General features: G+C 41.2%; 7 protein-coding genes across 19 annotated transcripts; 4 read left to right on the top strand and 3 right to left on the bottom strand.

The window, feature by feature from the left end:
* Positions 1-5,122: 5,122 nt before the first annotated feature.
* Positions 5,123-13,451, bottom strand: mis18a (MIS18 kinetochore protein A). Its single transcript, XM_074610623.1, has 6 exons — positions 13,341-13,451; positions 13,013-13,303; positions 11,441-11,507; positions 10,419-10,541; positions 9,322-9,424; positions 5,123-5,382 (listed from the first exon to the last, which is right to left on the bottom strand). The coding sequence occupies exons 2-6, from the start codon at positions 13,248-13,250 to the stop codon at positions 5,320-5,322; spliced, it is 594 nt and encodes a 197-aa protein (XP_074466724.1). The 5' UTR covers positions 13,251-13,303; positions 13,341-13,451; the 3' UTR covers positions 5,123-5,319.
* Positions 13,452-15,654: 2,203 nt separating this feature from the next.
* haus1 (HAUS augmin-like complex, subunit 1) lies at positions 15,655-19,789 on the top strand. The gene is made up of 9 exons (XM_074610622.1): positions 15,655-15,807; positions 15,893-16,067; positions 17,234-17,369; positions 17,489-17,623; positions 17,816-17,939; positions 19,107-19,172; positions 19,278-19,349; positions 19,541-19,588; positions 19,678-19,789. The coding sequence occupies exons 1-9, from the start codon at positions 15,787-15,789 to the stop codon at positions 19,720-19,722; spliced, it is 822 nt and encodes a 273-aa protein (XP_074466723.1). The 5' UTR covers positions 15,655-15,786; the 3' UTR covers positions 19,723-19,789.
* A 3,129-nt stretch (positions 19,790-22,918) lies between these two features.
* On the top strand, positions 22,919-30,389 carry eva1c (eva-1 homolog C (C. elegans)). Its single transcript, XM_074610885.1, has 8 exons — positions 22,919-23,394; positions 25,897-26,096; positions 26,391-26,514; positions 26,716-26,868; positions 28,247-28,390; positions 28,999-29,079; positions 29,443-29,550; positions 29,634-30,389. The coding sequence occupies exons 1-8, from the start codon at positions 23,286-23,288 to the stop codon at positions 30,005-30,007; spliced, it is 1,293 nt and encodes a 430-aa protein (XP_074466986.1). The 5' UTR covers positions 22,919-23,285; the 3' UTR covers positions 30,008-30,389.
* Positions 30,339-37,047, bottom strand: cfap298 (cilia and flagella associated protein 298). 3 transcript variants are annotated; one of them, XM_074610886.1, is made up of 8 exons: positions 36,916-37,047; positions 36,292-36,463; positions 34,229-34,396; positions 33,855-33,922; positions 33,616-33,774; positions 33,303-33,434; positions 33,111-33,206; positions 30,339-33,011 (listed from the first exon to the last, which is right to left on the bottom strand). In XM_074610886.1, exons 2-8 carry the CDS (start codon positions 36,428-36,430, stop codon positions 32,901-32,903), a joined length of 873 nt encoding a protein of 290 aa, XP_074466987.1. In that variant the 5' UTR covers positions 36,431-36,463; positions 36,916-37,047; the 3' UTR covers positions 30,339-32,900. The 3 variants fall into 3 exon arrangements, with proteins under 3 accessions (XP_074466987.1, XP_074466989.1, XP_074466988.1); XM_074610888.1 differs by having other exon boundaries at positions 36,920-37,028; XM_074610887.1 differs by lacking the exon at positions 36,916-37,047 and having other exon boundaries at positions 36,292-36,607.
* Positions 37,048-37,728: 681 nt separating this feature from the next.
* On the bottom strand, positions 37,729-68,137 carry synj1 (synaptojanin 1). Of its 11 annotated transcripts, XM_074611424.1 has the most exons (33): positions 68,031-68,137; positions 65,812-65,969; positions 65,516-65,602; positions 64,805-65,072; positions 64,330-64,555; positions 62,336-62,419; positions 61,895-61,972; positions 59,629-59,690; positions 57,642-57,738; positions 56,757-56,932; positions 56,575-56,656; positions 56,306-56,458; positions 54,761-54,926; positions 53,683-53,874; positions 53,158-53,242; positions 52,794-52,934; positions 52,501-52,693; positions 52,253-52,411; positions 51,982-52,138; positions 51,555-51,681; positions 51,121-51,333; positions 50,959-51,037; positions 50,566-50,731; positions 50,230-50,412; positions 48,451-48,573; positions 47,840-47,878; positions 47,103-47,150; positions 45,757-45,798; positions 44,974-45,026; positions 44,679-44,868; positions 43,854-44,188; positions 43,537-43,560; positions 41,915-42,054 (listed from the first exon to the last, which is right to left on the bottom strand). In XM_074611424.1, exons 2-32 carry the CDS (start codon positions 65,933-65,935, stop codon positions 43,540-43,542), a joined length of 4,149 nt encoding a protein of 1,382 aa, XP_074467525.1. In that variant the 5' UTR covers positions 65,936-65,969; positions 68,031-68,137; the 3' UTR covers positions 41,915-42,054; positions 43,537-43,539. The 11 variants fall into 11 exon arrangements, with proteins under 11 accessions (XP_074467515.1, XP_074467518.1, XP_074467516.1 ...); XM_074611414.1 differs by lacking the exon at positions 43,537-43,560 and having other exon boundaries at positions 37,729-42,054; XM_074611417.1 differs by lacking the exon at positions 43,537-43,560 and having other exon boundaries at positions 37,729-42,054; positions 54,761-54,917.
* Positions 68,138-69,441: 1,304 nt separating this feature from the next.
* Positions 69,442-78,671, top strand: LOC141753081 (lysosomal proton-coupled steroid conjugate and bile acid symporter SLC46A3). Its single transcript, XM_074611413.1, has 6 exons — positions 69,442-69,579; positions 70,097-70,310; positions 72,170-73,052; positions 74,380-74,463; positions 74,674-74,830; positions 77,334-78,671. The coding sequence occupies exons 2-6, from the start codon at positions 70,119-70,121 to the stop codon at positions 77,449-77,451; spliced, it is 1,434 nt and encodes a 477-aa protein (XP_074467514.1). The 5' UTR covers positions 69,442-69,579; positions 70,097-70,118; the 3' UTR covers positions 77,452-78,671.
* A 37,991-nt stretch (positions 78,672-116,662) lies between these two features.
* dchs1b (dachsous cadherin-related 1b) lies at positions 116,663-217,476 on the top strand. The gene is made up of 29 exons (XM_074610123.1): positions 116,663-117,222; positions 135,537-136,382; positions 136,487-136,684; positions 137,522-138,295; positions 191,630-191,818; positions 195,652-195,883; positions 196,111-196,347; positions 197,248-198,306; positions 198,548-198,735; positions 199,396-199,492; positions 199,593-199,750; positions 201,907-202,347; positions 202,620-202,915; positions 203,062-203,177; positions 205,257-205,496; positions 206,506-206,631; positions 206,769-206,978; positions 207,390-207,646; positions 207,755-207,961; positions 208,080-208,476; positions 208,608-208,721; positions 208,858-209,069; positions 209,987-210,138; positions 210,642-210,772; positions 211,002-211,288; positions 212,086-212,227; positions 212,815-212,986; positions 213,073-213,482; positions 213,573-217,476. The coding sequence occupies exons 2-29, from the start codon at positions 135,555-135,557 to the stop codon at positions 215,618-215,620; spliced, it is 9,918 nt and encodes a 3,305-aa protein (XP_074466224.1). The 5' UTR covers positions 116,663-117,222; positions 135,537-135,554; the 3' UTR covers positions 215,621-217,476.
* The last annotated feature ends 44,081 nt before the right edge of the window (positions 217,477-261,557 follow it).

The following is a 261,557-nucleotide window of genomic DNA, read 5'->3' as shown; positions in this document are numbered from 1 at the left end:
ATTATGCTTTAAGAAACATATCTGTGCGGGGAGAGACATAGTGATGAAGAATACTAGATTTGGTAACTATTTTGCGAGACTACCGTGGAGCAGAAAACTGATCAGTTGACCGATCAATTATTTAAGTAATTTAAACAAGTAATTCAAGCAAAAATGCAAAACAATAACTTGAGAAGTCTCTCCGTAACATTGTGATGGAAAATGTAAAAGACAGATTAATAAATAATAATAATAACAATAAAGACAATAAGAAAAAGTTAGTTGCCGCATTAGACTGCCTTTTGGAGGATTCTGATTGCGGAGCCAAGTTGTTTATCAATGTTTAATCTCAGGAAGCATTCGTGGAAGTAATCCATACTGATGAGATAAAGACAAAACAATAATGATCCTTTATGCACAGATTATTTTTTACGTTAATCTGTGTGCAAACAGGTCAAGTAACGATGACAAGTCCGTGGTAAACAAACACACCCCTCTACCGCCCCAGCAGGGGCGGGCAATAAGTTGATATTTTCATCATAATCATATTAAGGTAATGTATTTAATATAGTGAGTCATACTGTAACTATTATGTTGTCTAAAACAATAGAAAGCAGTAAGTACGTCAGATTTCTCCAGGAATCATTTCTGAAATATTTGGGGTTGCCGGATGAAAATGCATGATGGATGATGATCTGTGCCTAAACAACATATTTTGATGTATCAATATTAGAGGTCTTATGGTTATTATGATTGTCTTTTGTCCTTATCATCACGCCATACATCTTGACAACCTTTGGGTTGAGACTGAAACAACAAGAGAGCAGACATATGCCACACCCTGGAGGACTATTAGGCTTTCCTGCCAAATTTTGAAAGAATATCAAACAGCTAATCTCTTTGTTTTAGTCATGAATTAATAACCTGAGTGGTAGTCATTCAGAAATGTCCATCACACACAGAAATCATCAAGTTTTAACATTCAAATCCTTTTTAATGAGTGGTCAAACTGACCACTTACAGTACAATATGACTTTATTTCTGCCAGTCTGTTCAGGCTTAGATCCTGATGACACTAATCCTGTTTTCAGCCCCCTTCTCGTCACATACACACACACAAACACACTCACACCAGGGTGTCACTGGCGACGGGACGAGCCTTTGTGTCTGAGAAAAACAGACGATTTAACCTGCTACACAGCGACGAACACCAGGGACCTGCATCCCCACCACACTAACACACACACCTGAGCATCCTCAGAGACCAGCATATCGCCTTCCTCAGCAGCTCTCACACATGCAGCGGACACGCAGGAGAGAGTGAGAGACTACCTGGCAGACGCCGGCGTACACAACGATGTGTGGGGAAATAAACAAGCAGATGTTCCTAATGAAGTAGGAAGCTTTGAGCACTCAGAGGGGATTTGGGTTACTCCGTCACACGAGTCTCCGACTGGCCGGCTATCCTGTTTCGATCACAGACACAGATGAAGGTGATTAATGAAACGAGAAGGCTGTGGCTTATCAGAGATTTTACGCTTTCGCCCTAGAGATGCTGCTAGTTAAACACAACTGGGCTAAGTTTCCCCAAATGCTCTTGACACCAAGATCATCTTACACCCACTGATTCCTGAGATTAATTTGGGAAATTTAGCCTTCCAGACGAAGAGGTTTACTAATTGACCTGCCGTCTAGTCGGTGCAGCACAAAGACAAAGATGAGACCAGACTGCCTTAATGACTTTAGAATTAAAAAGTAGGTTTTGGTGAAGCATATGTCAAGCAGTCAACCATGTGAGGAAAAGCTGTGATTATCAACCAAGTGAGAAGTTCAGTTGGGTTCTCTAACACATAAAGTTTAAAAAAAAATATATATATATATATATTACATTAAAATATATTTATAAAAAAAAAATATATATGTATATAAAATATATATATATTTTATATACATATATATAAAACATATATATATAAATAGATTTTTTTTTTTTAAGGCTGTCAGAGTTAATGCGATAACATGTTAATGCAAATTTGTTTTAATGCCACTAATTTCTTTAACGCCACTAATTTCTTTAACGCATTAACGCAACTTCGATTTTTAAAGCTAGAGTGAAGATACTGTCATCATATGAAACTGGAAACCTAAGGAATTCATTGGTACCAACCATTTCATACTGGCTTGTCACAAAGGAGGCTAAATAACGCTCCAAAGTTACGCTAAATTTTGGCGAGGAAAAATGGCCATGACCATTTTCAAAGGGGTCCCTTGACCTCTGACCTCAAGATATGTGAATGAAAATGGGTTTTATGGGTACCCACGAGTTTCCCCTTTACAGACATGCCCACTTTATGATAATCACATGCAGTTTTTTTAATATATATATTTTAATCAATTGACAGCCCTAGTTTTTTTATGTCATAATTTCAAACAAAAATTAGGAAGATTAAACATTTACTTGATATAATCTATCAAAAATAATATATTTGGATAGTATTTACCATGTGAATACATTTATATGAACAAAAAAATCCTATTTGGATTAACTGGTGCTGAAATTTTACACTTACAGCACAGATAAAATATGACTTTATGAGGCTGTGGTGGAGCACAATGGACCTGGGGTTTTGGGAAATCAAGAGTTAAACCGGGAAATGGTCACAAACCAGTGGTGAGCAACTGGTGGGGTGTGGTTCTTTTGTCAGGGGAAAACCAAATAATATGACGGGAGGGTAGAAAATTGCAATTAAATGAAATAAACAAGTACTCATTAAAATAGTCATTATTGAAATGATGGTTGTTTTTCCATCTTTGCAATTAACAAAACCCCAGACACACACACACACACCTCAGGATGCACCGAGTGCCTCATTACAGCACCAAAAATGGAACTGAATTGAGGTCTCTTAAACCTGTAAAACAAACACTTTCCCTCTCACAAAGCAATCCTTTTCATTTTGGGGAAAAAAATAACAAACATATTTTGTAAATTGGCACACAAGTGGCACTCCTTGAGATATTTTTTCCTCTCAAAAACAAGATCAGAAATTCAATCAAAGAGCAGAGCTCAGCCAATAGGATCTCAGTGTCTGTGGCAACAGCAGCATCAGATCGAGCAGCCATTGGTCTCGGCTTTCACACAGGGTAGGCTGTAATTGGCTGATGGTGCGCCGAGGCTTCATTGCCTCCATGGCAACATTGCTTCCTTATTGCTTGGGGAAGGTGAAAAGGAGGGAAAGAGGGGAGGCGACTTTCACTCAGACGCTACCTCTGCATTATTCATCCTTTGTCCCCGAGTGCTTGTAGTGCATGTGTGTAGGAGCACAGAGCACAGACTGATGCATGCGTGTGTTTGTGTGTATGTTTCTACACTGGTATTGGTTTGGCTGGTAATGATTGGTTGAGACTTAAGGGGTGAACGAGGTGAAAGCGATGCAATGATTGCACTCAGTAGTGCAATGCATCCAGCAACATGTCTATATATAAAATGAGTTCAGAGGCTATTCACTGACGCTGACTTCAAACACAAGCCTCTAAGCTTTATCGCTCTGAATGGGACAACAAAAAAACAAACAGGGAGATATGCTCCAAAATGAGTCTGTTACAGGGCGTAACAGCACACATCTGGACAGTCAACTCGCCGGCTGGGTTGCATCATCCACTCTCTGTGCAGGATGCATGGAGGCACCTCATTGTTATGCGAGGACTGGATAAAGACAACACCATCACCATCACCCAGAAAACAACAAAAAACCACGCCGGCTTGTTTGTTGTTGTTTTGACTTTTTTTCCCAGCAGTTGAGGGAGGGGAGAATTAGAGGGAGGGGGAGGGAGAAAGATGGGCACGGGTGGGGTTAGCTAGGGAGAAAAACATCACACAGAGATTAGGGCGTGAGGGTGGGGGGGTTTCACTCAGGACTCCTCCCCCGTGTATGTGTCTGAGCACGAGCGGGGGATAACGTCTGTTGACGGGCGTGCCGGCCAGCGAGCTGGCTGGCTGTTCCTCCGGCAGTGAGCGCGATGACGAGATGGCAACAGGCACTCAGCATAGCACGTGCTCTCAGTTGCCATCGCAACCTGCCCTTGGATACAGCGTGCTGGTTGGCCGTTTCTAACTGTTGTTGTTCTGCGAGGCTGATGAAACCTCGTGGGTGAGGGAGGGCAAGCAGTACAGCATGTAGACGCTTTCCCGCCTTGGTAGAAAGTGTTGCTAGGCACATTAGGGGTCAGTCGGTAAACAAACACTGAGGCTTTAATATATAATCACCCCAAAAGACCTTTACCTAAACTTGCTGTTTAACTCTTAAATCAAAGAAATACTTCCAATTAGAGAGAAAGCCGATGATCCCCCAGCAGTCTTAATGCACAAAGTCAAAGAAAAAGAAACACTTAAAAGGATTATCCTGGTAGTTTAAAGTTTAAAAGTGCCTTATTTGGCTTAATCCTTTATGTAAAACTGACACTATTGAAATGCATTTTTAAATAATATCTTCATTTTTGGAAATAGTTGAATACTTTATTATACAAAAATAATTACGACAAAACAAGATTGTACAACTATGAAGAAACAAAACAAAAATAAAACAAACCAATAATGAGTCAATGGAATAATAAATTCAGGGATGCAAATCGCTGCTCATTATAGAGAACATTTTGGCAATATTTGAAAAAAAGACAGAAACGTATTTAGATCACTCCCAAGTGAAAAAAATAGCCTATAATGTGCCTAACAGAGATGCCAATATTAAAGAGCGAGTGTCTTTTCCAATACAATTTCATCAAATTGTCGTTCACTCTGGCCACAACAAGGCGACGAAAAGCATAAATACAGCAATCCTTCAAGATTCCGCGCTTGAGGAGGAGAACAAAGAAAAAGTGTGTGTGTGTGTGTGTGTGTGTGTGTGTGTGGCCTCAATTGGCCGGATCAATACCACATTGTGCTGAGTTTGCAGCCTGCCTGATGAAATCCTGCACAAATAAACATTCTGCTCACAGCGTATATTCGCTCTGCACCGAGACACCCGGAGAAGACGGTGCCATGAGCCACGGGAGCCGAGCTGACAACATGATTGATTACATGTGCAGGCAGTCTTTGTTTCACCATCGGTAATCAGGACAAAGCGGAGTGGAAGCTGTGTGTGTGTGTGTGTGTGTGTGTGTGTGTGTGTGTGTGTGCAAGGTGAGTCTAGGACAAAATGCATTACTGAGGGAATGTGGTTGAGATAAAAACTTAGAGGAAGCATTAATGTAAAGGTAGGGGCGAGGAGTCACGTTCAACACCTGGATAAGGCACCCACCAAGACAAGTTTACGTCCATCGCTGTCATGCCACATCGCATCCCTACTGAAGGTCAGCATCGATCTCTTCCAGCCTCTGTCCCATGGACAGGACCATCATTTTCATCTGGGGAAGGAGAGATGGGGAAGGTTTTTTTAAAGGATGAGAAGATGAACAGCAAGGGTAGAAAAAAATGAGTAAAAAGTGAGGATGGAATAGGTGGATATGAAGGGAGTAAAGACGGGGAAGAAATGAAGGAGAAAATGGACAGGTGGGAAATGAAGGGAGCAGCAGGAAGCAGTGAGGAAGAAAGAAGGGTGGAGTACAGATAATTGGAAAAGGGGGGGCAGCGGGGGAGAATGACGAAACCCAGAGGGGAAGTGGTCAGGAATGGATGGGTATGAAGGGGTGGAGAGAGGAAGGGAGGGGGTGGGGGAGACAGGTCAGTGGGTGTATAAGATGAAACACCCAAACAAGTGTCTACGAGTCAGACAGACAGACAGAATACATTAACTATGGCGGCACCTTCGTCAGATACAGTATCGCTGAGGACAAAGAATGTAGGGTATCGTTTCAATACTAGTGACGTTACCCAAGGTGTAACTACCGATACCAAGACGACTTCACTCAAAACCTTGCTTTAAGAAATAAGTTTTTTTTCGACAAAACCCTTTTTTCATTTAACAAAAGAAATAGGGCTGCAACTGTGATTATTTTCATCTCATTTCATAACTTGTCAAATTGTTTTTCCGATTAATTGATTAATCTACAAAAAGACAGCAAGCAGTTTTGCAAGTAAAATTGCTTGTTTTTTTCTTATCTGACCAACAATCCAAAACCCCAGAAGTATTTCAACTCTCAATGATTTAAATTGGGAAAAACTGCAAATCTTCACAGTTGAAAGGCTAGAACCAGGGACTGTTTGTCATAGTTTCAGGTGATTATACACTAATGAAAACATAGTTCTGAATATTATATTCCATTTCTGCTAATAGATCCCCCGAAATGTTACACACTGTTCCTTTAAGTAATTTATCAAGCAAGAATGCAAAACAATAATTTCTTGAATATGAGGATTTGCTGCTTTTCTCTGTTTGAGAAAGTCTCTTCGTAAAATTGTTATGGAAAACGTAACACAAAGATTAATAAATTAAAAAATAGAAGAATAAGAAGAAGTGAATTCCAGCATTAAACTGCCTTTTAGAGGATTCTGATTGCGGAGGCAACTTGTTTATCAATGTTTAATCTCAGGAAGCATTCGTGGAAGAAATCCATACTGATGAGCTAAAGATCAAAATAATTTTCCTTTACACACAGATTATTTGGACGTTAATCTTTGTGTAAACAGGTCAAGTAATAATGTCAAAACTGGGAAAAACAGCAAATCTTCACGGCTGAAAGGCTAGAACCAGGGACTATTTGTCATTGTTGCTTAGTAAATGACTTGAACAATTACCAAAATTGTTGTTGATTAATTTTCTGTTCATCAAGTAATCGATGAATCTATTAAGGATATAAGCATTAAAAGAAGCCAAACAAATGTTGAATATATGCTTGTCAAATTGTCTAAACACAAGCAGTACTACAAGAACTGTGTAAACTAAATAAAATACAGTGTAAAATTTGTTTTAATCATAGACTGTATATAAGAATTGGACGTAGTCACCGTGACGTCACTCATAGGTTGGTGGACTACGGTTTGAAACCTCGAGTTCATCGATTTGGCCGTCGTCATGTTGTTTTTTTGGAACCAGAAGTGACAGGAGAGGGTGGAGCTAAGTGCAACCAACATTGAATAAGACTTCTTTTTGGCTAGCAATTGAGACCATAAACTCATGTTTACAATGTTTACTGAGGTAATAAATCAAGTGAGAAGTAGGCTCATTTTCTCATAGACTTCTATACAATCAGACTTCTTTTTGCAACCAGAGGAGTCGCCCCCTGCTGGCTATTAGAAAGAATGCAAGTTTAAGGCACTTCTGCATTGGCTTCACTTTTCTGATCCGGAGGTTGTCGCCAGATTTGAATTAGAAGCTGTCTGATCAACAGCTTTTGATACATGTTGCTACAGGAACATGATTGTGGGTAACAAAAAGTATTGAATCTCAATACCTACATGAGTTGTGGATGCACAAGCCTTTACAAACCACTTATAGCGGAAATGCTATTTAAAATTTTGTCGAGAAAATTGACAGCTTTGGGCCCAAACTCAAACATAACGCTGATGGAAAGATATTAAAGTAGATTTCGTCAGTGAAAGAGCCATAGAAAGGCTGCAACAATTAATCGATTAGTTGTCAACTATTGAAATAATCGGCATCTATTTTGATGATTGATTAATCAGTCATTTTTTAAGAAAAAAAAAAGTAGAAATTCTGATTCCAGCTTCTTAAATGTGAATATTTTCAGGGTTTTTGGCTCTTCTCCTCACTAGGATAGTAAACTGAATAAACAAGACATTTGAGAACGTCACCTTGGGTTTTGGGAAACACTGAACGACTTTTTTCACCATCTTCTGACATTTTATTTACCAACCAACTAATCGATTTATCAAGAAAATAATTGACAGATTAATCGACTATGAAAATAGTAGTTGCAGCCCTGAGCCATAATGATTTATGTTGACAGATGTGATGAAAGAAAGCACTGATTTTAATTTTTGGCCTCGTCAAAGGCCTTTATAATCTTGTTACAAAGCGCCAATGGCTAACGATGAATGCTGGCCTAAAATTAATACAATCATCATCAGATTAATCTTAAGCCTACTCACACAGCGACTAAACACACAAGCATGACACGGTGGCTTTAACGTACATATTAACCAAAGAGAATATGAGTTAAGCCTGTTCATTTTGTTATACGGCGCACCCCTTTGTCTGAGTGACACATGAAGGTGTAGCAACATTATTACATCAGAGACATGAGCTTCGTTGCATGAGATGAACTTAAGAGTTGATTAATTTCGCAATGAACTTGTTCTCGAGGTTCCTCAAAGTGGAACAGTAAAGAACAGATAATTATACATGGAAACTATCAGTTTCAGATATAATAACGACATGGTACTAGTTAGTGTGCTAATACACATGCATTATGTCTCAATGTTTTTTTCTTCCTTCTTGTCTATAAGCAGTACATAGATAACATGTCATTACACAATGAATCAATTGTCACCTGCAGGAAATTCAGATTCCACTGCCAAGTAAAACAAAATACCATGCATACATTTAAAACTAAATACCATGCATTCATCCAGCTACAGTGACAAAGACACTTCATAATCAAAACATGTTTTTCCTCCAACAGAAAGATTCCTCAACATGCTCCCCATCACATCTATTGTCCTCAGTCCAACAGTGTGGGAGGGCTGGCAGGTACTCCTGCACACTATCACCACCTACTGGCCAATCTGTGGTCGTGTGGATATTTTTTTTAAACAAAGGATGATTTAGAATAACTTTTTGAATAACGACTACACTATTACAGGGAAAAATGTAAGTGCTCCCTAAATTTTCATAATAATAAATAAATAAATGAATAAATTAAAAATTTAAACATACATCAAATTATAAACACAAAATGGATTTGGATGTTCTGAAACTTACTGATAATACACTTTATTTGAATCTAAAATGGTAATGAGACATAAATCCCTTTGCAGGGGGTGACACGGTGAGATGAGGTAATGTCTGATACAAACGTCTGCCCGTCACAGGAGTGAGGGCTTCCCAGAACGAAGCTGATGTCATCATTAGCACAACCTGTGCATTGGTAATCAATGAGAGAGAGCTGCTCTAAAGCAATGTCAGAACACTGTCAGCAATACAGTGCAACAACAGTGACTCATAACTGGCAATGCGCAAGACCAATCTGTAGTTTTTTAATCATTTTTACCCAACAATATCATTTTAAAAGGAATAAACTTAACTTGTGTTGGGAGAAATAGTCATGATCACACATTGTAATAAGATTTAGAGCAGACGTTCTGCTCGGCGGATGAAACATTTTATCTCACAGCGATATAATATGAGAGAAAACAGACAAAGAAAAGCAGCAGCAATAATTTACCTCTGTCAGCTGTTGTTCAACAATGCCTCTGTACTCCAGTGTGACTGGCTGCTCTTTGGGGCCCTCTGCTGCCAACATCTGGCTTGCAGAGCCAAGCACATAGCTGAAAAAGATTCACAGTGTAATATTAGGGTGCTAAATGCAGGTAAAGGGGGGATACGTACTATTAATACATTCACAACTAATGAAAGGCCATACAATACCCCAACCATAAACACTACCTGTGTAAAGTTTATCACATTCAGTTTTTGTGGAAGCCATATTTTGTGGTGTGGTATTGGACTGCTGTTTTGAAAAAATAGTTTTCAATTTTGGAACGCAATTCACAACATATCTAATCTTATTTCCAACTTGTTATATAAAACACATAACGTTTGGCTTTTAATTCCTTGTGCCTTTACAGGGTTCTCACTATTTTCAAGAGATCATTTTCAGTGATGATATAGCTGGTATGGTAGACAGGGATCATGCCATACACTAATATGTTCCTCTCTGTGAAAGTCTGATTTAAATGGTTTATGACTATAACTTATTAAGGAAATTAGGGATGCACTGATACCGATGACAATGGAGCCGATCTAGTCAATTCACTTCTATGTTTATACTGTACACTATATACATTATGGACCGAAATTTTAATTCCATGCTGGTGTAGGATTTATTATTTTAATAATAAATAACAATTCAGTTAGTGTATATCTATGTATTGCAACGCTATGTCATCCAACCTGCATGTGCTACCATGTGATGTGACTTGGGGGTGTGTTCACAGCATTTCTACAACATAACAGAGAGCAGCCTATTTAAAATACTCTCATCCATAAACTATCATTTGAACTATAATATGATCCTGAATATAACTTTGCCCTTTCAGGTGGCAACTTTATCTGTTTTGGGGAGCTCTGATAGATAGCATCATAGTTCACTCTCAGCTAGAGGAAAATAGGAGAATGTTGAAATCATTTTCCAAGACAACACAAGATTTTTCACACGAGAGAGAAATAGATTTTTTTTTTTTTTTTAAATCACTTTAACAGATGTAAACTGATGCATGTGTCTTTAAACATTCCTACTAATAATCCAAGCCCTAGACATACCTCTCGATGTCTGCTACATTCAAACAGAATACAAATCTCTTGTGGTCCAGGTTCTTAGGCGTGGATGCGTAGACAATACCAAGCACGGAGCGACAGCCTCCACAGAACAGATCCACAATCAGACTGCGGAGGGAAAAACAGTCAGACAGACAGATGTAATCCAACAAGTAAATTACAAAATACTGGTGCTTGTCAATGCATTCAAAAGCAACACATGCTAATTTTCCTATCCATCTACTACCCCTATAATAAAAGGTATGAGTAGGTTCAGACAACAAAAACGATTTGGTTAGGGAGTATTGTGGTTGGGGAAAGATAACAGTGATGGGTACTTTACATATACAATACATATATATAGTATATAAATAAGTATATAAGTTATAATGTGTGCAACAATAAACTGTTAAAATAACAAATCATAACATTATTAACTACGTTATCAATTTACCATTAATAAATGATGGCTATTATAAAGTGTAGGGACAAGGGCAATCCTGCTGCATAATGCACATTTTTAATTTTGATACTTTAGGTACATTTTGCTGATAGATAGATAGATAGATAGATAGATAGATAGATAGATAGATAGATAGATAGATAGATAGTAACTTTATTGATCCCGAGGGAAATTCAAGTTTCCAGCATCACAGTTCCATAGTGCAAAACATGTTAGTAAAAAGGCAGTAAAAAAGTTAGTAGTACAAAGTACAAAAAAATATACCAGATATAAAAATACAAGGAGATGAAGAAAACTGTTAAAACTGAATATAGTGCAGGGTAACAGCTGTGATACACGACTATTAAAAAAGTGAATATAGTGCAGAAGAGACTGTTAAAAATGAGTATTGTGCAGGGTAACTCCAGAGGTGATATGACTTCTAAACTTTTACTCAGGTAACACTTTGAATGCATAGCTTTTAAATGTGGCTAATGGAGTATTTTTACATAGTTGTACTGTATTGGTACGTTTACACGAGTAAAAAGCTCAATGCTTCATTCAGTACTGGGAAGGACCTTCTTACCAGGGAGATCGTTTGTTCGCTTCATGCCGGCGAGTGTCCTCTCCAAGCACCACGTTGTCAGTGACCCCTAAGACCAAAACAAATCACAGACCTGTCAGCTGAGTATATTCACAAACCTCTACAACTGCATTTGAATGCACTAGTGATGTGTCGGTCACGAACGAGCCGGTTCATTGAGCCGGCTCTCTTAAGTGAAAGATAAGAGCCGGCTCCCGTCCAAGAGCGTTTTTTTCTTTCTTATTTTTTTCTTTAATTAATTCAAGGCAGAATGATTGGACGATCTTCTCCGCGAAACGGGCACTCCATGCACTGCAGGAGGGGAGAGGAGGAGAGAAAGAGAGAAAGAGAGAGGAGTGCGGTGCGCGAATAGCAGACAAGATGAGTAACAGTCAGAAACGAAGCAGCATGTAAAATTACGATATTCTGGAAATGATAAGGTTTAGTATAATTATATTGAATAATTTAAAAGGGACTGTTTGTAACTTTTTACACGTATAAATCTACTGGGTCGGTTTCCCATGCTCGCTCGCTTGTGCGCGCTCGCGTGTGCGCGCTCGCGTGTGGGCGCTCGCGTGTGGCCGGAGTCTCTCCTCTGTACTCTGCTCCGCTGCCTGCTTGCCTTCACTCACACACCGCACACGTTCTCGCTGTCTCGCTCCACCTCTACACGTGCATGCACGCACTACACACTGCAGAAGAGTTAGTTTAGCTCTGAGAATATCTAGTGAATGTACAGTGGACGTTTGTGCAGAAATAAATGCTGCAGCTCCTCCAGACCAACAGAGGTTCCCCGAGTCTTATGAAGTGACGGGGCTCCGCAGCAAAAAACTTTAACGTCTCCGACCGGGTGCCGGTGTCCCCCCTGTTCCCTCCGACTGCGGTCGGAGACGATAACGTTTCTCTTTCTGCTTCAGGAGGGAGGGAGGCTGAAGCAGGAAAAGCCAACACTAGGATCAGCATTGATTCACGGAGAGACCTTCGTCTGGTCAGCTAACATTACTGCTAAGCAGGTGAAATATAGAGTGATATTGTGGTTTTAGCTAACGTGTGTAGCCCCACTGTTTTGAGCGATGCTCGTTCATGTCTATTTAGAGCGAGCAAGCGCGAGCCCGACGCTGACTTTCGTTGACTTAACGGCCACAGGTGTCGCTGTTAACAAGCATTTCTGAAAGTTACAAATAGTCCCTTTAAGTGATATATGTGCACACATACTAATCATAAGTCAAAACTGCCTTAAATTTGGCTGAATTGTAAAAGGCAGAAGTGGTAAAATGAAGAGCCGTTTGGGAGCCGAAAGAGCCGGCTCTTCTTGGTGAGCTGAGCCAAATGATCTGGCTCACTAAAAAGAGCCGGAATTCCCATCACTAGGATGCACCATTCTATCAGGCGTTTTTAACTGCAACAAGCTAGCTAGCTTTCACATTAGCAGTTTAGAGTGATAAATACAATAACTAACGTTAGTAGAAAGATATATATAACGTTGTGTTAGTGGGGGCAGTTTGATAAGCCGACCAACTGACTTATCTAGAGGTTAACTGTAACGTCATGTAGCCAAATCACTCAGCTACTCACGCTTCAGTCGGATCTGGTTCTGTCCGTCTTCACTTCCGTCCCAGGACAGAGAGTCCCCGACAGGTAGCCGGCACTTCCCGCAGATGAAGACTACAGGTCCGTCCTCCTCCTCCTCATCCTCCTCTTCTTCTTCTCGGCCAAACAACTTCTCTTCGATGGCAGTGGAGTCTATACTGGACTCAAACGTGGCATTTACAAGTTTCTGTCGGTGTTTTAACAAGTTTAATCTCGACGCCATGTTTTACTAGTTTCTCCCAAACAAGACGAGAAGCTGTTTGAACTTCTTCTTCTCTGGTGAGCTGTTTGAGCTGTTTGAACTTCTTCTTCTTCTCTGGTGAGCTGTTTGAGCTGTTTGAACTGACGCGGGTCGTTGATGGGTTGAAGTGGAGATCCCTGAAGTATCCAGACGACGCGAGATGACTATTGTTCTGTACTTCCGCTTTCGTCTGTAAGGCATGGCAAGGCAGCTTTATTTGTAGAGCACATTTCAGCAACAAGGCAATTCAAAGTGCTTTACATAAACATTCAAGAACATTGCGACAAAGTGCAAAAGAACATTAAGAAATAATTAAAACAGTCATAAAAACATAAAAACCTTAAAGATTAGAAAATAAAAACAAGCTAAAAATAAAAGCTAGGATCGAAGCTAAAATAGAATATAAAACACAAGAGTAAAAGCTCTAGTGCAGAATAAGATCATTATCTGGTTTAATAAAAGGCAGCAGCAAACAGGAAAGTTTTAAGCTCTGTAGAGATAAAAATCGAAGTTGCGTTAATGCGTTAAAGAAATTAGTGGCATTAAAACAAATTTGCATTAACACGTTATTATCGCGTTAACTCTGACAGCCCTAAAATATATATATATATATATATATATTATATTATATTATATTTAGGATATTTTAATTAAAAAATATATAATATATATGTTTATTTGTGGGCTGGTGGCTTTTATAGAGATATGTTTTCAAAAGTGGTCATTCATCCTGTCAGTCATTTATCATGCGTAAATATAAAATAAATAAAAGTATGTCCCTCAGAATGCATCGCTCACAGGTCTATTACGGAAAAAAAACATGAAAGAAAGAAGGAGAAATGTGTAGGGGACAGAAAAATAATCATAAAAATAAACAGCAATACCAAAAAGATATACAAATAAAAATTACTGATTCCCCAGGGCAGTTGGGTAATCAATCAACTCCAATGACATAAATTGGCTCTTTTATCACATATCCTATGTTTATTTTTGTTAGTATGCAATATGTATGCATACATATATCATATATATATAAATACAAAATAATGTAGTCTATGTAATTGTTCATATAAGGTTCTTCATATGCATGTATGAAAACATGACACGTATGATTAGAGATGGTTACAAAAAGATTCACTAGTGTTATTCAGCATTCAACAGTAAGATACAGACTCCACAAGGTGGCTAAGATTTGAAAATGTGGTTTTAAAGGAATGCATCAACCCCAGAATGACCATTTATATATCAATTACTCACGCCATGTTACCTTGAATTCTTGAAGAAAATTTAGCTTTTCTTGCATGTATTCACAGTAAATGAAGAAACCAAAAAAACTGAGAAAAGTCGTGAGTAATTGATATATCGTTTAACAACAGCAAAACTATATTAAAACATCAGTTTACAAACTCTCACACATTGTCTCATTTATCCAGTCGTATACTCAGTACTTCCCAAACACACATTTCCACTAAAACCGTACTATTTATAACACTTCCGCATAAAACAGCCTCACACTTGTGCAGGTGTGTATTTGGGATTTTTCATTCACCATGGAGGCATGTGAAGAAAAAAAACAATGTTTTCTTCAAGAATACAAGGTAACATGAGGTGAGCGGTTGATATACAAATTTACATATAACAAAAATGTAAATTTATATACATATTTACCCATGATAAATGTTACATAAGTGCTGAACATGGATACTGATCTTGCATTGATGAGCAGATGTTTTCCTCTCTTTCGCTGCGATGCTAAATAAAATGAAAATAATCATCACCAAAAAACATGATGACTTGTAAAGACACCGGATCAGTCCATTAAAAGGTTTGTTAAAACTTGGCAGGGCCAGCTCTATATTGTTGGCTTAAAAGTGTTTAGTCAGTTTCATTACAATTTACACTTTTATTAACGAATAAGTGCAGCGGGGCAGATGAAAACGTTACAGGGGTGAAAAGTGTATTTCTTTCTTTATTTGTTAATTTGTTATACCTCAATGCATAAAGTGAGGATTTTTTTAATTTTTTTCATTTCATTCATTCATTCATTCATTCATTCATTCAGTCATTATTACATAAGTTTCTCATTAAGTGTGTGTGTAAGTGTGAGACTTCCTACTCCAAGCTTTTCAACTCTAGTGGGAAAAAGGTTATAGCTCAGGAGAACCAACGTGAACTATCTTGATCTAATCTTTATCTTTGGGAGCCAAGCGGAACGTGAACCGGAAACACATTGTGAGAGCTTTATTTATTTTATTTTTTTAAACGTACTTCACCACCTGTTTTATTTTTAGTTATTCAATCTATCACAAATTAACAAAAAAATGAAAATCGTTGTTGTTACCAGTAGTAGCTGCGACATTTGCTCCATCTTGTGATTGGCTTGTGACCCGGAAGTTATTAGTATGATTTTCGGGAGCGCGAAACAGGAAGGCGAAAACTGTTGTCATTTGTTTCTATAGCTACAGGACCACCTCGGGGTTATAAGAAGCTAGTCGCTGTGGTTTCCTTTTCATTCATCATGTGTGAAAAGATCAAGAAGGTATCAGTGTTGTTGTGCTAGTATGACTTTATAAGTTAACACAGTGACTGTTTAGTTTACCCTCCTGTCTCATGTCGCTCCTCAGGTGAACAGCTGGCTCAGCTCTGTGTTTGGAGATCAGCCGGTGCCTCAGTTTGAGGTCAACACGAGGACGGTGGACATCCTGTACCAGCTGGTCCGGTCCAGTGAAGCCCGGTGCGGGGACACAGCTCTCCTCACTGAAGACCTCCAACAGAAAGCAGCAGAGTATCAGGCTGAGGGTGAGACACACTGACACATCTGGATGGTGGAGTGAGTGAAATATACATTTCAGTCTTCAGAAGTGTCTAATCCGTTTGTAAATGTAGCCTATATTATCATATTAGATAACACAATGTAGTCTAATATATAAATAAATGGGTACTGTAGATAGACAGAGGAAGAAAGGTTCATGTTGATGGATAGATACTGTAATCTGTACAGTATGTTGGCTGTATGTTTCTGCATACATTACAGCTCCATACATACAGCCATAATAATTTTTCTCAGTTATGATAACAATATACTCACTAAAGTAATAGCTGCAGTTCTGAGAACACAGTGACATCGCTGCAATAAAGTGTCATCATGGGGCAAGACACAGTTTGTAAACAAGACACAGTTTAGCCTGGACTGAACCGTCAGGAATATTTTCCTTCATTATTACACAGGAAAACCTACAGATCATAGTGGGTTTCTTTTTAGCAATGCTGCCACCCAGATCTCAGCAATTATTGCGGTGAGTACAATGTTGTTATTACAAGGAATGATGGCCCCAAACTACAATAATAAGACCCAAGTTGCAGGGTTGGCTTAAGGCATAGGCCATATAGGCGGTCGCCTAGGGTGACGTCTTCTGGGGGGCGCTGGTCGCCCCCCTAATTAATCAATTAATAAATAAATAAATACATTAAAAAAAATCCCTCATTTTATGCATTGAGGTATAACAAATTAACAAATAAAGAAAGAAATACTGTAACTTTTTCTTCTGCCCCGCTGCACTTATTCGTTAATAAAAGTGTAAATTGTGGTGAAACTGACTAAACACTTTTAAGCCAACAATATCAGGGACCAATTGTTTGTTTATATTATAATAAATACAGTTATTTATGAAAATCTTCATTGTTGTCTTAAAACCATTGTGATGTCTGATGTGTGTTGCGGTTTACAGGACTAGGGTTCTGAGGGGGTTAGGTGACGGCGGGGGGGGGGTCTCCAAATCTGAATTTGGCCTAGGGCTCCAAAAGGGCTGCCAAGTTTTAACAAACCTTTTAATGGGCTGATCCGGTGTCTTTACGTGCTTCACTTCACTGTTTGCAGTTTTGTCAAGTGTATGACAGTCCATTAATTCACACCACAAAGTCTTCCCAGCATTTTCACAGAACTCATCTGTTTTTCCTCCATGTAGGTGCTCATCTCCGTGATGTTCTTCTACAAGGTGTAGGTCTGTCCTGTTCAAGCTTGTCAAAGCCCGCTGCTGACTACCTGTCTGCTTTAGTGGACACTGCCATGGTGCTGGGAGTCAGAGACACATCACTGTGCAGGTACACCGTCATTCCACTGTTGAAGTCTGTTTTCGTTTACTATTTTCTCTTGGTTACTAGTTTCCTTGATGAAGATACCATTGAGAGATTTCACAGTTGGATTTGTATTTCTTGTCTAGCTTCATGCCAGCAGTGAACAACCTCACCAACGAGCTGCTGGAAGAAGAGAAGTCAAACAGGAGACTTGAGAGGGAGCTCAGGGCGCTCAGCAAGAGACTGGGTGCTACTCTGGTGATGCGGAGCAGCTTACAAGAGTAAGGACAAACATGGATAAAGAGGATGATGACTTTGGCATGTTGAATATTACTACGGCTTTGTATAATTGCTATAGTAAACACACAGTCCTGGGCTATGACATACAGTGTTTAGGCACATCCCCTTACAACAGTCATAAACCATTTGCCTATACACACTCATCTGTAATCAGTGTTCTTAATTTTCTTCAGGGACATCAACAAAACTGTCAAATCACAGTCGGTGGAGAGCGCTAAAGCGGAGGAGAGAATGCTCCACATGGATTTTGTTACGGCAAAGGCTAAAGAGCTCAGCAGCAGGCGGGAGAGGGCAGAGGTATGTTGTGGTGTTATTCTATTTGTACAATATACTGCTCTTGAAAAGGATAAGGTGGAAAATGGCCAGATATTTAAAGAGGACCTATTATGCTTTTGTGATTTTTTCTCTTTCCTATAGTGTGTTATATAGTTTTTTGTGCATGTAAAAGGTCTGCAAAGTTATAAAGCCCAAAGTCCACGCCAAAGGGAGTTACACTCCCTCACAGAAACACTGCTACTGAACTGCCTGAAATACCTCGCTTGAAGTCCCGCCTTTTTCTTCTGTAACGTGGTGATGTCACCCAGTAACACACTTTGTGCCTAGTGGCTAGTCAAACAAAGCTAAATGGTGAAAAGAGGTGCTGCTGCACAACCGGTACGAGCAAAATTAAGCGTTTTTTTTAACGTTAAAGCATGTAAACATGTTGTGGTAGAAACCCAAAATACAAGTATGCACCTGAAAATAGGTCCTTTTTTAAGAGTTTTACATTTCACCCTGTTTCATATCAAATATTCATGTCTTAGCAGGAGGTTTGCTCTGGGTGAGAAAATGAAGCAAAATTGTACTAATGACAACTTGCTATGCAGCCTGAAGAGGAATTCATTATTGGTGTCCTCAGCCACCAGTTAGAGAAAATACCAATCAACACAAGCCCAAAAAAACAAAACTCAAACAACCAATGGCATAAAAATACTCAATTAGAAGGGTGAAACATGGAGAGGATGAAGAGAGTCTTCTAGAAAACCCTCTGCCAGCATCTAGCAGTGGGAAATAACAAACTTCAGGGTATGATAGCTGATACGCTATGCAGATATATTACTTATATCAATTTATAGTTCAATAAAGTTGCCACTGAAAAAAAATACTAGAATGCTTCTAAAGATGTTACCAAAGGTGCAAAAAATTGCTCTCTGAAAAATAGCAAATACCACTACCACTTTTATTTTGTTAAGAAAGACAGACTGTAGTATGATGCAGGTGTAATGTGGGCACCAAGGTACTGACTCTGGTTTAGAGCACAGAGATGCTGCAGACAGGCCCAACGATTAACACCGTGGTATCATTGTCAGGAGAGACCAGATATTCTAAATATATATATATATATATCATGACTAGACATGACACACAGTCACGCAGCAGCAGCAGCTTGGTTGTCTGTTTTATTCTCTTCTATCAATCCTGCAGGCTCAGCTCGTGTCCAGGAACATGGACAAGTCTATCACCCACCAGGCTATTGTGCAGCTCTCTGAGGTAATTTCAGCTGTTCCACATGCAACAAGGTCGAGCACCACGGTAATGAAAACACTTTCTGCTGTCAGGGTTTTGAAATGCGTCATCTTATTTGTCTCTCTGTAGGAAGCCACCGCGCTGAAACAAGAAATAATCCCCTTGAAAAAGAAAATAGAGACTTACATGGACTTAAGCCCGGTACGTTTGTTTCCAGTTTGTCTCGTTACAGTTCCAACAACCAAAAGTTTTATGTTTTATGTTTTTATGTGTGTAGTAAAAATTAAACCAACTTGACAGAAATGGGTGAAACACGTCTGAATATTTAGAGATGTTTCTGTATTTGACTTTATGTAATGTTTTTGTTTTTTTTACCTTCTAATCCACAACAGAGCCCGTCTCTTGCTCAAGTGAAAATAGAAGAAGCAAAAAGAGAGCTGGTGAGTATCTTAATAGTTTATTCAATGATGGATGAGATGTGGTTGTTTACTTTTTATTTTAATGCCACATTGTGTTTCCTCGATTACAGGCAGCAATCGATTCCCAACTGGAGATGAAAATGGATTTCAAGTGAAGATAATGTTTCCTCTTTTGAGCTGTAAATTCTGTGTTTGAAAAATAATAAAGTCATTGTTGTAAAGGCATAAATGGTTCCCTCTGACAATCTGTCCTTTTGCATTTTAATGCAGTTTCTACGATTGCGTCGCCCTCAAGCAAATCACACGACTGTCTCCTTCTTTTGAATGTTCTAAGTAAATAAAGCAACCTCCCTAGACAGGAAATGTGTGTCCACCACAGCTGATTTCCTTGAAAGAATTGTACGTTAAAAGAAAAATATTTTGATTTATTAGCAATTCAGTTTAGAAAAAAAATTTTTTGTGCTCTTTCATTCCTTTGGTTGGACCTATTCAGTTTATCTCCCCCTCTTCCTGTTCGTAACAAAACATCATTAGCACTAATCAAATGTTTTGTCTTTATTTTCTAGTCTCTGCTATCTAATCGAGGGGTTGTGTTCCCAATTTGAACAAGTTTTTAACAACATGCCTTGTGAGAATTTTTCTTTGATCAAAGTTTGTCTGCCAGATACATATTAATTATTCGCGTCGGGCCAAAAGCAGAGAAAACACTTTACATTTACATGAACACTAATAGTTGTTAGTTAATTAAATAATAAGTACTTATATACTGTATGTAATTTCTACCTTATCCTTAAAGATCACATATTATAAAAAAGTGAGATTTTCATGTTTCTTTATTACAAAGCTGGCTTAAGTCCTATATAAATATTGTGAAAGTATCGAAACGCTCAATCCACAGGGAAATACACACAGCCCGTATTCAGAAACTGCATTCGAAACAACCTGTCAGGATTTCTGTCCATTTGTGATGTCACAAATATACAATATTTAGACCCTTTACACAGATTTAAAAGTAAAATTCTAAACGTGTCCCAGTTTATTACTGGTTGCAGTGTATGTGAATGTCATCAGCTGACAGGAAGTACACATGGACCCAATCTGTTGCATAGCAACGCAATTCTGTTGCAATTTCATCGCAATTCCGACGAAATGCGCTAAAACGGAGCATTTCAGACAGGGTAAATACAGGCATATTCAGGCAGACAGTATGCGGAAAATAATGTTTTTTTTTAACATTACAGCATGTAAACATGTTCTAATAGAAACAAAATACAAGTATGAACCTGAAAATGAGCACAATATGGGACCTTTAAGACATTTGTGTCATTAAGTGGAATAGGAAATTGCTGACAATAAGGCAGCCTTACGATGGGTCAAAAATTTGTTTTTCTAATTCTTATTTCTTTACATAAGACCACACATCTACATTTCTGAACTGTTTTTCACAATAGCTCAAGACATGAAAATAGGAATGTTATGAGTACATTAACTCAAGTACTTTTTCTGACTTTCTTTGTTTGGACCTACATGGTTGAATCTTTGAGTTTGACAACAAAATTCCACAGGCTTTGGAGGGATAACAGCACATGAAAGGGGTTTTTGGAAAGACTCCCTGGGTGCCTGAAGCTAAAGTACAGAGAATGGAACCAACTAGGGGGCCTGTTGTCCAGTTTGTATGCAAAATATCACCTCTCAGTTCCTCCCCCCTGCCAGTCTTCTGAGCATGGAGACCCCAGCGTCTCTGTCAGTTTGACTGTTGTAGGTCTGCGCTGCAGTCTGACACGTAGATTGGCCGGTTACCATGGAGTGGGTCATGGATGTGGGCCGTTGAGCAGTTTACCCAGTAGGCCCCCTGCTTCATTCAAAGGCACCGTGGTTAGGGCATCGACAGTCTATGAAAAGAAACAGAATCAAAATATCATTCCACTGAAGTCATCTTGGGACACTCACAGACTCACACAAAGCATCTTTTACATTATGCTTGTGGTTTGGGCACTGGCTCTATCTATGGCTATCTTTGCCTTTTAATTTGAGGGCTGCTCTCTTGAACAAAAGATTATAGTATTTTTCTTCCAGGTGTATGTAAAGTTTATCTCTTCCTTTTTACATTGACTCTGCATTATTCATTTTGCGGGGGGCAGATATTACACAATCTTCCAAATACAGCCATGGAGGACATAACCTGCCAAAATCAAAAATAAATAAATAAATGACTTGATAAATAAATATGCCATTAAATGAACCAAAAATAATATTTAAAAGAAATGTAGGCATTAATTAATTAATAAAATGTGATATTTCTGTTTAAATTAGCTTCTTTATTTATTTATTTTTAGCTTTGTATTACTTCCCCTATATATCTACTCTGCTATTTAATTTCCCCTTATATTTTTTTATTTATTCATGTATTTCTATTAACTTTTAAATGTATGTATTTTATTTTTACATTTAGGTTTTACTTATTTTAGATTTATTTTTTTACTTGTATTTATTCATTATTTAATTGTATTTATTCATTTATGTATTTTTTTATTAACTTTTAAATGTATGTATTTATTTATTTTAGATTTATTTTTTACATGTGTTTATTCATTATTAAATTGTATGCATTTATGTATGTATTCTATGCAATTATTTATTCATGTATTTTTATTAACTTTTAAATGTATGTATTTATTTTTCACTTTTATGTTTTATTTATTTTAGATTGATTTTTTACATGTATTTATTCATTATGTAAATGTATTTATTCATTATGTAAATGTATTTATTCATTTATGTATTTTTTTATTCACTTTTAAATGTATGTTTTTATTTATTTTAGATTGATTTTTACAAGTGTTTATTCATTATTAAATTGTATGCATTTATGTATGCAATTATTTATTTATTTATTTATTTATTTATGTATGATTTTCCCTTTTTACCTATAGCGAGGCCAAGAAGAAAAATCTAGGCAAATACAGCAACACTAAAAAAAAAGTAAGATTTTTGTTTATTTACACATGTTAAAATCAAATAACTGACATAAAAAATAATGGGGAATTGAGGAAAAAACGCTTATTGATGACCTCTACTTAAATAATATTAAACAAATTCACACTGTTAGAAGTATATATAGGCCTATATGTTATGACATAAAATACACATAACATTCAAATTTGTGCCTGTTAGTTTAAAGTCGTGGGACAGAAGGAAGAGAAAGAAAAGCAGAGGAGAAACCTCACAGAATGAAAGTAGTTTGCCATAATCCAAAAAGCAAACATGTGCCTCCTCATCGGTGCCAGTGCGTCACAGCACTCAGTGCGTCGCCTCTCTTCCTTTAAAATACTTTTATCTGCCACGCCCACTCCATAATTCCCACTCAGCTGTTACTGGAAGTCCAGTTTCAGTTTTCCACATGGATCTACTCTCAAATCTGCGGTGTTGAACAGTAGCAGAGTCGGACTGAGGAGTCGGATTAATTCACCTTATCTGTCACTTTGGACCAACTTGTTGCGCAGCTGCTATTTCTAACCTCCTCTCTCTCTCTCTCTCTCTGTGGTGCTGCAGGGTGGACAGGAGCTGCCCTTATTCACCAGCACACAGCCGCTGTTTGTGCTTCATCGGTGCTATTTTCAGAAGGATGAAGCAGTGGCTTTCTCAACTACTTTCTAACTACTTTTTTTTAGTGCGTAAAGTGTGTTTAATATGATCTCAGAGACAGGGGATAAGAGTCATGAGCTGGACGCGTCTTTGCCACAGCAGACTGGACTGGAGCCACAGCCTCTTCTACCTCACTTTACTCCTGTGGACCAGACGCATGACTGGACTGGCTGACTTCTCAAGTAAGATGATGATGATGGTGCAGTTGGAGGAGGAGGATAAATCAGGATGAGACTGGTTAAATATCACAGAAAGTGTTGTTACTTAGGTTTGGTATATGGGGCTATAATAGCTATAGTGGGGGAGTGAAACATATTTGTACAGATGATACATGGTGTAATTAATAAGGTGGTTTTTAGTTTTTTTCCCACATTGCCAGTGTTCCTAAAATACCATTAATTTGTCCCAAAAATCTCACTTTAGATTTGGCATGGGTCTAAGATAGGGTATGCTGTAGTTCCCAACCTTTTTTCTTAAGGGACCCCTATTCTAAACTAAAAACTGACAACCCCTGACATATTTTATGGATATTCAATACTATATTCCTGTGAGTATAGTGTCAGAGATGAGTTGTCCTGTTATTTTTTAGGATTTTCTTTTTTTTTCAATATTATATTTATTGTTTTTTTGTTCATTTTGAAACAACAGAACAAACATTCACAAATGTCCCCAATAACAACATTCTCGATACAAAGAAACTTAACAAACCTAATACTAATATAAAATAAGCCAGTATAGATACAGGAAAAACACATTATATACAAAAAATAGATAAATAAGTAAAAAGAATATACACAAGTAAAAATAAATAAATTAAAAACAATAAAATAAAATAAAATCTATTCATACAGTATATATATATATATATACTGTATACATATATACACACATATACGCACACGCAGTACATACACATACAAAAACCGATATAATCAATTTAATTTTTTAGGAACTTTTAATACAACTCTCTGTCTTTTTTTTCGTAAAATCAGACATACTTAATAGACTTCTTTTTTTTGACAAATTCAGTGTTTTCTTCTCCCCGACACTTCTATTATTCTATTAGCTCTTTGGTTGTTTTAACTGTGTACTTTTCTCATGCAGGACGAGGCTGTTTGACAGAAAGGGAAGGCTCTGTGACTATAACTTGTGTTCAGGTCTTCACCGTGCCCTTATCATATTTATATCTTAAATAATAATCCAAAATTTAAAAATAACAATTTCATTTAGTTTTCTTCACAGAAATAAAATTAAATGCTGAGATATAAGCCAACTGTATATTTAAAAAAAAAAAAAAAAGTTGTCTTACACTCCTTAAAATCAAGAAGGCCTCACGACCCCCCCGTGAAGCTTTGGCGACCCCTAGTGGGGATCAGGACCCCCAGGTTGGGAACCAGTGGGGTAATGTAAAAGATACTGTCAGTGAGAGTAAAATACATACGTTAGAGACTACCGATGCCTGAGAGCAGCCATTCTCTGCATTGTTTTACGTAGACAGTGTTTTTTCCCATGTTTCATCTAAACTGTACATCTAATCTAATCCGAGTCATGCAAGAATCCTTTTCTATAAGACAAATAATGTTGACATCTCAAGATGAGGGACTGTGAATCACAAGTAACTTAATCACTTCTACACACCATGCAACAAAGGTGGGTTATATTAGGGTGAATGCCAGTTGGCGGAGTTTGCCACCCAGGAACGAGATCTGGCAGTCAGCACTTTGGTGGGAAAGTTTTCAAAGCAACATGAGACAACTAACAGAGCTCAAAAGAGGCCAAACAAACTGATCCAAATCCACAGCAGATTGGAAAAAGTTAGAATCTTTTTCAATGAAGTTGTTTAGTTGTTGTGTCTATTTCTACCCCTGTATGTAATAGTGGATTTAGTGGGGCCCCTGAAGCACACCCTGTCTGTGATTGTCTGTGCCTTATGATTAAAGGAACCATGTGTAACATTTGGAGGGATCTATTAGCAGAAATGGAATATAATATTCATAACTAACTACTAGCTTAGAATGAGCCCTTCATATGGAGCAGGTCCTCTTTACGGAGTCCGCCATGTTGCTCCGCCATGTTTCTACAGTAGCCCAGGAAGGACAAACCAAACACTGGCTCTAGAGAGAGCCTTTAGTGTTTTTATGTTACCTGAGGACCACTGTAGTTTTCCGACAAAGCTTGTGAAACTGCGGTAACGTGAGCCGCAGAGTGCAAAAGCCGCCGTCTGACTACCGTTGCTCCTAATGTAGTGTTATTATGGTAAGGAGGAGTGAGCGGAGGGGTACTCAGTTGGTTGCAATCTGCAACCACACCGCTAGATGCCGCCAAATCCTACACACTGCACCTTTAAGGGGATTTAAAGGAGTACTCCAGTGATTTTATATTGCCCTTCTATAAAGTTTGGGGGCTTACAAGAGACAGACAAAAATAAATTAATGGCCTGACTTTGTACTTTTGTATGGGCCAATCTCCAGAAATTTGGGATCCTACATTTCCCATAATCTAACTCAATAGCATCGTTCAAACTCCACACCTCCAATTCATAATGGAGGCTTTCAAACTTTAGAGTACATTGAACCACTGTTTCCACATGCTGACTAGTACTTCTCATGTCAAGTAAATTGGACGTCATAAAATTGGTGTCTCTTTAATGTATTCCAGCCTAACCCAGGTTTTTTGTTTTACAGACTATCTGTCCAGGATCATCACCAGCCACTCTGCTCAGGCGTGTGACGGAGACCCTCTGCGACTCCACTGTCCACGCCACTCCACCATCTCCATCCAGTCCGCCTTCTACGGGAGCGGCGAGGCCCGGCTGTGCAGAGCGGACCCAGACTCTCGGCTCAGAGCCCACAACCACAGCTGCTCAGCTTTTACTGCTCTACAGGTGCGTTTTATGTGTGGGGATACTCCCACTGGATCACTCGTGTATATATGGGGGTGTTTAGCTGATTTATTGGAGAACTTTTCCCCACATATGTGTTTTAGTTTAGTATAGACACACTCCACCGTTAGATGAGCTGGCTGGTGAAGCTGCTGACTGATTAATAGTAGATTTATGAAGGTTATCTTCCATTTGTCAGCCAGTTAGTGCATCTTTTCTGCATTTGATTTGTATCAATGTGGACATCGAATCCTGGGAGTTGGTAAATGCCGACTTTCCCTGGTGTTTGCTGTGCAGAAGCTGCTCTCAGAGTGTCAGAGCCACAGAGATTGCCAGATGCCCGTCAACCACCTGCTGTTTGGGAAGGACCCCTGTCCTGGCACCACCAAATACCTCCATGTGGACTACATGTGTAAACCAAGTGAGTCCAGCAGCTCTATTCACATTTGTCCCTACCTTTTTTTTTATTGTGATATCCCCTCACAGTCAACTTATTCTCCCTGTTTCAGCACATACACATTTACTGGTGGATGAGCAAGAAATAGCTATACACAAAAATCTAACCCCCACTTCCAACACCCCCTTCACCTCTTCATCCTTATTGTTTTTTCCCCTCACTCAGCTGAACACAAAAGACATGTGATGTGTGAGGGGGAGACGATGCTGCTGCGCTGTAAGCCCCCCAGGCTTTTGAACATCTACGCAGCTGTCTACGGGAGAAGTCTGGACCAGACTGACACCTGCCCCTCAAACCTGACAAGACCACCCCCGTTTGGTGAGTCAACGGGATATTCAGTATTCTCCTGTGGTGATGGAAACTAACACATGATTCCTCTCTGACAAGGCCAAGAATGGGATGTGTTTAAAAACTACTTAAAGAGGAAAGTGTTGCCCAACAGGTAATCAGCAGTAAGTAACAGGTTTCCCCTACTCTGACAGTTTAAAACAGGCAATATTTAGCATTTTGATATCATTTAATAATTATTCACATTCAATTTGGAACCTTAGTAATAATTACTGTAAGCAAACAAGGTCATCACTATATTAATTAGCAGCATCGGTTGGTGTCATTTTTGCAGTTACGATGATATTTCATGAAGTCAGATTATGCAGGAAATATGCCACTTGCTTTGTGGCAAAAAAAATAAATAAGAAGAAAGTTATGAACAATAAGGGTGTTTGAAATCATAATCATAACTATATTGTGCACTTACCATTTCCAATACTGTCCGACATTTTATTTGTGTCCAAATACTGAGTGTGAAAATGTATCCTAAGTAGCATGCCCCTCTAAAATCATTAGTGTCCATGGCTCAGCAGACATTTTTTACTTGTTATTGTAGGAAAATCACAGGTGTTACTAATAATATTAACGATGGCTCTGTTGTGTCCAAGTGTCCTCGTAAACCATGACAGAGAGCCAGCATGCACATTACCCGGACCCTTGGCCCGAAGCAGCTATTTCAGGATTTTTATTATTTACACCTGTACTTTTCTGACTGTGACATGCCAAGTTGTATTCTGTGATAAAGGCCTATGGCAGATGGTGACATAAGTAAAAGTCCTATGGAAATATCAGCTCTAATCTGTTCACTAAAGCGATGGGGATTTATGATGGGAAATTTGGCCTAGATTGAAGAGAAACACAAGTAAAAACTATACTTTTTTTCCACTGCAGATATTTTGAAGTGCCATAACAGAAAAAGCACAGGTGTAACTAATAATATCAGTAATGACTTCATTTCCTGTGTGTGTGTGCCTCGGACACCGTTAATGTTATTGAGTACATCTGTGCGTTTCCTGGTATGAGAAAAAGGCCTATAGTGTACAAATGGTGTGAGATAAAAGCTAGATTTCATTGTCATTTGTTAGTTCTACCAAATTATACTAGTTTTACAATGATGTGACACAATGCTTTAAAGTATCTGGACATCGGATGCTTTAGAATAAGCAAAAACTATTTGGAGATGGCTTTAAACTAACACAGATACACTGAACTATTTGCTTTGCTAGAAAAAAGAAATCACTGGGCTGCCAAAAAAGTTGATTTAATTGTTGTTAAACTACAACCAAACTCCAAACTATTGGAGTGTGTCAGTGTGTTTCTTATTCAATGCCTAGCTCTCTGAGTTTCTCTTTGCTGCTCCCAACAGAGTGTCTGAACCACGAGGCCGTACACTTGGTGTCCAAGTCCTGCTACAGCAAACAGAAGTGTGCTGTTCCTGTCGGCAACCAGACCTTCAGGGACCCCTGCTTTCCAGGAACCAGGAAGTACCTCAGTGTGGTCTATTCTTGTGGTAGGACTCTTTCTGCTTCCTCATTCACTAGATACAATTACCAGCCTGTTGATGAATTAGAGAGTTCAAAATAGGAACAGGCTTCCGTGACGTTATCCTCACGTCATGTCTGTTATTGTTTCCCCCTCATTCATCACGTGACGGTTCTCTCTGTGAACATTTGTAGTTTCCCTATCTGCTGTTCTCAGCCATATCACACCCAACAACACAGTAGCGGGAAATAATAATACACTTGTGAGCTCAGATTTGCGATTTAAAGGCTGGCATCCTGGTAAACTTCCTGCGATTGCCACAAAATGCCAGTGAGGTCATGCAGCAACATTGTTCATGTATGAAAGATTGAAGATTTGAATTTATGGCCTGGTTGACATGATTCTTCTGACTGGGTCTGTTGGCTCCATCTAGCACGAAACAATGTGTGTTAACCTTGTAGACCGGCTATCGACACAATTGGACCGAATATATTCATAAATGTGAGTGTCGCTCCATTGTGGGCCCAGATTGTGCAGAGGTTTGGGTGTGGGAAGTCTAGATTCACCTGTACACAGTCATGAAATCGATATCAATTTGTCCACAGCCATGTAAAGACTCTTGTGTCTTCCTTCCAGTAGTACCGCAGACTTTACTAAAGGAGGCAGACCCTTCCGTATTCAGCTCAACCTCGCCTCCTACTGTGGAAACAGAAAAAGGTAACCGCATCACGCCATCTGTTGCACTTTCAGGGCTGCGTTCCAAATCACATACTTTTAGTACATACTGCAGCTGCCCTTACAAAGTATGTACTGTTGCATGCAGCATACAATTGGGACATACTACTTCGTCATAACATTGCGTCTTGAACTTTGACCCTCTTTGGTTGTCGGTTGCCAGAAAAGCATTCTGGCTTGTATACCGCAAATTACATCCTGGTATTTTTGTCTTTCTGCATTTGTCATACTATGTATTGGAACATACTAAATGTTTTTCTGGCATACTAAATAGTGTGCTAGTATGGGTATGTAGTAAGGTTTTCTGTGCCGTTTAATCTGACATCATAATTCAAATGTTTCCAGCAGCTCCTCCTGCAGATCTGGAGGAGCCCTTCCCCAAAGGGTCAAGAAGGCCAGACCACTCAGGAGCCATGATGAGCAACTCTCTCCTGACCTACGCCTACATCAGAGGTAAACATTTCTCACATGCACACATTCATGAATGCAACATGTAAACCCACGCCTTATCTCCTTTCCTTTATTTCCCCACACAGAGCATCCAGAGATGGCAGCGCTGCTGTTCACCTCCAGCGTATGCATCGGGCTTCTGCTCACACTGCTGGCCGTGTCGGTCCGAGTGACCTGCAGAGGGCGGAGAGATCACAGGCTCGCACCCAGGCCTCGTAGCCAGGCTGTCAACTGCCAGGAGGAGGACGATGAGGATGATGAGGATGAAGAAGATGATGACGACGACGAAGAGGGAACAGAAAGCTCTTTAATCTCAACCGCTGAAAGGAAGGCGATGCACGGCTGGGAGGAGGTGACTTATGTGAGCGAGGCAGCGGAGCGGGCGGAGAGGATTGAGCGCAGGGAGATGATCATACAGGAGATATGGATGAACGCCTATCTGAATGGCAGCCCATGTTAACTAAACTGTGACCCCCGTGGGTGCTATTCAGCACCTTCAGGATTTTTTTTATCAGGATTCTCTGCAGCAGCTCCCAGCATTTGATTATTAACAAACCAAGACACTTTTTCATTTATTTTTTTTACACTGTAAAACAATTTGTTGTGTGTTTTTCCATTTTTTGCAGGAGTTTGCTCAGTTTATGAAAAATGTAATGTTTGGATGAAACTGCAGTAACTAGCCATATTTAAAGGATCAACAGGGTTTAATGCTATAAAATGGGTGGTCACATAAATTCTGTAATTGTTTAAATGTTGTATTTATTCACATCCACTACTAAATGAAGCTCAGATTTTCAGGTTGAAATACTGTTTATTGCTACAAAAACGCTAAAATCACAAAAGGTTGCCACATTCATTCAAGTCAAATCAGTTTAATTTACTCAGCCTAATATCACAAATCACAATTTTTTTCCTCAAGGGGCTTTACAATCTGTACAGCATATGGGAAAACAGACAGACATGCAATAGACCAGTGGTTCTCAACCTTTTTCGTGTCGAGGACCCCTAAATGATACACAATAGGTCACAGACCCACATTTGCTTCAGGGACCGCCATCGCAAAAGATTAGATTAGTTGTAAACTACAGTTGAGGAGATAACGGTGGAGGAAGAGAAACATGTGAAACCTATGATCAGAATATTCACTGACTCTTACTCACTGAATTAAATAGTGAAAATAAAACTATTCCCTATTTTTCTGGGGACCACCTGGAACTCTCTCAACCACTGCAATAGACCAACATAGTAAAATTACAGTATGGGCAATCAGGATGACAAATTCGGAGGACGTCGAGCATCTCCCAGCTGCTGCTAAACAGAGCTGAGCCACATGACCTCCTCTCAACCATGGAGACCTGGAAAGAGGCAAAAACTCAAGCACACCATTCACACAGGTAGGAGAAAGGAAACAAACACACAAAGGGAGAGAGAGAGAGAAACACAAGAGTAGGTGCTGAGTCTTCTGGAGGATGAAGATCCAGATCCGAAGAATGGAAGGTTAGAAACTGGTCAATAATCATTTTGAGACCCTGGATCACAATGTGGTTTCTTACGTATAGGTTTAACTACAACATCCAGAGGACTAGAAATGATACAGTTTTCAACAGGACCTGTTGCTGCATTGAAAGGAGCCACGGCCAGGATTGTTTACCAACTGCAACTGTTAAAGTTGACTGACCAATGTGGCATCACGAGGACAGGCTAGTGTCGCCTCAACTTTAATAATAAAGTGATCCGACATCACAGATGTGACAGGAGAGATAGTCAGAGGGATAAGGGCCAGGTGGTCTGTAGAGTACCGCGAGGTAGGATGATCGGAGTCTGTTGACCTGGACAAACATAGTTGATAGGAGATGGTTTTAATAGAAACTAGCTGAATTGAATATCAAGCTCGGAGGTTAAATTGAAAATAGACTTATAGATAAAGGCAACATTGGCATTGGTGTAGTCAGGTGGGGAAGCTTCATTTAATGGATTGAGCCATGTTTTCACATAAACCCATCATATCCAGACTGTGCTGAAGAATCAAATTATCTATTGGTAAAGCTTTGGAAGACAGTGATCTAATATCTACAGTATAAAAAACAAATTTGAGGGTCTTGCTCTCATTAGTAGGCCAAGATGTCGGTGGCCTGCATGTGACAGTGTGGAGATACAAGGGTGATTACCTTAGATATTTAGTGTCAACATCTAATGTAATCCACGGTATTATTACTGTACTGATTAATCCTAAAGGTAGCAGCTGCATCAGTGAAACTGATAAATCACATTAAACCAAAGAACATGTCAGGGAACATGATCCGTCATAACACTCCTAGTTTGTCTAAAGCAACCATGAAACACAGTTGCTCTCCTCTCCTAACTCCCTCTGGGTTATAACTCCAGAATGAAACGTTTTCATCGTGGACAAATCTGAGGCTTAGTAAGTGTCGAGTGTTATCTTTCCTAACAAAAATAGGCACATTAGTGTTATCCCTACAGTATAACTAACTACATTAGTGGTCGTTAAAATTGCCAGCTGTTCATACCGTAGACTCAAGCTATGTGTTCCAGTTTCTCCATGATCACTCTCTTTAAAAAGCCATCTGCATTCAATGTTACATCCAGGATGTTTTTTTTAATACGCAGTGTTCCTTGAAGCCGGGGCCATTCCTCTCTGAATCACTGCATGGACTCTGTCAACTGTTCCACAGTTTGATTAAACTCTTTCATATTGAACTCTACAACTTCCTCATCGCTGCTGGGACAAGAGCTGGAACGACCATCTACTGTGAGGCAACTTCCTGCCTCAGAGCAGCGCCGACTTTCAGAGCAACTGACGGGAGACAAAGAGAGGAAAGGTGTAGCATCCTTGTGAAACTGTGTTCCAGTTGAATCACTACCTGTTTAGACACAGGCGACATCGAAAACAATTCCATTTGATTTCTTCACACAAGAAAAATTTACAATAACAAACTTAAATTTAATTGTTTGCACAGCTTCAATAAAAACTTTACAACAGGTTGAAAACAATCGGTAAAGGAAAGAAATACAGGCATCAGATTTAAGTTCAAATAAATCAGGTTTATAATGACATTGGACAACATGTGGACATCATTACCTGTTCTGTCACACAGTGTCTCCAGATGTCTTCTTCACATTTCAGTCCAGTTAAAAAAATACAGTAGAAATACACCTACTATGAACACATCTGCCGTATATAGTATTCTCTGGAAGACGTCAAACATCACACTGAACAACAACAACAAACTGATTTAAGAATTTGTGATAATAAGGCATCTTAGTCAGTTGCATATATAGATGTAAAGGTCAGATCAGCAACTTTAAGGTGGAAATCTGAGTGGTAGCGGTCTTTATCTCGGTCCCCATTTGATGTTGCTGAGGCCTTGAAACTGTTTTCTGAGGGCCTGTCTGTCTGACCAATCTGAGTCCAGGTGGCTATCGTCGTCTGCCTCCTCCAGTTTCTGGAAATGTTACCAGGAGAAGGTTGGAAAGGCACATTCAGTAGAAACAGGAACATGTTTTTTTAATGTGTTCGCTTATTTAAAAGTCCATGAGCTCACCTTGAGCTCCTCCTGCCTCCTGTACTGATGCATCATCATCTGTTTCTGCTGCTCGTCGGTGATCAGAGGCTCTCTTGCTGGCGGCCCCTGCCCTTTCTGAAAGAACGGCGACATGGGTTACAGTTATTATCACTGCCTGCCATATATATACCGCAAAAATAGTCCCTTCAGATTGGCTGAAATGGCTCTCACCTTTTGGATTTTGACCACGAGCTTCGTCTTTTCGTTTTTGCCGATGTAGTCCTGCAGTTTTTTCCCCCTCTGCATCTCTTTGGCAGCCCACCATAGCTGGCACTCGTCCTCTGTGATCACCTGCAGAGATGCCTGAGGTACGGACAGATGGAGAGGAATGGAGGAGAGATTATCAAGGAGACAGTGAAGACAGATTCACCTCCAAATGTACCAAACAAGAGTACTGTAACTTGTTGTTGACTGAAAACTAATTTCATGTCAGCCAATAGCTGCGAGAAAAACTCTGATCACTGACCCAGGTTGAGTTGTTTACCTGTGTTCCTGATAGGTCTTCCCGGTCCTCAAACTCCATCCTGATAGGGTCATGAGGAGGCAGCCCCATGGGGTACACGATCATGACTGCACCCCTTAGTGGATCCAGAGCGTCCTTAACCGTCTCCATGGTGACACAAACATTAGCCTGAACTTGTTTCTGAAAGAGAGAGACAGATTGAATCAAAAGTATTGACCCTTGATGAACAAGACGATCAAAGGTTTAGTGTTTATACTCACTTTGGAGATCAGTGCCTTTGCATCCTCCACGGTTCTCATCAACACCTCTTTCATCTTGTCATTTGGAGCTGGTAGAAGGCAAAGAGGTGGATTGTCAGATTACCAAAACCCTTTTTTCTGATTGCATAGAAATTAAATTACTTTTTTAAAACATATTTTCATGCAAATTAAAAGAAATGCTCGGCAAATTAACCTCTTCACAAAACCTTTTGCGTTAGTATATCTGTATGTTATTCACAGTAGGGATGCACAAGGCCTAATTCAAAGCTACAACCACATGCAAAAGGACTTGTCTTCCTGACAACGTTAAGCATGCGTTTAGCATAATTTTCTTGTTAAACTACTTAGCCTACAGTCAAGAGTCACAGTCTTACCGTGTCCGTTCCTCCTCCCAATCTCATCCTTTCTAAATACCGGCCCTCCGCTGGGTACACACTTGTCCTCCCATTCATCCTTCAGTTTCAGCTCCACAATCTGCTCATCTGTCAGCCCCTGCATGTTGGGTGGCAGCGTGATGCCATGGTCTGCCAGCTCTGGGATCTCTGAGGGTTTTTCAGAAATTAACAAGCAAATCAATGTCAGTGCATCCTACTAGACTGAAATATCTTATTTATAATAATAATAATAATAATAATAATAATAATCTTTATTTATATAGCACTTTTCTAAACAAGGTTACAAAGTGCTTTTCAGAAAAATAAAAATAAAAAAAAGAAAGAAAATCAACAAAACAGAAAAAAATAAAAATAAAAAAATAAATCAGCAAAGAATAAAATACTTAAAAGAGGGAATATATATATATATATAGTGCTATATTTGAGCATAAAGTAAATATGTCAAAGATACGTAGGGTGGTGACTCATAGGATTGTATTTCTGCCAAAGCTGCCAAGTTCAGTCTTGAGAAATGCTTGTCACGATGCACATGTACACTGGCAAGAAATGTTCATCAAGATGCACATGTACACGTGCAACAAACAAAAAGCACTGATTCTGTCAGCTTCACAATGTTCCAATACAACCTTATTAGTCATCACCTTATCGCAAACTCACTGATCTGTGCAAACTTTTAGGTACGCACGTTGTCTGAGGATTGCGTTTCTCTTGAGAAGATTTAAAATAGCACTAAAGGAGTCTTAATCAACAAGTCTAAATCACTAAGACACATCTGATTTCTTATTTGGATAGTACTTTTACCATTTTGCCAAGCTTTTTAGCCATTTGCTTTTCATTTAGTCTTTTTAGTTGGGTGACGGTCAATAAAAAAAGCTTCTGAAAGCACACCGTCAGAGAGCTTGTTTATTAAGACCAGTTGGATAGCCGGACAAAGGGCTAAACAAAGAAGGCAACTTCCAGCAATACAGAGCAGCTTATTATCTATCTATATCCTTAATCAGCCTTTCTTGGCAGACACAGTGACCTCAAAATTCTTTCTCTCACGTGCAATCATAACCTGAAATTACTTGTTCACACGCCTCATATATTTCAACTCAACGCTCATGTCAGTTTTATGCTGAGGGGTAATTACGTTGATATGGGAGTATCTGACTGGGAATCATAATCCACATAGATACTACATCTTTTCTTCACCTGAGATGAAAAGCCTTGTCCTCTATGATTTATCAAACACGTGTGCATTTTAGTGCGTTCGGTGTTTACCTGTGGAGAGCGAAGGAGGTAGCGGGTTCATCTCCTTGTCCACCATCTTCTGGTGCAGGGCATTTATTTGGATAGGACTTTTACCATTTTGCCAAGCTTTTTAGCCATTTGCTTTTCATTTAGTCTTTTAAGTTGGGTGACGGTTAAAAAAAAGCTTCTGAATATATATAAATATAAGAATCCTTAGTGCTGAAATGTAGTTGTAACCTAAATGTTCTACAGAAAATCCAACAGTATACCAATACTTACAGTCAATTATTTAAGAATAAAAACACATTTTAGTTTCACCCTAATAAACATGAATAATTAACTACTTCTTTGTCTTTTTGAACCAGGCTAGTGGGATTTGCCAGTAAGCTGTTACCCCATTTAAATAGGTAGGTAGATAGATAGATAGATAGATAGTAACTTTATTGATCCCGAGGGAAATTCAAGTTTCCAGCATCACAGTTCCATAGTGCAAAACATTTTAGTAAAAAGGCAGTAAAAAGTTAGTAGTGCAAAGTACAAAAAAAATATACCAGATATAAAAATACAAGGAGATGAAGAAACTGTTAAAACTGAATATAGTGCAGGGTAACAGCTGTGATACACGACTATTAAAAAAGTGAATATAGTGCAGAAGAGACTGTTAAAAATGAGTATAGTGCATTATTATCATCTTTAACGGTCTCTTCTGCACTATCTTCAGATAGTAAAGCCAGATGTGTGAGTGTAGTCTACTGAAGCTTCTCATCCCTACACACAGTGTGCACAGAGATCACTGGTTTATTTCTCACCTGCACATATCCTGTCCACTTTGAGTCTCCCGTTGTAGATGGCTGTAATCTGCTGGATCACCGTCTCCAGAGTTGCATCCACACTGGTGCTGAACACAAACTGGGTCTCATCTCCTCGCTTCACATGCAGCTGCACCATCTTCAGCAAAGCAGCTCACCACCTGTTTACCAGCTAAAAAAGAGACGTTTGGGGAGTTTAAAGACACTTGTCTTGTTGTTAAATAAAACCCGCAACAACACGTAGATTATGTCCGTGTAAACGCAGTGTCCGGGGTCGTTAGGAAAACATTGTAACCATAGTAACAAGTCGTGTGCGGAAGCTTCCTGAAAACTCTCAAGGCCTATTGAAGGAGGCTGGATCACGCGTCATAGCTCGCAAGGGAATTACGCATACGCAGTAGAATCTGGTCTGCCCTCGCTGAAATTGAGCCAATCGCAACACACGACCGCAGCTCGAGTCACACTGCGCATGCGTTTTACCCAACAACCCAAGACTATTGTCCTAACCTCCTTCTATAGGCTTTGAAAACGCTAAGCTAACGTTAGCTTTTGACTAGCTGTTTACATTCATTTGCTTAATCTGTTAAAGGGCAATTTCTCTACAGAGACTGAGAATAATAACACTTACCTGTGCAGTGAAACGACAAGCACAATACGGTACGTCCAATGTTCAGGCTGAGCTCACACTTTGTTTACAAACGGTGCGGTACTAGCTATAGGGTGCATGGGGGTTCTTCTTATTCGTGTGAACTATTTACGGCAGGTTAGAACAATCCAAGCAGTACTGCTGCCCTCTAATGGTGAATAATGGTAACACTGTGTGGCCAATCAGTAGAAAGTAGTTCATAATGGGATCAAATATCAATACCTTCTTTGCATAAAAGTGTCATATTAAAATGCTATACGCAAAAAATACAAATAAAAAAAAAGGAAAATAAAAGACGCACAAAATAAACAGAGCAATGCAGCACCAATCAAATTTGCGTTAACGCATTATTATCGTGTTAATTTTGACAGCCCTAATAATTAAACATAATTAATTAAAAGTAAATGTAACTGTCAATAATATTTAGGCTGGTGTTCCATATGAGTAGCATGATATTACAGGGACTGTCTATATCTGGTTTAACAAAGAGGAAGGTGAATATTTTCAACCATTGTCAAGTATTACACATATAACACATTTGAAATTTAAAGAGCTACTGCACACTTAAACATGTTTTTTTGAGCCGTAAACTAAATTATATGACTGTACGGTGATGAAACACATCAATGCTGGTGTTAATATTGACATTTCTTATCAAAGTTATAAAAATTCCATGGTTCAACTCGCCATCTACTGTTTTAAATCAGACCTGTAGAAGTATATGCTGTTTAATTCTTTATGATGAATGCAATAAAGTTACAGCCTGCAGTCAGAGAAGACAAACATCAACATTCAGGGTCAACTTACATTTATTTTTGCATACATACAACACAAACTGCTTCATACATAAATGTGCAATCAGCTGTGCACTTAAAATATGGAACGTTGGATATTAACATGAATCGCAGCTTCATGTTTTCTCTTTAATACATACAGAATATGTTCAACAACACAGACTCTTTATTTACTATGGATTATAGCCATAAAAAGGGACACCAACCTCACAAAAAGGAGCAAATTTTGTTTCCTATAAAATCTCATCTTGAACATGACATGACACAAAGCGCTGGCTAGTCACCTACTGTTAATGCGGATACGGTATCTACTGCACACATTTGGATAACACAATAAATGCATTTTTAGAGATGACACCGACATGTAAGCAGAGGCAACCTGATACACTTGCTTACATAGATAGCTTTCAGTGTAGTGAACGAAGATTATTTGTACTTATTTTACATATGCGTTTAAAGCCTCTGTACACCCACACAGGTGTTTTCAGTTATTCTGGTTGATTAGACCCCTGCTCAGGTTCAAGGTGGCTTAGGTTACAAATCACCTATCAATAAGAATGATAAAGTCGTAATTTGTCCCGCCCTAACAGGTTCAACAAAGCTAACAGGAAACTCAGGATGGTGTCACTCAATTAGACTATACACGCCCACATATGGTGCCTTCAAATGAAACTCGTGATTACAACATGGGAAGTCGTGTACACAATATGCTTGGCGTTCAAGTGGTTAAGTCGTGAGAACACCGCTGCTAAGCAACGGCAATATGAACGTTACTGTCGGCGTCTAGAAGCCACAGAGGCTAACAATTTAGCAAGCTGGCAAGTGGGTAACATAATGCAGAAAAAAATTACAAAGAAAAACAATGTACGACTAAAATTACAATACATTAACTTATTATCCACCAAAAAAATTTACTTCCAAGGCCTCCGCCATTTCTGACAACGTCAACAAACACGTCACAAGTCGTGAACTCGGAGCTTTCAGAAACTTTCCACTTATCATGTATACCACATTAGGGGGGCGTTCATATGGACTCTTCCTGAACACGGTAAACTGATATATATATATATATATATACATATATATATATATATATATATATATACATGAGAAGAAGTCTAATCAGCCACATTAACTGAAAACACCTGTGTGGATGTTCAGAGGCTTTAAACAAAGCACAGAAGCGTTAGTTAGCTGGTACTTTCTTGGGTCAGATGTTTTATCCTCCATGAGCCATCAAAGACATTTCACCCAGTAACATAATTTCTGAAGGTTGGGGGGGGGGGCGGGGAGGAACAACATCTGATTAGATTACAACAGCTGGCATGTGTCATGTTAGGAAGGATTGCACTCTCACTGATCCTTTTGCAAATCTCATCATCGTCAGCATTGACGGGTCATTGGGGGTGACCTATACAACTCAACAGCAGTGAAAGAGTGACGTAAGGTAGTACAGGGGGAAAATACGGACACTGACAACACCACACACACACACACCTCATGGATGGTAACAAAATCAGCAAGGCTCAGTAACAATTACTCTCAACTGGAGGGAATGGCTATGGGTTACATATCACAGGTGGGGACCTGCAAACGCTGAGGAGGGTTTGACACCCAACACTCAAAATCACACTACTGTCTGGAATGTGGGCAACACGTCGCCTGTGAAGGACACAACAAACAACTGGAAATGATCTGGTGATGCTTTTGAGCATACAGTACAGTGTAGTTGAGTCAAGGTGGTGAATAATCTTCTACTAGAGTTGCTCTGGGGGAATTCTCACTCCCTTTGTGGGGAAAAAAAAAGTCCTTTGTGTTGTATTGTTAACAATTTCGCATACAGTGAGGCCACTCCACAGCCCCTGGCAGGCTGGAGAGAGGAAATACAGTTACAGCCATGAGCGAGTGAATACAGTGGCTGTTAGTTCAGAAACCTGTAAGCAAATACACCATGTGCACAGGGGGTAAAAGCTCTGATATCCCACTCTTAACTCTGTGCACACACTCACATCCAAACACAAACACTGTCAAAACACGACAACGGACGATATGCACCTCAAACACAACACATTACTTCTCACCACAGTATCAACAATAGATTATTTAGAGTAAATGTTCTTCGAAATTAAAAGCATGACTTTTGCGATAAACAAAAGTTGAAGTAAAAAAAAAATGTGCCCTCGTTATTATTATTATTATGCATGGCTTGTCCTTGCTGCTGCTGCCATGTCCACGGACCCCAAATCACACCATCTTCGTACTTAAGAGCAACAGAAGTATACACACGCAAAAAAACGCCACATTCTCTGAATTTACAATAGTGTGGTTAAACGCTTTGGATAAACCAAGAAGGATCAAAACACTACAGAGAGGTGGAACGGTCATCTGTTCAATCCGCAGGCTCTCATTTCTGTAAGAATACAACCAAGAGACGGCCTTTCAGTGCATATCAAGTTACATTGTGCAAACCACTGATGATGGTCATCACAAAACGCGCACATTTAAGCGAGTCGTTTCCATGTTGAAAACATACATTTATACATAATCACTATGTACGTATAGGTTATGATATAGAGCTAAAGCTAAGCGTTAACAGCCCATAGACGAAGAACGATGACCAAATAGGGAGAACAAAATGTCTTACTATCAAGGTGGATGAGATATTACAGAGCATCAGTCCTGCGGCAGTGAACAGTTTGACTGACTGTGACTAAACCCAGTGCAACGTAAAGTACATTCATGATAAAAGCAAGCGCACACTAGGACTTTTTAAACTTGCACCCCTCAGACTCAAAAGAACAAAACAAAAATGTACAACAAAATCTATTTTGGGGGCAAATGTAAAAAACCTGCAGTGCATAGCCTTTCTACTACATGTAAACTGAGAAGGTAGAAGATTACTCCTCTACTCTGAGAATCCCGCTCTGAGGTACAGGTCAGTCAGAATGATGGATATGAACCGCAGTGTGTCAGCGAATGTAGGATATTGCACAGGTGGTTAAACACGTGATTTGTGCGTATACATGTCCTTTATATATACTGTAGACGCAGGCACGTGTCTGCCGCCATGAATAAAAATAAACATCAGAACGATTCATATTAAAATAAATGTTAATATCAGGGGGAACAAGCAAACATATCCGTGGTGACACACGTTTAGGCTCATACGCTTCTCATGTTACTGCTCGAGATATAAATCCTTTTTCCTGTGATTCAGAAGGGGGATTGGTCTATACTTCTTAAATACTGTCTCTTTTGTACATACACACGCACATATACACATTTATCATAGATCTATACATATCTGGATATGCCCTTTACATATTAAGAGTGATCCTATCTTTCTGTTGACTCCCTGGGGAAGAAGCAGTCGTCGCTGGGTCCCTCTGGGAGATTTGGGTTACTGGGTACAGTTCTAGTTGCGATGGGAGGAGGGAGGATTGGGAATGCTGAAGGAACCGAGGATAACCAGTCGGGCTCTGAGTCGAACACAGAGCGGGAGGGCTGAGTCTGAGTTTGGGACGCTAGGGAGCTGGAAGCGAAGACGGGTGGTGTTTTGGTTGGACGTTGAAAATCCAAATCATCATCAAAAGTGACCCAATGCTGGGTTGGTTTCCCTCCTGGGGGAGGCGGCTGGCGGCGAGGTGCGAGGACGGGCGGGATGGAGGAAGGTGGTGCCAGAGGCAAGGACGGGGCAGGAGACGGGGCGAGGGGGACAAGAGGAGAGGGATTGAAAGTGGACGATGGACCAAACAGGGACATGGTCCTCTGGATCTGGGAGGCGGGTGCAGCAGCAGCAGCAGGGGTGGGGATGAGTGGCTGAGTGAAAGCAGACATGGTCCTCTGCATGTTTGGCGTCACGGCGGGACGCTGGACGCTGAAGTCCGGGGTGAGCGAGCGGTGCTGCTGCTGCGCCAGCGGGCCGGTGAAGGGATTGGTGCTGCTGGGTCGGGCGGGGAGCGGTTCGGTCAGGATGAGGCCGGGGGAGGCTCGCAGCGTCTCGTGCGATCGGCAGCGAGACGGGACCGGAGGAGGCGGGAGCAGGGAGGAGGCGAACGGCGACGGGGTGGAAAGCGAGGAAGAGGAGGACGATTCGAGCGCCTGCAGATCTGACAGAGCGGAGGACTGGAGGGAGAAGGATGAAGGAAGAGTGCTGGAGGACGACGGGGACGCAGCAGGAACGGAGGGGGGAGCACGCAGAGAGGAGCCTCTGGTCAGGGACTGGGTGGCGTGCCAGGAGGATGAGGGGAAATCAGAAGTGAGTGCATCGAAGGGGTCGGGCTTCCATTGTGCTTCTATTTGGATTCCGTTCAGTCCATTAGTCTACGGAGGAACAAGACAAAGAAAATGCCATTCAGCTGTCACATCAAACGCTGGGTGAAAATATGAACCATGAGCTAATGTGTGTTTTACCAACTAATGGTCCATAAATGAATTGATCATAACCTTCTCTCTTTAGCTCAGAGCATAGTTTAAAGATTGGAGCTTTCTTGTAAACAAACAGTTATATATTTATTAGGGCTGTCAAAGTTAACACGATAATAACGTGTTAGCGCAAATTTGTTTTAATGCCACTCATTTCTTTAACGCAACTTGCAATTTTTAGGTTGTAGCGGGTTCAGTTTTAGAGATAGAGTGAAGGTACTGGCATCATATGAAACTAGAAAAACCTAAGGAAACCATTGGTACCAACCATGTCAAACTAGCTTGTCGTGAAGGAGGCTATAAGTTTACGCTAAATTTTGGAGAGAAAAAACTTGCATGGCCATGTTCAAAGGGGACCCTTGACCTCTGACCTCAAGACATGTGAATGTAAATGGGTTCTATGGGTACACACGAGTCTCCTCTTTACAGACATGCCCACTTTATGATAATCACATGCAGTTTGGGGCAAGTCATAGTCAAGTCAGCACACTGACACACTGACAGCTGTTGTTGCCTGTTGGGCTGCAGTTTGCCATGTTATGATTTGAGCATATTTTTTGTGCTAAATGCAGTACCTGTGAGGGTTTCTGGACAATATTTGTCATTGTTTTGTGTTGTTAATTGATTTCCGATAATAAATATTTACATTTGCATAAAGCAAGCATGATATGTCCACTCCCATGTTGATAAGAGTATTAAATACTACCCAAATCTCCCTTTAAGGTACATTTGAACAGATAAAAAATGTGCAATTAATCGCAATTAACTATGGACAATCATGCGATAAATCGCAATTAAATATCTTAATCGATTGACAGCCTTAATATCTATATGTTTCTAACTTGATCCATAACACCTCTAGTGGTCAAAAACGCCACAGGGTACCTTTAATCTGGCCAATTTAAATAAACGGACTACTGCTGACAACCAATGTATTTATCACAGTCGATGTACAATCACTAACTCTATTACAAATGAATGAAATAATACAAATTAAACAAAATTATGAGGTCATTGCATATGTGCTCACTCTCAACACCTGAATCACAGTGAGCAGATATGAAAGGACTAGTGAGGGGGGAAAATGGCCAACAACAAAACATCACATTTCCATCTGTTTTTTTATGGTTTGATATGTTGACCGACAAAAAGAAGACAAAAGGATTGCTCCGTTTTGTGAGGCAAACACAAAACAATGCCTTGCAGTGGACTAAAAAATATCCAGGTTAAAATAACTTAGGAGGAGATGTAAAAAGGAAGGAAAATTGAAATGACAGAGGAGGAGGTTACTGGGTGTAATGTATGAGAGGTAGTAACATCAGAGCAGAGGACTGTTGTGCTATGGAGGATGAGACAAAGAGGTGGTTTAATATTAAGTACCTGTCACCCTGAGGGCTTCTCCAGCTTGTGAGAGAGAGACAAATGTATCAGAGAGACAAAAGCAGGAAGAATGACACAGACAACTAAGCTCATCTGATGTGAGACAAAGGAGCAGAAAGAGGTCGCAGTCTCCGCCTCCGACACTCGTCATAATTTAGCTTAACATATCTTGTCTAACAAGCAGAAGTTGAGAATCTGTAGTACATTATTTAAATACATGAAAGCAGAAAAATACCAATGCGAGTCAGTAGATAATTATGTTCTTTGTTCAGCTGCTGAAATTCCAATAATTGAATGAAAAGGAAGTTGGCACCAACCTGTGCAGCTGGGGCCGTCTCATTCTTGGCAGTCTCAGGTGGCAGAGTGTGAGAGGAGCGGGAACGTGGTGGGGGTTTAGGAGAGGCTAGACCTTGTGGAGAACCAGCAGGGGCGGCGGCAGGAGGAGGATGCCCTACTTTAGGAGCTTGCTGTGGAAGGAGCGGAGCTTGAAGTGAGGGCTGCATCGGTGGTGGGAGGTTGGAGTGGGCTGGAGGGGCAGCTTGTTGGGGCAGCATGGGCTGCTGCATGGGCTGCTGCATGGGCTGCTGCATGGGCTGCTGCATGGGTGATGGAACTTGGGGTCTCGCTGCAGGGGGCTCCATTGGAGGAGGACCTAGAAGGGAAGAAATAGAACAGAGTTAAATTCACTGTATCACATTAACAACATTATAGTGTCGATTAGGGCGAATGCTTCGAAGCTTCGACCATTGCCACAGTAATCAACCTCCAAATCAGTATTCGAATGCTTCGGTTTTTCCTGTTTAATTTTTTATATATAAGTATGTAATAATAATGTATAAATCCAAAAATACCCCATGAAATAAGGAATAATCACACAAGGTTATTCATTATTCATATTCAACATTAAATATTAGTTATTTCTCAGATGGATATCGCTGTTTGTTGTGTAGAGCGGCAGCGACGCTGTCCCGGGTGCTGAAACGGGGGAGATGGAGACAGACAGATAGAAGAACATGTCAGTCTGCTGCGCCGCGCTGCTCAGTGAAGCTTTGAAGACCTTCGAATATTGAAAAATGGTATTTGGGACAGCCCTATTATTGGTAATCTAGTATCATGCCTGCTGTGAAAACACATTTCCTTACCCAGAGGCAGGTCAGTCGGTTTGACCTGGCCACTGGCCACAGGTCGTGGAGCTCCAGGGTGGGTGTCTGGGATGGGCCGAGGGGCCCCGGGATGCACCTCTGGGATGGGTCTGGGTGCTCCGGGGTGGGAGGGAGGTGCTGGACGAGACTGAGTGGGCACACTGATTACCCCAGCTCGAGGAGGGATGTTCTGGATGACAAAGAGGGAATAGAGAATAGGGAAAAATGAACAAATATGGTAACAAATCAGTAAAAGATAGATAAAACTCTTTTTTATTATGAGTTGTAAACTCACCGGTCTGGGAACACCTCCAGGTCCAGGAGCTCCCACTGCTACCTGGCCTCGAGCTGAAAGAGTTAAGACAGAGATGTAAGGAATAGCTGCAGCAGGAGCGTTTAGGGAGATGGGAGATTCAAAGCGAATGAGCAACAATAACTTTTACCAGCCCTGTACTAAATCACTCGAGTGCATGGCAAACAAACCCTAACCTATGACAGAGCAAAATTCTCCATGGCTGACTTCATTATTAATGATGACTCAGAGTCATTCCTGAGCTGCAGGACGTCTGGAGGAGAGGCAGGCCTTGTTCTGTGAGCCAACTGCTTATCACACACCTCTGCTTTCGCTATTTTCTTGCTGAACCCCCCCTCTCAGCGCCTGCGAACATGTTCCCACGCGACTTAGATGTCTGCTACTGTTGTAATACTTCACTGTGCAGTCACCAAAATGTAAGTCAACCCTGCTAATCACGCACACCCTTACTGTGACAGAGGGATTCAGCTAGCCACACACACACACACACACACACACACACACACACACTTTACAAATAGGTCAGATGAAGACAGGCCAAGACGCCGACAGGCTAAGCAACCAAACCCTGTCCTCCACCCTGTGACGGGCTTAATTTGTGTCATGGTATAAACACACAACACAGTATTATAGTAGACAGACAAAGATAATCTCAGCCCCATATCCAGAAAACTCCATGGGACGAATACAAACCTACATAACTCAGTAACAATCCTTTTTTCTTCATTGGTACACTAATGCTACGTCATGCTCTGTGGCACTCACCTGTAGCAGCCTCTGGCCGAGGAAGAGCGGGGCTTTTTGGTCCTTTGCAGCACAAAGGAAACCAAACCACATTACTGTTAAACACATTGTAGAGCACTGGTCAAAGGAAGCAGGTGTTTCCAATGACGTCACTTTACAAAAAGCACTGGGAATAGCGTGTGGTGGTAATAATGCAGCAGAGCAGTGAAGCCTGAGATACTGTGAGTCTGAATATCATTTCAAGTCCAGGCCAAAGGGATTTTCCTTTGACTCACGTTATCTCCCCAGTTATGAAAAGACTATAATCACCAAATCAATACAAACCATTTCAGTCACATGGTCTCCTGCAATGAGTGTAGCTCATGACTCCTGATTATAATGTGATTAAAGTAGCCTTGTTGTGATGCATATCCTCCCTCTTCCACAAGTTGTGACATTTACTTTCAGACCTCAATACAAATGTTAACAATAAACTAGAATTACCGCCTTGCGGTTGTATGCCCTCCGCCAAGTAAGTTCAGTTTATATCAATGTCTGTTCAAAATGTCATAACGTCATCATTTTATCCTATTAGACATTTGTGTAAAATGTTCATAATTAGCACATCAACTCTTGAGTTAGGGCCAAAATCGTGTTTGGTGAGGTCACAGTGACCTTTAACCACCAGTTCATCCTTGAGTCCAAGTGAATGTTTGAACCAAATTTGAAGAAATTCCCTAAAGGCGTTCCAGAGATATTGCGAGAATGAGACGGACGTAAGGTCTCAGTGACCTTGATCTTTGACCACCAAAATCTAATCAGTGGATGTTTGTGCCAAATTTGAAGAAATCCGCTCAAGGCGTTCATGAGATATCGCATTCACAAGAATGGATTGGATGGACAGACAACCCAAAAGCATAATGCCTCCGGCCACAGTTGTCACCGGCATTGAAAAAAACAAAGGTTGTTGTTTTTATTAATCCTTAACACTAATTTATTTGGTGACCACTGAATATTAAATTGGAAAAAATTCTTGTCGTTTGGATAGAAAAGTCTGAATTTGCCTCCAGTGGCACAGCAATTGTAACAGTGTATTTCCCGTTATCCTTTTAACCTCTTTGTTTTTTTCATTCCCTGCTTATTTTGCATTTAAATAAGCCAACTATGTTTTAACAACAGGCTACCAAACACATCTCTCTCTCATATAAACACACACACACACACACACACACACACACACACACACACACGCGACTAAAATGGCCCACAATGATGAAGAATTGGTCTAAGGTGATTCATCAATGTCCAAAAAAAGCATATTGATGACTGGGTGTGTCAGACTACAGGGATCAGATGACATTTAAAAGACACACCGCCTGACCAGTTACCTTGGCTGCCTCTCCTAGCAAACAGTGGGCTGGGACTTTCGCCACAGTCTTTAAAGTCAAAGAGGGGAAACAGTATTTCAATATGAAAAAAAAATACATCATGACTAACCAGCTACTCCCACATTAAATAAATTCAAATAAGGGCAACAACACCAAGGAAAACATCTATGCTAGTTAATAACACATTATATAGTACTCACAGATATACCACAGATGAGGATATTATCGTAAAACTAGCCACATTTTTACATCCACAAAAATCACATATTAAGGGGAGTAATTGTGATGATGTACAAGAAGCACTGCATTTTTTAACTTCACATAAGTGGTCATTCACCACTCGAAAAAACATAATCTAGGAGCGGTTCACCTAAATTCAAGCATGACTCACCCACCTCAGGACCTACTTCCAATTCAACTTTTATTATACATTGATTAGGGTGGATAGTCCGATGTTTTAACAAGCTGTAAAGCTGAATATAAACCCAAAGGACAGCCCAGTGGTGTGTACGTCCAGTCTGGTGTAGGAGAGGGTTCATGTGACAATCATCTGCAAACTAACTTTGTTCTATGCTGAACTGAAATAAGCAGTCGAACGAATGACAGCGTACTGAATCAAAACTGCAAATGCAATGTGCTTCTTTGTGCGTAGCTTCAGATGCAAAATAACAGCCACTACTTTAAATGCCTCAGCGATGTGAGCACATAAACACACAGTCTAACACTAATCAATTTACCTGCAGAGTCCTTTCTAAGTGGCAGAGGGCTCATGCCTCCTTCAGGAATGAGGCGAAGCAGTGGGATAAAGGTGAAAATGTTAACACCTGATTTAAGGATCTCATACTGTACCATGCTGAACAATTAAATATCCACTCTTCCAATATAGGATTTCATTTGATTGCAAGCTACACTTCTGTGATTCAAATCATCTGCAAACTAACTTTGTTCTATGCTGAACTGAAACGAGCAGTGGAACCAATGACAGCGTACTGAATCAAAACTGCAAATGCAATGTGCTTCTTTGTGTGTAGCGTCAGATGCAAAATAACAGCCACTACTTTAAATGCTTCAGCAATGTGAGCACATAAACAAACAGTTCTACACTACTTAATTTACCTGCAGAGTCCTTTCTAACTGGCAGAGGGCTCATGCCTCCTTCAGGAATGAGGCAAAGCAGTGGGATAAAGGTGAAAATGTTAACTCCTGATTTAAGGATCTCCTGCTGTACCGTGCTGAACAATTAAACATCCACACTTCCAATGTAGGATTTCATTTGATTGCGTGCTACACTTCTGTGATTAAAAATGTCCGAAAACTGTAGACAAGAAGGTTAAGGATGATGCTTTACCTGAAGGTGGTGGTGGGCGTTGAGGGGGTGCTGGTCTGGCTGGTGGAGCCTGGGGACGAGGGGGAGGCGGGCGTTTGGGCTCTTGAGATCCGGGGGCACCGGGCTGGAAGTCAACAGGAGGCCCTGGAAGGAAAAAAAAAAGTGGCGCAAATGAAAAGGGAGTGGTTTAAAAACATTTCACCATTTGCAATTGTTTGTGACTGCCCAGTTTACACACTCTTGAATTTGCACAATCACTCACAATAAAGAAACACACTTTTGTACCATTTCCTCTAAATTAAAACTTCACTGGAAAAGAGCATGGCTTAATGCCTTAAATGTAGGGGTGGGCGATACATCGAATGTAGTCGATGTATCGCGGCTAATCCCATGCGCGATGTATAAAATGACTATATCGCGAACATCGAATACAAATTGTCATGTAATGTTTTTAAACCACCCCACCGGCATGAGACTCGCTTTGGCATGTCCTTCTCTCCCTCTATCCTACGGCTCCCTCTCACAGACACACACACATACGTCACCGACTCTGCGCCCATCCAGACCACTCTCCTGGGCGAGTGTGTGTGATGTATTCGGCCGGTGTGTTTTTGTATTTGGAGGGAAGCAGCGGAGAGAGAAAGCCCGGAGAAAGCGGAAGACGAGAACACGACCAAAGCAACCAGAACCAGCCAAGAAGCAAATGACTCTTGCTTCATCGCTTTCCAAAGCAATCCCATATGATGAAAAAAGTGCAAAATGGAAAGAAATCACGGCCGCTGTAAACAACTACATCCCAACGCCGGTTAGCGTAGTTGAAAAGCCCGGATTCAAAAGGCTCACTAAGACAATTGATCCAAAATATGAACTGCCTGGTTGCAATTTTTTTGCGGAGAAAGCTCTATTTCAATGAGAGAAAAAACAAATCACACTGGTCAAACATATAACAAGTAATCTCTATAAACAGATTTTGTATTCACATGTAGAATCTGTAAGCAGCGGACAAGATTTTGGCATCGAAAGCATTCTGGTTTCCATTTGCAGTCCAAGTAGTATTGACCAATCCCGTTCGAGCAGGCTTTGGTTGAATGCAGGTTAACAGTCCGTGTGGAGAGCAAAAGAGGCGGAACACATTGGCCGATATTCATTTCCTGAAACAACCGGCTATTGTCTGATGATGATTTAGCTTTTTGTTGGTTTCAAATTAGCTTGTAAACAATCCGGTCGTACACGGTGTCTCTCAACTCCAACTCTAGTCTAACATCTCAAGTTGCTAATCGGACTGTAATCGATGAGCAGCGTATGGAAGTCTTGGCCCGGATATCCGCCGGCTACACCAGAACCCCAGAAATATAGCCCCTTGCCCCCAGAGGGTTCCGATGGGTTCCGAGATTGCATATCAAGCCATGAGCCCTTTTTCGGAAAGTCTAAATGACAAATATCTCTCAACACAGTGCTATCGTATGATTTGTTCCTTGTGTTGACCAAAGAAAAGATGAAGCTAACACTGCACACGTTTTAATACTGCACCACAAAACATGTTTCAAAAGGAAACACGTAGTTTTTACTGGAAGACACACTACAAGCCCTCTAACACTAAACATGGATTAAATTACCACACGTTACATTTTACCTGAAAATTCTCTCTTCAGTGATGAGGGGCTTAAATCTCCTTCAGTGCATCACAAACAGAACAGAGTCACAGTTTATATTCCAGCAGGCAGAGACTGGAGCCTGAGTTGATTATTACATTTAGAAGCCTGATTCCAGGTGTGAGTCATGCTGCACGTTATTATTTACCTTGTGATGGTCGGGAGGGTTGTCCTCCACGACCTGGCCTGCTGGGCGCGGCAGGTTCTCCGTGGGTTGGGGAGGGACAGGGACTACTGCGGGGGGAGGGGAGAGGGGAGGATCCAGGGCCAGAGCCTGCTCCAGGCTGAAGGTGCTGGGGAAGGATATCCTCCACCTCCTCGTCCACATCACCTGGTAAATGAGGCCAGGAATTTATGCACTTCAAACTGGTTATCCATACAGCCATATCAGTGGCGGCAAAAAACATAAATTATTAAAAAAAAACATTCATAAAATCCACATTTCTGAAGAAAGGATTGGGAGTGCTTGGCCGTCATCCCTCACCTTCCATATCATAATCATCGTCGCCCATGTCTGTGTCCTCAGCAAGCAAGGTGGAGCTGGCCGAGGTGGGGATGCTTCCACAGATCCTCTCCACGCTCATCTCGTCCTCCAGACTCTTAATCCAGCCTGAACTCTTCAGGCGGATGTCAATCATCTTGCCGAGGACCTACAATGTAACCAAGAGACATAGACAAGAGAGAAGAATACAGTAGTTACCAGACATATAGTTGACAGAAAGGCAATTTCTGTGTATGTTTGAGACACATGAATGTAGCACAAGGGTGATTAAAATGATGCAGAGAGATTGATGCACCTTTTATATTATTAATGTCAAGACTTACGGGAGCATTTGTATAGCTTTCGATGTAATTAATATAATCAGTGATGACTTACGGTGGAAGCGCTGAGAGAAAGAGCAGCAAGAGCAGAGTAACCTTCCAGGAAAGTCACCCACATCTTCTCCTCGACAAACCTGCACAAACAAGGACATCGTCAGTGCCGTCTCGCTGTCTGAAGGTGAGACATGTCTGTCTGTGTTCGGGATGTCAGGCTCACCTGATGAGGATGACCTCTCCGAAATTAGCAAACTTGTCCAGCAGCTCGTCTATGAGTGGGTCGTTGAAGTAGTCGTCAGGGCCAGAGGAGCAGAGTGACACCAGGATGGTGCCGTCCGGAGGCCCCTGCAGGGCAATGACTTCTTTGTAGACCTGGTGCCGCTCCTCCGGGTCGACCTCCAGGATGTCCACATCTATTATCGACACCACGGGCCTAAAGAAAGAGAGACAGGAGACCTTGAGGACGGTGATGTTTGATTAAAGAGAAACACCATATATTGGTTTGCACCATTGTTATATTTCAGTCTCAGAGTAATCAGTCGGTTCCACTTGACAACACAACATAGAAACGGAAATGCAGCAAATTCTATTGCTATGGTGAAACTTAAATATCATAGATTTACTCTACTCTTACAGATATATCTTGTTAATTACCTGTGGTCAGAGGTCTTAAGCTCAGCCCTGCCGTAGTACTTCAGAGTCCCAGGGTTCCAGGGGTTGGCTGGGTCGTCGTCATTGTCCACAGATGAAGAAGCTGCCCCAACTACATTCATCTCCTCAGCTGCAAAACACGCACAAATGCATTTATAATACCCTTTTTCCACCAAAATTAGCACGTGAATGCAGGTTTTTTTAATCACAGGAAACCCTGCTAGACTCCTTTCCCATTGCCAGTAGATGAGTATGCCTTTCCATTTTCTTCCTGGTGTAACCAATACTCCAATCTCGCCTACTTCATCTTGAAGACTAAAACATATTTTTGCCAGTGTTGTAATGTTGTCTTTAGTAAGGAGGTCTGAGATAGAAGGGAAGGAGATTATTTGGGTTGGTTAGACTTGTCTGTTGTGGCTCTGCACGATACCTGTTTTGTCAAAGTTCCACTTCCTCCTCTTCCAGAGTATGCGGTCAGTCCAGGCTGGCGTGCGGCACTTCTCACTGGTGTCATAATCTTCGGAGAAGAGGTCATACTTATAGGTGGGGGCAAAATCTAACTTCCCCTCGATGAAACCTCGGAAAACCTGTTGGAGATATTTCTGCATTAGTATGTGCTATAAAAGGCTTAATATTATGGCACATTGTTCTCTGTTGAGAGGAAGTGAAAGGTATTAGTGCACGTGTGGTGTAGGTCGTACCAAACCAGCATTCTTCTGGTCCAACAACTGGTCCCCAGCTGTCAAGGCATCCCAGTTTTGCTGTTTGATTAGCTCTTTCACTTCCTCATTGGGCATGCTGATTCGATAGTTAAAGTCTCCGCACCAGAAAACGTAGTCATGCGAGTACAGCAGACGACCCTGGCAAGGATAAGACGGATGTGGTTATGCACACGTTATGCAAAAAAATTTGTTTGTAAAAATCACTTGTTTGATATTGTGGCTATTACCATGGGGAAGGTGAGTCTGCGCGTGATCTCACTGTAGTCGTCATTCCTCTCCTTGACCTGTGACTGGCCAGCAGCAAAGTGGGAGCAGACGAAGCAGATGCTGGTGGTGTGGAAGAGCAGGCGGATGGCAACGCCTCCTTTATTGCCTGTAGCCCCGCCCATCCCAGTTTTTACAGTATCTACAGCAACATCCCTGGAGACCATATTGAATGACAAGATTACATTTGTTATAATAACTCGTGATTTACAGTACAACTAGATACGTCTCTCATGAGAATGGGTACGGTTCGTACCTGATGAAGGGTGCGTGCTGTGGGCGGATGAAAACAAACAGACACACTCCCACCAGCTGCTCTGAAGCAAGCAGCACATACTTGTGGTCCCGCGATATGTTTTTTTGGAGCTCAGCTGCCCATAGTTTCTGGTTTGTAGTGCTGAGACAAAAACAGAAAGATGTTTCATAGTGCAGAAAAAAAGAAAATAAATAAAAAACACCTAGACAAGCCAAAAACATTAAGTGTCAGAGGGACCATTAATATTTTATTATGTTAAATCTTAAGATGTTTGAAAATTCTTTGGTTCTTGTCTCGTATAGCCCATAGGCAAAATAAAAAACAGACAGGTGTGTTATCTGAGGCTGGGATCTTGCACACATACCTCGCACTGACAATATTGCCAGCATTCAGTTCAACCATTTCCTCAAAACCGATGGCAAAGATATCTATGGGGTTGGCTTTGCTGTCTGTAAAGAGAAAGAATACACAATATTCAGCATCTGATAAGAATTATTATTATATATTAATTAGGGCTGTCAATCGATTCAAATATTTAATTGCGATTAATCGCATGATTGTCCGTAGTTAATCGCAAATTAATCGCACATTTTTTATCTGTTCAAAATGTACCTTGAATGGAGATTTGTCAAGTATTTAATACTCTAATCAACATGGGAGTGGGATAATATTCTTGCTTTATGCAATGTATGTATATATTTCTTATTGTAAATCAATTGACAACACAAAACAATGACAAATATTTTCCAGAAACCCTCACAGGTACTGCATTTAGCATAAAAAAAAAAGTCAAACTATTCCTTTCACCTAATAAATAAGAGCAGCTTTATGAAACATAACTTCCCGACATTTACCACCAGTGAGTGCAGATAAATAAACACTCGCATACCCTGGAAATCAGGAAGCCCTGCCTTCTTCGGAGCATCCAACAGCCAGTCGTTGAGCGTCTGGTTGCGGAAAGCAATGCTGCGAAACTGTTTACCCCCGTTGACATTCCAGGTGCCGACACCCACTCGGATCTGCTTGGGTTTTGTGTATTTATGGTAGTTCTGACACATTCCCAGCAATACTCTAGGGGAGGCTGTAGAGGGGAGGAGAGTGAGATTAGATTGTAAAATGTTTGAGTATGTGTGTGTCTGCCGGAAGGGTGGCAAACGTAGAAACATAACAAAAAACGGTAAAGATAAATCTAAATCAAAACCAATGGGAGAACATCCAAATACAACAGAGGAAGACTGAAACAATGTCTAAAACATGGGGAATGGGTGAAAGGATACAAACCAGAACTCTTGTTGAAATATAGATAACATTCATATAATCAATGTTGGTAATGGTTCATCTCTGTCTATAAATTTCATTGCAAAATCCAGCATCCTTTCTTTTAACCACTATTGCAAAAACCTGATGATATGCAACAGACATATGTTTAAACCACTACCAACATTGGATTATATATGAATGAACAATAATGAGCAGCAAACACAAATGAAAGGGACAACTATGTGATGGGATGAAAGGATCCATCCACTGGGGGGCAGTCTGTCAGTTACTGTACCTGATTGTAAGATGGGCTCAGTGACTACGATTGTGAGCAAGCGGGGGGGAGAGAAGGGAGAGAAGGGCGGGTTAACCAGTGCTTTAACAGATAATTCTAGCAGAGCACTCGGTCAGCATTAATCTAACTGGGACAGAGAGCTGACACATGGAGATTACACTTGACGCGGCGCAGACAAACCCTTTTATTGTGCAGAGTAGCTTGTGGCTAACAGGGCCACAACAGAAACATGTCAAAACTCATCAAAACATTCAAACAATTCCTCCCCCGATGGAGCAGAAAGGAAGATTTTCTTAAAATGACAAAATATAGAACCTGCAACATGTAATATGGAGCATTTGTTACACTATTCATAAGTACATTTTAGGGAAGATGTGGTCTGTTGATAAAATACTATGCTGTAAAGAAGTACCATAAAGACTGGAAGTGGTGAGCAAGGCCCGAGCTTTGTCCGCCAAATCGCTGTTGAGTGTGGAGCCCAGCCTCAGGATGTCTATAGCCTCTTGCTTGGAGCTGTCGAAGAAGTTGTTCTGGATCGTCCTCGTCACAGAACGAGCGCCATCTTTTAGCTTCCCCGCCTACAAACAGACACGCGCCAAAAAAACAAAAACTAAATTATTAGCTGTACTCTCACTTGGTGTGAACAAAATCTGTACTTCCCACTCCAACCACGGAAGAGAAGAAAAAGGAGGAACACATCAGACGCATCCAAGTAATTTTTGAACTGAACAGGAAGGATCAAAACTTCAAAATTTCACTGATTGATGTGTAACATAGTTTCATTTAATGCCACATGGCGATATTTTTAATTGATTCCTCCAAGTTCAACCAATCAAGACAGCAGATTTTGCCAGATGACGTAGGCAACAATTGACAATGATACTGTAGTAATAAAATTATCGCTGAACAAGCGAGGGCAATGGCTATTTTTCTTTTTAACTAGATTTGTGTAGATCAGTAGATCTCCATGGGGCTTTCAAGAGTTGCCAGGTCAAGACAATATGCGTCACATGGATACCTCAAGGGAAATAAAATCAATTTTTATTTATTTTTCTATATAAAGAGGTCCCACCTATCCCATCCTCCATCATCATCATTTAACCAACAGACACTGAAATCAATAATGCACCAGAAATAGACCCACAGCTCAAAAACAATACCGTTGTACTGGCTTGTTAACTTACCACAGAGGTAGAGAGGTCCAGAGGACAGCAGAAAGAGACAGCACACAAGAGTTAAGAAACTGAAGCACACAGTGCTACACACACAGAGAGGTTTAACTCTGTCACTGCATGCACAACACACAACCAGACATTATTTTTAAGTGCTATTTATGGTTTGAGAGCAAAGTCAAAAGGTAACAATTTAGTCCCCTAGTTCTGTCAACTTACAGTTGACACAGTGGCAGCGCTTGTGCCATTTCTATAAGTGGATATTTATTTATCTATTATATTTTCCCTTTCCATGATTTGTTCATTCAACAGGCAAAAACATTGCATTTAATGGGACAAAACTTCTTTGGAAATATTGCCTTAGCTATAGCTTTATATTAGTTTTAATTGGAATAGTCTTTATCAGTTACAAGTGTTTTATCAAGATAGTTTATTCCAGAGTTACTAATTAAATGTCCACCTTTTACAACTTTAAGTCCATTTTGCTTCATGAGAAGAAAAATATAAAACAAGAAACTAAAAATATAACACATTCAATACTGAAGTTTGCTTCAATCAAATGCTGGCATTCACAGCTTCATGTCCCCGGCCAGTAACAACTGGGAGGATGTTGTTATACCACAAAGTGCTGAAGTTCATAAAATCTAACAAAGTCATGGAAATCCTACATCAAATGCAGCTCTGTCAACATGCCGTTCCTTAATGTTGCCTCAATGGTGAAACTGTGAATTACTGTGAACTTGTACAGAACATTTGTGTGTATTTAGTGAGTACATATTGTGTACCTTGGCCTTGCCATCCAGGGCACCGGTGCCTGCGTAGATCTTACTGACGGAGTCTCCGTTGGCAGACCACATGGTCCTAAAAACCTCCTGGAACCTGGCCACCAGCTGGGGTTTCTCCGTCAGACTCATTTCCTCCAGCTGCTTTGGCAACATCTGGTTGTGGTGAGGGAACAAGGGGTTAGGACTATGAGCATCAATACTAAAAACAATTTGGACGGAAGACGTGCTGTTTTATAACAAAACAAGAGCACACTGTGTCCAACTCCTACCTCAAGGGCAAAGAAGGCCTGGACACTGTTGGTTCTATCCAGACAGTCCAGGCAGTTGGTCCTAAGGGTCCCTCCCTGAGTCCTAAAAATACACGATGTAATGTTAAGAAGCAATAACAAAAATGACATGTACTGTACTGCTACTTTATACTGTATATTTTTTGTTTGTATTCATTTCTCACCTTGCGATGCCTGCCTCTCCGGAGTAGTAGAAGATCCCACACTCTTCTATGAACTTGTTGAGGTAAGGTTTGAGGATACTGTGGAGTTTGTCTGCTTTTCCCCCCTTCACATTTTGATGGTAGTCAAAGTTCACCATTTTCACTGCTCCTACATGCTCTGATGCCTTCAGGTGACTCTGAGAGTGACAGAGAGAGGAAGAGGACTTAATCCCAGAAATTCAAACTGATTGCAAATATGTGGTGCATGCAAGGAAGAAGCAGCATTCATTAATGCAAAACTAACGGCTTGAATTCTAAGGAAACCTTTGATTGTAGTCTGTAATCTTGATTGTAACCTGTGATTGTAATCATGCAGGTCAGTCGACAGCTGGCAGTACTATGGACTTTGCTTCTTTAATACAAAAGATTGACATTCATAAAACCATAACTGTAGTTTTGCCAAATAGATAAGCTAAAACACTACCCCACAGCCAATCAACCATAATATTTCACATACAGTGAAAATGTGCTGTCCTGCATTTTTTGTTATTACACTCAAATCCACACTTGAGGAGACATTTCCAGCTATAGCTAACCAGGGAATGCCTTTAATATTAATCAATGAAATGTAGTTTTATACTTCAAAAGTCGTTTTGTGACATCTACAAGACCAGAGAGGAAAATGTAACCTGACAAGAGTTCAAGGAACAGTAATTGGAATAAGAAAGAATTCCTCGCTGTTCCTGTGTGTGTGTGTGCATGTGTGTGTGAGTTTACAAAGAAAATAAAGGCAGCAGCATCTGTTCTGATGTGTGTGTGATGTGTTTTGGACTAAGTCTGTTTTGTTAGAAGCATCAGATAAATGTCTTATGTCAGTGTTAAGGGACAGAGAATGGTTCCTCTCACCTGAAAAGCTTTGCTGAGCATGTGTTCCCCTTCCTTACTCCCAAGCAGGTTGATGATCACCTGTTTACCATACAACCTCCGCAGTGCTGTGAAGTGTCTGGACAACACACATACAATCACATGATAAGCATTGTTGGGGCTTAAGCTTGATAATTACACACAACATTTCTCAGATGAATAAACCAGGGCTGCAGCAGCAGCAGCACAGCAGCATCACATCTCAACACCTGCTAGGCTGCTGTACAGAAGCACAATACTGACAAGCCTGTATTATGTTTCTCTTTTCAAACTGTTACTTGTATATGTGTGGTAAAGGAATGCAAATGACTTTGAATGGGTACATGATGGTACATCAACAATGGCATGTAAATGTGGATTCAAGCTTTGCATTTGGAGTCAACAGTGAAATATTAATGTGCAATGAATTCAAAAGCTCTATATAAGTCTAATTGCTTATTTGTACGTCAATGCATCTTTTTTTCAGCTGTGACACTTGCTCCCTAAGATGAGGGAATACAATTACATATATGAAGGGGATTAATCCAAGGGTGCACTTACTAAAAACAGTCTCTTACATGGGGATGTGTTTATGCAAAGTCTTAGAGACTGGAGGGACAAAGGAAGGGACAGTGCCAAGAAGAGACGTGACCGTGGGCCTCTGTCTTAAACTGGATAAATATATTACAGATATGGATGGAACGGCAGCACCATCCAGCTGAGAGAATAGCAGACCTCGGTTGCTGTTAGTGTTTGTAAAAAAGATGTTATTTTTGGCCTTGCACTATTTAAGGAATTTCAACACAGACATATGAGGCTGTCAGTGCAGATAACTGACCACATGTATCAAAAGATGAGTCATAAGTCCCGATCTGGACAGATATTTAGAAAGACTGGTTGCATTGCCAACTACGTAGTGCGAAAAAATGATTAATTTGTTACGAAGCACAGCTGGTGTACCATCTGATATGCTCGTCTTGACATGTTCAGGATACTAATAAGCAAAGGGAAATTTAAGTCTATATTAATACTGAGCTCATTTCAGTCCATCCTCTAAAGTCCAAGATGTCTAGAAATTAAAGAACCACTAGTGGTCTTCATAGCTTTCCAGCATCATGTTGCTTTAAACTGAGTGAACCCTAGCATGGCTGCTCTGAGACTGACGGCTACAGATAGTTGATAAGGATGGAGCCAGGCACGGTGCTATCAAGGTGTGCCACAGTGATTAGACTGATCATCTTTCCTCGAGAGGGCCTGAGTTTAGGAACAGGCAATCCATCTGGCTTAAGTGTCCACGAGCAAACTAACAACTCTAAGGGTGCTGCTCTGTTGCTAATCCTGCATCTGTAATGTGTCTGTAGACAGGGAAAGCAAAGGACAGATTTGTCCTTCTGTAGAACAAACAAGACAAATGTTGGGATCCGATTTAGATAAAAATGTGGATGATTCCGCACACATATTTACCACTGCCCACATGGTCTCCACAATTCACTGCCAGCTAAGACAAGATGAGTTATCAAAGAACCAATCCATAGTTGCAGCATAGCTTTTTGCTCAATCTTTCAACTACTGAGAAGACACAATTGTAATAAAAGTATAGACTAGTCTCTGGATCTGAATGCCATACATAGAGTAAGAAATGTGCAAAAAGTCAAGGAAGTACTTTTGCAAAGAAACTGCAATAAATATAAAATAAAGGTTATTAAGGTCGACAGCTGATCAAGGGCTACTAATGTGTCCTTTCTGTTCCCTGCAATAAACCGCCCTCTGAGGACACACTTCAATTAACATCTTCTCCTTCAAGAGTCTGGAGAGCTTCTCTCTTTTGTGCCTTGGGCAGAGACTGCAGGAGACATAGTATTATGGTGTCTCTCCTCTGCGTCCTCAGAGGAATGGTAATCTATTGGAGGCCAGATAAAGCAGCTGAAAACTCCTAGACACACACGCATACACACTTGTGTGCACACACGACACAGAACATTGTAATTACCTTTCGAATGCTGGCGCATTTGCCTCGAATCCCCTTGAGAGTTTGACACGATGAGAGCCGACCTGCAGGTCAGAGACAGCGAGAAAAAAGACAAAAAAGACACAAGTCACTGTGTCCTTTATCAACTTCAAATCACATCCTTTAAAAAAAGGAAAGTTGCGCAAACACACATGTCGCAGACGACCAGAAAACCTGGTGGTGAAGAATGGAGTTGGGGTAGAAACTTTGGATGACATTTGAACAGAAACAAGACCGTTATAGTGGAAAAAGAGAATGACATAGGACAACGGCGACACATGGTCAGCATGGGGAGATTTGTTCGAAGAGACGAAGACACTGAGCAGCAGACGTCGCCCGCCACCTTTATTGGAACTTTTAATACATGTTTTCTTTTGCCTCTCTGCTTGCTTTTTGTTTCACTACTGCTGCTATATACAGTATTGTGTCATTTTGAGAGCATACTGGTGATGACTGAGAAACACCAAAGAGCCTTACAGAGAAGTAAAGGTAAGCATGACCACACATGAGCATGACCCTTGCACAGCGGCTGTTCCAACGAAAATCTACTCACTCTGCACTGCAGGTTCTTACTTGTTCTCTACCCATCTCTGCCTGTGCATGACCATGTCATCAACTAACGTCATCACCCCTCCTGCACCGTTCAATTTCCGCCTCCTCTTTTTCCTACTGTGGTCACTCAATTCAGATCACAAGCAACATACACACAATGATTATTACGACTACAGTACTGCATTGTCTCCGGGGACATTATCTGCCCGGATATATCTGCATGTGCCCATTTTGGCTAGATCTGTGTTTGGCACGCAGGGGCTGGACAATTTGCTCCATGCTGCTGCCATTTTGTCACTCCTTCCTCTCTCCACTGTTCAGCAAGCCTATGCTATGCATATTTAATAACTTCCTGAAATGGCATGGGAAGGGACTCAGGTTACAGCTGTACACCTTAAGAGACCAAAACCTCTTCACATCTTACTCCAACTCAACAGATAACACCTGGAGTGTAATCGGTCGCATCAAGTTTTTAAACTTACTTTGATTGTTCTATAATACTAAAAGCATTTAATGTCCACAAGCATGTGTCATGCCACTTACAAGGTTTGTCCTTGACTGTTAGTTGATTATTAATCATAGAAATTCCTCAATCAATTCATTAGCTATTTGAATCTGTAACTGATTGATTAGATGTTTGAAGTCGTTCAGAAGGATTTTCTTGAAATCTAATACTTCCTAGGGTACAAACAGTATTTGTGAATGTTATTGTGATGCCACATGTGATCATTATCCACTAATGACTAATTCCACTGATGACTCTTTCCCCAAAACAACCGTGAAAAATGATTATCTAAGATTTTGTCATCAACCAGGACTCTAACAACTAATCGACTAAGAGGGGGCAGCCCTGCTACCACTTTACCGATTTACATCTTTCCCAGCAGGGTCTTATGACTCTACACTACAAGTATGATTCAGAGGCTAATTCATAACTATTCCTAATGTAAACTAACTGTAGAAAGATCAATAATTCTTCTTCTGGATAAAGCCGAGACTATCCATCCTGCTCAGGGAATGAATTAGAAGAGTATGGGAAGGAGAAAGTAAGCCTACAAAGCCACAACCAGTAGAAGGGTCTATGAGCTAAAACAGTGCTTTAAAAGAAGGAAGACTACAGTTCTGTCTGAAAACAAACCCCAGCCCACCACCCTGTGTTTTGACCAAACCATAGACCTTGTGGACTGAATAGGTGGCAAATATGGTCTTGGCTTCTCTTAGATTTAGCAGCTCATTCTTCCATATTATCAGTTAACACCTATCCAGTTTCCTGGGGAATATCAGACTAGGTGAAAGGGAAGTGGTTAGAGGATGTTTTCAGACCAGGCTCTCACCTGACCAAAGAAGTCTGGGAGCTGAGGGAAACAGAAAAATGCCCTTTACCAACCACTGTATCTATCATTAACCTCCCCCACGTCTGATCTAATCCAGTCTGTGCAATGTCAGGACAAGGGCAGGAGCATTCAAGTGATGTTGTTTATGGTGTGCATTTAATGGGTGATCGTAGTTCCTGCTGTAAATCTCCAAAAATGGCATATCCTGGACAGATACTTTACTGTATATGGGACCTGGATAAATGTTCCATAATGGGATTGCCTTAGTTTTCACCCCTATCCTTTGGCATTGCACAGAGAAAGCCCTATCTGCAGTATGAAAGCGCCAGCACCAGCAACAGCCAAAAAAGTAAAGGTTATACCAGGTGAGGGTTCTCATCCATCCCATTATGGCGCCGATTCTCATTCAGGTGCAACAAAACACCCTTTAAGGACTTTTTCTGAACACAGCATGGACAAAATGTGTTAAAACTGGGATAAAGGTACCCAGTGTAATTACAAGGAGATGTTTCACTCCCCAAAATAATGCCAAATACAATGTATTTTAATGGAAAGTGTGTTTTCCTTGTTTTGCAAGAGCTCCATGTAGGGTTCATCAGAGTTCAGTGCTTACACTTGCACTGTGCAATCAGCTAAGACTGAGTAAACCTTATCTACAACTGCAGCATTTACAAAATGGGCGGGACTACTACACAAACACGAGGGCTGCTTTATGATTTTCATATAATGTGGCTAAATATATGAAAACCTCACAATCACGATTCTAGGCTGAGCTTTATAGGAGAGTTTTTAGTTTCCATTACCTGGATTCCTGGCTGTTCCCAGAAAAGAGGAATGGACCCACGGATCTGTATGAAGGATGAGACTTTGTCATCCAGGAAAATAACCTGTTGAAAACCAGAGGAAAGTTTGGTTAAGTTCATTTGCAATGTGACAAGACACTGTATTAAAAAACACATTTATAAAACCAAAAGTATAGGAGGATAAAAAGAACACAAATGGAAAGTAATATAGCTTTTATAAACTGTTAAAACGATAGGGAACTAACAACAAAACATTCATTATTCTATGACTGTACAATGCACAGAGGGAAATGACATCACTATATTGCTAATAGACAATACCAGTGTGTCTGTGGCCGCTTTGTCAGGACACAATGGAAATGTAAAGGAGAAATCATGACATATGTAGAGGGGTTACATTTTTTGGTGCTGTGCTAACGGCAAATTGTGTAGGCCCAAATCATTAATCAGCAAGACCAAAAGCTGTCAACACTACAGAGGCTGTGGCAACACCTGACAATACAATATAATCCAACACAAAAACCTTGCAATTACCACTACACATTTGAAGCTTCAGACTTTGACAGAGACGTTGAATGACATCTATGGTAATTTTTGAGGCAGCAAATATTGGAGTAGTTGTGCTGCATTAAATTGTATTATTATTAGTGCTGTAAAAGTTAACGTGATAATAACGCGTTAGCACAACTTGCATTTTTTAGGTTGCAGCAGGATCAGTTTTAAAGCTAGTTAAGATACTGGCATCATATGAAACTAGCAAACATAAGGGATCCATTGGTACCAACCATGTCATACTAACTTGTTGAGAAGGAGGCTAAATAATGCTCCAAACTTACGCTATTATAATAATTAATACAAATTTTGGAGAGGAATAACTGGCATGGCCATTTTGAAACAGGTCTATTGACCTCTGACCTCAAGATATGTGAATGTAAATGGGTTCTATGGGTACCCATGAGTCTCCCCTTTACAGGCATGCCCACTTTATGATAATCACATGCAGTTTGGGGCAAGTCATAGTCAAGTCAGCACACTGACACACTGACAGCTGTTGTTGCCTGTTGGGCTTGAGTTTGCCATGTTATGATGTGAGCATATTAATTTATGCTAAATGCAGTACCAGTGAGGGTTTCTGGACAATATTTGTCATTGTTTTGTGTTGTTGATCGATTTCCAATAATAAATCTATACATACATTTGCATAAAGCAAGCATATTTGCCCACTCCCATGTTGATAAGAGTATTAAATACTTGACAAATCTCCCGTTAAGGAACATATTGAACAGATAAAAAATGTGTGATTAATATGCGATTAACTATGGACAATCATGCATAATAAATCATCATAAATATTTTAATCAATTGACAGCCCTAATTATTATTGTAGTGTTCTGCAGTTATTCTGTCCAACCTATAGCTTCATGTTTGTTTTCTGAAACAGGAACTATAAAAACGGGAAATGCAAATCCAGTCATTTTCCACAATGAAGAGCTGAGAAGTGAGCTTGCATTTTCAAATTTTCTACTGACAATGTGTTGACTCAGCAATAAAAGTAAAATACTGACTGGACTGAATTTGACTCAATAAGGAAGTTAAACTACTGCAGAGTCAAAGGCTTCAGACTGGAGCTTGACCAATAAATCAGTATGCTGATATGTCGTCAACATCATAAACACCGTCCTGCTGGTTTTCCTGTTAGGTTTTAATGTTACCTATGTATCTATAGCCTAATTATTACTGTTGAATAATTTAATTCTACAGTGACAGCGTATAGTGCTGGAGCAACAGTGTTTCCCTACAAGGGTGCACTAGGTTTGCTCCTCAACAGTCAATAGATAACCAGTGTTTAAACAGACTGTATTAACCAAGGTCATGTGACCATGCATAGAGCATACAGAAACTTATGCAACTATGGTATCAAACAGATTTTTGATCAGCAGCTTTCATCATAACAAGAAGAAAAATTCAATAAAACTGTCAAACATCTGAGTCACCTGTTCAGTCTCCACAAAATTGGCCACCTGTCCGTCGTCATTCGTTCCTCGGACGTTGAATCGCGTGCCGGCTCGCTCTGAGCTAAGGCGGGAGAAAATGCAGGCCTTGGCCTGTTTGTGCCCTGCATAGATCGTCCTGATCTCCACACCGCCACACATCAGCCTCAACAGCCAGTCGTCACAGTTTACGCCGTAGTGTTTCAGGTGCAGGTGCAGAGATTGGTTCCTATTGATGAATCAAGACAGACACAACAGTAAACCCACAGACAAATTCAGTGTGAACAGGGAATTTTCACACCTTAGTTGCAAATCACACAGCCCCCATATCACATATTCAGAAGAAACTAATTTCAACAGCAAGACTCTGCAGAATGCAGAACACATACTTGGTTCATATATCTACTACTTCAGAGATTGTTACAAGCCAAATACCTGCCTACTATTCTCCGGAACAGTAATTATTTCATGAGCTTACCAAAAGAAGCGGTTATCTGTAGTGTCCTCTAGGATCCTGCGATGTGCATTGAGACTCAAGTCCATGCTGGCTCCAGTGGGGGACCAGGCAAAGTAGAAGTGTCCTGAGTTCAGAACCTTTCTCACTTCAGAGATCCGGTCCTCATCTCCTGGATCATTCTTCAGCGATATAAAGTCTGTCTGTGTGACTCTGAACACCTCCGAATCCTGCACCTTCCCCACGGAGCTGCATCCTGTCACAACCACCAGACTGTGGAGCATGGAGTCACCTGCAGAAGTAAGGTGGAGTATGGCAAAAAAGAAAGGGACATAAGTAGGAAAACATTGGTGGATTGTAAAGAAAAAGCAAGCAGTATGTTGATAGATATGAAGCACAGCGTTAAGAAAAGACACAATAAAATATTAAGCATTAAGAGACTGGACAAGAAATGGTTAATTAAACTTTGGTGTCACGCCTTAAAAGGAAATCAAATCTCAGCCATCAATAAGACTGAGCTTTAATCTTTTACGCGGCTTTTTCCTTGTTGTGATGACAAGAGCCTTCAAGGTCATGTAGAGGGCAGGAGAAAGCAGCTTATGAGTAAGCAGCAACAGGACTACAAACCGAGGGCCTTCACAGTCACACAAGAACCTGGGACCACAATCTGGACTGAATCCAGGAAATTTTGGGCAACAAAGAGCAATGAATTGAGAAGATGTGTCTGTAGCTTACCCAGGTTGAGACGGAGGACGCCCAGGATGCCATAGGCATCAACAATCTTGGTGTATGAGTTCTTAATGGCCTCCTTCTCTGCCGCCGCTAGAAGACAAACAACAACGTAGGAAAATATTGGTAGTGCTCTCCTTTGAGGTAAATGTAGCCTTATAATACAAAATCACATCCATCATTTGATAGTCAATAATATGTCCCTTATAGCTGTATTTCCCTTGTATCATTCTTATTTGGGGCAAGATTTTAGACTATTTAAAGCATCTCTTATCACAGTGCAATCAAACAAAATGTCTTACACAGAACGGCAACAGCCCCTGATTCAAACATGAGGCATTCTTCCCGGGTCCTAGTTTCCACTATGACACTGTACGGGGGTGGGTCCAGCTTGTGGTAAATGCGATATCCCTTGCTGAAGGCCATTGTTGATCCAAGATGAAAAAACCTACGTTATTACCTGGAAAACAAAGAGAATGAATGACAGCATATTAGATAAGATTAGGGCTGTCCCGTATACCATTTTTTGGGCTTCGAAGCTTCATGAGAAATATTCAAAGGTATTCAAAGCTTCGCGGTGCAGCGCGGCGCATCAGGCTACCTCTACACACAACAAACAGCAATATCCGTCTGAGAATAACTAATAATAATTGATGTTGAATATGAATAATGAATAATGTTGTGGAATTACTCCTTATTGCATTGGCTATTTGGTGATTTATTACATACTTATATATAACAAAATAAAAACACAAAGCATTTGAATACTGATTTTGAGGTTGATTACCATGGCAATGGTCGAAGCATCGAAGCATTTGGGTCAGCCCTAGATAAGAGACTCTCCAGATCAGACACAACATCTGTAATTTGATGGCTACTAGAGTGGATGATGGTCTATTGATTATTGATAAAATAAGATAAGATAAGATGAGATAAGATATTCCTTTATTAGTCCCGCAGTGGGAAAATTTGCAGTGTACAGCAGCAAGGGGGTTAGTGCAAAAAACAAGATGCATCAGCTAACACAGTAAAAAAAAAGAGCTAAACAAAGTGTAACAAAATAAGAACCATTTAAATAGAAGGAAGTATAAAAATAGGAGCAGTATATACAGTATTGACAATAAACAGACTATTAACAAAATTGCACAAGTGGAAAATGATATTGCACAGTGAGAATTAATGAAATATGGATGGAGAGGAGGTGACCTGTGATATGACCAAGACATCCCTTTGCTTTTTAGGAAGTTTTGTTAAAAATGCAGTTATTATATGTGTTAAATTATTTTTTTTAACTGAACCAAGTATTATGATGTATCAAAAACTAAATATAAATAATTGTACACCACTCTGACCATGAGAAAAATACAATTGTGGGGTTTAAATCTTTGACATTTTAATTTACACATACTTATATATAACAAAATAAAAAAAACAAAGCATTTGAATACTGATTTTGAGGTTGATTACCATGGCAATGGTCAAAGCTTTGAAGCATTTGGGTCAGCCCTAGATAAAAGACTCTCCAGATCAGACACATCTGTAATTTGATGTCTACTAGAGTGATGATGGTCTAGTGATTATTGATGGAGAGGAGGTGACCTGTGATATGACCAAGACATCCCTTTGCTTTTTAGGAAGCTTTGTTAAAAATGCAGTTATTATATTTATTAAATTTGGTGTAGCTAACGTTGTAACTGAACCAAGTATTATGATGTATCAAAAACTAAATATAAATAATTGTAATACAATTCTGGGGTTTAAATCTTTGACATTTTAATTTACACATTGCTGTTTTTTTATTATATGTACTGCCCTTTGAGGCAAGATTCGTGATATTGGGCTATAATAAACTTTGACTTGATTTAATATACATATTAAGGAAATCAATCGCATTATTTGGCAACATCACATACATATGTTACGTGATCAGGGAAAAACTTTCATTGCGAAATCAGAACATACAAATCAAATACGGAAACACAACTAAAGGCCCAAACACATGAGAAACTAATCTTTTAAACTGAATATATGGCAGGTAGCTGGAGATTATGAGCAGCAGCAGGAACACTGTGAATGTTAGGCCGAGGGGGACTGAAATCTCCTCCATCCATCCTGACACACGGACAGTCACGACTTTAGTATGTAGCTCACTGCAGCAGGAGAAGCTAACGCTAACGGTTACCATGACAGCTAGCTTTAAAGCTACATGTTTGAGAGGTGAGAAACCAAACTATGATAACGAGATAAAGCTGTCTGTTACCTCTCTAATGCTAGGTGGTGACGTTAGCTAAGTTAGCTACATTAATCACAGTGGTAGCTATGATACGGTAGCTCCGGTATTGTGGTACTACCTGCACGTCCGGGATGATAAACTCACATTTACGGTACATACATTTCAGCAGACTCGGTCGTGTAAAACATAAAGCTTGTTGTTAAGCTGGTGCATACGTTTTAATTTCGGCTTACTTTTGTAGGTTTTATTTAAATGACACAGAGGAAAGGACTAAGGATTTCGCCTTACCGTCGGTCTGCCCCCGCCGGGTTGTTATACTCCGCTGTCACAACAAAATCCTTCCCCCGGTGTGTTGGCTAGGGATGTGTCATCACGAACGAGCCGGCTCTTTGAACCGGCTCTTTTAAGTGAACGATAATGGTACGTGTGCAGAGGGGCGTTTTTTATCGCGAGGGGCCGCTACGCTTCCCAACATTGGTCGCTTGGTGGGCGTGTCGCTAGGACAGGCTGTCCCCACCTGATGGACGAACGCTTTCCCTCCTTTGGCTGCTGCTCTCAGCTTTCAAACCGGAAACAGTATGGAGGCTTGTTTGGAAACTTTCTTCTCTTATTTCACGAAAATAGTTCACCGAAATGTGTTTCTGAAAACATCTGAGGCGAGAAATAAGCCATGCAGTTGCTGAATCTGTCTTTATTTTGGATCGACAATTTTTATTTTAAAAGATTCTTGGGAGTTTCGAGAGGCGGCGAGTCGCGTCGGAAGCCCGTGATTTGCATAAAGTAGACGAGCCCTCAACTTTATGCAAATAAGGAGCGGGCGCCGTGACGCTCCGTTTCTCGAATCGTGACGCCATGCTACCAGAAGGCATTGCACGGCTGCTTACATAGACAATGAATGGGAAGCGTGAAAAGGACGGAACCCTATGGACACGTACCATGACTGTGACTGAATGTTGTGTTAATGACGTCCGTGTGACCAATCAGGTGATTACACACAAGGATCATACCATCAAGCAGGGAGGGGGGCGGATGCGCAGCGCGCTGACGGTCTACAGGTACAGAGCAGGAGGGAGAGGAGGAGAGAAAAAGAGAGAGGAGTGCAGTGCGCGAATAGCAGACGAGATGAGTGAAGTCTGAAACGAAGCAGCATGTAACATTGTGGTATTCTGGAAATTACAAGGTTTAGTATAATAAAATGTAATAATTTAAGTGATATATGTGCACACATACTAATCATAGGTCAAAACAGTGCTAAATTTGGCTGAATTATAAAAAGGCAGAAGTGGTGAAATGAAGAGCCGTTTGGGAGCCGAAAGAGCCGGCTCTTCTTGGTGAGCTGAGCTCAAATGATCTGGCTCACTAAAAAGAGCCGGAATTCCCATCACTAGTGTGTTGGCAAAATGGTACATTCCGACGCAAAGCACGTCTATCGTTACGTTACCGTAAATACCTAAAATGGTAGCAGGCGCTTTTGTATCGTTTTGTATAAGGACGCATTTAGAGTACATAAATTAAAAAAACAAATAAATCAATTTAACGATCCTTTGAGGTATTTCAAACACACGTTATTATGCAATAAAGAGCCTGTTTCAGGAAGTCACAAAATGTTCTCGTCCGATTTTTCATGACTGACAGTTCCGCTTATCCAATGAGCGCAGCCTTGAAAGACTGCTGTCCAATCGAATGAGGGTGAGGGGGCGGGACTTCGGTGTGTTTCATAATAATAACGCCGTGCACTTCTCTATATAACAACAGCTGACCGACAACGGCTCCAGACAGAAGGTCTTGCAGGGGTTAATTGTTGGATTAAAACATGATCTAAGCGACTATCTAAGAGGTAAGATATATTTACAGCATGTTCTTCTCAACATCTTATAAGAAGGTAAAGGCTGTTGTTGTTTTCCATATTGTGTGCTGTCTAGACATTGACCTACAGCTGCTCATCCTGCAGTATTGACAGGAACAAAACAAATTGTACATTACAGGGTTACTATTATCTCATGTTATGTTTGTTAGATACTGTTGGATCAATAATGTAGTGCAAACTCTCTCATCGATGATCCTCAGAAACAACCGAACAGATATTATCTGAACTTCCACGTAGACTCTGATGTCTTATGACTTGAATCAGTCTGTGCTATTAATGAAGAATACTGTGGATGTCATTAGCCTGCCTGCACACTGAACTTGAAGTGTTGAAAGTTGTAATTTACATATAATCTTTATTGAAGTTAGTTACTTTTTAAAAAAAAATTTTGTACCAGGTGTACCTCACCTGTCTCTTCTGTTTACCTTATTATCTGTGTATCCTGTTAATCTCTAAATGTGTTATTTTCATCTCTCTTTTTTTTCAGGGAATATTGCAGTCCCTTCAAAATGAAGGGCCTTTTCCTCGTGGAGCCTGTGGTTGCACTGTACGCTTTCTCCAGTTTTCTCATCTATCCTCTTGTGCAGCAGTATGTGTACCGGAGGCTCTGGCAGGAGCTGACAAACACCACATATCCCATCTCTGACAATGCCTCCAGATGTGCGGAGAACATCAGCAGCAACCATTCCAGCTACCATGAGGTTAGTCACTAATCACTGGATGTGAGAGAGCATGAATTTAAAGAACTTTAAGGTAGAAGGATTATTCTCAATTACCAATATTTAGAACAAGTTTTTTTTTTTCCTCTTCCACTTGAAGCATGCTAAGAATTAATACACTCATATTACCTTCTCCAGTATCCACCTGTGTAACAGTATGACAAGTATTGAAATATTGTAATGACATCAATACTATTACTACTATATTATTTGAGAACTATATTTACACAGACTTTAGAGACGGGGGGAAAAATGCTTCTGCTCTTCCTTGTGTTTTCTGCCTCCTTTATTGTTAGGGATGTGACGATGACTCAGTCATGTGAGGTTTTCTTTGTGTTGATAAAAAGGTAGGGCTGTCAATTGATTAAAATATTGAATCGTGATTAATCGCATGATTGTCCATAGTTAATCGCAAATTAATCACACATTTTTTATCTGTACCTTAAAGGGAGATTTGTCAGGTATTTAATACTCTTATCAACATGGGAGTGGGCAAATATGCTTGCTTTATGCAAATGTATGTATTTATTACTGGAAATCAATTAATAACACAAAACAATGACAAATATGGTCCAGAAACCCTCACAGGTACTGCATTTAGCATAATGTAATATGCACGAATTATAACATGGCAAACTGCAGCCCAACAGGCAACAACAGCTGTCAGTGTGTCAGTGTGCTGACTTGACTATGACTTGCCCCAAACTGCATGTGATTATCATAAAGTGGGCATGTCTGTAAAGGGGAGACTCGTGGGTACCCATAGAACCCATTTTCATTCACATATCTTGAGGTCAGAGGGTCAAGGGACCCCTATGAAAATGGCCATGACAGTTTTTCCTCACCAAAATTGTGTGTACGTTTTGGAGCGTTATTTAACCTCCTTTGTGACACGCTAGTATGACATGGTTGGTACCACTGGATTCCTTAGGTTTTCTAGTTTCATATGATACCAGTATCTTCACTGGCTTTAAAACTGAGCCAACTACAACCTAAAAATCACAAGTTGTGTTAATACATTAAAGAAATTAGTGGCGTTAAAACAAATTTTCCTTAACGCGTTACGTAACTTTGACAGCCCTAATATAAAGAAATGTCTTACTGACAGAAAAAATGTTGGGCTTCCTAAAGTAACCTGGAGCTCAATAAACAATAATGCTCTGTGCATAGGTGCAGTCTGTTCATCCACAACTACAGTTTATATCAGTGTCTGTGTTCAACCTTAACTGTCATGTTATAAGTTTTCCTATGAACATTTCTGATCCTCTCTTGCAACACAGCTCAGGTTAAAAGAACTAATTCAGCTACTGAGCTGTGAATTGATAACAAGGGAGACCTGTGACTAAAGTTTATCGTTCTGAACTCGTACAGACACTGACTGACATGCTGTAGTAGTTTGCTAAAGAGTGAGTCTGCAGTACACCAAAGCATACTGCATTATAAGAAGGATTTAGAAGAAAAATTCTTCTGCAAAAAGTGTCAGTAACGTCGTAATTATAGAGGAATAATGAAACACGACAAGGAAGTGAGAACAAACACATTGATCTGGAAAAGCCTGTTTTTGTCTGAAAACACTTCTGCACCTGTTACCCTGTAGAAAGCTTTGTTTCGTTTTAGCCCTTAATAACCTCACATGATGCGCCAATTCTGTGTTGGTCTCATGACATTGGATTGTCACTATCTCTGTTTAACTTGTCTTTCATTTTGTAGGCTAGTTGCCAACTTGAGAGCGGCTATTTTGCCTTCTCAGGCCTGCTATTACAAGTTGAATGCAGACAGTCTGGTGCCAGACCATACATGATTTTTAGACTTAACCATGCTCTTTCTTTCTGTGTTTCCAGGAGGTACAGAGACAGGCATCTCTCTTCTCCCTTTACACGGAGCTCTTCTCCACAATCCCCTCTTTGGTCGTCACCTTCATGCTCGTGGCCTACAGTGACCGGGGAGGACGCAAGATCACGATCATCATGCCTTTGATCGGCTCGTTGATCTACACGCTGTCTTTCCTGACGGTCTCCTACTTTGAGCTCAACGTCTACTTGCTCATCGGCTCCTCGCTGCTCAGCTCTCTGTTCGGCGGCTTGGGCACATTTCTGGGGGGCTGCTTCGCCTACATAGCCGACCTGTGCGAGGACGGTCATCAGAAGACGCTACGCATGGCCGGAGTGGACATGATGATTGGCCTGCTGTCTGGGGTGGCTTCAATATCGACAGGCTACTTTTTGAGAGCTGCGGGCTTTAACTGGCCTTTCCTGACCTCTGCGATGTGTCAGTGTTTGGTCCTGCTCTATGCAATATTCATCCTAGAAGAGACTGTGAAGAAGGCTCCTGATGATGCTGTTCTTTTAGACGGGTCTCCTCAGTGCTCAGCCTTTAAACAGATGATCTACGGGTCCTACAACATGTTTGCAGGGGCCAACCGAAGGACTAAAACTGCCCTGGTCCTCCTGATACTCATCTTCTGCAGCTTCTCCTTCGCCTACGTGGGTGGGATCTCCCTGATTACGCTGTACGAGCTGAATGCGCCACTGTGCTGGACTGAGATTTTGATTGGCTACGGCTCGGCGCTGTCCACCACCGTGTTCCTGGTCAGTTTTATTGGAGTGTCTGCGCTCACGTACTGCGGTGTGCCACAGCTGCTCATCGTCATGATGGGGATCCTGTCCGTCATGTCAGGCATGGTCCTGCTGGCGTTTGCTAAGACCACTCTACTGATGTTTATAGGTGAGGAGAAATCATCATAACAACTGTGCGGCCTAAACAGATAATGTACAATACCTTACGATCTCCTGTTTAGTGAAAAAAAGAATCCCCAAAGCCTTGGTCAAGTATGTGCAGAAGCGGAATTAAAACCAGCACCTGGTTTTGTTTTAGTTTGCCCTGTTTTAAGAGAAGTTCAGTGATGGTAATATTAATGAATAGATTGATGAGGACAGTGGAGCATTATTATATATTCAAATGTTTTTATTTGTTTTATTTACACATTATACACTATGTCAACATCTGCACCCACCCACCCACACCCCTGGGAGACTGGCCAACACAACAAACAAAAAAAACAAAAAGAATAATAATAATAATAGTAATAGTAACAAATATTGTAAATAATATACATTAAAAAAGGAAAGAAAAAAGAACAAAAACTCACATAGTAAAGTAAATAGATAAAAATAGAGATTCTCCAATGATTCTATAAAGTTATGGTTGTCTGTCAGACAGGCAGTTATATTTCTCGTAGTGTAGACATTATGATAGTAGTAGTCCAGGAATGGTTTCCATACTTTTTGGAATTTATTAACCGAGCCCTGAGTGTTATATCTGATATTTTCCAGCTTCAAATGAAAAATTACCTCTTCAACCCAGCAGCTATGTAAAAGGGGGGAGTTAAACTTCCAATTATATGGAATGAGACGTCTTGTTAAAAGTAGCTAGAAAGCCACATTATGGGCCTGAGATCGGGAGAGATTCAGATCTCTATGAGCGACGCTAGAAAATCTGCCAGACTTACAGTGGAACATTTCACTTGTATGTCAGATATTGTAAATTGTGTTGTGAAATTATTCCCAGGATTTAGTTTAATAACTAACTAATATGTCTTTGTATTGCTAACCATCACATATGTAAGAAAATGTTAATATCTCTGTTTATGTAGCCCTTTTCCAATATATTACATGTAACTCAAAGTGCTAAGCATTTAAAAAAAAAAAACAGTTGTAAAAAGACAGGACATATCATATTAAAGATAACACACATTTTAGCTTCAGAAAATAAATGGGAATGGCTCACGGAAAGGTAATATAAAACAGAAAATAAACAAACATAACAGGCTGGTTGCACAGGTTACTGATTAACAGAAGATTCTACCTTTCATACCGCCTTTAGAAGGTGTAGATATGTTACCTTATCTTGTGTATTTTATGAGATTATTGCATTGTAAGCAGATAAAGCAATATAATTATGAAATATTATCACAGCATTGTTTGTTTAGATTATCACTATAGTCCCTGCATTATGATGCATAATATAACGTCTGTCTTCTGTTATTTTACAGTGAGGGTGCCGATGCTTCTGTCTATCATGCCTTTCCCCGTCCTGCGCTCCATGATATCAAAGATCATCTCAAAGTCGGAGCAGGGTGAGTGGGTTCAGGGCTTTTTTGCAGGAGCCACAGAGCCGTGACTGTGTTTGTAGAGTCAGAGTCCATTGAAGAGTTGCCCGTCCCAGCAGCTTCACTTGAAAACAAAGCACTCCAAGTTTCTGTTCCTTTAGAGCAAAGGGGAATCAGTGAATCACTTCTTAAGACTTGTTTTTCTTCTCTCCTGAGTGTGTTGTGTTGTTTTTGCAGGAGCCCTGTTTGCCTCTCTGTCCTTCCTGGAGAGTTTAACTAGCAACGTATCGAGCGCAGTCTTCAGCAGCGTCTACGCTGCTACGGTGGCATGGTATCCCGGCTTCAGCTTCCTGTTGTCTGCAGGACTCTGTGTCATCCCTCTGGTTGTCCTGGGGTAAGTTTATCATGTTGCAAAATGTAGATAACACAACATTGTACCAGCGCTTTTTTTGCACGTTTTACAACAAAGAGCAAATCATACATTTCCAAACTTGACAAGGTGTTCAGAGAGTATTCTAACTAAAGTCATTTATTCACTCTACAATAAAAACAGAGAAGTTTATGCAGTGTACAGTAGATATGCTTCATGTGTAGAGCTGTACTCTGTGGATTGAGTTGCATCACAAACACCTTTTTTCTGCCTGTTTTGCTTGACTAGAAAAAGAGAAATACCTTCATGTTTTGGCCCACAGTAAACAAGAAAACTCAGTTCCTCATTCATCGCATACAACTTCCCCTCACCAAACCTCATATAGATATATATAAATCTCAGACATGTACATTATGTCTTTTCTTTTCTATTTTGACTCATGCGCCATAAACATCGATGTTGCCTTGTTATATAGAAATGGAGGCCATAAAAGGATCTGTGTGGTACACTGCGTTCTTCTAACATTTGTACTGTTACACTGAGTTGGCAAAGTAGAGCTGCTGAGTCAGTGTGGGAGGTGTAGCGTGAAACATGAAACTCCTTGAGTGAATCCATCTCTGTCACATGCACTGCTTCTTCTCTTACATGGTGAGTAGTTATAGAATAACAAAGCCACTGGATCAGCAGTCTCAGTCTAACAGCCAAGGGCAACATGGGCTCCATTTTTTTCAGTGGTAGTGGGTCATGTACAGTAGTGTTACAGAAACAGTGTGTAACATTTCAGGAGATCCATTAGCAGAAATGAATATAATATTCATAACTATGTTTTCTCAATGATCCCCGTAGAAATGCATCTTATATTTTTTATAATAACGCAGAACTAATCATCTATTGTAATGATGAATAATATTGACCTTGTAGCATCTTCTTATTGATAAAATAAGAAACCAACAAGATAAGAAGATAGATTTGTGGTCTTTTTATTTACTTAGGCCTATAGCCTAATAACATCGGACACTCTCTGTCCACACACTGTTACATATTCTGTTTACGCCATGTAAACAAACTATGTACCCATCAGCTGTGCGGTCAAGCTCAGACTAAAGACATAGCCACTTAAAAGATGTGTTAGTAGTACTTGCTATCTTCCAACGTCCGACGTTTTTTTAAACAGAAAACACAGGTTTTATACTGCCATATTTTCTGAAAGTGACACAGACATAGTGACACAATAAAATGAGTGATACAATGCAGCCTATGTAAACTTTCAGGCAATCTCCTGGTGATCTCCCTCCAGCCGGCTGCCTCCTTATTGAGGTGTTTGTTGTGAAATGAGGAGGTATCGTATAGATAACTCCTCATTTCATAAATAGAAAACGGGGCATCTGACAAAAGTTCAGCTCAAAACGTCACGCTGCGCAGCGCTGCGTCACTTGCAGCCAATTAGCTAATTCCGATAGAAAACAATGCAATCAAACTGATTTTGTCACTGACGCTTGCTTGCGTCGCATTCTGTTTGGAGGGTGTAATATATAAGCTACATACATCCCAATACATTAGACCTCTCTGCGTTGTACACATTACATTCCTTCTAGATTTGTTTTGTGAACCCCCAACCTTAAAGTTCAAACTGCGCCTATGCCGCCATGTTGCTCCGCCATGTTTCTACTGTAGCCCAGAACGGTAACGTGAGCTGCAGAGTGCAAAACCGCGGTACCGCCAGCCGCCGTCTGACATCCGTTGCTCCTAAAGTAGTGTTATTATGGTAAGGATGGCCTCTGAGCGAGGCAAACAGCATTACCACAGTTTTGCACTTGGCGATTCACGTTAACGCAGTCTTGGAAAGTGAGGAGTGAGCGAAGGGGGTACTCGGTTGATGGCAATCTGCAACCACACCACTAAATGTTGCCAAATCCTGCACACTGCACCTTTTAAGCCTGATACTAGTGCGCTCCTTTTGGTTTATGTCTTGTTTTAACATTGGAAAATCAGTGACTTTGTTAGGTGAAAACGTGTGTTCGAAATGTCTCTTAGGCAAGAATCAAACAAAAGCTCCAAAGCAAGTATTATTGTGCAACGTTTGTTCTCACACAGATCTTCGTCAGGCATTATCAAGTCACCATCAGAAAGCAGAGGAAGCAATGTATAGACACAAACACATACATCACTCAGGTGATTGTGATCTGCCCCTATTGAGAGACAATCTACTCTCAAGTTGGCAGAGCAGAACTGAACAACGCTGTCTGAATAATAACATCAAAAAGAGTCAAATATATATCATAAATCATCTGAAAAAAACAATTATCCTAGAAACCACTATACAGGAAAAATACATAGAAAAAGTAGAAAAATAAAAAATAGTAGAACAATAATAATAGAAAATGTCTCTTACTCAGGCAAGCTGGTGCATGTGTGCAAAGAGAAGCAATGGTGAGAAGACAGTTGTCCGGTTCAGTTGGAATTGGTCGAGACAGCAATGCATCCCATGTTTTCCTACTTTTCTTATGCCTGTTTTTACACATTTCAGGGTGGTGGGTCTGATAGGGGTGGATGTTGGCGAAGAGGTGACAAAGCCAGAGCCGGTCTTCTCAGGGGAGGAGGATCTTGTTGAAGATTACAACGACAACCATCCTATTCTTAGCTGAGCCAAAACCTCACCAGCACTTTGTTCATTTTTTCCTTTGGTGATTTTTTTCTAAGACACTTTTTCCAAACGTACCTCAGTGACTCAAGTTAATAAAGCAGGTTACAGATTCATCTCTTGTGCTACTGAACTTGAATATTATGACGATACAACAGGGAGTTGTAGGCGTTTTACGAGAACATTGTTGGATTAGAAATATGTCAAGATGGCAGCCAAAGCAGAATATAAAGCAGGGATTGGATGTTAAGTGACGTGCATACCATCTAACAGGTCTTCCATGAAGAATGGTAAGAATCCTCACACATTATTTGTACCTCCAAATGGCCTGACTGACGAGGATTTTATGTGTTTTCAAACAGTTTTCCAGTGTGATATGAGTTGCAAAATATTTTATTTTTTCCAGTGTGATTTAATTCAGATCTGTCCTATCATTTGTTTCTCCTTTTAAGTGCAATGTTAGTTCATGCCTTTACAAAGAGCTCCACTGGCACCAAAATATGCAACACAACTTTGATAATTTTTTTCCACCAAACCTACAATAAGTGGTGTAAAAGTAAGCAAATATTATAGTATACATGTGAATGTATAAAGATAACCCTCAGAGGGAGGAAGTTTTTTTTTAAAGGAACAAGGAATCAGTGCTTTTTAAGAAATAATGGACTGTTTACAACAAAACATTTTATGGTTGTCCTCCAACCTTAATATTTGGTGACCTAAAAGGGATGATGAGGCAGAAAAAGATCATTATGATGGGAAAATCATATATATTTAAGACTACAAAAAGACAAAAAATAAACATTTATCAGTGGGTTATCTAAGTATCTGCTAATCTAAACCAGGATGAAGATTGGAGTGAAATATAACTATAATCAAATGGGTCGGCAATATGCTATTTACCCTTAACTGTTGCTCTTAGCATTGTAGGTATGGTTTTAAGTGGACCACCCGGGGGGACACACCTGAGTGTCGTCGTTTTTGTGACTCAATCCCAAATGTTGCATCATAGAAGTATAATTGGACACGCAGGGATGTAGTAAGTGTTTTCTTTTTCTTCTTTTTTGGGGAGTTTATTTCAAAAGTGCAAATAATCTAACAAAATGACAAATGTTTTGTTTTTCACCTGTGGTTTCTAACATCATTTTCCCTTTACTGTGTATGTTCATGTCTTTGTGTAAATACAATTTAAAAAATAAAATAAAGGAAATGTTTATAGTTCCTCTAACACTGTCCCAAAAAAGACAATCTGTCATGAACATACTCTCTTACCTTTAAGTTTGTAAGGACACGTCTTCCTGTTGCTTGCTAAAACCACCACTAATGGAGATTTATGTGGTGTGTCTTCAACAGCGATAACTTAACCAAGTATTGGCCAGGACCTTTCCTTTGCAAGAATCAGGAAGATCTTTATCTTGATGGAAACTAATTAGAAATCCAGTCAATAAAAATATGCAGATTTTATTATCATGAACTGCATGTGATTATCATAAAGTGGACATGTCTGTAAAGGGGAGACTCGTGGGTACCCATAGAACCCATTTTCATTCACATATCTTGAGGTCAGAGGTCAAGGGACCCCTAGGAAATGGCCATGACAGTTTTTCCTCGCCAACATTTAGCGTAAGTTTGGAGCGTTATTTATCCATCATGGTCTGTACCAATGGATTCCTTAGGTTTTTCTAGTTTCATGTGATACCAGAATCTTGCAACACAGCTCAGGTTAAAAGAACTGATTCAGCTACTGCATCGTGAAGTGATAATAAGGGAGACCTGTGACTAAAGTTTACTTTTTCTGAACTCGTACAGACACTGACTGACATGCTGTAGTAGTTTGCTAAAGAGTGATAATCTTATTAAATCACTTATGAATTCACAGCAAATAAGTCTGCAGTGCACCAAAGCATACCGCATTATAAGAAGGATTTAGAAGAGTTAAAGTATCAGTAACGTTGTATTTATAGAGGAATAATGAAACACAGCAGAGAAGTGAGAACAAACACATTGATCTGGAAATCTATCTGACACATCTATCTGAAAATAGACACTTCTGCAGCTGTTGCACTGTAGAAAGCTTTGTTTCCTTTTAGCCCTGAATAACCTCATATGATGCACAAATTCTGTGCTGGTCTCATGACATTGGATTGTCACTATCTCTGTTTAACTTGTCTTGTCATTTGTAGGTTGTAGTGGTGGTTTTAGCAAGCAACAGGAAGATGTGTCTATACAAATTTAAAGGTAAGAGAGTATGTTCATGATTGATTATCTTCAATAAAAATATGCAGACTTTGTTATCATGTCTAATATAGGGTTTGGATTGTAAACATTAAAAAAAGAACACCATTAGGAAATTGAATAAATCTGTAACACTACATTTTACACAAATAATATTTATAATAAAGTAATTTTCGATCAATTTTGAGGTAATTTGGCAGCAATTCCAAAGAAATTTCAAATAGGTTACTTGCTTATTATAACCTAATTACCATGCAATTTTTGGACCTGTAAAATGAAGTGTTACCAATAAAACAAATAAAACCTTAAATATTATGGTTCAACTTGAATCTTAAATACTAAATACTATATACCATATATATCTCACATCATATCATATCATATCATATCTTATCATATCTTAGAGTGCATAGGGTTTTGACTCTTATTTAGATCTGTATGCTGAGTCACAGAACATGTTTTAATAAGTCTGTGTCTAAGGAAAATAATAAACTGATTGAAATTCCCATGCTGGAACACAACTGTTTCAGTGATGCTGTCTTTTGCATATTGACCACTGGGTGTCACTCTTGGTCCAGACTCAAAGGCTCACTGACATGCTGCACCTATAATATCATATACATATAAAGCCCTACATAAGTTGTTGTAGACATGGAAATAAAGAAAAGATCCATCTTTTTTTATCCTTTGTGTCGTCTTACAATAAATTAAATTGTTAAAAACTCATAAATTTAGCTTTTAATCTCCTACATGTATTTTTCACGCATTCTAAAGCCTATACTCTGCTCTAGATTCCCAAAGATTCAAAGGGACTTTTGACGATTCTAGGCTTACACGGCGTAATGTCATGGTCTGATAACTAGTTAAGAGCTGTCGCCACACAATGCCATGGTCCTCAGTGCAAGAAAGGTGTCCTTTTTTAGCTTAATATAAGTCGCCCATTGCAATTAATATCGCACAAATTATGTTGGTGACCAATTCCTGTTGATTAAAGTGAATCTGGAAAAAAAATCAGTCAGCCCTTTTTCCCACCAATGCGTGCTCACAACACTTCAGTTTCTAACTCGATACTGTTCCTCATTCGTCTCACACCTTCAAGTTATTGTATTAGATTTTCCTGTACTGAAGTTTCCAAAGCTCCCACCTCCTGTCTTTGTCCTCTGCAGAGAAGGGTCGTCATTGTGCGTACATGCATGTCTGTGAAACCTATTTTTCTTAGACTCGCCCCGTCTCCGGGAGAGATGTGAGATTCAAGGAAAAGCATATAAGCGTGCAAACGGTGTGTGTCTTATGGATGATGAATGGACATCAGAAACTCTGGCAGGGATCCCTATCAGATTGCATGTTTAGTTACTGAACCATTGGGTTAGTGTGGAAACAGAGAGGCATGTAAATAATGTCTGCAACCGCAAAAGATGAATGAGATGGCGGCAATGTAATACAATATCCTCATGTGAATCTGCATTGAGTATGCTATATAAGATCATATTAGATGTACACCTGATGCATCACAGTTACGGTTCAGCTCAACTTTAAATTGGGTCTGTGGATGTTTCATGATTTACACGGGAGGATGGGAAACCCCCATGAGACTGGAAAGGACAGACACTAGCTGTGAAAAGACAAGTACAACTGTTATCAGGCCATTAAATAGGCATTATCAGTTGCTATAAGCCTCATAGATGTGGGTCAGTAGGGGCCTGCCTACTACGTTATAAAAGTGAAAGTGAAACTTAAAAGCATCACGTTCTAACACGTAAAACTGAATGAAATGTTACGTTTTGAACACAAACAAAAAAGCTTCTTTAGGTTTAGGCAACAAAACTACAACTTTTTTAGGTTAAGGCAACAAAACTATAACTTCTTTAGGCAACAAAAAGACTAAGGGGAAGACATCGTATTTTGGCCTAAAATAACTATGTCTCAAAGGGGAAAGCGAAACTTAACGTTATTGGTCTCACATTGGATGCAAACTCTGGCCTCCTGGGTGAAGGTACTGTGTTTTGTGTCCCATCAATTGTCCCCAACTGCCACCCCATATGGAATTTCACACTGTCTATAGGACTACAGTGCATGACTTCCACTTCTGCTCCTGTCATAATTACTATGGTCCCTAGAGGTCGCTGTTGTCCTCTTTTATACATTCTTTCGGTGATTTACCACGTGCAACCCTGTCTCCCACAAAATAACGTTCCCATACAACTAAACTGCATAACCAAATTACGATTTGAGGGAAACGTATTTTAAACAGTTTTAAACATGTGATTAACGTTGTAAATGGAAACAAAACAAAACAAAAACGCAACAAAACTACTTAGTTAGGTTTAGTTAAAAATGTCATGGTTTGTCTTAAAATGACTACGACATTGAAACAAAACAAAAAACAAAATGCACAAAACAACTTAATTAGGTTTAGGCAACAAAAATACTTGGTTAGGCTTAGTAAAAAAAAAAATCATAGTTTGGCTTAAAATGACTTAAAACAAACAAAAACGCAAAAAAATGACTACATTTCACACGGGACATGATCACCGGTCTGCTGGGGAAAAGTTCGGCGTTTGTTGGACCTACCTCCCCTCCGGCCGGCCAGTAGTGGACTTTCTTGTTTGTTATACTCGTTATTATTCATTAACGATTATCATTTACGGTCACTCGTTGCACTACGTCATGTGCAGTCTGCAGACATCCACAGGTATTTGTGATACGTGAAAGACAAACGTAATGCGCAACAAAATACGTTTCCTTCCGAATGTAATTAAGAATGCAATTAAGTTGTATGGGAACGTAATTCTTAGGAGACAGGGCTGCCATGTGAATAGATGATAAAACCTACTACTGGGCGTAGTAGGCCCCTATTGACCCACATCAGTGGTGCTCATAGCGACTGACATTTTTAATAGCCTGACAACAATCTAATCGTGTTGACAAACTTAACCAAGCTGGTTCAGTGTGAAAACATGAGGCAGACCTCCTTGCATTTGAGAAATAATATCTTGTTGCTTTTGAACACTGTTGAGGTAGAAACATGCCAGTGAAGTTTCCTTTTTTGAAATTTATAATTGGCATGTCAGTTTGAATTGGCTTCATTCGCGGAAACCCAAATGACGTCTGATCATAATGTGCAGTTATTTGATTTCCACCATCAAGCCTTGAAAACCGTGACTGCCGCTTGATTGTAAGGTAATGTTGACACTGAGTTTGAATTAAGCTCTCGGCGCTGTGGAGGTTACATGAGGGATCATCTGAGGCAGGGCCCGTCTGGCACCACACATGAGGTTTCTGGTTAAATTAGAGATGGAGGCGTGGTGAAGACTGACGATAGTTTGCAGGCGAAGAGGCAGCTTTCCCAGGGGTAAGGAGCCCCGGGGGGAGATGGCCGTGGTGGTGGCTCGTGTGTGTGTCTGGCGTGCATGGGGTCGTTGGGGATTAAAGGGAAGCGTGGAGGCAGGGGATTGAGGGTCTTTTGGTTTCTGGTTTCCAAACTATAGCTGAATCAGCAGTGCGATCATCTGCGCCGCACCACATCACATCAGCAATAGCTCAATCTCTGATGTTGATCCAGTAAGTTGCTCACAGGCATTCTCTTTTTATCTTAACCTTCTGCTCCCCCCGGGAGGAGATCATTCACTATGATATAAAAACCCATTTGAGGTGGTTTGCGTGACTGAAGCTATAAGGGTGCAATAGAGGGGCTTCCCATGCCCCTCTATTGCACCCTTATAGCTTCCCATGCTGGAGTGATTTGATCATTTGAGGATGATTTGATCACACCAGGATCCACTGCATATCTGTTTTCATTCTCAGTTTTCATACAGGCTCAATAGTGCAGGGAATTAACTAGAAGACTGACAGTAAATATGAACGTGGGTGGGCTTCGCGTTTGCTGACCACAAAATCTGTTTCTGACCATTGACCCGAGTTGCTTTTACGCACAGACACTTCCTGATATAAAATACATTGTTTTAGAGTTTTTCAGGTGAGTGGCTTCATAGGAGCAGATGCAGCTCAAAGGCATCTTGACAGTTGAGGTTTTGCAGAGTATTATCGACACAATTGGCACATTTTCCCAGGCAGGTTATGAACTTTATGGTCTGCTTCTCTGCGCTCTTATGAAGCCTATGGTTTGCAGTTTACCATATCATAACTGTACTGCACTGATCTTTTTCAATGTATTTTTTACATGTATGGTTACAGAACTGGCAGTAGAAATTTAGATAAGACAGCCAGTTCCACTCTTGTCATCTAAACCATTTCACAAAACTCAAAGTTTTGGCCCGACGACCCCTTTAGGGGCTGTTTGTAAGAATCAGAAATGCTTGTTAACAGCGACACCTGTGGCCGTTAAGTCAACGAAAGTCAGCGTCCTGTTGCTCGGGCTCGCGCTTGTGCTCGCTCTACATAGACATGAACGAGCATCGCTCAAAACAGTGAAGCGACACACGTCAGCTAAGACCACAATATCACTCTATATTTCACCTGCTTGGCAGTAATGTTAGCTGACCAGACGAAGGTGAATGAATCAATGCTGATCCTAGTGTTGGCTTTTCCTGCTTCAGCCTCCCAACCGCGGCCGGAGGGAGACACCGGAGTTTTGGTCGGAGACGATAACGTTACTCGCTCCGGAGCCCCGTCACTTCACTAAACACGGGAAACCTCTGTTGGTCTGGAGGAGCTGCAGCATTTATTTCTGCACAAACGTCCACTGTACATTTACTAGATATTCTCAGAGCTAAACTAACTCTTCTGCAGTGTGTAGTGTGCGCGCATGCACGTGAGCCAAAGAGCGAGAACGAGCGCAGTGTGAGTGAAGACCTGAACACAAGTTATATCCACAGAGCCTTTCCTCTCTGCTAAACAGCCTCGTCCTGCATTAGAAAAGTATGCAGTTAAAACAAAGAGCTGAGGTCAAGCGTCAGGGAGAAAAAAACACTGAATTTGTCAAAAAAAGAAGCCTATTAAGTTTGAATGAAAAAATGTACATAATACAGACTAAGAATTGAATTAAAATCTTTTAAAAATAACAGGAAAACTCATATCTGATTCAATATTCACAGGAATATTAGGGAAATATGCAAACTTCCTGCAGTTATTGTGTTCTCTATGTGGGTTAATTGTACAGTTTATCAGTTGTTCTGTACTGTTATTGTTATGCATTGAATATAATATGAAATATCCATAAAACATGTCACTTAATCAGGGGTCGTCAGTTTACTCAATGATATAAAAGGGGTCCCTTAAGGACAAAGGTTGGGAATCACTGGTCTAAACCATCATCTTGATGTCATTCATTTTCTCATTTTTCTTCTACCCGTTTTTCCTTCTACAAAGGTCATGCTGTGGTTAGTTTTCTCCTGCTGCCATGCACGGCAACGGATGATGTGTGCTGGTTAAGCGATGGGTTGATTATCCCATGCTCTCCACATGCTATCTGCGCGTGCGTTGTAAGTTGTGTGTGTGCTTAGCTGGATGTTAGTCAGAGGTCCAGGTGCTCTGTCCCTGACCTGTATCTACTGCCATTCCTTCCCTGCTGTGTTTTTTCTATGAAGGGTTGTAATCACTTGTCATCTTCATCTTCACATCACTTTTTTGGATTTTCAACTTTCCCCTCATTCCTATTGCATGGCTGTCCTTTCATCCTTTCCACTCTCTCCACAGATGTCTTTTCCCTGTTTTTACCGCCAATAATGTCGATTCCCCCTGTCGGCTCTACTACCTCCCTCCTCCACATCCTCCTTATTTTCTCTCATTCACTTAATAGGATTGCTTGGCTCTTTATGATCTGTCGCCTCGACCACCCCTCTTCTCTCCTTTGCCATCTCCAACCGACATCCTACCAGCCATGCTTCAGACTCCAATAGTGGTTTTACAGTCAAATCTCCACCTCCCCACACACTGCATATCTACTGTATATGTAGTGATGTCATGGGATGGGTGCGTCACAGAGGGGAGATACATTCCCTCCCGGTGGCTGCAGCAAGGACTACAACCCATCATGGCGTCCACTCAAAGACTACAGAACCCATAGTCAGCAGGGCAGTCAGGACAAAGGTTGCTGCCCAGCTGAATACTGTCCATACCACTATCAGGGTGCAATGATACACACACACACACACACTCGCACGGCATGTCTCAGACAACACATTCTCATCCCAACTCATCACATACGGACGCTTTGTCAGAACCCTCAACATCACTTTTCGGTCGTGATAAACGTGCTTAATGTTGTGAATTAAACAAAAACACTTGCAGGTTTAGGCAACAAAACCACTTAATTTGGTTTAGGAATAAACAACATGGTTGGGCTTGAAATTACTACATTTTTACAGTTAAAATGTGACTTGACGTTGTGATCACAAGACATGAACAAACAGCTGATTGTAAAGTGAAAGTGAAATGTAACACACGGGACACAAATAACGGTCTCCTGGATGAAAGCCCTGTGTTTGTTTTGGACACATCCACCTCCTTGCTATTTTTTTTAATTTTATTTTTATTTATTTATTTTATAAGTTTAAAGTTTAAGTCACTATTTAAGATTTTTTTTATTACATTGCTGTGTGCAGTTGGACTGTTTTACCGTAAGCCTCGGTTGCCATTTTCATCCCTACAGGCTCAGTGAGATTAGGTTGCATGATGACGAGGCAAATATTTGGTTTATGCTGCCTGTCACTGCCTTCATGGCTGGTTTCTAACTGGCCAGTTTTTGCATATTTTCTGACGTTTTTTTCATCTGTCTCTTTGCAGAAAGCCTCCTCTCCCACTGTATCCATGTGTGTTTCTCCCTCTTTCCTATTTTTCTCTCTGGGAACCTACCTCTCCTCACACATACTCCCAATCTTAAAAGCCTTCTTCCTCATTAATCTGTCCATAGCAACAATATGAACTTATACATGACTTGTAATAAATGTTCAAAGTAGGGCTGTCAAAGTTCACACGATAATAACGCTTTAAAGCAAATCCGTTTTTGACGCCACCAGTTTCTTTAACGCAACACAAAGGATGCTAAATAATGCTCCAAACTTAGGCTACATTTTGGCGAGGCAAAACTGGCATGACCACTTTCAAAGGGGTCCCTTGACCGCTGACCTCAAGATGTGTGAATGAAAATGGGTTCAATGGGTACTCACAAGTCTCCCCTTTACAGACATGCCCACTTAATGATAATCACATGCAGTTTGGGGGCAAGTCATAGTCAAGTCAGCACACTGACACAATGGCAGCTGTTGTTGCCATGTTATGATTTTCATCATTGTCATTTCTTATGCTAAATGCAGTACCTGTGAGGGTTTCTGGACAATGTTTGTCATTGTTTTGTGTTGTAAATTGATTTCTAATAATAAATATATACATACATTTGCATAAAGCAAGCAGATTTGTCCACTCCCATGTTGATAAGAGTATTAAAGCTGAAGTAGGCGAGATTGGAGCAAATATGATTAAAAAAAGTTATTTTTATAAAACGGTCGCTATATCGTGACAGTAGAACATGAAACAGGTAACCTGAAAAAAGTCATATGCCTCTGTGTCCTCCGGTGTCCTTCGGTGTCCTCCGGTGCTCCAAACGGCATCTGCATGATTTCACTGACCGAGGGAAAACAAGCAGTAAGAGCTGATCTGAGGTCTGCTGTCTAGCTGCTGTCCAGCCTGAAAACAGAGCCATGATGAGGTGCAGAAGTCTAGTTATCTCTCCGAACACTTGAATCACAATATGCTGAAAAGTTATTATGGAATTTTTGCCCAATGATGCCAAAATGATGCCACTTTAAATACTTGACAAATCTCCCTTTAAGGTACATTTTGAACAGATAAAAAATGTGCGATTAATCAACATTGTTTCTTACATTTGTTAATGTGACATGAATGGGAAAAGAAAACAAGTATTTTATACGGTGATCAGACAGGTGTTTAACTCCATTAGCCACACTAGCTTTTCCAAACTTCCTATTTCCCAACAGTCCCTAGGGGTTATAACTTACATCGCGTGTCCCATGGGAAAGGCAGGAGTGGAGCTAGGAGTCAAATTTCTGTGCTTCATACTCTCTAAGTTACTGCTGGCTTATTATAAAAACAAAAAACACAGACAAACTCTGTGTGTGTTTGAAGATGCCAAGGATATATTTCCTAACTAAAGGGTGACTGCATGTTCATCCAGCAAATCAAATGTGTTGAAGCTGACCTGAATGTGAAGCTATTGAAGCTATTGAAGTGAAGCTATTGAGAATTCAATTCAAGCTTAAACTAGCTTCGCAATTTTGGCTTTGCTGTCGACACTTTGATTCATCATTATGTCATTTTGAAAGGTTGGTAGAAGTGCACTGTAAACCTTGTCTTTCCACTGCTACCCAATGTAACTGTTGTTTTGTCCAAAAAATATGAAATTTGCAAATGCCTAAAATCTCACTTGTAGACCCATTCTGATTCTGATTTTAACATTAGCGCATACTAACATATTAGAGGATTGTAGAGACAGATGCAGAATGGCTCAAAACTAAGAGGTAATGACTATTTAAAAAAAAAAAAAAAGAGTCAGGAATCTGGAAAAGTCAGGAAAAATGATTACATTGGTATTGTGTACTTGCATTAAGACACTCCCTTTCATGCTCATTTCTATGAACATGGCGAGTAATGTTGATTATCATCCCACCCTTATTCAGGAGGACCGAGCTGAAGGTTGTTGTACGATGGTGCTGCCACGCTGAGACCACAATGATTACAATTCAGTGTGCGAAAGCTTTGAATGTCATTCGTGCAGCGCCTTTAGCCACGTCGGCTGGTGGCGAGTCGGAGTCTTAAAGGATGGCAACCCCCCACATCTCTAGAACAGTGGCAAAGGAAAGGTCACTGTGACAATCAATACACTGCCTCTCTCCGCTTGCCTGGTTGTGCTTCAGTGCGTCAAACTAATCAGCCTGCTGCCCGGATTGGAGGAGAAGTCAGGACCTGATAATCAGGGAGGAATGGGAAGAACAGTGATATATAGCCACGCTCAGTGTCTGTTAAGAGATTACAGTGAGCATAACTGATCCTTAAATTGACTGGGTATTGTCATCATTATCCTTGTCATGATTTCTTTGCAATCATCTTAGTCCAGAATATTCTTTCTTTTTGGTCTCCGGTCCAGTCTCTTTCCTCTGGTCTCAATTTTCCTTGTGAAGGTTTATTGTCTCTCTGGGTATATTAACATCAACGTTGTGTGTGGGTTAAGTGGGTTCACACTAATTGCATTTGGTTGGGGCGTGCTCTTAAACACACACAGACACAAGCTGACAGAGAGAGGTATCTCTGGTCAGATCAGAAGCTCTCCAGTTTCACCCCAACATCACAGGAACCACAGAGCTAGTAAACCCTCTGCAACCAGCCTGCTGTGGAGTGATGTGTGAGCACACAGTCACATCTGTATTTATCAGATTTTCTCGGACCCAACCCACGCCCCTGTTCTTTGCGATGAGCTCATTTTTACAGCCTGCATTTGGCTACGTTTGGTTTTCACTGGTCTATTATTAATAAGCATTTTCATTTCAGTTTGCATTAGCACGGTCTCCGCAGCGCTCGCGAGCATCAGGTTTCTAATTATGGCCTTGGAGTGGAAATTGTCTGCAAAAAAAGTTCAAAAATCAGTATAAGAAGCACATGATATGTCAGATATCCAGAAATATCCAGTACACTCAGTCTCTGAAACACATATTATAAATTGATAAAATAAAAAAAGAAGTTAAAGGACAAGTCTGGTGTTTTTCTATATTTCTATTATTGTTAAAAAATCCCACGAAAAGCCCAAAACCAACAATGTCTTATGGCTGATAATAGCCTGATAATAACCCGAAACGGCTGGCGTAGGGTGTCGGCTTGGATTGGGAATGACAACGAGCGTCATGAGCGATAATCAATCGTTTTATTTCATGTAGTGCGTCAGAGTAGACGACAACCGACGCCGCGTCTGGGACACCTTACGACGTCCAGACAGGAAGTCTAACATGTTTAATTTTTTTTGCCTTTCACAACGTGTTTTGTCACGGCCGTGACTTGCCACGCAGCTGCACAGAACTGTAAACAATGGCGAAGCGACGATGTTGGTGCTGTGATGTGGAATTGCGAAATTGAGGAAAGATTTGTGGAGCTATAGCAACAGCACCCCAGCCTGAGACAGAGTGAAAAAAGAAAATAGCTGGCCATGAAATAGGAGAGGCACTTCAGCAACCCGGTGAGTAAGCTACTGCCATTAGCATCAAGCTTCCTTCCTGATGACATCACGCACGTGGTGAAAGACGACCAGCAATGATTGGTCAGAGACCAACGTGTAGTCTGTCATGTCTCTTGGCCAAGTCACAACAAGATTTTATGACTCCCAATCGTAGTTTGAACCGGGCATTAGTCTGTTTCTCAATACTCTCTGACTTCCCACCCTGTCTTATAAGCGCCGCAAGCCCATTGGTTCTATCTGAAGATGATAGACTTTGAAAAAGTGGTCACAAATATTTAGTTTCATTTTTTTTAAAAAGGCTCAGTTTTTAGCAAATGCTACTCAAACAGGAGTTAATAGTGCATTTGTTAGGGACTACTTTCAGCGGTGGATTAATATACATTTGGTTCTCTAGTGAGTATTTCCTGCAGCAGGACGCTGTTAAGTGGGAATGACTCAAAATAAACTAAAAGGAACATTTCACCAGGTGCAACTTGTGGCTCATCGATGTGTTTTTAATATTTTGTGGACAACAATTGAGCTTAACGGCACAGATGAATAAACTATATCAGACTTACACAGACAATACTTGTGAGGGATACATTTTTTTCTTCAATAGTTTATTTAGAAAGTTCAATACAGTAGTTACATAAAGTACATGTTCAGATTTTTCATGACAAAAATTTCAGTAAATATATTTAACGTATAAAAATAATAATACAACAAGATTATACAACAAAAAAGTAAAGAAAGGAAAAAAAGATGAATTAAAAACAAAAAACAATTGGAATATATTTAAAATGTCTAAAATTAATCAATTATCCAGTCGTTACTGATTCGTTCCTCACTCGTTTTATAAACATTAGCTACTCTATAAAATTTGAGTGGGAGTTCCTCATTAACTAATGGTTCCCTGGCAGTTAGATCCTCATTCGTTTTTTAATTAAGTAATGATTAACTAATCATTAACTAATCAAAAAATTTAATTGGGAGCTACTCAGTAACTACTCACATTTTTGTGTCCCTTATTGAAAAGTGTTACCAAATAATCTAACAGTTTTTGCCTATTTAGAATTTTTGAGTGTTAAATTATAAGGGATCAATTCAGTTGTGCAATTTGTTGACAGTAAGAAACTTAAGGAACTTAAGGCCCCACTGCAATTCAGAAAAAGCAGAGATGCTGTGTGCATTTCTATGAGTGCTGTATCCACCATAAAATCTCAGTTTTGTGTAAAAAAAACAACAATCTCCGGCTGGAAACTGCCCTGTCACCGACCCTTTAAATATTATTGTTTTGCTTTAATTCGCCTGAATTAGCAAACGTTCAACAATGGAGTCAAATGATCCATCTGGACTACGTTTAAATGACGGCAGTTATTTGAGATAGATTGTATTTTGTCTATCAAGCCTGTGTCGTGAACCCACACATGAGAGAGGAAGTCTCAATCACATTTAGTACAGTAGTAGATAGATGGGTGGGGGGGATATTATGGTGAATTTATTGTCCAAAGGGCTTCCTCCCTCTCCCCTCCACAACAACGAGAGATTTCTTGGAGCGAAAACTTGCTGCAAGAGTGAGACTACTGCATTGTCCTTGAGACTTTCTTTGTTCTGACTGTCATCTCCAGTACAGTGAAGGACTGGGACTGAATCCTCCTGCTGTGTTGTGTGTAAAGCCTTGTAGCAGAGGCATTTGCCGAAGCAGATACTCTTCCTACAAGGGAAAGTCTGAGGACACAAATAATATCCTTAGGGCTGCTTTGCCCTTATCTTCCTCTCAGAGGTCTCTTCTTTCCAGCTGTTTGGACTTATTTGTGTCTACTGGAACACTGCTAACATCTGTCCCATGTCTGCCAGTGATTGATGTCAGCCGTGTGAGTGATATCAGCAATATCACAAACACGTATGAACACATGCATCTGCAGTACAGAGAGCACATGGGCTCATATAAATGACAACCAGATATGTGCACATGATAGCTTTATTGGCTGTCACCTCTGCTGTTCAAGCTCTCATTTTGGCACATTTGCAATTTTTGCAGCCAGATTTCCCGGAAATCTGTATGTAGTATCTGTATTTGTATGATGCATCTTTCTGAGCATTAAAAGTAAGTAAAATGCTCTGTCATCAGAAGGACAACATAAAGGTAGACATACAAGACAAAAGTTTTTTTTAATGCATTGTAAGGTGTCCTTGGGTGTCCTGAAAGGCACCACCAAATTAGATCTATTATTATTATTATATAAGCCTGGTGACGTGGGAATGTATTTGACAATTTTTGCTATCGTCTTTTCTCATTTAACCCAAAACAAAAGCCAAGACTCTCAAATTTCTAATTATTTCAAATTATTTTTATTGTCTTACTTTCCCAAACAAAGATGTAACCTTAACTGTAACCTTAAATCAAGTTACTTAATCAAAATCTGCCTCAAAAGTTATTTTACTTGTTGAAATGTAATCACAAGCTAACCCTTCACAACCCTTCACACATCCCTGTCGTAACTATTCTCAGTCTTTAATCCCATATGGGGTGTGCTCATTTCATGAAATTCCATGAGACCATGTTGGAAGTATGGTATTCATATACTGTGTTGATAATCTGATACACAAAGTGTGATGTGAGACATGCATTCAAAGGCAGATTCAAAATTATGCAGCCTACCCTACACTAAAAAATGATTGTTAAAAATCCATATCTTGTTTTAATAGAAGTATACAAACCAGTGGGCAACTCCTTGGTTTGAAAAGTGAAGCCAATGCAGAAGTGCCTTAAACTTGCATTCTTTCTAATAGCCAGCAGGGGGCGACTCCTCTGGTTGCAAAAACGAGACTACTTCTCACTTGATTTATTAACTCAGTAAACATTGTAAACATGAGTTAATGGTCTCAATCGCTAGTTTCAAGTCTTCTTCAATACAGCATGATGTTCATTTAGTAAATTATCGTCCCATTTAGAGTCACATAGACCATAAAGCAGGGGATGCTTTAGGGAGTGGCTACCTTATGATTGACAGGTTGCTACCACGGCGTTGTCCGGTTGGGGAGTTGTCCGTGTTTTCATCTTACAACTTTAACCCTTTCACAGTGTGTTTTCAGTTTATGGAAGATAATTGTAACATTTTGGTCGCCTAAAAATGTCTTATTCAGCGTTTGGTTGTACTTAGCACCACCCTCTTGAGTCACTTCTGGTTGCAAAAAAACAACATGGCGACAGCCAAAAACCAATGATGGTCAAAACGCCAAACTCAATGCTTCAGAACGGCAGTCCACAAACCAATGGGTGACGTCCCGGAGACTAAGCCCACTTCCTATATTCAGTCTATGATACAAACTAACTAACTAATTAACATGGTCCACTTGGAAATGAATATCATCACTGAGAAGGCCACACCCATTGTACCTTGTAAAAATGATTGTGGCCACCTTTAAAGTCAATGAAAACCATCCTTGTCCTTGGATTGTGAGTCCTTTTGGATGTATGAAAGTGTCAGGTAAAGGTCTACCCTTCACTATTTAATGTTGTATTTGAGGACAATATCTAAATCTTATTTTTATGTCCCTACGAGAGAAGGGAAAAATGGAGTTGAGGGTGCTTTTAACTTGCCTGCACCTGGAAATGTACAATCTCTGCCAAGATGTTTCCTGGATTTCAGCTGTTACATGCTAACTGCCACTCTAGGGGGTGAAACCAGATGCTTTAAGCAGGACAATTTAATCCTTTTGTTCCAACGTACTTCACTGATAAAATGAAAATGACCTCTCTGGATAAAGCCAAGAGACTTTAATCATAACTTAAAAAAAAAAAATCCTAATAAAAGTATAACCTTTTTTGGATAAAATGTTTTTGTTTGAAAAAATCTTTTTGTGTTTCCTCCAATTACATTGAATTTTTTTGAGAAAGAAGCTGGCTACTTGTCAGTTTCAGATTTGACATGTGTTGCCATTTTAAACAGTGAACTTACGTGACCCAAATTATCTGGAGTCTTACCGATACCAGATGCAGTTTTTGTGATCCAGCTTGCATGGTGCTGACTGTGATGTTTAGCAGTGATGCAGAGAGGGGTGGTTAACCCCCATTTGACCTTATTGATTATCACTTAATCAGCTTGGCCTACTTACTACTTAGTGTGTTGCTTTGTGGTACTGTAAAACAGGAAACGGAGATGGGCAGTGAAATGCCGACATTTCAGCAAAACATTCAAGAGACTTTCACACACTGCATGTGAAACACTGACCAGCGCTTTTAATCATTAAATCTCTTTATCGCGCCAAACTCTTTAGGGAAGCTCGGTTAATCCGGGATAGAAAAGAAAGCATTTTATGCCATTGGTTTTTCCATTCCCTCTGCTTCACAATGGTCACAGTTTCCTAAGATCAACATTTCCAATCTTGACAAAAAAAGAAACATGAAACTTTGGAGCCAAGTACCTTCTGGTTTCCAAGCCAGATCTGCAGCGAGACCGCAACGCTATTGTTCTATGAGATTTATTAACAATATGTCATCGACAGCCCTGCTGAACTATTTCCTTCCATACAGTGACTATGCACGGGTGACCTCTCTTACTGGGCTCAACAAACGTCAACTAATCTATGCTAAACCTCTGTAGTAAGATGTGTTTTAAGCAAATGTTTGCTTTTCCCCTTTTTAAACTGCAGTTTTTCATAAAATGTATTGTTCCACATTTTGGAAAATATGGTTATTCTCTTATTCTTGCCTAAAGTTACATAAGAGAATACCATACTCATATTTGTCCTTTAAATATAAGGAGACGGTTAGCTTAGCTTAGCATTAATGAAACAGCTAGCTTGGGTCTGTATCATAGACTGTATATATAGATGGACGACGCGTCTTCACTTCCGTCTTCACACCCGCCCAAGCCAATGTTAGCATGCGCCACCCAGCTTCTACGTTAGCACCATGGTAGCTGTTTGGCTAGAAACACAGAACAACTAACCATAATATATCTAATATTTGGCTCATGTCCCATCCCCTAACATGGCAGGGGTGGGCTTTATGACCTATACTGCAGCCAGCCACCAGGGGGCGATCCAGATGTTTTGGCTTCATTTTTGGGGAGCTGGTGTGTATACAGTCTATACCTGTGATACGTCTGTTTCCTTTATGCTAAGCTAAGCTAATGGTCTCCTGGCTCTAGCTTCATATTGATTGGAGAGATATGATAGTAGTATCAATCTTTTCCTCAAGCAAATTTCCCCAAAATCTTGAAGCTTTAAAACTACCTGGGTTAGAAACACTTTCCAGAGCTGTTTCAACTTGACTTTTTATTCTGTCATACCTGTTCAGCTCAGTCTTAGCTGAAACATGCCTTGACCAATAACTACTTTATTAGGTCATTTGCGAAAACTTGCAAAAACTCTCCTGAGACTTGCTGCCTGACGGCCTCTCCTAATCTTAAGCATTCGAGTTCAATACCTAACCTTAACAATTCAAGGTCAATACCTAACCTTAACAATTCAAGGTCAATACCTAACCTTAACAATTCAAGGTCAATACCTGACCTTAACTATTCAAGGTCAATGCAATTTGCGTGTTAACTTCTAAACATGACCATTTTATTACGGCCTTTAGCCTAATTTTTCCCTGTCCATTGATGTGTGTATGGATCCCTGTGCAGGCTGTAGTGTGTTTGTAGAGTAGTTTTTGTGAGTGGACATGTGGACAAAGTTTAGTGGGAAGCTAAACAGTAGTAGGGCTTTGATGAGGTCTGCTACTGCCCTCTGTATTTTAAGTAAAAAAGCTTGTGCCAAGCACCAACCAGCACATGCACTGCATCAGCTCCAAGCACACGGCCTGAACACAGATTTGGTAAATAACAGCCTTCGCTTCAAGCTCTTTGAAAAAGCTAACACTTTCTCTGATGCAGTTTAATGGAAAGCAGACCACATGACAGCACACATACGCACACATACAGAAGCCTATGTATGTGTAGTGGACTGAGGTCTACTGAGGTCAGCAGTGTTGGTATAGGATATCCTGTTGATGTCACTCCAAGGACAAGGATGCTGTTAAAGGACGGAAGACACAGCTGGAGTTGCTATAGGCCACTTTGATCCTGATGTATTTGTTGGAAACCCCTGGAAACTAAAAAGTTGCCTTAAAGGAACAGTGTGTAGTATTTCGGGGGATCTATGAATATAATATTCATAACTATGTTTTCATTAGTGTATAATCACTTGAAACTAAGGACGGTTATGTTTCTGCGGAAGAGTGAGCGGAGGGGTACTCAGTTGGTTGCAATCTGTAACCACACCACTAGATGTGGCCAAATCCTACACAATGTACCTTTAAATATTACAATTTAATGAAAACTACGAACTTTATATCAATGACAAGATAAGTGAAGAAAATTTGAGTCTCGAATCAGTTCAGATGCAAAACTCCAGTGAAAACCAAAAGCATAATTTTAGCCTGGAAATTTATACTAAGGCTTAAAAGTGTAGCTTTTGTTGAGATAAAAAGCTCTCGATCGACTGACAAAGAAACCTTGACTGTCTGGCTTTAGCCCACTGCTTGCTCCAATACTTATCTAGCTTACTCCAAAATGTTAGAAAACAAAATCAAAACCATGTGCCTTGTCTGATCATATGCATTTAATTATGTTATATCTGAAGATATTTATTGGAATCGTGATTGCATGTGGGATTTGAATCCAGAGGATGAGCCTTTCCAGACCCCTTTGGTCCTGCACAACATAAGGAAATTATACAATTAGGTGAAAGAAGACAAGAGACTGTGAATCTGTCAACATGCAACACGCAACACTTAATACTCCATGGATACTGAAACATTTTTCTGCAAGCCAAATTTGGAACAATGCAACATGCACTTCACCATCATGTCCCAACAACAGGCTGAGGCTTAGCAAGCTGTTATGTTATCAATGACCGAGGATGAGAAGACGTTTTCTGACAGTTTTGAGGCTGGGCCACAAAACTGTGACGCCGCCTTTTATATCTCATGTTTCAGTAGGTCAGACTTGGAGAGGCTGCCTTACAGGTGACGCATGCAGAGTTTTTAAACACCAATATGTCATTGTCAACATAATTCTTTGTCTTTATTGCGTAATTATCGTGAACAAAATGGGGCCATAGTCGAGATGATTTGCAGCTTCTATCCCGCAGCAGTGGCCGTTTACTGCAAGTGTTTCTTAAAATGATGACCACATTTTCCATAAACTGCTTCCTCTCTCAAAGAGCATCTTTATTTCTTCTGGTTGGGAGTTTTCATCTTTGCTTTACTGAAGAAGATAAACACACTGGGTAAACATAGAGATTTTGCTTTTATAATCCTCCCTTCTGTCATTGTGAGAAACTATTGCTGTGTTCGCGCTGGGAGAGCGGAGCCATTCTTTTCTTGATTTGGATCTGACCCAGGACGGTTTAGTGAATTCAGACGTGAGGACACAAAATTTGAAATGACTTCTGGGGACTGGTATCGGCTGCAAATGTCTCACCAGTAGGACTTTCTCCAGTAATTATAAAAGCATTTAAAAATGAACCTCATAATGATTCATTGATATTAAAATGCTACATTTGGCATCAATCGGGTGACAAATCTCTTAAAAGATTTTTTATTTGCAATGACTCATGACTGCCTGCTAAACAGTGCCTTCTTCTTTTAGTGCAGCAGTGACTTACAGGGAGAAAATGTTAAGTGAAGAAAAAAAGTTTGGAGAGGGCAAGTGGGGACACAAGAGTTTGGTAACGTAGAAAAAAAGAGGGTGGGTCAAAGTGTAGAGGCTGGGACAAGAATCTGAAGATGATACTGTCACTAAAATGAAAACCACCTGTAAATTAAAATCAGTGAAGAAACCCGAATCTTCCCTGTAGCCTGCTGGGACGGACCACAGTGTCCTCGGGGAGGTTAAATATGCACTGCAGAATCCAGCTCCAAATGAGAATCTCTCACTCTAACAGAAATGAGAAGCTGTATCCAAATAAAACTGCAAAATATATTAACATTCACACGCACAAACATTTGGTACATTTCCGATAACATCCCTTAAGGTTTTCTGGACTGTTCACTTGCTTTCTATCAAGTTCAATCTGAAATCTTTATTTGCTTGTTCCCTCCAATCATCTAATGCACCGCAGTTAAAATCTCCCTCAGAGATCCACCACATCAGAGGGCGACAGACCTTTAGAGTTAGCCAGAGCAGAACAATGCTGGCATGTTTCGGCAGCGTGACAGATGGACAAAATGAAAGAAAGAACAAGTGGAGCCACAAGCTATAAGAAGGGGTCTCGTTAAAATCACAGCCCCCTGAGATTCTTTATTGGGCCGCAATCATCACAGCAACAGAATAAAAAAGGATAGCAAATCTTCACAGGGAATCTGTCGCTTTCAAGGAAGTGTTTCATATTATTCAAACAACCCATGGACACAATAATCCACAGTGAAATATTATTCCATTATTCTATTAGTATAAACAAGAGCTCTTGTGTTCTCAAGAGTTTCTTTTATGGTCACGCTGAACACCTGGAGCAAACGGCGAGGTGCCCCAACAGTCATTAAAGTCAGTGTGTGCCCATTTTAGTGGATCTAATGGCGTACAAATGAGACCGCCTGTTAGGCTTCCTCTCACACCTTCAACTCCACATGGCAACCATATTTCCCTTCACACACACTCATGCACACGTAGAGAGAGAGCACTTAGCGTAGCACAATAAACTCAGAACTATCAAAGCCAAACGCTTTCCTGTCTTTGTTGTCGAACCCAACCCAGCTCTCTCTCTCTCTCTGATGTTCAGGAAATTAACCAGTTGGAGCACAGGTGAGTGTGTGTGTGTGTGTGTAGCTGCTCAGCTTCGGAGGTGATCAGAGGCCAAGCATGGTTGCTGGGAAATGTGATAAAGCTAATGGCACCGCTCGGCAAGCACCCAAGGCAATAGCATGAACACATAAATTTGACGACCAATCTGAGAGAGTTGTGAGAAGGAAAGGAGAGACTTTGGTTTTCAGTGAATGGTGCTTTTCAACCCTTAGAAGTTTATTCAAGTGTGCTATTAGTATACATATTTTAAAGTATACTTTCAGTTTACTTTTTATGTACTTATCAGAGATATACTTAAGTATTATAGGGCAAGTATACAGAAAAGTCTAAGTATACTTGTACTTAATCTTTTGATCGAGATATACTTAAGAAAAACATAATTAAGTATTCCTACCTTATAGGTCTACAGAAAGGTATACTTGGCTTGTAGTTGTGCTTACTTTTTGATAGAGTAGCCTATTAAAGTGTCTTAGAGTTTGTGAACGAATGTTTTGATATGAATTTACTTCAATTTATCGAGCATTTTCTACATTTTTGGATTCTCCGTTCACCGTGGAGGCATGCGAGAATATGTATTTTTTTTTATCATCACAAAACATCAAGTCAAATAGCAAAAGGAGTCTCTTTGTGTAATACATAAATCATTGGCGAAGTACTAAAAGTTAAAGTATACAAAGTGTACTTTCATAAACTAAAAACTGGGCTACAAGTATATACAAGTATTCTTGCAGTATAAAAACTATTAACCTGAGAGTACTTTAAAGTGTACTTTCACAAACTAAAAAGTAGGCTACAAGTATATAATATATAACTATTAAACTAACAGTATACCTATTCACTTGTAGTATAGTTCATAGTATAGTTGCAGTACAAAATACAACTTAATTGTAAACTAGTTGTGTACTCAAAGTTTACTATTCCTACACTTAAAGTACACTTAAAAGTATACTTTTATAAACTAAAAAGTGGGCCAATTTAGTCCCAAGAAGTATTGAATTAGTACACTACTAGTATACTACTAGCAGATTGATGTTAGTATACTTACTACATAAAGTATGATTCGGGGAAATGTACTTGAACTTTTCTTAAGTTGACTTGATAAAATAAACTTGAAGTATACTACTTTTTCGTAAGGGAAGTCCCACTTTTGCTTTCAAAAGTTACAAAAAGAGAACTGAACTTTGTATTTGATTTGATAAAGAAAGTTTCTTTTGTGAATCCTACAGTAGTATTAGATCTTTTTTTCCTGGAAGCTGATCAGCAACAAAAACAAACTCTGCGTATGACCTCATGAGAGCAACTTGACTCTCTCAACGCTGACCCATTTGCTGCTGAGGTGATTCATTGCACGGTGATGTTGTTCCTTCAATAATTTACACCACTATCATTGATAGAGCCAGAGCAGATTCCTTCTCTTTTGGCATGATTCACATACCATCTGCATACAGGCTTTTTGTGCGTTTACCAGCACTCCAGATCCCTTTGTCTTATAAATGAGCTCCGACATGCCTTTGTATAATTTTGGGGCAAAATAGCATACTTAATATATTCATCATGTAGTACAATTTCATTGGAAAACTTTCCAAGCAAAAGTAGAAAAAGATGTGTGTCTTCTTCAATTGTTATTGTTGAAATATTGTGCTAACGTTGGGAGAAGGACTGCATTTTGTTGCTGTGGCGGACGGGAAGTAATGTGGCAGTGTCAAGGAATGCATGTTGAGGTTTCCAATTCAAATCATCACTGAGTTTTTATGTGTGTGCGTAAGTTTATTTTCCTTATTCTCGGAAAGATGTGCCACGTGCTATCTATACGTATAGTCCTCTGATGCATACTGTGTGTGTACGTCAGTCTCTCAGCGGTCCGCCATGTTGATGGGGAGTCACATTTAATAAATACACGATGGAGCGTTTAAAGACTTTTGACAGAGTTTTTATATTTTTAGTCATTAAAGGAGCTAATTGTTGGGTTGAGCATGACTTTCATGACAGTTCTAACCACAAACTCTGTAATGAATTGAGCTTTGGGAGGACTTTGGACAAGTTTGCGGGTCTCCAACACATATGTGTGTGAACTTGACAGAGTATAAACATTTATGGCTATGTCAGCTTACACCCATCTGATTAATAGTGGATGAGGAAGAAGTCATCAGTTAGACATGCACAAATGGAGGTAATTAAGTGAATTACATATTTTTTTGTCGTTTTTTTTTAATCTTTTTCCCATATAAAACCTCCTTGTTCTCCTCTTTATGCTTTTAAATAAACGCCAACACTTGGATACACACTCACTCCTCCAGCTGCCACCGCTCTCAGACCGTCGCGTCTAATCTCAATCTAACTCTGTTTATTATTCCTTACAAGCAACTTCCACCCTCTCCATGGAAACGCTCACTATCCCCGGCAATTTGCTGTCTAATCCATAGTCAGATTGCACCGAAATAGTCCTGTGTGCGGTGATTACAGAGCTCAGAAATCAGTGGTCACTGTGATGTGGACAGCCGGTGGGTATCCTAAGCGGAGCAGCAGATTTTCTGGTCGCGGTAGCACACACACACACACACACACACACACACACACACACCACCTTGCTTTTCCATTTAGGGCTATCTGTGTGTGCAGGGAATGATGGGAAACACAGTGACCACTCTGTCCCCCATGTAAGCCCTGCGCACAACTGTCTCTATTGCACGGGCATGATGGTGTGTTTGAGTGTGTATGTATGAAAGCTGCAGTAGTTAAATAATAACTGCTTAATGCATGGAAAATTTGGGAATAATATCTTTGCCTGGAGGAGAAACGAGCGAACCCCCCTTTGCCACAACCACAATACCCCCAAATCCCCGCACCCCGACACACTTCACCAACATGAAACAGACTGCCTCTGCAAGAGCACAGTGATATTTCAGAAGAAAGCATTAAGTCGTGCCTCTGAGGCAAACTCCGAAAGAAAAAGCAACAATTAGGTTAAGAAAGTAGGGGAGCATCAGAGACTGAAAAAGACGTTTAGAACAAAACAAAATCAGAAAGGAGAAAGGCGCCAGCTGGGGCCACGTGGGTTGTATAACAAATGTCAGCCTCCTCGAGCATCCAGTTTTACACAACTCTCTGACTTTGAGTGACTTTGAAAGCCGGCAAAATGAAGTCATAATGATGTCAACCTCATACTCAAAGGTGACTGGCAGCTCACTGTCTGCCTGACGGCACAATTACTGCAATACAGGGACATGAAAGTGGATCACACACACGCAAACTACTTTACTGAGCCTGAGAGGAATGCATTTAGCCAAATTAACACTTACGTTTTTACAACAACTCAATGTTGCGTGCCAACATCAGAGCAGGCAGATCCCATTGTGCTCAGCAGTCCCTGTGCGACGTTATGCTGAACCCTCCACTAATCACACGCAGTATAACTAAGTATCAGCATGCAGTGTTGTGATATAAACAGATACCGGACACACAGAGGTGGAACTAAAACCACTCGTCTTGTCCTACAACACCAAATGGATCAAAGAGCGTCCCTGCCAAGATGTCAGAAGGATCGTTTAAAGCAGTTTTTCACATTTGCTGAACCATGTAACCGCATGTATTATATTCCAAGCTCATATGGAAGTAGGCATGCTGGGAAAAAAATGAAAAATTAGCTGCCATTGTTGGCTTCTTGGGACATTCATTGTGATCTCACTCATTTGCTGTTATTTAAAAAGAAATATTGCAGAAATAATAGCTGTTGCAAATGTTTAAATTACCGCAGTGCAGACCCTGATGTTTTTTTCAGTCTATGGTTGTGAAGAAATATTTTGGAGCATTTACAAATATCTATTCTGCAAATTGGAAACCACTTTGTGTTGTGGCCTGAACTTGTGGCAGTATGCATGCTAAAAAAACAAATGTTCAATAAAAGAGAAATATGGCTGTAAATTAGAGAACACCTCCCTTGTGGTAGGTAATCACTGGTGGCTCACACAGTGCTCTTTGTAAAGCCAACGGCCTTATTCCAAAAAACACCTCACCATTACTGTCGGCTCCAAGCGGCCTACCTGGACCTTGAATCGTGCAAAAGTAATGTTTATGATTTCCTCAGCAGTCAAAATGGTTTACAGAGAGCATTTAACAAATGTCATACATGCATCCAAAGTTTCTCCCCGTCTGTTTTGAATCAAAGCCAACGGGACTGTGCAGTTGTTGGTGGAAAATGCTCACAACTTGGCCCGAGACCTTGCAGTGCTCTTTTTGTCTCTGTGAAACGAAGCATAATTGAATAAATATGTCATGTAGAAAGGGTGTTTAGATGGCAGACAAGGCACAGTAAATATTTGGGTCTTGCTGCCTGCCAAGCTGCCAGTGGACGAGAGAGTTAAAACCTCTGAGGACGGACTCGCCGGTCGAAACACGGCATGAACTTGGTGCAGTTGAGTCATGATGTCACAAACGTGCTTGATGAGTTCATAAATTAGTATTGTCTTTTATAACCACATTAAATGAGAATTGATGTTAAGCTGTCTTGATCATCATTAGAGCATGTGTTACTTTATATACTTTGCTTTCTTTTAATTCCTCCTAAAATAGTGAGACAAGAGCGACTGCCCCCCTTGATGCCACCAAGAAATTCAGCAAAAGTGCCCTCTAGAGCGTCCTTTCTGGTGGAGAAAAGGAGATAAAGTGCCCTATAGGCTGCCTGTCCAGTAGAGAAAACAAGATAAAGTGGCCTTTAGGGTGCCCTGCCAGTGTAGGAAATGTGATTAAGTGCCTTCTAGGGTGCCCAGTAGAGAACACATGATAAAGTGGCCTCTAGTGTGCCCTTCCAGTGGAGAAAACATGATAAAGTGGCCTTAGGGTGCCCTTCCAGTGGAGAAAACATGATAAAGGGGCCTCTAGGGTTTCCTTCCAGTGGAGAAAATTAGATAAATTGCCCTATAGGCTGCCCTTCCAGTGGAGAAAACATGATAAAGTGGCCTTAGGGTGCCCTTCCAGTGGAGAAAACGTGATAAAGTGGGCTCTAGGGTTTCCTTCCAGTGGAGAAAATTTGATAAATTGCCCTATAGGCTGCCCTTCCAGTGGAGAAAACATGATAAAGTGGCCTTAGGGTGCCCTTCCAGTGGAGAAAACGTGATAAAGTGGGCTCTAGGGTTTCCTTCCAGTGGAGAAAATTTGATAAATTGCCCTATAGGCTGCCCTTCCAGTGGAGAAAACGTGATAAATTGCCCTATAGGCTGCCCTTCCAGTGGAGAAAATGTGATGCAGTGGCATATAGGCTGCTATACAAATCTTTCTGCGTGTTGGTGCCCCACCGCATTCAGCTGGTGCTCTTATTATTTTTTTCGCCCCTGCACCTCAGACAGCCTGAGTTCGCCACTGATTACTGGCATTAGAAACTCTAAATTTGAAAAAAACACACACCACGTCATCAGTGGCTCCTGTCCGTCTCCGGCTCTTATCAGTGTGGAGTCTGGACTTAACCTTGTTAACCGTGTTTACTATGCACCCAGGACTGTCTAAATGTGCTTACAAAATTACATTTGTCTCCGTCTTCATGAACCATTTAGTAAAAGGAGACCTTGGATGATGCAGACTACACGGTCCAGGTCACATGCCGAGGTTTCAGACATGCACAGGTCACATTATCAGTGATGTACTCGATGAAGTAGAGATGAATGACTCCGTTTAGTGGTCGACACGCCTTGAATGCTCCAGATCTAATAGAGACACTCTGTAGTGCTGAGGGGGTTTCAGAACCAAAAGTAAATGAATCTCAGCTTGTTATTATTTAGACTGTTGGAACGGCCTTTTGTGGGTTTCTATTTTGTCATATTCCGCTCACGCGAGCGTTGTTGATGGCAGCAGCAGTTGAGAGAACAGAGAGTCCTTTTTGCAGTCCAAAACAGATAAAATATGCTTTTGAACTTGCGATCAGTGATCAGCTCTCGTAAAAAATACTCCTGTGTACAGAACCTGAGCTGCTGTAGCCTCAACTTCACTTGCTCTCCATCTTTCTCCAAGTCTCTATATACTTTTGTCACTTCGCCAAACATCCTTATGAACAACTCTGAGCTTTGTTGGAGCCTTTCCATCTCCTGGCCGTAATCCCTCTACAAGCTCTCCGTAATGTAAACACATTGTGACCTGTACTGTGTGTGGCGCTGGTTGGGAAACCAGCATTATACCTTATCTTGATTATTGTCCTGCGGCGCACAATTTATTGGAAAAGAAATCCTATACCGTTCCAAAAAAATAAACAAGAAAACAAAGTCGGAGCAGTGGGAGAAGACCGGGCTGGACATAAATCTTACTCTAGGAGGGGACGAAGAAAATTCTCCAGCTTCTGCCCTGGCTCCAGCCGCAGACAGCTGTGAAAGTTACAAAGCTGATTTTGGAGTTTTTCTTGACCGTTTTCCAGACTCAAAGTGGCCGTAAGTTCCTGCTCTCTGATTCCAAGAAGATAGGCAACGTTTTGAGAACACTGTATTATAAAACATTGAATATAATCTATCAATTCCTTCTGTCTTAATGTAAACTTATACCTCAACTTTATTGAAAAATAACAAATTTTGCTTTAGGGCTTTAGGGATAGTTTTGTGCTCTGTATGTTGAAGCCAGATTCTGTTGAATTTCATTCAGTGTATGAGAAGAATTGAAAGGCCTCTGTGAAGACATGCAGACTGCACAAATTCAAATAAGCTGTGCTAATTTATTACTAAATGTTTGGGGATTTAACATCCTTTAACATTTAACAAGTTTGTTTCAGTGGTTGGAAAAGGCTGCTGAATTTGTTGCTAGCTGTTTTTGAGAAATAAAAGGGAGGTTAGTGTCACTATTTTTTCTACATCCAGCTTATTATTATTCAGCCTGCACTCAGGCAGTGTTCTGGCACCAGTAATCACATTTGAACCATGTCAAGGTAAACCCCTCTTCTACATAAAAGCCATTCAATCATATGCTGCACTATGATCCACTATGACGTACAAACTGTACAAATGTGAGTAGGTGTCAGGTCACGCCGGTCACGTGACGAGGCGTGACGAGGCACCGAACAATATGGCATCCGTCGCAGGATGTGCTCCTGTTCTGCCGGAGTCAAAGGTCAAAGCCTTGTTATCTTCATGGGACAACACTTCAGTGCAACAATAAACAGGAAGCAGCTGATCCAGAAGGGCAACGTGAGGAACGACTTGGACGCACTTGACCCTCTCATCTTCCTCTTCCTCTGAAGTGTCTGACACACACACTCTACGGGCTGAGCCAACGCTCAGATGTCCCATAACACACGCACCACACATGCATGTACATAAACAAAAGAGTAATTGTTGTCACATGATGCTGCAAATCTTATTTTGGGGAACTAGGGATGAACGAAAAGGAGTGTTTGTTCTGGGAGTATGAATCTGGTCTAGAACATTAACCTTCAGCACGCAAAGAAAGATCAGATTAGTTAAAAATGCGCAACTTAACAAACAAGCTTTGAACACCTCTGTTTTAGAGTCCTGAGACGCACACACGCTCGTTATCAATTCTCTCTAAATATGGAATCAGGGTGGCACATTAACGGCACGATTTTATAACAGTTCCACGCGGCAACACATCTGGCTCGCAACACCCACTAAATCTGTCCCCGTCGCTGCTGCTTTATGTGTGTGGTGAGTGAGCAAGGGCGGCGTGTAGAGGTGCGACTCACTCTTTCCCACGATGCCGTGCACCGGCAGGCCAGCAGCGGGGAAGGAAGCAAAGGGGGGTGGAATGCTGAATGGCAAACACACACACACACACACACACACTGAGGACACATTCAGGAACCTCCTGTGCCCATAGTTCAGAAGCTGGCCAGTAGATGGGCTTATACAGGAAGTTCTCAGCTTTGGCTACTTCCTGTTTGCTAGACGCTTGTATTAGAAGCACATTGTGAGGTAGAGAAGTCTCTCAGCAGCTATTCAATACGTGTAATGAACCAGTATGAGAGTACTCTAGTATTCTAGAGCTGCGGTAGATGACTGTCCACTTTCTGCTTACAAATTTTTAGTCACTCTGATCAGGCTGTTCTCATACACCGTTCGTAGGCCACAGTGCATAAAAAAACACCAGACTTTCACCCAGGAGACAGGTGTTCGTGTCCTGTGTGAAACCAGAAGTCGATGTTGATTTATTTGTCACGTAACTTACGTACTTAAGTTACGTCAGTTATTTCAACCCAAACCACACTCTTTTCCTAAACCTAACTAAGTCGTTCTGTTGCCTAAACCTAACCAAGTTGTTTCCTGTGAAGACGAAAGTTTATTTTGAAAAGACTGTATTCACGTAACGAGTGGAAATTGAAACATGTTGCTGGACGTTCGTAAGAAAACACACAAAAAAATGAGGAATAACTTTTCGTAAGATATCATACAAACCGTATGAGGATACATTGCTCACTAACATTTCAGCTTTCCCTCATTTTATTCCTATATGGAATAACCCTTGATCAACACTGACAACACTACACACAACGCTGTAAAGTTAATATAGCTGTCATATACATACAGTAGGTTTTATATTTTCAATAGATACATCTGCACAATAACTGTTTTGCAATTATTACTGGAAAAGAGTCATTTTAGTTCCAACAAGCCCATGTTTCATGGTCGCCAAGGTTTTATAGCAACCAGCAGCTAAATAGTTTCCACAAAGTCTAAACAATCTCTTAAATTTAGGCCATCCTGATTTAGTGGATCTGCCTGCTTAGTGTATTTGCTTTTTACTAATAAAACTCTCTAATAAAGGGAGGAAGGGAGGTGTCATGGAGAGGGAAGGGAGGTGTCATGGAGAGGTAAATTAGCAAGGAGGCGAAGAGTGTAGAGGAGGAGGGTTGCAGTCTGCAGGTATTGGGTTGAAAGAGATCGGTATAGTGATGAAAAGAGAGGGAAAGGAGGGAAGAGGAGAGTTATAAAAGGTGTCATCCTTTTGGATTATAGCCTAGAGACATTGATATTTACACCAACTTCCATGGCTTCCAGAAATGATTTCCTTTCCTTTTCCTGTGGCAAAAATAAGATGCATCCTGTTGTGGTACCAGTGGAATTACTGTACCTTACATCGGCTTGTTTCAACAAGAAACCAAAAGAAACAGTATAAACCAGGATAACACCTGGTAAGTTATATTTCAAAAGAGAGAGATATAAGAGAAGTGAGTGCAATCATCCTCCCAACGGGAGAAAACCTCGGATGGATTGTGACCCATAAATTTCCTCCATCATACAAAACCTGGAAGCTCGTCAGAGGAACTGTTTAATCTCCCTCTCTGATATCAGCCTGCATGTAACAGAGATAGGGTGGGGGGGCATTGCAACTGCAGTGTTAAACCTGGACTGCTGCTTTCCTGTTTTCACTCTTTACCTCAAGATCACTGCTCGATAAGGAAAAAAGTTACGACCTTCATGCTTGAACCTAAAAGATAACACTCTCAGCAAATGTTCAGCTAATGCTGGGAGGCCTTGTTCAGGTGGAGCCTGCCAAGTGGAAGCAAGCCATCCTCTGAAGTTATAGCAGTTCAGTCGGAGAAAGACGGGTTTTAACATTTCTTTCAACTCTAAGCACATAATGGAGATGACGTAATTCAAGATAAGGCTGAAATATGAAGCTCAGAATTAGCAAGAAGTCTTCGTGGAGTGAAAAGAGGATTTAATGATGGATTTTGGAAAGTGCTGTACTGTATATAGCAGTTACTTTACGGGTGAGTGGCTGCCATGATGATATCACAACTTTAAACGTTTTATTTCAGACATAATTTCCATTTGGACGTGGAGCTCTTTGTGTGATATCATTCTGCGAAGCTCTGGGGAAGTACTGAGCTCCTAATAACAATGCCCTTTTCCTGCTCTGTCATCCCTCGGTCTATTTATCCTCACGGTCTCTCCCCAAAATAGTCCAAAAGCTGCACACGTACACACAGACAACTCGCAGAAACAATGCACATGTAAAAATCAGCGAAACGGCTAAAAAGAGTCTGGAGGAAACCACACATATCCAACAGGAAATGTGGTGCCCACCCCAAAACAAAATGGAAACACAGACTTTTTTTTCTTCCGTTGGCAGAACAAAATCGAAATTCTCCCATTTTCTAAATACTTAACTCTTGGTCCCCATTTAGTGACATCTGCAGAAATGCACAACGTAGTAGCTTTGAAAGAACGGCCAAAGTCATTGGGCCGGTGTGTGGTTGCATGGAAGGCAGGCCGGCCTCAGAGTAAAGTAAGCTATAATAATCTCCCTAAGAATACCCTGCAGGCACAGATGAAGGCAAAATACAACTCCATTTGTTGCCAGTGGCAAAGGAAGGCACTTGAGAAAAGAAAGAAAAAAGAAAAAAGCTAGTGGAAGTGCTCATAGTTTATAGCGTGCTGAGAAGAGGTGAAGCTAGAACAATAATTCAATGTAGTTTTGTAATGTCCAGGATTTTAAAACACTCCTTTCTAGCGTGAAGACAAAACTCACTGTTGAAGTTAAAGGAACAGTGTAAAACATTTTGGGGGCTCTATTAGCAGAAATATAATATAATATTAATAATTATGTTTTCATTAGTGTATAATCACTGGAAACCAAGAATCATTGTGTTTTCATTAGCTTAGAATGAGCCCTTCATAAAGGGAGCCGGTCCTCTTCACAGAGTTCGCCATTTTGTACCGCCATGTTTCTAGGTAGTGTCTAGAAGGGAGCCCGCAAGTTGGGGAAACTCTTGCGAGATGTTTAAGGTAAGACATAGATCTCTAATAGTTACGGTTTGGATAGGTTATCGGGCAGCGAGTCTAGTGAGAGTTTTTACAAGTTTTTGCAGATTTCGCATTGTAGAACGTTACCTTCTAGACACGACCATGTTTTTACAGTAGCCCAGAACGGACAATCCAAACACTGGCTCTAGAGAGAGCCTTTCACGTTTTTCAATTCCCTGAAGGCCTCCGCAGTTCTCCAACACGCTTGAGAAACTGCGGTAATGTGAGCCACAGAGTGCAAAACCGTGGTACGCCAGCCGCAGCCTGACTTCCGTTTCTCCTAAGGTAGTGTATGTATGGTAAGGATGACCTCTGAGTGAGGCATTACCACTGTTTTGCACTCTGCAGTTCATGTTACCGCAGGGTACTCAGTTGGTTTCAATCTGCAACCACACCACTAGATGCCGCCAAATCCTACACATTGTACCTTTAAATATTACAGTTTAATGATACTGTGAACTTTGCATCAATTACAAGATAAGTCAAGATAATATGTGTCTTTAATCAGTACAGATGCAAAACCAAAAGCATAACTACAGCCTGATTGATTCTTGGCTTGGAAGTGGAGCTTTTGTTGAGATAAGAAGTCCTCGATTATGGTAAAGATGGCCTCTGAGCGAGGGGAATGACGTTACCACAGTTTTGCACTCGGTGGCTCACGTTACCACAGGAGAGGGAGGAGTGAGCGGAGGGGTACTCAGTTGCGGTCAGTCTGCAACCACACCATTAGATGCCGCCAAATCCTACACACTGCACCTTTAAGTATGTTGTCATTCTATATATTTTTCTTATTGTCAACAAATCCCATGAAAACACCAAAACCAACAACGTGTTACTCCATCTCTCAATACTTTATGACTTTTCTACCCTCATAAAGTACTGTTCACCTTTTAAAAGGGTTAGTAATTTCCTAAAACAGCAAAGCACTGTAGTTTATAGCAAACTTTACTCAAACTGGAATAAATAGCGTATTAGTTGGGGACTATTTTCAAATGCATAGTGATACATATTTGTGTATTATATTATATATATTTTCAGCAGCAGGACAGTATATGTGGAACTGATTCCAAATGGATTACAGTGCCCATATTCATTGTATTAAATGTTACCCAGTGCAAAGGTATTGCTCATTTACATGTTTTAATAGTTTTTGGAGGTCTATGATACAAAAAAGGCCCCAACCCCATTTCACACGTATGAGGAGTTTAAAAACGGCTGTATGTTTGCATTTCCATACCCTCTTTGGTTGTATTTTTCTCTAACCACAAAATAACCGTGTATACTTGTATTGTATGGCTGTATTGAAATTACGTAGACATAGATAGAGGTGTGATTTAAAGTGTTAACCAATTAAACTTTTAGTCATGAGTTGCTTTATATTTTCTATGAACTGTCTTTACACAGATGAATGAGTAATATAAACTTATTCGGAACGCGTCTCGTTTAAAGTATCTGGAGCGAACATGGGCTTTGGCTGCATAGGCAACACTTATTAGCAAATTCAATTAATTGTTAATTTTCATAGGATTTGTTGACAATAAGAAGAAAATATAGAATATTGCCAGACTTATACTTTAAAACATTGAACTGTGAATAACAAGTTTTATATGCTCACAAGAGTTACAGAACTATTTTTGAATGAAACCCTCATGAAGGCCAGACAGTGATATTTTGGCCATGGGAAAGGAAGGTCTGATCATAAGCCTCCGCTCTCTTCCTCTCTTGGCACCGAGTCACAGAGTGGAGCTGTGACCTCATCCCATCCTGCCGCACAGGAAAGGTGGATCAGATAGCCGGGACAGACACCTGCATGGACACAGGGTCGTGTGTAACGGTCGAGGGAGAAAGAGACAGAGTCAAGTGACAAAAATAAGAAAGTTAATGTATGTGTAGATATGGACTTGTGTGTGAGGAAAAGGACTGAATCCAGAGAGATGAAGTGATAACAGTTGAATGAAATAAGACATGGTGGAAAGAGACATATTAAGCTCTTTCAGGGATGGAGCTGCCAGGATACACAGAGCTAGGATATTATGTTGCTTGCCAGTCAAGGGATTATTTCAGACACATTTTCCAGAAGATCTTGCAGAGAGGAAGAGTATGTCTTATGTTACATTTTTCACCAGCTTTTTTTTTTTTAAGTGATGAAATCTAAAAATTAGTTTCAGTCCACTGCACATGCAAACATGCCAATTTGGCTAATTTGTTGCTTTGATTCACATCACAGTCCTGCGGTCAACTGTGTGTGTTTGCATAGGAGCGAGAGGCATAGACCCAGCCAACAAGTCCAATCACACAGCCAATATAGACAGGCCCCTCCATTAGCTCCTAACGATGCATTTCCAACTGACCTCACAGCTTCTAGTTGTGAGCTAACCACCATGTCACACTTATTTTTATGTTGTGTTCATGGTGACCATGCTGTAGGTCCGAGATAATTAAAATCTGTATAGAATATCAGATGATGCTCGAAAGGCCAGATTAAGTCATTTCTAAAAGGGAGAATTTACAGCTCTGGTTTAATCAGTTCCGTTATGAATGCATGGGGTTGGAATAGACACAAGGCTTATCTAAGACTTGACAGACTATAAATCTGGGAGGTGTGCTAAAGGTTTGAAATGTGGATCGGGGTTAATATTGCTCGGGCTGTGGATTTTGAGGTCAGAGGGAGGAACTGACAAACAGGATAGACACAGGAGCCAAATAAATCCTCCATGTTCATGATATATGTCTGTTTGTGTACATGTGAGTGTATGTGAGCACGCGTGTGTTTGTATTCGACAAAGAGGCAGAGATACATATATGAATGTGTGCGGCAACAGTATAAATCTTGCGCTGGTCTCCTCCGTCGTGGGGAGCCCCACCAAAAGTGTCACTCCTCAGCCATCTGCTATTGGTTAAAGCTGTGTAATTGCAACTCTGTGGCAAGTGTTCACACAACAAGTTCGATGCCGAATAAATTCACTCACACACACACACACATAAACGGCACAGTTGCACACACGCAAACACACGAGGACAAATGCAGAATCTAGAAGGACAGAGGAGTATTTAGCTCTGAAGTGAATCTGGGGGCTTGTTTCACCAGGAAAAGGTGTATTTATTTATTTATTCTGGTGAGAAATATATGAGAGATTAAGCAAAAATAGCCGGTGTGTTCATTTTCGAATTGATCAACACGTCTTTAAAAAAAAAGCACTTACTATTGCCAAACTAATCAGGGCTTTTAAGCTGTCCAGTATTTCCAGCCAACCAGGCAGCAAATATTTCTAAAGACATGTGCAGTACAGTCCTCAACTGGTGGATCATTTTCTATCTCCACTATAAACTGCATCTTTCATGTTAACCCTTTGGTATGTTTTCTTAACAATGAAAGCGTATCTGTGGCCTGGGGTTCAGTCAGGAGGTGAGAACCAAAGGGTGAGAATAGGAGTTGGATTACACGTTGTATCCACTGGTAATCTTATCTAACACATGCCATCATCCTAAACAAATAAAGCTAAACTTGCTATGATAACAACAAAGACCAGGAATATAATGAATTAGATGTTGTTGAGGCTTGTGCTGCTGGCTTGTTAAGGATGTCAAATACTTTACTGATATTTAACAGCTCAAAAAATTCAAAGAAAAACATTGATAATAGCGTATTTACAGCTTTTAAATAGCCGAGAGGATGAAATTGTACCGACAGTAGATTGTTTAACAGTGGAGATGTCAAAACAAAGTGCACAAAGAAACTTAACATAATAGTACTACTTTGATTGTCACTGTCAATGACTCCACAGTCGCCCAATGTATGACAAAGCCAAGCATATTTTGTACTCAGTAATAAAAGGGATTTCAACTCTAGTGGAGTACTGGCTTCAAAAAGAATCAGGAAGAGCATTAGATGTTATTAGTTACTGCGTGTTGACCCATCTAATTGTATTATGAATTATTATTGAAATATTGAGAACATGGTTTGGTATCTCAGGGACTCCTACAGTGATTCTCTTCATACTTTAACAGAAAATTTGTTGTGTCTGTTGACGGCTTTACCTCCTCTCAACCATCATCAATGTATGGGGTGCCGCAGGGCTCCATAGGACCACTTTTATTTCCCCCCTATTCACACCCTTTGGGCCATGTTATCAAACAGCATGATATTTAATTTCATTGTTACGCAGATGACACTCCGCTGTACTTGTCCTGCAAACAATCTGAATTAGCTAAGTTATCTGCCCAGCATAATTGCCTGCTGTAGCTGCAGTCAAGGATTGGGGGAAACATTTCTTCAGCTTAACTCCTACAAAACGGAAATCCTTATTATAGGCCCTGAGCACACTTATGGCCATGTTCTGCCTGCTCTTGGTACTCCATCTCAACATGTTGTACCAACTGTCAAGAACCTTGGTGTTATTTTAAATCACAAACTCAGTTTCGAGTTCCATCTTAAAAGGCTAGCTTAGTCATGTTTTTTTCTACTTGAGAATGAGATCTATGAGGTCTTTAGAATGAGATCTTTTATTAACTTTTATTATTATAACCAAATCACGAAAGCATGATCATATCTCCCATATTTTAGCTTCCCCCTCTCTGTCTGCCTGTTTTAGAATTGATTTAAACATTTTAATCTTCACTTTTAAAAGGCCCTGCATGGTATGGCACTGAGCTGGCTGAGCCTCTATATCATTACTCACCAGCTCGTATAGTCTGAGGTCCTCTGATAAGGCTGTGTTAGTTATTTCCCTGTCAAGACTGAAGATCAAGGGTGACAGGGCGTTTGCTGTCAGGGCTCCAACCCTTTCGAATAACTTACCTGAGGAACTAAGACTAGAAAACTCACTACCCTCTTTTAAATCATCTCTCATGACTAATTTTGATCATTTTGCTTTTTCTTACAGTAACTATTCTATCTATTACTTATTTCATGTGTGTTTTATCCATTATTTTATATTTACTTTTATCTGTTTTAATGTATATGTTATTGGTGTGTGTTGACTGTGATTTTGTATTTGATTTTTCTCCTGCTTTCTTTTATTTGTCCTCGTTTGTGAAGTACTTTGTAACGGTAGTTTTTAAGGTTCTATAAAAATAAAGTAATTATTATTTTTAATTTTAGGAAAACCGTATGTGTATCTGCACTTTAAACCACTCCCAATTGCTTATTGCTCCTCCTGGATTTGATTTTATATTTTGTTCATTTTAAGAGGTACCACATGACACTAATACTGCCATGACTGATAGTTCAATCCCCATGTGACCACTGTCACAATATGAGGAAACAGGGACATTATGTTTGTTTGTCTTTCATAGATCATTGCTTTCTGCATTCACCACTAACCAAACGGTCTTTAATGTAAATTGGGTCTCCTGCAGAGTTAAATGAGCCTGAATCCATGCTGTTTGGTCATCATGTCATGGTCAATGTGGGTAAATGTAGACACTTACTGGTGTAAGCGTAAATGCACCAATTCCCTCCACTGACTGCAACATACACACACATCAGGCATGTGCTCTCCCAAAGCAAGAGGGGATGGATTGATTGCTGTCCTTGGACACCGCCTCCAACACCCACACAGACCCCTCCTCATGTTCACATCTCCCACCTCCCACCTCCACACCATCACTCCCTCCTCCACACACCGCTTCCCTTGCTCTGCTTCAGCGATGCAGGTGGAGGCTTGACCTAAAATCTGGGGTGATAAATGACTCCCATCTTGCTGATGCTAGCAGTCCAAAGGGTGTGTGTGTATGTGTGTGTATGTGTGTGTGTCTGAGCCCCAGCCCAGCCTGCTATGCTGCTTCCTCTCTCAGATTATATCATCCACATAGCTAAAACCTTATTAAAATTGAATAGCTTGAATCCAACTTCAATAATAAGGCTACTTTAAATTACTCTAATGTGTCTGTATTTAATTAAAATATGGCAATATATCACAGTATTAAATCCCATATGAAAAAAATAATTATATAGGCATGTGTAAAATGTGCAGTTGACAAACTTTTTTTGAAAAAACGTTATTCATTTTTACATGATTATGAATTTACATTATGCTTTGCTTTTAATAGCTAGCCTACCACTTAAATTTGAAAATAATCCAAAATATAGGCCACCATTAGGGTATTATTCTGATGATTCTTCAGTAAATATTAAAGATAAAATCAAGAGATAAAAATTAAAAAATTCCTTCAAGATTTTATACATTCAGAGCATTATTATAGCAGCAAACAATTGCAACCTGAGCGGAGCAAGAGAATAAAGTCACTGTGTCGTAATCGGAGTGTCTCTGTGCTTTGTTTACATAGCCGGGCTGGCTGCCCTTTTAGTGCATGTGAGTCTCTCTGTTGAGCTGCTCTGATATTGTGGTTAACTGTGGTAACGGCGTCCCGACCCACAGCGTAGCTGCTGTTGTCTGCACTGGTGGGGCTGCTAGCACCGTTAGCTGGTTAGCACCTTTAGCTGTTAGCACCGTTAGCTGCCAAAACCATTAGCTGCTAGCACTGTTAGCTGCTACCACCGTTAGCTGCTACCACCGTTAGCTGCTGGAACCGTTAGCTGGTTTGCACTGTTAGCACCGTTAGTTGCTAGCACTGTTAGCTCCATTAGCTGCTAGCACCGTTAGCTGTTAGCACCATTAGTTGCTACCACCGTTGGCTGCTGGAACCGTTAGCTGGTTTGCACTGTTAGCACCGTTAGTTGCTAGCACTGTTAGCTGTTAGCTCCGTTAGCTGCTACCACCGTTAGCTGGTTAGCACCGTTAGCTGTTAGCACCGTTAGCTGCTACCACTGTTAACTGCTAGCACCGTTAGCTGCCAAAACCATTAGCTGCTGGGCTGGCTCAGCCATTTTCATGGCGATAGTTATGGTCTGAATTCTGTATTGAGCACTTTTAATTGTTCACTTGTTGACTTTTTGGAGAGGTTTGTAAATGTGTGTGGAGTTCTTCTCAATCATATCATAATATTAAATCCCCAAGAAGAAGGAAATAGAAAAAGGATGCTGTTAATGACTACTTTCCATTTCCATATGTGTGCCATGCTGAGAGCTAAACTCCTCTTTTGATGGAGCTCCTTTGTCTCAAAGACTATATGTTACTTCCACTGAGCGGAGCTGGGGGGCAGCAAAGTCTGCTCTCCAAACCTCCTCTCCTCTCCTCTCACTCCCCACTGTATCCCACTACAGCCTCCCCTCTCTCTCCCCCCCTTTTGTGTAGCTATACCCGAATAAATTAGCAACCCAAGTCGGTGAAGGGAGGAGGAGGAGGAGGAGGAGTGGAGTAGGGGGGCTGGGCCTTGTGGCGGAGGAGTCGGCTTTCAGTCGGTGAGGTGCACGGTGCCCTGAAGCGGCTCTGTGTCTCAGCACACACACACACACACCGTGTCTGAGTGACTGGATGCTGAGAGAGAGGAAAAGAGGAGAGAAACGCTTCAGATCAACGTAAAGAGAGAGAGAGAGCGGAGCACTGCAGGGCCACAGACGGACTCCTTTCTTTCTTCTCCTGCAGACAGCTGAAGACACCGTGGAGCTTTAGCAGCTGATCCAAAACGCGCTCACCTGACACACTGGGGACGCAAAAAAGACCCTTCACTGGAGGAGTAAAACCAACCTACCGGTCCACCGGAATAAAGAGATCTGTGGACTGTCATTTTTGTGGATAATATGTAAAAAGAAAAAAAAAAAAGAAGCCCAGTCCAGCTGGCCAGCACGGCTCCATTCAACATTTTGTCCTGGTGGATTGTGTCTAGCTGAGGGGGGAATTGGAAACCCGTTTGCATACTAATCAGGTTTTGGAGGGGATATCCATCCAGAGCGCACATCCAGAAGCTGCTGCAGACTGGGTCCGATGAATGTAAGTGACATCTCCTTTTATTCTCATCCTCTGTGTGTTCACTGATCAGTATAAGGGATAATAAAGGTAGAGCTCTTCTGCTTCTCCATATAGGAGGAGGGTGCACCCTGCATCTGCACCTTGCATGCATGAGCTGGTAACGTTAGCTGGTCTGAGATGTGGGGAGACCATCTACAATAGTAAGCTATTATACAAGCTCAATGGATGGTGGTGATGCAGCATCTAGCCTCATATTGATTATTGATCCCACATCCACAGCCAAACCAGCTAAACTAGCCAGGTTGGAAAAAGAAAAAAAGAGTGGAGCCCCTTTTAAAAAAATATATGCTAAACATGAAAGGGAGGTGTTAGGCCAGTATATATATAGGCTTCTTATATCTATTTGATGAAAGTAAAGTCAGTGGTTTCCTCCTCAGGATTTTCAATTTAGAGGAAATACACTTTGTTTTGGAGGGAGGACAGAACCACTTAAGGGGGAAACACCATGAAAAGCGCAGAAAGTGGGCCAGCATACTTTGGACTATTTCCTGGGGAGGCCAACTGATATGTAGGGGTTGACTGTGAGAAGACTAGTGGAGAGAATTTGAAGTAACTGTTGTGCACCTTTGAGCAAGGCAAAATCGATTCATGTGTTTATTTTTTTTACGATTTTGAAATCAATTTTGGAATGTCAGAATCTATATATTTGCTTCATTTGAGTCTATGCAGAGGTAAAAGGAAGTTGCCGCTTTTATTGTTGTAGTCTGTGACGTCATATTCGTTTTGTATCCGTCAACCAAAACAAACTGCAGCCAGCAGCAACGAGAAAGTAGAAAACGGCGGAGGGTCCGCGTGGATATGACCTGCATCCACACATAAAGTATGGAAACACTTTGGGTTTCACACATTGCCAGGAAAAGCAAAGCTAGACATCACGGCTAAAGCTGCATGCCAACTCTGTCATGGACAGGAAACGTTATCGTATTGCGGTAACGTGCGGTCAAGCCGGCCGACACTCTCATCTCTGTGGTCAAATTGTCCGACGCTACAACTGTAGAGCAACCATATACTGACATTTATGTTAAATGCATTCAAACTGACCAGATGGAGCTGACCATGGATGTATAAAGAGAACGTATAGCTGACCGTAAGAGCTAGCGACGGACACGTGTGACTACGTCCGGTTTTCAAAATAAGGTGTTAACAAAGGGAACTGTTTATACAAAATACATATATGGAAATAAGATTGATTGGATTGTTTTCACCAGAAGTATAAAACATTACATGTCCCTTATAAATTAAAAAGAAAAAAAAATGCTAATTTGTGAGGGAAACCTCTTTATTCTTTGATTTTTTAGTTACTGGAAAAAAATGAATGAATAGTGCCTCAGAGGGTAGAGCAGGTCGTCCACCAATCGGAAGGTTGGTGGTTCGATCCCTGGCTCACATGTCAATGTGTCCTTGAGCAAGACACTTAACCCCAAATTGCTCCCGAAGGCATAGCCATTGGTGTGTGAATGAGCATTTAGATTAGATCCTGATAGGCAAAGTTGGCACTTTGCATGGTAGCCTCTGCCATCAGTGTATGAATGTATGGGTGAATGCTGACATGTAGTGTAAAGCGCTTTGAGTGGTCGGAAGACTAGAAAAGCGCTATATAAATGCAAGTCCATTTACCATTTACCATCCATGCCTGGCAATGACTGATATATTTGACTTCAGGACATGAAAATCAAACATTTTAACGTATTAATTTAGATATTTTCCAAAGTAAAAGTCTCTAGAAGTGTAAGATTCAACATTTTCCCATGGTCTAGTGTTAAAAAAGTCAACAAAAGTCGTAATAAATCGTAATATCGAATCGCAATACCTGTAGAATCGCAATACTTAAAAATTGCAATACATACCCAAGTATCTTGATAGTATCGAATCGGGAGATAGGTGTATCGTCCCAGCTCTATCCTATTAGCTACAGCAAGGCCTGCTCTGCTGATGATACGCTTCCACTTTTCTGTATGATTATGAAAACAGAACCAAAAAATCGCAGAGGGACTATCTCAGAAGACAATAAAGACCGTATAATACATTACAAAAATAAGAAGTCCAAGAGGATTTTAGGTAGTTTTAATATCCAGCGAATACATTCTGACACAACATGAAGTGTATTTATAGCAGCCACTTCTGTCTATATATGTTTACATGGCCAAAAGCTAAAAATGGGAACCCAGGGGCATATTTAAGTACCTAACCACAATAGTTATTCCAGTCATATCTGGTGTCCGCTGGCATCCAGAGCTCCTGGTTTTCTGCTGTAAGGAGGGATACGGATCTTTGCATTATTACACTATCCACTTACATGGTCTCATGTGCTCCAGCTCTGCAGCGTACTGGCCTCAGCCTCGAGCCTCTGGTCTTCATACAAACCAGTAAGAGTTTTGGTTTCTTGCGGAGTGATGAGGCGTGCAGCAAGACATTTTCTAACAGGAACCATATGGATATCTTGTTGGTGCGGCTGCAACCGAGTAGAGCTTATGTTTGTACAAACAACTTATAATTACTCACATCAGCTGCTTAGAGGAGCTCATATACAGGAGCTTTGGTTACGTTACAATTGTGGTTATATCTTAAAGTCATGTATATTTTTAGAGGATACAGTTATGAAAAGAGGAATTCCACCATTTAATGTGATCTTGGGGTGGCAGCTGAGGTGTCCAACTTGACCCCTGAACATCCCTGTGAAATATGTTTTTATTCATCCTAATTTAATTATCAAGATGTGCTCTGATAATTCACATTTCTCCCATTCCTCCCTGTCTACCTAACACTGTCTACAACAAGCGTGTCAAGGCAGAGAGGTCTATTCATTCAGTTCAGTGTCAAGTCTTTTTATGGAGCTTATCAACAAAGTAAACAGTCAGCTGTTTACCTTGCACTTCATGTTGTTCTGTGCTGAATGGATGAGCATGATACTGACTCTACCAGGGTCAGGGGATTCTCATCAGGGCTGTGCTCAAAATACATGCACTCCTTAGACAACAGCATCTGCTGAAAGACTCTATATTACTATTTGTTGGGGGGAGGTGACTCAATAGTATACCATCCAACCCCCATTCCCTTCATTGTGTATCAGATTATCTGTGGTGCATGTTGGCAGCAATTTGGCATCTAACTTGGCTTGGTTTCTGCATCGGATTCTTCTGCTTGTATTGTGAAAATGCTACATCTGAATCATGCTGGCATGCAGGTGAATATTGTTAACCCTCTGAGACCCACAATAGACCCTTTTTTGTCTTTTTTAGGGGGGTACAGGTCAACAAATAGATGTCACATATAAGTGGTGTATATTATCTGGAAGCTGGGAACCTGAAGATTAGTTTGCGATGCAGATCAGCACTAAATCAGAAATTAATATTAATTAATTAATTGATTGATTGAAATAAATTGTAAATGTGTACAAGGGCTAAGGACATTATGATAGAAGTATATGTTGGACATCTCCATGCTCACTTATGTCTCATGAATTGTTGCAGCAATTTTTGTTACACAGATTTTGTGCTAAATTTAACCATTTTTTACCACTCAAGAATTGATAAAAATGATCAATAATCACTCCAAAATACCACATTAAGACACCAAGACCTTGAGGATCACCATAGAAAAAGCCATGCTGGGATTTGGTATCAAAATTTTTTGACATTTTGAGATTTCTGCAAGAACTGCATTTTTTTGGTGATTAGATGTTGAGCATAGTTTTTGCCCCGAACTGCATGGGATTATCATAAAGTGGGCATGTCTGTAAAGGGGAGACTCGTGGGTACCCATAGAACCCATCTTCACTCACATATCTTGATGTCAGAGGTCAAGTGACCCCTTTGAAAATGGCCATGCTAATTTTTCCTCACCAAAGTTTAACCCACTTTGAAGTGTTATTTAACCTCCTTGCTGACATGGTTGGTTTTCTAGTTTCATATGATATCTGTACCTTCTAGCTCTAACACTGAAAACCTGCTACAGGCCTCTGAAAGACACCACCCAGGGTCTTTTTTGTTTACTCTAATGGTATTACTTCAGGGAATGTCCAAGTTGAGGCCTAATTCTTCTGCAAATCTTGAGTAATCGTAAGAGTTTACTCTAAACTCTGGAGATATACAGTGTAATCAAATTGCGCATTCGCCACCCACATTGACACTGAAATCCTGCTTGTACTGTATACACCGTTGTCCTCTTTGTGTCCCCCACAAAACCCACATAAGAAGAAAATGTCATCTTTTTCAGTCAAGTTTCACGATGTGCACGATTTTATCCCATAACCCTGAATGTCTGAATTGTTCATTAAGACACCATGCGTACAATATTGCAGTGAAAGCTGTAGAGAGTGAAGGATTTTGTGTCATATCTGCTTCAGCTCATCAACTTGAATCATGGAGTGCTGCCAACAGAGAAAGAGAGAGAGAGAGGGGGGAAAAAAACAGAAAGCATCTTCCCACCCAAATGTTGCAGCTCAAACAAAAATCTGTCTAATTGTATCCCAGAATTGTTTTTCCCTGGGTTTTGTTTCTTGTGTATGGGAAATCATCGCCTGAGTACAAATATCGGAAAGTGACTCAGAAACTCCCTCTCTCTCTCACACACACATACAAGCTTAGCACACACACAACATGCATTCCTCCACAACTTTACCTCACTCGATTATATTCCCTGTACCCAAACCCAATCCTAACTCTCAACACCAAGTGCTTTAAAAAGCTAAATTAGCAGCTTAAAAACAAGGAGAAGCAAAATAACCATTTGTCCTCACAAGTATAGAAATACAACATGCAGTTACCACAGTGTTGAATGGGTAGCAGATGACAGCCAACCAAACAACTAAAGATTGTTTTCTTGGTTCCACAAGTAGCTTGTGGAATTATTTACCCTCCGTCTTTCACTCACTGCTGATGCCTGGGGTTTGTGTTGGTGTCTTTATTTACCTCTCAGACCACCGTCTTTAGACAAAACAAAAACCAAAGGCTCAATGTTGAAGGGATTTCATGTAATTTATGTTTATTAGACAGCATGTGAACTATAACCAGTGTTAAGCTGCAGCATTGCGTGATGGAGTAGCTTCGGTTTTCCTGGGAAGCCCAGTCTCTTTTGCATCATCCATCCACAGGAGGGCCAGGCAGTTATTAATAGCTTTAGTAGTAGAGTCAGAAAATAAGATTCCCATTGATAAGGAATCCTCTTTGCTGATTGCTCCACATTTCATTACACTTTACCCTTCAGGGCCCTCTTGGTTGCCATGGCAGCTACAATCACCAAGTCTACCATCTTGCTGTGATTATAATCGTGAAATTTAATTACACCATTGTAAAATTGGAGCTGCGTGTGTGCTTACATGCAGGAAAATCAGTTCCCCAAATCACATTAAAATTTATCCGGTTGGTTTCAGTGACCTTTCCTTTAAGTGTATCGATGCACTGGTGGAATTTCTTCTATAAGTATGTCGATTAAAGCGTCAGTTTGTAATTTCAGCATTTTATTTTGGCTTGCCACCCTTAAAAAATAAGTTTGTCAGCAGTTATCATCCTTGCTTGTTTCATTTTTCATCCTTGCTGCTGCAACTTTGGGAGATAATGTTTGAATTATGAGGTTCATACTTTGCAATGTGTGATAGTAGAAACGTGTTTATATTAAATGAACTCTGGCAAAATGAATCACACCGTGGCCTGATAACGTAATCATCCTGAGTCATACCTCATCTTTTAGCTCGGCCTGAGTTTTTTTTTCTGACAGTGTGCTGTAGTCTTTCCCCCCGGGGAAATACAGATCTTACCTTCCTACTTACAGTATGAAGACCCATCTATCTGCTGCTCTGGAGAAGATATTATTGTATGACGGCCTCAACCAATCAAAGGAAATGACTGGACTCTGCTGTCAGACGCAGAGTGATTGACTAGGCTGGAGTTTTCAGATGGTGCAATTCCTTTTTTTGTTTGTTCTGAAGCCCAGTATTGAAGTAACCGCCGTTATTCATGGTCTCTCGGGCAGTAGGGATCCTGTTAGTGTAATGATCAGGTCAGCTGGATGGGAAAGACTACAGACACAGGCTAAATTTAAAAAAAAATCTTTACAGTGCAGTCAGTAGGTGCTGTCTGCAAGGCTATGAGGAGACCGCTTTTGGACTCCACTGGCCTTCAAAAATACCAAGTTTCAAACGTCTCGCTACAGTATAATCTTCAAATTTGACAAAAGACGATGATCCAAACAGGCCGGCGTAGCCAGACCAAGCCTTTAGATTCGGATCTGGGATAATGACTGTTGGAAATGGATTGTTATATTCCTGGAGGAAGCTGCAGATGGAAGTCCTCTAAAAGCTCGAGTTTCCCCATCCTGTGCTTCTCCGCCGTGGGTTGGACCAGTGACACTGGCTCCCCAGTGCCAAAGTGTGGCTAGATCATTGGAGCTCTGGGTTTCTCGTTGTTTTAGATGGATGGAAGAAGTGAGTTTGCTTCTGTGCTTGCATGTACGCACGCGAGCAAGTGTGTGGCCTTTGGATATATCTGTGCAAGGCTGGTCTCCTGGCAATACCTACCCTAAAAGTAATGCACTGTAATTGGTGTATATATCCCACAAAATCAAATTTTGTGTAATTAACGTAATCGTGAACCAGGAAACATAAATATAATTCTTTGAAACCAGAAGTCAACATTGATTTATGTGTCACGCAAGTTATCTACTTAAGTTCTGGAGTTATTTTAAACCAAACCACGATCTTTTCCTAAGCCTAACTAAGTAGCTTTCTTGCTACCATGGAGCACTGAGAATTATTATGAATTTTAAAGCCCTTACGCACCGTTGCTCTTTGTATGCTCGGGGTGGGATCGTCTGCCTTGTCCACCCGTAGACTGAACCACTGGCGTATTCTTATTTATAAGACTATTCTTGGTCTGCTTCCATCTTACCTACAGATCTACATTCTTCAAAAAAGTACGGAAAGTTACCGTCTTCGCTCCCAGGACTTAATCCTATTAGCTGTCCCCAAAGTCTGTACTGAACTGGGAAAAGGGACATTCAAGAATGCTGCTTCCTCTTCTTGGAATCAGTTTCAAAATGACTTGAATCTTCAAGAGCTGGTCTCACTGAATGTCTTTAAAGTGCTTCTAAAATCTTGGAAGGAAACATACCAGGCTGTAGATGTTTTGAATGCTGTGGAATGTTTTTTCGCTACCTTATGATTCTGTAATTTGCTCTTTGTCTTTATTTTAATTTATGTTTATCTTATGTCTGCAACCGTGTAACTGTGCTGCTGCCTATCTTGGCCAGGACACGCTTGGAAAAGAGATTTGTATAAAGGTTAAATGAATAAAATACATTTTGAAAAGACTGTATGCATGCAACAAGCATAAATTGACACGTGTTGCTGAACATTCGTAGGAAAACGAACAAAAAAGGAGGAATCATTTTTTGTAAGATATCATACGAACCGTTGTATGAGAATACGTTGACCTGTGTTGTTGATGGAGGTATCTCATTTGGGGTGCAACTAATGGCTATTTCCATCAGCAGTTAATCTCTCAATTATTTTATTGACTAATACATTAACTGTTTAGTCTATAAAATGTAAAAAACCAGCAGGTGTTTGGCATTTTTGCTTGATAAATGACTTAATTGTTGCTGTCTATCCACAATCGATTAATTGCTGTTTCAGCATCCTAGCGTGTTCTATCAGATTCCAGCAGAGACGCTTCTGCTCGGATCTCTTTATCGATTCTTCCCCATTGAGGAGACGGCTGGTGCCGGAATGTGCATGCAGTATATATACGCACACATGTTTCTGAATGAAGTGATGTATTAATTTCATTAGTCACATGAAAAGATAAACGTGGGAATGGCTCTGAGCGGAGATGAATGAAGAGTGGTAACTGTTGCCCATCTGGGTGCATGATGGATGAGAGGTGTCTAAGCTCTGAGGCCGGAACAGAGAGAGGAAGAAGAGAGCCCGTCTGCGTAGTAGAGTCTCATGTGTTTTTAATGAAGTAAGCGAGATGATCTGAGCTTCTGGTAACTTCAAACACCCGCACCGAGCTGAGAGCTGCATGTAGTGCACCGCCGCTCAGGTAGCGCGACGTGTTATGCAAGTTAAGAGATTCAGAGACTGGATGTGTGTGGGTGGTGTGAGACAAAAGGAGGGCGGGAAAGAAAAAAGTTGGCTTGAGGAAAGTTTTTGTTTCATTAGAGATTGAAAGCAGTGGCCTTTAGGAAGATCAAAAATGTTATTCTGTGTTATTTGACATTGATATTTCTGTCAGAGAATAGATCAGTGCTGAAGTTAATTTTTCATCCGGAACCTCAAACCCATCCTTCACATCTCTGTCTTTTTATCATGATTTCATTGCATCATTATTAACTGATGAAATATTGATGTCTGTTTGACTGTGCGGAGCAAAACAAAGACAGACAGACTTAATTCCCCGGCTTACCACAAGAAATATAATGGAGTAACATGATACAAAGGCATTCTCTTGAAGAACAGCTGTCGGCGCGCCACTAACCCGAGAGTTGATGGAGAATTTAATAACTAATAAGCTAAGTCACTGTCCCATATTCTGAGCTAGAGATGATTTTGATAGTTTTCCAGATATGTCAACCAAAGAACAACTCTCCCAGTGAAATTAAGTCTGCAGCATTTATCTTAAAAAGATACTGATCTCTTTTCACCCTATTTTTTTCACTTTGTCAGCTGGCAAACTCTTCAACAAAACATTTTATCACTTTGATTAATGTTTATGTGTTTTCTGATACAATAACATGACCTGATACGCCTTTCTCCCTGGTTTGCTGTTTGCTGATTATTCCATTGGGTGGAAAGTGGAAAAAGATTAAAGTGTGTGCTTTCCTGTGTGTACGAGTGTGTGTGTTTAAATTACAAGAGGGATCTTTGGTTTCCCTTCTCCTGATCATGTTTTGGCTATCAGCTGAGTGTTTTGTCTTTTGACTTTTCCTCTGTTTGCTCATTAACGAATGATTCTAATACAATACAGTGTATGTGTGTAATGTTAATGTATTCATCACATTGTGGGGACTGAAGTTTGATCATATTGCCACATGTAGGGACACACATATGTCCCCATAGCAGTCCCCACAAAGTTAAACATTCATTTTAGAGTTTTAAGGCCCTGACGCACTAAGCTGAAGGTTGGCCGTCTGACAGTTTGGGGCCGTCGGTGTCAGCCTAGTTTTTGCGGAGAGAAATCACTCTGATTGGCTGTTCAGCTTAAGCGAATCAGTGCAGGAGAAGAGAAATGGATGTGAAGAAAGCAAGCAAACGCGTAAAGTCAAGAAGAAAAAACACAGAAGGCTCTTTTCATTTTTCATAATTCCAATACATGGATATTTTCACAACGACATGGCCATCTGGAATGAAGCTAAGTTGTGAGTGAGAGTGGTTTGAACATGGTCGGCAGACGCTGCTTTGTTTCATCCAAGTATCATAACAACAGCTTGTATATCCGCAGTCCTCTGTCTTCTGGTTTCCCTTTTTGAATGACAAATACAGACTACCGACGCCTGCTGGTGTGAGGAGTTATTTCATCTCACGCAGGCGCAGAACGTACGTGGTAGTTGGCTGTCGGCTGTAGTCTTTGCGGTGTTGTTTGAGTGCAACTTTTTAGCCGAGACAAAGGCGACTTGAGGCAACAAAACAGGCGGCCTTCGTCGCCGCTAGTTCTTTGATGTCGGCTTGTGTCCCCAGCTTAAGGTTTTGAATTATGACTGGGTTAAGGTTGGGTCAAAGGTTGGGGTCAGGCATTTAAGGTTAGGATAACCCTACAGGGAATTAGAGTAATTTAATACACTGTCTGTGTAGCAAGTGTGCATGGGTACTATCACTACTACACAATCCTGCACAGAAACCTTTTGGGGTAAATTGAAAATTTAAATGAGTATGTAATGAGTATTTGCATTGCATTTACATCACGTTAATGAATACGAAAGTAATGATTCTCATGCATACACTGTACACCACAGAACATACTCATACATGCATACTGTCCAATTATACTCTACTAATACTTACTAATAATACACTGTGTGTGTGTGTGTGTCTGTGTGATGCATACTAGAGGTTTGTAGCACATTGTGCAATCCAATGAAGCCATTAAAGAAACAGTGTGTAACTGTATATTGGAGGATCTATTAGCAAAAATAGAATTTAATATTAACAACTACGTTTTCATTAGTGTAATAATAATCACCTGAAACTAAGAATCATGTTTTCGTTAGCTTAGAATGAGCCCTTCACATCTACATAGGGAGCGGGTCCTTTTCACGGAGTCTGCCATGTTGCTTTGCCATGTTTCTACAGTAGCCCAGAACGTACAAACCAAACACTCGCTCTAGAGAGAGACTTTTGCATTTTTACGTTAACTGAAGGCCACCGTAATTCTCTGACATGCTTGTGAAACTGCGGTAACGTGAGCCGCAGAGTGCAAAACTGTGGGAAAGTAGTGTTATTATGGTAAGGATGGCCTCTCAACCACGGTTTTGCACTCGGCAGCTCACGTTATCGCAGTCTTGGAACGGGAGGAGTGAGCGGAGGGGTACTCAGGTGGTTGCAATCTGCAACCACACCACTAGATGCCGCCAAATCCTACACACTGTACCTTAAGTATTTGTGCATTTAAAGTCTTACACATTGAATCTTTCCTGATTTCCTTTAATTACTTCCAGTCAGTGTTTTGATTGTATTGGTGTTCTCCTCTCAGGTAGAACTCAAAATGCAAATCCTGAATAGAAAAACAATTTGTTACAGCTACTATAAGGGTATTTATCTCAGTTTCACCAATGAGGTAACGATGTTTGACAGAGAGTCACGGACTTGGTTCGGCTCGACAACTTGCCCTTGTGGGATATTAAACATGCTCTGATGGGGAGGGGCGATGTGTGATGGAAGATGGCAGCTGCTGCTTCACCTTCAGGGATATCTCGCCACGCTAATCTTTTTTGATTCTGCCGACCTTCTTTGTTTTGTATTATTATCTCACTCGTTCTTGTCCTCATATCCTTTTGAATTTCCACCCACTTTCTCCATTTTCCTCTTAAAAAACGAATGGTCACACACACACACATTCATCAGAGAAACCAGACTCACTGCACATTCACTTGGCGGTGTGGCCTTGAAGGTTGAGGGGTTAGTGAATCACCTCCGGCTGTGTTTTCACTTGCTCCATGGCTCCGCTGACGGTCCAGAGGGTACATTATTTATGTGGGTGCGTGTGAGGCTGCATGCATGTGTGTGTGTGTGTGTGATTCAGCACTCACTCAGACTACAGTTAACTCCTTCATGTTTCTGCCACTGTCACCGTGGCAATGTTTTTTTTAAGGAAACCTCATTCAGAATCAAACTTTTCTCCTGCATCTAGTTCCACTTCTTCCTCTGCTCCTTCCATCTCCGACTGTGCCGTTCTCTTTCTCCTTCTTGGCTGTCGGGCAGTGAAATCTAGGACGTTTTGTCACAGGGGACCCGGTGCAGTTTGTAAGTGTGTGCGACTGTATTCCAGCTTGACATCCTCTGTGTGGGTAAATAAACAAATCTGAGTCATCACACCAGCTTTGAGTTGTCACGCTGCTGCAGCAGAGTTTCAGAGTCTTATGCGGTTATTTTCCCCCCCACTAATATCCCCATGGAGTTGAGTAAGAATGTTAGTGGAGAGATGCAAAGATATAAGTGTAACACGCCTATCTTAAAGTTTTGTTGCAGCAACAGACTGATTAGATAACTTCAACCAGTCATAGTGAAGTCAAGCCGTAATAGTGCTACACTAAAGAATAAAATAGTCAATTATAGGTCAATACTTAGATAAATTAAGATGCACAATGGCTGCGAAGAGCAGTTGAACCTGTTGATGTTCTTCTTGCAGCTTAAGATGGGATGCAACATACCAAAAATTATGTTATGTCTTAAATAGCAGTGACCCAAACTTGAGGACACATGATGTTCAACCACGGCTGTTGTTTTATGGCTGAGAATAAAACAAACTTAAACAACAAGTCAGCACTTTAACCTCATTTTCATCGCATCGTTTCACATCCAAATGAGAGCACGGAGCCAAACCATGAAAAAATATCTAACTAACTCAAAATAACTTTGGATTGGAACAAAAAATGTTCACATGCAAACATTCGTTTCCTTAATCAGAGGATAAGACTTGTGTCTTCTAGTTTATTCTTTTCTATTTTACTCTTCAGAATAGAAGTTGCAATATGAAAACAAAGTGTGGACTTGAGCCTCAAACTCTCAGTAGGCTCTTGGCACAGAGTCTCGCTCTCACTGTGAACTGACTAGTCTCGGCGATGACGTGGTCCCCCCCCCCACCTACCTTCTGCAGCCTCACTGATGTCACTGACATCGACATTTATGTAGGAAATAAGTAATAAAATAAAACTCCAGAGCAACATTTCACGGACGGAATTAAAAACAAAGGCTTTCACAGAGTTGAGGTAAACTGGGAAAAATGTTACAGTGTGGTTCCTCGGTACTAAAGATTGTAATCACTACTGAATTAGATAAGAAAAATTAAAGGGAGAAATTAAAAGATACAGTAATAATCAGATTTGTATCTGACTTGTGATGATACAGTAGATCAACTGGGTAAAATCTGAACCTAAATATCAGTTTTACCGACTTCTCTTTCACGTTCTCTTATACAGTTTGTATTTGTGGCTGGATTAGTTTTCACTCTGATCACTACAGCAGGGGATACACCAACCCGACATCAGAGAACTAGCGATGAAGGCCGCCTGTTGTGTTGCCTCACATCACATCAGCTTTGTTTTGGCCGACAAGTTGCACCCGACCACACCACAAAGACTACAGCCGACGGCCAGTTAGCACGGACGTTCTGTGCCTGCGTGAGATGACTACCACACCAGCAGGTAGCGGTAGTCAGAAAAGGGGAAACTAGAAGACCGAGGACGGCGGATATACAAGCCGTTGTTATGATACGTACATGAAACAAAGCAGCGTTTGCAGACCATTTTCACACCACTATCACTCACCACTTAGCTTCATTCCAGATGGCCATGTCTTTGTGGAAATATCAGTATATTGGAATGATCAGATGAGATGAAGATGAAAAATGAGAAGAGCCTTCTGTGTTTTTCCTCTTGACTTTACTCATTGTCTTGCTTTCCTCACTTTTGTTTCTCTTCTCGTGCACTGATTCGTTTAAGCTCAACCACCAATCAGAGTGATTACTCTCACCGACGAGCTCCGCCGCCGATTCAACATGCTGAATTGGCCGAAAAACCTCCAACACGGGCAGACTAGAGCCGACGGTGTTGGACACACCGAAAAAAAGGACGCTCACCGACGGCCCCAAACTGTCCGACGGCTGACCGTCGGCTTGGTGTATAAGGGCCTTAAGCTACAGCTGAGAGTAACCAAGGAACTGGTCCTCACTTCGTCATAATTAATTCAAACTTGCCCACTTAGATTCTACCAGTCTCCACAAACCAGATACGTAGGTTGTGTTTCACAGGTTGTGAGAGCTTTTACGGCCGCAGGCATCCCCTGGGTGAGGTAACCCAATTGTACGGCTCAGTCATGAACTCTCTCGGCACATAGTGGTATTAATATTGATTGTGCTTCGGTGCAGCATGTGCATGTATATTTCAGTGTGTGTGTAACTGTCCAGACAGTGGACGTCTGGCTGTCTGAGGGGCCGGTGGTGCTACGATTGATTTGATAGTCAGCTATAGAAATAAATTGAAACTGATATCCATCTTTAGTGTAGTCTGGATGTAGTCTGGAGCGGAGGAAAAAGTGGAAGTGAGGAAAACGTAGATATATGTGTGAATAAAAGGGGACTTAAACACGCACACATTTCTGCTCACAGTGCTAGTGACAGCTGGGGTCGGAAACGGGACGTCTATATCCAGAGATCCGGGGAAAGGCGACGCAAGGGGAGACGGGGTCATAGTTGTCGTCCCCCTAAACACACACACACAACCCAAACGACATGAAAACTGAGATGCAAGGCATTCCTCCATCCTCTACCCCCCCACCAGACTCTCAACCATCCCTCCCTCTTCTCACAAACATTATACCGCTGCAGTCTGTTTCACCATACCCTGGCCTAACCTTTTATTCTCAGTCATGTAAACAGCTAATGTTGCTCTAGCCACTCTGTAATTGTACACTTGTTGAGAACATTTTATGTTTTTAAATGGCACCAAAACTACAACAATCTAGTATCTTAACAAAAAAAGTGAGGAAAAGCAGAAAATTCCTCCATAAATCCAATTTTTGCATTTTGAATATGAGAAGGTGAGGTAATCCAGTGTCCGTCTTTTATGAGAGGCATACTGTATTTCTAATTTTAACTTGTGTATTTCACTTTGACAGCCTTTCCCTTTATTCTTCCCCCCCTGTCTGACTTTATTGTCAATCTCAGGACCTTGCCAATGTTTGTTCTGGGTGACACAGAAGCAGTTGCAGGTTCTGCCAACTATCTACAGCCAATGCCAGACCTCTCAACCGCTGAGGAACTAGCTGAATGCAATCCGGCGCTGTTCCATCAAAGCACAAGAAACATGGCTGAGATAGAGGCGGTGTAGAGTGGCCGTTTTTTACGTGGAACTTCGTGACTTTTGGTCCTGTTTAGCTTGGCTCACGGGTAGCTATGGCGTGCCCTACTAGGTCTGCTAAACCCATTAGAGGGGACGGACAGAGGGAGGGAGGGAGGAGGGACAGACATGGGAGGGATAGGGAGATAGAGAAGCCTGTTCTAAATTGGCACTGCGCAAGGAAAAACTGTTCCTCACAACTGAGATACGACAGTGTGAACACACTCACACACACTGTGCTGCTTTCAATGGTCACATCCTATAGAAAACACTATGGCTTTTCTATTATATGGTAACAGCACTTAAGAGTGGAGGCCCATGCTTTTGAGGCTTTGAGGCTTGCGCGCAGCAGAGGCAGATTATGGGGGTGCAATGCCAGATATAATGTGGCTGAGACTGCATGGAGCCCTCCGGGTCTGCCCTGCCTGTCAATGTGGTCGCACAGAGATGATGTCACTGCTCGCATGCACATGTGTTGTGCAGGCGTGCAAAGATACAAACGTATAAAGACCCATGCAACCAGACAGACAGGTTGTTCTTTCCATTTTTCTTCTTATTTTATAAACATTTTTTTGCATTTTAAAATGGAATTAGAGATACCCTAATACTTAATTTAAACTACTAGAAACATAATTTATCATAATTAGCAGAGTGTTATAAAGAGCGCCACTAGAGGGAGTGAATCAGGTGGCTGTGTTTTCCACCGGACCATCTGTTCTGCCAGTATCCTTTCAGCATGAGCTATATTTTAGCCCTTGCTCTCCTCATTCCTCATCAGCTTCGTGTTTTCCAGTGTAAACACCAAGTGTATTACAGCGCACGTCAAAAGGGAGATGATGTCATGCCCCGACTGCTTATTGACATTGACAGATTGCAGCCGTGCGATCTGTTCATCAATATAACCTTTCACTGACACTCGACTGAAGCAATGAGGGAGAGCGGACCCGAAAAGAAACACATAACCACTCGCACACTTTGGAATACACCCCTTTCTGACTTTTTTTTTCAATCATGAGTCCCTAAAGACAATAAGGCAGTCAAGCCAAAGCAAACTGTAATCACCCCTCAGATTGTAACTTGTTCTATTGTGTCCTAAATCCCACTTTTTTCCATCTCTCTTGTTCTTTTTTTGTCCTCCCTCCCTGGTGTCCTCCTTGGCTACATTATGGTATTGTAGGGTACAGTGGGTTCATTTCATCACAGCGGAGTCTCCAAAGGCTCTGAATCTGGGAGTTTCCCTCCCAGCAGTAGAAAGGTTTCGTTTCATCATCACACCCCTAATTGTCTCTGTGAGACCTCCTCTTTCGACTCCTTTTTTCTCTTTTCCTCCTGCGCCTATTCAAGACAGTCTCAGACACAAACACACTTTGACACACGGCAAACACAACAAAAGAAAGGCATGTATGCATGCTCAGTCTCAGCTCTGCTGCGTAGGAGTGCAGCAACTGTCCAGAGCAGCCGTCTGGACCAGATGTAGAGATCAGTGACTGTACCACAGGGGCCAGTATCAGTGTCCCTCACCCCGTCCCAGTGGAGCTATAGACTTTATTAATCTCTGCTCCTCGGAGGCCTCATAAACTACCGCAGGAGGTCAGGGTCGCTAGAAAGCTGGTGGGATGGATGAATGCAGGAGGATTCATTAGATATTAAATAATGTTTTTTATTTGCTTTATATGTCATGCACGCTCTAAATAGTCCTTCAGGAGCCTTGTAAATCTAAAATGAATAACAGAGTAGTATTTGCTCAGTAGCATGTGATCTGAATAATGATTTGTGTTACTCATGCAGAAGGAAATTAGTTCTACCCTAAAAGTATTTTTTGGGCCTTGGTTAGAAACTGAAAAGAAACTAATTATATTAAGATCAAAGACGAGCAAATATTTCAGCATCGATTACGGTGATTGATACAGTGAATCAACACCTACTGCTGAGTGTAACCTCACTTCGATGAGCTATTATTTATTAGAAAGAAGCTGCTTTTCATCCTCTTGTTTTACGTGGAATGGTGGTCAGCCTTTCCATCAGCCTGCAAGAAGGCCAGTTGGTCTTCATGTCTGAGTGTGAATGCTTCAATTCAACGTATGTGCAGATGTTGCAGCCGGCAGCAGGCCTAGGCCTTTCTCTCCAGAGGTGAAAGGCATTCCTTAAGTTTACTGTCCACACTATACATGCACTGGGGGAGCGATTGTCTGGGTGAATATGGTCGGCCAGCAAAGGCCAACAACCTCCATTGACAACTAACCTCCTGTCTGCTACTACTGGCCCTTTGCCCGCATCACACATGTAAAGTTTTGATGATGTGTACCAAGCATTAGCTGCAAGATGCAGGACTCATTCACATTCCAGAGAGTTTAGGTGTTCAATGCTGAAGACTGTTAAAGCAGCGTCCCTCTGGTCTCCAAGTGTGATGAATGAGTTATGTTCAGGCTGGTTGGTCCTCCTCATTGCAGGATGTTTTCAAGAGTTATACGCTCAATAAATCTTCCCTTGTAAATACGAGAGGAACACGCATAAACAATTGAACATAATCTAAATATTTGTAGACCTCATCAAGGGGTAAAATGAGCATCTGTCTCGTGAGAGAGTTCAGAGCGGCGGTACAGGTTAAATTTGTATTTCCAGAATTTTATGGCAGTGTGTAAAAGTATGTGTGTCAAACTTGGGTCAAATACCATTTGCAAATAATTATTGGTGTTTGTTTTAACTTGCTGGAAGTACCAGATGGTGGGTTAGCTGCAGGACAGTGTCAGGTGAGTTTTAGATAGCCTTTTAAACTCTTGTGATTGCATTTCTTGCAGTCAATGTGCCAAACTGATGAGGCAAATCCACACTTCTGGCACACCAGGAACATAAAGAATTTCTGGCAAAAAGATGTTGACCCTGGACTGATGCATGCCTTTGTGGACAGTTACAATATGTGTATCTGTTCATGATTAGATCCAGCCTGTGGCTGATAAGATTGATATAGCATTAGCATGAGGAGGATATTATCTTTATGGATTTGTGCGTGATTTAGAGTTTGGGGAACATAGAGGCTAAGCTTACAGTCTTAAATGACTGCTTTTCCCCATAAAGGCCCGGCTGAAGCAGATATAGACTTACTTTCCCATGCATTCCAAGTATTTGTAAGTGTGTGTGCGTGTGTAAGCATTTGCTATCATGATATAAAAATCTTTCAAAGGATCTTGGTACCCATTTCAGTGTCTTTAATGTGTTTTCCCTTGGGATTTCAGTCCGTGACCACTCTGGATACTTTAAAATGTTCTCACCCAGTGAATAAAATGTGTTATCCTTCAGATAAATATAGTTTATGATTCTGTCCTCCATGTGTATCCCAGACAGATTTAGACTTCCATTTTCATGCTCTTTCAAATCTCCATGATCCAGCTGAAGAGTTCTTTCCAAAATGTTATATACAGTATGTCCATTTAATGGGGGGGCTGAAGCTGAAATTCATCAGGCAGTGTCTTTAGTATAGGTTCTGGATTGTAAAAGTGTTAGCACGTTGTCATGCAAAGATTTAAGATACATACTCCACTTTGAAAACAAGAACAATTTGTTTTCATTTAGTGCTAAGGGAGCAAGTGGATTTTTCAGATTCTTTCAAATAGAGAATGAAAAAAAGCTGTTTTTGCTCAATTCACACATCATAAACATTATCTGTACTTGTAGAAATACATCTTTTCTCTGGCTGATGTTTTTCTCTTTCTCTCTTTTTTTCTTTCCAGGTGTAGCAGAGCCCAGCCATGCCGGTAACAAGTAAAGGGTCAGGACGGATGTCTTGGGTCAGCGGACCCTGTGTGCGTTCAAGTCTCTGGCGACGGAAGCCACTCTTTTATTTATGCATCGTCCTTGTACTTGTCCAATCTACAACTGTACTCGGGGCACTGGAGCTCCAGCTGGATGAGGAGCAGCCGGCGGGGACCATCGTCGGCGACATCAGCGCTGGGTTACCGCCTGGTGAAACCGGAGGTCTTTACTTCATCTCGGACCATGAGAGCACAGGCGTTAGCAACGATCTCAACATTGATGAAACCACGGGCATCATTACCACCGCACAACGTCTGGACCGCGAGCAAAGGGACCACTATAGCTTCATCGCCGTGACCATGACAGGAGTCACTGTCGAGGTGTCGATCACCGTCAATGACATCAACGACCACGCGCCTGTGTTCCCCAAAAAGAAAGCTGCTCTTAAGATCCCTGAGCACACAGCGGTGGGGACGAGGTTTTCCCTGGAGCCTGCGACAGATGCGGACAAGGACCAGCTGACCACTCAAGGCTACGCCATTCGAGAGGGCAACGTAGGCCAGGCGTTCAGACTGGAGACCAGGAGAGCTGCTAACAAGGTGCTGTATCTAGACCTGGTGGTCAATGGCCTACTGGACAGGGAGAAACGCTCACTGTACACCATGGTCCTGGAAGCCTTTGATGGGGGCTCACCCAGAAGGATGGGATCCATGACCCTGGAAGTGACTGTGACTGACATCAACGACCACGCGCCGGTCTTCAATCAGAGCAGATACCACGCTATTATCTCTGAAAGTCTCCCACAAGGCAGCAGCATCCTACAGGTTAGCTTCAGATAGTGACTCATTACTTCAATAACAGTTCTTGTATCTGTAAATCCAGATGTTCCAGGGTAATTTTTATTTCAATGACTTTCTTATCTTTTCAGGTGTTTGCAACAGATGAAGATGAGGGCGATAATGGTCTGGTCCTTTATGAAATTAACCGGCGTCAGAGTGACCCTGATCGCTGCTTTGTCATGGATATCAAGTCCGGGGTCATCACTTTGAATAGGCCCCTGGATTATGAGCTGAAGAGGGTTCATGAACTGGTGGTCCAGGCCAGGGATAACGCCAGCCACCCTGAGGTAATTGCACTATGGTTATTCATAACAGTGCTTAATGCATAAAGTGTCATGCTTTTAATGATGACAGGTAGGGGTGAGAATCACCAGAGACCCCACGATACGATATTATCACGATACTTAAGTCACGATACAATCTCATTGCGATTTTAAGGTGGAGTATTGTGATAAGATATATTGCATTTATTACCTTTTTTCAACTGAAAATGATGCAGTTTGTCAACATCTGTTCTATCTAATAAGATACAGTTTTCACTCTGTTCATCTCAGAGTTTTCATTCACATATCTTGAGGTCAGAGGTCAAGGGACCCCTTTGAAAATGGCCATGCTAGTTTTTCCTCGCCAAAATGTAGCGTAATTTTGTTGCATTATTTGGCGTTCTTGCCCACAAGCTGACATGACATGGTTGGTACCAATTGATTCCTTCGGTTGTCTACTTTCCTATGATACCAGTACTCACTCTAGCTTTAAGACTCAGCCCAGTACAACCTTTGAAAGACAGAATAGCGTCGGATAATTAAGAGTTTAATAGTTTAAATAATAAAAGATCGATACTTGACGTCCGTGTATCGATACAATAGTGCCACGCAAAATATCGCTATACTATGCTGTATCAATTCCTCCACCCAGTCCTAATGACAGGTAATGTATTGTTTTATGTAATTATGTTTTCCCGAAGGGTCATTGTTACCTAGATTTCTGTATTATTCAATCCAACACTGACAAATTCCTTTTTTTTAAAAACTAAAACAGAATAATGAGCCCAAGTAGTCCACTACTATAGTGAAACACAAATTGATTTGAACACTAAATAACATGAATGATGCACATTTTCTCAGGTGACCAATGCGTTTGTGACCATTCATGTCCGTGACTACAACGACAACCAGCCCACCATGACCATCATCTTCCTCAGTGAGGACGGCTCTCCGAGGATCTCCGAAGGGGCCCAACCGGGCCAATACGTAGCTCGGATATCCGTCACAGACCCAGACTACGGAGAGTACGCCAACGTGAATGTGTCCCTTGAGGGGGGTGATGGGAAGTTTGCTCTCACAACCAAGGACAGCATCATCTACCTGATATATGTCGACCAGGTCTTGGACAGAGAGGAGCGGGATTCGTATGACCTCAGGGTTATGGCCACGGACTCTGGCACACCTCCCCTCAGGGCAGAGTCATCTTTCACCATTCAAGTTACTGATGTCAACGACAACCCCCCTCTGTTCGACCAGCAGGCCTACAGACAGACTATTCCCGAGGTCGTCTATCCGGGCTCCTTTGTTCTCCAAGTTACTGCCAGGGACAAAGACCAGGGCCCTAACGGGGACGTCCGATATAGCCTCCTCAAGGGCAAAAACTCACACTCTGATTGGTTTTCCATCGACCCGCTCACGGGGATCATTACCACGGCGATGGCTCTGGATTTCGAATCAGAGCCGGCACCTAGCGTGACCGTTGTTGCGACGGATAGTGGCCGCCCGCCGTTGTCGTCCACGGCGAAGGTGGACATCGTGCTGCAGGATGTTAATGATAACACACCGGTGTTTTCCAGCAGCTTCTACAACGCCTCCATTAAGGAAAACACCCCAGCTGGGACCTGCTTCTTAGAGGTAAGAGAAACCCTGAAGAAGTTTTCTTCTTTCCCTCTCAATCTTCTTGTATCCAGCTCTCTTTCAGTCTACTCGTTTTTAACTCTCATGGTGCTCAGTCTTGCACTGTGTTGGCCACAATACAATTGTCCTACTTATGCAGCCAAAACCAAGTATTCACTGTCTGCCTTGTCCTCTCATCTCTTTATTCACTCTCTTTTCACTTCCCTTAAGCTCTCTCTGATTACTCCCCTGGCAAAAGCCTGATTTATAGATCAATACAAATGAGTCTGGGAATCAAAGTCATGTCTGAAGTGAAAAGCAGTCTCAAAGTCCTATTATAGAAAAGGATGGTTGCGCTTGAAAGCATTGTGATGTGATTCATAAAAACTGGGCTATGAGGGGAGAAGTGAAGCCATTCAGCGCATTCATGTAGAGGTGAAAAGATTTATAGGAGAAAAAAAGAAACAGAGAAAGAGAGAGAGGCAGGGAGGCAGACTTCACCTGCATTCCTGAATGTACTGCGAGGAGATTTACTCTGTGCTGGTATGTCCTCTCTCTCACCTCCCGTGGTCGCCATGGTAACCAAGCCATCAGCGTAGGGCGAGCCCTCGGTATCTCGCGGCAGCTCGGCTCTCTTGCTTTTATCTTGATTCCAGCAGCTCTTCTGTGTAAGGAGGACCTCTCCCGAGAAATGAAAAGAGGATGACTGGCTGTTTGTCTTCCAGCGAGGTCTTAACTTGGCATCATGCACCGTTTAGACCAACTGTTTTCACAGGTTGGTTTCACCCCTCTGCTCTGCCGTGAAGCGGCTGAGAGGAAAAAGAAAGCATTTTCTGATTCTCAGCATTTTTAAGAACGCCCGCTGCTAGAACTTAAAAGTGCAGTAGCTCTAACATAAGGCTTTGGACCAACTGGTCTAGAATTAGATAAATACCGGTAGTTGAATTTCACATTCTTGCAGGTTCATTTAACATGTATTTGGAAAGGATGGCTGGTTGGTATGTTCTGTGGAAACTGGCATATGGGCTCAGGAGGCAAGAGAGGTAAGGGAACATGATGAAGAGAGGAGTGATATGAGATGCAAATGAATTAAACAAGAGGTAGAGAGGTGGATTCACTTTTCGAAAGGATTGAGAAAAGAAAAAAAGCAATGCAGCCTTAACTTGATTTATCTCTTGAGTTGTCTTTACGGTCACACATACAGCCTGTCCGTTGCTGAATTATTGAACCGTGTAATTTGCTCCTAATTAGGCTGCTCTGTTGAATTATTATATCCCTCACCCAACTGAATGAACCCCCTGGACCTCGATTCCAGTTGTTGCAACAGTTGTAATCAACTGTTAGTCGTTTTTCTAATCCTAGCCGGCAGTTATTCTGGCAGTAGGTGCGGGCGTAATCCAATGCCAGACACCACGGGTGGTTCTGATTGAGTGAATAAGGCTTGATTTGCTCATTCCGGCACGTTCCTCAAGGCTCGCTCGAACCGAGCCAAGATTCTCCGGGCGCGAGTCTGCCCACAGGGGCAGCGATTTGCAGGATAATGGTAGTTGGAGTAAACTTTTTTTTCTGAATATTTGGCACCTCAGATAGGACACACACACACACACAGGCAAATTGTGTCGTACCTGACATCATTCCCTAATGGATGTCTTTCCAGATTTCTTCTGTATTTTCTCCTTTTGTCTGCCAACCAACTGTCGAGATTGGGGAGCATTTGTTTTTTCACTCTGTCAAGATAGTTACAAAGTGAAGAATTGGGTCAGCAGGTCCAGTAGGCCCAGTTTACATTTTTGTGTGATGTTATTTGGCACCGGTAATCAGGTTGTGAGGTTTTGTCACGTTTCCTAACAGAGTCGAGACGAAGGCAGAATGTTCTCAGAATTGTACCAATATTTACAATAGATAAAAATCATATCACTGTTTGGCTTTAGGAATTATTATACTGGCCTGGCTGGCTCGCTTTGAATTTTGGACCCTTTGTGTAAAAATTATAGGGGAAAATCAGCAAATGTTTAATATCTAAACAAGGAAATATGTTATTGTTATGTGTTTGAATGAATGGGATACATACGCATAAGGTAAGGGGTAGTTTCTCTCTCTCTCTCCGTCTCTGCTTTTCTTACTTCTTTGCTCTGTTTCTGTTTCTATATCTTTCTCATGATGTCTCGTTTTGATTTCTCTCCGTCTCCACTCACACATACACACACACTTATGGTGTGTAGGAAGTTTCTTATCAGTTGGGCTACTATAGTAATCTGTAATGTGCTGCACTGTTTATCTTGCCGCGGCACAAAGGAGTTATTTATTTCTTGGTTTCCCTGCTTTCCTCTTCCCCCGCTTCCTTAAAGTATTTCCCAGGCAGGAGAGGTTATGGTTCCGCAGTGTGTGTGTGTGTGTGTGTGTGTGTATGCACATCCATCTGACTCAGGTTCATATCCTGAGAAAGCAAGGGTCATGAGAACAGCGTAAATTGTGGCTGGTGATGAAAAGTGACAAGCATATTTTAGAGTGGAGCTTCTTCATTGTTTGAAAACCCTTATTTGCATGCAAATCATCTGATCTGTGTGGGGCCTGTTTGAATGCCACTGAGTTGATCAGGTTTTTTTTCCTCTTTTTTCTTGGGTTTAATCTGTGCTTTTCAGAGACTAAGCGTGTAATCTATCCTGTGTGGGTTGTGCCTTGCAGAGTTTCTGTCAAATCCAATGACATGCTCACTTCCAGCACGGCCTGACCGTTGGGAAGCCACTGTTGATCTCACAAGCAGTGACATGCACGCTCTTGCCAAGCCTCTAATGCAGCACCAACAGACATGAACAGATGAAATCCAAGCTAGAAGAAACATTGATAAAAGAATAAAGAAAAATCAGCTCAAAAGGGCAAAACAGAAAGCGAAAGTTTGTATGTGTGTATATGCACATGTGCATACCTGTATGTCATACATCTGTGTATGTATGTATGTGTACTTGTGTACACTATTGAAGCCCAGAACTCACTTTCAGCAGGTGATGCATCTCCCCTGTGATGTTCAGCATGTGGTTTCCTGGTCAAGCCTGTTAAGCAACACTCAATCATCTCAACACACGCACAGATGTAATGCTCAGCTGGGAGACGTACAAAACCGTAGAGAATTGCTTGCTGGCATCACAGTACAACAGTATAATGGTACTGCACTGTCTGTTGGTCGAGTGCTTTTTGACACCGTGCTTTAAAAATGGATATTTTTCAGAATCAAAGATAAGAAATAAGGGAGTGAAATAAGACCTGGAAGCCACGCTAGAGGCCCATGGCAAATTTCTTTACACCCCACTATGCTGGACAGGATGAGAAACACACTAATGATTTTGCTATTCGTACATCATTGCTAACACTGGAGATTAGGGATGTCATGGCGAGGACATTTTCCCACTGGTTAAAAAATGTATGACAACACCGGTATTCCCGTGTGTCTGGACTCTCCGGTCGGGCTTTCGCTGCGGGCTGCAGGTTTCCACCTGGCGCCGGCTGTGCACACCGGCTGTAACTGCTGCGCCCCCGCATGCCAATTCATTAACGTTATGATTCCCTTATAGTATTGGGTTTAAATCAGAAATATTGCCAAATAGGCGCCTTTGCTTTTCGCTTGACACCAAATCCTCCCGCCATCATCTTGTCTGTCAAGTCTCTCGTCCCGTTTGTGAAATCTGACTCCTGCTACTTTGTGCTGAGACTCCGTACGGAGCAGACACTTTCACTTTCAGTTTGTAGCGTCCGTCGTCTGATTATGTATTGATAACATGACATTAATACAGCAGGCATACTGGGGATACAATTGTGATGGTGGATAGCAAAACGGAGCCATTAAACCAAAAGGTACATGAATGTGCCCCAGATTATGATAAATAAAGTTGACATTCAAGAATAGAATAGAATAGAATATATATTTATTGTCATTGTACAAGTACAACAAATTTTAAATGCAATCCTTAAAAAGTGCAAAACACATAAAAAAAAATTATAATAATAAAAACACACATACCACACACAAGACATTCACATTCTGCAGGTATTGCACGACTCATATCATTATTGCACAGTGAATATTTACAAGATGTTCAAGTTTTTGCTGTGTTTAATGCAGTTATGGCTCTGGCATAAAAACTGTTCTTTAATCTGTTTGTCCGTGCTTTCAATGTCCTGAAGCAGAAAATAGAAAATAGAAGTGGCGCATCCTCTGGGGAGCATACATGTGCTCAGTTAATGTAATTAGAATCTTTCTGTTAAATTAGAGCAGCCTGTTTGGAGACAATGACTCTCCACAGAAAATTTCACTGGGTAATCTTGGTATTTGAAATACTCTGTCATGCACCGAACCGTTGGTCAAGCGGACATTTTAACCTGATGGTGGCGATTTCGTTCTCATCAGTCAAATGGGGCGAAATCTTGCTCCGGACCACATTTTTATGACAGACAGACAGACTATCTCACCTACTGAAAAGGCCTTGCGGGTATTCAGGTAAAACAAGGAAGAGTACGACACACAAGAACATGTTGAGTGTGAGTGCGGTGTGAAGGTGACTGAAATAGAGCAAAAACATATAAAGGAAAGGAGACAGGTTTCTTTTGACAGGTGGAGTTAGTCCTCCTGAACTTCCCGCTAAACCACTTAAACAAACACAGCACGTCTGCCTGTCAAAGCAATCAGCAATTTTGGTGTGAAGTCCAAAGTCTGGGACCCCGTGGCTAAAGCCCATATGGCTCTATAAGGAAACACTAATCATATTTAAAACATACACACACTGAGACTAATCACATTTGATAAACCAACAGAGACAGAGACATTTAGTGACGCACTGAAAACAGGAAGGTGTTCCTCTTAAGCTTCCTGTAACACCGGACCAGTCTGCTGTTGGTGTCGCACTGAATCCGACCCCCGCGGAAACCAGAGCCAGTCCAAACCACAGCTTCCACTTGGAGCTTGCACGCTCTCCTCTAGCCTAGACTCACAACACACACACTTTAGTTTTTATTAAGCTTGAAAATATGTGTGTGTGTGTGTTCGCGTGGGGGGTGATGAAATTTATTGTCCGCTTGATGTCTTCCCTCAGTGCTTGTTGTCCAACAATGGCAGCTGTGCTTTAATACGCTCTGTTGAAACTTTATCTTGTGTGTTTTAATTAATCTGTCAGTGTGTTTAATTTGCTGGGGATCGATAGCTGAGTGAAGAAAGGCCGCAGGTTGGAGCGATCACTTGTCACCACACGCCTCAGTTGCATCTAACAGGTGATCAGCGCTGACAAATGGTCGGGTTCGCGCACAAACAAGACACCAGCGAGATCAAGAATTTGGTGAATCGTTTCATGCTGTTAACAGCTGGCCCCTGTTCTGACACGCTTCCTCTCGCTCTGGTTTCTGTCTCTTTCTCCCGCTCTCTCCCACCGACTCACACATCTCTCAGCTGCCAGCGATGTTGACAGGATGTGTGTGACGAGGGATCAGGATGGTGTGTCTGCCATGCGAACTATTCTCATAACATCCATCAACACTTGCTGTGAATTCATCACCTGTTTGCTACTGTAAGCTTAGAAGCCGTGGACGAAATCCATCTTAGTTTTATTGCTCATGCACTAAACTTTTTACATAATGAGGTGGGCTTTATTTGATAACTGTATGGCGGTGGTAATGTCTTTCTTAAAAGAACACATGGTCTGAACTCATGAGTGTTTTTTAGAAATATCAAGGTTGCAATCCTTTAGATTTTCATTATATGAACCCCCATTTTTAGGTATGCTAGCGTAATGGCTGTCAACATGTCAACGGCGGTCTGGTCTGTCAATCGGTTGGTTTGTCGATGCACAACTTTGATCCAGACTGAAATATCTTCAACAACTATTGTATGGATTTCCATTAAATTTTCTACAAACATTCATTGTGCCTATAGAAGAAGAATCATAGGACTTTAGAGATCTCCTGACTTTTACTGTAGTGCCCAGTGGGCTGCCTCCGGGTCTGAAAAGTGAAGCCAATGCGGAAGTACCTTAAACCTGCATTCTTTCTAATAGCCAGCAGGGGGCGACTCCTCTAGTTACAAAAAGAAGAAAATGACCCTACATGTCACTTGATTTGTTACGTAACACTGATTTGTAACATTGTAAACATGAGTTTATGGTCTCACTCGCTAGTTTCAAGTTTTCTTCAATACAGCATGATGTTCATTTAGTAAATTATGGTCCCATTTAGAGTAAAATAGACCATAAAGCAGGGTATGCTTTAGGGTGTGTGGCTACCTTGTGATTGACAGGCCGCTACCACAGCGTTGTCCGGTCTGGGAGTTGTCAGTGTCTTCGTCTTACAACTTTAACCCTTTAACAGTTCGTTTTCAGTTCATGAAAGTTAATTATAACATTTTGGTCGCCTAAAAGTGTCTTATTCAGCATTCGGTTGTACTTAGCTCCACCCTCTCGTGTCACTTCTGGTTGCAAATAAATACAGGTGGCGACAGCCAAAAACCAAGATGGTGACATCCAGAATGCCGAACTCAAAGCTTCAAAACGGCAGTCTACAAAACCAATGGATGACGTCACGGTGCCTACGTCCACAATACAGTCTATGGTAGCGCCACCATGAGGTTGACATTTGTTGTTTTCAGTGAAATGTCTCAAAAACAATAACATGGATGGATTGCACTGAAATGTACTACACATTCATGTCCCCCACAGAATGAATTGTAATAACTTTGATGATCTCCTGACTTTTCATATAGCGACATCATCAGGTCTCTATTTTAACTATAATAATATTTTCAGTAGCAATCAGCTCCACATAAAACAATCAACTTGAAACTCTTATCTTATTTTGCAAAAGCATTTTCCAGCTCTTTGGTGGGTGTTGGATTCTGGCCCGAGTTTGGTAAATCATTCTTCTTTCTTTCTTTTTCCCCCTCAGAAGCAGTAGTTTGGTTCCATATCACTAGCTGTTGGCATATGCTGTGTTTTAACCCTATCACATTGTTCATTCATGTGTGATCTGACTGGCCGATGCCTCTGTGGAGAGGATGGCCTCATGCCTCATTAAGCCCAATACTCCGTACCATATGGCAGCGAGGGGATTTCTCCTCTCACTCTCTCTTTCTTTCTTTCTGTCTCTCTCCAGTCTGACTGGTTTCTATTCCATTTCTTCATCTCATCTGTTAGTGACTATCTCAATTTTCATTCTTTCTTTTTTTCTTTACTTTTTACCTCATGTCTCACGAGCTTTTCCCCTTATGGCTCCTGAACTGGTCTCAACTTTATCTTTTCCTCTGCTATTTTAAAGGAACCAATCTCCCATCAGTGAATGGGACTCAAGTATGGAAATGATTTCTTTCTCTGCATCAGTGGACCCTTTTTAAGATAAGCATGCCAATACTACATAACTAATTGCATTAATTCATCAGTTTCACTTCTCATGGAACTTTTACTTACTTTACTTTTTATTATCAATTAGTTGTTTAGTCTATAAAATGTCAGAAAATTATGATTATACCCATCACAATTTCCCATACCCCATAGTCAAATTGAGTCTTTTGTCTGACAAAATATCCAAAACCCAAAGATATTCAATTCATAAATCATCAATTAATCTAGGGCTGCAAAACAATTATTTTCATTACCAATTAATCTGTTGACCATTTTCTCGATTAATCGATTAGTTGTTTGGTCTATAAAATGTCAGAAAATGGTGAAAAATGTCGATCAGTTTTAGGACTGTCAATTGATTAAAATATTTAATCGTGATTAATCGCATGATTGTCCATAGTTGATCTTGATTAATCGCAAATTAATCACACATTTTAATCTGTTCTAAATGTACCTTAAAGGGAGATTTGTCAAGTATTTAATACTCTTATCAACATGGGAGTGGACAAATATGCTGCTTTATGCAAATATATGTATATTTTTATTATTGGAAATCAATTAACAACACAAAACAATGACAATGTCCAAAAAAAAACTCACAGGTACAGCATTTAGCATAAAGAAACATGCTTAAATGTAAATCATAACATGGCAAACCCATAGAACCCATTTTCATTCACATATCTTGAGGTCAGAGGTCAAGGGAACCCTTTGAAAATGGCCATGACAGTTTTTCCTCACCAAAATTTAGCGCATAAATTAATCGATTATCAAAATAGTTAGTGATTAATTTAATAGTTGAAAACTAATCAATTAACCGTTGCAGCTCTCAATTAATTGACTAAATAGACCTAACCAAGTGAACATTATTGGCTGTTCTGGGCTCAAATGTACAAGATGAAACCAGAATTCCTGAATATCAGCAAATTATACTCCACAATGATGGATAAAGGTCTATAGAAAAGAACTGTGTGAACTGAAAAGTGAGTTTCTTTCCATAGCCTGAAACTGACAAGGTGGACACATTCAGCTCTAGCGAGAACACAGTTGAGATATAGCTCCGCTAGTCTGTGGAACAGGCAGATATCAAACTGCTGCAGGCACAGGATCCTCGATATACAACACAGACAAAACCGTAGCCATTCACACACACATGCACACGTTCTCTATCTGTCTCTTCTCCCCCCAGCCTATCTCTCTATTCCAGCTCTCCTGGGCTGCTTTTGCATTGTGTTTCTTCTCAAACTTATCTGCCGTCCAGACGTCTTCTCTATCTCCGTCTGGGCCTCCAGTTTGTCACTGTCTCATCTCTTATTGCTTCTCGCTCCTACAGCTTGAGAGTGAAAGGAACAAACACACAGTCACATATTGGGCTCGAATGCGCACACACGAACACCACACGCTAAAGCGGCAGGTGATCCTGAGGCTCTCCACAGTGCATTTGGTCACACTAATCTAATTTCATGACACATGGAGTTAAGTTGGTGTAAATTAGTATGCTTCCTGTGTTTCTCTAGATTGTATTTGCTTTGGGAGAGGTCCTGCAGTTTGGGACAGCAGGTGGTCGATAAGTTAGGGGTGAAGGGCGGCGCAGGCGCTTGTTTCCCAGTGTATCAGATTCTGTCATTTCGGCTTTACAGAGAGATAGATGTCACAGTTGGGTGTGACCAAGACATTTTTCTTTGAGAGTTTGTGCCTTAGTGTGTTAAAGATTCAAGTCGTCCGATTCATTTGTTATTTCTTGCCCTACTCTAGGGCATGACTTGTTTGTGTGTGTGTGTGTGTGTGTGTGTGGGCGTGCGTGAGTGTTGCAGCCTTGGAGCTGTTATCTGGCTGCTCCTCTGGTGTTGTGTCTGTCCCCAGATCTCTCCACACTATTTATTTTCCTCTCAGGGGTCAGAGACTGCAGCTACAGATATTTGTTTTCTCAAATGAATCATCCATTTAATCATCTTCTCACTTGTCCTCTTCCACTTTCCTTCTCACCTCAGGAACCGGAGAGATGCTGAGAGACAGGCAGAAAAGGAGACAGTCAGTATGCCAGATCTAGCGTTGCGTTCGCGGTGCCAAAAGACACATTATTAAACAATACCGCCGGTCTATATGAGATCACAGACATGGCACCGATGGACAAAAAGCTTTTTATATTCAATATGGTCCACATCACGTCTTCTCGCTTTCTTTACATCTCCCAGATGCATTTCTGTCATGCGTGCACCTCATATTGTCTTTTCTTTGCACTTAAGCTTTTATAAGGATAGTTCTCACCATAAGTTGTCTATTAAAGGTTCGAACAGAAAGAGTGAAAGAAAGTTTCCACTCTCCCACAGTGGAATCTTTTACAAGAGAATCGCTTACTACTTCCCACCTGCCCACTTTACCCTCCACATTTCTCCCTCTTTTTTTTGATGGCATTTCACTGTACATACTGTATATATTATGCACATTTGTGCTTAAACAACATTAGATGTAGATGTATAAATCGAAATGTACAGAGAAGAACAGAAGCACAGGATGAAACCCCGGCGCACGAGCTTTAGGGATAAAAAACAACCGAAAAGCCGGAGACTTATTTCCACTGTGGGCCTCCGTGCACGTGAGCGTGCGTGTGTGTTTGTGGTCACTGGCTGTGGTGTGTCAGACAGGGTTGGAAGGACTACAGGAGTGGAAATAACTCCACTGTTTGCTTGGGCAACTGCTGTGATTTGTTTCGTTGAACTGTGCAAATCTTGAGCCGCAAGGGCGACGGGGACGGGGGATGAGTGAAAGAGTGATGACAACAAATGGAGAGGTGATCAGAAAGATGATGGAAATGTTGGAACAGAATATCAATAGACACAAGAAAAATTGATGATAGAGCTTTGATTGTTAACTTGTTCTCGACCCCAAACTCTTTTTCCCTTCAGCAGTACTGTCTTTCAGACACGCTCTGCACTGTAGCCTTCTGGACTCAGTGAACCCGTCCATGCAGGATACGCAGAATATTAATTTAATAAGCAGCCTTGAGATGAGGAATAAACCTCAGTGTCTTTTTTTCCATTTCAATTGACAAGTTCAGTGTGGGTTGGACTTTTTAGAAGCTGCTACCACTGTGGTCATTACGGTCTATCCTTTCTCTAGCTTTATTTGGGCCAAGGTCAGTCATTTCAGCACAATTATTCGTTTGAAGGAACACCCGCTGTAATATTTGTAAAGCTCCGCTGGCATTAACACTAATAATATACCTATAAATACATGCTTCTGAGTTTGCCGTTCATCAATAATGGCTTCGATTATTTCTCTAAGCTCTCGAGTTTAAACATTCTTGACAAGGCGTGCGGCTTTCATACTCTGGTCATTCAAAATTTTTTGCTTCAAGCAACTTTCAGGGTGGTCTATCTTTTTCTGACCAACCATGCTGTAGCTCGTTATTAAGGGAAAAGGGATTCTCCATCTTTCCTGTCACTGTACCTTTCACTATTCCCACCCTGCAATTTGGACAAAGCTCTTGTAAGGACTACGACACAGAAAGTTTTTCTTTTTCATAGCATGTCTCACAGTCGGATCGTGCACAAGGTGTTTATGTTGGAGTCGTGTAAGGACTCTTAAGATGAATCTCTCTGACATGAAACAGTAGTCGCATAGTGTTGTTTTAACCTCACACTGAGTACATTTACAGGCATTTGGCCTGGGCGATAGGTGTTGGCTGAGGTTAGGTAAATCATCTGATTTGGCCTGCGTTCTGTCTTGCTGTTGCATGAGATTTAACTTTTAGAGTAAGGATGTGTCAGATTTAATGTCAATTTAGGAGAACCAACGTTTCTGGTGCATGTGGCCCAAACTCAGCTCTGTGGTTTTGGATCAGATTTACTGCGGTCCAACACACCCTGGTGCGCAGTGTGCAGTTTAGGAAGCTCTTTATACTACTTGGAATAAATCTCCTGGTTTTGAAATAACATGTCCATCTCGCAGAGTTCAGCAGTAAAAGTGCTACTAGATGATGTTGTCAAGTCAAAGTGCACAGACATGAGAAAGAAAGGCAGACGAGGTTTACGTTACGAGTCTGGATTTTTTGGAGCAATCAGACACTCGGAAGCTTCCGTTGCTTGAAGACGTCGCAGTGCTCCCTACTAAAGGCATCAAAGAGAGGGAGTCGCAGCAGTCATTTTTAAATGTCAACATCTGGCGTCCTAGCTGCTGTCACTCAGCGCAGCTTAATGCTTTCACATCATGGCTCAGCAGAGCGGGACTGTTGTGGAAAGTGGGAGCAGTCGGTTGGTTGGAAGATGAAAAGGGACACATTTGTCATTGAATCTGATATCCTATACTCATTCATTTTCACACAGAGGGGAGGAAGAAACGATTTTGGTTCGTAGCCGTGTCTTAATAAAGAAGGTTTGGCGAGGAGGGGATTTCCTTCAGTGATTCATCTGAAGTTCTCTTCTCAACAACATGACCTCACAGATAGAAACACATATTTATCCACAAATTAAAGGCCAGTCACAAGTGATACATCTAAAATAAGACCAATAAAATATTAAAAAAAGGCTTTCTGCTACATGCATACATACACAAAAGACCTTCTAAAGCTTGAAGTGGAGCATCTGAATAGGTTAGTTGGCGTTTTGAATAGCAGCCGTGGCAGATAAAGTCTACAGGTGACTGAAGTGTTGCATCTTTTGTATAGTGGAGTGGAAGAGCAAGTGTAAACAGTTGTGTCTGCTAATGATAGTACAAACCATTCCTCTCAGGACTGTGTCAGCCTGGGTTGTTAATGGAGAAACCCTGTTCTGTCGCTGATACACAGTCTCTCTGTATCTCTAGTAGAGGCAGACGTTGGTATGTTGGCCAGCGTCCTTAACTCCCAGTGGGGGAATATCAATTTAGAAATTTAGGAAAAAGCTGGAAGTGCTTTCTGATGTTGTCAAGTGGTGTTCACATACTCCAACACGCACATATATACATACAGACATACACACATGCTCGTGCACACTGGTTAACACCCACACCACTGGCGGGCTGTTGAGAGTATTTTGTGCCCCGCTCCAGGGGACGATTATAGAGGAGCTGCTTGATTGCAAGAATCTCGGAGAGCCGGATCTGCCGCTCTAATGCCGGATACAAGGGCTAATGTGAATCCATCGAAGGGTATTTTTTCTCCTCCGAAGCCTTTGTTTCTTATCTAAAGAATGGGTCTTTCAAGTCCTGCAGATGGAGAAACTGAGATCACGGGAAGTGCACTGCAGAACAGATGATACTGCTTAGTTTGTGAATAACGTGTAAAATGTGCACTATACACTATAATGAAGCATGCAATGACGGTAATGAATTGCAAGAGTCTTATCTTGACTGATCAAAATCATGGCTGTTTGGTACTTTACCATATAATGCAATTTTATTTACCTGCACTGTATTAACCTTTTTTTGCAATATATTGCAATATCAAAATGTTATTTTCATCAGATATATTTTTTAACTTCTGTTGCTTTATTAGGAAAGAAAACAAAACTGTTTGTTCTCCACATGATCTTTTTTAAATGGCAGACGCAACATTTTTTCCACCAGCAATTTCTCTTTTTGCTGGTTTCTTTTGTCGTCTTCGCTCATCTGGAAGTTAGATGCGGAAATTGAATCAAGACCCTCGTTAGTTTGCTTTGTTTGTGTATGATTTTTATGAACGCTATTGTCAGATTTATTGCATTTATTGAAGCTTTGTCATGAAAAACCGCACTAGACGAGCAGTAAAATAGTTTATACTGTATACTGCAGTGCACCCTGGTGGGCCTAATTTCCTTATTACATTGCATGATTTTCATTATGATAATGACTGACAGGCAATGACGTCAGTGTGGCATGTAGATGCTATTGCAGACCATCAAGTTTAATGCAGCCTGTTAACAGAGGGGGTTTCCTCACTCACTCACACACATACTTACATAGTCCAGTCATGTATAATCATATACAAGGGTTTTATGCAAGGAATTTAGTGCTCTTGCATGAACAATTCATAATGACGAGCTGAATATATGGATGAGTTATAGTAAAGACATGAAGAGCTCCGGAGAGAGCAGTACTCAGCACATTTTAGACAGCGAGCAAGCGAGCGAGCGAGGGTACAAAAAGAAAAAGAGGAAGGAGTGATGAAAAGGATGGCTGCATGTGGTGTGAAAGCATGAATGCAGGATGCAGCGGAGGTGCTGATGGTTACCATGACAATGAGAGACGTAGAAGAAGGAGGGGCGGGTCAGGGGAGGTGGGGCCGAGCCAATTTATCACCGTTTACTCCTGTGTGTGTGTGTTTGTCACCTCTATCTGTCTGAGTACGCCCTTGAAACAGGCTATTTTCTGTCTCTCGTACCTGGCTTGCACACACATTTACACATTATAAAAAAGTAGAGCAGTGCAGTGGAGAATTGGATTCAGAGGAGACAGGTATAGTGAGCAGAGTAGACTAATCTTTCCCTTTTAAACAGCCGGCCATTCACTCCATTGTTTACAAGACGTTATCTTAATGGCATGCAGACTGAGAATGGTATCACAAAATGCCACGAGGCTGCTCTAGGAATGCTATTGATTAGATGATAATGGTTGCGATGAGGGGAATCAATCTGTCTTTGCAAATTAAAACAACCAGATGAGTGCAGATTAGACTCTTTGTATATGTGTGTGTGTGTGTGTAGGGGAGGAATCTTCCATCCGAAGGTATTTTTCATTGCTGTCAGGGGGAGAGTGGGGTCATGTTATTGTAACTGGGCACAGAGAAGAGCAGGCAGACAGTCTTCATATGAACACTCACCCATTGTGAAGGATGATCGCCATTACTTCATACAGATAGCATGTGCATGCTTGCATGTGTGTGGTGGTCGGGGGGGAAGCGTGATGGTTTTCAAAGAGTTGGAGCCATCGTTCAGCGGTAGCCATGGTAACAGGACTCTCAGGACCACATGGAGGGAAGAGAGAGGAAGGGGGGGAGACAGAGGGAATTATGGGGAGTGGTGTTGGCGTCTGTATCTTACGATAAGCGATGATGTAAATCTGCGCCTCTCGGAACCAAAATGGAATGTTTGTTCTGGCCACATGACAAATCATAGTAAAGTTTAAAGCTTATTAAACATTAAAATAAAAAGGCTTCAGTGGGAATTACTTTAAGCTGGCCCACACTAAAAGATTTCTCAAATCTTAAAACAGATTTTGAAAATGTGAGAGACCCCACACAGACAGTTTTGTTCCTATAGTGTGTGGTGAGCAACAATTTTAGCCAAAACAGCACACCACACACTAACAGATTCCACTCATGAACAACAAGAGTCCTGACTCAAAATTTACAGAAATCTCGTAAAATCTCTCACGATCAAATGTGACTAAACAAATATGGCGGACGACGGGCAGGAAGAATTAACAATGTTAGTATTTGTACTACTTTGTACAGAACATTAACGAAGGATGGATGGATAAAGTCATAGAGACATGTTAAATAAACACTTGTGTTCTTGCCACAAATCAACAAGTTGGTCCTCCACTTCTGAAGTCCATCTTTCTACTGCTTTACGCTTTGCATTAGCTCATGCTTTAGCCGCGGCTGCGATGCATTGATGTGTAAGAGAACAAGCTGCAACGACGATGGGGGTTGTCCTTCCGCTTCAGTCAGCTTCCAACATCAGCTTGATTCTCGTGGGTACCCGGCATTACAAATGCTACAAACTACACTGCAAAGTGTACAGCATTGAATTGATGCTTTTCAGGTCACATGTAAGATAACAGAAAGATAACAACAATTACTCCAGATTAGTTCAACTTGTAAAACAATGTGTGCTCACATAATTACATGCAGTTGTACCTTTTTTAACAGCTCCCATAGTCCCCTGTAAGTAGGTACAGAGAAGTGGATTTTTTTAGGCCAAAAAAACATATAAACTTCTTTATATACCTCTTAGGAAACAAGCCCGCAGCTCTCCTCGTGTATGAAAGTGTTTTTTTTACGTAGCATGCGCATTTGCAAGACAGATAATGTGTGCGTACGTACGTGCGTAAGGGCTCAGCTTGCTTTCCCCAACACCTAAAGTGTGACTCACTTAATGTGAGGTTAACGATCCTCCGCCAGCTGAAGAGAGAGACACCATGTGCGGGTTTTATTTGCCTCACCTTTAAATCCCTGTGGTCTGCCGGTGCTTGCTTTGAGGTAAACTGAGGTAATGCTTACCCACAACTGTAAATACTCACATGCATGAGCCAGATTGACTGGCACAGCAGTAGGTTTAGGCCTAGTGTTTTGAATTAGCAGAAAAATGTGTTTTACTCGTTTGAGTTCATTCTGTTCTTGCCTGCTTCTTTTCTTTTCCTGCTTATCTAAACTGACGGTTCACGTTTGCTCCGGCTTTTTAGGTTGCTGCATCGACAATACTTCCCCTTCTCTCTCTCTTTCAATTCAGTCGAGAATCTGGATGAGCACACACACTTTACACACACACAGTGTACACAGCCTCCAACTGTGGCTCTAAATGGACTCCTTTGTTTTCTTAATTGTCAAATTAAACATGTCACTCTATTTGAATGGGACACACATACGCCAGCTGCCAGCTCGCCCGATGGAGAAATGGGGGGTTTAGCCTTTATTCATTAAAGACACAAGCTCCATCCCCCCCCAAAAAAACTACTTGAACATGCTTGAAAAATCTCTCTTTCTCACATATGTGCACACACACACACACACACACAATGAGGAGAGGATGAGGAAAAGTCAGTGCAATCTTTTGTCTGTCACAGAGTGAGGCTGGATGGACGACCCCCCTCATCTGGTAACAATCACCTCACAGGCTGCCTCAGTCTCTTGCCTGTGTGTGTGTGTGTGTATTAAACATATGCAGTGCCCATGAGCATGTAGATGTTAGGACTAAGCATGTGTGTGTGTTTATGTGTGTGTTTCTAATCCCAGAGTGCCACTAGAAAGCCCCATCCATCCCAGCCCTGTCTGTGAAATATGAAGGAGGAGTAGGGAGGGACCTGCTTCCAAAATGGAAAAAACTACAAGAGTGGGCGCTTTCTTTCTTTCTTTCTTTCTTTTTTCCTGCGTGTGATTATTCTTTTATATTTATTTGCTAGCAGACGTCCAATCACACGTCCTCCATTTTACACATTAGTCTTAGCCTTTCTTCCAGCTGCCTCTCTCTCACAGGAGAGTGGACGTGAACCCTGTAGCGTCCAGGCTGCCCCGCCGCTCCACACAATGCACACCTAGATTTCACGCCACGGGAGCAATTCTCCTGCTTGTTCCTTGATGAATGCTGCAAGATGTTTTGTACTAGAGGAAGGATCATTTAGCTTAATTAATGTCCTCCTGCCGCACGGCCCCGAAGACACATAATTACAGCTCCGAATTCGGAGCCGTCTTTATTGGTTTAAGGTTCAATAGAGCGAGGACTTGAACCTTGGCTTGAAGTCCAATCAGTGGTTCATTTAGTATTTCTGAAGCAGGTGTAGGCTGTGTATGGGAAAGATTTCGCAGGGAGTCAAAGACAATCTCGTGTTGAAACAAGACAAATAAATCGTAGAATCTGGCAAAGGCGATTTTTCAAAGAGTTTAAGCCATGTTAGATTTATGTCCGTTCTAAAAACAAAACAGGTTATCCTATTTTTGGAGGAAAGCTTTCTATTTTCCTAACCGCCCTTTTTCACATCATCTCTTTTTGGTTTCAGTCTACCACTCAGCCTGTGCACTGTGTAATAAAGTGATTTGGCTTCCTCGTCTTCCCCCTGCCATTTCATCCCGGTGATTTAGAGCACTGTAGTCAGGTCCACATTTTCACAAGGTTAGGTTTGATGAATAAGACTTCTTCTGGCACAGCTCTCCGGGCGTCTGAGAGTGTATGTGTGAGCTTCTCTCTCTTTAGACTTACATCAGCGCGAGGCATGATATACACCAGAGAGCATTTGGCTGAAATCCTAAATGAGATACATTGAGTCACCAGGGTAACAGATAAAATTATGCCTGAGTCTCTTCGGGGCTGAAGATGCTGGACAAAAAGCTAAAGTCCTGATCCACTCCAAGTAGAAAATCGAACTTTGAGCTTTTAAAATATTCAACCGAGATAAAGAGCATACACTTAACACACAGAAAAAGAGAAAGAGAAGAGGATGGAGAAACGAAAATGAGATGGACAGGCGTGCAGGTGGACTGGCAAACAGGCTCATATTCAGCTATGCGTACAATTTCATGGTCTTTCGGTCTCAATAACTTGGTATACGAGGTTAACGCAATGCTGGTGGTCCTCATGGAGTTAGCGGGCTGCGTGTTCCATTAATCCTGCCCACTGCAACACACACACACACACACACACACACACACACACACACACACACACACACGCACACAAATGAGCATCCAACAGAGATCTACAGCCAAGATAGCGGAGAGCCGTGGCAATTATACACCTAATAAATCAGTCATTCACTCATTTTTGTATGTATGCGCTCACTGTGCACCCTCCCCCTACCCTTACCACGACACTGCTGACCTCTACACACACACATATGGACACACATATGCACGCAGACTCGCAGATATAGAGGCTTGTATAATCGCGTTCATTCAGAGGTCACCTTGGCAGGAGTGCGCACATATATAAATAAAAAAACACACACTTATTTCATGGCTGACAGCTGAATTATGAAGTGACTTAAATGCGGTAACAAGAACGCCACGGTTCAGTCTCCTTTTCGTCTGTCGGGGTTGTCCCCAGGCCGAGACAGACTCCTACGGATTCCACCGTTGGGTGGAGCGTCGGAGGACCGGGTATCTGAGACCCGGATCAGGGGCGTAAACTTACCGCCTGGTTTAGCCATCAGTCTCTCCTACTTTTGGAAACCTACAGTATAGGCGAGGGGTGGGGTTCCTCCCCGCGTCCCGGACTAAGCCAGAGGTTGGGCTCAGCTGGGCAAAACAGGATGACTGTGTCAGATGTACTGGGGTTTCTCAGGTGTGAGAGACAAAGGTACATTTACGTCCCAACACCTGTGACAGAATTACAGCTGACAGCTCCATCCTCGAGGCTTAGCTGCAACTTCCACCCCAAATTCATATTCATGTTGGACAAACAGGGGACACGGTCCAGCGTATGTGAAACGAAGTATGTGAAAGAATGCAGAGCAAAGTTTTTGACTGACATGCAGGAGTTGCCAGGTTTACTGTCAAACTCAAATCTGGTATTGGTTATGACATAGGATGTAGGGTATAAGATGCTGGTATCAGATAGTTTCTTGACATTTTATCAGACATTGCAGCTTGCATTTATGGAAGACTGTGGAGACCACTTTGTTCTTGGCACCAGATTTATGTGAGCAAAATATATGGCGTTAGGTAAATACAGTAAACAGACAGAGGCAGATGGATAGATAAATGATCTTCAGTCATGTGCTTTGAGAGTATTCATCATACAATAGCTTTCAATCCATGTAATCACACATGGAACTGATTTTACTATTTAGTTACTGTTCATTTTGTATTTGGTTCCCAATTTTTGTCGTAGTTCTTAGCTTGATTATCATAGAGTATTTAGAGATGTAGCTACAGTACTCCAATATGGCATCCCAGTCATTCCAATGAAATTGGCTTATGGGTGTCTCTGCAAACTGACGGCTATAGTTGGTTTGTGTACAACGCACAGAGCTGGCTGTAAACAGGCAAGTGGCCGTGTGTCACAAACTGCCCTAAAAACCCCAATTGAGACACGTATTCCAGAGGCACTGTACACATGTCCAAAGAATGCCCCTAAAACCTAAATAATATCGACATATCCCACATGTCTTAATTGGAAAATGCTCCATTCGGAATAAGGCCTAATTCAGAATATCCAAACAGAATATGCTGTTAACATGACCGTATCAAATTCGAAATATTGTCATATTAGTGTGCATGTAAACATAGTCATTCTAACCTCCAGGGCCTGAAATATAAGGGATGAACTTTACCTCATCTGATTGTGGACCCCTCAGTCTACCCTTGTGGTGTCTGGACCCCAGTTTGTGAACCACTGCTTTCGGCTGAACGCCACCTCGGAGAGACATAGGAGGTAGGAGTCAGGTTTGGTTAGCCAGAAGACCACAGAGCCAGGACAGAGGTAACGTGAGATGCAGACCTATGGAAACAGAAAGACGTCCGTTTATAGTCCAGCTATAGAGATTTAATCTGTGCTATTAAGCTGGCCGGCGGCGTCCCTCTGCTGGTCCTCTCTTATGGGAAGTTTTCAAAGAGAACTATCACTGTGATTTACTGTGGACAGGTCTCAAATAGTCCACACACTCTGTCTCCGTCTCTGTTCTTTTTCCTCTTTTTTGCTCTTCTCCCTCACTTTGTCTGTGTTATCGTACCTGCGCAGCGAGCCAGACTCACACATGCACGAGTTCAATAATGAAACCACCATATACAGTACAGTGTGTGGTGTGTTTATACATGCAGTAAACCTCAGGGACTCTGTGTACACACATGGGTCTGTGTTGTATTTCCCTCTGAGGTTAAGGTCAGAATCTCATGTAACCCACCCTTCCCTGTTTTTAACTTCAACGACCTCACTCCAATGTCCTGATCAATTAAAGCTACTACACCCCACCTTCCCTTCTCACTCCATCTCCTCAGATCATCGTTAAAGTTGGCAGTGTAGCATGAATGTCGGCTTCAAGAGTGCCGCATATCAGCAGTGCCACTGGTTTAGTAATGCTGGTATTTCACTCCTCTGCTAATCATTTCCATCCATTTTTCCACTTGTCACTATTTGAATTAGTCACCAGTGGTTTATTTTCAATGAGAAAAATTTCCCCCTCAAGTAAAAAAACGAATTTGTGATAAGTAGCCGAATATTTCGGTCATCTTTGTCCCATTTTCTAATTTTTTCTTTCTGCTCTCGCACACTTGGAAGCAATCACGCGCGGCCACACGAACACTCCCACATGTTCCACCATCACTCAGTGTTGCTGTTCGTGTATCGAACGGTGGGAAAAAGTGAATTATCAACAATGATCTCAGCACTGTAGCAGTGTATTCTCCATCTGGCATACGGTTTAATACTGACCACCTCCAGGGTGAGTCAGCTGTGAGGAAATTAGTCTAATTACTGGTCTGAATTTGCTGCAAGTAACTGCTGCAGGGACGTGGAGGAAAGACAAGGGGACAAGGAGATGAGAGGACTTTCTGTTCTGGTTTAGAGATGGCAGAAATTTGTGCTTAATATTTCCCTTGTTTCTTTAGTCTTGGTTGGTTCCTCCCCTCATGTCAATCTGTCTGTCTGTCTGTCTGTCTCATCCTCTCAATCCTCTCTCCCTTAAGGGATCGATTCAGCAGATGTATGTAAATATCCACACGTGTGTCTGGTTTATCCATCCCTCTGATTGGGTTAAGGCCTGGGCCCAGGGCACAGACTGGGGTGAGAGCTGGGTCTGAGGCCCTGCTACTCACGCGAGGTGGTGATTGTGGACCCTAAGCCATCTGTCAGCCATGTCTTCTCACACATAATGTACACACACACAGATGCAGAAGCAGAGTGATGGCGACTGAAACCTCTGAGACAAACCCCCTGTTACATAATGCTGCCATTTACTGGAAAAAGTTTGAAATTCCCATTTGGTCTTTTTTCGTGGAATTGAAACATTACGCGGTAATTTGTGTGCTGATTAGGTTTCATGGCCATAATGCCTGTGTAAACTCACTTTGTAGAGGATGTCATGCATTGGCATCAGTTAAATCTTTTATTCTCTCAAGGTTGGCTTTCACGTGTCATCAGCGTTAAGATGAACACGCAGCACATTGAAGGCTGCTCTGGTGTTAACAGAGGAATAACAAGCGTAAAACAATAAGCAAAAAGATAAAGGAAATTCACAACTAGAACTGTGTTTTTGACACTTCAGATAAAGTGTTTCACATGCTTTGAGAAGATGAACATGTGCTTGTGTTTCTGAGTCCCTGCTGGAGGGCGTCACGGGGTCACGCAGGTTAAGAGGGTTGCAGCAAAACCCATCGATTGGGAAATGTGGAATGTGGAATCGGACAGGAGAAGCGAAAGGGGTTGCACACACTCACTTCCACTAAAACTCCAAAGGTTAAAGGGAAATTCTGCTTTAATACGACTTGGATATTATTTTCATAGTTGTAGTTGTTTACTTATGAAAATACGTTTGTCTAACCTGGGGGGTTGTTTGTCTGTTTCTTGCCATGTCAGACTCTATTGTAGCGATGTCAGCATGTTTGCATTTCTTAGCAATCGCTTTGGTGAAACGTTAATCATAATCAACAGAGATGAAGGCTGAAACTCCAAAAAAAATAAGAGATTAAAGTAGGGCTGTCAATCGATTCAAATATTTTATCGCAATTAATAGCATGATTGTCCATAGTTAATCGTGATTAGTTGCAAATTAACCACACATTTTTTATCTGTTCAAAATGTACCTTAAAGGCAGATTTGTCGAGTATTTAATACTCTTATCAACATGGGAGTGGACAAATATGCTTGCTTTATGCAAATCTATGTATATATTTATTATTGGAAATAAATTAACAACACAAATCAATGACAAATATTGTCCAGAAACCCTCACAGGTACTGCATTTAGAATAAAAAATATGCTCAAATCATAACATGGCAAACTCAAGCCAAACAGGCAACAACAGCTGTCAGTGTGTCAGCGCGCTGACTTGACTATGACTTGCCCAAAACTGCATGTGATTATCATAAAGTGGGCATGTTTGTAAGACCCAAAACACATATCTTGAGGTCAAAGAGGTCAAGGAACCCCCTTGAATATGGCTACAACAGTTTTTCTTTGCCAAAATTTAGGTTATGTTGGGAGCGTTATTTGGCCTCCTTCACGACAAGCTAGTATGACATGGTTGGTACCAGTGGATTCCTTAGGTTCTCTAGTTTCATATGATGCCAGTATCTTCACTCTAACTGAGCCTGCTCCAACCTAAAAATTACAAGTTGTGTTAATGCGTTCAAGAAATTAGTAGTGTTAAAACTAATTTATGTTAACTTGTTATTATTGCGTTACCTTTGACAGCCCTAGATTCAAATTTTAATCACACATTTTACTTGAAATAGTCAATTCATAATCCCCTCACCTTCCCCGTCTACCCAGCTTCCTGCTGAGCCGAGGTCCGTTGCCTTTGTCATAAACACATCCTATCGTGTTACTCCTGTCGTAAAGTCGGACTCACATTCAGGCCCATGTCGCTCATGCCCAGTTGTCATTTAACACCCATGGTAACCTGAGGTCAACTCCACTTCCGCACAATTGGTTGCATTTGAAGTTACATGAAGTATACATGTGTGTGTGTGTGTGTGTGTGCAGTCCGTACAGTAAGTGTATGAGCAGGCGTGTTTGGGTTTGAGTTCATCTCGTGTATATACACTCGAGTAAATCATGTGGAGCCTGGGCTGAGTGCGGTGTTTGTAAGTGTGCAGGAGGGTGGAACAGGAGTGGTTTAAAGGTAATCTCTCATGTCAGCAGTTGTTGAATGGGGAGCCAGAGTTTGAGCTATGTAATGGTTTATATGTAAATAAATATTACAAAATCTCCTTGTGTTTCTGTATATAGTCATGTGAGGACCGATAACATGTTTTTGCTGTTATTGCCTATGACAGAGACAAGTATTATTGATGAGATGGTTCTTTATCAAAATACCAAATCTCTTTGCCATCTTAAAGATCCATGTAAACTAATTGAGAAAGAGTTTTCGGCTAAATTGCTCTGACATTTACAATCCCTTTTCCCTGTCTCTCTTTCTCTCTTCATACAAACACTGGTGTAGAGTGACTGATCGGGTAGTTTATAATGCTGACTGGCTCTCTAGTGTTACCCCCACCGCCTCCACACACACACACACACACACACACACACACAATCCCTCCCTCATCCCGTGAGGTTGTGTTTCAGTCTGTCGCTTCAATATTTTATGCCCCTTGTAGCGCCAGCGCTAAAACATTTACAGGCCTATTGATCATGTGCCGGTATGAAGGGGCAGCTTCGTGGCAGACCACCCTCCCAAAACCAGACACAAGTCATCAAAAGCGCCGACCCTGGATGTTTATACTATGTCTCCACTTGCTGTAGCATCTGTCTGCGTTACTCAGAGTGCATCTGCACCGCGGCGTGTATGTGTGTAGCTCTAACCTTGGCACGTCAAGTATCAGGATTATTCCCCATCCCTCTGAACTTAACCACTCTGGAAATCATTACCTGGAATTGCTCGTGCTTCAAAGACGCCTCTCACTCCCGGACTCTGACGGCAAATCAACCCTATTCGGCTCCTCCTGGCTCTGTGTTGTCTGAGCTGATATAGGAGGAGGTAGATTTGAGGTGTTTGAAGAGAGAGTTTGTCTGTCAAGAAAGTTAAGCATCCTTGTTGTGCCCCGAGACTTTGATGGCAGAAAAACTTACACTTAAATTCAAAATCCTCTGATAACATCAAAGTTGTGTTGCATTACTCGTTTCGTATCTCATTCCTTCACTTTCGAGCCCCACGCTGAGGGAGGCCCTTTTGATTTGAAAGTTTTGAAAACTGTAGGTCCTCATACAACCTTGTAGCTCCTCTGAATAAACAACTGACGAGTCCAAGAACATCCCAAGCAGTGAGAAGATGTATATTGTGCTGTGCATTATCAACAGAGCAATCAAAGCATTTTCCCCAAAGGGAAATGGAGCTCGTAGAGAGGTAAGGATGCAAGCAAACACCAGGTTGGTTTATATTCTCTACTACCTCCACTGTGTCCTTAACAAGACGAAGAGGGAACAAAGGAGAGAAAACAGCTGCATTGATCGGGAGGGAAAGATTCATTCAGGCCCTGAATGGAGAAGCCAATATTTGTTGCTAATAGTATTGAAATACATATTTGTTGTAGTACGAAAGGCCAGTCAAATGTGTTTTCTATTGTACAAAAACCCTTAAATGAATCATACACACAAATTTCCTGTTTGTGTTTGTGGCACAACGAGGTAAAAAAACAACCAAAGGAAATGTAATATATTTGCTAATAATGTCTGACCCACTTCTCTCCCTTGGCTTCTGTGTCTCTGTGTGACATCATGTTGCCATAGTAACAAACAAGGAGACAACCACCTCAGGGGGTTGACCATAATTGAAACATCATTTTTTTTTTACACAATTAGCCTCATTACAGCATGAAACAAACTGTAAACAAGATGCGAAAGAAAAGCGCACACGCAGACACGCTGACGTACATTAACCTCGTAGTCTCCTTCTGAACTGGTCGCACTTGCGGCCAGCTGTTTGATTAAGGCTATATGAGGAATCCAGATGTGTTCTCCAGTGAGTCGGCTCCCATAATGAACCAATGAAACCTATTTCGTCTCAGCCTCTGTCTGTGGAGCTTTTCTTCTTTATTATTTCACAGAGCTTTGGTCATGGCTGGTCGAGATTGGTTTTCCTACCTAATCCCTGACGCCTTGTACAGTCTGGCTGTCACCGTCGGGCGCTCACTCGTACGCATACATTTGTACATTTGCACTGCACACACACACACACACAGTTTGTCTGTCGCTGTGTGTAGCATGCTAAAATCCCATTTAATCATGTTCAGATTGACAAGCATTCTTTTTGTCCTTGTCCATAATGAGGTTTGTCATGTGAATAAAAATGGCAGAACTGTTAGAGCAAAGGAGAGCCAGAGAGAAAGACACACAAAGAGAACACGCTCAGTGCAGCTAAACATTGGTTTGCTTGAAGCTATACATGCTGAGTATGCCAGTTGTATGTCTGTCTCTCTGTCTGTGTGAGAGAATTTGAGCATATCTTAAATGTGCAAATCAATGCTTTGCAACATGGAGACGTGACTGTAATAGAAAAAAAACACATGTCACCAATCGTTTTATGTGCGTAACAGGAGGGATGAGAGGAGGAGGAGGGCTGTGTCGAAGAGCAGAGCAGGGGGAGTGATGTGCGTGATGCTCCAGGGGCGATACTGTAAAAAGGTCTAATTGAATCTGTGGAGGAGAGGTGTGAAATGCGTGTCAGCAAACTGTAGCGATTGTTGAGGCAGACCAGAATAACTGCCAGGTTGTCACCCTGAATATGGAGGTTTAAAAAAAAGAGTGAACAAAGACGTAATTGTTTGTCTGCATGTGTGCTTCTAAGAATTATCACATGGTGTGAGAAAATGAGGAATCCAATTTTGTCAGACCTCCTCATCACCAGGTTCCCTGAATTATTAGCAAAGCCAAAGTCTGCAGCAACAGTTTGCTTTATTATCACTGTTCAGTAATGTCTATTACCCAGACACAGATCATTTAAAAAAACTCAACACATCATTTCTAATAGCTAAGTAGTTAATAAATGAAATAGAGCAACAACAATTAATAGTTGTCCTTGAATTAATCGCCCAAAATTTTGATAATTAATTAATTAATCGTTTTGAGTAATTTCAAAATTCTCTGATTTCAGCATCTTAAATGTGAATATTTTCTGGTTTCTTTACTCCTCTATGACAATAAACTCTTTGAGTTTTGGACAAAACAAGACATTTGAGGACGTCATCTTGGGCTTTGATCGTCATTTTTCGCCATTTCCTGACATTTTATAGACCAAACAACTAATCGATTAATCAAGAGAACAGTCGACAGATTAATCGACAATAAAACTAACCATTAGTTGCAGCCCAAAAAAGAAAGTTTTTTTAATTTTGTATTTTTGATGTGATTCATACTTTGTCAGAGCTTCATAGTGCTTTAAACTGTGTCCCTGTGGTGATAAACTCATTGTTGGCCTTGTTTACAGTATTGGTATGTGAAGCTATGACCTCAGTGTTTCCACCTTCTAACATTACAAAGCAAGAGGGACGTCGATTAATAGCTCTGTCGTAGCTGTTGTGGCAGCAGATTGTTCTCATTCCTTCATCAATCATACGTCTAAAAGAAAATGACAGACTTTGTAGATGTGTATTCACATGCAGTCATTGACGGATATATCACTTATGTTTAGAAAGAGTGTGTCTGTGTTTTTGTGTGGTGTCTCCATGTGCATTCTTGTGTGATTTCTGCATAGAAGTCCTGTTCCTGAGCATATCGTTCCAGGCAGAACTTCCGTTTTCAGTCCTAACAATAGTGGCACCTTCCTGGTTTATCGCATCATTTCCTGTCTCGGTTCTAATACCGTCTCACACCACAGCATCCGCTGGAAGAGAGATTGGAAATCCACCCCTAACCCACCCAAGTAATCAAGGACAGGGTAAAAGTTGAAAGAGCAGGCAAAGCTAATGTAATTTTATGAATTCAGTGATTTTATACACCATAAATCGGCTGCTCTGCTTCCTCAATAAACTCTAGGAAAACATGAACTCATGTCCTTGTTCCCATTACATCCAGCCCTAGGAGCGTATCTGGTCATCGTCATGGTGGTCACCATAAAATTCAAATGTTACACTTATCCTGCAATAATTTCCCCTGCATCTCTCACATTTAAATGGTGTGTAGCGATGTCGAATTGCATCATAACTCAGTGATCTAGGTCAGCTATTTATGGAAAACTAATAAATAGGGAGAAAATAACGTGCATCTTTTCTTTTTTTAAGCCACATTTAGGTGTTGCATGCAGGTACAGATGTTTAAATGTGATGTGTTTCACAGGATTGTAAGATTTGTTACAATAAAATAAAAGAATAAAATGTCAATATTAAAATTGCCTATACTTATTAAACATACTAGCCCCTGCAAGCTGTAAAATCAACACTGATCATAGATGTGCTTGCTTACGTATAGTGTGTGTGTGTCATGGATGTATTAAGAGAACTGGATACAGTGTTGGAGGCGGGCTCCCGTTCATTCCTATGAGAGTTGCTCAGTGGCGCATGAAGCCAAAATGGCTCGACTGCCGAGTGATAATTTACCCGGATCAACCGGCGATCTTCCGCATCCATCGGGCCCAGAGAGCAGGCGCAGTACCGTTTCCTTTAACTCCGCCTTCCAGGCCTTGCTCCAGCCGCGGTCCATGAACGAAGGAGGGGAAATAACTCTGGATTCGGCTAATAGGACATAATGATTTAAATAAGGGCTAGTCAAGTGTTCATATTGGGATATACCTAAAAAGTTAAAGAGTTACAGTTAGGACGTCTCTTTCCCAATGTAAGTCTATGGGAAAAAGTCTTTTTGGGCCCAATGGCATCACATGACGGACACGGAAGTTGTAGTTCCGCCGTTTGGCCACAACAAAAATTTGCTTCACAGCCTGGCGTTCTTCCTGGGAGCTTGGTGTGTGTGTGTGTGTGCAGAAGAGGGATCTCAAGAAGCTTTCACAGGGATTATCAGCCATCTTCACGTTCTCATGGATCAAGGGCCACCGCTCGGGTGGTCTAGTGCGTCCAGAAGGACGCATGAATCTTCTTGTCCAACTTTTAACAGCTTGCTTCTCTCTCTCTCTCTCTCTCTCTCTCTCTCTCTCTCTCTCTCTCTCTCTCTCTCTCTCTCTCTCTCTCTCTCTCTCTCTCTCTCTCTCTCTCTCTCTCTCTCTCTCTCTCTCTCTCTCTCTCTCTCTCTCTCTCTCTCATCTATGGTTTTATTTCAAAGCCCATGTAAGGCAAGCATTTCAGGAATACTCAACAATGACAAAACCACGGTGCTCTACTTAGCTGTGTTTCTTCATTGTTGAATCAAGTCATGCCAGTAAGGCTGAATCCCTCTGTAGGGTTTGAGTGGGAAGTCGCCTGATACACCTGGCCCAGAGCCTTGTTTACAGCAGCTGCGGAGTGTGACGAAGGCTGCAAAGACTATGGGACGTGATGCAGGCAGATCAAAACGGGACAGGCCGGACTAACACACTGCTGCATCCAGCACTTACTCCCGTGCCAGGGATGTGGAGCAAACTGAACCCAGGGGTGATGACAAGGATTTACGTGTTGAGCATGAATGGCTTATTGTTGCCTTAAACTTTCTGTTTGTCATACGTTTCATCTTGCCTGGAGACACCGTCTAATGAAAACATTCTTGTAGTGCCATGTAGCACACTGATTGTGTTTAATCTTCTTCAGCTTCCATCATATGCAATCATAAAGTTTGGCATAATGTTAAAAAAATGACTTCATTGTATTTAGTGCATGGGCTCGTCAGAATCAAGAGAAGGGCCTGATACCAAAACGGCTCATACAGTATGCCAAAAAGTAGATTCAATTTGGCTATTTCTATAATACTATACAATATGACAGTTTAGTAAGAAATGTCCTTGAAGATTTCTTGACTTTAATGATGACTCAACTCCAATTTAAAGGTAAAATCCACCCAGAAACAGGATATACATTCTGCTGTTGCACTGATTGTGGACAGAGAATTCAATATCTACAACAATCTGTCTGCTAAAGAGTCAATTAGAGCATAACGACTTGAATTGAGGATGTCATCAGGTGACACTTTTTTGTGTCCATTGGCGCTGAAATAGTGACTCATAGTGTCTTTCTTTTTTGGTTTAAGAAAATGCATTTTCCTTACAGCTGTGACACATTTTCCTCATATTCCATTAAAACCAGTGCGGTCTTGCGGCCCTAGCAATCTTTCCATTATTCACAATAATATTAGTCATACATTTGTGAGAAATGGTAAAAGTATGTTCAAATGGCGGATATTATGGTTGCAATAGAACCGTTTAAAGGGATATTTCGGGTGTTTTGAAGTGGTACTTATCCATAATCGGTGGATTACTTGAAGTAGATGATGGTTGGTACAACCCCAATTTGGAGAAGCAGACAGGAGATACTGCACAGAAGCAAAGCAATGTACTGCTGTGTACGGGGAAAAATAAGCATCACCTAAAAAAAATCAATATCAGTTAAAGTGTCTGCTATATTTAGAACATTTCTGGCGGTTTACCTTGCCATGATACAGCTATACAGTCTATGTTTCCGTATCTATGCTCTCACCAAAGCCACCAGACTCCATTGAAAAAACTGTAATTTTACCTTGCAGATCACGGGGCTTGCTGCTCTACATCTGCCTCAATTGGTTAGTTTGTTTGTGTTATTGTGTGACTTTGGTGAATCTGAACTAACCAAAGTAACACAATAACACAAAAAACTAACCAATGGAGGCAGCTGTAGACCAGCAACCGCGTGTTCTGCAAGGTAAAATTACAATTTTTTTCAATAGAGTCTGGTTGTTTTGGCGAGAGCATGAATAACAGCTTACTAACCGGCGAAAATATTATATATATATATATAAATATATATATATAGCGTACACTTAAACTGATATTGATTTTTTTAGGTGAGCCTTTCTTTTAGGTGACTAAAATAAATTTTTCTGTCAGCCCCGTCCACAGCACTGTATTGCTTTGGTTCCGTGCGGTAACGTCATATACTGTAGATAATACACTGATTATGGATAAGTACCTCATATAACTCCACGTCTAAACACCCAAACTATCCCTTTAAGTACATATCCTTCTTTGCCATTTCACTGTTCACAGTCCTGCAAGGAGAGAGAGAAGTCAACTGTTTTAGTCTGTATAAATGTGCTGCCTTATGAGACGGCCCAATCAGAGATGATGATGATGATTTAAGCAAAGTAATCAACTGCATCTGTGTGTGTGTGCGGCTCCACTCAGCCTTTCTTCATTCTTTGTTTTCTGAACCTGACACTGCTCAGTTCGCTGTTCTGGCGAAACACTGAGCGAGGGGAAACACAGTATCTACTGATGGAGCCAGCTCTATAATGGAAGGCGCATTGCAGCTGGCGATCTGCTGTTGTAAGCCTAAATATGAGTTGCCCATATGCATTATGCTGATGGAAAGATCAGATTTTGCTTTTATTGTTTTGTACAGAAAATTGTTCTGACGTGTGTAAGTTTGGTCCATTTTAGAAGTCTGTGTGTGTCTCTGTGATCATGTTTGATCTTACTGTACACACTGTAACCTGGATCTGTTTGTATCCTTATCCTTTGTTCATCATGTGTGCGCAGGCCTGTGTGCGTACTGTAGTCACAGCTTGTGTAGCTCTGTGCCAGTATGTGCCACAGTGAGAGCTGGAGATTAGCGAGAGCATCAAAGCGGCGAATCAGTGAAGCAGTGTTAGAGCAGTGCCGGAGTTTATTGCCCCCCTAGCCTTCTGTCATCGGCCACACCTAGCGGAGAACAAAGGGAGCGGAGGCTGGCACTGACTGGAGTATGGAGAGAATGAGGGAAGAGAGTGGGAAGCAAAAGACAAAAGAGGGAAAACAAAAACACTTGGGATAAAACGACCTGGCAGGGATCGGAATGAGAAGGGAATGAAGGCTTATTACAGGGTTTTTCCTGCCTTGAAAGGTTTTTTTGGCTGTGCTTTTGTCCATTACAGCCAGATGATGTCACATGTACATTTTCATATTAGTAATGGCATCAGCTGCACCAGTGTGCTTCAATAAGGTAAATCCGAGACATTTCATAACCTTATTAATGTAATATATATTGACTTATAAGGCCAATGTCACCATTATAATGAAATAAAAAGCTCAAATGGTTAAAGGCTTTCAAAATTTAGCCCTGAGCAGCAACAACTGTAATACTGGAGCTACTGCAGAATGTTTATCTAACCAGAATTATGTGAAGAAGACATCAAAATGTGGAAAAGCCTGAACAAAACTGAACATTTCCATCTGTTCATCACTGAAATCCATTGTTTACAGTATGTGTGTGTGCGGTGCATGTGTGTGTTTTTCTCTTTTTGGAACAGCAGGAGTTGGAGTAAATTTTGGTTTGTGGTCCATTTACAAAACCACATCACCATCTTCGTTTCCACTGTCAGAGCTGGCTACAGTTCAGAAACATAACACGCTTTAATGTTTGGATTAAGATTAAGGTACACACACAAGTTCACAAAACGTCAATGGCGCTCTTGCGTGTGTTTTCTGGGACGACAATGACACGGAAGTTGGGTTTCCAGCAGTGTGGTGCCACAGCTGCTGAATGAATGTACAGCAGAGGAAACACAGTGCACCCCTAAAGTAACTAAAAAGAAAATAAAAATCAACCAGAAATATTTTTGGGTTCACTTCCTCGGTCAAAACCAAAATAAGAGTGGACTGTAGCAAAAAAAAACATCCAGAAATGTATGCGACACACCCTGTCTGTGAAGTAACGGACAGTGAACCGTAACCAAAACTGAAAACAGAAAACAGAAATACCAATCAAAAGAAGATAGAAAAAGAGGGATTCCAGGGCTCCAGAGCAGCGCTAAATTTCTGTTACTGTAATGCCCATTTCTTGGATTTTGGGGTGTATGTGATACTGTACATTTAAGAACATTAGACAACTTTACTGCTAATTTCTTCTTGCCAACAGCTGATCTGCTCTGAGCATCGTCACTCTCTCTGTTGCTTGACCAAACACTCGCTACTCGTACATTGTGCTATACGCTTGGCATTTTACACGTTGTTTTCTTCATCTACTCTCGTTTGCAATGCGACACAGGGGTGTAACATGGGCCCTCCACTTCCGACGCCCTTCTGAACCAACATCTTTGACAGAGATGGTCTCATCTGATTAAAAAAAAACATTGATCTGCACCTTTAATCCTGTTTACAATCATTTGCATTATGTGTTAAGAAATTACCAATGTGTGTGGGAACTGACATAAAAGGTAAGGCTTATAATGTATTATTGCGGCGCTAAAAGCCACAGTGAAAAATTTTGGGTGCACCTAAATTATGTGCTGGTGTACCTAAATGAAAAAATTAGGCGCACCAGTACATTCGATGTAAAAATTTAGTCTGGAGCCCTGGATTTAAAAATCCGAAATAGAGATGAAAAGTGGAAATGGGAAATCGAATCATTGCAGTTAAACAGGCAATCACCCCGGGCTTTCCAGGTTTTACTCTCAGCAAAGATTATTGCACATGTGGCCTTAAAAGCTCAAGCCAGTGTGGACAAATTGTCAATAAAAACGGAGTCAGGAGGGTAGACACAGAGAGAGGAGATGAGATTGAGGTGACAAGGATCGAAAAAGGTCTCAAAGAGGAAGAGGAGGAAGTGATAAGAGATATAAAAAAGGAAGCAGTTTTAAAGGGAAATACCCTGTCAGTGCAGAGATGGGCCAACAAGGGCAACGTTTTAGTTGGCCCCCACACACAAGGCGCCATTGTGTGTCTATCTTGCTTACTGGGTTTGACAGGCCTGTTTTTTCGTACCCCTCTGGGAGCAATGTGTTTGAAAAACGTACATTTTGTTTCTACATCGTCCAAGAAGGCTGCTGTCTTTTCCTCGAGTGCAACCGCCTTTCATGCTTCACTCACAATAGACACAGGAGGGATGTTTACCTTTTTTTCACATGGAGGCAAATCTCCGCAGCATGCTGGAGGTTTGCTACCAAGTGGAACATCCACTCGCTCCAGTTTTTCTTTGTAATCGGCATAAGAAATAAAAAAAAAAAACTAAAATCACTGTTGAATATGGTGTCAAAACAGAGTGATGCACATTCACTCTCATGCATGTTTTAGTATGCATATGAGTAAGCGCTTCATTGTGTGTGTATGTCAAGGCAGTGAAGTTAATCCATAGGGGGCCCAGCAGTGTGCAGAGTCAACACAGTGTCTGTAATGAAAGAGAAAACCAATACGATTTTAAAGACAACAGGGACCTCCTTTTCCTCTCCCTCCCCCCAAGCTCTGTTTATTCCTCCGTCATTTTCATCCCTCTATCTTTCCCTTTCTGCCGTTGTATCTCATCCCACTTTTGTTTTTGCAGTTGTATCAGTTGTCCCTCTCTCATTCTCCTCTGTAAGTGCTGAGCCGAGCTAAATGTGACCCTGGCGATGGCAAAGCGTTCCTTGCTGGCTAAGGTGCGATGCTGCCATCTGAGCTGAGAAGAGGGGGGAGTTTAGGGGGTGAGAAAAACACCATCATGTGGATGCCTCTTGGAGGTCAAGTAAATACATTAAAGGGTAAGCAAACAGAGAGGAAGCATGGGCAGAAGCTGTTTTTGGCAGCGACACGTTAAAGTGGGGGTTGGGGAAGGGATGCAAATCTGTCATAGCAGGTGCACGTTGAAAGAAATGCTGCATTAGGGGTTTAGTTACAGAGGAAAAGTACGCCTATTTTTACTTAATAACATGTGTTTTAATGACTTTAACCTCTTTGAAATACCGTTTACTGCGTCTTTAGATCTCCGCCCTCCCTTCATCCTACACTCTGCCCCCGTTCTCCTCCCATTTCTGAAACCCAAATCCACTCAAACGTGGCTTTGATCTGGGTAATAATCTGTGCCACCCCCCCAGTCCAACGCCCCCCTCTCACCCCGCTCTCCCAGGCAGCCTTGATGTGACCGGCCATGTGATAGCTGGGACCCCATCATTTCCCATTACCGCGTGGCTTAGTGCATCTTAGTCAGCGCCTCCTACCTGGAACCCCTCGGCTTACTGTGTTGGAGGTCTGTTTACCCCGTGACTTCAAGATAATCTCCCCTCTAACTCCCAACTAAACCTCTCAACCTTCATCGCCTGTCCTCCCCCCCTCCTTTATGGGTGAAAACGATGCCAAAATAGACAAGAAGAGTCACACAAATGCAATTCACTATCACTTCAAATGAAACCATAAATATGAAGTGTTAATTCTCCTCTATTCTCTTTGACTTTTCTGTCCATCCCCTCTGCTTTGTCTTCCTAAACCCTCTGCTACACATCTCCAAAACACCACATTAGTTCAGCTCCCTCTCTCCCTCCCTCGCTATCCACCTTTCCTCACGCACACTTCTTCTTATCCTAACAATTTCCATTCCTCCCCGACGCATATACTGTATGTACCGGACACTTTCACCTCATCTCTCAGTATCAAACCCATTAGTGGGATCTCTCTTTCATCCCTTTTCAGTCCGGACTTCTGTTTACACCTCCTTCTTTCTTGCTCTCTCTGTGGGAAGGCAATGACAGGTGCATCATGATTTACACAGCAGAGTGCATCTGATCTCGTCCACTGAGATGTGGACTGCTAGCCGTTGTGAACTTTAACCATTTTCTACATTCCTTAAAGGATAACTTCGAAATTTTTCAACCATATTTTCCCATGTTTTTTATGTCTAAGTCACTAAAGTTGACAACGATTTTTGAAATTGGTCGTGGGTCGTGTCTAGAAGGTAACCCACAAATTGTGAAATCTGGCATAAACTTGCAAAAACTCTCATGAGACTTGCTGCCCGATGACCTATCCTAACCTTAACTATTTGTGATCAATGCCTAACCATAACCATCTCGCAAGAGTTTCCCAACACGTGGGTTACCCTCTAGACACGACTGTATGAGGAGTACGCTGCAGCCGGCAGCCGCTACCACGGGCTGTAATGTAATCATTTGGGGCAACCTGGCACCGTCATTTTCTGTGTCCACTAAAAGTTTTTTTGTTTTTTGCCACTGACAGGCTCAGATAGTTAATATAAGTGTCTGACAACATTATAAAAATGATCCTACAGAGAAATAAAACCTTTTTTCGTACCTTTTACTTGATATGGTTTGTTAAGACAATGGTGGAAACGTGAGTGAGAGTGAAGAGAGAAGTGCCACGGGACACCAGTGTTGTCAGAGTTTGTCGTGTTGGAGTACAGAAAGCGTAGCTCAGTGTTATCTGAAAGATTTTCAGTGTCATGGCTGAATATTTAAATGATTTTGACAATGTGGAGGCGATGCGAGATTTCAGGACGAGACTTCTCTGAGCGAGACACACAATAACAAACAGACCTTATGAAGTGAAAGGTAAAGAAAAAACATTTTATTTCTCTGTAATGTTGTCTATAATGTTGTCAGACACTCAGATGCAAAAACAAGCACTTTTAGTGGACATAAAATAATGGTACCAGGTTGCCCCAAAGGATTACATTACAGCATGTTTAGCGGCTGGCGGCTGCAGCGTTCTCCCTCAATACTGGACCAATTTCAAAAAGAGTTGTCCCTATTAGTCACTTAGACACAAAAACATGGGAAAATAGGATCCAGGTTGAAAAATACCAAAGTCATTCTCTAAGCAGTGTGAGAGCATCAACTGTGAATGTAAATTAGCTAAAACTTTGTGCATGAGGTAATCAGTGCAGCCCTTTTCCCTTTTTTGCTGTAATGACGTCAGAGACGCCGTGATAATGATTCAGCACAGTGAGCGAAAGCAGCCGAGATACAGATAGCAGGAAAGATGGAGTGATGAAGATAGAAAAGGCCCCTCAATTAATCAGAGTCACTGGAGTCTCATTATTTCTTTGTTTGAAGCCTAAGTCTCTCTATGTGGAGGCTATTCAGCTTTAAATTAATCCTCATTCCACTTTATCTCTGCCTCTTCGCCTCTGTTCAAGCAATTAAGATTTTCACTTTCCCAGCACTCAGATAAAGCAACTGTCTAAGCATTCAACATTCCTTTGAATACCTGTGGTGTGCTTTCATAGTTTTTTTATTGGAGACAATGGCGCAATATGTGGCTCGGGCCTTCTCTGCCCAGTTCATGTCTGCACTGTTTGTGTTTTGTAGCTACTACTGTGCTGTACAGTGCTGTACAGTGCTTGCAGTGGGTCTTTCTGTGTTGAGAAGTCATTTCCCAGGGAGCTGACTGATGAAGTGCGGACGTGCAGCTGATTTAAGACTTCTTTCCACACGTCTGTAGGTGTGCAACGCTATAACCCCCTTCTCCCTCTTCTTTTTTTCTCTCTCTCACATTCTCTCTCTCTCGCTTTCCCCTTTTCTTCATCCCCGCCTGATTCGCTCCCTGCAGGAGTTGGCTGTGTCTCTGACCCCAGGGCTGCATCATGCCTAGCCAACCTGTTTTTCTTGGAAATTCCAGTTGGCTGAGCTAGCCGTGGAGGATGGGATGATAATGGGGAGGCGGGCTGCGCACATGTGTTGTACCTCTGTGCGCGTGAATGTATCTTTAATGGGTGCTCTATATCAATGACAACCTGGTTTGCCAAGTGTGTTTTGGGGTTTTTATGAGGCCTCCGGTGCTCTCTTTAATCTGATAGGTTCCCCGCTGTTTGGCTGTCCATGCGGACCGTCTTTTGTTTGCACTGAAATCAGAGAAACAAATGAGAAAAGTTGCCGAAACCCAAAGCAGCAATTAGCTTCAATCCTCTCTCAAGAAGCTGATGAGAGCAGATGAAAAGCGTGAAGACCGAAATGAAGGAAAAAACAACAGAGAAAGACAAAGAGGATTTAAGCAGCTAAAGCAGCGTCAGACAGAACGGTTTATCCCGAGAATAACTTGGCTGCCTCTTCTAAGCACGGTCAAAATTCTGGGTTCGCTCCCACACGAACTTTGATTTAACAGGTGCTTTAGGAATCAAGACTGTGTTTCCCGCCACTTCCTCATATTCACCTCACAGGAAATTAATTTAACAAGGATAAGCTTGTTTTTCACCCCCTCAGGCTGTGTATGAATATGAAATCGCAGTGTCTAATATCGTCCTACACAAATACACATGGAGGCTTTTTATGTCTCTGTGGGTCAATTAAGCAGAATTTAGTTATACTGTAGGCGTCTGTGTGTGTGTGTGTGTGTGTGTGTGTGTGTGTGTGTGTGTGTGTGTGTGTGTGTGTGTGTGTGTGTGTGTGTGTGTGTGTGTGTGTGCAGAGCAGACAACAGTTTGGCTCCTGAACCTTCAGCAGAATAAAGTTAATCAATAGAATTCATTAAGAAGTAATTGCTTTGACTGCAAGCTGACCATTCAGCAGTTTAAGTGTCAGTATGAGTGCATACTGTGCATGTGTGTGGGTGTGTGTGTGTGTGGGGGGGGTGGGGGTAATGAGAGTTATGTGTTTTAACAGTAACTGGCGGTCTTTAAATCACCAACACACACACCATGTGCAGCAGCTGGAGTTCGTGACCTTCAGGGTCTTGCATGCGACCCGAGTAGTTTAACCTCCTCCACATTAAATTTGCTAACTGTGTTTAGTTTCATCTTGCCGTCGACCCCATTCATAATGAGCATTAACGTAGACAGAAGAACCTCTATGTATTTGTCTCAACGGTCACCAGGCAGGTGACCCATCCCTGACTCTGGCTGTGGTTCAGTCCCGGGTCAACGAGAGGCTAATCCAGTTATCATCGCTGCCATTTACTCCTAACAGCACAATCAACTTATAGCTCCATTGTCAGTCTGACGTCCAATATTAGCAGCCGTTAATCTTTACTGCTTGTTGTTTGACCCTTGTCATGCACATGACTACAGGAAAATGCACAAGGTCAAGGGCATGTACAGTAACGTACCTCCTGAATTGAAACGATCAGATAGGCATGAATGCACATGAGTTTTGGTTAAACAACATTACTGTTAGTTGGTTAAGATCGCAACAGATGTCTGCACTCACAAGATTAACATCTGGAAGCAATGAGGCATCAACAACAGACAACAGCAGGCAATTTCAATGTTTATATTGTGCAGAGAACATTTTTACTAATGATGTCAAATGGAAATGGACATTATTAGTCTTGGAAAGTGAGATATTCTACTGACTTGATTTGAGTATGGATTGGATTATCTAGAGCTGAATACACAAGGCTGTTTGACTTAATTCAAGTAAAGGTCACTTGCTTTGTCTTATCTTATTTAGCAATTTTATTTTATTTGGGGTTTTGTTTAGTTAGATACAAGGGATATGTAGCCTCTAGTAGTCATTTTATTCTAGGGTATATTCTCAATTTTGTTTTGGGACAAAAAACAACAAATGTATTAACTAATAGTTTATTAGTTAATTAAATAGTTAATTTCTAACTTTTGTTTTGCATCAATGGGCAACCTCCGGGTCTGAAAAGTGAAGCCAATGCTAAAGTGCCTTAAACTTGCATTCTTTCTAATAACCAGAAGGGGGCGACTCCTCTGGTTACAAAAAGAAGTCTGATTGTATAGAAGTCTATGAGAAAATGAGCCTACTTCTCACTTGATTTATTACCTCAGTAAACATTGTAAACATGAGTTTATGGTCTCAATCTCTAGTTTCAAGTCTTCTCCAATACAGCATGATGTTCATTTAGTAAATTATGGTCCCAGTTAGAGTCAAATAGACCATAAAGCAGGGTATGCTTTAGGGGGTGGATACCTTGTGATTGACAGGTCGCTACCACGGAGTTGTCCGGGTTTTTGTCTTAGAACTTTAACCCTTTCAGAGTGTGTTTTCAGTTCATGAAAGTTATTTGTTAATTGGTCGCCTAAAAATATCTTATTCAGCGTTTGGTTGTACTTACCTCCACCTTCTGCTGTCACTTCTGGTTGCAAAAAACCAAGATGGAGACGGCCAAAATGCTGAACTCAAGGCTACAACACACACAGAGGGAGACTTCATTCTCTGCTCAGGTAGACATTACTGCTCTATATCTTTACATAACAAATAGTTGTTTGCTGCTATATTATTGCTCTGGATATCGTATAGAGAACCTTTAAATTTGAACAGGCATTTTTTGCAGTGCAGGTACAGAGAGAGAGAGAGTGAGCTATAACAGCGGCTGTCATATCCAGGTCTGTTAGTGGTTTACCTCTTTATCCTGACCTGAGTGTCACCCTTGTTGAAGACAGTCACTTTTATAATGCTATATAGTGTATATTCTCACTGGAGATGTGACTGCTTTGATACACGGACACTATAGGATTACAGATCCACTCCGTTATATGTTTTACTTTACTGTTTGAAATGTACAGACTCGGTATGAAACACACACACACACTTTGCTTTGGAGCCGCTGTGCCTCTTTGCAGTCAACAACTATCAGTGTAACTTAACGCCAGATGTCAGCTCAAAGCTCAGGGGGTTGCTCCTGCTATCTTTTACTATTGTCACTTCCCTGAGGTGGAGGTCGCAAACTGCCTGACCTCAGGTAGAAGAAGGGAAAGAGGAAGCGACGTGGAGAAAGTACAGATGTAGACGTGGGATTCAGGTGCAAAAAGCAGAGATAGACAAAGATGAAAGAAAACGCAGCACATACACACAGCTGGTTAAATCCTGTTCAGTGTGCTGATCTGCCATTCTTCAGAAACAATAAAAAAAACAAGTGAGATCAACCCAGCTGAAGCCTGGAATGTCACATCACGCAGGGTTTTGATTGCCTCAAGGCTGCCACGCTTTTCCCTCTTGTACAAAGTTAACAGGTGTTGCTTTCTCCTGTTTTGACAGTGACACATTCATGCAGCGTTAGGGGGGACCTGTTACACACACAAACACACACACTTGTCTCTAGGGGTCAAGGAAACTAAGGCACAGCTGGGAGTTCACCTTTGACCCTTAAGACTCACATTGATTTGTAATGACCCTCTTCCCTGAAACTAATATTGTCAGATGTCTCTTTGTATGACCATTTCTGGAGGACAGAAAAAGGTGGTTTAGTCTGTCCCCAATAAAGCCTAGCTTACTCATAATGATAAACACACTCTGCCTTATTAGTGCGAACCTCCCACATAGCCGCGTGTTGGTTTACAGATCGAGAAATAAAATGACACCGAAACGTAAATGTTTAGATGGAGAAAATCAGGCTTCAACTAGCCTGGAAGCTCCACAGAGGGGGACTTGTTTTCCATCAGATTTACTTTATAAGGCTGTGATTTAGTTTGAATTGGAAACATGTCAGTGTAGAATCCTTTAACTCAAGTTTGGCTAGATTTATAGTATTCTCAGCCCCCTAGGCAGAGAAAGTAATAGATAAATAATGTAATAAGACTTTGAGTTAAAGGCTTCCATCTGGCAACGTACGACAATGCCCCAACCGAGGCAGTGCCGTAGGCGTAAGACACAGGGAGTCACTACGGCAGTGACAAATGATTTTTGGAGTTTACCTCTGTGTTTGAGGTCAGCCATTTTTATCTGCCATGTTTTGAGCTTTTGGTGGAGAGCGGGGAGTTTCTTTTCAGTGAGTCGGCGCTGATGCTCTCAGCTCAAACAAGACTGCACCTCACAAGAAAAATGTCTAGTGGCCACAGTAAATTGATACATCCTAAAATTCTTAAGTTGCTTTCACGTTTTACACGTTTTTTTAGTTTTTTTACCTTTATTTAACCAGACAAGTCATTAAAAACAAATTCTTATTCATGATTTTATGTTTCACATTAGAGAAAACTCTTTAAATATGTAAACCAACACCTCCAATAACAAATTTCATTAGTTTCTACTTACAATTTGCTTGGAATAATTCATTTGGACATCATATGTAAACAATATGACATCACTAAAAGTCCAAAGATTTTAATATTGAACTTTTACCCAGCCCCAATTAGGATATCCAGACGGTACTGCACCAAATGTACCAGCCACAACCAAAATCCTGCGTTATTTGGCTGGAGTCTGGTGTTAATTAACTCCATTGTCCTTAGTTTTACAGCTCACTGTTGACACAATGACTGAAGATGAATGATGAAACTGTCCCATGTTCTCAGGGATCACGTCCAGGAAGCATGACTAAATGGGCGGAGGGCTACAGAGGCTTAGAGACACTATTTTGGTTTAGTGGAGCAAAGCTGTGCAATCAACAGGGATAAGCCTGAGCCTTTGTCTAGCATGTTGAGAAGATATTGTGTGTGTGTGTGTGTCTCTATTTGCGTATCAGTTTGAACCATGTTATTGAGAGGGCAGGAGTTTTGCCGTTGGCCCCAAATTTGAATAATTAATTAATTAGTTTAGTGATGTAAAACATCAGCTTTATTAGAAAAAATGATGAAGAATGTAAACATGAAGATAACATTTACATAACACACGATTTATAACCAGTTCAAAGCCAACATATTTGAAACATTTCTATCTCTGCTTTGATAAGATTTTGAATTCTTGCTGATGACAGAATCTTCTTTAGAAAAATTTGAGATCTCTGGAGAAAGATGACATTGACTTTCTCCACTCCTTCAGCAGCTGTCTTCCTGATAGATTGTTCAAATCACACCTATTGATCTCCCTTTCTCTGTGCTTTTTGCTCTCACAGATGGACTAATCAATACCCATAATCAGATTGTGTCACTGTGTCTGCCCACAAAACACACCCACACACGTAGATTGGGTATCATAAACACAACATTTGCCAATTTGTAAAGCCCAAGAGTAGATAGATGGAGTCTTGTGCTTCAGTATGAACCATCTTCTTGCCTCTTATACTATACCCTTGACATGCTTTGAACATAAAACACAATAACCATCAACAAGATGCTCACACTCAAATTCCAAGTGCCCGCTCCCAATGATATACTCTTAACCGTAGAGTCCCACACGCCCGTCAAAGAGTAAATAAAATCCTGTGGTGTCCATGTGGAGGAAAAAAAACAAAACAGATTCCACACTCTCTCTGTCTTTTTGTCATGTTTTTTATTGGATAAACCACCGAAATGCCCACATTTTTTTATATATACACATACAGATGTCTGCTCCCATTCTGGGAGAAATGCAGCAGCAGAAACACAGATGCATCCTGCTAAATACATACTGGTTAGAGAGGATCCGAAATTACCCAGAGCGGTTGTCCCAGAGGCAACTGTGGGCCACTCACTCTCAATCATTCATCCACTCACAGTTGAGACAGTCTTAGACAGCCGTCCAACTCCAGTCCGTCTTTGTGCTCTCTTTCACTCCTTAATTACTGTTTTCTCTTCATCTCTGGAGCTAAATTACAACTGGAAGACAATAAGTGATAATCATCGCTCACTTTATATTACAGACTTCTCACCGTGTAAATCAAAGATGATAGCCTAGAGAGAAAGAAAACGTTCCTGTCATGCATTTTCTTCTCTCTTGTTTTAGCAGCTTTTGCAGTATTTTTTTTTATATTTCCAGAACACATAAAACAGAACAGTTGCGCAGCTCGTCAACAATGGAACAGCGTTGAGCCTCATTAAGCTCACAGATGTCTGAATTTGATTGCTGAGCGAGGATCAGTTGCAAGAGCGCAATGTTGTTTTCCCCTAATTGTGCTTTTAAAAAAAACAAAAAAACCCAGTCTTGATAATTGAGGGCCATATTGCCTCTATCGCGTGCACACTTCAGATTATTTAATTACCACAACCGTGAATTAGGGCTATGGGTATCACAATATTTTTGACCAAATACCTCAAAATCGATATTGCGACGATATTGTAGGGTTGATCATTGGTGCTTTCACAAAGTGTAAAAGACAAATAACAGCTAGAACAGTCTGGTAAGTTTAGAAAATGACATCACTTTATTATAATGTAGCCTTTAAAACCTGGAAAAGACAACACTTATGCCATATCACTATAATGTCCGTATATTGCCCAGCCCTACAGTGAATATATATATAATTTTTATTCACCTCCGTGGGTGGTGCACATTCACCCTTCAACTTTGACACCTGACCCCAAGCTCCTCATTAGCTTCCCCTGTTAGCAGATATGGACAATACGATCTATGGTATTTCACAGATATGCACCTCTGTTGCTAGCAGCTGCTGCACCAGACAGAGTGAGTCCCTCGCCGAGGCCTCGGTCACAGACACAGACGGGGTTTAAATGGCTATAAATATTTAACAGTAAGTAAAAAATAGGGCTGATTTTTCTGCGCTGATTAGGCCAGCTGTCACTCAGGGCCCACAGGATTCACTTTGTAAAGGATCTTAAGGGGCGGGCGGGCGTGGGCAGCAACACACACATAACAGTAGGCAGACACACACGCTGTTGCACAACCGGGTTAAGAGTTGCCACATTGCAGGGCTTTTCGCGAGATAGGATCGCTACCATCTAAATCCCCTGCGTCTCTTATCGCTCTTCAGAGTCCAGTAAGGTGATGTCATCCCTCGTAGTGTTCCCTCTATCCCTCCGTCCATCCCTGTAACTAGCTTTTTTATCTCCCTCAGACCTCACATTTAACCTCCAATTCACAGTCGACTCCCTCTTCTTTCTTCCTCGATCTGTTTCCACAGAAGAGACGACAGCTTGATCTATAGAGCTAATGGGGACGGAACTGGTGTAATTGCTGGGTTTGTAGTGCTGGAGATTTCTAGTTTGGAAGGGATTGCATCACGGATGATATCCTATTCCAGTTACATATGTAAGGGATAATGTACAGTGAGCCGGTCGTTATTGCGAAATGAAACCCCACAAGGTGATGCAGGAACCCCAAAGCGAAGTGCTTATTACATGGCTACGTACTAAAGAAGTCAATAATTTGACACAAAATATTGATTTAAAAAATGATTTTATTGATGTACAAATGATTTTTATTGCTTCCGCTAATAAAAATAGTCCATCTGACACGGCTGGAACTCCGTAGCAACGCAACTCTAGTTTAAGGTTCGCTCACGCGTCAGCTATAATTCACATTAAACTGAAGTGAGACAAGGTGAATGGGACTTCTCTGGGAATATCAATGTTGACGTTACTGTCCTCATTCATCTGTACGTGTCCTTCTTGTCGGACAAGATTCTGATTGAGCTTTTCTGCCCCGTAATTGTCAGAGTTTGTTGACATTTTCTTTTTGATTAACCAGTCTTTAAACACTGTCATAGCCCATACCATATTCCGTTTAGTGTTTACTTCATGTCTGTCTTCTTCAATTTTGTCAATTTCTGCACTGTTTTCTTGTTCTGTCTTTCTTTTCTTCACTGGGGACTCTTCTGCCGTTAGCCATGAATCTAAAATGTCGTTCTCTATAAATATATTAAAATAAATATCAGAAAAATACTCCATGGTGTTTTCTGATGGAATAACGGAAACCCAACGTCTATTTTTTTGACACAGCTGATATTGTTAAATTTACTGGACTTTACCGTACTACATAGCAACGGTCTGCTATAATGAAATAACAGACCGTAGAACGCTGTGATTGATCAATCAGAATCGAGTATTCAACAGAGCCGTGTAATAATAAAAAAATAAATTGTTCTGAGAGTGTGTGTTGAGGGTAAAACTTACTCTGAAAAAAAAACATACCAGATGCAGGGATGGGAAACTCCAAACATCAGACATAAATGCGAGATGACTCGACTTTTGAATATGCCTGAACAACGGCTCCTGTGTCCTTTAACATGAGACGCAGCCCAAAGATAAACTTCCTAACACACACCACATGTCTGCATGTTATGGGCTAAAGCTGCAACTCTGTGGTATAGTTTACTGTTTAGCTTTGAGTGTGGGACATCTACAAATGCGTCCTGCTGCGTATGCGTGTACATGTAGCGCATTTGTGGGAGGCGGAAAGAGAAAGAGGCCGAGAGGCTTTCTAGTGGCCGTCATCCCTTATTATGTTCATTAATAATATTAGCATTCTTTCTCCCAAATATAGAAGTCAATCTCTCTCGCTCTGTCTCTTTCACCTCCCTCCCCTTCTCTTCCCTTCAGTGGTTTGATGTAGCTAATCATTTCCAGCCGTGAACTCCACATGAAAGACAACAAGCACTTGCCGTAATAGGGTGCTGAAAGAATGGGCGAGGGAGGGGACAGAAAAGAGGGGAGATGCTGGAAGAGAAAGGGGAGGTCAAGGGAGGAATGGAGATTGAACGAGAAGCGAGATGAAGCCTCCTCGTTCCCATTTCAAGGTCTCATGTTATCATTAGCCCTGCCTTTTGTTCCTTTGCCAAACTATTTCCCCCCCTCTCTGACCTTCTCCTCCCTTCACTTCTCCCCTGCCATATATCTTAATTGTACCCATAGTGCCTCAACTCATTGGCAACAGAAAGGCAGAAATTGATTTGGAGACTTGAGAAAGCCTAATACGAGGAATGCAGCTCACTGGAGAGCAAAGGAATGTGTCCGTGGAAAAAGAGCAACACAAGTTAAATTAATGTTTTAGCTCGATCCGACACTCCAACACAGTTATATTGCCTTTGAATCCAGACTCCCATTTCAGTTTGTTGTAAATAACTTCAGCTTGTGTGCAATTATCCAACAATGATGCATTCAGTTCACCAGCTCCAAGTCTGTCATGCTCTTTTATGGGCATGCTTTAAAGGGTAATTCAAGTTTTTTTTACAGCTCTGGTCTAATTTTCATAGTTTCCGCCATTATTTATATCAGTAATAATAAGATCGTACTTATCGAGTTAATTAGTGAGATCTGGGAATGCCGTGAAACCCCTAAAAAAAGGTCAGATGGGGAAAGAAACATGAGCAGTCAACCAGGAACTTCCAGATTTGCCAAACACGAAACAGAAAATGAAGGAAAATGGCAAAGAAATAGTCTAAGATGGGCAAAAGTATGATTTAAATTAGGAAAAAGCTGATCAAAGAATAAGTCAACAAGACTAAGAATCAATGCCAGAGTACAGATTCATCATAACTGATAGAAATGATGGCCAATAATACTACTAAAGTAAGAGAAGTTGTAATAAACTGGAATCATCCTTTAATTCTGCACATGGTGAGAAAACATTTGCATTAATATTAAACTTCTTTTTGGCCTATTTGACCTCTTAGATGATGATTGCTATCTAAACATTCAGACCTGGCACCAGTCAGTGGAAGAGTAGATTAGATTGGGACAACTATCTGTGTTTTACAGGTATTACTCTGAAAGCCTATAGAATCTCCTCCTCTCTTTCATGAGAAGCTATAAAAGTCCAGAGCCGCAGCAGAGCTGCAACTGCGTCCGAGAAGCCGTGCGCAGACTCCCTCTGACAGTAACTGATGTTTTACAGAGACAAACTGCAGAGAACAGCAGGATCCACCTGGACCAGCGCCCACATCTGGAGAAGCTGAGAATAGAGGAGAGGAAAGGAGGGAGAGAGATGTGATGCAGTACAGCAAAAAAGGATGAAGCCATGAGTATAATGAAGGACAGAAAGGGAAAGACCGGTCAAAACCGAGTAAATGGCTGGACCGTGTCTGGTCAGTCTGTGAATTTGTGGCTAAATTGTTACATGAATATGTCAGTGGTCATGTCTATAACGTTAAATCTAGCGGTACATGTCCACCAGGTCCGGCGAGGACACTAGGGGACACGCAGCTCCACTCAACTGGCCGTTCAAGTGGTGACTTTTTGGTGAAATGCACCTGATTGGTCCCCGTTTTTCTGTAATTCCATCTAAACAATCCATCAAAATATACTAATAATAACATTTTAAGCGAGAAATAGGCGATGCCACTGCTGAATATCGTTTGATTTTAGAACTAGATCGCCTAGTTTGACAGCTTGATCCAAGTCACGCGAGCCAGACGCATCACGCTGGACGGGCTCGTTTACATAACGGACTGTTCCTTGCCTTTTTATTTTAAAACAGCAACGGCCAATGAGGGAACTTCAACACTTGGCCCACCAATCGTGTAACTTCATCACATACTCACTCAGTCAGTGACATACATTTGCGTTTGATCCATTATAGAAATGGAAATAAAAGCAAATAAAAGTCAGTTGATACCATACCTGTCACTCACTGAGGTTTTATGAGATGTGGGCAGCACAGTAGGGAAGGTTTTGGGGTAGATGTTGGCCTACTGGCATCATTAGCAGGCTGTTCTCATACACCGTACATACAAGTACTACACTGTACTTCATATATATCCCACAAAATCATTTCATATTTAATTTACATTATTGTGAACCGGGAAGTATAAAAAGCGACAAACGACGCATAGGGAGGAGGTCAGGGTGGATGGAGGTGTCAAAAAATCCCAGACTTTCGCCCAGGAAACCAGTGTTCGTACCCCGTGTGAAACCAGAAGTCAACGTTTATTTATTTGTATTTAAGGTTTAAGTTATGCCATTTCCGGTGTTGTTTTAACCTAAACCACAATGTTTTCTTGAACCTAACTAAGTAGTTTTGTTGCCTTAATTTAACCAAGTCGATCTTTTCCTTAACCTAATCAAGTTGATCTTTTTTTTAACTTAACTAAGTAGTTGTGTTGCCTAAACCTAACTGAGGGATTTTTTGTTGCCCAAACCTAACCAAGTCAATCCTTTCCTTAACCTAACTAAGAAGCTTTGTTGCCTAAACCTAACTAAGTGATTTTGTTGCCTAAACCTAACCAAGTCAATCTTTTCCTAAACCTAACTAAGTAGTTTTGTTGCCTAAACCTAACTAAGTGATTTGTTGCATAAACCTAACCAAGTCAATCTTTTCCTTAACCTATCTAAGTAGTGTTGTTGCCTAAACCTAACTAAGTAGTTTTGTTGCCTAAACCTAACTAAGTAGTTTTATTGCCTTAACCTAACTAAGTAGTTTTGTTGCCAGAAATTGACACGTGCGTCATGTGTTGCTAAACATTTGTAGGAAAACGCACGAAAAATTAGGAATAACTTTTCTTAAAATATCATACGAGCTGTTGTATTAGGATACGTTGATCATTAGACATACCTGTTAATCTGCACCACATCTCAGACAGGAGACCACTCCTTCTCTGCAGCATGAAATACCACTGACAGTCACTGCCTTTAGGTGATGTGCGTGAGCGTTAAGGAAAAGGTCTGGTCTGTATCTGACATCTGAATGTACCCTCAGAGAGGCGCCCATCCATGTATCTACAGAAGGAGAATGAGAGTGACAGTGGGAGCACAAAGTACGATAGAGAGAGGCTAAGTGGAAAGGTAGAAAGACAAAGAACCAGAAAGAGAGAAGACGAGTGAGGCAAATGAATGATGAGGTCTGGTTCTTTGCTAATGCTCCAGTGAGTGATCGCTCCCCTACTGTCCCAGCCAGGGATGAATGGCTCTCTATGGACAAAAAGCTCCAGGCATGAGACCTGGCTGAATTCGATACTCGGCACGCTCTTCCTGACTGTTTTTCACATAGTCCTTACCAGGCTGACGTGTGCTTTGTGAGACTTAGGCTGTGTCCTTTAACAGATAAATAGTAGTCGGTCAATGAACTACACGATAGGTGAATTTATGTTTCATGTATTACAAGTTCAGATGGAAGTCCATTTGTGTTTTGAGGATTTTTCCACTGATAGTCGTAAAGGAAGCACAGCTTGTACGTCAGATAATGCATATTAGAAGTGATTATCAACATGAAATGCTTTGTCTGTAGGTCATGTTCCTGTCATTTAATCATGCTTATTATTATTTCCTTAAGAAAAAAAGACTGCAACCACCTAAACTTAGATTTTTTTTTAATTATCATGGTCATAAAATACAAAATATAAATTAATAAAATAAATTAGAATTATAATAAGTTCTTTTTTAAATTTATGAATAAAAATAAATGAATACATAATAATGATACACTTACACAGCAGTGCATACACAGCATCTCGTGACATCAGGTGGGATATCAAAGCTCCCACAGAAAAGAACCACACTGGAAGTTTTGCACGCTTAAGCTCATTAACTACAAATTGTGTATACTTAACATTACTGCAGACCATTTTCCAAAGTGAACCACCACATTCCAGGCGTTCACCACCTTCCAAGCAGCCATGAGTTTCAGTTCATGCCAATAATGTATGAAAGTCAACTTGTAAAACCACCATTATGGCCCTTTAATATAATAATGATCACCATAGGATGTGAATGTTTTTATTTCCTTGTAAATGTTGCATCATCCAAAACAACTTAAAGTCAGTAATAACGCATTTTTAGAGGTCCCGGTGTCATGCTCCAGAGCTTTACAAAAACATGGCGATGACGACTAGACCACCCTGCCATCGACACTCGCATCCAAAAATCAGTGTAGAAGATCCCACAAATATCACAGGGACAAGCACTATGCAAGCATATGTACTTAAGAGCAAGAGAGATTTAGATGTTGAAAGGTATAGGCTGCTGTCTGTGTGTGTTGCTATGTAGTTGTATGTTTATCACAGCGGGAAACCTCCAGAGAGTACGATGAGGAATAGGTGTGCAGATCCGAGGCAGGCTGGCTGGCTGGTCATGCATCAGAGAGCAGGCTCTGGCGTGGGAGGAATTCCTCCCTGGCAAACACTCTCGTCTGGCCCACCAGATCTCTTGATTTAAGACGATACGTCAGCCGTGTATTTGCTAGATTACCTTTTAAAAATGTGCTACTTTTTCTACTCAAGATAAGTGCTGTAAATGCAGGATACTGCAACAAATTGCAAGAGGAGTTTTCGGTATTGAATCGGCATGTCAGCTTGAGCCAACCGTCTGTCCTGCGTAGTGTAAACTGAACATCGGTGCTGTGCTGTCAGATGGATTGACAGGAGGGAAATGTACTGATGACAGAGTTGATCCTTACAAGCTCCTGTGTTTTCTGGAGGGTTGATGTGATTTTCTTCTGCTGCTGCACATTTCAAACTGTTGTGCTTTGACAGTACTGTCATGTTTTCCACTCTCGGAGGTTCGTCTCTGCAATTTTCTTCCACGTCCTATTTTTGTCTGTAACCACAAAACTATACTGTACCACACGTAGTATGTTGGAGCAGAAAAAAACACCAAATCATTACATCTTTTATTTTATAGCTCCCAAGATTTCAATGAAAGTGTGCTTGCATAGGCGTTTTCTTGTGTTTGTCTTGCATATTTTTTATCCAGCATGAAGAATCCATACCATACTGCTGCGGGTTTTTAAATTTTAGTGCGTGTGGAGAATCAATGTCCTGCTATCCTTCTTGTTCCCAGCCTCTATGCAAGTCATTTCCAGTCCAAGCCTCTGTTCAAAAAACTACTTCCTAGCATATTTATGAATACTGTGCCTAGGGGCGAGAGAAAAATTGATACAGCCTATCGCGATATCAGACCAGCAATACGTCATCCAGAGTAGGCTCTCATGACCATGATGAGAGAAAATGAAAAAAAATCTATTGTGTAGCAGGTTAACCGAGGCTTTCCCATTAACATTTGAAGCACATATGACACGTGAATATTCACTATAAGTGTGGTAAATGGCTAAAGACTGAAGGGACATGACAGCAACCAACCTTAATTTATTTAGGTATTGCGAACGCTCAAGTTCAGGCAAGGTCGCAAAATAATTATTAGACATGTATAAAACAAACGTTTGTATAATAAGAGATAAATGCATACAAATTTGTCAAAATTACAATCCAAACATACGTCAAATTGCATTAACGTCTATGGGATCTTGGGTTTTCTTTCCCCCCAAAGGGGGCGCAGCCTTGACTTTTTGTGAAGTACCCGTATGTGCCGGTCTGATTTATTCAGTCTTTAAAACTAGAAAACCTAAGGAATTGATTGGTAACAACCATATCATGTTACCTTGGAGGGAACAACAAATTAACGCTTAAAAGTTATGCTAAATTTTGGCAAGGAAAAACTGGCATGGCCATTTTCAAAGGTTTCTCTTGACCTCTGACCTCAACACATGTGAATGAAAACAGAGTGAAAACTGTATCTCATTAGATAAAACAGATGTTGACAAACTGCATCATTTGCAGTTGACAAAAGGTAATAAATCGCAATATTTCACAATATATCTTATCAAAATACTATGTGCATATCACGCAATGTTTAAAATCGCAATAAGATCGTATCGTGACTTAAATATCGTGATAACATTGTATCGCGGGGCCTCTGGTGATATTCATACAGTATAAAGCAAACAAACACAGTCATATCTCTTTTGCCTTATCCAGGGTATGAGCGCCCTTTCCCTCGTCTTTGTTTGTGACCTCCAACATACTTTATGGGGTAAAGATAGAGGTGACGATGAAGTCACCCTATGACCAGGTGGGCGGTCACGGGTGTTAAAGCCTCCTTAATTAGATTAAGTGAAAAGGATGGGGTCATCATCTGTGTGTGTGAGCGTGTACGCGTTCGTCCAGCTCTCGTCACCACAGGTGGCTAATCCATCACAGACAGTCACAGAGATATGACGAACACCCAGACATGTGCATAGATCCCAAAAGATTGCGTTAGTCTCAACACTACTCTAAAGGAAGTCCCAGCTATGATCTAAAATCCCCAGCTGTAAACACTGACCCCTTAAAAACCACAAGAGTCTAGCCGCAGTAACACTACCACTAAAAACCCTGAATGAGCTGTTCTGATATTCCCATCTTTTAATATCCTATATAGGAGCAACAGTATGAGTCAAGGTGGTAGTGTTTCTGTCCGTCTTTCTATAGCCAGTAGGTGAGTGTAATGGTGAAGACATGTGTTGGTGGGACGGAAGGAAGGTCATTGCCGGATGTCTGCTACGGTGGTCCTGTGGGGTTCGGGGCCAGGGCAAGTTCACATGTAGGACTCAGTATGATGAAATCATTAAACAGCAAGCACAGACATAATACATGTGGCTTTTACACCTGTCTTTTTTAAATTTTTTGAGAAGTTGATTACGGTAGAAAACACTATTGCAACACCAGTGGATATATAGAAAGCAGACCTATTTGCACTTTAAACTGTATGAGGATATTACAGTAGAATATTATTGAAAAAGAAAAGAAAATGAAGTTTCGAGAATAATGTAACAATATTCATCCCATAGTCGCCGTAGTCACAATAGTCATCCTTTTAAGAGAATAAAGTCAAATATATCTACAAAGTCAGATTATTTAGATTAAGTCATTATTTCTCACACCTCACCTTTTTCTCAAAATAGTTTATTCTCCACATATTAAAGGTACAATGTGTAGGATTTGGCGGCATCTAGTGGTATGGTTGCAGAGTGCAACCAACTGAGTACCCCTCCGCTCATTCCTCCCTATCCAAGACTGCAGTAACATGAGCCACCCAGTGCAAAACTGTGGTAACGCCATTCCCCTCGCTCAGAGGCCATCCGTACCATAATAACACTACTTTAGGAGCAACGGAAGTCAGATGGCGGCTGACGCTACCACGGTTTTGCATTTTGCGGCTCACGTTACTGCAATTTCACAAGTGTGTCGGAGAACTACGGTGGCCTATAGGTAATTGAGCTGATTATACACTAATGGAAACATATTTATGAATATTATATTCCATTTCTGCTAATAAATCCCTTGAAATGTTCCTTTTTAAGACTTTTTTCACCCAAAACATTTTTCTCATATCACTTCTTGAAATAGTACAATTTTTTCTTCACAATTTACAAATTTATTCTCATAATATCTCATCTATCTTTCTAATTGCATTGTGTGTTATCACATATAATATTTTATCGTATATCATTTCAGTTGGACACAGTAGAATATCCTGTATTCATTAGAAAACTTTAATCAGTATTTACACAAAAACAAGTAAATCAGACACATCTTACTGTTGCCTTATTAGAAAGGCTGTAACGCAGCGAGGGGATGATGTCATCAGGCCTCCTGGATCTTGGCTCGCCTTCAAGGTTTTCAAGATCTGAGGGAGAATGCTACTTTTAACAAGCACCATAAACGCCAGCAAACAATGTTATGGACCAGTGTAAAACTTCAGTCAGAGACAGGAGGACCCTCAAGCACAGAAGACATTTCCCTTTTGTGTTTTGCAAGGGAATCTTTGTTGTATAATGGGATGTTTGAGGGTTTTAATAGATTTAGTCAGAGCATACCATGTATATTTGTGTGTGTGCGCAGTAGAAAGAAGGATGTTAGGTAGATGAGACAAAAAAGTCAAAGGTTAGGTCAAGAGCTCTGTCTGTTTCATGTCTTTGTGTTGACAGTTTGTAGGAGAAGATGGAGTAAGGATTAATGTCTGAGGTGTGTGTTTTTAAGCGGATCTTCCAGTCAGCCAGTCTGCATCTTATTTAAATGCCAGTTGAAAACCAGTTTGACCTTCCAACATTAATTTAAGTGCCTCTGTCGACCCCTTTACCAAACTCACAACCTCTGTCAAAACTCTCCTGTTCTTTTACTAAAGGTTACCTGTCAGTTCCCTCCCTCTGTATCCATGGTAACCACACCACCTGTCCTTTTGCTGGTTTCTCAAACACACTATGGGGGAGATCTATCCAACAGTGTATCTGTGATCTATAAAAGTGAATTGCTCTCACAGATGCTCGGTTTTTATAGTACTCTGGAAATCATAACAAGTGGTGCTATGGTGTGTGATATTTTGACAAGTGCAGATGTTTGGGCTTGTGAGGTGGCTGCATTATGGGACATTATTGTGATAACAGAAAGGCCCTCAGCTCGTATATAATAATTATGACACATGGAGGTTTTCTTTCACGCAGATTTTCAAGACCTGCTGGGTGTGTTGGTGCGATGCTTCTTGAAATCCTTATGTCTCACGGGCCGTTTGGCACCGGTGGACCGTCCATGTCTTACCTCGTGTCTCTTTTCCCTCAGGTTTCAGCCACAGATGAGGATCGTGGTTCCTTTGGCGCCATATCCTACATCCTGGGTTCTGGCTCTGGAAGCGCAGCACCGACCCACTTCACCATCAACAAGGAGACTGGCCAGGTTTGCACCAGTACGGCTCTGGACCGGGATGAGGGATTGGACAAGTTTGACTTGACCGTGACTGCAACGGATGGAGTAAGAAAACTGTTACCTTAGTTGTAATCTCTGTAACCCTTTCATCTTGTCAAATCAATCCTTAAAGGAATTAGTTTGACATTTTTGGGGAACATGCTTATTCTCTTTCTTGCCAAGAGTTAGATGAGAGCACTCTTGTGTCTATGTAATAAATATGAAGCTACTGCCAGCAGACTAGGTTGGTGCAAAGACTTGAAGCAGGGAAACACAGCTATCCCAGCAATAGGGGTGTAAGAAAATATCAAAAATATTGAGTATTGCGATATTATGTTTTGTGATACTGTATCAATTCTCAAAAACACTGTATTGATTTTTAATTCAAAGTTTACATGGAAAGATTAACTCAATCAATACTTTATTTCTTTGCAAAGAGATGCTTCCTCTCAGTGTATGTGCCCTCTCAAAGGAGTGCTATGATGTTGATGTTACAGGGACTGTTATAAATGCAGATGCAAATCCCACTGTTTTAACTGCATAAAAAGTAAAGTTTATGCATATGGTGGTTTGTTCTTTATACTATGACTGTTAAAAAATTGGATTTAAAAAATCGCAATGTATTGCCTTGCTTACAGTATCACAATATATTGAATCGTAACCCCTGTATCATGATACGTATCGTTTCGCCAGATTCTTGCCAATACACAGCCCTACCCAGCAAGATAGCAACCCCCTTGACGATATCCAGAGCATTAATACAGCATCAAACAACTATTTGCTATGTAAAGATTAGAGATAGAGGAGTCATGTCTACCTGAGCAGAGAATGAAGTCACTCTCCCTCTGTGTCTGTCGTTATCAGAGCTTCTCTGTGCGTGCTTTTAGTGCATGTTAGTGCATGTGAGCGTGCCCCACTAGCTAGATCATGGCCGCCACTCTGCACTGCTCTCATACGGCGGTTACAGCTGATAACGCCGTTCCGACCGACGGCAATAGAAATGCTCCCAATCTCGGCTTTTAAAGTAGCACCTTTTACCTTTTGCATCTTTTGTACAAGCAAAGCTTAATTAATTATAACTGAAACAGATTCCTGAAAGAGACGAAAACTAAAGTCAAATCACTAGTTCCTCGTGTTGCTTCATGACCAAACACATTGCCTGCTGTGTGTGTGATGCTCCGTCTGATCAAAGCTTCAAGCAGAAGGCAAATTAAAGATGTGTACAGCTGCACTCGAATAAATCTGATCAAAGAGACATTGGGGACACGTTTGAAGAAGACAGCGTCCTGTCTCTCACTGTGTGTCTTCAAAAAAATCAAGGGGAACCGCAACAACATGGCAAAGCAATCAGAGCAAACAGAGAGGGGGTGCGGGGAGGAAAAAGGTAAAGAAGTAGGAAAACAGATCCATTTAAACAGTCAATTTAAATAACCTTTTTACTGTAAGATACATTTATGTTAAATACGATGCTTTACTTGACCACATTAACACACTCTTTGATTCAAGATTCAAGAGTTTTATTTGCCATTTGCACCTAAGTAGGTGTAATTACAGTGCAAAACATAAGTAGCACTAGCTCTAGCCTCTTCCCAGTAGACCCATACATGGTTAAAGTATGCACTTAAATAGGCATTGAAACTTCACATAAGGTGCAATAAATCATTCATTCTTTGGTGTAAAGTTGGATTACATAAAGAAATAGAATACATTACCATTGTTTTAAATAGATTATCATAGTGGTGGTATTTCTTTTCTCTATTTACCCCTGTTCAGGTAAAGATTGAATTCAGGTCTATAATTTACCACCCAACCCCCACAATGCATCTTCTCTCCCACCCCCGGCACATTCCCAGCTTCAATTCATTTGGTATCTGTTCCCTCCTTCTAGACTATCCCTGTTTTTAATGGTCTCATAAAAACCAAGCCGGCAGATACGGTGTAATGAGTGCAAACTCGTCTCCTCGCTGACAAATGCATACAACGGTTGATTGGCCCCATATTTCAGAGACGTTCAACAGAGAACTCATCTTTCTGTTTTTCCTTTACAGCTGCTTCGTCTTTACACTGACATAAATCTATTGTCGAAGTTTCATAACATGAAAGTCCTGGACTGTCGCGTTTCACCGAGGGATACAAAACTAATTGAATGTTGTCTTTGGGGATATTCAGCGCAGGAAGGGAGGGAGGATGTGGTTTAAATAAAATAGCTTATGATTCTTATGATTTAGCCCCCCTTTGTCTCAATAGACTATACATTTAAAGCTGCAGTAGGCAAGATTAGAGCAAATATTGATTAAAAAAAGTTATTTTTATAAAACGGTCGCTATATCGTGACAGTAGTACATGAAACAGGTAATCAGAAACAAATCATGTGCCTCTGTGTCCTGCGGTGCTCCTAACGGCATCTGCAAGATTTCACAGACTGGGGAAAAACAAGCAGTAAGAGCTGATCTGAGGTCTGTTGTCCAGCTGCCGTCTATGAGAGCCGGCTATCAATCACTCGCGAACTACAACCAAACGGTCAAACTAGGCAGCGCTGATCAAATATGAATCAATATTATGTTACATTAATGCCTATTTGTTGCCTCAAATGTTTTCAGAATCATCTTGTAGTGGTTTAGCTGTAAATGAAGAAAGTTTCTGATGCCGCCGCCATTGTAAAATCTGTTGAAGGAACGCCAAGTTCTGGTAACATGCCCGGAGCACAGCCTAGATTTTTTACAGCCTGAAAACAGAGCCATGATGATGTTCAGAAGTCTAGTTATCTCTCAGAACGCTTGAATTACAATATGCTGAAAGGTTATTATGGAATTTTTGCCCAATGATGCCAAAAATATACTGCCTACTGCCACTTTAAAGTCCTTAATATCATTACAGCATCGGACCCTGCTGATGTGACCGTGTGTACTCTGCTAACATCATATTTTAATGCAAACATCTTTGAATCTTTTTTTTAAGTCCAAAAGTCAAAATTTATTGAAAAAAAGATAGATATAATCATTTCCAAAATCCACAACATGTTTTTATTAGAGCTGTGAATCGATTCAAATATTTAATCACATGATTGTCCATAATTAATCGTGATTAATTGCAATTTAATCACACATTTTCTGTCATCTGTTCAAAATTTACCTTAAAGGGAGATATGTCAAGTATTTAATACTCTAATCAACATTGGAGTGGGCAAATAGGTTTGCTTTATGCAAATGTATGTACTGTATATATCTATTATTGGAAATTAATTAGCAACACAAAACAATGACAAATATTGTCCAGAAACCCTCACAGGTACTGCATTTAGCATAGAAAATATGCTCAAATCATAACATTCATCATAAATCAAGCCCAACAGGCAACAACAGCTGTCAGTGTGTCAGTGTGCTGACTTTACTATGACTTGCTATGACTTTACTATGTCTGTAAAGGGGAGACCCATAGAAATAATTTTCATTCACATATCTTGAGGTCAGAGGTCAAGGGACCCCTTTGAAAAAGGAATGGCCTTTTTCAAAGGGGTCCAATTTGGAGTGTTATTTAGCCTCTTCCGTAACGACTTTTCACTCTTAGCTTTAAAACTGAGCCCGCTACAACCTCCGAAAGATCGGCGTCCTGTAGGATTTTTAAGAGGTTAATTTAAAAATAGCAAGTTGCGTTGATGTGTTAAAGAAATTAGTGGCATTAAAACACGTAATTATCACATAATTATTGCGTAATTATCGCGTTAACATTGACAGCCCTAGTTTTTATCTAACGAAATATTCTGCTTCAGTCCATGCTTGTTGGTGTTTAGCCTTTAAAAAGCAACATTTTCACTGAGGTAAAAAAACAACAACTGTTCTCTCGCATGCAAAGAGGTCACGCAAACATCTTGAATCTAATCTGAATATTTTTTTTTCCAGGGTGGCCTGAGCTCAGTAGCACGCGTACGGGTCACGGTGGTGGACATCAATGACAACCGACCCACCTTCTATCCAGTTCTCTACACAGTCAGTCTCAGTACCCATAGTGCCCCGGGAACCTCCGTTGTCAAGGTAACAGCGAATGATCCCGATGCTGGAGAAAACGGCAGGGTGACCTACCGCACAGTACCTGCAGGAGGCTCTGGTTTCTTCACTCTCAACAAGGACACAGGTATGTGTGTGTGATGTGACTTTGGAGTGTTAAAAAGCAAAGGGATATAGTTAGTTAGTTAGTTAGTTATTGAAAGACTCAAGATCCATTAATGTAACATACAACACAACCAACAATACATACATTAAAAAAGAAACTGCCACTTTTTATAAAAGACAGTTATACCAATGTTTCCACAGGGGATATAGAGTAATCCGTCTTCTCTACTCATCTTTCTCCCTCTACAGGCGTGATTTCTCTCTCTCGCTCGCTCCATGGCAAAGCCAACACAGTAATCTCCATGGTGATATCAGCCGAGGACGGCGCCGGTCTGACGGCGCCGGTCAATGCCCGGGTAAACGTGAGTGTGGTGGGAGGCTCAGTGGCGTCTCCCGTGTTTGACCAGGCCCAGTATTTCTTCACTGTGTCCGAGGACGTCCTCAGGGGGACAGCGGTGGGAGTGGTCCGAGCTGCTACCAAGACAGGTGAGGACGCCAGTACTGTCGAGTCGTTGACTATTTTCTCTTTGTTGATGTCTGTTCTGCCTTTAGGCTTGCTTTTATCAATTTACTTGCCAGAGGGAACCTGTTTTATGTGCCTTACAGTACCTGGTTTCATCTTTCCGACAAGTACCAGGACAAGAATGTACTAATGGGGTGGAGAGTGTACGGATGTCTTCCCTCTTACTCCAACAGTTGTACAAATATGCAAGCAACAAGAGCACGCACTCCATTAAGAAATCACATCCATCACACAGCGTGGGTTTAAATGGGGATTATTTTTCACTGTGGCCAGACTTTTATTTTCTCTCAGTATTATTGATGGAGAACTGAATTTGGATGGGGTTGTAATTCTGAGTGGGAGTCAGAATGAAGTGTTCTCAGTGGTGCAGTGGACAGAGGAGCACTCATCTCTGTCTGTGTAACGGTACGAGGGTGTCAATGATTCTACCCCCTTAACCGCTTTGAGTGAATCCAGCACTTCGTTAACACTTACAATAATAATAAACACACCACATCCTTGTCTACTAAAAGCGGATATGGATCTGTCATGTGAATTTTTCACGTTTCCATTAAGCTGTGGACAAGTGGATAATCAACGGCTGTATATCGAAACCCTTTCCATGCCTTTTAGTGGTGAAACATTTAGTTGTTTAATCATCAAGAAAATTAATTATCAAGCATAAATGCCAAATATTTGCTGGTTCTAGCTTGTCTCATGTGATTATTTGCTGCTTTTATCTGTTTTATATTATTGTTAACTGATTTTCAAGCATTTCAAAGACTGGGTTCTTGGAAATGTTATGATATTTTGCAACCCTAGTCCCTTTGTCACTGTCCTTTTCTCACTCTTTACTTTGCTGTCTCTCTGTGTCCTCCCTGCAGGTGTTTCTAAGGATATCTTCTACTCCATCTCCTCCGGAGACCCTGACGGTTACTTCACAGTGGACAGTGCGTCTGGTACCATTCGTACTGCCCTTCCTCTGGACCACGAGACCTGCTCCAGTCTCGACCTGGAGATCCAGGCTCGCTCCGGCTCTCCTCCGGCGTACGGAACCAGCCGGGTGCGAATAACCATTTCAGACGTCAATGACAACGCCCCCGCCTTCCTCCCCTCCTCATCAGAGTCCCTGCTTTTACCTGAGATCACCAAAATGGGGACTGTTATCTACAGCATTCAGGCCACCGACAAGGACTCTGGTCACAACGGTCAGCTCAGCTTCGACCTGGTCTCTGCTGGGGCTGCTGGGAGCAGTGGCCAGAGGACGTTTGGCGTTGACCGGGGCAGCGGGGAGGTTCGCCTTATTGGGAGTCTCTCTTATGAAAGTGTCCCACGCTATGACCTTCAGGTGGTTGCCAAGGATGGCGGAGCGCCTCAGCTTAGCTCCACGTTCACCCTCGTGGTCCACATCCAAGCGCAAGATGCACAAGGCCCCAACTTTGACACCCTGACCTACCGCGTGGAGCTTCGGGAAAACACACCTCTCAACACACGTTTCCTTCAGGTTCGAGCACTCAACAGAGAGGCTTCTGGGAACGGTGGGAGCTCCTCCTCATCTTCCTCCTCCTCTATTTCCTACCGCCTCAGACCTGACGGTGACGCTGCTGGTTTTGGCATCATGCCAGATAGCGGGTGGCTGTTTGTTCGTAGCTCCCTGGACCGAGAGGTCAAAGACATGTACCTGTTGACTGTCCTGGCCACTTCAGGCCCAGGAGGGACAGGGAGGACTGGCAGCGCAGCAGTCAGGGTGACAGTAACCGACGAGAATGACAATTCCCCAAGACTGAGCCAGGAGAGGGTGTTCCTGGCCGTCAGAGAGAACCTGTTGGTGGGGACGGGCTTCGGTAGGGTGTCTGCAACGGACAGAGATGCAGGACTAAACGCTCGGCTCAGCTACAGGCTGCTGCACACCGACAGGCACTTTCAGATCAACTCACAAACAGGTGCAGATGAACACCACGACTTTTTTATTATAACTTAAGAACAGTAATAGTACACTTGAAACACTTTGTTGTAATTGTGTTACCCTGGCTGAAATGTAGTTACTCCATAATCAGCACTTACACCAGCACGATTTCCCTCGAGGAATTAATGATTTGCTGTTAGCCAATTCAATTAACATGGTAATTATTCCCTAACTATTGCAAGTAATGCACGCTAAGGCCTCCTTCTCTTTCTCTTTAGGTGAGATTAGCACCCGCCTCGCCCTGGACAGAGAGCAGCAGTCCAGCTACCAGCTCGTTGTGGTCGTACAGGACGGGGGTACGCCTCCGCGCAGCGCCACTGGCACCGCTCATATCAGTGTGCTGGACGAAAACGACCACGCTCCCAGTTTCACTCATGTCAGGCCGGACAGGGAGCTGCTCCATGAGGTGAGGATGAAGGGAGATCCATAACTCAAGCTAGGAGTTCATATGACAGCAGCAATAGGTTTTGTTACCTTCATTCCCAACTGACTTCCCTGATACTATTTGATTTCTCAAATAACTATTTGCAAGTAAACAACAGTTTTTATGCCTCCGCGCCAGCGCCAGCATTAACCGGAGGCATTATGTTTTCGGTTGTCCGTCTCAACGTAAGTTCTTCCGTCCTTCCGTCCTTATTGTGAATGTGATATCTCAGGAAACGCCTTGAGCTAATTTCTTCAAATTTGCCATAACGTCTACCTGGACTCAAAGATGAACTGATTAGATTTCGGTGGTCAAAGTTCAAGGTCACTGTGACCTCACAAAACACGTTTTTGGCCATAACTCAAGTATTCATTAATTATGATAATTTGACAGAAATGTATAAAAAACTAAAATGATGTAGTGATGATATGTAAACTGCAACTTGACTGAATGGCGAAAGCATACAACAGCGAGGCGGTGATTCTAGTTTAAGTTACTTTTCATTTTTGAAGGCTGTAACTTGTCATCATATGATGTATGAGCAACAGAAAATACAACATAAGGAATAGGAATAAACATAATAGGAAGATACTGTACATAGAAAAGGCATAATATATGAATAACAATCCTTCTCCGTTGCAGGTGATGGAGGGTCTTCCATCTGGGACAGTCATAGGGACAGTGACGGCTAAAGACCCAGACGAGGGAGAGAATGGGACCGTCTACTACTCTTTATCAGGTGAGTCATTAGTTATATTTCAACCACTTGTTAAAATGTGTTTGTTTAGTGTAACCTTAAGTAGCCAAGCTGATATCCGTATATGTTGCATCCTCTGAAGGCTCCAGAGCAGAGCGTTTCTCCCTCAACCCGACCAGTGGCGAGCTCAGAACCGCTTCCCCTCTGAGATGGGCCGAGCGAGCCGAGTACGCCTTCACCGTGACTGCTGCTGACCACGGCACGCCAGGCCTCAGCTCCACCTGCCAGCTACGGATCCAGGTAAACAAAATCTGCACATTGTAATACCCTCATCCATTGTTATCCAGCTGCAATGCACAAACGCCTACACATTTGTTGTGTCTTCAAAACATTTCTAATTGGAAACAAAGACCAATCTGGTGGCCAAACCAAAAAACTGTCACATCCACACATTACCTCAGTCCTTTTGCATTCCTCGCTGCGAGTCATTTCCTCAAACTGTGCACAATATGAACAGTATAAAGCTGTCAAAGGAATTAGAAAAGGAGATAAATATGAGAAGCTGAACCTGTGCCTGTACAAACAAAAGCATCTATCCAATCCAGTATGCGTTTCCTGCTCCAAAGGTTAGTGGGGTAACCAAAACCCAAGGTGAGAAACTCAGAGCTGCAGGAGGGAGCTGGTCTGGTCTGAGTTATTGTTCTGAACTTTCTGGAGGAGGGTCAATCCTGCATATCAACACATGATATCAGGGATTCAAGAGCAGGGGGAAAAGAGAGGCCTGCAACAGAGGCATTTAGCCAGAAAAGGGTGGAGGTTTGCTTTGACTGTGGAGCGCTGAGCTCAGTGTTTTTATGTGATGTGATTTCAGAAAGGAAAAAGGATGCTAATTACAGCTGGAGTGCTCGCCTTAGATTTCGCCTGCGCCCTGCTTGTGCGACACTGAGATTAGACAGAGGGGAAACAGGCACCTTGGAATCAAATGCTCCCAGATGAGATGTGATGAGAGCCAGCTGCATCGAATCACACAGAGAGAAAGAGAATACACCGCTGTACGGTAGCCGGCAGTGATATGTACACACACGCAGACACAAACGACACGTTCAGACACTCATGAGGTAACATTTCCAGATAATGATTTTGAGATAACATTTCACATAGCTGTGGGGTAAAATCAGACGCAGGGATATTGTTGTACACCACAAGTACTACAGTACACTGGCTAGTTTGCGTGTGTACTGTAGGCATTGGGTAAAACCAAGGAAACTTACAAAATCGTACAGTACAGTTGCTGGCACTGTGTACTAAAGCATCTTATTCAAGATAATAGAAACACTGGGATGTTCTTGGATGTTCTGGGATGAACTGGAGAGTATTTCTTCATTGACAGAGGAGCAGTGAACGGCACTGAAGGCTTTTCTAGACAGAAAAGATGTTTGCGCTCTTCTCCCGACTGGCTTTGGCAAGAGTTTGATTGACAGATAGTTCATCCAATCACCTGCTAAGTATTTATTTGAAAGTGCCTGCCCTTTTCCAAACAGTTCCCAATGATGGCTTCTCAGATGGTTCTGTGTTACAAACCATCTGGCGGGTCAGGTAATGCACCTATAGTCCTACGTTCAAATGCATTCAATCGTTGCTGAATTCCACATAAAGTCAGCCTTTTTAGTGAACATGTGAGGCTAAATTATGCACATCACTTGCCTCCTCCTCTAGTTTTATCCTTGCTATTCACGTCCGAGAAAGACACCAGAAACATGCAATTCATTGCAACAGATCTTGGTAACGAAAGCGAGGGTATGTGGATTTTTTGATGACGAAACCAGAGCTTGTTAAATTCTGCTTATGTTTGCTGTCTTCGTGGGCTCTTTGATCTGTCCCAGAACAATATCGAACCCCGAGGCTGTTGCTCAGAGTGGCGAAAGCCCTCTGGCACGCACTTGTCTCCCATCTGACCAGACTGCGGCATATGGAGGTTGCACTTATTGCTCAGCATTATGTGAACTGGAATATTTACAGTTTTCCCTCGCATTACACCCTTCATTATATCACAGGTCACAAAAACCGGCTCTCATCTTGAAGCCAGAATGCTGCAGTGTCAAGATATTTACTGGAAGGATTGTACATAATGTCTTCAGGGTTATTATAATAATAGCAACAAAACAGAAACAGATTACAGCCCAAGGCTGTGTTTAAGGATGGGCTGGTGTGAGAGCCATATAGCTTCATTGTCTGCAGAATGGAAATCAGATCCAGTAACATACACAGCATTCGCCTTGACACGTTTCATCGATACTTGGTTGAGATAATCGTATATATTGAAATGTTCTCACAGTTTTTGTTTTACTCTGTTTTTGGATAGATATGTGGATGATAAAAGAAATCAAAGTGATTACTTGCATGACCTAAATCATCATGATTAGGTAAAGAAATGACCCTAGTTTCCTTTCCTTCAGGTTCTCAGCTCCTCCAGGTCCAACCCCAAGCCCAACATGCTCTCCATGACCCTGAACACAGTCGAAGGAGCTGCTCCGGGCTCCATCATTGGCTCCGTCCGCCCAAGTGACCAGCATGAATCCAATATGTTGGAAGGCCAGGTGACCTACCTGGTTGTGGGTGGGACAGACCGAGACGGGACTTTCATGGTGGACCGCTTAAAGGGCGACGTGTACCTGGTGCGCGAGCTGGACTACGAGAAGGGGTCGAGGTACCAGCTGCACGTCGAGGTGTCGGACTTCTCCCAGGCGTTTCCCAGCAGCCACCTGGTGCAGCTGGATATCAACGTGCAGGACAGCAATGACCACGCTCCCCAGTTCACAGAAGACCCCGTTACCATCGTGATCCCAGAGAACATAGAGCCGGGGGCCTCCATATATACTTTCCAGGCTGTGGATCAGGTGGGAAACAGAATCTGTTATCTACTAAAGATGATGTGTAATGTTGATAACCAGTGATTGATTACTCAAGGTTCATTTACAAGGTATTTCCCCTTGAGTTTTCAAACATATCGCAACTTCATCCACTGATGAAAACTGTGAGATATGGATGAAAAAAATGGAAAGTTAAGATTTAAATTTCTATTTTCAAGGTCAAGAATGTCTTTTTTTCTTTTTCCTTGCTGAATCAAAATGACCACACACATCTAATTCATCTGTTTCCTTTTTTATAGGATGGCAGTGGACCCAACAGTGAGCTGCATTACTCCATCGAGCACTACTGGCCCAACACGCCTGACCTCCTGACCCTCGACCCTTCCAGCGGCATCCTGGCCCTTGGGCAGAAGTTGGATCGCGAGTCAACACCTTCCCTCTACCTTGTGGTGCGGGCCACAGACCAGGCAGTGGATCCTTCTCAGAGGCGCTGGGGCTCAGTCACCGCCCGGGTGTTCGTGACAGACGAAAACGACAACGCTCCGGTCTTCAGCTCTCCGTCTGCGGTCAGCGTCATGGAGGATCAGCCCGTAGGGTGAGTGGCATGTCTGTTTTTGGTACCTTAACGCAGATTTCTGCCATTGAAGAGGAAGAACATCCAAGAAGCTTGTTAAAAAACAATCAAATGCATTTACTTTCATGGCCCCAAGCTTGACATTTTATTGGCATCTTTATTGACAGTTTTGTGATTTTGTACGTGATGGCTCGAGATGAAGACGAAGGAGAAAATGGCAGAGTGTCATACAGAATCCAGACAGGCAACAGCGCTGGTCGCTTCAGTCTGAACCCCAACACTGGTAAGCTTATTCTTTCAGCGTGAAACACAACATCTAAAAATATCATAATGTTCCAATAATATCACAGAGGGTCTGTGGAGACTGGGGATTTCCCATAAACACCCAATTTACACTCCATCAAGAAATGATTGGGGTAAAATTCACCACGTCATTTCGTGCATTTACAATCCTGCTTTGAATGATTCAACACAGCGGGAGCAGTATGTGGACCTTTTCTGTGATTGATAGATAATCAGCGTCCCACCCGTGAAAGCCCCCTGGATGAACAAAACTTTCCAGAAGATCATAATTACCCGCTGAAGTGCTGCGTCTACAACTGCTAAAACACTCATAAACCCTCATAACACTCTTTACTAGATGATCTTTCAATGCCTTAGAGCAATATTTCACTTGAATAATGCTTCAGTGTTCCTTTCTTGACATATTTGTTCATGGGAACCGATCTTAATTTGGGCTAGGGACGTTGACACCCTTTGATATCTTATATATGTGTATGTGTAATCTCTTCATCATTCATCGGAGCCGGGTGGTGTGGGCGTGCTCGGCGCTGGCTGAGATGGGATTAAAAGACAGACACTTAATGCAGCTTCCAGATGGAAGAAAGTCTTTACTTCATTACTGTCAAGTGTCTGGTGCATTAGCAGGGCTTGATTTCACCTCTGGTTTGTCTCTCAGACCGTGCGGTGTTAAAGCTTTATGGTTAATAATAGCTTTAATAGCAGATTAGCATTGTTTTGCGAAGACATTTACCAAACTTCCTGGCTAATGTGAGGGTATCATTAGCCTGATTACTGCTTATAAATTATACGTCTGCGCTGCCAATATGAGCTTTCAGTTATTCCACTATACAGCTGCTTTACTGCTTGTTTTATTACCACTTGAAAGCTAATGTTTCTTATATGTCCCTTCATTTCTTCACAAGTAGCTTCAAAATTAGATCAGACATTTTATTCATGCTGTTTGAGAACATAGATATTATATTTTATATCTGCTTGTTCCATCATTGCAGCTATGCCAGAACTTGCAGTAGGCTATATGAGTAAAATAATCAAATCAGACACCATTTTTATGGCTAAATCTGTCCGTCTTTCCCGGAAATTCAGACATATCTTGTATCTTTGGATCTTCGGTAGAACTAAAATAAAGTTCCATATGAGTTTGAGCGAAGCTAATGGGTGAGAGCACCTTTATCGTATGGTTGGTACCGTATCAGTAACACTAAATTGGCTACAAAGGAGAATGAAATGTTTTGCATCTGTTTGGCTGAAACATGGGAGCTATAGCAAAACCCCACAGGAACATCAGAGCCTCTGCTTCACAGAACGGTCAACATACGATGTGTGTGTCTGGCATGCTGTGGCATTTAGAAATTACACACCTCTCTCAGGCACTGTGTGTCAGCTAAACTTGTACACTGCTGTGAACAGCACACACACACACACACACACACACACACACACACACACATTTCGTATTTCCTCTCACTTTGTCTCACCCTCCTCATAGTCGGGGTGATGACAGGGGTGTGGGGTGTCGACATAAAAGGTAGAAGAGTAACTGAAGCCAGAGTCTGAGAAAGTGGTGGTCTTATTCACAGACTCTATGTGAACCAGCTCGATTTATATAAAACACACACATAAACACACCAACTAATGCCTTACAGATTTAAAGGCTAACGGATACTATAATGTTGTACAGAGAAGGAGGGGGTTATAGGTTAATTTGAGTTGGCAGCTATGTAGTTCCAGGTTGTAGTCTGAACCTTGCGTGTGTCTGCCTGCACAAACAATAATCCTACAAGTTCACCGATAAAGCACTGATTCACATTTGAATGCATGTTCAAAGTGCCAGAATTTAATAGCTTGGCCGTGGTCTCTCACTTACTGTGGAATCTCTCATAAAGCAAAGCTGTAAAGGTTATGTTTTTACTGGTCCTTCTAGGCATACAAATACTGCCTCTCTCAGGTACACAAAATTACATGTTCACAAAAAGAATCCAAACACACACACACACACAAAAAGAATCCAAATGAGAATATTTAAGTAGAAACTCTAACTCTCTTTTCTTTCCTCTTGTAGGCTCTCTCTCCATCCTTAAAGCACTAGACCGGGAAGAGCAGGAAGTCTTCAATCTGACCATTGTGGCAGAGGATCATGGGATACCTCAGCTTTCCACTTCTCAGGCGCTGTGTGTGCAGGTGATCGACGTGAATGATGAAGCTCCGTTGTTCCAGCGAGCGGACTTTGAAGCCCAGGTGATGGAAAACCGTGGACCAGGAACAACTGTATTGACAGTTACAGCCACTGACCGGGATCAAGGTCGGTTTAAATGTATTATTTCAATACTGTATAGTCAGGATGCTGGAAATAAGGGCATACAGTACTATAGAGTGCTGCAGGAATGAGTCCTAAAAAACGGAAATTACTTAACATTTTTGCACTTCCGGTTCCCTCCTCCGGATGTCAGTGGGTTTATTGAATGTTTTTTTTGGTTAGATTGTTTAGTTGATTCAGTTGAAATAAGGTCTGTGGTTAACACAAGCTTAAGAGATTTTAAAGTTTTGTCCCACGACATAAAATACATGAATAAATACCCCACTCATGAATTTTGAAGCCTTTATGTGTCTTAAAAAAGGCGGTTGCTATCAAGAGAATAAATGAGACATCACACTGAACACTAGTCCACCTTTAGCTTAGTGGCAGTGACGTGAAGTCATGCTACTGTGGTTTAGTTAATTTATAGCCTAACGTTAGATTTTTACTTCTGGCGATTACATTTACGCTTCAAAAATCATAACAGTGGTATTCATTTATGAAGAACATCATAAACGTTTGTTTGCCACAGAGCTTATTTTCTGCAAAAATCCGAAATCCATCATAATCCAATGGAAAAATCTTATTGGCTTTTTGTTGAGGGAACCAGTGTGATGCTAACTTCTGGGTTGGCCTACAAAAATACATCATCCTTGCTGTACTCTATAGGGACAAAATATTTAGTCCATGTGAGCCCGCACAGGAACGCATTTGTGTCTTTTGGTCAGTTATGGATAAGATTCATAACTCCTACTCCTCCACTATAGGAAGAATGAGTAAAAAGGTACAGCTGATACACAGCACATAAATACCTCCAGTAAGAAGGCCAGAAAACGAAACAATAGAGACTCATAAATGGTTTAGAGAAACCAAATCACTATAAACTAAACCACAAGCTCATGCTAATGAAAATGTGTGGTTACAGCCGTCGTCAACAGCCTCGTATTTCTGGCAGTTTCATAGTATGCTGTGTGTGTTTTATTTTTATTTGTGTCTAACTTGTGTTTCAATGCAGGTTCGAATGGCCATGTGACGTATGGAGGTGTGACAGAGGAAGGCTTCCTTATCAACCCTGTGACAGGAGTCATCACCACCACGAGGGAGCTGGACGCAGAGCTACAGGATCACTACACACTCACTGGTACTACTAGATGCATTGTCTTGCACAACTTTTAATACACTAATGGAGCTGAACCCTCATTTATTTCCCACAGAACACCTCAAACACATCAGTTTCAAATGTTAAATGGTTTCCAACATCTCATCATCTCTTCTCAGTGTATGCCAGAGATGGAGGGCTGCCTCCTAACTTTGCCAAGGCTGTGGTCCGTGTGGAGGTGCAGGATGTGAACGACAACGCTCCGGTCTTTGCAAAGCCGTGGTACCAACTGGAGGTCCCGGAGAACCAGGCTCCTGTAGAGCTTTGCTTCCTCAAGGCCACGGACCCTGACTCAGGTCCTGGTGGAGAGCTGGAGTACAGGCTCACTGGTGAGAAAACAGCATTGTGTGTCTAACCCAGAAGTGTTTTATTAGAACGGATTTAGAGAGCAATTTAGTTCACCACAATTGCTGTAATTGCTGTTCGAGGGTGTGTCACATGTGGAAATAACAATATCCTGGGAGAGACAGTGAATTTTTGTCATTTTTGGTGTTTTTTGGCCTTAAAATGGTTGAGTTTAAATTTAAAGACTGTTGACAGATTATTACAATTGGCACTCTGTTCCACCCATATGAAAGATCAGATCTGCATACAGCTTCCCTAGGCTCACTCCTGACATTCTTCTGTCTTATTTCAAATATAGTACACTCCATATACCTGTCTGGAGCACATTCAAAGTTTGACTTAAGTGCAGAGTTGGCACAGATGCTTTTAACTCTCCATCCACTTTCTCCATCCAGCTGGGGACCCTGATGGAGATTTCCACCTCCACACCAGCACGGGAGCCCTGTCCACGTCACGCGGTCTAGACAGGGAGACAAGGGCTGAATTTACTCTGGTGGTGGTGGCCACAGACCGAGGCACTCCCGCTCTCAGTAGTACTGTCACAGTGGAAGTCAAAGTGCTGGATGTCAACGACAACAACCCTGTCTTCAGCAGAAGTAGCTACGCTGTGGAGGTGTCAGAGGATGCTGCAGAGGGGACCCAAGTTCTGGAGGTAAGTAGAAATGTCTCACTGACATACTGTTTATCTCACTTTTATAATAAAAGTCCTCATATGTCAATATTCCACATATAATCCTAAATGTATTTATCTATTTCCAAGGTGTCAGCCACGGATGCTGATGATGACCTGAATGGGAGGGTTTTGTACTTCCTTAGCCGAGAGGCGCACGGAGCGTTCAGCGTGGATGAGAGCACCGGTGCTATCACCACATCAGCACCTCTGGACCGGGAAAAACAGGCGTCATACAGCTTCCAGGTGTTTGCTGTTGACCTTTCACCTGCTGAGCCCAGGAACACCTCTGCTCAGGTAAATGAAGGGTTAGAAGTTCAGACGTTGAAAAAGGTTTTAAAAGGACTATTTTTTAATGCTCATTACATTAGCAATACATTTTTAACTTAACCCACATGTGACCTCTTCCTTCTAGGTGACAGTCACCATCCTAGATGTCAACGACAACACTCCCTTCTTCATCCAGGATCCGCTGGTCATCGAAGTGTCCAGCCGGCGTTCCCAGCGGGTCCTAGCCACAATGAAGGCCGAGGATAAAGACTTTGGAGCCAACGGTTCCGTTTTCTACCGTTTCGCCATGCCAGTCAAGGGCTTCAGCATCAACTCCCTGACTGGGGAGATCCAGGCCACCGAGCCACTCGGGGGTCTGACCCAGGCTCAGAGGACCCTGATAGTGGAGGCCATGGACCAGGGCAGTCCAGCTCAGTCTGCACAGGGAGTGGTGGTGATTTACGTGAAGGAGGTGGAGTACAGCGGCATCCGCTTCTCTAGGAATGCCAGAGACGTCAGCCTGCAAGAGAACGCTGTAAAAGGTCTGACATTAATTCTGTTTTATTAGGGATTAGAATAATCATCTCAGTCAATTTGTCTCCCTTCACACTGTGAAGATCTCTTCGCTGTCACAGTTAAGGAATATTTTCTCTGCTCTACTTCAAAAATTCAGGCACGGCTGTGGCTCAGGCTCAGGCTCAACACCCAGATGGCAACCGTAGGGGTATCAGCTACAGCCTGTTCAGTGGGAACAGGAAGCAGGTCTTTAGCATCAGCTCCTCAACAGGTAAAACTGTCAATAAAACGTATTTTGTCTTATAGATGTTAATGAGATGTGGATCATTAAAAAAAATCGGTAAACACATCAGTTTAATCTGCCATTTGATGATTTCCTGATCCTCCTTTTCCACTCAAATCTCCAGGTGAAATCAAGGTGAAGACCTCCATCGGACTGGACTTTGAAGACACCCCCAGACTCCGTCTAGTCGTGAAGGCTGAAACAGTGTCCTCCACATCGTTCATGGCTTTCAACTTGATCTTGCAGGATGTCAATGACAACCTTCCTCGCTTTCAGCTGACGAATTATGTGGCGTACATGAGAGAAGCACAGGGATATGAAATGCCAATCATACAGGTACTTCCAAATTAGAGCTGTCACGATATCAGACTTTGACTACATAATTATTGTGGCCAAAAGAATTAACGCTAACGATGCTATCGCAATATCTATGGAAATTTATAAAAAATAATAATGCTTAAAACAGAGGATGGACGTTTTCCATGGTTGTCTGCACCACTTGAGGAGGATTTATCTAGCAAGTCTTCCTGGATTTCATAATAATAATGCTGTCAGACACATTCATCTTTAACTTTTATCTTTATGGTGCGTTTTTTTTCTTTTTTGGCAAATGAATTACACAGAAATTACGAGTGTAGGGAGGTGGAGAGAGAAACTGTAACCATAACTGTACAAAAGTGTAGAAAAACAGTTACACTAATGGATAGTGAAAAGGCAACCACAACCAGATGAACTGAAACAAAGAATCCACAAGGCCTAACATCTTCCATCAATGCAATGACATTGCCAACTAAAACAAAATCATTTGCGTTGGCAGAAGACAGAGATTTACACGATATTATCATATCAATATTTAATTTTTTAGATATCACGGTTATTGTCAATCCCGGTATGGTGCGACACCCCTATTACAAATATAAAAACTGCACAGGAAACTAGAAAGGCAGTCTGTGAGCATAGACCTCCGCCAAGGCTGTTTCCATAAGAGAAAAATAATGCATGTATCCGCCTGTGATTCAGATACGCTACAAAATGTAGTGAATTCTTCCTTGGCCCACGCTACACCCTTCCACCAAGTTTCATGAAAATCAGGCCAGTAGTTTTTCCGTAATGCTGCTGACAAACAAACAAACCAAACTGAAAACACAACCTCCTTGGCGTAGGAGATAATACAAAGTCATACAAGTATTTGGTTTACTGAAGTTTTTCTAAATCCTCATCTTTTTTCTTTCCCCTCCTCCACCTTCTCCCAGGTGATGGCAGAGGATGTGGATCAGGGCCAAAACGGTCAGGTGACCTACTCCATCCAGTCATCAGGCATGAGCGGCCTGTTCAAGATTGACCCGGTGACAGGAAGCATCACCACGGCGGCCATCATGGACCGGGAGATCTTTACCCAGACCAAGTGAGAACAGATCTGCGATTGAATAAACCTCACCAAGAACCATTTTATGTGCACATTTTGAGGACGGATATATATATTTTACCTGTAATATTTGAGCCGCTGCATGGCGGTGTGCAGAAAAAGTCCATTATGTATACACACAGGTAAACAGAAAAAAATAGACATCATGAATCATATTCACTCAGCTAGTTTATGTTTAGATAGCTGGTGGGGAGGTTGACATAGTCTGCTGAATATATAAGCTGATATCTACGTGCCAGATGTATCAAAGCTGCAATTTCAAACTCTGTAAATCAACTCCTGTTCACTGTAACATTTCCATAACTTTTTTGTGTTGCTTTCATAACTCTTCTCTTTCATGAGAATGTGTAAGTAAAGGTGTGATGTGCATCATTGTATGTTCCTTTTACATTTCCTCTATCACCACCGACATTAGAATTAAACTTTTACACGTGTGATAAGAGACTTTTTAGACAACCTCTTTTTCTTCTGCCCACCCACAGGCTTGTAGTTACAGCGACTGATAGAGGAAGTCCACGATTGGCTGGTTCGGCCACATTGACGGTGATCATCGTTGACCAGAATGACAACAGTCCCACTATTCCCTTGCCCCAGGAAATCCGCATCCCAGAGAGTAAGTACTTTCATTTACAGGAATTTATTTCTGGTTATGTATCTTATAAAGGCCAAGTTACATTCAATTTATAAGATACATTCTGTCAGCAGACAAACCCTGTGTGGGTTTAAGGATGTGTAGTTGTGCATCGTCTGTGCAACAGTTTAAAAAAAACTACTTACTTTTACCCACAGGAAGGTAACTAAAAGGAACTAACAGGTTTTTGTTCAACCTCTTTCTCTATCAGATATGCTGATCGGCACAGAGATTACTCTCGTGACGGGTAACGACGTCGACTCCAGTCCCGCCCTCGCCTACTCCTTGCAGCTGGACCCGACAGCTTTAGGCAAGTTTGGGATTCACCGCTACAGTGGCGGCGTATCGCTCACTGCCCCTCTGGACTTCGAGGAGAAGACGTGGTACACCCTGACTGTCAGAGCCACAGACAGCCAGCACCAGACTGAGGCCAACATTACAATACTGGTGGAGGATATTAATGACAACGCACCTGCATTCACTCATGATCTCTATCAGGTAGGGTGGCTAATATATCAAACTAATGTCCTTTTTTTATACGTATATTGATTACATACCCAGCCAGGGCTTTTCTGTGTGGAGTTTGCATGTTCTCCCCGTGTTCGCGTGGGTTTCCTCTGGGTTCTCCGGTTTCCTCCCACCACCAAAACATGCATCCTCCCCCAGGGGGGTTGCGTCAGGAATGGCATCCGGCGTAAAACCTATGCCAAATCAATGATTCTGCTGTGGCGACCCCTAACGGGAGCAGCCGAAAGACGAACAGCAACATATTGATTACCTACCTAATTGGATGTGTGTAGTAAGAAGTCCAATGTGTCTACTGCATACTACTTGCTGCCTGAGGAAATGCACAGAATAAGTTTGTTTAAGTTTATTTCTGATTTCTTCACACCTTATAAAATTTGATAGGGGATTAAACTTACTTCAGAAATTGTTTCTCTCCAACAGACTACAGCAGAAGGAAAGCATTGCACATGTATACACACACTGTAAAAACACACACATGCACACTCCCAAGGTGCACACAATGGAGGTGATAAAAGTTAACTGCCAAATATTGACTGGGGAAAGGTTGCGGAGATCAGCCTGTATAATATTTAGTCAGGAAATGACCTCAACATTAGCACAAACTCAGGAAAGACAGGAACTACACTATAAAATGCAATTTTCCCCTCCATGAGTTTAGTTCCTGTTGACCTTTAGGAATTTTATTACAGTATTTATGCGATACGTTATTGGCATGTTTCTTTTGCCCTGATGCTCAAATGTTGTTTATTAATATCTCTGCACCCCAGGTAACTCTGCCTGAGCACACGCCGCCAGGAAGCGTAGTTGTCACAGTAACAGCAACCGATAGGGACTCTGGGGAGAACGGAAAGATCACCTACAGAGTGACGTCATCAACCCAGGAGGGTTTCTACATTGACCCCAACAACGGTAGACGACCACGGCTTCCTTCCTGATATAGTTTAACTCCCTAAATAAGTTTAGAGTTTCAAAAGAAAGTAGGGCTGTCAAAGTTAACGCGATAATATATATAAGATCTTTTGGAGATTGTAGCGTGCTCAGTTTTAAAGCTAGAGTGAAGAAACTGGTGTCATATCAAACTAGAAAACCTAAGGAATGTCATGCTAGCTTGTCGCAAAAGGAGGTTAAATTAACGCTCATGGCCCATGGCCCATTGTTTTGTGTTGTTAATTGATTTTCAATAATAAATATATACATACATTTGCATAAAGCAGCATATTTGCCCACTCCCAGAGTGGGCAAATATTTAAGCCCATTTAAGTATTTAAGAGTATTAAATACTTGACAAATCTCCCTTTAAGGTACATTTTGAACAGATAAAAGCTGTGCGAATAATTTGCGATTAATCGCGATTAACTATGGACAATAATGCGATTAATCGCAATTCAATATTTTAATCGATTGACAGCCCTAAAATAAAGTAATATGTAATTCATTTTTGAAAGTAACTTCCTCAGCGCAATGTCTGACTCCCTCTCATTGCCCTCTGTATCCAGGAACCTTGTTCATCAATCACAGAGCGGAGTTTGACCCCGAGCGTCCGTCAGTCAGCATTGTTATCGAAGCTCGTGACGGAGGCTCGCCCTCGCTCACCTCCCTCACCACTGTCCAGGTCCAAATCTCTGACGTCAACGACAACGCTCCTGTGTTCCACCAATCAGAGTACAGGTCAGTCTGCATTCATTAGATCCTGGATGTGTTACGGTGTAACCTCAACAGCCGGCCTTACAAATGTGATTTTCTTCTGTCTGCAGGGCTACAGTTTCCGAGGATACCATCCCGGGATCAACAGTTCTGACCTTTGAGGCCTTTGACAGCGACCTCTCTCGAGAAAACTGCGGCTTTGACTTTGCCATCGCCAACGGGAATGAGGGAAACGCATTCCAGATTGAAAGCAGCGTGCGGTTCCTGGAGGGGCGGGGCTTTCAGACAGTCGGGACTCTGCTGTTGGCCGAGGGGCTTGACTTTGAAACCAAGCCCCTTTACAACCTCACCGTGGTGGTGTCGGACCGTGGCGTGCCCCAGAGGAGCTCTAGTGTTGCTGCGGTGATAAGCATCGGTGATGTGAATGATAACCCTCCGGCGTTCAGCAGAGCTGAATATACTGTGTCTCTGAGTGAGGGCGCCGCCGCCGGGACAGAGATCATACGACTGACTGCTACAGGTGGGCAAAAGTCTTCTCTTTTTGTCCTCTTATATTCTCTCTTACTTTGTCTCCTAGTTAATTCATTGTACTCTGTTGTGTTTTTGCCAGACCCAGACTCAACTCCCAACGCTGAGGTCCAGTATACCATCAGCTCTGGCGATGAGGTGAACTTGTTTACCATGGACCAGTGGACTGGAGCATTGCGCCTCCAGAGAGCACTCGACCGTGAGCACCGCTCCACACATATCGTCATCATCCAGGCCACGGATGGACAGGGTCACTTCGCACTAGCTCCAGTCTTTGTCGAGGTCAAAGATATAAACGACAATCATCCGTTCTTCCCTGTGGAGGTCCTGACGGCCAGTATCAGAGAAAACCAACCAGCAAACTCAGCCGTGACTGTCCTACACGCCATAGACCACGACACGGGGGTTTTTGGCCAACTGAAGTACTACATCGTGGAGCGATCTGTGGCGGGAAAAGACAGCTTCACTGTGGACCAGACCTCCGGTGAAATCAAAAGCAAAATCCCCTTTGACTTTGAGAAGGTCAACTCCTTTAACTTTGTAGCGGTGGCAGTAGATTCAGGAAACCACTCGGCCACTGTAACTGTACAGGTGTTTATCACGGGCGAGGATGAGTATGACCCACTCTTCACATCCTCTGATTTCTCCTTTGAAGTCCCAGAGGGGGCGAAGAAAGGCCAGAGCATCGGCCAGGTCCAGGCAAATGACGAGGATGGCGGGGTGGATGGTATTGTTCTCTACTCTCTTCCAACCAGCTCTCAGTACTTTGACGTAAACAAAACCACCGGGGTCATCTTCCTCAAGTTGGACGGTTCAGGCAGCAGTAGCGGCGGCGGCTCGGGCCGGGCCAAACGGGACGCCAGGCTGATGACCCTGGACGTGAGAGCTCACAGTCCTCTAGATGCATCTCGCACCACTACCACCCAGGTCTCCATCGATGTCACAAACACCAACTACGGCCTGGCCACAGATGTCAACATCCTGCTGATCAGCATCATTGCCGTGTCTCTTGGTTTCATCGTATTGCTCGCGGTCATGGCCGTCGTAGTGTTCCTCGTCAAGTCCCGCAGGAGGAAGAAAGCCCAGGATGCAGGAAACAGAACTATCGCCTCGGGAACGGCTCTGCAGAAAATGGATGAATGCAACTCAGGAGCAGGAGGGGAGAGGATCTATCACCAGGCTCTGCCAGGCTATGCTGGAGATCAGGGTGGGGCCGGTGGTGGACCCTACACTAGAGGGGGCTCTCTGGATCCCTCTCACTCCAGCGGAAGAGGATCAGCCGAGGCAGCGGAGGATGATGAGATCAGGATGATAAACGAGTACCCACGCGTCGCCTCCATCACCTCTTCCATGCAGGAGCACATCTCTGCCAGAGGACCGGACTCTGGGATCCAGCAGGATGCTGACCAACTCTCTGATATCTCCTGTGAGCCTGCAGCTTTGGAGGGCAGCACCTGGTTCAAAGGAAAGAAACTGGGAGGCAGTCTCAGCGGGACTTTGCTCTCTGGCCAACTCCCAGTCTATAGGGACGAGGGAGGTGGGTACCTAGGAGTAGGCCGCGGCCTCAACATCTCCCTCCCCAAGGATTACCCCTTCCCCGAGGACGGCAAACCTTTAGTGGATGGTTCCCTCACAGCTATCGTCGCCAGTGACGAGGAGCTCCGCGGAAGCTATAACTGGGATTACCTTCTCAACTGGTGCCCTCAGTTCCAGCCTCTGGCTAACGTCTTCACAGAGATCGCCAGGCTCAAAGATGAAACCGCCCAGCAGAGCCAGAATCCTCGCCAACCCTTCCAGCCCAAGCACAAAATGGATCCCAAACCTAGAATTGACCCTCCGCCACTCATCACATCAGTGGCTCACCCGGGGGCCATGTCGGTTCCCCCCAAGGTCCCTGTGATCGGACGGACATTCCCCCACTTGGCCTCACTCCGCAGGTCCCCGATCAGTCACGAGGGGTCCATTTCATCAGCAGCGATGTCCCCGAGCTTCTCCCCTTCGCTGTCCCCTCTGGCGGCTCGATCTCCAGCCGTGTCTCCCTTCGGAGTCAACCAAGGGCCCTCGGCGTCCATGATCAGCACCAGGGAGCCCTCACTGGACCAGAGTCCTGATCGCGAGATGAGAATATGATGAAAAAAAAAACTATTTAAGGAAGAACTTTTAAGACAGACAACCTGAACTAAGCGTGACGGAGCATCTTTTTTTGGCTGTTCTTTATCATGGAACGAAAGAGTTTCAGTTGTACTGTCATTCTCTGAAACCGTTGTTTTCATCACGAGAATGAAGGTTGTGAGGTTCGTCTCAAGCGTCCAACCGGATGACTTTTGGACGCAGCCACAAAAACATACTTCTCCTGGCAGAATATTTGGATTCTTTGGAGTATTTCTTTGGTCTGCAGTGTGACAGGAACATGTGCCTGGGTTGACAGGACTAGCCCGCCCTTCCATGTCAACAGCGACGCAGGTCTCCGTGAACTGATCGGGGTTAAGAGGCGAACTGACCTCTTCATGGGAATGTGCACTTACCATGCCCTGCAGTCAGAGATCCCTCAGTGTGTAGATAGATAGATAGATAGATAGATAGACGTGTAGTTTTCATGTTACCTCGCTGGCTGGCCAGAGAGCGAAGGACCTTGCTCCTCTCTTTGTGTCCATGGACATTTTTACACTCCAGTATTAATAAACTCATCTAGTGGCTGCTTTTAAAATGGCCTCTGGACATGTGTGTAGATTCATTGAACTGGCATCACACAGTGGAACAGCAATGGTTTCTTTCTCACCAATTCCTTTGATTTTTACTTTGATTTTTTATATATTTTTATATGAAATTATGATTTCAGATCCAGAAATGCCATTATTCCACATGGAGGGGGGTTATTTGTTTTTGTGTATTTGCATATATGTATATTTGTATGTATGCAGGCTACGCTATGTGTCTCCTAGTTTTTTTAGAGACTCTTGTGACAGTTCAGATGTGAGTGAGAGGGAGACGTTTTGTGTTTTTAGCATTATTTATATGAAAAGAGGACTTACTGCCACATTTGGACAGTAGGAAACCAAGCACAGCTCACACTATGCTGTGTCGTTAAGATTTTTTTTTTTTTGTCAAATTGTAGATCATCCCAAATCCAAAACAGCAGCTGGATGAAAACCTGTGATCAATCTACATTCCCTTTGTTATTCAGGGACAACTCAACTTGCTGATCACCTCTGTCTTTGACAGAAAGAGCTCCCTAAAGTACATTAACGTAAATGCATTTTACTGTGAAGTTCTTCATCTCAGCACAACAAAAACAACACGCAATGAACAGTATAGGCTGTGATTCTCATAAGGAAAGTGGCATAACTTTGAGAAATGTAGCACATGAGCCAGACGAGTGGGAAGCAAACGCCTGAACGCATTAATGTACGAGGATTTAGCAACCGGTGCAGTATTTATTTTCCATGCTAACTCTCTCTTCTGTGCATTTTATTGCTATGATTCACTCATCTTGATTGTCACCGACGTGATGAGGTGTTTTCTGGCTCCATGTGTTGAACTCATCATCTACACCGTCCTTCTTCTCTCTCACTGCTCAGATCCAGTTTAAGTGATCTGCTTGTGTAGCAAAAGGCTTTAAGAGTGTCTTTGTCCTTCTGGCCTGTTTTTAATCTTTCGGGGTAATTGCAGCGATCGGATGTCCTTTTGTTTCCAAGAGATGGCTTCTACCTCTGCTCTTTGTTCAACTCTACGAATCGCCTCATGAGAAGCTGGCACCGGTTCAGCTAACAGCTACACATGCCACGAGCCTAACTCCAGCACAACATGATCTCAACTCATAATCACGATGTCTCAGAAACATTTCTGTGTTGGAGGACCTCCATTTGGAGTTCAGTTTGAGATGACTGCCAGTGACTGATGATCAGTGGAGCAACAGCAGGAAAAAAAAACAAGCTGTACATGTATTTAAAGCAAATAATAAATTCCTACTGATCTCTTTTGACAAACTGGAGTCAGACTTCGTCTTTTTCAGAATTCAAATCCGAGGCTTTGAGGGGTAGAACTGAGAAGTAATTAAAGTTGCACAGTGTTCCAGTTATCTTAGCAGTGAATGGTAACTTTGAAGAGCTGGAGTTAACTTCAGTGATTTATGAGAGAGGCTAGTACTACAAGGAGGGACAAACTTGGCTTTTTGGGTAGAATCACAGCAGACCTTATGAGGGCAGCGGGCCAGGAGGCAGAGACCTACACCCAGTATGGTCACCATCTGGCTTTAAGGAACAGCAGACATTCACCTGAAGCTAAAACTGAACAGTAGCCCTACAGACAGTATTAGCAAATACAGTAGCATTATGATATAAGATTTATTTTTTATATTTGGTTTGGTTGAATCCAAGGGATAACATTTAAAAGACTGATTTCCAACATTGTTGCAAGATGTTAGAAACCAAGACTGCCAAAACTACAACATAAAACATAAAGAAGAAATAAAAATGCTGAAAATCCAAATCACATATTTGCAAACTAAGTAAAATTAGTAGAGATTAGGGCTGTCAATCGATTAAAATATTTAATCGCGATTAAATAAAAATCGCAAGTTGTGTTAATGCGTTAAAGAAATTAGTGGCGTTAAAACAAATTAACTTTGACAGCCCCAGTAGACATATATAGCAATGATAAAATCACAAACATAAAATACATATGACATTTGATTTTACTTTTATATTCTGCAAATTATTAGACCGAGATCCAATTTCCCATTCTGAAAAATGTCCACCACCAACACTCTTTTATATTAGTTCCTTACTAAAAAAGTGTTTTGGGTAAAGTCGTGGTAAAAGTATTCTTCTATCTCAAGATACAATGAAGGTTAACCTTCAGAGGTAGCAGAGAAACCTGAGATCCAGTCAACAGTGGATTCAGTTCTCCCAGCTCTATATAAAGGCATATGATGTTGATGTAGCTGAATGATTGCAAAAAATGTTTATTTCATATGGAGCACAGACGTGTTTGCATAGCTGCTGGGAATTTCTGCCTCATTTGGTCATCGCACAGCCAAACGTACAGTACAGTGTCTCTGTGGTTGTTGTTATGAACAGAAGGAGCTGGACATTGAGTTTGACAAGGTGCAAACGAAAGCGAGAGACAGAGACAGAAGCTCCTGTGGTGCCGAGAGAGACATGAGAGGTGATGATGAATTAAAAAAAACAAACTATATTTAAATGTTGATTGGGCTATTTATATAGTGAACAATCCTGTATTTGTAGTTAGCTGAGGATCAATTGTACACTTCACCGGCTGAAGAACATAACTAAAGTCTTGCCTGCGGAAAAAAGGAAAGAAAAAAAAAGCTTGCAGTCCTCACTTTCACGTTCACCTCAACACAGCTGTGTTTACAGCTTGCTGTCCCAGAACTGCTTTTGCAGCCTACTCCTGCACTAACCCCACACAACTCAAAATAATCACACACACACACACACACACACACACACACACACGGACACACTTAGAGGCTACTACACGGTGACACACATGGCCCACAAACGATCTCCCCAGCTGATACTGGCCCAGATCCAGCTCCTACAGGCAAATACTTGGCAGGTTATTTAGTAAAATCTGGGAGAAATCTGTCTGGAGCAGAAGTCCATCCCCTGGAGATGTTGTAAGCCAAATATAAAATTGTTGGTACACTATATTTGTGTGTGTGTCATTATGAAGTAATGTGAAACAGTGGTGATCAACTGGAAAGACACAATACATGTTCAAATAATAAGCATCATGATACTGGAAACATATTGAAACCCTTGAAATGAATGTGTTATGAATGAAAATATTAATTTATCAAGACAAAGGATGGACCAAGTGTAGTCACTTGAACACCCACTGTCTCCTTGACCTTTACTCTTTCTTTATTTGCTCTTCAAATCTTTTAACCTCTTAAGCCCTAGCCCAAGGAAAAATTAATCAGGAATAGCTCCTCAACCATAAGGCTTATATGCATATGTCTGGTGTCCTTTGAAAGGTAAGTAGTCGCCTATATGATCTAAATGTCAAAGGCAATATCACCATTGTAACCAAGAGATCCCATGGATAGTGATGCAACTGCATATATTCTACTACTCTTAACTACATCTGTAAATTTGATGAAAATACACTAAAATACGCCATTTATGATACAATTTATAAATATATACTCAATAAGATTCAATAATGTATTATGTCAATGAAACATTAATTGGAATTTGTGTTAGTGTTTACTTGGAGTAGACAAAACACAGCACATATACATCAATGATACAATATGAATACATATCAGCAAAGACATATCAAAAAATACTCTAGATGACTCATGTTTTTTTGTAAATAAAACATGAGCATAAACATGAAAATACTCTTATAGACTAAATTTGAACATGTGTCAGGTTCTGTTTACATGTTGACTATTTGTTGGGAGTTTTACTTCAAGACTATTTATTTCCATATACTTACATATAACATAAATATCCTAAAAACATTGTAATTGTAATAAACACAATGGATACAGATCAATATTAATATATGACTGAAGAGCTCCATGCTATACAGGCAGATAAATGGAGAATGCCAGGGCCCACGGTGCTCTTAGAGCAGGCGTCAGCAACCTGCAGCTCCGGAGCCACAAAAAAAGTCGTAGTATTATGAGAATAAAGTCATAATATTATAAAGTAGTAATTTTACTTGTTATTTTCTTTTTTTCTTGTAAAGTTATGACTTTATTCTCGTTATATTACGATTCTTTTTCTCGTAAAGTTATGACTTTATTCTCGTTATATTACGATTCTTTTTCTCGTAAAGTTATGACTTTATTCTCGTTATATTACGATTCTTTTTCTCGTAAAGTTAAGACTTTATTCTTGTAATATTACGACTTTTTGTCTCGTAAATTTATGACTTTATTCTCGTAATATTACGACTTTTTCTCATAAAGTTATGACTTTGTTCTCGTTATATTACAACTTTTTTCTCGTAAAGTTATGACTTTATTCTCGTTATCTTACAACTTTTTTTCTCGTGAAGTTATGACTTTATTCTACTGTTTTTTTCCCTCAATGTGGCCCTAATACTCCGTAGTACATTTGCACTTTGGCCCTCACTGCATTAGACTTATATACTATATAGACTATAAGCTGTTTCCTTCATCACAATGCTCAAATGTTTTGCGGCTCCAAACTGATTTTTCTCTTTTTTTTGCCTAAAATGGCTCTTTTGATAGTAAAGGTTGCTGACCCCTGACCCCTGTCTTAGAGGCTTGTTGATGTAGTGCTTGCATACAGCCACTAGGTGGCCACGAGCAGCCAGAGCTCCCACCACTGCAGGTCAGTCAAACTTGACAAAGATGGCTGTCGACCCCCCCTGACTCCCTGAGGCTCGCTGTGACTTCCTGTCAGCCCAAGCTTCACAGTAGAACAGTAAGTAACTCAAATCTGTCTTTTTGGGCGAAAATAAAATTCGGTGTTTAAATATTTTGGCAAAAACATAGATTTATGTCAGTGCGCCTGTAAAATGTGAAGTCTGACTGCTACGTTGCTTCCTTGTGTGTTTCAAGTCGAGGTGCGTTTAAGTACTTTAGAAAGCTCGGAATTTCTATTTTCCAGCGATACCAAACATGTTTTATAAACTGATGAGAAAATGATCAAGGATCTTTTGACTTGAATTTGAGGCGAAGTCCCGCCTCTTCCGGGGGACCACCATGGGACCTTTTTATTTTTTATTTTTTATTTTTTATTTTTTATTTAACAAATTCAAATTTACAAACAACATGGCTCATAGATCATTGCATTAGAGTAAAATGACAATGTAAATTTATACATGAAAATAATAATAAATTAAAAGAAGGGCTAGGGCTGTACCTGTAATTCATATTCTTCTATTATACTAAGAAGTTTCAAAGCATTTTTGTTTTTCATGACTTTAAGGGCTTTTATGTAAGAAAGAAACTCAGAATGAAACACATTAAACCTAGGTTTCACTTTCATATACTTGGATTTGTGAAAATAAAATGTTTCCGAGAATGAGAATGTTACTCACCAGAAAGTCATCTTTGTTATTGTCCATGACAAGTCCATAAACAATGTCCTTTTGAGAAAAGTTTCCCAGAGGAGAAACTTTTGGGAAAAGCCAGTCATGTGTATCAAGCCATAAAGCTCCAGAATACATACAATGAAAAAAGAAATGATCAGTAGTTTCAGTATCATCACAAATTACACAGTTATTGGTTTCAATTCCTTTTTTTAAGACATATAAAGGCTTCAAAATTCACGAGTGAGGTACAGTATGTATTGATTTGTTTTATGTGTAAAACAAAACGTTATAAGCTCGTGTTAACCACAGACCTTATTTCAGGCATCTAACTAAAAACCCATTCAAAAAACCCATCGACTTCCAGACGAGGGAACCGGAAGTGTTAAAATGCTAACTCATTTCTGAGTTTTAGGACTCATTCCTGTAGCACTCTATTTACGAAGGCTATATTTGTACAACTTTATTGTTAAAATACTTCGTAATAAGGCATAATTTGGACAACATACAGTCACAGATTATGAAAGCTGAAGACGTTTTTTCAAATGTCTGTTTTCAAAACAGTATAACTTGCAAATCTTCTATAAATAGACCATCTTCCATCGAAACCTTTTGTAACTACACCTGGCTCAAGGAGGCTCTGAAAACCAACTTTCCTGTTGGCAACTCCGGGGTCTGTAAAGTGATGCCAATGTGGAGGTGCCTTAAGCTTTCTAACAGCCAGCAGGGGGCGATTCCTCTGGTTGCAAAAAGAAGTCTGATTGTATAGAAGTCTATGAGAAAATGAGCCTACTTGGTTTATTACCTCAGTAAACATTGTAAACATGAGTTTATGGTCTCAATCGTTAGTTTCAAGTCTTCTTCAATACAGCATGCTGTTCATTTAGTAAATTACGGTCCAATTTAGAGTCAAATAGATAATAAGGCAAGGTATGCTTTAGGGCGTGGCTACCTTGTGATCACGGCGTTGTCCGGTTTGGGAGTTGTCTGTGTTTTCGTCTTAGAGCTTTAACCCTTTCACAGTGTGTTTTCAGTTCACGAAAGTTAATTATAGTCTTTTTGGTCACCTAAATATATCTTATTCAGCGTTCGGTTGTGCTTAGCTCCAACCTCTTGTGTTACTTCTGGTTGCGAAAGACCAAGATGGGTGACGTCACGGTGACTACGTCCACTTCTTATATACAGTCTGTGATATTTTCTCAATAATTATCCTTTTACTCTGAGCAATGGACCCCTAAAAGAACACATTTTCTGCCAAAATTGGAGTTGGTTATTACATATAGAAGACATTTTCTTTTCAAACTTAAACTTTAATAGTTGCCTATTCAGTAATGAATATATAATGTCATAGAAAAAATACTATAAGTGACCTAAGTAGTTAAATACTAAAATATTTGGAACCAAGTTTGAAGGGGCTTTATATGCTAAACATCTGTCTTCTGTGTCAGCTGAGACCTCTGAGAATATCACTCTAATGGTCGATAAGGACAATTTCACCTAATTTATCTACCAATGACAGTCTACAAGAGATTGAGAAATTTCTCACTGTCAATCGTTAAGAAAGCATCACTTTCACTGACTGCTTTTGGAATTATAATCGCCAGAGAAGTCATCCAAGAGTTTGGAGCAGAAGTGAAGGCTTTTCAAGAAACACAATTATGTGCTTTTATAAATCTTATTCTCCACAAATGTTTATGTCCCTCTTGGATTAACATACCAAGAAAAGCAGACTCTGTTAAAGAGCGTGTTTTCTTCCCAGTGGGTCTGGGTAATCTGCAGCTGCACTCTCTGGGAATCAGGCCTGTAAACATCATGTTAGACTTGGCCCGCGCTGTAGTTAGCATCCAGGTGCTCTTTCAGTCCGACTTCCATCAGTTCAACTTCATTAAACGATGAATCAGTACACGCACATTAACGTGCAGCTACTAAAACACAAAGTATGCATGAAGCTGTTAAGTATGAACTATCGTGCGCTGTACATTAGAGACAAATATTAGTGCACAGCAGCAGTTGATACAGTATTCATGAATGTAGGTCAGTGCACAGAGAGAGAGAGAAGAGGGGTAAAACAGAACAGAAAGAGGAACAGCTCTGAAAGTAACCATCTTAATTGTAACTGAGCTTGAGGTCCTGCAGGGATTTATTTTCATTAAGATATATTAATGAAAAACTGTTGTTTAAGTAAATGCCAAATTCGATGTCTGTTGTGCAAGCGAAGCAAAATTGTGTGTGTTTGATGTTTTTATGAAAAAGACTGAAAACATCTGTAAGATATTAATGATTTTCGCCTGAAGGATCCTCTTCTTAATGCATACTTTTAATTCTATTTGATGAAATACTGATTAAAAAAACACATTTTTGGCTTTTTAAACTAAAGCCATGCAAGATAGATGGTTGACCAATATTGTATTGTAACTTGATATGAACATAATTATATGCTTTAAAAGTAAATGGAAACAGTCACACTTATTAACAGTCACACGCACATATTGGTGGTGACGAAATATTTTATGGGGCATGCCACCGATTTTCAGTTTACTTGTCACACAAGCAGCATATTTGCCCACTCCCATGATGATAAGAGTATTAAATATATAGTATTTTCCTTTAAGGTACATTTTGAACGGATAAAAAATGTGTGATTAATTTGCGATTAAGCATGATGGACAATTATGCAATTAATCAGTATTAAATATTTTAATTGATTGGCAGCCCTAATACATACTGTATGTACACACACACACATACACCTGTACCCTGTAATTCCCCAAGGAAAAAAAGAAGAAAAAAAAGAGAGATTAAATCTTCAAAACTCTTCAGGGTTGAGTTCTTTATTATTTTTTAATTATGTTCCTCCTATTTATTCTGTTTATTCCACCGTTGTACATATTCTTGTTCTTGATTTTTGACTCTATAGGTTAATTTTTTACATTTCTAGAATGCTGTTTGCATTTGACTTCCAGTTGTTAAATGAAGGTGGAGTAGGTTTTAACCAGTTCCTCATTATCTGTTTCATAGCTGCAATTCTAAGTATCCTGTATAAATATCTGTCAATTTCTAATGTGAATTCATGTGGTGATACACCTATACATTGAGTCCACAAACTTTGACTGCAGACACCTAAAAATAGTTTCCAAAATGTCCACATACTTCTTTTAGCATAATGACCAATCTTCTTCCTCGTGTCCAGCTATCTTCTATATCACGTCTCTCCAGTGGTTGGCGCAGGCGAGCGCAGCGGCATTTGGTTCAGCCAGGTCATGTTTGGTATATTGTGGAGCTTGGCTACATCTCATGATGTGTTCCATGGTTTTGGGATTTGCCACACACACATGCATTGGAAGTTGTTATTTTCCAATTTCTTCATAGACACCTTGCAGCTTCCTTCACCGGCCCGCAGGCGGTTCAGTGTTTTCCAGACAGCCCAAGGTTGATCGTGGCTGGTAGCGAGGCATTCATCTGGGGTGATGCCTCTCTCCATCCAGTGGGTTGTCTGGCGGCCAAGGCTGTTCCACTGGTTCTGCCATTCAGTAATCCTGTCATCAGTTGGGGTGGTCTCCAGAACTTCAGTGGTGTCCAGGAAACTGCTCCTGGAGCTGAGCCGTTTCTGGGCAGTGAGGTGCTCATGAAGTGAGCGCCGGTTGTCATTGGCCTGCTTTGTGCACTCGGCTTTTCTGATGACTACTCTGCGAATGTCAGGGGGAGCGATGCCAGAGAGGGCATAAAGGCAGTGTACGGGGGTTGTTTTGATGCACCCCGTTACTATCCTTTAGGTCTCATTGAGGATAGGGTCTATTTTACGTGCATGGCACGATCTGCTCCATGCTGGGCAGGCATATTCAGCGATGGAGAAGCACAGGGCTAGTGCCGATGTACGCAATGTACTTGGGTGAGCCCCCCACTTTGAGTTTGTTAGTGATCGTAGAAGGCTGTTCCTGGTGGAGACCTTGGCTCTCGTCTTTTGGATGTGTGCCTTGTAACTGAGGGTTCGATCTAAAGTTACTCCCAGATAGACTGGGTGCTGGTGGTTTTCAAGCTTTATACCGCCCCAGGTTATGTCGAGCTCACGTTTAGCCTCTCTGTTTTTTGAGATGGAAGCTGCAGATTTGGGTTTTCCCAGGGTTTGGTCGCAGGTGGTTTTCCAGATAGTACGCTGACATATCTGAGAGGCCTCATTCCAAGGTTGACTCAATTTCTGGGAAGTTATGCTGCTGCATTGCCATGGCTATGTCATCTGCATAGATAAACCTGCTGCATCCTTCCGGTAGGGGCTGGTCGTTGGTGTAGACATTGAAGAGGAGAGGGGCCAAGACACTGCCCTGCGGCGGCCCATTGGTCTGGTGGAACCATCAGCTTTTCTTATTGTTGAGTGTGACATAGAACATCCGGTTGCTCAGAAGACATCTTATAACGTTACATAGTTTTGCATCAGCTGTCATGTTGAAGAGTTTTTTGATAATGACCAATGAAGAGTGCTTCACGGGTCAAAACGTGGTTGGTTCCAACATGCAAATGTGTAATTTTTGTGGAGATTCGAGGCTTTTGTCTGCACCAGAGCTTGTGGAGCTTGGCCTGATATTTAATTTGCACATTTGTGTTGTCCAAACCCAAACTGATTGATGAACTGTAGGTGCTTATTGCCCAGAAAGTCCAGAACTGCTGATAAATTTAAGTCTTTTATCCCTTTTAAAAGTCTTTCCCACAAAAAAAAATATATCAATTTGAATTTTACACAATGAGGAGATTGTCCATCATTTTACATTTCACTTTATTTGACTCAACAACATTAAATTTCCATGTATGTTTAGATAAGAGTATAATCTATTCATCGTGTCCTCTTCACCCAGAATCTTCTTTGAACTGATTCCCAGAGCTACAAACAGGACCTGCTGCTCCAAGGTCAGGCGGCCCCCAGTGAATCTGTTCCTGCTCTCTGGTATCCCCCATCACCCCAGGATATTACCATGAACACATACATCCCTACAAACTGACATTCAAAGGCTTTCAGCGGTATACCTCTGGTGCCAAGATCCAGTTTCATGCTGTTTGTCTGGTGTTATCTCCGCTGGCGAAGGAAAAGCTTCCTGCTGTTTTCCATCGCTGTGTTGTCAGGGAGATGTGTGTGTGATGAGACGGTGCACAGGTTGTCTGTGTTGTGTTTGCACATTGATGTGGTAACCTTCCATGCGTCAAAACAGCCCTGATTTACGATAGATCGCCATGATCCAACTGATTTTCAAAGACGTTTATTAGCCCAAAGAGTTGCAGAAATATCTCTGCTTTCTGGCTCCACTTGTTGCGTGACCAACAGAATTCATAGAGGGAAAACAGTCACTGGTGCTCTTTGACTCGTGGCCTCTGAATTGCTATTTTTAGTGAGTTTTTTTTCTGTGGCGTCAAGCGTAGTAAAAAGTGACAGGAGAAAGGAGCCAGCTGAGTCAGTGTGAGCCTGGTTCTCATTTGTGCTGACCTTGCTTTACAGGACGTCCTCACTAGTGTCGCTCAACACTTCACACCGTCGGAGGGAGCAGGGTGAGATGGAGAGAAGATGGGAAAAGGAAAAAGCTAAATTTAGTTTACCATTTTTGTATTTAGAAATGCAATTAAATTCTGCGTTATAGGGCCAAAATACGAGGCCAGAGTTTGAACTCTACATCGTTAATTAGTGAGACATTACCGGCTGTGGCTCAGAGGGTAGAGCAGGTTGTCCACCAATCGGAAGGTCGGTGGTTCGATCCCCGGCTGCTCCGGGTCACATGTCGATGTGTCCTTGAGCAAGACACTTAACCCCAAATTGCTCCCGGAGGCATAGCCATCGGTGTGTGAATGAGTATTTAGATTAAATCCTGATGGGCAAAGTTGGCACCTTAGTAGCCTCTGCCATCAGTGTATGAATGTGTGTGTGAATGGGTGAATACTGACATGTAGTGTAAAGCGCTTTGAGTGGTCGGAAGACTAGAAAAGCGCTATATAAGTCCAAGTCCATTTACCATTTACCATTACAAGAATTGAAGAGAATAATTCCACTGAGAGTTTGGTGCCATTTTTTTTAGCCTTTCTAATTAACTGACAGGGTTCAATGCACGTTGTTTGTACATTGTTTAAAAATAGCACCGTTAATCAAGTTTTCAAACGTTGGATAAAATATATGAAAAATACAACATGCTTCTTAAAAAATGCTCATTTCCCCACAGCTCCCGAGTGTTTCCGTGCGAGAGCGTGCTGCAGGTGTCAGATACTCTGGTGAGAGCCCAAACATTTCAGTTTACGGTCAGTCAATCAATCTGTTGGCTTTTAGGAGGCTGGAATTACCTCAGGCAAGACACGAAATATGACCTACATATAAATTGTTCCATGAACTTTTTTTACAAATGTACAAATGCTCAGATTCTGTAGCATTGACATTCATTTTTTCAGAGAGTGTAAATATGAAGAATATTTAATAAACTTAACAACAATGACAAACCTGTTAAAATGTATGCCACTTTATCTTCAGATTAAGAAATGCTACACAACCGAGCTATGGAGTCATAGGAGTGCCATAATAAATAATAAATCTGTAAAAGAATAGGAAAATAAATGTGGAAATAATGAAGGGGAATAAATAAAAGAATATATAAATACATAAAAAATGTTGAAATATAAAGAGAAATAAATAAAAAAATATAAAGGTAAATAACGTGGAAATATGAATAGAAAAAAATAAAAATAAATAAATGTGACTGCTTATCTGTTGTTTCTTTTGTAGGTTACGTTAGTGACAATTGGTGACGTGTTTTCTGTAGTTATGTTGCTTTGTTTCCGTACATATTTTTCTTAGCTTCGTACTTATATTAAGGCCAACCATGATGTTTTTCCTAAACCTAACTAAGTGGTTTTGTGGCCTGAACATAACTAAGGACTTTATCGTGGTGCTGTTGCGTGGCATACATATGACACTCGAAAAGCCTAAAATGCGTCCTCATGACAAGCAGAATGTCCTTGTAATTTCTTACAATAAACACATTTATAATCTGATTCTTATTACTTTTCTCGATTGGTAGCATTTTTAATAGGTGTCCTTATTTTACTGGTAGAGGTTTCCCACCTTATGTGCGATGTAAATTGATTGACCACTGGAATAAGATCATAACAAAACCAGGTACACCACACCCAAATAGATTAACCCTTTGACAACACAACCCTGTGTTGTAGCCATCCACTGCTTCTACTGGTTGTGAAGGATGAAGAGCAGTAACCCGTTTATTCATTCAGTCAACACATTATAGGGCGGGGTGCCTTTCTACATGTAGTTAGTAATTCTTTATTTGCACGGGCCATGTTAACTAAGGCGGAGTTCAAAGGTCGTGTGGATGTGGAAAGTAGGGAGGAAAGGGAGGGAAGCTGAGTGAGCGTTTGCCACAATTATTCAATCTTCTCTGCTCTGCAAAAGTCCTAATGGACTCAGTACCCCTCTCTCTCTGTTCTGTGTTTCTACAGTAGGCGACTGCGTCAGGGGAGCTGGTCGCGGTCCGACTGCCTGTCAGCCTGTTAGTCAGTGAGGATTGTCAGGATGTCAGCAGCGGCTTAGTCCGAGTTCACAATAAGGTTCAGAGTCCTGACTTGCCTTTTTTTTCCCTTCATGCTTCTGTGTCCATGTGTCAGTTATGAAACCTCACCATTTCTCCATTGTTGTCTCCCAGCCTCAGTCCTTCTTCTCTATTTGTGTCCAAGATGTGAGCCAAAGGTCTGACTGAGATACCGAACTTAAGAAAACATTCTTGGCCCTCAATCAGGGAGGTTAAACCAACACCGTAGTCTGTCGGCGAGGAAAAGCAACAGCACAACAACACCGCTTCTTTTCAGTACTTCAAAATGGAATGCCACTAAAAGGGAAGAAAAATGATTGGTGAAGCATGTTTCACATTATAAGTCATTATGTTGATTTACGATTGATAGATTGATGGACTGTGAGTTTTTGTTAGGTGGAAAAAATCTATCAATAGCGCTGCACCGAACGTTTTTCAGCATTTTTAAAACACCACAGTTGCCCATTTATTTCCCCGTGGCTCTGTGTATCGCGTGTACTCCTGATGTTTTTCCACTGTGTGTGGAGCGTATCCGTAAGGAGGTGTAGGTCACTGACCCCCTCACTGTCAAGGAAACATCAGGCAACATCCTCTGCAGGTTTTTCAAATTAAGACAATAACGGGCAAGCTTTGCTATAGGGGGATTACAACCAGCATTACATCCAGATTATTCGTCTGCTACTCACAAAATCTGTCAGAGACGTCCGATCTCAGAGCATCCTCTCGGTCATACACAGTGAAAACAACAGCAGGAAGTAGCCGCTTCCCTGCAAGTTCCGTTTTAATTAATTTCCCATTTTATTCTAAGCTCTCGTGACTGTTATCTGACAAGATTTATTCAGAGAAACTCGAGCCTCGCATAATTAGTTTCCAGTATTGAACCAGTTTACTGTGTTGTTTTGTGGCAACATATATTGTCTCAGTTCTATTATGATTCTTCTCTAATTATTTGCCATTTGTAAACAGCTTCTGTCTTTCTGAATGTGTACATTTAGCCAGCCTGAATCTCTCCACGAGACTGTGAGCGGTTTTATTGCTTGGTTTATAGCGCACGTGCTCAGATACAGAAGCAGTCAAGCGTTTGATTAGCAGAGACATAGGCAGTAGTTCACCCTGTAATCATCATCATTTGCAAGTGTAATAAATATTCCTTGATAACAGACCGTAGTGGGCATTAAGCAGAGGATATTAACTACTTCTTCGTAAAAAGCCACAGAGACGCCGCTTCACATCAAACCACATGAAGCTTAACGTTGAAACTTTATGATGATTTTCATTCAGATTTTCTTTAAAATTACAGCTAAGTTGATCAGGTCTCTGTCGGAGCAGATGTTTTTCTCCCTTACTTCATTTTTTTGCACTTTATTCACTTTATTTTCTCTCTTTCTCCAAACTGTGTCTCATATAAATTCATATGCAACTATTCTGAAGCAGTGATTTACATTTGAAGGAAGTAGTGTGATATTCGTAGAGCAAGAGTGAGAAGGTTGATGAGCGATTAGTAATTTAGAGGTGTACAGTACCACTGTAACAAAATCAGGGTGGCTTAAATTGCCTGAGCATAATATATTAACAATAGCTCAGGTAAAATGCACAGATTCAGATTTTTTTGTTGTTTTGGTGAACTGATCATATTGTCTTTCAGCCATCGAAATAACTCAAGACTCTCTAAAGTGATCATCTAAATGTAATTAAAGCAGTGGTGGATTGTAACTAAGTACATTTACTCAAGTACTGTAGTTAGTACAATTTTCAGGTTCTTGTTCTTTACTTGAGTATTTCCACTACATGCTACTTTATACTTCTACTCCACTACATTTTGGAGGAAAATATTTAACTTTTTACTGCACTACATTTGTTTGACAGCTTTAGTTACTAATTACTTTGCAGATTCAGGTTTTCAATACAAAATATAAAGCATAATTCCCAAATAAATTATGATGTAATATTATGGATTAAGGTACGCAGTAGTATATAAAGTAATTGAAATCAGCCCCACCTTTGCCAGTTAAAGTTCACATTTAATGCATCACTAATTATAATCCAGGGATATAATATATATATATATATATATATATATATATATGATTCTAAAATGTAAATGTATAATGAGTACTTTTTACTTTATAAGTATATTTTAATGCAAATACTGTTATACCTTTGCTTAAATAAGATTTTGAATGCAGGACTTTTACTTGTAACAGAGTATTTTTGCACTGTAGTATTGCTACTTTTACTCAAGTAAAAGATCAGAGTACTTCTTCGACTACTGTGTGAGAAAATTAAACACTGTCGTTTCAAATTGATTTCAAAAAGAACAAATGTACTGTAAGTTTTATTTTCAATAGCCGGTTATATAGTGCTCACAGTGTCCTTTATAACATGATAATAACAAGGGAAACATTTATGTAGCATGCAATTCAGCATGTTTCTCATGTAACAAAATGAATAATTGTTGTTTTGACACACTTTACAGATCCAAAATGTGTTCCCAAACTTTCCCTCCTTCACTCTGCTTGTCTTCAGACCGAAAACAAAATCTCAGCAAACCTCCTGTGGCTGATTGTAGAAGAACTGCTCCATCTCCATCCAGTCTTAGCTTTCAGATGAGTCTGCCCAAAGTGGAGAAGTAAAACAGGGATTTAGGGAGTACTCACGGTGAGAGGGAGATCAGTTGTACGGAGCTTTTTGGCCAAGAAGAGTCGTGGATCAGGCTTATCATTGAGACAAGCCAAATGCTTGTCATTTCAGCTTAAAGCATTGGACTGCTTAAGTATTCTAGGCACAGAGACATTTGCTCAACACTTTGTTTAGATTAAGTTGGAAGGGAAAAAAGTATTGCTAAGCAGCATGGCTTATATCCATATTATTTGCACTTAAATAAATTGACTCCTTGTGGTTTTCTTTTTGACAGACACACTTCCAAGCAGCAGCATCAGGCTCCTCTGCAGAATGACTGAGTCGACAGCTGAGGAGACGGCGACTGATCTGACTGAGTGGTACGGCTGGCATGTGAGCAGTACATTTGAATTTTGATCTATCTAAGTGGTTCAAATATTATATCATTACTTACTGTATGGGGTTTATTTGTATTTTACTGTCCAAAACTACATGGTTATAATAACTGATGGCTTAGCGTTTAGCAACAATCATCGCTTGTGGTGTGTAGACATTTTTATTATTAGTGACGAACATGTTTAAACTGGCTAAAACAACATTTCACCATCGCTGCCATTTTGATGTTATCTTATTCCAACCCGGTCTCACAGGAAGGCGTATAAATAGCACGACATTACAAGGACACTCCGCGCGCATTTTAGGCTTTTCGCATGTCATTTGTACGACACGCAACAAAACTACAGTAACGTCCACAGTTAGATTAAGGCAACAAAACCACTTAGTTATGTTTAGGGAAAACGTCATGGTTGGGCTTAAAATCAATACGTAAACAAAGTAAAATACGTACAGAAACAATGTAAAATAGGTACAGAAAACACGTCAAGATCAAGAACATAACTTACAAAACAAAACACCGATCTCCTGGTTAAAAGTCGTGCGCTTTTTATTCTACAACACTAGCTCTGAGTGTATATAGCATATTTACACGGATGTGATTACATTGCAGTCAGCACAGACATGGCGTACAAATGACACACCTAAAGTGACTGACCAGAGTTGCAAAGTCCGCTTATTATAAGCGACTTTGGGCTTGTTTTCCTGAAAAGTTGCTTATAAATATATTGGTAGTCGTGGGTTGTGGTTTTTTGGGGTTTAGTTGACGAGAAAAATGTAAAGTTACAAGCTGAAAGTTGGATGTAAAAATGCAATGCAATGCAAATATGAAATGAAATGCATGCAATCCAAAATAAATTCTAAGAGATCAAGTGGCCTTACCTACCTACCACAATATGAGAGAAAGGCCTCTCTCTCTTATATTGTGGTAGGTAGGTAAGGCCACATGCCTACCTACCACAATATGAGAGAAAGGCCTCTCTCTCTTATATTGTGGTAGGTAGGTAAGGTTGCCTGTTTTGGGCTTTTTGGGGTGGAAGAGTTGCTTCTTTTGGACTTGTTTCTATAGACCTGGTTGCTTGTTTATCTCACGAGATCTGGCAACACTGGCCCTGACGCACCAAGCCAGCGGTCATCCGTCGGACAGTTTGGGGCCGTCGGTGAGCATCTGTCGCCCTAGTTTTTGCATTGTGTCCTGCACCGTTGGCTCTTGTCTGCCTGTATCAGAGTTTTTCCGGCCTATTCAGCATGTTGAATCGGTGGTGGCGCCCGTCGGTGAGAGAAATCACTCTGATTGGCTGTTCAGCTTAAACGAATCAGTGCATGAGAAGAGAAATGGAAGTGAGGAAAGCAAGCCAACGAGTAAAGTCAAGAGGAAGAACATAGAGGGCTCTTCTCATTTTTCATCTTCATCTCATCTGATCATTTCAATACACGGATATTTTTACAACGACATGACCGTCTGGAATGAAGCTAAGGGGTGAGAGAGAGTAGTGTGAAAATAGTTGGCTTGTATATCCGCAGTCCTCGGTCTTCCGGTTTCCCTTTTTATATAATGAAACACAGACTACCGCCGCCTGCCGGTGTGGAGAGTTATATGCAACTTGTCGGCCTGAACAAAAGCGCCATGAGGCAACGCAACAGTCGACCTTCATCGAAACTAGTTCTTTGATGTCGGGTTGGTGTGGTTATGTGATGTGGCCTGAAAGCAAGAAAGGCATTCTTATTGCACGCTAAATGCCTAGCGCATTATCGTGTCATTCATACGCCTTTTCGTGCGAATGGACCGCATATTCTGTTGACAACGTCAGTAGAATTGTTGACAATGATGTCTGGTCCACATCCAGCACGTAGGTGTGGTCATGATTCACAGACACTGAACCCAGGCTCGATCTGGTGGGTATTATCAAACCACACAATGCTCTTTGAACATGTTGTCTCTATATGTCATTATTGTATCAATGCAGTAAAGACTGATGTGGCACCACCTTTAAGAGAATCAGCAGTGGTCCAAGGTGCTCATTATATAATAAATCATTACCGTAAATGGCAGCTAAGTGTTCCTTTGAAAGGTCTGAGTCACTGCCGCTGCCAGTAGTAGTGTTGTAGTAGCTGAGTCAGGATACTGTGGCTCCTGTGTTTGATTATAACCCAGAGTCTCAGGGCTCCACATGTCTCCCAGGGTGTCTCTCACAGGCTGTTTCTGTGAAGAAAATAAGGGAAAAAGGACAATGTGTTTTGGCCCGCATGAGTAATGAAACCACATTTCTTCTCTCTCGCACGGAAAGGAGCTAGAGAGCGAGAGGCGGATTCAAAATCCTAGAAATTGACACAGTTTGCTACTTCCAAAAATGTTGTTTTCCGACTGATAATAACCGGGATTACTTTCACTGATTTATAACGGCGTTAAGCTTTGCGTGATACTTATTCCGTGCTTTCACAAAATCCGAAAGCCGGTTGTCCCAGTCAAAGTGGGTGGCTTAGCTGCAAATAAAATGAGTCACATTTGAACAAGGTTTTTTTTTTTTTTGGTTTACTCTTATAATGAATGGTTGAACTCTGGAAGAATCGGTTTGGCTCCTTAACCGATGACAGCCACGGACCACAAAATAGAGATATCGGGCCCGGTGAGCTGTGAATAATGAAGATTTACGGGGGCGCTGCGGATATCTCCGAGGTGTCCCCCATGGCTCCCACATTTCCTGTCATGTCCAGAAAGTTGACTCCCTCCCTAACCTCAACGTGAGAGTTCACTCTCATCACTACCACCTCCCCTACTGAGTCCTCTGCTGCTAACTCCCTTCACCTCCCCTCTCCCCAAACTCTTATAGAGATTTAGATAGATGCATCAGGGTATTGCACCTTTCCAAAGCCCCTTTTTTCATTTTGAATTATATCTAGTGTGGAAAAACACAAGCTTATATACTCGCTGATTGAGGAGAAACCAGAGCTAGCTGCGCCTGATGGCAGGGAAGGAGGGAAAAAATATAGCAAGAAAAATGAAGATATTTTTGCAAGTCTTTGTTAGTGTAATTGTGCTGCTGACGATTTTTGGATCCCCTTATTATCTCCTTCTGATTCACTGCAGTCGCTTGACACAGGTTGGCTTCTTTTCACCCCTATTTAAGTCTTTACACAACGAAACACGGCCAGTGCTTCAAGGTTTGTATTCCAGCAGTGTCAGTGTGAAAGATGGCTGCACTGCAACTCTTTTTCCTGGAAAGAAAGGAGATTTGGACGTGGGCTTTGTTGGATAAATTGTTAATAACTATAAAGCATAAACATGACTTAGTGCCAGGGGAGTGGATACACACAATGCAGTGGTCCATTTATCTACGGTACTTTATACTTGATTAAACCATTTTGTAGGTCATGCTGACATGGAGAAAATTGTAAATCTATTTACTCACTTGACAAACCAAATTATTTTTCATACGGAAAACATCACTCTTGTGAAGCTCCTTTTTCCCCATATTTATTTAAAGGTTTATTTGGGATATTGATTTATGGTTGCAGTCCTAGTCTTAAAGGTGCAGTGTGTAGGATTTGGCGACATATAGTGGTGTGGTTGTAGATTGCATCCAAATGAGTACCCCTCCGCTCATTCCTCCCTTTACAAGACTGCGGTAACGTGAGCCGCCGAGTGCATAACCCTGGCAACGCATTTCGCATCGCTCAGAGGCCATCCTTAGCATAATAACACTACTTTAGGAGCAACGGAAATCAGATGGCGGCTGGCGGTACCACGGTTTCGCACTCTTCCGTCAGAAAGGGCTGTCTGACGGCGAGGTAAAGCAGCTGTGGACTGGTGCAGCAGAAAAATGTAAAAGGCCCACCTAAAAAAAAATCAATGTTAGTTTACAGTAATTGTAGGCTATACGCTATTTAGAATATTTTCACCGCTTTGCCTTGCCATCAGGGAAGTGAAGCCGCTATCTATGCTCTCTTCAAAGCCACCAGACTCCATTGACAAAAGCAGTAATTTTACCTTGCAGAACACAGAAGTTGCTGGTCTACTTGTGCCTCGATTGTAATACACTTACTATAAGGATGTATATATACTGTATATGTAGCAGTGTCATCATCCAGACAACTACGTCAGGTCACCTGGGGAAACGTTTTGAGAATGGCTTTTTTAAAATAGCATTTTGACACGACAAAATACGTACGTCGACCAAAATGTTCAGAACATCCAGCCTTGTGAGATTCTTTTTTCCGCTCTCTCTGTTAAGCAGCAGTCAGAACAGCAGCAGTCAGCACTGCGGTTGCTATTTGTAGACATACCAGTAAATACAAAACAATGTCTCCCCTCACATTTCAGAATAACTACAGGGGGGATTTTTGACAGGAGGCAAGTTTTGCTTTTTGGCTCTCTCACCCCCCTCTTAGCGCTGAACCTCAGTCCGCCTCTTTCTCTCGCTCCTCTTGGCCCCTGCTGTGTGAGGCGTCCAGGTTGTAAAGGATACGGGTTGTGGTTGTACATAGCTCAGATGAACTGAATTCCTGGCAGCGTGGCATGTCACTCGGAGGAACAGTAAGATGTCAAGGCCAGCGAGCCATGAATGAAGGAGGGGGAGGGAGAGAGAGAGGAAGAAAACAGCCCATGAGATTGAGTCTAGGAATAAGATGGATGAGGTGAGAATTCCTTTTCATTATAGAAGCCGATCAGGACGAAAAATTTTAGCTTTTTTCTGCTGTTTTGACATAAAGAATTTTCTGCTTAGTATGAATTCCTTTCCACATCTGCAGGTAGTGAACGTCTAAACGAGCAGCTGTGTTTCTACATCAGGCAAGATGTAGGCCTGCTGTATTCCTGAAAGTGATGATCGTACTTTAAAGGAACAGTTTGACATTTTATAACAGGCCTACTCACTTTCTTGCCGTGGATATAGGATCAATTAAACTCTCATCTATTCATTAAATATTAAGGCTGTCAGTCGATTAAAATATTTAATCACAATTAATTGCATGATTGTCTATAGTTAATCGTGATTAATTGCAAATTAATCACATTGTTTATCTCTTCAAAATTTATCGTAAAGGGAGATTTGTCAAGTATTTAATACTCTTATCAACATAGGATCGGGCAAAGATGATTGCTTTATGCAAATGTATGTATATATTTATTATTGGAAATCAATTAACAACACAAAACAATGACAAATATTGTCCAGAAACCCTCACAGGTACTGCATTTAGCATAAAAAATATGCTCAAATCATAACATGGCAAACTGCAGCCCAACAGGCAACAACAGCTGTCAGTGTGTCAGTGTGCTGACTTGACTATGACTTGCCCCCAAACTGCATGTCTGTAAAGAGGAGACTCGTGGGTACCCATAGAACCCATTTTCATTCACATATCTTGAGGTCAGAGGTCAAGGGGCCCCCTTTGAAAATGGCCATGCCAGTTTTTCCTCGCCAAAATTTAGCGTAAGTTTGAAGCGTTATTTAACCTCCTTTGCAAACTGCTTCACAAGTTAGTATGACATGGTTGGCACCAATGGATTCCTAAGGTTTTTCTAGTTAAGTTTTAAAAAATAGACCAAATCTTGTAGCTTTTGGTAGCTAAAAAAATGTTGGTGCTTCACAACAAGGTGCTTCACAACAAGAACAATATACAATAAAACAATGATAATAAAATACAAATAAAATACAACTGCAAAAGCCTAATTGACCTTACTCACCAGTCGGGCTCAGGGAAGGCTCAGAAGGCCACTATCAGCTGATCTAAGAGGGCGCACAGGCTCATAATGGGTACGCTGATCTTTCATGTAACATGGGGGCCTGGCTATTTAAAGCCTTGAAGGTCAGCAATAAAACAATAAAGTACTATTTTAACAAAATATTGAAGTATAACAACTTTCATTTTGTTTAGTTTGGGTTTAGATATCTGAGTTATTGCTCCAGATCTTCCCTATGCTATCAAGCCTTCTCTCTCTACTATACTGAACTACTGCACCTTTTAAATGGTAGATGTGCAGAGAACAGCTGAAAGGTTGGCATCACACAAATTCTGGCACTTGATATGGAAAGAAAGATTGAGGGCGGAGGAGGACAATGTAATCCTCTGGGCAGCAGACTCTCTGATTTGTGTACAAAAATGCATATCATGAGGTTCGTGCTTGAACTAGATCCAAGATCGACTAACCTCGTGAATGGTATAGTGTGTGAAAAGAGTTGAATTCAGACCCACATCAACAGCAGAATTTGCTTTATTCCTGCATGTGTTCTTGTTTTCCACTGAATAATGGGGCATACACGGGAGACTGGAGACTGGAATAGCTTGTGCCATTAATCACCGGCTAAAAATAAAACTCACAGAAGTGAAACCGTAAGTGATAGAGAAGGTGACCAAAACAGTGACTCTCTAGAGAGTACGGTTCGAGATGTTGAAAACAGCTTAATCACTCCCTGCAATGTATGTGTGTGTCTGCCTGTATGTGCATGTGGCTGTACAGTACAATGTGTTTCAAAGAGCCAAACTGCAGCGCGAGACTATCACTCACGGTCCAACCTGTGTGTGTGTTTGGAGAACCCAACATGGCGCTGATTGTACTTTATTTACAGCCGGCTATAAATACATATACGCACCTTTTTATGGTCAACTCAAAACTGAAGCTGTGAGACACTCTTCACTCTCAGGCCTGTTAAGATGAATGGGCGTCTCGTTGTAGCATATCAGATGGAAGGATGCAGACGGAGGACATATCATAGATACGTGTTTTCTGCACTGCGCTGAGTTGAGATCACGCAATCGCACACTTTGCGCAGCTTGACACCAAAGACGAACACAAAGATAAATACAATGGTTGGTTATTTGCCTGACTTTGCTTCTCAGGGTCACGTTACAGATGTGCATGTTTCAAACATCATTCTTGTCATCTGAAGGGGAAAAACAATAAACCGCCTCCGTATTGTAAGCTGTTACTGTAAGTTATTGTGTGCCAGTCGCAGCAACACTGTCAACTGACCTCTCTCGAACCTCACTCGCATTGTTTAGCGTCGCAGCGTTGAGCCAGACGTCTTATTGTTTTCGCTTTTGGGGTTTCTCTCACGCTCACCCTGTCACTGTGGAGGGTCTTTTCCAACGCAGCTGACCTCACACAGCGAACTCTGGCTTTGTTATGAAGCATTATGCTCTCTGCAACATCTTTGTACACATGGCAGCGAAGGCTTAAATGTCTTGTGCGCATATCTGCATTCTTGCAAGCGCAGGCAGGATTTGTGTGTATGTTCCTATCTGTGGTTCCAAAACCTCTTGTTGAAGGCCCAGAAACACAGGTTGAAGGAAGCTGGAACGGGCTCAGAAACAGCGAGCAGAGCAAGCACGAGTCCAAGACTTCAAGTGGAAACTATTCCAGACTAAAGTCCCATCTGCTTTCACTTTAGAGTCTGAGTCCTAAACTAAATAAAGATCCCTCCTGAACACTTTTATTGCCCCTCTCTTTCTTTTCTATCCATCCTCCTCTCCTCTCGTAGTCTTTTCTCGGTATCTCCTATAACACAGATTCTCTTTATTTTTACATTGCGGTAGTGTCAGAGAGTTGAATGAGAGCAGGCTATACTGTATTTATTCCCTCCTCTCCCCCTGTGGTTGCAAATAAAACTGTCCCGTGGTGTTAAAATGAGTTAAAATCCCTAGTAAAGGCCAGATCTGATCCCTCTCATTTGCAACACTAGAGTTTATTTTTTATTGATGTGTACTCATAGACTGTATATAAGAGTTGAAGTAGTCACTGTGACGTCACCCATTGGTTTGTGGACTGCTGTTTTGAAAGCCTTGAGTTTGGCATTTTGGCCATCGCCATCATCTTGGTTTTTGGCTGTTGCCAACTTGGTTCTTTACAACCAGAAGTGACAACAGAGGGTGGAGCTGAGTACAACCGGACACTGAATAAGACATTTTTAGGCGACTAGAATGTTACAATTCACTTTCATGAACTGAAAACACACTTAGAAAGAGTTAAATTTCTATAGCTGGGCATACAATGTACGATTTTAGAAATGTTGTTGTGTAATTCCTACTCCTACAGTACGAGTAGATTGTTTGCGATGTAAAGCCAAAGCTCACGATTTATGTGCTCACACTGTGCGGTGCCGTCGACCCCTGCGGACCGTTGTAGCTACGTTTTACTATATCTCTTTTATCTTGATAGCTACGCTCTGATTACTGTAAGAAAAGTAGAAATAAGGCCCCGACGTTGGGGAATTGGCTCGTGGCTCTGCTTCAACTGTGCGAGAGCCTGTAGACGGCCAACCAAAATTTCAGATTAATTTCAATGCCAGAAATTAATCGATCTTCGGTCCCCCCTTTACACTGAACTGCAAACGACGCCGGACAAAGCTGAAATTCGGTCTGACTCTAAAATGAGTCGTGCAGCTAAAAATTCGGGCCAGAAATGAACTTAAATCGTACAGTATATGCCCAGTTCAAGACGAAAACACCAACACCCAGCCGACAACACCATGGCAGCGACCTATCAATCACAAGGTAGCCACGCCCTAAAACATCCCCTGCTTTATGGTCTATTTGACTCTAAATGGGACCATACAGTACGAAATGAACATCATGCTGTATTGGAGAAGAATTGAAACTAGCGATTGAGACCATAAACTCATGTTTACAATGTTTACTGAGGTAATAAATCAAGTGAGAAGTAGGCTCATTTTCTCATAGACTTCTATACAATCAGACTTCTTTTTGCAACCAGAGGAGTCGCCCCCTGCTGGCTATTAGAAAGAATACAAGTTTAAGGCACTTCCGCATTGGCTTCACTTTTCAGACCCGGAGATTGCCCACTGGGTTTACTGAAATAACTTTCACCTTCTTCTCATCTAAAATGCCTACTTGTTCCTCCTGCTGAAGGTTTTATATTGATCTTGATTGTTGCCTGTCCCAGCATGTGAATTCAATGTTCCACTTATGAGGTACAAATAGTTAAAACCACAGCGCACTTCTTTTTTTATCCTTTCATCTTGCTGCCATTTTTATTCGTTCAAAAGAAGGAGCTTACTGCTCAGTAGATAATTAATGGCAGGCAATTTTATTTATTGCATATGTTCATGTGTTTATACCGTCAGCATTGGTGCATGTGTGTTTTACATCAGTAGTCATTGCTCTCTTCCAATACTGTGATACGGGAAAAGAGAGGGGGCATTAAAGGGATGCGCTAAAAGACGTTTATTTGTTTGTGATGTTTGAGTCACAGGGAGAAAAGAAAACATGTTTGGCGGGACAAAGGCATGATTTACCATCCTGTCATTTAAGTGCCTTGAAGATCATCTTTGATAAAGTAAAGTATAATTCTCCTCACAGTTTTCTGAGGTTGCATCACACAAATGTTTGTCTCTGAGGCCGAGACGACATCTATCAAAGTCATCTTTTTAACTTGCTTCCCAGCAGCGCAAACAACCGCAGAGCAGCACGGCAGCATTGAATATTCCAATCAACTCAACAGACAGAATTGTTCAGTGCAGTCTGCGCTACCATAATGAATAGTCACCACACTAAACCAAGACAATCCGACCGAGTCTACACCACAATTTTAAGTCCCATTAAATTGTCAAAGCGCTGCCGATCTGCTGCTGGAGGTAGACCGAGAGAATCCACGTTTAAGTGTCTGTGTTTCTAACGTCAACTGAGGGAGCTCCTACACAGTGAATTACATCCATCTGCTGATGTTGTTTCCAGCGCGCCGCCTTCCCCCCGCCTCTCCCTGCATGGTATGGTTTGGATTGTCACACTCTGCAGCCAATGCAATCACTGGGCCGACTCCCAGGCATGCGCCGCAGCCCGTAGCCAACGGAGGCCATGTTTTTGTTTGTCTAAACAAACACTGTCCATTTTTGAAGTTTGGTTTGTTTGAGTTTCAAATAACAGACACCAAAGGGGGGGATTGGAGCTGTTGGGCGCTGAACAAAGACTTCTCCTTCCATACAAATAATTTATAAAATGAATGAAACGCTCCTTGAGTCCACACGGATTTGGAGAGGCATCTGAACAAAGAGATGATGATGAATTTGTGGCTGACCGCATAATCCCAAAGAGACATTTACCGTATATTTATGGGGAGGTAATTCTGTTTGCTGATGTGCAGTCTAACTGGCTGTCTGGGGCTTGGTATTACAGGTCAGTGGAGGGCAGACTGCCTACCGGCTGAAGGGTCACATGTGACCTCCTGGTGCGGGAGACATCGACAGGCCTCCCATCTAATGCTTCCCATGGGACTCTAAGCAGCCACACAGGGTGCATGAATAAGTCATGAAGTGCAGACATCTTTTTATCTCCTTCTTATCGCTATTCCCTTTCTTTCTTTTTCTCTCTTTGCTTCTTGCTTATTTAAATTCACAAAGAGAGTCTCTCTTCATTAGAGCAAAACTAGCCAGCTCATCTATGGTTCAGTTTTCTGTTAAGATATGCACGCTCGCCCCTCTTCTTCTTCCCTCTCCTCGATTTGTCCTTTGGGTCCTCTTGTGGTGAAGAGGACAATTTATTCATCTATTGATTTACTTGTTTGCATGTGAGGGAGGAGGACTTCTCTCTACAGCGAGCCCAGATCTGGCCAACCGAGTCAGATCAAATATATAAGTTAGTCCCCTCTGAGAAACAGACAGACACGTCGAATAAAATGATGAATGTGAATCAATAATTACAAGAGAAAAACGTGAGGCTCATGCCTTGTCATTTTTTGACCTATTTGTTTATTAAGGCGCAGTTCCAATGAACTGTGAATTGTTGTTGTACTGTAGGATCTATTTATTTGTTGTTGTTTCACTCCTAATAATTAGTAGTGTTTGATTTATTATTCTAGATATTTAGATTAGATTTTTTGATAGTGTTTTTCTTTTGCTAGTTATTTGTTCAGTTTAATTATTTTCTTGTTTAGTAGCCTATATTTAGTTTTTGCGTAATTAATATTTTGTTTTCTTTTGCTTATGAATTGGGTAAAACTGTGGGCACCCGCGGTTATATATGGTAGGTAGGCAGGTATTGGACCAGCATACACCTGGGTGGGCTTACAGTTTTTAACCAGAACAAGAGCGGCAGCAAGATCCGTGTTTTCTTTCTGTTTGTTTGCTTGCTTTTGGGATAAATAAATCATCATAAAACACATTTTGCATGGAAAATTAACTCTCTTGTCTGCGTAAACCACATACCCATGGTACGTCAGTGGCTCTTTGATTTAAAGCTTCAGTAGGCTTAAATATTTTGGCATCATTGGGCAAAAATTCCATAATAACCTTTCAGTATATTGTAATTCAAATGTTCTGAGAGAAAACTAGACTTCTGCACCTCCTCATGGCTCTGTTTTCAGGCTTTAAAAAATCTAGCCCGTGACGGGAGACTTTGGCCAATCACAGGTCATTTCAGAGAGCGAGAGCTTTCCTATTGGCTGTGCTCGGGCTGGTGGGCGGTGCTTGGTATTTCTTCAACTGTTCTCAACATGGCTGCCGGGTCACAAAATGTCTCATTTTACAGCTAAACAGTACACTACAAGATGTTTCTGAAAACATTTGAGGAGAGAAATAGGCATTACAGTAACAGAATATTGATTCATATTTGATCAGCACTGCCTAGTTTGACCGCTGACTCGGAGTTTGCGAGTGATTGACGGCTGCTCAGAGACGGCAGGCTTCAGCTCGGCTCTGATTGGTTGTTTTTCCTCCGGTCTGTGAAATCTTGCAGATGCCATTAGGAGCACTGGAGGACACAGAGGCACATGATTTTTTTTCCGATTATCTGTCTCATGCACTACTGTCAGGATGTAGTGACCGTTTTATAAAAATAACTTATTTTAATCATACTTGCTCCAATTCTACCCACTGCTGCTTTAAGTTTGATTTTGATTTTCCTGACAAATGGCCACTACAGTTGTTTTCAGTTCATCCATCCCCTAGGGGAACAAGATCTGCATGGTGTGGGTGTAGAGGTCAAAGGTCAAAATACAAAGTGCTTAAGAGGGGTGAAAAAGGCTACAAGGATGATTGACTGCGAGAGAAAAGAAAACAAACTAAACTGGTAACCTGATGCCCCCTCGGAACTAATTTATGTATGAAATGTGCAGAAAAGTCAGAAAAAACATTAAGAACAAGTTCAGAATGCAGCATGACTGAAAAGAAAAATATGGCCTCATTGTTTTTATGTCTCGTACCAGAAATGGCCTCACACACCTGACTTTTCCTATCATGTGTGCAGCAGAATAATCTTTTTTTTTTTAATCCAACTAAGCAAAAAGATGAGAAAATCAGGATAAAACGAGTGACAGTGAAGTTTGTTGTTGGCTTTGACATGCTGGTGATATCTTTGAAGCCATTTTATTAAACATAAAACAGATGCACATTAACATCGGCATCCAGATCCTGAACTGAGCCGTGTTTCCACATACAAGAAAACAGCAATTCACTGTTTTGGTATGTAACTATGTACAGGCTCTTCAGTATAACAGTGAGTAAACGTGACATATTATCATATTAGCTGAGGCAATGTCAAAACCCGACCCACAATAGAGAAAAAAACAGAATTTTATTTATTTATCCTGCATTTTTTGTTATATTATGTCGTGCCTTGCTATGTGATGTTATTTGCCTAAACATTTGCTGGCGTCCTGTCATTCAACAGATCAAATTCTGCAGAAACAGACGAGCAGAAAAACACATTTTCAGGAAAAAATATCTAGAGCAAGCAAGAAAATATGAGCTTGGCAGGAAGAGACAAGAATGGAGTATACAATCAGGCAGACAGGAGATAGTAAATCAGGGTTATAGTAAAACGTGGCTTCTGGTGTGTGGTATGGGTGTGTGTGTGTGTGTGTGTGTGTGTGTGTGTGTGAACACAAATGTATGCTGGTCACAAATCTGCCCATCCTAACATGCATCCATGGCAAAAAGAGGACCCATTGAGCAACATGTGCATCTATTTTGAGTGGAAATGTTTTTGCCAAGTGCGACTCAAAAGACTCAAAAAACACAATCTGTTTTTCATATTTATGACATTTAGCCAGCTGGGAAAGGAAAACTTTCACTGGCAGTTATATTTGTGCATCACAAACATTGTCTCTGTCACTAACAAATACGTCACTTAACTTTGTGAGTATGCTCGAGGCTCCCATGATGCATTTATCAAACTCCAAAACAAGACGGAGAATGGATGAAAATATCAACTGATGGATGATGCATCCTTTCATTTGCCAAGAACATGTCTGCATTCACAGTCAACAAGCTTGTCAACTGATAAAGAACATCTCGACGGCTGATGATTGGTCGTCAAGTATCGATCTTTCGGAGGTTCGATCGATTGGTACCAACCATGTCAGGTTAGCTTGTCGGGACAAACCATGAATGTATAAAGAGTTGTTCAGTGGCGCATGAAGCCAAAATGGCTCGACTGCTGAGTGATAAAATATCCGGATCATTCAGCGATCTTCCACATCCATTGGGCCCATAGAGCAGGCGCAGTAGTGTTTCCTTTAACTCCGCCTCCCAGCCCTCGGTCTGGGTTTCATTCCCATGAACGGAGGAATAGAAATAACTCTGGATTCGTCTATTAGTGCATTTCACAACTTTTAGAAATGATTTAAATAAGGGCAATCCAAGTGTTCATACTGGGAAGTTGATTTACCACAAAACAAAATTATACGCTGATTTACGGACATCTCTTTCCCAATGTAAGTCTGTGGGAAAACTTTTTTTTGGGGCCCAATGGCATCACGTGACAGACACGGAAGTTGTAGTACCACCGTTTGGCCACTACAAAAATTTGCTTCAAGTTGCTCTTCCTGGGGGCTGGGGACAAACGCTAAATAATGCTCCAAAATTTACAGTACATTTTTGCGAGGAAAAACTGTCATGACCATTTTCAAAGGGGTCTCTTGACCTCTGAAGTCAAGATGAATGAATGAAAACTCTGAGATGAACAGAGTAAAAACTGTATCTTATTAGATAAACAGATGTTGACAAACGGCATAATTTGCAGTTGAAAAAAGGGTAATAAATCGCAATATATCGCAATATATGTTATCACAACACTCAGCATATCACAAAATGTTTAAAAATTGAATATATATATATATATATAGAGAGAGAGAGAGTCATGTATCTTCAGATTTTTCCTTTTCCCATTTTGTGAGAACGAGAGTGAGAGTAAGAGAGAGAGAGTTCGTAGAGGGGGTTTTAAAAGAGGACATTGAAGTTTACTTTGTACTTCCTGGTTATAATTCAGGATAATAAAAAAAACCTTTTTGCTGTATCTCAACACTGGCAGTCTAAACCCAGCTGAGCTTCAAGCAGTCAAAGGTATTAAACTGGTTCTTAAGCTTCCCCAGATGTATATACGCTGGTAAGACCCTACCCTAGATATACTGTACCAGATGAGGTGGATGTGACTGGGAGCACAATAAACACTGAGCTGAATATATGTCTTAACTGTGAAGGACAGATATCTCAGTAACATCGGCAGCAATTGCAGGCCTAAGACGAGCAGCTTTCACAGTAAGCCACAATGAAAGGCTCCGAGACGCCGTGATGAGCAGTGTTATAAGCTGCACTCGCCCAGAATAAAGTTGAGGCTGCTTTCTTGAACTTTTTTTTTCTTCCTTTAGTAGGATAAGGATTTGTGAGAGAATGTGGGGATCACTCTGGTTTATATGGCTAGTTTTGATTGGTTTAATACGGTTGATCCAGTCATACCATCTTTGTGGGGTTTCAGAGGATGGAGAAGAAGGGAGGAATTTGCAAAAAATGCAAAGAAGATAATAAAAAAGGCACTCACTTATTACAATATACCTCACCAGAAAAGTGTACCGCAATGTGCACAACCATGATTCAGGGTACGGTGAAACCTTCATGACAGGTGGAAGAGGATGGTGGATGGATTTAGACTCAGACTGGAGGTTTCCAACACTCCACAAAGTCACAAAATCACATGTGATGTTTTCTAATTATGGGTATCTGTGCAACCAAACTCTAATTTAAGTAACTCTGAGTTTTCTCCCAACTAACGTCAGCAATTTTCTTAAAAAAAAAAGAGAGAAAAACTCAATGTGAGTTCAATAACAATTCAACATGATCAGCTGTGAACGGTCTGCACTCAACTGACACACAACATTGTGCAATAATCACAGCAGCTACAAAATAGTTCACTCGGAGGAGCTGCTCTGGTGTCTCTTCTCGCTCTCAGCTAATCCAGTTCACAGGTTTTCATAAACTCTCTAAACACACAGATTTAGTCCAGCCAGCAGAACTGAGAGAGAAATTACACTGCGACCATATAAGGGCATCACGTCTCCTGATGTGCAATCTCAAATGCAGCTGCACCAGTTTGAGCTTTAGACCTTGAGAGTGAGGATATTTTTGAAAAGTGAGGACATTTTCACTGCTGCAAAAGCCAGTTTGGAGGTTTTGACCATGTAGGTTTGACAGTTAAGGTTCAAAATAAGATTATGTTTTACGTTCAGGTTAGGTAAGGGTTAAGAGTTAGAGGTTAGCCATTGTGTTTGTTATTGTGATGGCCCAGGTTAGGGTTTGGGGCTAGGGAATACAATATGTCAGTGACTGTCCTTACAAGTGTTTGAGAGAGGGTATATGATGTTTTTGTGTTTAGTTTCTATGTCAACATATACTGAATATGTGTATGAGAGAGAGAGTATGTTAGTACTTAGAGCAAAGGTCTCCAACCTTTTTCCCTCTGAGAGCTAAATTGACAAAATGAGAGTGTGCCAAGAGCTACTCATTGCACCAAGTTGTACATTGCCAACAGCAGACATGATTTCTGTCTTATTTTTATGGTCCTTTAATAACGTTTCAACCACCTCAGTCATCGCCTCTGTTACAATCTCACCATAGGCGAAGGGCTTTTTTGTGTTTGTTAGGATGTTCATCACTAAACGAAGCATCTGTTGCTGCGTTGGCCTTCTTCGTCAGTTTGGTAAAACAGAGACTGTTGTCTTTTAAGAGTTGTTTTCAGCTCCTTTACCTTCTCTGTACTGCTACCAGACGGAGAGTCCCATGAAAAGTTGCTGTGAACTTTGGTAAAGTGGCACTTGATGTTACATCTTTTACCAACTGACACACTCACACCGCACACACACATTTGTCATTCAAACTCGTGGAAAAACAACTCTGTTACCCATTCCTCATGAAAATAGTATATCTTTGCATTTTATTGGCTATTTTCTGTGGTCATTGACAAATCTGGTGTGCAGCTCCCAAAAAGGAATCAATGAAAACTCTCAGTGTAATATCATTTCTCCATTTTACAATGTCACATGTGGTGCTCTCAATCCAATCCATGTCAGAACCGTGCTGTAATGTTCCAAAAATGCAGCGATTTCTCATACGCCAGAAGCTTCTCTGGATCTTTGTACGCACAGCGTTTCTTAAAGGAGTCTGGGGATAAAACATGGAATGGCTTTGGAGGGAATACAAGAATGAGAAGAGGGAAAATCAAGAAAGTGTAAAAATCTGCAAAAGGGAAAGAAAGCAGGTGGACTGAGCGTGAGCGTCTGACCCGCAAAGCTCGCTTCAGGATAACGGCAGCCCACTGTGCCAGATCTGACTCACTTTCGCTTCATGCTGAGGTTGAGGAGGGTCTCAAATGTGCTCACCCTGAAATTCATTGGAGAGAGACAAATAGACAGACGGAGTGACACAGATACAGGCCAACATTTTGGAGGTGGGGGATCTCTGGAATGTGCCCCATTGTTGGCCTCCTAATCTAATAGATTTGACAGGAAAGTTCATTTTGATGAGTAGTCTTATCCACAGAAGAGGCTCAGGAGGAAGTGGCTATTTGGGTGGCTGCGGCCCCCTACATACCGAAATCCTTATAAGCTCTCTATAAATTAACCCTCTTGAGGAATTCACTTCCAGATTAGTCTGTGTGTCTTCCACAGTCTCTTTAAAATGTATTTGAGGTCCTGCTGTCCCCTAACTTGTTTCACAGAACCATCTGAAAAGCCGACATTGGAAACTGTTTGGAAAAGGGCAGGCGCTTTCAAAGAATTCTTGACAGGTGATTGGATGAACCCTCTGTCATTCGAACTAACAAAAGCGAAACTAACTCAGTTTCGTTCTTTTGCTCTTCTTTCAATGAAGAAATACTCTCAAGTTCTGATATAACTGATGCTATTGCAGCATCTAACAGATAATTCATACAACGCTCTCACACAAAAAGTGCAATAAACAAGTGCAATACCTCAATCAATACAATATGTGCAATATAAAACATAAATGCCTGTGCAATATTTTTATAGTACCCAATTCTATTTCTATATTTATCTAACTGCCTCTTATACTGTATATGTTCTTAATAGGCCTTCGTACAAAGTATTTTCTTTTATTATTGTAATATAACTTATTATTTTTAATGGAGCTTCCCAGCGAAAAGCATTTCACACGATTCTTCTTGTATAACCGGCGTGACAATAAACATCTTGAATCTTGAATCATTGCTGTTTAGAACGAACAGTCGCCTCTCACCAGGTCTCATGGTACGTGTCCACAGGATCCGTCATTTCCACGCTTCCCATGCAAATCAGGGGGCATCCGGCGCGACTCGCCACCTCTGCAAACTCCCTAAAAACGTTTAAACTAATCGTTGTCGATCTAAAATGAAGACAGATTCAGCAACAGCATAGCTTATTTCTCGCCTAAAATGGTTTCAGAAACACATTTAGGTGAACTATTTTCATAATATAGGAGAAAGAAGTCTCCAAACGAGCTGCCATGTTGGTTCCGGTTTCGAAAGCTGGAACCGCCACGCTTGACTGCAGCAGCTCCTCACAGGACGCTGATTGGTCTGTTGTCTGGCGAGCTGTACACAAACGCATTACTTGAAGCCTTACAAGATGGATTTTTGTTTGACATGTGATCCCACGATTCTCGCGTGATCTCATAAACATCGTGATAATCCATCTGCCGTGCAAGGTTAGTTGTCCCCCATCACAGGCACCAATGCTGCAAAAATTCCTGTATATTTGTAGTTTTTGGCAAGCCAAGTGAAAGTGATTGATTTTTCTTTTTTAAGGTTTGTTGTTGATTCTCTGGACTGAATGTGAATCTGAAAGTGTCTGCAGATAGATGTCAGTGTCTCTCTTTGCAATTACTTCAGCAGCAGTTATAAAGCAGAGGTCAACAACAAATTTAGGAGGAGGAGCAGCAGAGAACGAAAGATGAGGAAAGTAAGGAAGAGCAGGAGAGATTATTTGCTTTTGTTGCAGGGGGTGGGGGAGTCGGTCTTGTCATTTTAAAGGGTTTCGAGGGGATGTTTGCTCACACTCTTAATGGCTTAAAAGGACTGGAAGCATCTATCTTTCTCTCCGCGCATTTCAGGGGGTGAAAGCCCAAGAGGAATGGACCAATTCTGCCTTGTGACTGATTGCACAAACTCCAGCAGATACGCCCCGGCAGCACACGTGGAAAAATACCATTATTAAAGTAAATATCACAATGGAATTTCCATTATGCTGACATGAAGTGGGGATACACTCCATATTACTAAAATCCCATGAAACCAGTTTACATTTTAATGCACTCATCAGGAGTTCAGGAGAATGGGATTTTGTGTTTTTATTGAACGTAGCAAAACAAAGTTCGGTACTCGAGCTTAAGAAATACTTGTACTTGTAGATAAAGAGTATATTCTTCTCCTCGCTCTGTAGAACACTGTTTTATCATTGCATGGTTTGATACGGCTTTTTTACATCCATCTCTTGTGACTCTGTGAGTAAGTGCATGATATAAACTGTACATATTTACAGTATAATTTCATTGCTGCAGGAGTAATGTCACTCTAGAGCAAGATAGGAATGTCAGCCCTTATGAAAAAGTAGTATACTTCAAGTTAAAAGTTAAAAGTTCAAGTATATTTCCCAAGTATACTTTATGTAGTAATTATACTAATATCAATGTACTAGTAATATACTTGTAAGTGTACTACTTCAATACTTCTTGGGACTAAATTGGCCCACTTTTTAGTTTATAAAAGTATACTTTTAAGTATACTTAATACTTAATAATATATTAAGTCTAAAAATATTAATCTTTGAGTACACAACTGGTTTACATCTAAGTTTTATTTTGTAAAGCAACTATACTATGAACTGAACTATACTACAAGTGAACTTATCTGTATACTGTTAGTTTACTAGTTATACACTTGTAGCCCAATTTTTAGTTTATGAAAGTACACTTTAAAGTATACTCTCCCAGTAAACTACTAGTTTAATAGTTATTATTACTGCAACTATACTTGTAAGTTTTCTTTAACTTATAGTACTTAGCCAATGATTTATGCATTACATAAAGATACTTGCTCCTTTTGCTATTTGACCTGATGTTTGGTCATGAGATTAAAAAAAAAAAAAATTCTTGTTGAATTGAAGTAAATTAATATCAAACCATACGTTTACAAACTCTCACACACTGTAATAGGATACTCTATCAAAATGTAAGCATAAGTCAGGTATACTTAGACTTTTCTGTATACATGTCAGTATAAGCCAAGTATACTTAAGTATAATTTTGTTAAGTATATCTCTGATAAGTACATAACTGAAACTCTCTTATTTTAAGTTAAATGAAGTATACTAATAGCACACTTGAATAAACTTATTTTTGGTGCATGTATTGTAAAAGAAAGAATGACAGAAATGCTGTATAGCGAATGAAAAAATGGGCAAAAAATACTGTAGATAAAATAGATGTCGGAAGCATGCATCCACACACACCCTCTAAATCATTTACGCGAGCCGCCACTGAGCGTGACCAGTGACAGCGGCGAGTCTGCCAGGCCTCCGTCATGTGGAGCCTGGCACTGGGGTTGACAGCCCGCTCTGAAACATGAGGACCAAATGGACCTGGGAATCTCTGGGGGGGCTGGGTAGGATCTTTCTGCACCTCCATGTCACCACACATCTGGCCTGCTGTTATGGCTGGAGGTATACGGGGGGGAGTTGATAGAGGTGAGGGGAGGGTAACAGTGGTGCATTCTGGGGCAAGAGATGAGGTCGTACAGAGCCATGCAGCTGTTCTGTGGTTTCTTGCTTCTTTTTTTTCCCTGTGCAGCTTTTCTAAAGACTTAATAAATATGTGGAGATTAGAATAAGTGGTTCATTTATCATTCTGCAGATAAGTAGGATCCTTTCATTATTTATATGTATCTGTATCTAGTTAATAGTTGTAGTGCCTGTACTCACATTGGGCCTGTCAGTGGTCTGTCTGACATAAATTTGGACATTATCCTTGAAGACAAATGCTCCAGTGAGGCTCACACTGTGCCGTTGCCTGCAGACACATTCTTGGCATCTTGGGCACATTACTTACTGCAACTTTGGACTTGACATTAAATGGGGCTACAAAGGAGTACATCTGATGTACAGGAGTAAATGTTGCCACTATTTGTCCTTGCCAAATAATTTTTTCTACATCTTCATGTATTTAGTGTGTTTTTAATGTTTGATGCCTCCAAGGCTGAAAAACATTCACACACACTACTCTTATAGCTCAAGTCGCTATCTTTGCCATTGTTCATCTGTCCTATTTCTGTCTTCTACTGTTTTTTTCCTCTCTCTCTTTTTCCCCCACAAGCATCTCCCAACTGTTCCAGCTGACCAGCGTAATGGAAAGCTCCACGCCAAACCAGACTGGACTCAGCGCACAGTGCAGTCAGACTAATGGGTCTCATAAGGCTGAATAATGTAAATGTCACCAAGGAGCTCAGACAGAGACCACAGACAAAATCAAGAGGACCAGTGTCTGAGTGCATGCGTGTGAAAGAGTTCTATTAGAGCAGAGCTGGTCGGTGCTGTGTTCAGAATTCATAGAAATGTTGAGCCATGTAGCACACGCAGGCATGCAATTTCTTAACTCATTAATTCCCTGGAATTTAAAACGGAGGGTTTATCATTTTCTGCCACCGATGGGAGAAGCAAAAGTGATGCTAAAATTTTATAGCCCTTTCATGAGTATAACAGATTTCTAAGACAAAGAACAGGAATGTCTGAGAAAAAAAGGTGTTTCCTCTTCCATTGTTAGTGTGGTCGACTGCCTCATAAACCCAGTGAACGCTTGGTGTTTCTGTGGCGGCCTCGTTTGATTCCAGTCCATTTCCCCTCTCCCACAGCCCCACCAGGTGGCTGCTGCAGCTCTCCTCTGTGAACCCAACCCACCGTGATCCCGCAGTCGGTGTTCAAACCTCCTGAAGGCACTGACTGAGGTTAGTTCAGGGGCTTTTGGACTCGCTGCGAAAATTATGGGTTCGTCTGAACTGTTTCAAAGAACACAAAACGATCAAAGAGGAGCACTTTAAGCTCCTTGATTTGGAAAAAGGATTCGTCAGGATACACAATGTGTTGGAGGTCCTCTGAGCTCCTAAACATTGCATTGATAGATTGGTTTGAAAGGAACCCCCAGATTCAAGTTTTGAATGATGCTGGACAACTCTGCACATAAATTCCATGTGAACATTTACAAAAATGTACGTCAAAAGTCACATTTTGTGTTTGACTCACAACTGGATTTTCATATTTTAGGCTTTGGTGATCAATTTTGTTTTTGCTAGACCATAGCCAGTGCTTGGTTAGACTTTCTTTGAATCTAAAATCTATTTGGATAGTATTATCCTGTTTTTCTTTTTGCTCTCATTGGAGATGATTCTAGCATGAGCTCACTGGTCTTTAAATCTTCTTGAAGACAAATCACATTAACAGTCCCTTAAGATGTCACTTCAGGAAAAACAAAGTTTAGAAAAAGACCGTGACTCTCATTAACCGCTGATTAACTACAGCCGATGTAAATGTTTATGAGATAGCTCTTATTTATTTTCATTTCATATGCGTTTTCTTCCTCCTTTCATGATTAGGCCTATGGATCCCCTGTTTCCTGGTGGGATTAGTGCAGCTGCTTTGATGTGGGCTGTGCCCAGCTTAGTGTGTGTCTGTGTGTGTGTGTGTGTGTGGCAGGGTTGAGGTGAAGAGGTACGTGCAAGCCCCCTTTTTACTTTGGCAGTGTTTAGATATAGTGCGTGACCTACAGTGTGCCATAAACCCGCTGATTCAGGAACAAATACAGCTGTAAAACACCAATCTTGGCAGCTAGGCAAACACTTCTGATCACAGCTTGCTCATTTGGCCGTGTCAGTGTGTGTGTGTGTGTGAGTGAGTGTGTGTGTGTGTCTCCCTCCCATTATGCGAATGTACGATTGTGTGGTTTTTAACAAGCTATGTTGTGTTCTGCCAAGTACAGGTAGCTGATTTCAAAAGCAAAATGAACTCAGGAAGCATTAATAACATCTCTGGTACACATGGGAACATTGAATGTTTCTGACATTGCAAAAACCTCCATATGAATTACTAAGTCTTCAGTGGGAGAGACAAACTAAAGCAATATCATGTTCAACATATATCAATATTAAAACCTCATCATATGTTTAATTTATCGATGTTGGTAAGAAACATTATTATCAGACCCTTAGTTGAGGTTTAAAAGTAAAACACAACTTTGGGTTAAAGCCTTGTTGTCCAAACTTTAGCCATATAAATATGTATAGCGTGAAAGTTCATTCTTTACCTTTGAAACAGTAGTTTAAAGGAACAGTGTAAAAATTACGGGGATTTCTTTAGTGTATAATCACCTGAAAATAAGAATCGTTGTGTTTTCATTCCCTTAAAATGAGCCGTTAGTATCTACATAGGGAGCAGGTCCTCTTCACGGAACCGGCCGCCATGTTTCTACAGTAGCCCAGAATATACAAACCAAACACTGGCTCTACAGAGAGCTTTCGCATTTTCACATCGGCCACCTAGTTGTCCCATACTCGCTTGGCACACGGGAGAAGTTTGATTGGTTGCAATCTGAAGCCTCAACGCTAGACGTCGCCAGATCCTACACACTGCACCTTTAACAAAAAATATTACCGCAAGGTCCGCTTGTTATCTTTACTAGAACTTTCAACTGAATTTCACAGCGTTCCTCAGTGGATGTAGTTTGCTTGTGTTGTCATGGAGATAGCTCAGTCGTCACCATGTCCTAACTATGACAATTGAACTACTGTATCTATGGCAACTAAGGAGACTGTTGAGGCCGTGTGATGCGGTTGAAAGCTAGGAGGTGACCTTGAATTAAGATTGTTATGGTTATATGTTTAAAGATATTGTGTAGGATTTGGCGGCATCTAGGGGTGTGGTTGCAGATTGCAACCAACTGAGTACCCCTCCACTCACTCCTCCCTTTACAGATAATGTGAGCCGTCGAGTGCAAAACCGTGGTAACGCCGTTCGCATCGCTCAGAGGCCATCCTTACCATAATAACGATACTTTGGGAGCAACGGAAGCACTCTGTGACTCACGTTACCGCAGTTACACAAGCGTGTCGGAGAAATACGGTGGCCTTCAGGTAACGTAAAAATGCTTAAGGCTCTCTCTGGAGTCAGTGTTTGGTTTGTCCGTTCTGGGCTACTGTAGAAACATGGCGGACTCTGTCAAGAAGACCCGCTCCCTATGTAGATATGAAGGGCTCATTCTAAGCTAACAAAAACACAACGATTCTTAGTCTCAGGTGATTATACACTAATGAAAAAATAGTTATGAATATTATTATTCCATTTCTGATAATAGATCCCCCGAAAATGCTACACACTGTTCCTTTCAACCATATTGAACTATATATAACCAGGAATAAAAATACGGAACTCTGCAAAATATAGAAATAATGTAAATCTGCTAGAAATGTGTTTCTAACTGTTACTGTTTGGATAAAAATTCAGTCACTTATCAATGGAAGCGGAAGGAAAGGATTTACACTACTCGGCTCTGAAAGCTCCTGTGCTAATATTATAGCTCAACAACGCACACGCTTTACAAAAACAGCAGCACGACATCCTGCGAGGAAAAAGAAAAACCTTCAACGGCAATGACCTGTAATATTTACCCAGGGTGACTCCTGAATGGCTCACTCACAGCTATAGAGGGCCCCGCACACCTCAGGGCAGAGGCCGGCTGTTTTTGTTGCTCCTGATGCAGAACAGATGAGAATTTTTGGACATTTGAAGATTGGAACACATTCAGTAGCTTCGTGGTTAGTCAAAAATATTTAAACAGTGATATGACCTTAAAAAAAAGTGTGTTTTTTTGTGTGTATGTGTGGCTGCTTCACATGAATTTGTCTACATGAATACAATATCTTAGTGGAGTACGCACAGCTTCAGTGTTAAACAACCACTGTGAGGTCAAACACTTTGTTTGAACAGTGGGCGGGGTGTCTCTCCACAATGTAAACACTTCACATAGAACATCAGTCTATTAGCAGCATCTCTGATTAGCTGATGAACAAAAGCAATCAAAGGCTGCCGTGGTCTCTTGAAGAACATATATCAATGTCATTTGCTCAGGGCCTGGTAGTGATTGGCATGTTCATTAAGTGTCCTGTTTACAATGAGCTGAGAAGGCCACATGTGAAGTCAGCAGACGATTCCAAGTGGCTCCGAGAGGCTGTTAGTCATCCAGCAGATCATGGAAATGATCGTAAAAGCTGCTGTAGTCATCATCATGTGGCCACGTCGTTTTTTTTCCTTACAGAGAGGATATTTAATACAAGATGATTTGAGAAACCTCATCAGCTTTTGAACTGTGTCGTCGCTTTGATGATATGAAGTCTGCTCTTTGTGTATTTAGACATGATTCTTATTTGACTGTACTGTATTTAAGTTTGGGATTTGGTGCCATCATGAGGGCATATCGGGTACAGAATAGACCAAAAATTAATTTTCATTATTAGTAATACTTGTATTATTTTATGTATATGTTTTATTATCTTATTTTTTTTTTTCATTTTAAGTTTTTGTTGTTAATAATTTCCAATGCATATCTTTAAAGCCAATAGAATTTACCCCCCCAAAAATGAGCCAAAACAAGTATTTTTTTTAAATAAGCATTATTATTAATAATTGTATTTTTTATTTTTTATGTATTATTATTGTATTTTATATATTTTCTTTTCTTATTTTTTTTCAATTAATACTTTGTTTTGAATTATTATTTTTTTGTTAATAATTTCTAATGCATATCTTTAAAACCAATAGAATTTGCTCACAAAAAAGAATCAACCAAAAATTAGTTATTATTATATTACTACTAATACTTATTATTATTATTATTATTATTATTATTATTATTTGTATTATTATTATGTTTTAATGATCATTATTAGTAATAATTATAATTGTATTTTATACATTTATATAGATTTATATTTTTCAATTAATGCATTGTTTTGAATTATGTATTTTTTTTAATTTTGTTGTTGTTAATCATTTCCAATGCATATCAATGCATATCTTTAAAACCAATAGAATTTGATCACAAAAAAACCCAGAATGGACCAAACTGCTTTTTATTAAGTATTTAGTGATTGTGTTGGCATGTAGTAGACTAAATGTGTGCTGCTGCACTTTTGAAAAGTTCTCATAAGTTAAAAATGTGCAATGCAATGATTTCAGATTTATTATGTTCAGAGTCAGTGGAGAAAGTGTCTGCATGAGATTTCCCCTAAGTTTGCGTGAGTCTTTACATGATTCAACAGGTGATTGTGCAGACTAATGACTGAGTAAGGAATAACATCCCCTGATTCCAGTAACTAGTCCCTCCACGGCCAAATTTGTGCTTAATGTGGTCGCTGACTAACTCAGAGATCAAAAACCTTTGGCGCCACTTTCTAAAACCGTGACATTTAACAGAAAAGTACTTACCTCCTTCTATGCTTCACACTGCTGCTAACGCTGCATTTTCCGTAGCAGCAATGAGTGATCATACACAACTGGTTTATGTGAGTTTGGCTCCCTACCAACCGTGCATGTTCATGCTATTCCTGATGTTTTCCATAAGCCATAATTTGCGCAATGTTTGTCACAAATGGACACAGCAGCAAGTGAGAATGTAATTGATGTGTTTATTCTATGCAATACAGTTCCTCCACATGTACATAAAAGCAAAATCACACAGGACCGAGAACAGGAAGTAAGAAGCAGCCATGAATTATGGTCCTTGATTTGAAGTTCAGGTGGTGGACTTTTGGAGTTAAAAAAATAATTTTAAACATAAGTCTCTGTGGAACAAACTCACCTCTACAGCACATGCTGCGATAGCTTGATGAAAAATTCAGCTGTTTTCATAGTATGTCTCTCTTTTTTTCATCTCACCATCCTATTGGAAGGATGAATTTCAAATTAAAGGAACAGTATGAAACATTTTGGGGATCTATTAGCAGAAATGGAACATAATATTCATAACTACAGTATGTTTTCATTAGTGTATAATCACCTGAAACTAAGAATCGTTGGCTTCATCCGAAATCGCATACTACGCACTTCATACTCAATAGGTGTACTATCGTTCAACATACTTTTGTGTGAATAAACAGTAGTGTGAATCTTTTCGGACGCACTGAGCAGTAATTTACATCGTCACTTCCTGAGAGCCTCCATGCCAGTTGGAGTCGTGTAACCATGGTAACCCGTGCCAACCTCGTGTGACCAAAACAACGGTTTGTGGGATTTAAAGTATTAGTTAATTTGAAATAGTAAATTACACCTAGCAAAGTGAAATCTTACACTTACAGTTAAACTGATGTGTAATTGATGTTACAGAGCTTTCCGTCAACGTCTGCTGTGAACGTTGTCGTCACTGCATTGCATTGTGGGATATTTATGCTGCTGTAGTGTCCAGCGTTGCATACTCTAACATTGCACCAGAAAAAGTATACAATTCGTGTACTGTTGATTTACATACTAAAACATTTCACACACTGTTTTAGCGTACTAAATAGCATGTTAGTGTCTATCTACAATATTTTCAACATATATAAAATACATGATTTAATTGCATCCTGTGTCCCTATAAGTGCAAAAGAGGATTAGGTGCCTTTTGTTTAGCCATTTCTTGTATGACTATTATCCATTTTGCCATATTTCCTATAGCCTCTCGAGTATTGTCATCTCTCCTCTCCTCCTGTAAAACACATGGAACTATAATGTAATCGTAGCATGTCAAGGAGAAGAGACAATGAATCCACTCAATCCAATAAATCATGATTCACTGCACAGTAAAAGTGAATCATTATCATAATTAGAAGAAATTGGCGGCCACAATCTGGGTGGACAGCACTGACTGCACGCACTTCTGCAGTAGCAGCAGCAGCTGTGTTTAATCATGTTTCATGTGATTATATTGTTCACATGTCTGCAAGCTGTAAAACATTTTTTTTTAAGTTTATCCAGGATAGAAAAGAAAGAAGAAATTGCACAAAAACACTACACCATGTTCACTGGAACAGGTAGTGACCCAGACTGGCACCAAAAAAACACACCGACAGCTGGAAAATTCGCACAAGTACACTTCCATTAGTAAAACATTCCCATATGGCATTTCACGCCCCTTCCAAAAAATACCTTGAGGGTTTCTTTTGGCTCCGCACTTCTTTCAGCGTCCAATATTCATTAATAAAACGTTCACTCTTTCCCTCGCTTTCACTTTCCACCTCCTCCCTGACACTCTGATTGACTGCAGAAGCTGTTTGAATCCCCTCAGCAATTCAGTGTTTGTAGGATCTCATCCAGCACTGTTAACATCGTTCACAGTGGCTCATTCATAGCACCGAGAGTAAGAAGTGTATGCTTTAGGTGCGTGTGTTACATTCATTGTGCTGCATTGTTCTCTGGCATGAGATCTATATTATGACTGGGTCAAAGGTGTATACAGTGTGCTGTATGTATTCTGATTTTTACATTTACAAATAACATTAAAGTCTGATTATATGTGTCTGTGGCAACAATGAGAACAGTAATAAAGATCACACAGGATCTTTATGAAACTGCTCAGTAAGTAAACTAAGAGAAGCCAAGAAAGTAGTGGCCCAGCACCTTTCTCCTCTACATACTAACGCTGACTTGCCCACAGAGGGCAGTATTGCAGCTACATTGTGCTTTCACCACAGCCTGAGGCTTGTAAGTAACAAGCAGGATAATGAAGAGTAGGTCTACCACATGAGTGATGGAAATGACAAGTAAGCAACCTAAAAACTCACTGGGGGCATGTACAATCAAGGAGAAGGGGGAAAAAAGAACAAGAGAAAACATTTTATACAATGCAATATGTATGGGAGTTCTGAGTTTCCCCTTGTTTCATTTAAAGGAACAATGTGTAGGATCTGGTTGTATCTAGCGGTGAGGTTGCAGATTACAATTTCTCCCCTGTGCCAAGCGCGTAGGATTGCTACGGTGGCTGGCACGAAAATGCAAATGACCCTCTCTAGAGCCAGCTGTTGTTAAGAGTAGTGCTTAGAGTGTGTGTGTGTGTGTACATGGGATGTGAGTGGTGAAGCGAGAGAGAGAGAGAGAGAGAGAGAGAGAGAGAGAGAGAGAGAGAGAGAGAGAGCGGCGGCAATGGGAGCGAGTAACGTTATCGACTCCGGCCCAAGCAGGAAAAGGTAACAATGTTTGAGTTGTCCGTTCTGGGCCACTGTAGAAACATGGCGGTGCAATTGGCGGACTCCGTGAAGAGGACCCGCTCCCTGGATATAAACGGCTCATTCTAAGGAAACGAAAACACAATTCTTATTTTCAGAGATTATACACTAAAGAAAACATCCTTAATAATATTATATTCCATTTCTGCCAATAAATCCCCCAAATTGTTACACATAGTTGTGTAAAATTGTGTTTACGGTGTTATGTCAAACTCATAATATCTAATACATGCTGTGTAAGGCACTTATTTTGCATCCCTCCACATAACATTGGCTCCCCCACTGTATCAAGCTACTGTATGTTAATGATCTGCTGACTGTTTGAGGTGGGATGGGGCTTTTGTTTACATGTTTGTTCCCATACAAATGGTAGACTATTGTCTTTTTCACACAACTAATTGTCCTTTATCTGTGAGGATGAAGCAGAATAGTACTTTGCTGTAACACCATGTATTCATACCACACATAATTCACAAATATTTATTTCAGACAAGCTGTAGGGTACAGTTGACCTACAGGTCATTGTATACCCCAAGTGGATTTACAATTGCACCCACACAAGGGGGCAGGCTTTCTTCAAATACTGGAGTGTGTATCCAACCTTTGGATTCACAGTTAAGTCCTAGCATTTCTTGAGGGGCAATGAAAAGAACACGTACAACACACACGTCCCTGAGTTAATGTACAGCCATCAGCAGCTTGCTGAAACATGCACACATCACCTGCAAGGATGCTCCCAAAGATGGGTAATAGGCGTGCGGAGGAAAAATGAAGAACTATCACTCCGTTCCAAATTCCCAGGTACAACTCTGAAGTATGATGGAGGAAATGTGCTACAAAAGCTGCTGTTAATAAATTCAGTCAAAGGCATCGAACGATCATTAATATACAATAAACACATTGCCCTCAATTTGAAACTACTGAAGTTGGCATGC

The sequence above is a fragment of the Sebastes fasciatus genome, chromosome 16, assembly GCF_043250625.1.
Source record: "Sebastes fasciatus isolate fSebFas1 chromosome 16, fSebFas1.pri, whole genome shotgun sequence".
NCBI classification, from domain to species: domain Eukaryota; kingdom Metazoa; phylum Chordata; class Actinopteri; order Perciformes; family Sebastidae; genus Sebastes; species Sebastes fasciatus.
This window is presented reverse-complemented; position numbering and strand designations above follow the sequence as displayed.

What these genes read in the sequence shown, in the direction of transcription:
- dchs1b (XM_074610123.1), top strand. Translation starts at nt 135,555, where the DNA reads ATGCCGGTAACAAGTAAAGGGTCAGGACGGATGTCTTGGGTCAGCGGA. An exon ending in CCTGCCAGCTACGGATCCAG is followed by an intron (nt 199,751 to 201,906) that starts GTAAACAAAATC and finishes CCTTTCCTTCAG; the next exon opens with GTTCTCAGCTCCTCCAGGTC. An exon ending in TTCCACCAATCAGAGTACAG is followed by an intron (nt 212,987 to 213,072) that starts GTCAGTCTGCAT and finishes TTCTGTCTGCAG; the next exon opens with GGCTACAGTTTCCGAGGATA.
- mis18a (XM_074610623.1), bottom strand. Translation starts at nt 13,250, where the DNA reads ATGGCGTCGAGATTAAACTTGTTAAAACACCGACAGAAACTTGTAAAT. An exon ending in AATGTAGCAGACATCGAGAG is followed by an intron (nt 9,425 to 10,418) that starts GTATGTCTAGGG and finishes AATCTTTTTCAG; the next exon opens with CTATGTGCTTGGCTCTGCAA. An exon ending in TTGAACAACAGCTGACAGAG is followed by an intron (nt 5,383 to 9,321) that starts GTAAATTATTGC and finishes CTCCTTCCCCAG; the next exon opens with ATGAAAATGATGGTCCTGTC.
- eva1c (XM_074610885.1), top strand. Translation starts at nt 23,286, where the DNA reads ATGAGCTGGACGCGTCTTTGCCACAGCAGACTGGACTGGAGCCACAGC. An exon ending in GGACTACATGTGTAAACCAA is followed by an intron (nt 26,515 to 26,715) that starts GTGAGTCCAGCA and finishes CCCCTCACTCAG; the next exon opens with CTGAACACAAAAGACATGTG. An exon ending in TACTGTGGAAACAGAAAAAG is followed by an intron (nt 29,080 to 29,442) that starts GTAACCGCATCA and finishes AAATGTTTCCAG; the next exon opens with CAGCTCCTCCTGCAGATCTG.
- cfap298 (XM_074610886.1), bottom strand. Translation starts at nt 36,430, where the DNA reads ATGGTGCAGCTGCATGTGAAGCGAGGAGATGAGACCCAGTTTGTGTTC. An exon ending in TGGGAGGAGGAACGGACACG is followed by an intron (nt 33,923 to 34,228) that starts GTAAGACTGTGA and finishes GCCTTCTACCAG; the next exon opens with CTCCAAATGACAAGATGAAA. An exon ending in CAAAGGCACTGATCTCCAAA is followed by an intron (nt 33,775 to 33,854) that starts GTGAGTATAAAC and finishes TCTCTCTTTCAG; the next exon opens with AAACAAGTTCAGGCTAATGT.
- synj1 (XM_074611414.1), bottom strand. Translation starts at nt 65,935, where the DNA reads ATGGCCTTCAGCAAGGGATATCGCATTTACCACAAGCTGGACCCACCC. An exon ending in CCCTGGATGGCAAGGCCAAG is followed by an intron (nt 54,927 to 56,305) that starts GTACACAATATG and finishes GTCTGTTTGTAG; the next exon opens with GCGGGGAAGCTAAAAGATGG. An exon ending in ACCGACTGACCTGCCTCTGG is followed by an intron (nt 44,189 to 44,678) that starts GTAAGGAAATGT and finishes CTTCCCTTCTAG; the next exon opens with GTCCTCCTCCAATGGAGCCC.
- haus1 (XM_074610622.1), top strand. Translation starts at nt 15,787, where the DNA reads ATGTGTGAAAAGATCAAGAAG. An exon ending in ATGCGGAGCAGCTTACAAGA is followed by an intron (nt 17,624 to 17,815) that starts GTAAGGACAAAC and finishes AATTTTCTTCAG; the next exon opens with GGACATCAACAAAACTGTCA. An exon ending in AAGAAGCAAAAAGAGAGCTG is followed by an intron (nt 19,589 to 19,677) that starts GTGAGTATCTTA and finishes CCTCGATTACAG; the next exon opens with GCAGCAATCGATTCCCAACT.
- LOC141753081 (XM_074611413.1), top strand. Translation starts at nt 70,119, where the DNA reads ATGAAGGGCCTTTTCCTCGTGGAGCCTGTGGTTGCACTGTACGCTTTC. An exon ending in CACTCTACTGATGTTTATAG is followed by an intron (nt 73,053 to 74,379) that starts GTGAGGAGAAAT and finishes GTTATTTTACAG; the next exon opens with TGAGGGTGCCGATGCTTCTG. An exon ending in ATCCCTCTGGTTGTCCTGGG is followed by an intron (nt 74,831 to 77,333) that starts GTAAGTTTATCA and finishes TACACATTTCAG; the next exon opens with GGTGGTGGGTCTGATAGGGG.